Source organism: Zalophus californianus, chromosome 8 (genome assembly GCF_009762305.2).
Source record: "Zalophus californianus isolate mZalCal1 chromosome 8, mZalCal1.pri.v2, whole genome shotgun sequence".
Classification (NCBI taxonomy): domain Eukaryota; kingdom Metazoa; phylum Chordata; class Mammalia; order Carnivora; family Otariidae; genus Zalophus; species Zalophus californianus.
The window spans coordinates 113,980,423-114,265,627 of record NC_045602.1 but is presented as its reverse complement, the minus strand read 5'-3'; the positions used below and the strand labels follow the sequence as shown (position 1 = coordinate 114,265,627).

Below are 285,205 nucleotides of genomic sequence, written 5' to 3'. Positions count from 1 at the left end.
TGCCATTTGTATGCCTTCTTTGGAGAAATGTCTATTCAGGTCCTTTGCCCATTTTTTAAAAAGATTTTATTTATTTGAGAGAGAGAGAGAGCAAGTAGGGGGAGGAGCAGAGGGAGAGGGACAAACAGACTCCGTGCCGAGCCTAGAGCCTGATGTGGGGCTTGATTTCATGACCCTGAGTTTGTGACCTGAGCCAAAATCAAGAGTCCGAAGCTTAACTGACCGAGTCACTCAAGCACCCCTTTGCCCATTTATTTTTTTTTTAGATTTTATTTATTTATTTGAGAGAGAGAAAGAGAGCATAAGCAGGGGAAGTGGCAGAGGGAGAGAGAGAGAAGCAGGCTCTCCACTGAGCAGGGAGCCTGAACTGGGGCTCGATCCCAGGACACTGGGATCATGACCTGAGCCGAAGACAGTTGCTTAACCATCTGAGCCACCCAGGAGCCCCTCTCTTTGCCCATTTTTTAATCAGGTTTTTTGTTTGTTTGTTTTGCTATTGAGTATGGTTTCCAAATATTTTCTATTTTCTCTCAGGTAGGTCGTCTTTTTATTTTGTTGTTTCTTTCTTTTTTTAAAAAAATTTTTTAAAGTGAGCTTTATACCCCACATGGGGTTTGAACTCATGACCCCAAGATCAAGAGTCACGTGCTCTACCCACTGAACCAGTCAGGTGCCCTCCCGTAGTTGATTGTTTCTTTTGTTTGGCAGAAACTTTTTAGTTTGATTTAGTCCCACTTGTCTAATTTTGCTTTTGTTGTCTGTACTTTTGGTGTCATATCCAGGAAATCATTGCCAACACCACTGTTAGGAAGCTTTTCTCTTATGTGTTCTGGGAGTTTATAGTTTCAGGTGGTACATTTAAGTCTTCAATCCATGTTGAGTTGATTTTTTTTTATTTTTATTTTAGAGAGAGAGCAGGCAGAGGGAGGGGCAGAGGGAAAGGGGGAGAGAGAATCTTAAACAGGCTCCATGCTCAGTGTGGAGCCTGATGCAAGGCTCGATCTCACGACCCTGAGATGATGACCTGAGCCGAAATCAAGAGTCCGACACTCAGCTGACTGAGCCATTCAGGTGCCCCATGTTGAGTTGATTTTTGTGTGTGGTGACATAAGGGCCCAGTTTCATTCTTTTGCATATGGATATCTGGTTTTCCCAGCGCCATTTCTTATTTGGTTTTAAGGGCCTTCTGTGGCAGAATAACAAATGTTCAGTCCTTCAGTCCCCAGTGTTTCTTTAGAAATGTTATTGGTCTGTGAAATCTTGTGAACCAGACTCTCATAACTTTGTTATAATGTCCAATTATAGTTTAAAAGCTAGGATGTAGGATCCTGTGTGCATATAGCTCTTATGAGATGAATGGGTCAGTCAAGAAAGTTCCAGAAAATCTGGGCTGTAGGGCCCATGTCCCCTTGGAGGCCACATCCAGGTCTGACTGGCAGTTGGCTCCTTTTCCCCACCTTGAAGTTGGGACTTCACAGAGTAGGTGCTCAGCTAACATTTGTTCGCTTCTGTGCACAGCCAGGGTGCTGAGATCAGAGAGATGAAGCCCTTTGCCCACATCATAGAGCAAGGCAGGCAGGGGTGGGCTCGGCCCGGGCTCCCCCAGTTCTCAGGCCAGCACTGTTTTGACTAAGTTGTAATCGGCGTGTGGCTCTTGCCTGTATTGGGCAGAGTGGTTGAGAAAGAGCTTCTTCCTTCCTGGGAAAGGCTCAGTTTTGTAGAGATGAGGCCCCCCCAACCCCCAGCTGCCAGCATGGCTGGCATCTGCCACATGAAGAGAACATGGTAAATGTCTGAAGAAAGGGATCACCGGCGATTTCAATTGTGGAGCAGCCCGAAGAGCCAGAGATTAGAAAACTTAGATTCTGCTCCTGCTCTGCCTTAGGCTGGCTGTGTGATACTGAGCAGGTCCCTTCCTGTCCCCGTACCCTAGTTGTCTTGTCCGTTAACAATAACAACAAGAACAATAACAGGATAACATGTAATGAGTGCCTCCTATGTGTCGGGCCCTGCTTGAATCACTTTTATAAGGTATAGACCCATTACCTCCTTCCGGTCACCCCCAGAGGTAGAGATTATTCACACAGCCAGTGAATGATGAGGAAACAGAAGCCCAGAGGGGTCAAGTATCTAAAACAAGGTCACACAACTAATTAGAGGGCAGCAGGGATTCGAACCCAAGCAGGTCAGCCCCAGAGATCACCTAATTACTATATGATACTGATAAACTAGAAGGTTTATCTTTTTCTTGAGTGATTCTATGAGATACAGAAAGTGGCAGCCGTTTCAATTCTGGGCCCTGGGCACAATGTTTCTGGTTGAGTTCCTTTAGGCTTTGTTAAGTAGCAACCATGCATATCTCTTCCTGGAAGGGAGGCAACTGCTGAGACAGGGTTACTCGGGAAGAATTTTGGCAGAGAGGGAGAAAAAAAGGCAGATGGCAAGGCCTGTCTCCCTGTCTCAAGGCCTCTCCGTGGCCTCTTCTGTGCTCCCAAAGCTCCCTGTGGCTGCCCTCACCAAGGCACAGGCCACCTTTGACCCTGACCTTGCGCATCTTTCTGAGCAGCCAATCTCATCCGCTCTGAAGCATTCCACGTGGCCAGAGTCAGGCTCTAAAGACAACAATGGATCACATTGCACCCCTGCTTCAAGCCCTCCCGTGGCTTCTCAGACCTCTCAGAATAAAACCCAGTGTGACCCCTGCCCACCTCTCTGATTTCATCTCACACTTCCCCTCCACTCAGCACCCTGTAGCCCCCCTGTGCTGTCCCCGCCAGTAGCCCTGGCCATTTGGGGCTGCTGAGCACTTGAAATGTGGCCAGTCCAAATTGAGATGTTGCTTGTCCATATAAAATACACACTGACAGGGGTGCCTGGGTGGCTCAGTCAGTTAAGCGCCCGCCTTTAGCTCACGTCATGATCTCAGGGTCCTGGGATCGAGTCCCACATCAAGCCCCGTGTTGCGTCCAGCTCCGCGCTCAGGGGGGCCTGCTTCTCCCTCTCCCTCTGCCCCTCCTCCTGCTTGTGCTCTCTCTCTGTCTCTCTAATAATAAATAAATAAAATCTTTAAAAAAATAAAATAAGGGGTGCCTGGGGGGCTCAGTTGTTAAGCGTCTGCCTTCGGCTCAGGTCATGGTCCCAGGGTTCTGGGATCGAGCCCCGCATCGGGCTCCCTGCTCCGCGGGAAGCCTGCTTCTCCCTCTCCCACTCCCCCTGCTTGTGTTCCCTCTCTCGCTGTGTCTCTCTCTGTCAAATAAATAAATAAAATCTTTAAAAAAATAAATTAAAAAAATAAAATACACATTGGCTCTTGAAGCTATAGTCCAAGAGGCTGTAAAATACCTCATTAATAATTTTATATTGATTATATGTTGAAATGACAATATTTGTTATAAAAATTTGGGTTAAATAAAATACATTATTAAAATTAATTTCACTTCTTTTTACTTTTTTACTGTGACTACTCAAAAATTGTCAGTTCCCTGCGTGGCTTGTGTTTTATTCCTGCTGCACGTGCCGCTGCAGCCACACACCGGCCTCTATCCATTCCTGGACCGCACCAGGCTCTTCCCAGCCTCAGACAGGCAGGGCCTGTGACTCCCCACTGCTGTCAGTGCCCCCATAGCTGTAATCTTTCTCATGTTTGCTGTCTTTCTTCCCCGGGTCCCCCAGGGTTCTTGGTCCAGCACCTGACACTGGGCTGGCCAGCAAGAGCCTGCGGTCAGTCAGATGCCTTGGGGAGGGAAGGATGAGAACAGGCCAACGTTCCTCAGCCTGGAGCTGTGGGAGGGGTCTTCAGCCAGAGGTCTCCATACGCTCTGAGCCAGGGTTTAGCTGGAGCAGGTGATCAGCATCCTCAGCGGCTCTGAGTAGAACACACATGGGCTATAAGAGAGGGGCTTTGGGCTTTGGGTTTCGCGTGGGCTTTTGGGAACCCGCTGTGTCATTAGGACCAGGGGTGTGAAGCCTCCCCAGGCTTCATCACAAGAACTCATTTGGCATGGGACGCCTGGGTGGCTCAGATGGTTGAGTGTCTGCCTTTGGCTCAGGTCATGATCTCTGGGTTCTGGGATCAAGCCCCACGTCAGGCTCCTGGCTCAGCCGGGGGCAGGGGGAGACTGCTTCTTCCTCTCCCTCTGCCTCTCCTCCTGCTCATGCTCTCTCTCTTTGTATCTCTCTGTCTCAAATGAATAAATAGGAAAAATCTTAAAAAAAAAAACTCATTTGGCAGCCTGGGTCAGTGGCCATGTGTGCCAGGCCCTTGGGAAGTGTCAGTGTAGCCGAGGTGGGTTTGGGCTTTGCTGGGGCACCCCAGGGTCCCTTGCAGCCTGGCTGCTTACCACACGATGACCTTCGGAGGTCACTCAGTTCCCCTCTAAGTGGGGATTGGCTCCCTGCCTAGAGCCTCTGAGGACCAGAGGGCGGACTCTGTGTACAGCGCAGGGCCACATAGGTATTCAGCCATCTGAACATCCTTGTGACCAGCTCTCTCTTTGTGCCAGACACTGGCCACAGTGGGGTTGGAAATAATGCATCGCCTCAGCTCCTGAGCAAGGGCCCCCTGCTACAGGAGGACCACCAAGCCATCACCTCATGCTGTTTTCCCCCTGAGGACCCTCACTTTGGCAGCATCTGGAAGAGGAAGAGATAGCACCATTTCTGTGAAAAGGGCCTGTGGGTTTTAAGTGACCGCAAGCTCAGAGTGAGCCAACGGGTGACCTGATTGCTAAAATAGCCCAGGAGGAGGGCGGAAGCTTCCAGGACAGGGAGGGGGCGGCTAGGATCTCAGCTGGAAGGAAGTGAGGGCACCATTCTTGGAACCTGCCCAAATCCACAGCTCCAGAGAGCAGGGAGGCCCTTCTCTGGAAACTCTGCCTCGGGCCAGCCCCCTGTGGGTGAGAATGGGGTGGTGCAGGAGGAGGCACCTCAGAAGGCGGAGCTGAGTGGCTCCTGGAGCACAGTAACCCAGGAGGGTGAATGTGAACGCAGGCCAGCACCCCTGGGCTTCACCCCTCAGGTTAGAAGAAACCCCGAGCCTGGAGGTCAGAAGGGCCAGGCGCTCCAGTCCCATGCGGGGAAGCCGAGAGCCCACCTGAGCCCACGGTGGGAGGATGACAAAGGTCAGCTCTCCTCCAGCCTTCCTGCTGCACTCAGCAGCTCTGCAAGAAATGCAAGGAACAAAGAAGATGACTTCCCTCATACAGCAGATAATGAATGTTTTGATTCTCAGCCCCGGAGAGCACCAAATCCCAGTGTCCCTGGCCAGGAAATTGACAGCTTGCCATTGACCCTTCTGAAGGGCCCAGGCAGGGCAGTGTCCCCTTGCTGGTTCCTCCACAGGCAGAGATGGCCGGTGAAGCCCACGACCTCTGTGTGCTGTCCTCAGCGCCAGTGGCCTGGCCGGGGTCCCTCAGCTCTGGCCGGTGTTGGACTGGTCAGTGAGGACAGAGCCCAGAGGCCACAGGGTGGGTGGAGGTAGAGGGGATGAGCCTGGACAAGGGCAACCTGTCCTCTGCCTTTCTGTTTTATGTCCAATTAGAAAAGCGATTCATACTCATTGTAAAATTTGGAAACTACAAAAAGGTGCAAAGGAGAAAATGAAAGTCATCTGTCATCTCGCTGCCCAGAGATTACTGTCATTGCTATTTTGTCGTATTTCTCTCCAGTCCCGTTCTTCTGTATGGATCATACATATGCATATAAGTGTATATTTTAATTGTCATAATACTCTAGAGCTGGCTTCCCCTCCCTCCACCTTACATTATATGGTGACTATTTTCTCACCATATTAAAATTTTCTTTAAAGTTATTTAATGGCTTTATAATATTGTCTTAATAATTTATTTAGCCATTCTCCTATTTTTTTTTTCATTCTCCTAGTTTGACTCTCTTTTTTTACCAAGGGGATTTGGCAGTTTTTAAAATTCTACTTAGGGTCGCCTGGGTGGCTCAGTCGTTAAGCGTTTGCCTTCGGCTCAGGTCATGATCCCAGGGTCCTGGGATCGAGCCCCACATTGGGCTCCCTGCTCAGCGTGAAGCCTGCTTTTCCCTCTCCCACTTCCCCTGCTTGTGTTCCCTCTCTCACTGTGTCTCTCTCTGTCAAATAAATAAAATCTTTAAAAAAAAATTAAATTCCACTTAGTGGAGCCTGGGTGGCACAGTCGGTTGAGTGTCTGACTCTTGGTTTCTGCTCAGGTCATGATCTCAGGGTCGTGAGATCGAGCCCTGCATTGGGCTCCGAACTGGGCATGGAACCTGCTTAAGATTCTCTCTTTCCTTCTGCCCCTCCCTGCCTGCGCTTGCATGCTCTTTCAGCTCTCTTGTGCTTCCTCTCTCTCTCTCTCTCTCTCTCTGAGAAAACCCCCGAACATTTAAAATCCCACTTGAAAATATAAATCCAGCTTTTTGGCTGCTGAGATGGAGCAGTTCCAGGGGATCCTCTCTGTCATTCACACTGAGAGGGGCCCCTCATTTGAACAGCTCAGGTGACAGCAAAAGTCTGGCATTTGGAAACACAAACACAAAAACAAAAACCAAGCAGGGGACTTAGGAACGAAGCTTCCCTCTGTGCCCGCAGCTCATGCGGTGTCCCCATTGGAGAGCCGTCCAGCATTACCAGCGTGGCTGTAAATGTGCCCATCCTTATGGGTGGCAGCCTGGCCTGTGAGCTGGTGAAGAAGACTGACAGTCCCTGGTTCACAGTTTGCCTGTGCCATGAGCTGGTGTGATCTTGGGCAATCCTTCCACTGCCTCGTTTGTCCCCTTTCCTAGGCTATGAAATGGACCTGATATCAGAGCGGCTGGGACCGAACGCCATAACGCTGCCTCCGAGCCAGGATTGCTGTCAGGGGGAGCAGAGGAACAAAGGTGTGGTAAGGCCTGGGTGGCCTTGGCCAAGTGGCCTCCACTCGGTGAGAGTCATTGTGTCCAGCCCCGGGAGTTTGTGGCTACACCCTGAATGGGTGGCCCTTGTTGGCCTTCCAGTTGTCCAGAGTGGATGACTGCAGACCCCTCTGAACAGCTCTGGCCTGCCCAGGGCCTTGATTTTGTTCCTAGGGAAGGCACTAGTTGGGTTTCCCTGCCCTTTCTGGATCCCTGCTCAGCAGCCCAGAACCAGGCCCAAGTAGGACTCTGGAGAACCCCTAGAGAAATTTCCCATTGTGTTCAGGGCTCAAAGGTCACGCAGGCAGGGTTTCTGGAGGTTTGGGGCTGGATACCACCAGAATTTATGCTTTGGGAGGGGAGGAGCCTTGTGCTTCTCATTTACGTGCTGCCCTCAGTTCCCAGCACTGGGCATGGCCCACAGTAGGCCCTCAGTAAATATTAGTACACCCAGGCAAGTGGTGGCCTCTTCCTGCCTCAGTTTCCCTTTCTGTTCTGCTAGGCCATGAGCTCTGTGAGAGCACAGATGGGCCGGGTTTACCTGAGTCCTCAGTGCCCAGCAAAGACACTGGCATGTGGAGAGGGTCCATGACTGCATAAGCAGAGAACAAGTGGATTGATGAATAAGTTATGTCCAGAGAGTCAGAGCTCAGGAGGTGGGCCCTCCCTTCTGCCCACCTCCCCTCCATAGTGGGTCCTTTCCCTCCCTCTGAAGGGTCCTGGATGATCCCTTCCTCTGTCCTTCCTTGGTTGAAGTTGGCCACCAGGAACCTCTGAGACGGCCTGGCTGTGTGACTTTGGACAAGTCACTCTACCTCTCTGAACCCCCATTGCCTCTTCTGTAAAGTGAGGCAGATATGATGTATTGAAAGGGCTTTGTGAGGCTTGGTGCCAGATTGCATAGCCTAGCTGGTGCCTGGCAGATGGTGGGGACCTGAAGAAGCAGCTGCTCACATTGCCAGTGGCCCGGCCCTCTGTCCATGGTGAGCTTTCTGACATGAGCTGGCTGACCACCTGACTATTGGAGGGGCCTGGGATAATCTTGGGCTGGGGCTACCTGAGGAGGCCGTGGAGGGTCACAGATCCCCTGAGGCCCCGGCAGCTGTCCCTGGCATTTTGCCCTTGGCTCTGTCATTCAGTGTCCTTGTCCCTGCTGGGAAGGCACACTCTCTAACTGGGGGAGCTCTGCTGGCAGGCAGGCCCGCTGCTCTGGAGAGCTGCTCACTCCCAGAGTTGTAGTGCGGTAACTACTGACTTTACCCGGAGCCAGTGCACGGAGCGGGGAGCATGCCCATGGCCTCTGGCAGCTGGGAGGGGCCACCTGGTGGAACAGCTGCGTGTCTCTGGCTCCGCTCCTGGACCTGCCACATAGTCGCTGTGGGACATGGACAGGTGACTTCCCTGTCTCAGCCTCAGCGCCCTCATCCGCAAAATGAGGGCAGCCACTCTCCTGGTTTCCTGGGAGAAGCCCCTGAGGCTGTGCATGCCAAGTCCAGCTTCAGCTGCAGTGAGTGCCCCAGGCACCTGGGCTTCCCAGCCCCTGGATGCAGTCACCTAGGCTCCCTGGACCTCAGTGTGCCCATCTGTACTGTGAAGATTGACCACACCCATGGTTTCAGGTCATCGGGATGGTTCCATAAACCAACCAGGTAACCCACCTAGCGCAAGTGGCTAGCATATAGGAAGTGCTCATTAGCTCATTATCATGGGGTTTTGTGCTGCTAGTAGCAAAGCCAGCCAGGATGAGATCCTGCCCCTTGCCCAGGGCTTCTCCCTCTGGCCTGCCCTGGGAGGCTTGTGTGGACGGGAGCACAGTGACCTGCATCAGGTTTGCCAGGCCAGAACTGCATTCCCAGTGTCTGGAGCACAGGGTGCAACCGCTGAGTCTCCAGGAAGCTGTGGTGGAGGCTGGGCCTTGGGGATTTGGCTAAAGCCTGGGGGGCTGAGCAGACGATGAATCTTGGACTTGTCCTGAACGTGGCCCTGTGCCATCTCCCCGTGCCTCAGGGTCCACCATCCTGCCCAAACAATGTCAGAGCTCCAAGGGGATGCCCCAAAACAGACACATAGCTTTATTGTTTTTTTCTGGCTGTAAAAGCATTTCTTGTTCACTGCAGAAAAAAAAAGCAAAAATTCAGAAATATATAAATTAAGAACACCCCAAATCCCAAACCTCCAGGGGTTTTTGTGCATATACACATATAGATATTTTTTCACAAGAATGGAATCTTATGATACTTGCTTTAAAAATTGAAATGAGTAAAGTTGATTTTTAACTTTTTTGTTAACAAAATATGACATAGAAAGACCATATAAAATAATTGTTCATTTGGATTCACTGCCCAGTGAAGAACTCTGCCAGCCACCCTAGCCTACAGTGTGCCCCCTCCCCCAAACTCCCCACAAAAAGTTACCGTGCTCCTGACTTTTCTCTTTTTAAAATAATCTCTACTCCCAATGTGGGGCTTGAGCTCATGACCCTGAGATCAAGAGTCACATGCTCTACCGACTGAGCCAGCCAGGTGCACCCCCTTTTTTTCTTTTTTTAAAAGTAAGCTCTATGCCTAACCTGGGGCTTGAGCTCAGGACCCAGAGATCAAGAATCATAGTCCACCAACTGAGCCAGCCAGGTGCCCCACTGTTGCAGTGACTTTTAAGGTCATCACTTTCTTGCTAGTTATCACCCAGTGTGAATCCCTAGATAGCATAATTTTGTCTGAAAAAATCTGTCTTTTAAGTCCCTTTTAATCTATAGATTTATTTTTTTAACTTGGCAGTATATCGTAGGCCTTGTCCATGTTAGTAAATGTGACTCTCATTTTTAATCTTTTTTTAATGATTCCGTGGTTCCATCCCAGGGTTGAACATAACTGACTGGTTCCCCTACTAATGGGCACTTAGGTTATTCTCACACTTTTGCTATTATAAACAATACTGTGATGGAAATCTTTATACATATGTTTTTATGCACTTGAGTAATTCCTAGAAGAAATTTCTAGAAGTAGAGTCATGGATCCAAAGAACAGTATTTTTTAAATTAATTAATTAATTTCTTTCTTTTTTTCTTTTTTTTTAAAAAGATTTTATTTATTTATTTGACAGAGACAGATAACAAGAGCAGGAACACAAGCAGGGGGAGAGGGAGAGGGAGGCTTCCCGCTGAGCAGGGAGCCCGATGTGGGGCTCGATCCCAGGACCCTTTATTCTTAAAAATTTTATCTATTTGAGAGAGAGAAAGAGCATGGGGGGGGGGGGTGTAGGGGGGAGGGGCAGAGGGAGAGGAGAAGCCGACTTCCTGCTCAGCAAGAAGCCTGATGACAGGGGCAGGGGGCTTAATCCCAGGACCTTGTGATCAGGGCCTGAGCCAAAGGCAGACCCTTTTATTTATTTATTTATTTTAAACTTTTATTTATTTATTTGACAGAGAGAGAGAGACAGTGAGAGAGGGAACACAAGCAGGGGGAGTGGGAGAGGGAGAAGCAGGCTTCCCACTGAGCATGGGAGCCTGATGCAGGGCTTGATCCCAGGACCCTGGGATAATGACCTGAGCCAAAGGCAGACGCTCAATGACTGAGCCACCCAGGCGCCCCATTTTTTTTTAAACAGCTTTATTGAGATATGACTCACTTGCCATACAATTCACCCATTTAAAGCATACAATTCATTAGTTTTTAGTATAGTCAGAGTTGTGCGATCATCACCACAATCAATTTTAGGACATTTTCAGCATCCCATAAAGAACCCCACACCCATCTCTCCCCAGTGGCCTCCTCCCAGCTCTAGGCAACCACTGCTATAAAAGAGTCTGTTTTCTGTCTGTATAGGTTTGCCCATTATGGACTTTTCATGTAAATGAAATCATACAATGTGTGGTCTCTTCTGACTGACTTCTGTCACTTAGCATGTTTTCAGGGTTTATCCATGTCATAGATTGTATCAGTATTTAATTCCGTTTTTATTTGAGAGAGAGAGAGAGTTAGAGAAAGCATGAGCAGGGGGTGGAGGGAGAGGGAGAAGTAGACTCCCTGCTGAGCAAGGAGCCAGAGGATTTGGGACTCCATCCCAGGACCCCAGGATTACAACCGGAGCCAAAGGCAGACACTTAACTGACTGAGCCACCCAGGCGTCCCAATATTTAGTTCCTTTTTGTTGCTGAATAATATTTCTGTGTGTAGATAGACCACATTTTATTTATCCATTCATCAGTTGATGGGCATTTGGGTTGTTTCTACTTTCTTGGCTCTTATGAATAATGCATCTGTGAACATTCATGTAACTTTTGGGGTAAACATATATTTTAATTTCTCTTGGATCTATGCCTCCCAGGTATGGAACTGCTGGGTCACATGGTAATTCTATTTAATCTTTTGAGGAACTCCCAGACTGTTTTTCAAGGTGGCTGCATTATTTACCTTCCTACCAGTAGTGTGGGAGGGTTCTGACTTCCCCACATCCTTGCCAACACTGTCTTTTTCGATGATAGCAAACCTAGCGTGTGCAAAGTAGCATCTCATGGTTTTGATTTACATTTCCCTGATGGTTAGTGATTTTTGGCATCTTTTCGTGAGCTTATGGACCATATGTATATCTTCTTTGGATCAATGTTTATTCAGATCATTTGCCCATTTTTAAATTGGGTTATTTGTCTTTTATCATTGAGTTGTAAGAGTTCTTTGTATATTCTGGTTGCAATTCCTTATCAGATATATGGTTTGCAAATATTTAATATTTTCTCCCATTCTGTGTTCTTTCACTTTCTTTCTTTTTCTTTTTTTTAGGTCTTATTTTAAGTACCCTCTACACCCAACATGGGGCTCAAACTCACAACCCCGATCAAGAGTCACACGCTCCACCCACTGAGCCTGCCAGGCACCCTGTCTTTTCACTTTCTTAACAGTGTCCTTTGGAACACAGAATTTAGCTATTTTGATGATGTCCAATTTACCTGGGTTTTTTTTTTTTTTTGGTCTTTTCTATGCTTTTGTGTCTTATTATTGACTGATCCAAGTCATGAAGATTTAGGCCTATGCTTTCTTATAAGGGTCTTATAGTTTTAACACTTGTATTTGGGTCTACGACCCGTTTTGAGTTAATTTTTTGTGTGGGGTGTGAGGAAGGTGCCCAGCCTCCTTTTTTTTTTTTTGCATGTGGGTATCTAATTGCCCCAACACCATGTGTTGAAAAGCCTGTCCTTTCCCCACTGAACTATCTGGGCACTCTTGTTGAAGATCAATTGACTGTAAGTGTGAGGGCTTATTTTTGGACTCGGATTCCATTCCATTAATCTATATGCCTATCCCTATGCCGGTCCTACACTGTTTTACTACTGTAACTTTGTAGAAAGCTTTCTCTGGGTCCTCCAACAATGTTCTTCTTTTTTGTTTTTTTTTTTAAACTTTTTATTTATTTATTCATGAGAGACAGAGAGAGAGAGAGAGGCAGAGGGAGAAGCAGGCTCCAAGGAGTAGGGAGCCCGACGCGGGACTCTATCCCAGGACCCTGGGCTCATGACTCGAGCCGAAGGCAGACGCTTAACCGTCTGAGCCACCCAGGCGCCCAATGTTCTTCTTTTTTGAATATTGTTTTGCTGTTTGGGGTCACTTGAGTTTCCATAAGAATTTTAAGATCAGCTTGTCAGTTTCTGCAAAGAAGCAAGTTGGAAGTTTGATGGGGATGGTGTTGAATCTGAAGACCAATTTTGGGAGTCTTGCTATCTTAATAATATTGGGTCTTCAGAGATGTTTTTCCATGTATTTAGGTCTTCTTTAATTTCTTCCAACAATATTTTGTAATTTTTAGAGTATAAATTTTATGCTTCTTTTGTTAAATTATTTGTAAGTGTTTTATCCTCTTTGATTGCAGTGTAAATGAAATTAGTTTCTTAATTACATTATTGAAGTGTTCATTGCAAAGTACACAGAGAAACAATTGAGTTTTGTATATTCGTCTTATATCCTGCATCCTTGCTGAACTCATTTATTAGTTCTAACTTTTGTGCGTGGATTCTTTAGGATTTTCTGTTTACAAGATCATGCCATCTGAAAATAGAGATAGTTGTACTTCTTTCTTTGCAATCTGGATGCTTTTTTTTTTTTTTCTTGTCTGAGTGCCCTGGCTGGAACTTCCAGTACAATGTTGAATAGAAGTGGCAAGAATGGACATCATTATCTTGTTCCTGATCTCAGGGGGAAAGCACCCAGTCTTTCACCATTAGTATGATACCCAATACTTGCTGTAGGAAGGTTCATTTTAGGATTTCCTGAAAGGCTGGCTGGTTCTAGCCTCACTATTAGCGGTGTATGAGAAGGACCCCAGTCTCCATGGCCCTTGCCAGTAGCTCCAGGCTTTAGAGGTAAGGAACCCAAGGCCAGAGAGGGGAAGTGCTATGTACCCCATCACATAGCTGCTCAGCTGCCTACCATTCAGTTGTCTATGGTCCCTGGGGAGTGAGCCTCCTGGACACTCAGTCTTCCCTCCCCTGGTGGGGATGCCTTGAGACCCACCAAGAGAAGCCACTGGTACAGAAGGAGGTCTGGGTTCTGTTCTAGGCTTGGAAACTGACTTGGGCAGGTTACTTGCATGACCTTGGGCATGTAACTCCCTTCCCCATCCCCCATAGCCCCAGGCCTTGGTTTTCCTATCTGTGCAGTGGGAGAGGCGGTCCACTCTGATGTCTCCAAGTCTGACCACCCACCCTTAAACCCCGGGCTGCGTCTGCCACTGCCCCATGTGGCCACCAGAGGGCGCCCCAGACCAGCATTTGGCCAAGCTAGGGAGGGTGCAGGGGGCCCTGGGGAGGCTGAGGCATGGTGTTTTGTTGTTGTTGTTGTTGTTTAAAAGATTTTATTTATTTATTTGACAGAGAGAGACAGTGAGAGCAGGAACACAAGCAGGGGGAGTGGGAGAGGGAGAAGCAGGCTTCCCGCTGAGCCGGGAGCCCGATGTGGGACTCGATCCCAGGACCCTGGGATCATGACCAGAGCCGAAGGCAGACGCTTAATGACTGAGCCACCCAGGCGCCCGGCATGGTGTGTTTTTAAGGAGCTGCTAGCTTTGCTTGCACAGGCTTCCTTGTGGCTAGACCTGCCTGGGCCCTTTGCCCCGTTCTTCTGGCTGAGTCCTGATCTCTGAGGAGGGAAGATGGAGACATCAACCCCAAGGCCAGTGACCTTGCACTCATTCTTGCCTGCTTTGGGTTGGCTGCCTAAGGTCCAGGTGTCCAGCATCAGGGCCAGAGGCCTTGACTTTCTCACCCTGGAAAGGTTTCTACTGTCTCTGGGCCCCTTATGGGCACTGCATCCTTCCCCTACTGCATCGCATGGCAGTGACTGGTAAGTGACTGGCCACCTGGATGGGACCCATTACAGCCCCTTTAGGACATGGATGGATTCTTGCTGTGGGTCCTGGACAGTGTAGTGTCTGAAGTCACACCATCTGGGACTGTCAGATACCTCAAGTGACAGACCCCAAACCTCAGAAGCAGGCACCATAGGCACTTCCCGGAGCAGAGTGTCTGACCCCCTTTGTGAAGGCTTCTCCTGGGAGCACCAGAGGGGCCCTATCAGCCTTCCCAGGCTCCCCCAATGCTGATTTTACCCTCCCAATAGAAGCACAACCTTAGCTTTCAAATTGAGCTCCAAGTCAAAGCAGCAACTCTCAGCCCCTTGCATGGAGGGCGCTGGAGCACCAGCTTGGATGCCTGCCACCTTTGCCTTGCATTCCTATTATTGGTGTGTTTTCCTCCCTTCCAGACCGGGTCCTCTTGAAGGCAGAGTGAGTGTCCAGTCCCCCTAGGTCCCTCTGGCTGGTTCAGGACTTGGCATCCCGTAGAACCTCGACAGATGTTACCATGGGAACCGTGAGCCCATCTTCTCCCACTCAAGGGACCAGGGCCGTCTCTGCCCCTTTCTGAGCTTTATGACTTCGGGCAGGTCACTTAGCTTTCTGAGCATCCATTTTGTTTGCTTCTTGGCTCTTCTACTTCCCTCATAAAGCTATGGGGGTCAGAGAGGATATGAGAGCCCTGGCGGGAAGGGTGACATGCTCTCCTTGTGTCTGATAGAATTATCCCGAGAGGGCTGCGCCTGTGCTGTCAGTAAGGAAGTCACCTGGAAGAGAGGTGGGCACTGGGCCACACCTACCTGAGTCCCCCAAGTTCTCACATAATAACAGCTGATATTTTCGGGGCCTGTTCTGTGGACCAGACATTGCGCTAAGTGCCTCACCTGGATTATCTCTCTTGGTCCCCTCAGCGACCATCCTCAGCTTTGCAGATGAGGAACCCAAAGCGCAGAGCAATAGCTACCTTGCCCCAGGCCACACAGTTGGCAAGTGGTGGGGCTGGGACTGGGAGCTCTTAGCCACGGAGCCACGCCCTGCCCTGAGCAGATGCCGGGCAGGGACAGGCAGCCGGCGACCTCCTTGTCGCTATATAGGAACCTCCGAGGACCAGACATCCTTGCTTCCTGTCTTCTTTTTTCTAGATTTGTGTGCTGAGATCAGAAAGGAACACCGTCTCTCCATCTCCGTCTTTCTCTCTCATACACACTGGGGCACGTGGGGCAGAGCAGGACCCCAGCTAACATCAGGTGTTGTTACATCGGGGAAACTGGGTGAGGCTCAAAGCCCCTGTGAATCTCAGAATCTGTAATTCCGGAAGTCATCTTGGGGCCTCGTTCACACCAGCCAACCTCCCGTCTTGATGGAGCTCATTCGCTCAACTCGGGGTTCTTGGGAGTAGGGTGAAAGGAAGTATACCTCAGAGGTTCGAAATGATGCCCACCCACCAGCCCAGACCTTGGGCACCAGCAGGCTCCACCTCCCCAACGCGCAGGCCCTTATCAGGAAAGCAGTTTGGGTTGGTGAGGAGGGGGAAGTCCGTGGCCCCAGGCTCCAGCAAGGTGGGTAGAAGAGATAGGGAAGTGGGGAGGGGGCCGTGGGGCCCAGCTGGGAGGGCCCGAGGATGGAAGAGATGCCCAGAGCCAGTTCTGTCCTTGCCGGCCTGGCCTCTTGACATGGTTCCAGAGCTGTTCTGACTTCCCTCCTTGCTAGGCAAGCCGCCCGCACCTTTAATTAGCAAGCAGCAACCTCGCCCCGATTCAGCACAGTCGCTGTTTAATTAGCCGCGCACAAGGCGCCCCTACCCCCAGCTCTGGGTGGAGCAGCCTGCCTCTCTCACGGAGGCTGCCACCACCTCATGGTGTCCCCTGTCACACGGCCCCCACCACTTATTCTGCTCCCCAGAAGGGGGGATGGGGCGGGCACGCCTGGCTGAAACCTCAAGGAGATTCTGGGCACTGCCGCTTGTATTCAAAGCATCCAGCAAACATTATTAGGGCTTGGAGTCTGCGCCAGGCTGGCGCTGGGCGGAACCCAGGCTGCATGGGGGCGGCCGGCCTCGGTCCTGCCCACCGGCTCCAGAACGGCTTTCCCCTTTGGGAGGTGCCCGACACCTCTCCAGCTGGTCCCAGGGTGTTGGGAAAAGCCTAATAATCCTCCCTGTTGCTCCATTCCCCCCGCCCTCATCCAGACAGGGACGACCATTTCTTCCTTTCCCTCCCTGTCCCAGAGCCCAGCTAGCCCCCCCCCACCCCAGAAGGCAGCCTCCTCCAGGATGGAGAGGACCCCTCCTCCACCCCGCCTCCCCAGGGGTCAGATCCTGGAGGCCCAGGCTAAGGCTATGGGCAAAGGGAGGTGGTGGGGCATCTCAGCGCCCCTCTGGGAAGTCGGGGGGCACAGCAGAGAGCCCACAGACTGCAGCCGAACCGGCTGCCCTCTGCTTCCCGGCAGCAGGGTGGGGCTGGTGGTGGCCCTGGGAGCGGTGCCTCACACCCTTCAGGGCAGAGCCCAGGGAAGTCACCGCCTCAGGGCAGCCAGCTGGAGGCAGGAGGCTCGGGTTCAATCCCAGCCCTGCACCCCAGTCCATCCCGTGGCTTCAGGCAAATCAGCTGCCCTGGGGCCTTAGGGTCCTGCCCACAGAAGGGTGCTGACCCCCCGGCTCTGGTGTGGACTAAGGACACGGAAGGACTAGCTTTTATTCTGGTACCGAGGGAAGCCCTGGAGTCTGTCCACTCTGGTCCTAACCATCTGTGTGGCCTCGGCCAGCCACCAAACTGTGCCATGCCTCAGTTTCCCCATAATTAGTAGCTACCTCTTGGGCTGTCCTGAGGATTAAATGATTTACAATGTTTAGCGCACTCAGAACAGTGCATGATGGAGGGAGTCCTTAGTAATCATTGGCTGCTTTTGCCAATATTTCCCCTCCTTTTACCGATCAATATTTATTGCCAGGTAGGAGGGACTTGGTGAGTAAGTATGGCAAACTCCCTGCTTCTCAGAGTTTTCCTTCCAGTGGGGGAGGCAGTTGAAAACAAGTAAATAAATAAAGGAAAAGTACAATTTTATCTGAACAAAGTCTGCAGTTTAGTCAATGGTGATGTGCCAGGGTTAATTTCTTAGCTTTGACAGACGTACCATGGTCAGGTTAGGATGTGACATGAGGAAGACTGGTTGAAGTGTATACGGGAACCCTCTGTACTGTCTTTGCAATTTTTCTGTGAATCTAAAATTCCCCAAAAAAGTTTATTTAAAAAACACAATTTCAGGGGCGCCTCAGTGGCTCAGTCAGTGAAGCATCTGCCTTCAGCTGAGGTCATAATCCTGGGGTCCTGGGATCGAGTCTCCTTGCTCAGCTGGGGAGCCTGCTTCTCCCTCTCCCTCTCCCTCTCTCGCTCCCCCTGCTTAGGCTTTCTTGTGTTTTCTCTCTCTCTCTGTCAAACAAATAAATAAAACCTTAAAAAAAAAAAAACCACTCAATTTCAGGTAATGGTAAGTACCGTGCAGAAAACAAACAGGGGGGCCACTTTAGACGGGGTGGTCTAGGAGGGCCTCTGTGAGGAGGTGACACTTGGGGAGAAACTGAGTGGTGGGAAGAAGCCAACGTCAGGGAGATGAGGGAAGGGACCGGCAAGTGCAAAGGCCGGGAGGCCTGTTGCCTTGGGAGGTTTGCAGTCCACCTGCAGGGTGGTAGAGGCTCGTGGGGGAGATGAGCTCAGAGGAGGAGGCAGCTTCCCTTCAACATTATTTTGCCCTTTCAGAGGACAGGAAGCAGGGATTTGTACCTAGCACTCTAATACCTCATTTTTTAAAAAAAGACTTTTTTAATTTATTTGAGAGAGCACGAGCAGAGGGTAAGGGCAGAGGCAGAAGCAGACTCCCCACTAAGCAGGGAGCCTGATGTGGGACTTGATCTCAGAACCCTGGGACCATGACCTGAGCCGAAGGCATATGCTTAACTGACTGAGCCACCCAGGCATCCATACCTCCTTTTTTTTTAGGTAAGCTCTATGCCCAACATGGGGCTCGAACTCATGACCCTGAGATCAAGAGTCACATGCTCCACTGACCGAGCCAGCCAGGCGTTCCTCTAGTACGTCATGTTAGTCCTTACAGCTACCCTGTGGGGCAGTGTGGTCACCTCACTTACAGGTGAGCCAGTGGACAGGTGAAGGGATGGAGCCTCGGCTGGCCCCGTGTCACATGCCTGTGCTCAGAAGGAGACACCTGCTGGCTCTTAAGGTCGCGCTGGGGTCTTGCTGGGAGACATGGAGTGGGCTAGAAGACAGGGCCTGGGCAAGGCGTGGGTGTGGCTCTGGAGGGGTGGGGAAGCCGGGACTGGCGGATGGGGTCTCTGGCCAGCATGAGACCGTGTGTCGTGACAAGGGAGCACCTTTGTATGACAGTTACGTAGCCCACTTCGGTAATAGTAATATCACATGTATGTGACACAAAATTCTGAAAGTATAAAACAACATATAGGAGCAAGTTAGGGTCCCCCACCACCCACTTGTCCTCCCCAGAGGTGCCCTCTGAGACCGTTTCTTGTGTGTCCTTCCAGAGCTGGTCTGGATGATAGCACTTTGACCATAACACCAGCAAACAATCAGCAGGCCCATGGCACCACCTGGCAGAAAGCTCTAGATACATGGTTGTCTTTTTTGAATCTTCATACCAGCCCTTGCTGGATGTGTATCAAGCTCTCCGTTTTAAGTCAGAGTAAACTGAAGCACGGGCAGGCTGTCACTCACCAAGGCTGCTCAGACGTAGGGATTCCCTGACAGCACTGTATAGATGAGGATACTGAGGCACAGAGAGGTTATGTAACCAGCCCCCAGGTGACCCAGTGAGCAGGTTGAGGAGCCAGGACCTGAGTCCAGTGGTCTCACTCCAGAACCCACACCCCTGATACTGCGCTGTACTGGGAGAAACGACCCCAACTCTGGAGTCTGCCAGACCCAGGAGTGATGCCCTTTGCTGCCTGGCCTTGTGGCCTTGGGCAAGTCACTCTTCCCTGCAATCTGGCCCCACGGAGGACAGAGAGCGGGAGGCCTGCCTCTCACATGGCTTGAGGAGCAGTGCGAGCAGTGGGAGAGCTCTGGACACTGCTCCTCCCCCTCTCCAGTGGCCCTTCCCACGATGGGCAAGAGGAAGGGCGCAGCTGGGTGGCTGTTTCAGGGTGCTGGGAGCTCAGGTGGGGCCTTCCTTCCCTGCAGCTGTGCAGACAGAGCCGGGGGCCTGCCCATGAGAGAGTGACTCTCCCCTATCTCCCAGCACACAGCCACGCTGCTGCCCAGGAATTCCGGGGAGTCAGGAGAGGGCAGGGGAAAGGGGTTTCCAAAAGGTTTGTGTGATGTCTCCCCCTGCCCCCGCCAACAGGCTGAGTGCCAGCATCCTGCAAGGTGAATGGGGGGCTGGGGCAGGGGGCAGGGGAGGAGGCTATGGCCAGGAGTGGGCAACAGTGACACAAAAATAAGGGGCTTAGCTCAGGGCGCCTGGGTGGCTCAGTCGTTTAGCATCTGCCTTCGGCTCGGGTCGTGATCCCGGGGTCCTGGGAGGAAGCCTGCTTCTCCCTCTCCCACTCCCCCTGCTTGTGTTCCCTCTCTCGCTGTCTCTCTCTGTCAAATAAATAAATAAAATCTTTTTTTAAAAAAGGGCAGGGCTTAGCTCAGGTGCTAGCTGAGGCTGGGTTCCTGGGGTTCTTCACACTGACAGGGTCACCTCAGGCTGGTGGCTGGCCTTCAGCTTGGCAGGCTCAGAAAACTGATTTATCGACCTGCCTGCCCCCCAGGGATGATCAGATTGGTAGGGGCTAAAATAACCAGATTCCACTATGTGGGCCAGACCCTTAGGGGCCAGACTACATCAGTTTCCCCTCCGGTTTCCTTCCTCACACCCCAGGCCCTGAGAACCTGGGTTAGTAATGAGAAGGGGACTCTGGGTTGGAGGCATGGACCAGGATCTTGGAGCGATGCCAGCCAGGGATACATCCCAGCAGAGTGGCACCGTGGAGGCAAAACCAGGCTGGGGGTGACTCCCAGCTCTGCTGTGTCCCTGGGTGTGTTACCTCACCACTGCGAGCCTCAGTTTCCCCATCTGTAAAATGGGGCTGTTATCAGAACTGAGATCTCATGGTAAAGATAGAGCTTCTGACACAATGCACAATCTGTAGTAGGTGCTCAATAAACGTCACTCTCCTCCACACACTCGCTGAGCAATCTCATTTTCCAAACCCTATAGGGAGACAAACTTTGGCGCTTGTCCTGTGTTCACACGGCCGTCTGGGATACGTACTTTGGTTGCCAAATGTTAGACTTGCTGGAACATTTACAGAGAGATGGAAGAGATGATTTGCAAGTGGTGCTGTCCCTGCTAGTGGGGCCTGGTGGTCATCAGGGTGTCCTGCATAGGTGCCAGGAGACTCTGGAGCCTGAGACACCTCTCCCTGCCTGAGGCAGGGCTTGCCCAACCCCCAGAGGCTTCTTTTTGGCAACTCCTTTTTCTAGAAGGCTCCTGGAAGATGCCGCCTTCTGTCCTGACAATGTCTGGGTGTTGCGTGTGGTCTGTAAGAGCTGAGGCTGCTGTGGCAGGTGGAAGGGAGCTGGGTCCATCCTTGTTGGGCGTCCCCGAGGGGCCTTCACGCTCCGACCCTCCCGGACCAGGGAGCAGGACTGAGACACATGGCTGGGCAGCACTCTCCTGCGGGCCAGCGCCACCATGCTTGAAAACCTGGAAGGGGCTTCTCAAGCGCAGGGATGGTGATCTTTAGAAAACCTTCTGTCTTATCTGTGAGGTGGAAACTGTGAGCTAGAAATGACCTTGACATCAGTGTTTTTCCAGGAAGATGCTAAATTGATATTGGGCAGAAAAGGGCATTCGTGGTCAAATAAGTGTGGGAAAACACCAACATGAACATCCGCTGGGTTTCCTCACTGCAGGGCTTCTCGGGTCCATCCGTGTGCGAGGCTGAAGGGCAATGGCTCTAGCTACCCTGCAGCCAGGCCTGTTTGACAGGGAGGTGCCTTTCAATTATCTTTTCGAAAAGCATCTCGGGAGCTTAGAGGGCTGTGGAACTCACTTTGGGAAATGCCAAAATTGGTGAAAGCCTCACCCCCCCTCCACATAAGAAAGCTGGAGGAAGCTCAGGGACCGTGGATGACACGAGGGCGATATGGGGGCCAGATAAGTTGCAAGGACATGGAGGATGCTCTAACCTTTATCCGGTCTATTTATCTATCTCTGTGTCTGTGTAACCTTTATCTGCATCTATCTACCTACCCACCTATCTATCCAGTAGACTCCACACCAGCACGGAGCCCAGCGTGGGGCTCGAACTCACGACCCTGAGACCAAGACCTGAGCTGAGGTCGAGAGTCAGACACTTAACCGGCAGGTGCCCCTCTAACCTTTATGTTATTTTTTTATTTTTTATTTTATTTTTTAAAAGATTTTATTTATTTATTTGAGAGAAAGAGAGAAGGAAGACAGAGGCAGAGGGAGAAGCAGACTCCCTGCTGAACAGGGAGCCCGACGTGGGGTTCGATCCCCGGACCCCGGGATCATGATCTGAGCCGAAGGCAGATGCTTAACCAACTGAACCACCCAGGCGCCCCTAACCTTTATTTTAAAGCTGAGACTTTGGGTCACCTGGCTGGCTCAGTCAGTAGGAGCATCTGACTCTTGATCTCGGGGTCATGAGTTCAAGCCCCACATGGGGTGTAGAGATTACTTTAAAAATTAATTAAGAAAGAATGAAGCTGAGACTTTAATGCATATTTTACTTCATCGACCCATTTAATATTCCCAGCCATTCTGTGGAGTAAACGCCATCATCTTCATTCTCCAGCGGGTAAACAGAGGCACAGAGAGGCAGGCCCTTCCCCACAGTTCGCAGCTTGTGAGTGGGATTTGAACTCGGGCTGAGGGAGTGAGGGGCGACACACACGACCCTGCCCTGCCTGCCTTCACCTTGAGGCTGGGTCGGTGAGGCCGGAGGTCTGTCTGAGGGTGAAGCTTCCTGCAGGTGGCTGCGCTGCAGTGTTCATGGCAGAGTCTCTGGCTCCCGTGTCACGGGATGACAGTCTCCCAGTTCTGAGTCCAGGGCCTGGGGGCGCCCAGCGGAAGAGCCCTGCCATCCCCTGCCTCCCCCGCAGCAGCCTTGCCCCACTGAGAGGCTGTGTTACGGTCTCGTTTCATCTGCACCCTGGTTATCTTCATTCTTACAGGAGACGCTCGGAGGGGAACCGAGACTCAGAGAGGGATAGGACTTGCCCCCTGTCACCCAGTAAGGAGATGGTAAGGCTGGGATTCAAACCCAGGCAGCTGGATTCCAGAGCTGGGCGTTGGGGATTCAGGTGCTCTCCCTGGCGAAGCAGTGGGTTTCTGGGGCCGGGGCAGTGGTACGGCGGCAGGGCCCCACGCCACCGGGGCCCTGTTCTTCTCTGACTAGCCATGGCCCCTACAGATCCGATGCCGGCCCCCCTCCGGACAGATATGCTCTCCAGTTCCCCGCTAATCTCGCTGGGCCTCCCCTTCCCAGCCTCACACAGGCCAACAGTCAGTCACATAAAAACAGGCTGATAGGTCACAGCCACCAAGAAGGAGTTGCCAGGGAGGCTTCTTGGCCACGGGGCTTTATCTCCAACTCCTGGAGCAGGGCTCGGCCATTTCCTCCTTCTGCGGTGTGGACTTTTTGTTCTGGGTGTATTTTCTTCCCCTTTGGTTCACCGATTCCTGAAGATGGACTTGTGTGTCCGACCCTCTGTGTCCATCCACAGACACTCTGGACACCTGTTGCAGGCCTGGCCCCAGCTGGGCTGGCTTCTGCAGCAGCTGTGCTGGCCCTCGCTTGCCCAGAGGGTAGGCAGGACTCCAGGGAGGGGGGTGCTTCCAGATCACCTTGACAGGGAGGCAGGGGTGCATGACTGTGTGTGTAGGATCTATTGCTTGACAGTAGAGCAGGACTTGGGTTCAAATCCTACTTCAATAATTAAATAATAAAGTCACAAATGACGCAATTTTTTAAATGGGCAAAGGATCTGAGTAGACATTTCTCCAAAGAAGATACGCAAAGAGCCAACGGCACATGAAAGGTATTAAACATTATTAGTCATCAGGGAAATGCAAATCAAAATCACATGAGCTGTTAACTTCATACCCACTAGGATGGCTTTCATCAAAAAGACAGATAATAACAAGGTTGGCGATGATGTAGAGAAATTGTGGCCCTCGTGCCCTGTGGTGGCATGTAAAACGGTACAATTGTTTTAGCAAACAGACTGGTAGCCTCAAAAGTTTAAACGCAGGGTGCCTGGGTGGCTCAAATGGTTAAGCGTCTGCCTTCGGTTCAGGTCATGATCCCAGGGTCCTGGGATCGAGTCCTGCATCGGGCTCCCTGCTCCTTGGGAGCCTGCTTCTCCCTCTGCCTCTCTCTCTCTCTCTCTCTCTGTCTTTCATGAATAAATAAATAAAATCTTTTTTAAAAAAAAGTTTAGGGCGCCTGGGTGGCTCAGTCGTTAAGCGTCTGCCTTCGGCTCAGGTCATGATCCCAGGGTCCTGGGATCGAGTCCCGCTAGCAGGGAGCCCGCTTCTCCCTCTCCCACTCCCCCTGCTTGTGTTCCTGCTCTCGCTGTCTCTCTCTCTGTCAAATAAATAAATAAAATCTTTAAAAAAAAATTAAAAAAAGTTTAAACACAGGAGCACCTGGGTGGCTCAGTTGATGGGGCAGCTCCCTTCGGCTCGGGTCATGATCTAAGGGTCATAAGATCCAGCCCCACGTCGGGCTCCCTGTTCAGTGGGGAGCCTGCTTCTCCCTCTCCCTCTGCTCCTCCCCACCACTTGTGCTCACATTCTCGCTCTCTCAAATAAATAAATAAAATTAAAAAAAAAAAAAGAAAACACATGTCCACACACAAATACTACACAAATGTTAATAGGAGCATTATTCATAGCAGCCAAAAATTAGAAATAAACTGAATGTCTTTCAACTGATGAATCGAGAAATATAATATAGGATGTTTCTTAGCCACGAAAAGGAATGAAGTCCTGACACTTGCTATCACACGATGCACCTTGAAGCCAGGCTAAGTGGGAGAAGCCAGACACAAAAGAGGACCACATGTTGTAGGAATCCACTTATATAAAATGTCCAGAATAGACACATCTGTAGAGACAAGAAGTGGTTGCTTAGGGCTAGGAGCAGGGGTTTAGGGAAATGGGGAGTGAGCGCTAAGGAGTGGGGTTTTGTGGAGGGAATGATGACAATATTAGCAAGAGTGGTGATGGTTGCACAACTCCATAAATATGCTAGAAACCATCGAATCAGACACTAAATGAGTGAATCGTATGCTTTGTGAACTCTGTCTCCATAAAGCTGCTATAAAAAGTTAGGCGATACAGATAAGGAAAAGGAAGACAATTTGAAGGTTCATCATCCTATCACCTAGAAACAACCCCTGTTCCATTTTAGTGACACTCTCCCAAACTACACTCCGTTGCCCTCTGTGCTGCTTTCTCATTTAATAACACACGGTTGACATCTCTCCGTGTCCGCAAACCTACCTGGACATAAAGCCACATCCTGCTTCCACCGCTCACTGGCTGTGGGCCGTGGGTAAGCCACCTCGGCTCTCAGACCCTTGGGCTCTCCATCTGTAAGGCGGGGTAACCCAAGGACCCACGGCCAGAGGAAGCGGTGAGGATGAAAGGAGGGAGATGGCACCCTTAAGGCTTGCAGTAGAGACCCCGGCCCAAGGGAAAGGCTCTGAAGGTGGAGGATGACATTTGTGCCCCCCTCGAGCACGCCCACCAGGCTCAGGTCATTTCTGTGCTGTTCTGTAGGTTTCCGACACATCGTGGTTGAAAACATCCATGGTTTAAAAAGTAGGGAGGGAGGTCGGGGACAGACCCTGGAGATTGTTCTGACCCTCAGTGGAAAGAAACTACCCTTCCAAGCACCTACTGCGTGCCTGGCATAGGTTCCTGTCTCCTCACAATGATATTATCGGCCCCCTATGACTGATGCAGACACTGAGGCCGTCACCTGCCCTTTGCAAACAGCTGAGGGTGAAGCTAGGTTTCATTCCCAGGTTTACCTGGTTGAAAGTCAGTGTCCTTGCCACGTTTCTGCCTTCCAAGGAGGGGACATTTTTGAAAAGGCTTGACTCCTGTCCAAATAAGGGATTGGGTTATTATCTCCCAGACCTGGAGGGGGGCAGCCCAAGGGGGAAGTTGCTGCTCCTAGATTTCTTTTCTTTCTTTTTAAGATTTTATTTATTTATTTATTTGGGGGGGGGTGGAGGAGCAGAGGGAGAGGGGCAAGCAGACACTGGGCTCGATCCCATGATCCTGAGATCATGACCTGAACCGAAATCGAGAGTGAGTGGTGACGCGGGCAGTTACCCCACTGTCTGAACTTGATTTCCTTGTAATAGGTGGGTGTAAGCATTGAATAAATTCATTACCTGGAGTCACTCAGCATAGCTTCTGACCTGGGGTGAGCTTTGGTATCACTGGGGTGAGTCAGGTGGACAGCTGCAGGGAGCCCAGGACGGGGGCTGTTGCCCACACTGGGTTTTGCACGTTCCTCTCCAGACCCAGAGGATGGGTGGCCAGTCCATGGGCAGGTTGCCAACAGTTTCCCTACCCATTTATTAGGAGGGAAGAGGAAGGGGACACTGCCGCCAAGAAGCCTGCCCCCATCTCCCCAGCCAGGCCGGGTTGCCCGCCCCCCGTCTCCCATGCCAACCGGCCTGGCCTGGTCTCCGTACTCCTCCCTTGCTTGTCCCTTCCTCCCTAGCTTGTCCCTTCCTCCCTTTGGTCCCCTTTACCACCAACTCCAAGACAGCCACCAACTGGGACCAGATGGCCTTTGGAGTTCTGTGGACATGCTGTGGAGCCCAGCCCTGCCTCTGAGCAGCAACCTGACCTCAGTCAGAGACTCCGCCTCACTGAGCCTCCTTCCTTCCCTATAGCACCAGGGTTAGCAGCTGGCTCCAGAGTCTGATTCTGACTCCCCACTTGCTGCTGTGGCCCCCTGACAAGGTAACTCAGCCTCCTTAGCCTCAGTTTCCTCATCTGCAAAATGGGGACAACAACCACACCTCAGTGATTTGAGAATTCACTGAGAAAATACACCTAAAGTGCTCAGAACGGTGCGTGAGACATAGCAAGTGTTCAAGATACTTTGGGCACGGTTACCATGTTCCTGGCCTATTAGGACTGTTGCAGTGCACACGGTCCTGCCCCAGGGACCCCATCTCCAAATGCCAGGCCCGTGGCCTCACACCCAGCCTGATCTCTGTCCCCCCCACCAGCAGCCCGTTAGACTGGGCACTCCGCTTTGCATGCCTCCCCGTCCCCCCAGCGCGGACATGGTGGGTGCTGATGTCTGTTGAACAAACTAAACAAAAGAAGAGATGCAAAAAAAGAAGGCCAAGAGGCTCCATCTTTGGCGGGAAAATGCAGGGTCCACTCATTCAGCCATCATTCGTTCATTTATTCAACTAATACCTGCTGAGCACCTGCTGTTCGAGGCTGTGGGGACAGAGCAGCTAACACAACTGGCAAAACCGCTGTCCTGGTAGAGCTGACATGCTTGTGGGGGAGACAGACCCCAAAGGAAAGGACGAGTGACATGTGGAGAATGCTGGTTTGTGATAAATGCCACAGAAACACCTGGGAGGGTGCCAGAGAGGTTGTCCTTTGAGACCGGGCAGCCAGGGAAGGCCCACGGAGAGGGTGACATCCGAGGAAAGATTTAAAGGAGGTGAAGTTATTCGTTCGTTCGTTCGTTCCTTCCTTCTTCTCATCTGCTCCCCCAGGCATCAGCAAGCATTTCCTTGGGCCTGTACTGAGGCCCGAGCAGCTCTCAGGCGGGGGTCTCCCAGCAGTGGGGGGAGAACACACTCACCCACTCTGGAAGAGTCCGCAGAAGCAAGGGTGACCGTCATGGGGTCGGCCCGGGACGGAGGTGTTCTCGAGACTCGGGACTTTCCGTGCTGAACAGAGAGGCTTGTGCAAACCAGGACAAGTGGCCCCCCTCACCGAGATTGCCCTCAGTATCAGGGCTCCAGGGAAAGGTCAGCAGAGGCATCCACTCGCTTCTCTGAGGCTGGGACACTTGTGAGGGATGGGGAAGGGAAAGGCTCCAGAGCGCCACAGCATGGGGGGGCTGCAGGTTTGGGGACAACACTGCCCTCGGGGGGTCAGTGGGCAATGGGGAGGGAAGGGATGCCAGGGTCTTGGGTGTCGGTGAGGGGGCTGCATTGACTGTGGGCGGCAGGCCTCCAAGCAGGTGGGTAACTATGTCTGCATTTTAGAAAGAGCCCTGCTTTGCTGTGCAAGGGTTTTCCCTGAGGCAGACGATAGAGAGAGCACAATACTGTGTCCTCATTCCTTCTTTCCTTCATTCTGGCGAGCACTGAGCACCTTCCAGACCCCCAGCCCTGGCCAAGATGTCTGCGCTGGGTCAGCAAGCCAGGGAGAGAATTACACAGCAAGTAGTGGAGAATCTACGGGAAGGGTATATGGGTGTTCATTGCACGATTTTCTGTAGGTGCAGACACTTTCAAAAAATGTTTTGGTGAAGAATAAATAAAAATAAATTCTCGGCCGCGTATAAGGCATTTGGGGAGGGCATAGGTGAGGCAGTGGCCTTCCCTCCAAGCAGCCCAGGCCCCGGTGTGGTGGGGGGGGGGGAGTGCGGGAGCCCTGTGTGTGTGAGGTCCTCAGAGGCAGGGCCCTGGGGCAGGCCTGGGAGGCCAAGGGAGTTGCAGGGGATGGGGAGGGAAAGGGAAGGGCGCTCAGACGGAGGAACAGCAGAGACAAAAACCTGGAGGCTGGAGGTGCAGGGATGTTGAGGCAACAGGTCTTTCTGTGTGGCTCAGTGGAGGGGTGGAAAGAGGCCGGAAGGGAAGCTGTGGCCCCACGGACCTTGTCTCCTTGAATCGGTCTCTGAAAATAAAAGTGAGGCTGGCCCCACTGTTGCAAAATCAGAGAACACAGGAAATTATTTAAAAAAGGAAATACAAGCCCTAGGTTAGCCCATTACCAGAGATAACCACTATGAAGCATTTGATGCATTTCTTCCCAATATCTTCATGTATTTATATATGCATATCTTCCAACTTAGAATAATAAAGTAGTTTGCATCTTGCTGGCTTTTTTTAAAAAGATTTTATTTATTTATTTGAGAGAGAGAGAGCGAGGGAGAGAGCACGAGCAGGGTGAGGGCCAGAAGCAGAGGGAGAAGCAGGCTCCCCACTGAGCAGGGAGCTGGACTCCGGGCTCAGTCCCAGGACCCTGGGATTGTGACCCGAGCCAAAGGCAGACCCTTCACTGACTGAGCCACCCAGGCGCCCCTGGTTTTTTTGTGTGGTTTTTTAAAGATTTTATTTTTAAGTAAGCTCTGCACCCCAACATGAGCCTCGAACTCACAACCCTGAGATCAAGAGTCACGTGTGCCACCGACTGAGCCAGCCAGGTACCCCGACATCTTGCTGTTTTTTTACTTAACATTATGTCAGATGCATTTTTCTAGTGCCATTAAATAGTCTCTGCTAACCTGATTTCTAAGCCGTTCGGATGACTCCAGCCAGTGGTGGATTCTTGGCTAAAGTGGTGATTTCTCATGGCTGGGCACTGCGGCTGTTTGCGCTTGCTTGCTGTAACAAAGAACACCATGGTAAACAGCCTCCATCCATACATAATTCCATGTCCACATCGCTGATTATTTTGGTGTTTTTTTCTGATCAGTTCCTAGACATGAGATTCTTGGAAGCCCTGCCCAGTGCAGAGCTGGCTGGGTAACCAGGGGAGGAGGTGGGTTTCTCAGGGCCACATGTCCCCACCTGAGGACAGCCTGGGCCCCAGCTGTAAGGAACAACTTGCACTTTCTGAATGCCTCATTCTCTCTCCTACCTCCAGGCCAGTTTGTCCGGGTGTTTACCAACCCCCGCCCCCAGCTTTTTCTCTTCCCCCTTCTCTCTAACTCTTCCTCATCTTTCCAGACACTGGCATAAGGTTCTCCAGGGAGCTTTCCTGGAGCCCCCAGCCTGGGAGCCCCCACTGCCATCCCCTCTGCAGCCGTGCCCGGGCCACCTCCATCCGAGTGCTTTCTCGCTGGGTTACAAGTCCTGCTTCTTTGTCTCGTTTTCTTTGTCCCCTGAGGACAGGGCCCAGGCTGAATTCATCTCTGAATTTCCAGTACTCAGGGGTTGAGCTGGCTCCTTTCAGTTTCAGTAAATGTTTGTTGAGCAAAGGAGTGGAGAGTTGGACAAATGAATTGAACAAATGAAGCAAAGTCTGTGGGGGAGGCTGAAGTGCAGACATTGGACTTCAGATGAGAATGCTGTCCAGGGGGACGTAGTGGGGTGCAGAGCAGGGCCCCTGAGTCAGGAGCAAGGACCAGGGAAGGCAGGGCTCTCGTGAAAGGAAGCTGGAAGCAGGGGCCCAGCCAGTGCCGTGCAGGGTAATGCAGACAAGAACATTCCAGAAGAAAGAAGAGTTTCATGGGCTCTGGAGCCCCCTGTCTGGATTCAAATCCTGACCCTGCTGCTTACGAACTATGTGACCCTGAGCCAGTGACTTAGCTTCTCTGTGCCTCAGTTTTTCCATCTGTAAAATGTGGATGACAAATGCTAGTACTTCATTCATTCATTCATTCATTCATTCATTTTCTTCCTCGCTTAACACTTGTTGAGTGTCTGTTCTGGGCCCAGGATCGGAAACTGAGAGGGAGCTGACCAGCGCCGTCCCACACGCAAGCCAGCCCTGCAGCTGAGATGGAACCCAGGTGGCGGCCGCAGCTTCTGCTCAGGACGCCCCGAAGTCCACCCATGAGCCCCGCAGTCCACCTCCCAGGCTGCCGTGGGACCATAGGAGGTGCCGGCACAGAGGGAACGCTGTCACCGGCCTCCTACAGCATCGTCACTGTCAGGAGTCTGTGCCGACCCACCGCAAGGTCTTGGAGAATGCCCCCACCCCTCTGAGCCTCTGTTTCCTTTAGGGTGAACAGCCATCTTGGTTTGCCTAGGAAGGAGGGTCTTCCCAGGGTGGGGGCCTGTCTATGTTAAAACTGGTGCAGTCCTAGGCAAACAGGGATGGTTGGTCCCCCTAGTTTCCTCATCTGTAACATGGGGAGCCACCTGCCCCCCGGGGCTGTGGTGCAGAACAGAAGCATGCACACAGGAAAGTCAGAGAAGAATTCTAGATCGATTACATGAATATTGAAGAATTCTATGTGGCATGGAAGTCCAGTCATGAAAAAGAAGGAGCCTACTCACAGATACTGCTCTGGAAGAAGCTCTAAGTTACGTATTTTTCGTGAAAAAAGCAAGGTACAGCACATTTTGTGTGGAGGGCTTCCACCAGAATCACAGGAGGGGTATGAGTAGACACACACAGGCTCATATGTGCATGGATTCTCTGGGGGGGGCCTGGGTCGCTGGGGAGAAGAGGTGGGGAAAAGATCGGCTTTGCACTATATATCCTTTCTTGTTGGAATTATTTTAACCTTTTGTGGTCATTATCAGGTTGAAAAACCTCCTCAACTTCTGTGTGTCCAGAATTCAAACCAACAAAAAACTATTCTAAACCATTAAAAGGCCAAAGATAGAGGGTAGGAAAAGTGCCTAGCTCAGGGTCCAGCACCCAGGAAGCGCTTGAATGGCCTTCTCCCCTCTCCCACCCAAGACCTTGTTGATCACTGGTCTGGGTATGCTAGGGGCCCAGTGCTCATCAGGCTCAGGTGCAAGAGCAGTCTGGGAAGACACCTGTGGGCTCCACGAGGCAGCCTGCCTCCAGGCCTGAGGCTCATAGGACCCCCACCCACTTTGGTGGCTGCATGTCCAAGGTGGCCGTCTGCCAGGATCCAGGGGCCTTCCCCGCCTCCTGGGGTGGAGGTAGGCCCATCTTGCAAGGTAAATGGCTCAGGTTTCACATACTTCCAGACTAGGAAACCTGCATCTGCCGCTTCGGCCGCCAAAGCCTGCTCTCTCTGCCTCTGGCCTTGGGGAGAAAGGGCCACAGCTGGTTCAGGAAGAGGCTCCAGACGCAGCCTGAGACTACCCCCCGGACCTGACCCCCACCGACCAGCCTCCCGTGAGCGCCCAGCCCAGCCCCGCCTTGAGCTTCCAGACACGTGGCCAGGCTCTTTTTTTTTTTTTAAATTTAGGATGACGCACATATTTCAGGAAAATGTTCTCATTGTAATATCTCAAACATTAATAAAATGTAGCGAATGAAAACCCAAGTAATTCCCCTGCATTTCCTGAGCCGCATTCCCCTCAAATATTACTGGCAGTTAGTGGGTATTCTTTTGAACCTTTTTACCATCATGTGTGTATGCACCTGTATCTCTTCCTCTGTATGTACACTTCTATCTATATCTGGAAGTACACCTTTGTCTATATGTGGGCCAACTGTGTATGCAGAGGCGCTGGGCCAATGGTAACATTCTGTATATTTTGTTCTGCAAGGTGCCTTACTTTTCACTGACTGTACTGTGGATGTTGCTTTGGGTCAGTATGTATACAACCACCTCCTTTTTAATGGCTGAGCAATATTCTATCACGTGAGCTGACCCATCATTTCTTTGTCCAGTCCCTTACCGAGCATTTAGATGGTTTCTATCGTTTTGCTTCCACAAACAGCCTTGGGCAGGCCTCATCGTGCACTGAGCGATTTCTTCAGGACAGGCACCTGGCTCACCTCCCGGCACTACTGGAGGGCCTGGGTACCGCATTCGCGATGAGTACTAATGAAGTGCAGCCCGGGGAAGCCAGAGCTAAGGACATAGACCGCCTGTTCCTGTGCACATCACCCCCGCTGAGCTGCCCAGCGTGTCACATTTTCCTGTCAGACCGTCTCTCCCCAGCAGAATCCTTACCTCCCAAGCCTCCAGTCGTTCCACTGGGATAGCTTTTGAAATCTGGATTATGGGGAACTTTCCAGCCATCTTGGTTTGTCCTGCTACTGAGTGGCTTCCTGCCTGGGGTGACAGCAGGGAGAAGGCGGGGAGACCCCCCAGTCCCCACCTTTCTCCCCCATCTAAAGGAAGAGCCAGCGTGTGGAAGGCCCTGCCCCCTGAGCAAGCTCTTTTTCCCAAGGCTTCCTGCCACACGGGGAGCATGGGACAAAGAAGGGCGGGCTTGCAGGTGGAAAGCACAAGGGGAACCAAAAGAAAGAGAACCATAATAATGACCTATTCCTTACTCCCGCGCCTCCGGTGCCCCTGGCACCACACAAGCCAGAGACACAGCCCGCAGTGGGCGCTGCAGTAGCCCCTACTTCGCAAGTGAGGGAGCCAAGGCGCCGAGGGAGGTGGAGCAGGATTTGAACTTGGGCCGAGACAGCCCCAGAGCCCAGGTCCTAGAATCTCAAGGGGCTGAAATGTGCCAGAAGGTAGTGCTGACTCCCTGGGGAGCCCAAGAGAAATGAAGGCTGGAGAGTGTGTGTGTGTGTGTGTGTGTGTGTGTGTGTCTTGGTGAGGGATCTGGAGAGATGGGTGGGATTTGGGGAGGAAGGGAAGGGCCTTCTAGGTGGGCAGAAGAGCCTGAACAAAAGCCCAGGGTAGGAGTGCACCTGGCATGTTGATGGGAGAAAGGACTGGTGCGGGTTGCGATGTGAGGTGCAAGCTGCAAGCGGGGAGGTGGGGGGGGAGGGAGGAGCCCTGAATGCCGGGCAGGGAGTTGGCTGGCAATGAACCGCCACTGTGCTTACCGTCTCTCATCAGTGCCACCTCCAGCACTAACTCCGCTGCTGTGCCACTGGCGGTCCACACGTGTCGTCTGACTCTTCCAACAACTCCGGGACGTGGCCACCATGCTGCCCACGTTGCAGATGAGGAAACTGACTAGGGAGCCCCAAGGGGGCAGGAGCAGGGCTGCTGACTCGCCCTGGTATGCCCTGCCCCCAGCCCTGGGGGAGAGGGAAGGGGGGAAGGGAGAAAAGCAGATGAAGGGATGAAGGATGAGGGGCGTGGGGCTCCCCACCCCGCCATCATCACCGCTTGCACCTTCTAGATTTCTGAAATGGCCGATGCTGGCTGTGGTGTGCCCTCGTCAGCCCTCCGGACCCGAGCTGCTTTAACCCGCTGACCTGTGACTCCCCGGGACTGAGATTAGCTGCAAGGCTGGCCCAGAACCCCCTCTCCTGAATTTGCGTCCAGAGTTCTTTCTCCCACATTCCAAATGCAAGCGCTGCTGGACGACTGGCTCCCTCAGAGCCCTGGGAATCCACGGGACTTATCCACCCAGTTTCAGCTACGCCAGGGTCTGGGAAACCGTAGGCTTTTGGGGTCTGGTCCTAGCCAGGACCTCAGTTTCCCCGTGTGTAAGATAGACGTGCTCACTGTCAGACTGGAGAATCGCTCTGGGTGTTTATGCTTGTCTTGGGCCCCTGCTCCTCAGCTTCTTGTCTCAGAAAACAACCTGGCTCTGCCCCAGACACTTGCTAAGCCTCTGTCTCAGTAGGGAACAGAGCAGCCCTGGACCAGAGGGTCAGCCGCGAGTCCGAGCTCCACTCCTGGTGACTTCTCGCTGCAGCCTGAGTGAGGGTGCCAGGTACCCCCGACATAGGGGGCACTTGACATCGCCACCCCTCCTTTCCCTGCCTGGGCAGAGCAGGTCGCTTCTCCGGGCCCCAGGCTCTGGGCGGCTGCAATGGCCGCTCCCCTCTGCCCAACCTCGCACCAGGGTTGTGTGAAGCCAGGGCAACACACCGGATGGGAAAGAGCTTTGCAGATGGAAAACTTGGCCCATTGGGAAGATTTATTGCCGTGACGGTAAATGTGTGGTCCAAAGGCCATCGGGGCCTGACAGCCCCGACCCAGAAGGCCTTGCTGGAGCCCAGGCCCCTCTCCCTCCGTCAGTGATGAAGGAGCAGATGACCTTCTCCCCAGGGCCCTGACATTTGGTGGTATGCCAGCCAGGCCTAGGCTCTCTTTCAACCAACATCTCACCTCTTATTTTGGCATGTCCATCGCAACCCAGGTTTGAGAAGGATACACAGGCAGCCCAAACCCTTGGATAAACCTGGAGAGGCAGGCCAAGCCCTCCCTCCCTCTCAGCCCCCAAGGCCTGTCTCATCTCCCTTTTCTCCTCTAACCTGCGATCCCAGGAGGGATAACCTTGCCCTGCCTGTGGCCCCTGTCAGCTTCCCCCCCTCCCTCATACCCCCTCCATTTCCACTCTTGCCACCAGAGACCTTTGGAAATCAAGGATTCAGGCAGATCTCTCCTGCTGGGTGCCTTCTGCCAAGTGTCCTGGCCAGTGTAGAGCCCCAACGGGGTAACAGGGGAAGAGCGTCCCTGGGCTCTGTAGCCTGAGGAACCCTGGCCCACTCGAGTGGCCTCCCACTGCTCCTGGGCCCTGGGTCCTGACTGAGAGGCACCCACACTCCTGCCCACAAGAGGCTGCCCCAGGTGCAGACGGTACCTGCTCCCTTTCCCCTCTGCCTGGACCCCACCCCTTCCCTCGCACCTGACATCTCTTCACCTGCATCAAGCCTCACTCAGGGCCCTCTTGCCACGCTGTCTCCAGTCTGCGTCAAGGGACCCTGTCTGTGTCCCCTTGGCAGGGTGAGCTCCTTATGTCGGAGCTGCAAGTCTCTCCTGGGTCTGTGAGCGCGGAGGCAAAGGCGCAGCAGCCTCGTGGCTGGGGCTCGGAGCCCAGCTCTGTGCCTGGCTCCCGAAGTGCTTGTCTGAGCCCCAAACGGATGGACGTCCCTTGTCACCCTGCGCGTGGCCACCCCAGGCCGTCGGAGTGTGTGTGACCTCAGGCTCAGCCAGGCTGAGCTATATTTAGACACCGGGGCCAGGGCGAGCTTCTGGGCCCGAGAGGGCGGCGGAGCCCACAGTGGGGCCCCAGGGGCACCTCCTCATCTAGGGGGACAGTCCCTGTGTAAGAGGCCATCACCCAGACTGGGTGCTGTTGGCTCCCACTGCCCCCAAAAAAGGCCAAGGAAAGATTCTGTTTGAACAAAGGAGGCTCTCTGGCTGGTTTTGTGTGTGGTGTGTGTTTATAGTTAGAAAAAACAAGTTCCGGGCTGGTTGGTCAGCTCCAAGGGTGGGCCAGAGGTGGGGGGGGCGCCAGGGGCGAAAGTGGGGGGGGGCTCCTGGCCGGCCCTGGGCCCCTGCTGCCCGCGCGGCTGGCCTCCCCTGCATACCTCGGGTGGCGCCGTGCTAGGCCAGGGTGCGGCCACCCGGCGGGTGAGGAGGGGCTGCCCCGGCCCGGCTGCGCGCTCCCCTGCTCTCCCGGGCAGGCAGGAGGCAGGATGGATGTTCGCAATAATTACCCAGCTGCAGCTTCCCCCGAGCTGCCGCCATAGCAACGGTGCCGGGCGCCCCAGCCGAGCGGCCAAGTGGCAGGAGGGGGTGTGGGCGCTCTGGGCAGGTCGGGGAGGGGGTGCCACGAGCCCCAGGCGCAGCCCCGCTGGCTGTCTTTGTTGGATCCCTCTCCCGCCTGCCCCCTCCCCAGAGGCCAGGGGGAGGGGGCTTTGTCTGGGCACCGGGAGGTTGGCACGGCCCAGGGGAGCCTCCAGCAGACGCCCCGTTCCCGCTGCCAGGACCCATGGGGCCAGGGAAGCAGGTGTCAGGACTGGGGGTGCCGGGGGGGGGTTCCTGTGGCCCAGGGCCCGATTTGGGGCACGTGGGCTGCTCGCCGCACACCCGGGACCCTTGGGTGTGTGCACCCCCAGTGTTGTCTCCCCTCTGCAGAGGGGCACATGTGGTTACTGGGCGCAGCCTGGGCGGGGTGTTTCTGACTTGGCTCACGCTGCCCTGCGGGGGTCCTGGTGGAACCAGGCATGGAGCTGCCTCGGGCAGGACTGGCTTTGTCTGCGCGGGTGCCTACGGGGGAGGCCCTGGGCCCAGAGGCAGTGTTTGGGGACCTCTAGAATTGTGCCCCCATGGCACCCAGCACCCTCCGCTCAATAGTAAAGGCTCTGTAGGCCTTCCTCCGGAGAACGTTTGATCTGAGGAAAGGGACAGCATTTACCTCCGTTTTACAGTTGGGGAAGCTGAGGCCAGAGACGTGATGTAGCCTGGCTAAGGTCACACAGCTAAAAATATGGAATCTCAACCCAGTCCAGCCTTGTCACTGCCCTGCCATTGCTGTGGCTGTTCCCTGACCATCTGTCCTCAGGTGGTGTAGCCCAGTGGTTAGCCAAGAGTGCAGCCTCTGTGGCCTGGGCCAGGGGCGGGCGTCGGGGAGAATGTGAGTCAACCTCTCCCAGCCTCAGCTTTCTCCTCTGCAAAGTGGGGATGCAATGAACCTTCCCTTATGGGCTGGTTGCACGGATTACAGAAAATCGAGCATGGAAAGAGCAGTGCCTGGCACGTGGGAAGTGTTAGCTATTGTTATTGTTGGAATTATGAATATTTTTATTATTGTTACAACACAAAGAGGAGGACCTAGACTCTCACCAAAGCCCCTTTTGGCTCCGGCCTCCCAGGGCTCTCCAGGCAGCTTTCTGAAGGCAAGGCCTCTCTGGCAGGCAGCAGAGAGGATGAGCGAGCTGGGGAGTGGGGAGTTCACAGCCTAGTGAGGAGGCGGGTGCTAATCGCCTAATCCCACAAGTGTGTCTGGGGTGTGGGCTGTGTGAGGAAGGAGACAAACATGGGGCTGAGACGGGGCATGCCGAGCAGGGCTGAGACCCCATTTACACAGAGCGAGCAGGGAGGGCCTCTCCAGGGGGCCAGGCTGGAGACACCAGGAAGAGAACCTTCTAGGACATGGCCTTGCTTGAGGAGCTGAAGGGGAGCCAGAGTTCTGGAGCAGAGAGGGACAGGGAGACTGAGGTCAGCGAGGTCACACAGGGTTGGATCTCCAGGGCTTCGTGAGCCATGGAGGAGAGTTTCTGGGTGTGATTCTAGAAGATGTAGAAAGTTAGCAAGTGGTTTTCATCAGAGAAGGAGGTCAGTATATACTTGTTAAATGGATGGAGGAATGAATGCATGATTAAATGAATGGAAGTTTTATTTTGCATTGGCCAACCACAGAGACCCTCTCCCTCCACCTCCCCCCGCCCCCACCATTACCCCAGCCCTTCCTTGTTGGTTCGCTTCAATCATGTGTCAGCTCCTACCCTGGGAGCCCATGGTCATGTGGTGGAGGATCAACAAGTATGATCCTCCAGGTTCTGGGCCAGGGAACATTCCAGATCAGTTGTTCCGCCAATATGGAGGAGCATTCTAAGAAAGGAGAGCTGACACTGGTCAGGGCACTGTCTGAGAGGGGTGTTGAAGGATCAATAGGAGTTCACTCCATTGCCAAGGCAGAGGACACAGTATCTGCAGAGATTCAGAAACAGGAAACAGCTCAGCATGATGGGGGAGTTTTCTAGTATTTTCATAGGACCGGTGATAATTAAAGGCAGCTACCTTTATGGAGCTCTGCTGTATGTCCAGTCCCCGGGCCACAGGCATGAGCTCATGGGAATCACACAATGTAAACCCTGCTCCCTTTGGGGCAGAGGCCCGTTGCACCTTTCAGAATGAAGAATCGAGGTTCAGATAAGTCAAGTAGCTTGCTCAGGGTCACAGAGCCACCACAGAGCCCATGACTTCTAACACTTGGGGGTGGGGTTGGACTGACCATCCTAGCTGGGCCATAAAAGGCCCTGAAGGCCAAGCTAACATCGGGACCCAGTTCTGGGGCTCGTGGAGAGCCATAGTGGGGCTTGGAGATGGGGAGAGAGAGGCTCAGAGCTGTGTTTGAGAGGGAAGACTCTGTGGCCTCTGTGGAGGGGAGATGGAACCACGGAGCCCAGCTGAGAGGCTGCTACCACAGGGCAAGTGAGGGGCGGTGAGAGCTCGATCCACGGAGGCCCTGGGGCAGGACAGAGGGAGGCCTTTGAGGAAGGCCAAAGGGCAGAGGTGAGGCCAGGTGGGCAGAGAGAGACTGCTGGCCTGGAGGCGTGGCACATGGCTAGAGACCAAGTCTGACGAGCCTAACCGCAAGTTGGTGTTCTTGCCTCCCCTCTGGCTGGTTATATTTTCACTGATATGGAAAAGAGTTGGCATTTTCTGCCTTGTGAGATTCCGGGCGGCTTTTTCCTTTAAAGGTGGCTGGGACGAGGCCTTTCTTAACCCAGAGTGATGCTGGCTGATGGTGGCATTTCAGGCCCAGGGCCACCACTGTGGGTTTTCCCCAGTCTCCAAGGCCCCTAACAAGCCAAGGGCACAGGGCACCATTCTCGGTGGTCGTGAACCTTCAGCGTGCTTGTGGGAACCAGCATTTGGGAGGGGGTCTGGGCAGGGGACAGACTGCCCCGGGGCCCACTCCAGAAGTTGCTGTAGCTCTAGAAATTGGAGAAGCTTCTGGAAGCCCAGAAGTGGCATTCCTGGCCTTCCTCTTTGGGCTTCCTGAGGCTGGGCCAGTGAACTGAAGCCCTTGGCCCGCCTGCCCGCTGCTCTGGGAATATTGTAGCCGGTAGGCCAAGCAGGTGGTGGCTCGAGCTGCAGGTGCTGCATCACCTGAGCCCAGGTCGTGGCTGCTCCACGGGAGGAGGGAGCCTGTTCCCACCGGGCCTGCGGGCTGGTGCGCTTCCTCATAACTCAGAGAAGCCGTGGCCTGGGGCCTTCCCTGGCCCAGAACCTGGGCTTTGTCAAGCCCCCACCCACACACCCCAGGCCCCTTCCAGGTGGCTGTCTGGAATCCCTTTGTCAGAGGTTGAAATTCTGGCTTTGTTTTGAACACTTAGGGGGCCTTGGGCAAGCCACTGCTTTGTCTGAGCCTCAGTTTCCACACCTGTAAAGGGGGGTTGGTGGAGGACAGAAGGAGATGATGAATGTCGAGGCCAGCCGGCCCCTGCACGGAGCAAAGAGGAAGTGTGAGCCCCTGTGTCCCCTCCCATTCCCCAGCAGCACAACCCAGAGGGGAGATGGACCGAAACACGAGACCACACCAAATCACTGGAAGCCTGACGAATCTGGGCATGATTGCTTGTAAGAGGCCCCGCTCGAGCCGGATGTGCTGTCAGCTTGGAGTCCAGATGGGCTCCCCAGAGCAGGGCACGCCTGGCCAGCCGAGGTGCACAGATGGCACCAGCACAGGAGGCCAGCCCCGGGTCTCCGACGCCAGAGCCATGGCTGCGGTGGGATGGGCCGCGGAGGTGGCCAGGGGCGCCGTCGGCCTCCAGGCCCTCCCTTCCTCCCAGCAGAGCCTCAGCTGCCCGGGTCAGTCTCCCCCGGTGGTGGTCACACTGCTGATCTTGACGCCAAGTGTCACCAGCCTTCAGGGGCCCTTCTTCATCTGTAACCTTGTCCCCCTGTGAAGAGGCAGACAGCTGAGTCCCCAGGAATGGTCACTGGCTTCCGTCTACGTGACCGGGTCCTCTCCAGCACACCCCAGAATCCTCGAAGGATGGGACAATCCCTTCGGGCCTCACCACTCTGGGATTTTCTTCTCCATCTCTTATAAGGTGGGCTGTGCAGCTGAGGCCACCACCATCCCCATCCCACCACCAGGACTGGGGGAGGGGGTTGGGCAGCTGCATTCGTGGCAAAACTCATCTAGAGCAGGTCAAGTCCCCACTCAGCAACCTCCAGAATGACTCTGCCGTTTTGGGATATTTCAGCTCCCACAAGCCCCGCACAGCTGCCCCTCCCTCCGATCCACTCTTCTCCATCCTCTCCTGGCCCTCAGACACCCCAAGCAGGACCCCTCTTACGCCACTGCACTTAGTGTCCCCTCTGCCTCCAATGCTCTTCCCTCAGATCCCTACACATTCCGACGTGTCCTCGAAACCTCTGCTCCAATGCCCCGTCCTTGGAGGAGCCCTTGATCCAAGGGTGCCTCCCCTCTCCCTTGGTACCCCTCTACTTTCTCTAGTTTTCTGCCTAGCGCTTGTATTATACAGAGTTCCCTTACTGTGCAATCGCCTGCCTCCCCACACTCTGCCCCCCAAGAATGCCAGGGCCACCAAAGTGAGGGCCCGTCTTGCTCGCCGCTGAATCCCAGGGCCTAGTGCTGTGCCTTTCCCAGAGAAGGCACTTGATAACGATCGTCGAATGAGTGAATGAGCAAATGAATGAGAGAAGGAATTCATCACTCAGCAAATATTTATGGGCACATACTTCAGGCAAGGTCTTACCATCGCTACAGGGCCGGGGAACCAAACCCCTCACACCAGGCCTAGAGGAGGACATCACAGGTCCGCTGATCCGGAAGCAGAGAACAGAAGGAGGCAGAGAGGAGTCCCAGGGAACCCAGGCATGGGTTCTCATCTGGGGCCATCTTCCATTTCCTAGCTGTGTGCTTTGGGGCTCAGCACTTGCCCCGTCTCAGTGCACAGTCCTCACTGTAAAGTGGGGCAAACAGTTCTGACCAAGGGGCCCCACCTGGCCTCCGCCTCAGCTCCCAGCCACCACCATCTGGGCACATCTAAAATCCATTATCCACATGGCAGCCAGAGGGGCCTTTCTTTTTCTTCTTTCTTTCACTTCCAAAAAAGTATTTATTTATTTTTTGAATAGGTGACAAATTTGCATGGCTCAAAATTTGAAAGGTACAAGAAAAAATGTAGAAAGCAGGAAGTATCCCTCCGACCCAGTCCCAGCCAGCCAGAACTCCTCCCCAGAGGCAGGCACTGTGTCCTCCTATTTTCATCTATCATGCCACAGATAATTTTATGCATACACAAGCTAATGCATACCTTAATCTCCGCTTTCGTTTTTTGTTTTTTTGGTTTTTTTAATCAGACAGTAACATGCCATGCACATGGTTCTGCCCCGTGCTTTTTTCACTTGACAATCAATCTGGAGAACTTTCAGGGTCTTTTAAAAACAGACAGTTTAATTGGCCCCTCCCCTGCAAACTAGCCCTCTGGTGGATCCCTAGCATTCTCAGAATAATATCCAGACTGCCACAGGGTGCTCTGTGATCCGGCCACTGCCAGCATCCCTGACCTTGCCTCCCTCTCTCCCCTACTGGCTCACTCTGCCCCAACCACTGTGGCCTCCTCACTGTTCCTCCAGTATGGCAAGCACAGTCCCACCCCAGGGCCTTTGCACTTGCTGTTCTCTCTGCTCTCTGCCTCCACAGACTCTCTCAGCTCCCTCTTTTTTTCCGGTCTCTACTCAGTTAGCACCTGCCCAGAGAGTTCTTCCCGATTATCCTATAACTAAAGCATCTACTCTCCCACCCTGTCCCACGATTCCTCTTTCTTTGTCTTGATAGCATTGATTACCATTTGGGGTGGGATGTAATTGCTCATCATCTGACTCTTCCACCTGACTGAGCTCCATGGAGGTGAACGCTGGGTCCGTCTTGGTCCAACGCCACTCTAACACTTGGACTTTAACAAGTGCTCCATAACTATGTGTTGTCTGGTGAAGAAACAGATCCCCGGTTTATAGAGGAGGCGACCGAAGCACAGAGGAGGGAAATCCCTTGCCCAAAGCCAGCGGGGAGTCGCTGCAATTCATTCACCCAACCCGGGTTCTCCTCCGAGCCCCTCCTCCCTTTCCTAGCTGTGTGGTCCAGGCTGGCCCCTTGCCCTCTCTGAGCCCCAGCTCATCTTCCATCCTGTGAGGGAGGAAAATGAGATGGGTGTCCGTGGTGCCTTCCCAGAGAACGCAGGCAGCTTTACTCACACACCGCAATGGGTCCCTGTCTTTGTCCCCCAGGAACGCCACCCGGGCTGGCCCATGATGACCATCTAATGCAAGGAGAAGGTTCCCAGCCATTAACAGTATTTTTAAACAACAATCCCAAGGAAATAGTTTTTAAAATCCTGCGTCGTGCTGGGGAACAGCTCTGAATTATTAACTATCAGGCAGCCCTGCCATATTTCTTGATAGAGTTTATCCCAACACATACAATTTTCCTCCTGGTAATTTATGAAAAGTGCATTCCCTTCTTCAGGAAATCACACCCCCTTCTGAGCACTGCCCCCCCACCCCAAACTGGAATGTTTACTGGGTAAGCGCAACAAACTTTTATCTTAAAGTGCATCTGCTTTCTTGCCTGATATTGGAGGACATTTCCCAGGGAGTCACTGGAACCATATTTTCCGAAATGTCCAGCCTGGGGCCTTTTAGGACTTCGATAAAGCCCTGTCAATTAGGATGAATTAATCATCCACCCCCCAGCAATGTCCCCTTTCCCTCAGCCCCGCACTGTGATGCTTGGTGGGGAGATCACGTATCGGCTTCATAGCCAGGTGGTTGTGGGTTCAAGCCCCAGGGGAATCGTGTTTCCTGGGACTCAGCTACTCTGGCTTCCCTGTGCATCACCTACCCTGCCCCAGGCCTTGAAGGCAGACACAGAGTAAGATGAACCCAGATTTAGCCGCAGAGGCCCTGGGTTGTCTTGGCACCGTAGACTTAGCAGAGTGACCTCAAGTAAGTCACCAAACCTCTCTGATTCAGTTTATTGTTTTCTTCCTGATCCAGTTTTCTCAGGCAAACCAGGGGCCGATGGTCTGAATTCAGACACCCACTCAACAAATATATAGAACACCTCATTCTGGGCACTGGGGACAAAGCCAGCACCCACCGTCATGGAGCTCCATCCAGGTGGCAGGTCAGACCAGCTAAGCACACGAGTGAGCTAGAGAAATGTTGAATGCTAGTGAGAGCTATGGAGAAAATAAAGCTGGGGTAGGGATGGGCAGTGCTGGACGTGTTATTTTCAGAAGGAGGTCCAGGACCATGTGGGATTAGGGGGGACAAGGCAGGTCCCCAACCCCGAGTGGAGAAGCCCCTGGGGGCCATTGCAAAGCCTTTGGCTTTTACTCCAAGTGATCTAGAAGCCCCCAGGTGCTGCATACATAACAGCAAGCAAGGCAGACCAGGGCCTGCCCTCCCTGAGTCTATATTCTACTCGGGGCGGCAGGGGTGGGTGTGGGTGTGGGGGACAAATGCACGAAGCCACTGCACTGTTCAGAGCCCAATGGCTCCTCCCATCTCACTTGGGACAAGCCCCGGGGGGTCCACAGGCTCTGCCCGGCCCCTCGCCACCCTTCCTGGCCCTGTGCTCCTTCAACTCTCTCTCACGGCCTTTGGACATGCCCGGGGGATGGGGTGCTGGCTTCTCATCGGGGGGTGGCAGTCCTCATCCCTCTGCTTAGATGCTCCCCTGCTTTTGTGACCCTTCCCAAACCTCACCTCCTTACCACGGCCCCCCGGGCCCCCAACCGCGCTGTCTAAACCGCTGTGAATTCCTCCTTTACATTCTGCTCCGCTCGCTCTGCTTCTGTCTGCCCGCCATCCTCCCATCCCTCCTTCCTCCCATCTATTTATTTGTTCATCCATTCAACAAATGCTCAGCGAGTCTTCACTATGTGCCGGGCCCTGTGCGGGTGCAGGGGACCCAAGAGGGAACAAGACTGACAGGGCCCCACCCGGGCAGGGCCACGGAGGACAGATGTCATTAGTCACACCGGCACACGCCTGCAGCTGTAAGGAGAGCTGCAAACTCAAGGTCTGGGTGCCGTGGGAGTGTACATGGGAGCGCCTGGCACTGGCTGGGGTCATGGAGGGCTTCCTTGAGGAGGTGGCGGCTGAGGTCTGGAAGGGGGTAGGAGGTAAGGGGGTAAAGGGTGGGTGCCTTGGTTAGGGGGCTGGGCAGTGGACGGGAGCATCGTGCATGTGGGGAAACTGGAGGCCAGTCAGTATGGAAGAGCATGGAGAGGTTGGGAGGTGCATGGGAGGGGCAGGCGGGGAGGTCCGGAGGTGACCGGGGGCTCAGTCCCGTGAGGCCTGTGGACCAGGGTAAGGAGGGCTGGGGGGGATTTGAGGCAGGGGGAAGTGGGAGCAAACGTATATCCTGGCTCCTCTTGTTCTTGGAGAATGATCTGAAAGGGGTAGAGCGGTGAGGGAAGCCACGGGGAGCCCAGCGAGAAGGGTGCTATGGTTGTCCAGGCTAAAGAGGATAGTGGCCTTAGATGGGAGATAGCAGGGGAAATGGAGAGAAACTTAGAGGTCAAATGGATGGCCCTGAGGGTTGAGTGGATGCGAGGCTAAGAGCAAGGGAGGAGTCAAGCCTTCATTCGCCCACTGAGTCGTCCCTTCTTGGGCACTGAAGAGTCCACTGGCCCAGGGGTCCCTTTCTCCATCTATCCATCCATCCATCCATCCATGCATCCATCCATCAATCCACCTATCCATCCATTTATCCATCGTCCATACATCCATCCATTTACCCACTCACTCATCCATCCATCCATCCATCCACCTGCCCATCCATCCATCCATCCACCCATCCATGCATCCATCATCCATCCATCTTTCTTTTCTGTGCTTCTCAGCACCTACTGTGTATCAGACTGAGTGTTGAGACCCAGGGTCCAGAAAGCCCAGCATTCATCGAACTCTCACTAGGAATCCGGAAGTCTGGTTTCAGTTAGAGAATCTTAGCAAGGCTGGAAGGGGCCAGAGAGGTCAGAGGCCAGATGCCATTGCTCCAGGGGCATTGAGGCCAGGAGAAGCTCAGGTCCCCACCCATGGTTACATGGCCAGGAAGCAGGAGGATGGGGCTTGGAACCTGAGAGCCCGCATGCCTCCCTCCCACTGCAGCCCTTTTGCAGGCTTCCTGGAGGTCCTGCCTGGGACCGGTCAATCCCCACAGAGGCCCCGCAGCTGGGAGGGAAGCAACCTTCCTGGGTCCACAGCCCCCTCCTTGCAGATCTCCTTGTCCCACCCCTCACCCCCCCCAATGGCTGCAGGAGGGGTCTGGCTGGGAAAGTGCTTCTGTGCCACCCAGAGGGCCCCCGGGATGCTGATTCATGGCTCACAGGAGCTGCCGGTTAAATATGCAGAGCTTGGCTATGGTCTGTGCCTGTCTCTTTAAGGAGGGCTTGGGCCTCCTTACCCAACCAGCATTCCCTGAGGACTAGGAACTGGGCAGGGCTGGTGTCTCCTGGGTATAGACCTAGTGACTCCAACCTGTTAAGACAGCCTGAGATGGGACCACAGGTCCCTGTGTGGGACAGGGAGGCACCCCCAGCTCAGAAGGGCCTTCCTTTTCCCAGGATCACACCCCCAGGAAGGAAGGGAGCCTGGATCCCAGACCAGGCAACGGGACTGCAAAGCTTGGGTCTGTGGTGCCCAGGAGATCCTTGGCAAGGCTAACTTACTGTCCAGTTTGCATGAGGCTGAGAGGGTAAACCAGGGCTAGTTGGTCACCGTATTACGAGCACGCCATCAAGGCCAGAACAATCCCCAGGCCGATAACTCCTGGGTCCCAGGGGCGGCCCCACCCGGGACAAGTGTGACCTCGGGCAGATCCTCTGATCTCCGAAATTCCACCTCCTCAACTGTGAGGCCGTGGCCATCGCTCGGCCTCCCTCCAACTGGGGGGAGCTTCCGGGCTGCCCAGACCGATCCTTCATTTGAATCGGTTTCTGTGCGCTGGGGTCAGATGTCCTTGGGGACCTCTGGATCCTGGGGTCAGATGTCCTTGGGGACCTCTGGATCCTGGGGTCAGACGTCCTTGGGGACCTCTGGATCGGCCAGTGTGAGGAAGGGGATTCATTGATTCACGCAGCACAGGGCCTGGCACGTAAGAGGTGCTTGGTGCCTACTGAAGGAATGCATGCAGTCTTGCATAAATGAATGGACAGAGAGTTTAACGTTTGTCTGTGCCTCCTCCGTGCCCAGAGCTGGCAGCACAGAAGCACCAGACGCGGCTCTGACATCAAGAGGTCCTCCTCAGGGGGAGGGGAGATGGGAGAAGAAGAGGCGGTGCTCTGAGTGGCCCTGTTTTGACCTCCTGGGCTATAGTACTGCCAGCCAGGGGAACTTAAGATCGCTTTACTGCTCTGGGTCTCCGTATTCCCCATCTGAGCCCAGCATTCAAAGCATCCTCCTTACAGGGTTGAAAGAAGTAACTCAGCAAATGCACGTAGAGCCCAGCACCTGCACCGTGGTGGTCTCACTTTTGCAATTGTTGTGTGAGGGAAGCAGATGGGGGACAGGGGAGAAGTTGCCAGCAGGAGGGGGCAGGGGCAAGGGGAGAGCCAGGAACCTACAAGGGTGACCTTGGGGAAGGCGCCTCTCCTCTGTCCCCAGCTGCTACAGAGGAAGTCAGAAGCGGTAGTTCTCAGACCTCTGGGGGCTGCCGGCCTGGGTCTGCGCTGAGTCTTCAGGAAGCTGAGATCCCTGCCTTGGGGGGGCCGGGGAGGGTGCAGGGGGTGGCAGGGAGGGGGTGGGTGGCCCTTCCTGGCAAAAGCCCTTCTGCCCTGCCCACAGCTCATCAGGGCCGGGGGTGGATCCAAGGACAAATCACACAACTGGTCACTGCTGAGCAGCCTCCAGCCTTTGCACGAGACCATGCTCTGTAGGTGATGAAGCCAGCTACCTGACGAGCCAGGGCGGGGCACCCGTTTCCTGTCCCAGAGCCACCTCTGCTCCAACCCTGTCCCACACAGAGCCCCTTCAGCTCTGCCGGGGAGGCGCTCCTCTCCTCCGTAGGCAGATGGGGGGGGTCCCCATCCCCAGGGAAGCCGGTGGGTCCCCTGTGGTGCCCAGTAAGCAGGCAGAGCAGAGAGGCCAGGTCTTAGGCACCAGTCTCCACCCTCTGCTTCCTGGGCTCCAGGAGACCCACGGGGACAGGGGCAGATGACAGGGCTTCTCCCCCAGGCCACAGAGGCATTGGGCGTTATCACAGCCCGGCACTCATGTCAGTTGACCCACCGCCCCCGGGCTCCCGTGCTCAAGGTTACGAGTGCCTGCTCTGTCCCATGGCTCCTGGAAGCCGCATGGCCTAGCCCATCCATTGTGCAGAGGCCAAGTGGCTCTGGCGGACTCCCCTCCACCTGGGGAGGTGGACAGGGCTGATGGTGAACGGACCAGGCAAGGGGCCTGCGGCCGGCCCCGGTGCTGGGTGGGCAGGGGTCCTGAGCCACTTCTGGGCACCTGCTCCCTCACTCGGCCTCGTTTGCCATAATTATCCAGCCATCCCCTTCAAATGTACGGCAACCATAGCAACAGACAGATGTTCTGTCCCAGCCACAGTCCACAGTGAGCCAGGAGGCGGCAGCACAAAATTTAACCCCTTCCAGCTCAGGCAGGCAAGGGCAAGAGTGGACTATGGGCCCAGAGGCCCTAGTCAGATGTTCAACCTCACTGGACCCCATCCTGTGGGACTCGGTGACTCCTGAGGACCCATTCACCTTAGACACTCACTTCCCTGTTTGCTCCCTTCTATCCTTTCCACTCCCTTCTCCCTTCTCCTCGGAACCGAAAGATAGTGGGGAGGAAGAGAGGTCCTATATGAAAGGCAGGGGCAGGCCTGGCTGAACCTTGGGTGCTTGAGCACTGGACACAGTGTCAGGCGAGCGGAGCTGGGCTCCTGCCTTAGCTCTGCCTCTGGTTTGCTGTGTGACCTCGGGCAAGGGACTCAACTTCTCTGAACCTCAGTTGCTACCTATGTACAATGAGGGGGGCAGACTCTCATTCCACAACTATTTATTGATCATCGATTGTGCACCAGGCCCTATGGCAGGCCCTGAGGAGACTCCAAGGAACAAGATACATGGGGTGTTCACGCCCCAATGTCAGGATGGGGACACTGACAATAGAAGGGAACAACGCACAGGCTGACCTCAAAGTGCTCTCTGATGGAGAGTAAGAGGCGGTGGGGGCTGAGCTGCTTTAGACGGGGGGGGGGGGGGGGTCAGGGAAGGCCTCTGAGGAGGTGACACTTGAGCTGAGGCCCGAGGCTGAGCGGATCCAGCCACACAGCACTGGGGGAAGAGAATCCCTGGCAGAGGGACCAGCAAGGGCAAAAGCCTGTGTGTGTGCGGGCGGGGGCGGGGGAGGCGGTGAGCGAGCATGGCCTCCACTGTCTGGGAGTAGCAAGGAAGCCCAAAAGCCCGAGTAGTCATCAGGGCGTAAGTGCAGAGGCAAGAGGAGGGGAAAAGTTGAGGTCCTAGCCGGATTCGGTCCCATAATGCCTGGTGGGCCCGCCTGCCCTGGGAAGGTTCTGAGCTGGGGCCACCTGGTCCGACTTCTGCACAGTTTCAAGGCCTTGGCTGTGATGTCTCCTGTCCTAGACAGTCACCCTCAGCTCCAGCAAATCAGGCCTCTCAAGGGGGCAGGGGACAACGGCTCCAGCTGCCCCCCCAGCTGGCCTCTCGTTCAGTCGCTCACTCGCTGGGCTTGGTCCCAGAGGCCATGGGGCTGAGCCAACACCTCTTGGCTCCTCACCCAACCTGGGTTAGCTATTAATGAGCAGAGCACAGGTGAGCCCCAAGAGTGACTGGGGGGAGCCCCACCTGGGGAGGAGGCCCCATATCCCAGCAGGCCTGAGTCCAGACCCACCTCTGCCACTTCCTTGTTTTGTGGCCTTGGATCAGTCACTTAGCTTCCCTGAGCCTCCACTGACCCTCTTGGAAAGGGCGTAGGAAGGTTTCTCCCCTGGCCCCCACCCAGCCCGCTGTCCTCTGGCTCCCTCAGCTCTGGCCTCACTTGCTGTTTGGTGACACTCCGACCTCAGCCTGTCTCAGGGCCTTTGCAACTGACTACTTCCTCCACCTGGAACATTCTTCCTCAGGCTCAGTCTTCACGTCCTGAGTCTCCGCTCTTGCTGCCTCCTCAGAGAGGCCTCCGAGACCACCCCAGCCGAAACAGAGCCACCCCATCACTCTGTATCTCTGTGGCGCTTGATGGTCTAGTCCTTCTAGATGGTACTCCTTCATTCAGCACCTACTTCCTCTGTGCCAGGCACTGTCCTAGGTGCTGGGAGAGAGCAGGTGACAGTCCCTGCCTGCCCTTCTCAGAGGGCACATTCTAGTGGGGGACACAGATGAAGACAAAGGAAGTGGTGAGAGGGTGGGGAATTCGGTGGCAGGAGGGTGGTCAGGGGCCTCACAGAGACAGCGGCTGAGGACCAGGAACCTGGAGAAGCCGAGGCAGAGTTGGCCGATCTGTGGGAAAGATGTCAAGGCGGAGGCCCTGAGGAGGCGGGTCCTCGTTGATGCTCTGCTCCTGGCACCCCGCACACAGGCGGGGCTTCACGGAAGCCCGGAGCCCTCGCTGCCCTGAGCGGGCTGCTGGGGGAGGTGGGCTGCTGCCGAGCTCCTTGTCTGCGGCGGGGGTGGGGTGGGGTGGGGGGTGGGCACTGCGCACCTGCCCTCAGGGAGCACACGTCTGAGCCCGGGAGGCGGGAGAGCCTGCGGAGAGCCCTCCTGTGGGCGCAGGGAGGGAAGAGGCAGGCCAGTGGCCGGGTCTGGTCTTGCGGGGTCTCTCGTGCCAGGCAGGGAATGGGGACGTTATCCTGAGGGCCGAGGGCAGCCGTTGGAGGCTCGGGTGGGTGGATGACGTGATTAGATCCAGGCTTCGGAAAGCCCTCTGCCCCCCCCCCCCCCCCCCCCCCCCCCCCCGCCAAGGAGAATGGAGGATCTGAGTGGGGCCAGGGGGACGGCTGGAGGCAGGGAGACGGTGGGGAGCACGGAAGGGGCCCTGGAAGGCCTCCAGAGGGCCCAGCGCGGCTGGACACCTGGGCCGCATTTATCCCCAGCAGACTCAGGCTCTCACACAAGCCCTCCTCCCGCTCGCTTCTTCCACAGGCTTATCGGAGCTCCTGACGGCCAGGCCCTGCTGGAGGCCCTGCTGGAGGCCCCAGGGGAGGCCCAGGGGAGGCCGCAGGAGAGCCTGAGCCCAGGACCAATCCCTGCCCTCCTGGGAGGGACCAGCTCTAAACACAGTAAGTGAAACACAGGGTGTGTGAGACTGTGGTAAGTGTGAAGGGGAAAGAGAGAAAATGGGGGGAGACAGAGAGGGGCAGGTGGCAGGTCGAAATTGTGGATCAGGCCCCAGGGAAGGCCTCCCCAGGAGGACACTTATTCCTGCATGAATGCTGCTGGGGCGAGAATGTTCCAGGAAGCCAACACGGTGCAGCAGGAGCAGGAGTTGGGCGGCCCCGGGCAGAAGGAGGGAGACAGCCCGAGGGCTGCAGAGCTTGCGGGGCCTGAAGGGCTTCACAAAGACTGGGGCTTCTCTGTGGGCGCACCACGGTGGGCCTGCGAGCTCCCGGCTCCGGAGGCTCTGCGGGACTCTCCTTGGAGTAGGGTCCCTCTGGCTGCCACGTGAAGAATAGACTGCAGGCCGCAGGGCAGGAGGTGGCTGGCGGGAGGGGGGGGCGGGGGGGCCGATCCGGATGGAGGCTGGTCCAGGGGGAGGCAAGGGGCTGGCGAGGGCTGCTGGAAACGGAGATGAAACAAGAAGTTGGAGCCAGCAGGACCTGCTGGTGCTGCCCATGTGGGATCTCTCTCTCTCTCTCTCTCTCTCTCTCTCACACACACACACACACACACAGACAGAGCCGGAGTCAGGGAGGAAGGAGTTCAGGATGTCAGCCAGGGTTTTGGCAAGGGCCGTGGGAAGACTGGAGTTGCCATTCACTGGGATGAAGAAGGTTGCGGGTGGAACAGGTCAATGTGCAAATATCAGGAGATCAGATGGGAACAAGGTCAGCTAGAGAGGCTGGGAGGAGCTGCGGGGCTCCAGGGAGGTGTCCAGGTTGGCGGTCTCGGCGTGGGGCTCGGGGTTACCAGGGAGGAAGGTAGACGGAAGGAACAGGCCCGGGGCCCCCCACCCTGAGAGGCGGGGGTGAGATGGCAGAAGCAGCAGAAAAGAGCTGAGGAGAGGCAGCCAGGGAAGTAGAGGCAAATAGAACATCCTGACAGCCAGCAAGGAAAGTGTTCCAGGAGGGCAGCTGCATCGTAGGCCGCCGGGGTGGAGGTCCAGGGCAGTAGGGGCTGAGAGATGGCCCTGGTGTAGCCATGCCCAGGTCCTTGGTCTCCTGGGAGGGGAGGTGAAAGGCTGAGGGCAGCGGGTTCAAGGGAAGAGAGGGGGCCACGAGGAAGGACACGCTTTCAAGGAGCTCCCGTGCAGGGTGGGAGAGAGTACGGGACAGCAGCGAGGGGATGCGGCCTCCAAGAGAAAACCCAGCAGTCTGTATGTTGCTCGGGGTGAGTGGGTAGAGAGGGAAATGCTGATGAGTTCTAAGAGGGGAGAGTTGCTGGAGCAATGTCTCAGGGAACACAGAGGGACCACATCCCTGAATCATCCCACCGACGCTGGGAGGCAAGCGATGCTACTGTTTCCATTTCACAGACGTGGAAACTGCAGCCCAGAGAGGTTGGTTCTCCGGGCCCAGGTCACACAGCCAGGAGTGATGGCGAATCTCCACAACTCTGCCATACCCTTCATAGGTGGGGCTGTTATCCTGGTTGACAGATAAGGCCCAGAGAGCTTCAGTCATTAATCACAGCTCACAGAGCAGGTTAGGGGCCTGGTTAGGAGGTGGCTTTGACCAGATGTTGAGGGAGGGGCAGCTGGAGGTATCAGGAGTGACTCTGGTACCCAGCGCAGTTGCCTGGAGGCTTCTCCCTGGGCTGGGGACTGGGAGAGGAGCAGGTTTTTAGAAGATGTTGAGCTCAGCCTGGGATGTGCACGAGTTTTCCCATGTAGAAAATGGGGCATGGTGCTGAGCTCACCGAGTCATTGAGACTCAAATGAGTAGATGTAGGTAAAGCCCTTAGAATAGGGCCCAGCACCCAATAAACGCCATGTAGTGTGTCTGTTCTCGTTATTCTGAGCTGTCTGGCTGGAGGCACAGTGAGACTTCCATTCAGAACTGTGCACCAGCAGCTGGCTCATGGGAGAGCCCAGCAGCACGAGTGGGCTGATGGGAAACTCAGGGCCACACAGACCCTTTGGGATCCTTCCTGGAGAAGCCTCAGCTCTGTGGTAGTCCCTGGGTTTGAAAGCCCAGCCTCCAAGGGACCCAGGGAGCCCTTAAGAAGCTCCAAGGGTGGAGGCTCTGGGGGAAAGACCTTTTGCTTCTGGAAGCCTGAGGTCTTCGTCTATAGGATGAGCGGCCTCACTCTCACTTTGTGGACACGCGGTGACTGTAAGATGTGCTGACTGAGCCCTGGGACTGAAAATCAGGAGGGCTGGGCACCTACCTGCTCTGCCCTAATGTGCTGTGTGATCTTGGACAAGTAGCCTAACCTCTCTGGGCTTTATCTGTAAAACCTGGATGATGTACATGTTCTTGCAGACTGATGACTCCATCATTCTTTTTTTTAATTAATTTATTTTTATTAACATATAATAAAGGGGGTACAGGTCTGTGATTCATTAATCTTACACAATTCACAGCGCTCACCATAGCACACAACCACCCCAGTGTCCATCACCCAGCCACCCCATCCCTCCCACCCCCCATCCACTCCAGCAACCCTCAGTCTGTTTCCTGAGATTAAGAGTCTCTTATGGTTTGTCTCCCTCTCTGGTTTCATCTTGTTTCATTTTTTTCTCTCTTCCCCAATGATCCTTTGCCTTGTTTCTCAAATTCCACGTATCAGTGAGATCATATGGTAATTGTCTTTCTCTGATTGACTTATTTTGCTTAGCATAATACCCTCTAGTTCCATCCATGTCGTCGCAAATGGCAAGATCTCAATTTTTTTGATGGCTGCGTAATATTCCATTGTATATATAAACCACATCTTCTTTATCCATTCATTTGTTGATGGACATCTGGGCTCTTTGACTCCATCATTCTTTAGAGCTTCCTGATTTCATTAGGTGGCAAGCCCCCAGCTACCCTTGGGGAATTTTCCAGCTTTGAAGGCCTGTTTCTCATCAGAGCAGGACAGGGGCTGGAACAAGCAGAATGCAAGCCCCCCTGGGTCTGAAGGATCCCACTTTGGGGCAGCCCTGCCCCAGGCACACTCTGAGGCATCTGGGGTAGCATGTCGGTTGGCCTGTGTTTCATTGATCCAGAACAGAGAAGCTGTGGGGCCTATTTTCCAAGGGTCCCCATTTTATGAATGAGTAAACTGGAGCCTCAGAGGAAATATAACTCACCTACCCTCAGAGCCCTCCTCTTGCCACAACTCCAGGCCACCCTGAGGTGCTGGCTCTCAGGGTGCAGATATCAGACCCTCAAGGGTGTACATAAGCCTCTGCCCTCGTCCCCCCATTCAGTCCCAGGCTGTGGCATCTCCCACATGTCAGGCCTTGTACTGGGCACTGGGGACACTAAGAGGACTCAGATGGGGTCCTTGCCTCCTCTGGTGGAAAAGACACATGTGAACAGAAACACAGACGTTAAAGAGGAGAGAGTCATTCTGATCTAAGGATCTGGGGAGGCTTCCTGGAGGAGGAGGCACTGCAGTGGGTCTGGAATACCAACGGTAACTATTACCATCTTTGGAACAACAGCCTCGGGCTTCAGGACACGGTCTTACTGTACCTTTCCAGTCCCCAATACCTTAGTCCCATTTTAGAGATGAGAAGAGTGAGTGTCAGAGAGCTGACATAACAGGTCCAGGGGCACATGCTTGTGAGAGGGGCCTGAGCCCATCCCCGAGACCCACCCTTCCTGGGCTGAGGAGGCAGGGGAAGACTCCCTACCCCAACAGCCTCAACCCAGGAGGCCCAGGTCTCCCCCTGGCCATGTCCCCAGCACCCAGTTTCACTTCCCAAAACACAGACCTATTTTGGATCCTGCTGACTTCCTTTCTCACTCATGGCCGTTCAGGCTCTGAGGACCGGGCAACTGTAGAATGGACCTGGTGCCCCTGGGCCTTTCCCAATGCCCCTCTTACACCACCGCCCTGGAGCCCTCTCCCTGCTGGGCGCCGTGGCTCCTCGGGGAGGGCTGGCCACACGGGCTGGCAGGAGCCGCTCGGCCCCCCCCCCCCCCCCCCCGCCACAGCCTCTGCTTCCAGCCTGCTCCCAGCCCAAGCCACCACCGGGGTCCAGGTCCCAGCCCCACGGTGTCCTGGCCCCATGACCTCAGGCGGCTCTCCATCCTCCCTGAGCCTCTGTTCCCTCCTCCCGTGAGAGGAGATTAAGGCGGCCTCCCACCTTGTTAGAACCACACGAATTTAACCACTGTGGCCTGGACACCGCTCTTGGCCCCGGTGATTCCAAGACTCTTGCCCTGGGGAAGCTGAAGCCCTGATGTGGGGTGAGGCGGTCGAGGGGGCAGAGAACGAGCCACAGCATGGGCCTAGTAAATAGTGTCTTGGAATCTTAGAAAGTGAGGTGAATTACGGAGAAAACGAAGCTGAGAAAGGGATGTGTGAGTGGGGGGAGAAGGGATTGTCATTTTTAACTAGGGTGGTGGTCCCGGGAGCCTGAGAAGGTGACATCGGATGACCTGGAGGGGGTGATGGAGCCGGCCCTGCAGAGCCCCGGGAAGGGGGCAGCACGGGCAAATACCATGGGGCACGAACACCGACTCGGCCAGGAGGAGAGAGGGGGACGCACTGGGGACCACAGGGCCGGACAGGCACAGGGAGGCCAGGACATGAAGGGTCAAGGTCAAGGTCAGCACTTCACTCAGAGGGAGGCGGGGAGCCACAAGAGGCCTCAGAGCAGGGGAGGGACAGTTTCCCTCCAGCTGTCTTTCGGAGGGTACACTGTGGGCCAGGGTGGGGGCGGGGGCGTGCGGCAGCAGGGCAGGGAGAAGTGGTCAGATTCTGGTTTTATCTCGAAGGTGAGCTGAAGAGGTTTGCTGACGCGTCAGGTGGCAGGGCGAGAGACAGGAGGGTGGAGAGTAAGGGTGACTCCAGGCTTTCTGGCTGAGCAATGGGAAGAATGGAGTTGGTGTTTCCTGAGAGGGGGAGGCAGTGGGAAGGACCAATTTGGGAGTGGAAATCGGGACCTCAGGCTTGGAGTGGTGATGCGGAGTCGGCAGGTGGGCCAGAAGGTCTGGAAGTTGGGAAACAGGAACAGTGCCCGTGTCGTCTCCCAGGCCTCCCTATGCCCCTCCTGCCCTCCTGCAGGCCCAGTGCTGGATAGACCTTTCTGGTCCAATCACTTCCCATTGCTGTGGCCTAGAGCCCAAATTCCTTGCCTGGTCTGGCCTGAGCCCCCCTCTCCAGCTTCATCTCCCTTCAGCCTATTGGCCTTAGTTCATATTTTGTGCCGGCCTCAGGGCCTTTGTATTTGCCCTGCTGGGTTCTGGTCTGTGCCTTACCTGCCTGGTGGCCCTGGATGTAGCTCATCCTTTTTCTGGGCCTCAGTTTCTCCATCTGTAAAAGGGGTAGCTTGGAGTCCGTGAGCCCTAATGAGGGTCCTTAAGTTTCCACTCTTGGGAGCTTTGGGAGCCACAGAGAAGCTACCCTTCTTTGCTCTGTTTCTGCCTGGTGAGACCCTGGGCAAGATGCTTCATGTTCTCCATTCCCTTCGGTCTCACCTGCCTTCCAGGGTCTGCTGCAGGTGCTGGCTGCTGGAGGAGGGACACATGGTCCCTGGGATCCCGTCCCTGGAGGAGAGGAACGTTTCAGACAGACCTGTGCGGCCTGGGGCAAGACCTTCCGCACTCAGAGCCTCACCTGCAGAGTGGTGCTCCTGATTGCCGAGAGGCCCAGCGACAGCAGAATGCCTGGCACACCACCCATTCGACAGAGCTTACCCAGGAGGCACTAGGCAATTGGTGTGATTACCAAGTCAGCTACCCCCAGGATCCCGCCCCAGGGGAGATGGGGGCTCTAGCTGTGCGTTCCCCTGGCACACACTGCCCAGGTTCTCCTTGGCTTGCGAAGCCCACCCATCCCAGGGCCTCCCTCTAGGACTCCACCCAGGCTGGCCACTCTAAGGATGAGTTGGAATCAATCAGGTGAACTCATGGCAAGAGGGGAAGGGTTTGGGCAAAGGCCCTGGGGTGGGAGGGAGTGACACATCCAGGGTCACACGTCTTGTGAGAGGGGCTTGAGCCCATTCCCAAGGCCCTGGCAAATTCAAGGAAGCAAAGGAAGGTCCGTGTATCCGGAACTGCCAGTGAGGGCTGGTGGGGAAGGTGGGAGAGCAGGGGTCAGACCTCCCTGGGTCAGTCATGGGTTTCCCAGTTTCAAGAGAGATGTGATCTTGGAAACCATCCAAACTCCTCATGATACAGATGGGAAAACTGAGATTCATTTGGGTAAGAGACATGGCCAAGGTCAAAGCAAGCTGGGGGCAGACCCAGGGTTAGAATCCGGGCTTTCTAACATCTGTCCGTGGCTCTTTCTGCAACTGGTGAGTGGCCCAAGAGAAGGGGGAAAAATAAATTGTTAACACCTACTATGTAGCACACACACGCACACACACACACACACACACACACACACACACACACACACCCATTCACACTTCACCGTGGGTCCCTGGGCCTTAGACCAGGACCATAGCCTTGGGAATCCCTTCCAAACAAGAAAGGAGAAGGAACGTAGGAGGTCATTTGATCCAGCCTCCTGCCACTGGCCTCAAGGCTTCATCTCACTGTCTTCATTTGAAATCCTCTGTAGTGAATAGAAATTATAATCCCCACCTTGTAGATGAGCAAACCAACAGGAGAAAATGAGGCACTGACCTAAAGTCCCACAGTAATCATCAGCCAAAGCTGTCTTGACTCCTAATTGAATATTCTTTCCAAGGTCATACACAGCCCAGGTTTGTGCTATCTGGCAGGAGGAAGTCCTTCCTGTTGTCTAGCTGAAATCTCTCCTGCTTTGCTACATCAGCCTCCCCTTGTCCGGATGCCTGAAGATGTGGAGAAGCACTGTGATCCACCTCATGGTCCTTGTCCATTATTGTGGAGGGGACGGAGCTGGGGGCAGGAGACTCAGAGGCAGACTCCACTCACCCCCCCATGAATCTGAACCCATGAAGCTCCTTTGCTTGGTAGGGTGGGGTAGGTAGCCAGACCACTTGCCATTAGGGCCTTCCCTCTAAGGGAAGGTTCTGGGAAACCTCTGGAAAGAATTCCCTGGGGAATAAGTCCTTCTGGATCACCCCAAGGACACACACTCTCCCCAGGATGCAGCTGTCGGGGAACTGAGCTCGCGGCCAGCAACCGGCAGAACCCAAGGCCTCGGATCCACCCCCGTGGCCAGAGGCAGCCTTGCATTTCCTCCACACACATGCCTGTTAGACTTGCTTGTCAGAAACCACTCAACAAAATCCAATTTATGGAGCCAATATGAAGTGGGGGAAAATGCCTCTAAACAAAAATGTCTTTTTCAAATCCAGGAGGACGAAGAGTTGGACATCTGGATGAGCAGGCCCGGTGCTAAGACCTGTATTCAAACCCTGCGGAGGTCAGCTTGGGCTGGACCTAGCATCTGGTTGGCCTCTTTCTCCAGAGAGACCCACAGCTCCCCCAAGGTGTCAGTGCTCAGCGTGCCCAGTACTTCCTGAGAAAGCTGAGGTCATAGAGACGCTGGTGGCAACGTATTGAGGGCCTACTGTGCACTGGCCACTGTGCTAAGTGCTTCTAGGTGGACCACTTCCCTGGAACCCTCACAGCTACCCCATGAGGCGGGTGTTGCTATGGTCAACACCATACCAATGAGGAAATGGAAACTCAGAGAGGCTAAGTCACTTGGCCAAGGTCATACAGTTAGTGAGAGGGGGTAGAACACTCAAATGCAGGCAGTCTGGCTCCAGAGACCCTCACTCTTGACATTTTGCTACAGAGGTGACTGGTCCCAGGCGGGGGCCTGAGGTGTACAGGGGCAAATAGGCAGAGGAGAGAGCTGGGCCCCAGGCCCTGTTCTGCTGTCAACTGCCTGGATGAGCCCTTGTCTCTCTCTTGTCCCTCGTCATTCCTGAAATGGGGCAATTGGGTAAGATGATTTGAAGCTGGGACAGAGGTTCACAGTGCCCACGAGCACATTAAAGGTTCTGAGAAATTCTGAAGTAAAGAAAACCCAGTCAGTGGTTAACTGGAAGAGTTGACCAGCAGAAAGTGTTACCTAACGATTCACAACCTCAAGCTGAACTCCTATCAGTAAGTCAGTAAGTTGATGACTGTTAACGGGCCCTTTGGGAGATAAATGGACAGGACACGATCCTGTCTTTGAGGAGCTCCTTCTCTGGAGAGAAGGTAGCCAAGTCAAAGATAATGACCACACCGTATGGTCATTGCTCTGAAGGAGACCATCCGGGGAGCTTGAGGTGCTGGGGGAAGAGACCTCTCACCTTGCCTGAGGGTCAAGGGAAGTATGGCAGAGAAGTGAACAGTCAAATAGGCTTTTAAAGGATGAGTAGGAGTTCTCCAGAAGAGAATTAGAGAGGAAGGGCAGCCCCAGGGGTGGGAACAGAACATACGAGTCAGTCGTGTTAAGGGTTTGTTATTGCAGGGGATGGAGACTTCAGTGTGTCTGGCAGAGCCGGGGGGTGGGGGTGGTGGAGGGTGCTGGAACAAGACAGTGAAAGGCCTTGAATGCTAAGCCAAGGAGTTCATTGTGGGGCATAATAGAGGTCATAACTGAGAGAGGAGACCCTTTGGGTTGGGGTGGAGGGGAAAATCTATAGGCCAGGAGTCCAGTGAGGAGGCTGGTACTGCTGTCTGGGCCAGACCAGAGGAGACCCAAACTGCATTGAACAGATGGTCCATCTGACAAGGATCTTTGGTTTGTAAGAAATCCAGCACAAAGAGACCAAGATGAAAATGAAAAGGGCCTTCAAGCATGACTGAATCCAGGGGCTCAAGTAGTGCTGTCGGAAATCTGGCCACAGTCACTTTGGTCTAGGGGATGGGATGTCTTCGATGGCCAGTGTTCAGGTCAGTCATGCTCCAGCTACATGCTCCGAATATGGGGAAAGGGCAGTTTCTCAAAGGAACTTCAGATGACCGGGGAGAAAGATGTTGCTTGGCAGGTGAAAGTGACCGCTGACCACGGTGGCTGGTGAGCACTGCAGCTTTTTTTTTTATTTGACAGAGAGAGACACAGTGAGAGAGGGAACACAAGCAGGGGGAGTGAGAGAGGGAGAGGCAGGCTTCCCGCAGAGCAGGGAGCCCGATGTGGGGCTCGATCCCAGGACCCTGGGATCATGACCTGAGCCAAAGGCAGACGCTTAACCGACTGAGCCACCCAGGTGCCCCGAGCACTGCAGCTTTGACTGGAGGATGGGCCCTGGCCTCGCCCTGGCCTCTGAGGCTGAGGCATGCACCTGAGGGCTGTGGGGGTCAGGGTGGGCTTCACGGAGGAAGGAGCCTGGAAGGGAGGCTGGCAGTGAGTAGGACTGCGGTGGACCGAGTGGGCACGCCAGGAGGAAGGATCTGTGAGAACGAAGACACGGAGGGGAGAGTGAGCAGGATGTGTTCTGGAGCCAGTGAGCACGCCGAGCCCCGAGGGCTGATGAAAGGGGGGTGGAGGGAGGTGAAGCTGGGCCTGACGTCAGATGTGCTTATATGCCAGGCTCTCTCTGACCTAACCGGCCAGTCTCTTCGAATACCGAGGTCAGGGGGAAACAGTGGCTTCATTGCTCAATAACCTCCCATGGGTCCCCATGGTCAAAAGCCTGGCCAGGCATTCAGGGCCCCAGCATGCCCGTTGCCCCCTTACAGGGCGCCTACGCTCACCCAGGTGGCCATGCCCACCACACTCCAAACACACCATTCCCTTTCTACCTTCAAGCCTTTGCTCGGGATGTCTCCCTGCTCTGAATCACACTTCCTGTTTGTTATTTCCACCCATCATCTGAAAGCCAACTAGAGGCCTCAGCCTCATTCAGTGGAATGAGCCTCTACTCACTTCTTACTTTGAACTCCCAGAGCCCTTTAGTTAGTTAGTTAGTTAGTTAGTTAGTTAGTTAGTTGTTAGTTAGTTATTAGTTAGTTGTTAGTTAGTTTGTTTTTTACACACACCTTAACCCAACCTGCCTGGTGGGGGCAGGGTAGCAGTCTCATGTACCTGGGCCTTGGAGCTGGTCAGATCTGGGTTCAAATTCTCCCTGTGGCACTCACTATCTGTGTGACCTTGAGCACATCATTTGACCTCTCCTTGATGACAAATATAAAATATGAACAAGGCCTCATATGAGGCTTTGATGTGGTTATATGTAAAAAGTTCCTGGCATATAGGATCTCATGCAGTTCCCACCACTGTTTTTGTTGTTATTCAAATTAGAAATTATGTCCATCTCACCCTCTATGAGCTCAGGCCGGGTAGGGACCCACCTGGATTTTTTTCCCAGTCCCTCCGTGCCTGGCACATAGCAGAGGATTTGTAAGGGCTGACCTATCAGTTTTCCTGGACCACGCGGATCCATTCTCCCCATCCCGCTCTGCCGGCCTGAGACTGGGGGTAGGTCCCGCTGGCCCCACACCTGCTCCCCGAGGCTGACCCGGCGAGCTGCTAGGTGCCAGCATCCAGCATCAATAAATTACTGGCAAGTTCAAGTGACGAGACAGATCCAGTGTCAGCTTCCTCTGTGTCATGCAGGAAGGCTCAGGCCCAGGGGGTCCCCTCCATGAGCCTCTCCCACCAAGGGCACCATCAGAATAATAGAATTGCACCTACTGTGTGCCAGGCCCCATCTGGGCACTTCGCACTACATTTGACTGATGCCTCACGATGATTCTGCGAAGCAGGCACCGGCTCCATTTACACGTGGGGAAGCTGAGGCTTGATGAAGGGAAGTGACTAGCAATAGACAAAATTAATAACAAAGACAAGCCTCCTTCCTTTCTAATTTGACATAAATCTTCTTGGATCTCATTGCAATTTTAGTTATAATACACACACTACACACACACACACACACACACTTGGGGTTTCCTCAGTCATTTATTCAACAGCAACGTATGGAACACCTACTATGTGCCAGGCCATTGTGAGGACTTGGAGATACTGCCGTCGAGAGAGTCTCTGCCCTTTCGGAACATGCATCCCCGTGCATGAGATGAACAGAAACAAGAAAACAAATAAATCCCTAGACTGCAAGGTGGTGCTGGGTCTGTGGAGATGAACAGAGCAGGGCAAGGGGATAGAATCACTGCGGGGGTGGGGGTGGGCTATTTTGAAAAGGGCAGTCAAGGAGGGCTCCTCTGGGGAGGTGACATTTGAATGAAATTTCTTGTCTCTTGACGCTTTCATTTCTGGAGAAGGGAGATGCTGGACTCAAAAGATTTTCAAGCTCTGTGAGGCAGGCAGAACACTTTCCAGTGGACTGCGGTTCCACGGGCACCATGGCATGGGCCGTTGTGGGTGTGGAGACGTTATTCTGTTTCCTCTGCTCTTTGCCCTGAACACCTCTGTCCTAGGAGCCCTTGGGTAGGGCTTCTCAGCGATGCTCAACCGAGTCTCCCTGCCCTGTGTTCCCGTGGTAACTTTTTGTTTTCTAATTCTCAACCCGTCTGTCATTGTCTTTGAAACGTCAGCTATTCCCTGAGCTTCATGAGGGCTGGGTCCAGGTCAGTCTCATTCATTGCTGTGTTCCCCACACCATGCGTGGCGACTGACGCACACAGGACACTCACAACGGAATGTCCCAACACGTGGTTGACAGACATGGTCATCATAAGAGCTACCGTTTATTGAGTGCTTAGTCTCACAGTAGCCCTGTGAGTTAGGGATATATACTGTCCCCACTTCACCAGCGTTGCAAACCGAGGCTTGGAGCAAGGAACCCGCGTCAGGCCACCCGTCAGCAGAGCCTGCCCCGAGCACCACACCGAAGGTAAGGGTGTGGCGAGGAGTATGGTGCAAAATGCCGTCGACCTCCATCTGAGCTGTGCATTTTTAGAACCAGCCCATTTATTCTTTCATTCATTCCCTCACTTTTTAAAAAATGTATTCATTTATTCAATAATTGCTAAACCTCAGCTCCTGTGCTGGGCCCTGGTAGGTACAGGTAACCAGGCAAACGTGAGGCTGTAGTGGTGACAGCAAGGATGGGGAGAGCCCAGGAGTCTGTGAGCAACCATGGGAGCCCCGGAGCCAAACCAAGGGATCAGGAAGCCCTTCTGGGAGAGGTGGACCTGGGGCAGGGTGGGGGGGCGGGGGGTTGCGCGCACAGGCCGACTGCAGGGGGATGGGGAGGTGCTTTGGAGTGGGAGGGGACGATGGCTGCACGTGCTCTTGGCAGAAGGGGCACCAGCTCCCGGCAGTGGCAACCACCTTTTCCCAAGGCTCCAGGGCCTTCCTGTTCCCCCCAGTCTTTGGTGGACAGGCCTCGGTGGGGCCTGGGTCACCATGCCCCACCCCAGGCTGGGGTGGGGCCACCTCGCCTCTGAGGTGTAGGCATTCCCACTCCCCTGGGCCCAGCGTCAGAGCTTAGTGAAAAACGGGTGATCTGGGCCAAATCAGGGAAAGGCTCCGCCCGTGGCTCTGAGCCTTTTCCCCTCTGCGGGACTCAGCTTACCCATCTGTAAAAGGCAGAGTTTGTATTGGATACTCTCTGCAGACCCTGCGTTGGAACCTGTTGTGACCCAGGACATTCCTGTCAGCATCCCAAGTGGACGTGAGCCCTGGGGGCCTGAGTTCCTTGTGCTTCAATTCCAGCCTCCCTCGGACATCTGGACTGAGGGTAGAGAAACAAATCCCAGGGCTCTACTGACCTTGATTAATGGGACAGTCTACTTTGTCCTTTCAGCAGGTGGCTGGGAGGGGAAGAAAAGAAGAGCAGTTGCCCCCTAGGACCATGACTGCCCCCCTCCCCAAGCTGGACTTTGTGAGAAACTCACCTCCCACCCAGCATGCTCTGGGGCAGGACCCCCCCCCCCCCGCCCCCCGCTAAAGGACGCCGCTGATACGAATAGGCTAGAGGTCCAGGGATCTGTTTTGGCAGAAGTGGGTTTGGGCTGCAGTAGGCCTCTCTCATTCTGCTCAGCCACCTCCACTTTTTGCCTGGTACTTTTTGGGGCACGAGACTGAGATGTGCCTAGTATAGAGTAAGCTGACATACGGGAGGAGAAAACAAGGCCTCTGACCTCCATGGCCCTTGACCCCAGACCCCAGGGCCTCCACCCCTCACCTCCTCTTTACTCCTCAGTCTCTCCCCTCTTTACTACTCACCAGTGGCTTTGCATCACACTTAGAATGCAATTCGAAGTCTTTCCTACTGTCTCCTGCCTTCTAACCCCTCCTCACTCACTTCACTCTGGCCACACTGGCCTTCTTTCAGCTTCTGGAAAATGCCAATCTCTTTCCCACCTCAGGGCCTTTGCACATGCTGTTCCCTCTGCCTGGCATGCTCTTCCCTCAGAATGTAGCGTAGATGGCTCCTTGTCATTTAACTCACTGTTCAAATATGCCACCTCAGAGGGGTCTTCCCTCATCCCCCTGCTGCCGCCGCCTGCGCCCAGGCTTGGTCATGCTCCTGGCGCCCGGAGAAGAGCAGTCCCTCGTGTCCATCTGCTCTTTCAGCTCTCTATTTCCATCAAGGCCCTTTCCCCAAGGTGTAATTATTATTCTTTTTTAAGATTTTATTTTTCAATTTTTTAAAAGTAATCTCTACCCCAGTGTGGGGCTTGAACTCACAACCCCAAGTGGCATGCTCTACCAACTGAGCCAGCCAGGTACCCCTCCTCCCACAAGCTAATTATTGATAGCTGATATATTCCGTGGCCATCTTCCCCCATTAGTTAGCTCCACAAAGGCAAGGATCCCAGAGCTACATCCCCAGCACCTGGTGCATAATGGCTGCTCAAGAAATGTTTGTTGAATGAATGAAACACAGTAAGTATCAACAATGCCCATTTTCCTCCTTGAACACTTTGCAGCCTCTGGGAAGGAGAAAATGGCATTTATTGGGCACCTATTATATGCCAGTCACTTTCATGTATATTATTCCGTTGAACTTTACGTCCATGACACCCTTTCCACTAAATAGAAGATGAAGTTGGGGTTCAGTGAAGGGTGGATTGATGGGTTTACTCCGTTGGGGAGCAGCCAACTGGGCCCGGGGGGCGTGAAGAATGCCCACGGCAAATAGTGGTCAGGATTCGAGCCCAGATCTGTTTGACTCTACCGGAAGCCTATGTTCTTTTCACTGCGCTGATACCTTCTGCCACACTAGAACTCAGCGCAAGACTGGTAACCAGGTTTCTAGATTCTGAAAGGCAGGCAAAGACCCAGATTGCATGGATGGGTGGTCTGGCTTAGTGGTTACTGAAGTGGGTCTTGGAACTGAAGAGAGAGACCCTCGCTCAAATGGGGCCCCACCACCTAGGCACCACGGCACCTTTGCTGAGAGTGGTCAGCAAAGCATGCCTGGGCAAGGGCACTCTTCCTGTTGGGAAGGAAGTCAGCTGTGGGAGCAAGTGTCAAGGGATATATTGGAAAAGTCAAGGCATAGGCTTCCAAATCATGCAGAAGCCCCTGCACCTCTGGGGCTGGGTGGCCTTTAGGCAGTGCCTTCCCCCCTCTAAGCCCCAGTGGTCATCTCTGAAAAATGGGCATGCCAGCCTGGAACCAAAAAGAGCTTTTGGGAAGATGAAGAGGAAAAATGACTATGGAGTTGTTGGTGTATATAAAGTAACATGGAAATGTAAATTATCTAAAAATAAATCTTCTATGTGAAATGCAGAGTGAGGTTGGGACTTGGAAGACCTCTTTGGTTCTTTCAGCATTTATTGGCACCTACTGTGTACCTGGTACTGTGCTAGGGCCTGGGCTTGTAGGGATGAGTCAGATATGAGCCCTGAGGATCTGGAACTGCCTGTCTACTGGGATAAGCGAGGCAGGCACATACAGTGTGGGGATTCTTCCCCGTGGGATGGCAAGGAGAGACTTCCTGTGTGATGTGGTAGCAGGAGACAGACAGCCCTGGGCTGAAACCCTCCCCTCCTCCCTGCATGACCTTGAGCAGGTCAGGCTACCTCTTCAGGCCCCAGGGCTTCATCTGCAAAATGGGCCAATCCCCTCTGCCTCTGAGATGCCAGGACATGGCATACTGTAGGTTCCAGGGTGGGGGACCTTGGGACAGAGTAACCTCTGGTTCCTAGACAGAAAATGGCCCTGCACTGGTCAAAATCTGGGCCTCCAGTTTGAGTGGGAACTTGCCGGCAGGAGTGGCCTGGGAACACAGCAGTGGGCCTCGGAACACTAAGGAGAAAGGCCAAGTGATTCCTCACTACCGGTTAGGAAAGGAGGGCAGAAAGTCCAGGGAATTGGCCTGTGCCTTTATTTATGTTCCTGATTGCATTAAGGGGGAGGGGGCCAGCTCTCTGCAAGGTCAGTCTTGCCCAGAGAGGAAGGGGATAGGGGGCCACCTCAGTTTACTCAGCAAGAGATTCCAGGTCTCGGTGCACCCGTGAAGGCACGATGTCTTGGGATGAATTTGTGGGTGTGTTGCGTGTGGCCTGAAGCCTTGGTGGGGTTGGCCTGAGTGAGGCCACGGGCCAATGTTGACAACTTCCCTGGGGCCTGGGGCTGTCCCAGAGCAGTGGGGCTGGCAGAAGTAAGGCCGGCCAAACTTCAGGGAATTCGGGGTGACGGGAGAGGGAAGGAAGTTTGGGCCCCCGAAGGGCGGCGGTTTGGGGTTCCCCGGGGGAACACTGCTCTTCTGGCGCTGGGCTCGCACCGGAGAAATCAGGCCAGTTGCGGGAGGGAGGGAAGGGCGCCTGCCCTGTACCGCCCGCGCCGGGCTAAAATCAGGCGGGGCCGCCCGGGGAGGCCGGAACGCGTGTGGCCGGGCGGGGTCTGCGCCCTACTCCCTGCGAGACCGCCGGGTCCGGGCGGAGGGCGGCCTGCGAGGCTCGGGGCCAGGCCCCGGCCGGAGGGAACTCGGTCCCTGGGCTGGGCACTGCGCGCCTGCGGCTCCTGCCCTCTCGGCGGCTGCGGGCGCGGCAGCCCCCGCGCCCCCAGGGGCCGGGCCGGGGCGGGGTCTGGGCCCCGCGGGCGGGCGCTGGAGGGAGGGAGGGGGGGGGACGGCGGCGAAGGCTGCGACGCTCTAACAGGTGGGATCCCGCGGCGTGGTGGAGGCGGGCGCGGGAGGAGGAGGAGGAGGAGGAAGAAGAGCAGCGGCAGCGGGAGCCAGAGCAGGAGCAGGATGAGCCGCGCGAGCTGACAGCCGCCGCCGCCGCCGCCGCCGCCGCCGCCGCCGCCGCCGCCGCCGCCGCCGCCCGCGCCCAGGCTCGGTCTCGCTCCCCGCGCCCGGAGCCGCTCCCCGCCTCCCGCCTCCCCCGGCCGCCCGCGGGGCGGCCCGCCCCCTCTGCACCTCCGGGCCCGGAGCTGCCTCCATCGCTCCCGCATCCCGGCCGGGGGGGGAGGAGGAGGCGGAGCAGGAGGCGAGCCGGAGCCGCCGCCGCCAACGCCGCCGCTGCCGCCGCCCGAGCAGGACAGAGCGCGCCGCAGCCCCGCGCGTCCGGCCGCCGCCCGTGCCCATCAAGCAGCCGCGCCGGAGCCACACCGCGGGACAGCCCGGGCCGCGGCGCGCCCCGGCCCGGCCCAGCCCAGCCCAGTCCCGGCACCGGGCGGCCCGGCGGCCGGCCCGCCCCCGAGGGCGCCGGGCGCGGCGGGAGGATGCCGAAGCCGACGCTGCTGCTGCGCGGGGGCTGGGAGCGCGAGCGCAGCCCCGGGGACTCGGAGCTGGGCCGCCAGTTCCGGGACTGGTGCCTGCGCACCTACGGCGACTCGGCCAAAACCAAGACGGTGACACGCAGCAAATACCAGCGGATCGCCGAGGTCCTGCAGGGCGGCGGCGGGACCGGCGCAGGCAGCGGCCCGGCGGCCGGCGAGAAAGGCAAGTTCCAGTTCTGGGTGCGCTCCAAGGGCTTCCGCCTGGGCAGCGGCCGGGAACCCAAGATGGGCCAAGTGGTGTATGTGCCGGTCAAGACGGGCTCGGTGAGTGCGCGCGCGGCGGCCGTGGGCCGGTCCCACCGCGGGGCTCGGGGCGGGCGGGGGCGGGGTGGGGGGGTGTGGATGTGTGTGCGAACGTGTGTCCCTGAGGTTGTCCGTGGGTCTGGCCCGCCCGAGGCGCACGCGTCCCTGCTCACCCGCCCGCCCCGGCCCGCCCAGGCAGCGCTCCGGGGTCGGGGCGTCCCTGCCCCCCTCTGCGCCGCTGCCCGGGCCGTGGCGGTGCCGGGCGGGCTGTCCCGGGCAGCTCACCCCAGCATGTTCCGTCCTCCCGTCCCCTCCCCCAGCCAGCAGGCGGCTGCTCCGAAGCCCGAGCCTCCCCCCCCCCCGCCCGCCCCGGGGCTGCCTGTCCCGGGCGCCTCGCGCTCCCGCCCCCGGGCCGGCTGGGCGGTGTGTGTGTGTGTGTGTGTGTGTGTGTATGTGTGTGTGTGTATGTGTGTGTGTGTGTGTGTGTGTGTGTGGAGGGTGGTGCCGCGGGAGGGGGGGCAGGGGTAGCCACGGGACAGGGAGTCCACTCGGCTCCCAGGGCCAGGGGAGGGGGCCCGCCCGGGTACTGTCTCTCCGACCCCACCCGGGGTTGGCCCGGGGAGGGGCGGCCCGAGCCGCAGCCTGGCGCAGGAGCAGCCTCGCGCGGGTGGGTGGGGCGCCCCCTCCGCCCCCCGGGCCCCTAGCTCCCCCCTCCCCGGGACGGGGGCGGCCTGACCTATCCATCCCCTCCCCTCCCCCGTCCCCGGGGCCGGCCCGGCCCGGGCGGGGTGGCGTGGGGGAGGGGGCGGGGAACCGCAGCCGCCGGGAGGGAGGAGGCGGGCGGCCGGGCGGGGGCGTCCCCTTCGGCCCGGGGCGCCCTGGAGAGGGCGTGCGGCGCGGGCCCCGCGGCTCCCCCGCCGGGACCTCATTGTTCTGCCGCGGGTGGGGGCTGGGGGGGGCGGCTGCTCCCGGGGCGCCGCTGAGCTTTGAACTTTCCGTCGCAGAGACCCTCCATTAGTGCGTTCAGCCCCCGGCCGGGCCCGGCCCGGCCGGCCTCCCTCCCTGCCCCCCTCGCTCCCTCCCCGGCCTCGCCCGGCCCGAGCGAGCGAGCGGGGCCGCCCCGCGCCGGCCTCCCTCCCTCCCTCGCTCCCCCGCTCCCCCCTCCGTGCTCCTCCCCCGTCCGGCCCGCCCGCCCCGCGCTCAGCCCCGTCCCCGGCCGGAGCGGGCTCTTCACACACAATTGATTCGGTCGTTACGAAAAGTGCACTTGTCCCCTCCCCCTCCCCCTCCGGCGGTCGCCCGGGCCGGGGCCCGCGGGGTGAGGGGGCCGCGAGGGAGGGAGGCGGGAGCCAGGGAGCGGATCCGGAGGCGCCTCCCCCCCGCGCCCAGGGGACGGGGCTGCAGGCCGCGGGGAGTGGGGAGCCGTGAGCGCGGAGGGCGGGCGGCCCATCTGCGAGGAGCGCTGATAACCGCGCCGCTGCCGCTGCGGCCGCCAGCAGCCCATCTGCGCCGCTGCCGCTGCCGCCTCCGGCCGGACCCGGAGCATGGGGCCGGGCCGGGGGTGCGCCGGGGCCGGATTCCCGGAGGGCGAGGCTGGAGCAGTGGCCCACCCTGCGCGAGTCAGGGACCCCCCCTCCCACCCCAGCCCCCAATCAGTGCTCTCCCCCAAACCCGGGGAGACTGGTCATTGTCCCCTCCCTTGATCGAGTCAGGCACCCCTCCCCCAGCCCAAATCAGTGCCCACTTTCCCTTATGGGGAGTAAGGGCCATTGCCTCTCCCCAGCTTAGGTCAGTCTTCCCCACCCTGCCAGTTCCATACCCCCTTGGGTTCTCCCCCATCTTGGGCTAGTGTCCCCAATCTAAGTGTGGTTTTTTTTTTGAGGTCAGTGACCCTCCAGGTGGTTGACTGGGTCTTGTGCCTCCTCCCCTGGGTCAGTGCCCTCAGCCATCCAGGCCAGTTAGCACCTCCTACCCCAGCTTGGTTATCCCTCCCCAGGGAGCTGAGAGTCTTGGTTCAACCTTCCACATAGCGGGAGGCAGGATCCGCACTCCACCCACTACTGAAGTTGGGAGGCAGGTGACCCTCAGACTTGGCAGCTGGCTCACTGGTTCTCTGTGTGGGTCCATTTCTCCCTTAGGGAGTGGGCATCATGGGGCAGTCCCTCTACCCTCTTAGCAACACTGCTGTCAGGCAGAGCAAGCATGACCATACACACGGTGTGCGCGCACACACACACACACACACACACACACACACACACACACACACACACACACACACACACACACACACCCATCCAGGCCACATGCAGAAACTGGGTGCTGGGCCTGGGCTCCAGGTCCTCCCAGCCCAGCCAGTCTCTTCAGATCCTTCGTGAGGCCCATGCTGGCCTGCCTCACCTATCCCTGGCATCAGGGGCCTCACAAGCCTCCACCCTGGCTCCCAGACCAATAATAAGCCTTCCCCAAGGGACCACCTGCCTGGGAGGCAGAGAAAGGGGACCCAGGTCCCCAGGTCTCCCGGCCCAGGCTGCCAGGAGGATGACAAACACAACAGAGCAGACGTGCCCTCCTTGGACAGCCTGCCCCTCCAGCTCCCTGTGCCTTCCTGCCTGCCCTGCTGGTCCCCAGAGAGCCCGTTACTTACCTGCCACTCGCCCAGCCAACTGGAGCCGGCCGCAGGAGCTGCCCCGAGTCCTGCCACCCCCATCTCCAAGCACCTTCCTGGGTCTCAGTAATTATTTTTATATTTCCATTTTTCTTTCCACTGATCTAAGAGGAACAAATCCTGCTGGGAATTCTGGGCCAGCCATGGCCTCTTCCTGGGAGGGGCTGAATGGGACCAGCTTTGAAAGGTGCAAAGGACATCCCCTGCCTTCACTGGCCTACACACACACACACACATACACACACACACACACACACATACACACACACAGAGTTGCCACGGCCTCTGGTGGCAGTTGGGAGACATCCTGTAGTTTTGTCCTGGGTGGGTTTTCGTGAAGGTCATCGGGCCGTAAACCTTTGCCCAAGGCACTTGTTTAGCACCCACAGGCCTTGTGTTGGGTACAGGGTGTTGGGGCCGGTGGGACTCTGCCTGCCCCTGGGCACCCAGCTGGTGGGGGAGGTGGGCCTAGCTAAGGATGTGATAAAGAAGCTCTCTCCGAGCCACGAAGGGAGGGCGGGCAGCAAAACCTATTGCAGGGAAGAGGGGGTGTGGGTGTTGGGTCATCCAGCCGCTGAACCAGGGCCCCTGGCGCGGTGTGCGGTCCCAAGGGTGGCCATGGTGTGTCATCTCTTTTCCATGTTGTTCTCTGGCTGCCCCCTCCCTGGGCCCCCTTGCCTCCTCCCACAGCCATATGCGGTGCTGTGGTCGGGCCCTTCCCTAGTCCCGGCCGGCCGCGGGTCGATGATCTGACACCACTTGTCCCGTCCCATCTGGCCCTGAGCTTTTCTGGGTGTGTGTGACAAAGGCTTAATCTGTCCGGACGGGCCCAGGGCAGAGAGGAGGGCGCGGGGAATTACACTCTGCCGGGGCCCTCCTGCAGCTGGGGCCCGGGCGGGGGCGGGGCGGGGCGGGGGTCGAGCCAGAGCCTGGGCGTGGGGGAGAGGCAAGTTGGTCTTCAGTTTGCAGGTTGTCACAGGAAATAGAAGTGGAGGCGGAGGGCTGAGGGCTGAGGGGAGGAGGGCGGAGTCCTCCACCCCGCGGCACGGGGTGCTCATGGGGATAAGATCTTTTTATGACAAGAGCCAGCCGGGGCCTCCTGACTGGGCAAAGCCTGGTTAGGATTTATTATTTCTTGTGTTTGGCCTGCTCTGGCCTCTGTGTGCTGCCAAGCAGGGGAAGCAAACCCCGTGGAGGCAAGACCCTCTGATTCCGCTCCAGCATTGGCCACAAAGTGAACCAACCTCTTTCCTTTTCCTCTGGTCTCTTTGAGTGGGGCTGTCCCCCTCCCCCAGGGCTTGCAAGGGCCACAGGTTACGGCTGGGGCGGGGCCCCGGGCTATCTGTCAACTCCCAGGACCTCCTTGGAGATAGATGTTCTCAGCTCAGCTCTACCATCTTCCGGATGGGAAGACCGAGGCCTCGAGAGAGGTGCTTCCCATTGGTAGGGAGCCAGGACTGGAATGCAGATTTCTGTGCTCCACTGTGGGCATCGTGGGCCCATCACAGGCTGTGAATCCCCCCATTAGAGCCCCATTCCCCAAGGGGAAACGCCAGCTTGCCAAACCCCACTGTCAACATTAGGCTTTTGCGAGCCGGACCCCAGGTGTTCCGCTGGCCAAATTGACTAATGGTGGTCTTTTCCCAGTTTGCAGACAACATTCATTTAGTGGAGAGCATTTTCTCAGTCTTCGGTCTTTCTCCCCAGAGCTTTTGTGTAAAACCTTTGGCACCTGCGGCCACTGGTCTGGGCGGGAAAGGGCCTCTGACTTAGCCCGGTGTAATGTATGCTGTGACCTTCGCTTGAATTCCTCAATGTTTCCTGCTTTTCTCCAAGTTATCACCACAGTGACCGCTTCTGAGTCACCTACAGTGTGCCTGTCACTGTGCCAAGGGGTTGACACACATCGACTTGTCAGATTCTCGCCATCCCCCAGAGGTCAATGCTGCTATTTGTGCTTCCCTCCAGATGAGTAAACTGAGGCTTAGCAAGGTGCAGGACTAGGCCTCGCTGCTGACAGGGGCAGGCCCCGAGCTTGGCTGATGCTTGTACACGTCCCATTCTGACCCCGTCTGAGGGGTCTTGCGGCCCGATCCCTTGGAAAGTCCTTCGTGACAAGCTTTCAGTCCGTTACACCTTAATCTGAATTCGTTTACAAGAATCCCTCTGCTCAAGATGTCTGTAATCACACGCTGGTGCTGGAGGCAGGATTGGCTCCCCGTGAGGTGCCTGGGGACTTACCTGGGGCTCACAAGGACGGGTATAGGGTGAAAAGAAGAGCAGAGGGCCCCGTTGTCTTGGGTCCTGGGTGAGAAGAAGGGAGGAGACCTCCGGTGTCCTGGGTCCCGGGGGACTTTTGAGGAGAAGGTTGACAGTGACATCTGGCACGGGCCCCATCTGGATTTCTCATGAGTGGCAGAAGTGGGCTATTTTGTCAATTAAGCCTCGGTGATTTGGGCGAATGTGGTCTCAGGCACTCTAGGGGCTGTGTTTTGGAGCCTGGGTGATGCTGGAGGATCAGACTCTGCCTTCCCGGGGCCTCCCCTCCAGGTCCTAGGTCACTCTCTACTGGGCATGGGGACCGCACACCTCCTTCTTCCTTGGATAAAACCTGGCATGGCCCCCAAAGACTGCCTTCTTCTCCTGGGGTGTCTGAAAGTCAGGAGGCCCATCGGGGACCCTAAAAATGCTGCTGGGAAGACTGGGGGGTGGACAGCTTGTGGCTGGGGCTGCCCAGGGACAAAGGTCCAGAGCCTGACCCAGCCTCAGGCAAGCTTGGGCTTCTCAAAGCCAGCTCTTAGAGATTGTGGGATGGATTGAGTACTGTGCACAGGCGCGTGTGCTCGTGGGCTAGATGGAGCATGTGTGTGCACGAGGAGACTCTGTGTGTGTGTGTGCAGCAGTGTGACTGTGTGGGTGTGAGTGTGCATATGTTTGTCCCTGTGCAGGCTGGGGATGCTTGTGTGCCCGGAGCAGTGTGCGCGCGCGCGCGCGTGTATACAGGTAGGGAGGAGACTACCTGCCTGGCAATGTGTGTGACTGCAGGCGTCTGTGTTGGCTGATGTGCAAGCACCTGGAGCGTGAGCATTGGCAGACCACGAGTGTGAGTGTGTGCCTGCACACATGTTCCAGATCCTCCTGAAGAAACCCCAGTAGTCTGGCAGTGCAGGGCTGACGGGTGTCCCTCATCATCATAGAGACAGCCCGAGCTGCCGCCCCGGCCCCTGCTGCCCCCGGAGCCTCAGCAGCTGCCGAAGTGAAGTGTCAGGGAGGCAGTGGACGTGAGAAGTGATGCCGTGTCCCTGTCCCGGCCCCTGTCCCCATCCCCATAACAAGGGCCGGGGCACCTCCTTGTTTCCAGCCTTCCTCCTCCTCCTCCCCCACTCCCTGCCCTACAAGGGCACTTACTGAGCCCAAAGCCAAGCACCATGGAGGGGGGTGGTGTGCCCTTCTGGGAGAGAGGGCTCTGAACTTGAAGTGAGGAGGTCAAGGCTGATGGATCCCAGCTCAACCACTTCCTTGCCATGTGACCTCGGGCAAGTATCCTGCCTGACCTCCCTGGGTCTCACTTTCCTCATCTGGAAAATGGGCTCAAAAGCCCCACCACCAGGAGGCTTAGCAAACTGGAAAAGCTGCGCTGTCATTTGCGGGGTTCTGCCTGGTAACCTGTATCTGTCTGCTAACTGGGCCCGTAAACAGGAGGGGGAGTAGAAGAGAGCTGAGTGAGGGCCTGCCATGGTGGACAGCTTATTAGAACGAGGACTCCTGAGGCCACTTCCTGCCCTTGGCCCACCCTGACATACAGGGGAGGGGAGGGGTATGGGGTTTCAAGCCACAGGGCCCTGGGTTCAAATACCAGCTCTGCCCTTTCACCAATTTGACCTTAGTTGGCTCATCTGTAAAATGGAGCTGATCGTTCTGTCTCCCTCATAGCACTGGTATGAAGATTAATGCATTTAGCAATGTAGAGTCTGAAGAATGTGCAAGTCCTAGGAAATGTTAGCTGCTGTGTGATCTCACTGAACCTCAGTTTCCTGATCTGGAGAATGGGGATGGCAATGAAAGCCGTGGTGGATATTAAATGGGCCCATGGAGAGAAGCGCGCAGCCAAGTCCCGGTCACATAGTTGGTGGGCAGTAACTATTAATTCCCGAGAGATTGTGTCAGAGTCATTTCTGTGTCTCCAGCGCCATTAGGGGCTGGTTAGTGTTGTACTGAATTGCACAGAACACCAGAAGGGTCTTGATGAGGAGCATAGGTGTGGCATGAGCCTCCAGAGCTGGGGACTTGAAAGCTCAGGGTCTCTCTGCCCTGCTTGGCTCCTGCCCTGCTCCGAGCCTCAGTTTCCTTAGTTATTACACGGGAATGCCATTTTGGTCCCTCCTGCTTCTGAATCCCTTCCTGGTGCTGGGTGCCAGGTCCTGGAGGTCCGGGAGGGGTGCTGGAGGGGTGAGGCTGGGGACTCTGCCGAGGCTTATAGGCATCCAGCAGTTAGAAAGGTAGTAGGATGATGAGCATCCTGGAGGCCGCCTCCCTTCTCCCCCCACCCGTCCCCACCCCTGCTCTAGTCCCTGGCCAGGAACTCGAGTTCTGGGCTCCGGGATCTTAGAACACAGGAGGCTGCTGTAATGAGTGCCTTCCCTGGTCAGGGGCCTGAGCCCATCTCCTGTGTTTCCTAGCCCTTGCCATGGGCCAGACACTTTATGGCACTTAACTGCCCCTAGATTCTGTGGGACAGTTGAGAACTTGGCATCAGGGAGGCCAGGGAACCGGCCCGAGTCCCACAGTGAGGACGTGGTCGGGCTTGGGTTCCATGGCTGTCTGACCCTCTAAGCCTCAGGACTTGGAAGTGGGGGTCCACAGGCGCCTCGGCTCTCTGCACCTCCCCCCCCCCCCCCCCCCGGCGCATCGGGCCCCCTCATCTGAGGGCACTCCACAAAAGCTTCTCAGAGCTCAAGGCAACCCTTGACCTGCCCAGGATCCAGCCTGCTGGGAGACAGATGCCCCCCCATCCTTCCCCCTCACCTCAGCTACGGCCCCAGACTCCAACCCAACCTGGGCGGGCTGCAGGGGTGGGGAGACAGAGCAGCTGGGAGGCTGGGCCTGTCCTCTCCCTGCGAAGTCACCTACTCCCTCAGCATCCGGCCCTCTAGGCCTGCCTGGGAAGGGGAAAACTAAGGCTGAGAATGGAGGGAGCTTGCGCAGGGTCCCAGAGAGCACCGGAGCTGGGTGTGAACAGGCAGGTCACTCGCCCCTCATCTGCTCCCCCACTGTCGCCATCCCAGCAGCCGCATCCTGCCCCCGGGAGTCATGTTGACTCTTTTCTCTTACAGCTCCTCGTCCCCATCCAGCTGTGTGCAAGTACTGTTGGTTTGACCTTGAAAATACATCTCAAATTTCACCTTCTCACCACCTCCACCCCTCCAGCCACCCCACTGTGCTCACTCTGGCCCCCCTGTAATCCCTTCCAACTTACACACCAGAAAAAACTTTGTAGAAAACAAACCGGATTCTCACCTGCCTCTGCTCAGAACCCTCCAAGACTCCATCTCACTCAAGCCAAGAGCCAGTCTTTCTTGAAGCCTCCGCAGCCTGGCATGATCTGCCCCAGCTGCCTGATGCCTTCACCACACTCCACTCTCCCCTTGCCCACTTGGTCTCAGCCACACTGATCTCTTTGCTGTTCTAAAAACTACCAAACACAATTCTGCCCCAGGGCCCTTGCACAGGCTGTTCCCCCAGGCTGGAATACTCTTCCCCCAGATCTCTACATGGCTGGTTCCTCTCCTCTTTTGGGTCTTTGCTCAAATGTCACCTTCTCAGAGAGGCCCTCCTGGATACTCAGTGAGGACCATTTTAAGTCCCTTGAGCCCTTCTCACGGCCCCCCTTTCTATTTAATTTTTTTCTCTAGCTCTTATTAGCCCCTGACATTATGTATGGTTTTCAGTTTATAAGTTTGGTATCTGTCTCCCCATAACATGGTGAGCCCTGCCACGGCAGACTAGTCTCTCTTGTTTCCTGCTGTGTCCCCAGGACATAGACTAGCTGCTGCCCCAAAGGGACTCCCCACTGTGGGGGGCAGCAGATGCCTCAGAGCAGAAGTCTGAGAACCGCCCATCCACTTCTGTACTCAGAGGGCCTCGGGAGCCCCAAGGTCCAGACCATTCCTTCTGCCCAGCAGTGTCCAAGGAGCTGGACCTTGAGGGCCCAACCAAATTTTCAAGCGAGAACGAAACATGGGGAAGCTCATTCCAGGGGGTGGGGTTGTGAGCGAGAGCTTGGAGGCGGGGCAGGTTCTCACAGGCTAGCGCAGGCTGCGTATGATGGTGACTGGGGCCGCTTTCCCGAGGAAGCATGTCCTGCAGAGCATTTCACATGGGGTGGGGATGGGTAAATCAGCTCGAGAACTGCTGTGGGGTCCTGAGAGGATGAGCTGGTGAAAGCCTTTGAGGCCAGATGGAAGAGAAGGATCTGGAAAGCCACTCGGAGGAACTAGTGTGTCCTTATCTCCTTGTGTCATCATGAGGGAAAGCATGGAGTCAGATTTGGGTTCTAGAAGGAACCCTCAGAACACTGGGCAAGAGGAAGGCGTATTCCATGAAGGCGAAACAGGAGGTGAAGGAATTGCAAGGTGAAGAGAAAGAAGGCCAGCCTGGGAGGAAGAAGAGGGGCTGCTTTCCTCATAGGACAAGGGACTGGGACTGGGTGACAGGGGAGGTCAGGGGGAGAATGCTGTTCAAAGGTCAAGGGTGACTCAGTTTGCTTGGGTGGAAGGAGGGGAGGTTAAGGCACCAGGAACGTGGACAGATGTACAGACCTGGGGGGCAGGGCAGGGGCCCACAGGCCTACAGAGTCTAAGAGTTGTCCTTAAGGCCAGTAGCATGTGGCAGTGGGGGGCTGTGGAGAGCTGGTGACTCCGGGCTCGGTGGGGCCAGCTTGGGAGTCATCGTGTCCACGGGGCCCCCTTACCAGCCTGGAACCTTCTGCGCGCCGGCTGGGACCCGACTGCAGGCTTCTGGGAGGCCTGTGCTTGGGTGGATGACTCATCGTTTTCTCGGCATCCCGGCATCGGCGGGCTGAGGAAATGTTCAAGGAGACATGGGGCCCTTCCTTTGGCAGGCCAGGCCCTGACTGGATGCTGGCGGGTGGAGAAAAGCACACTCGGGCCTCATCTCTGAGCCTCCTGAGGGCGTGTCTCCAAGAGCCCCTGGCTTCCACAATCCTGCGCGGCCCTCAGCCACCCTGTGAGGAGGCTGTTATGACCCCATTCTACAGGTTAGCAAACCAAGGCAGGTTAGCGAACCAAGGCACAGCCTATGTGGGCACCTAGCTAAGTCAGCACTTTGTGCTGCAGTTTCTTCATCTGAAAAATGGGTCTGATGATTGTCCCTCCCCAACAGGTTTGTTGGGAAAAACCAAGGGAGAGAATCCTGTGAAACGCTTAATAGTGGGATTGTCATTTTTGTAGGGATATGGAGAGGGGTCTGCCCAGGCAGTAGGGGCTCTCTAACTGGGTAGAGCAAAATTAGGGAGGACGGAAGAGTAACATGGCCAACAATAGACCTGCGTTTGGACCCCAGTTCTGCCACCAGCTTCTGGTCCTGGGCAAATGGCTTGCCTGCTGTCGTCCCTCGACCCCTTGTGTATGAGTGGTGATACCCCACACCCTGTGGGGTAGCTGGGATGATGCCCCAAAACCAAGCCTGCCAGGCAGGCCACAGAGTAGGGGCTGGGAGGACCCCTCTCCTCCGTGCAAAGATCCCCAAACCAGAGAGCCATCAACCTCTCAAGGGTAGCTAAGGAGCACTTTGTGGGGCAACAGGAAAGCCTGGGCCAAGGGAGGGGGGGGTTCAGCTCAGAGAGTTCCTGCTGGGAAGCCCCATGGGGGATGGGGCCTCTCTGGGAGATCCAGAGCTGGGACAGGAGTGGGCTGGGGACAAAGGGTTTTATGTTGAACATGAGGCCCCTGCAAGTCAGAGGAGGAGTGGGGAATGTAGAGGCAGAGGCTGAATCCAGGCTCTGCCATTTACTGCTGTGCAGTCTTGGGCAAGTCACTTCCCCTCTCGGAGCCTCAGTTTCCTTCTCCGTAAAATGGGCCCAGTGGTATTACCCGTCTCATAGGGCTGCTGGCGGGAAGGTGAAGAGAGATTCCACGGCAGGTGCTCAGCACAGGAAATAGGAGCTTTTGTCTCTTGCACCCACAGCATGGCGAATAGCAGTTCGACCTGGGATCTGGGGTCTGGGATGGGGCAGGGGATGCCAGAGCGGAGAGGGACAGGAGGGGCAGTGGCCAGAGCTAGAAGGGAGTGAGTACAGCAGGGGTGTGTGCGGGGAAACCGGAAGGGAAGACTTCCGGCAGGAGGGGTGGTCAGCTGGCTTGCCCCCGAGGATCGGCGGACCCCCAGCCCCAGATCTGGATGAGAGAAAGCCCTGACAGAAGCCAGGGGCAGAGGCAAGGCACCGTGAATCAAAGCGGGATGGGAAGTAGGTGGGAAGTAGAGGCCAGAAGTCCCGCTGGTCCAGTCAGAAGTTGCCTCTCAGGGAAGGAGGGGGGCCGTGGGCTTCCCAGGGTCCAGGCTGCCCATTTTGGGGCTAAGAGTGGGCATGGTGCCAGGGCCAGAGAGCCGTGTGTTTAAATCCTGCCTTATCATCCAGCTGTGCGACCTCAGACACATCGCCACCTCCTCTCTGGGCCTTGGCTTCCACATCTGTAAAATGGGGATAGTCATATCGACGCCCTTTTAGGGCTGTGGGCGATAATTTGAAGTACATAAAGTATGCAGCGAATGCCTGCTACTGAGCACAAACAGTGGCAATCATGACCCGGCTAGTGTTCATGGAGTGCTCACGAAGAGCCAGGCACTGTTAAGCACTTCATGCACGTGACTCCATGCGACGGTCCAAACATGCTACATTTGCACTCATCTGGCTGATGAGGATGTCGAGGCTCAGAGAGGTTGGGTAACATGCCCGAGGCCACACAGCTGATAAGAGGCAGAGCCTGGACTTGAGCCTGTACAGTGCAGAAGGGTCGTGTCCTCGGCTCCCTCAATCCGCCGTCCTCCTGACAGCAAGTGTCGGATCCCAGGGTCCCCTGTGGTATTACACGCGCTTGGACCGCGCCTTTTCCCAGACCAGAGAGGCAGGCATGAGTCTCTCTGGCAGAGTGTGAGGCCCCCGGGACGCACTACTAAGGTGCAAACGGGATCTACTGGTAGTGTTGACCCTCAGGGTCCCCGAGGGATTCTTTGGTTCAGGGAGGGCCAGGCGGTGGCACAGGGCCTCACAGCCAGGTGGGCAGCCGGCATGCTGCACTTGGCTGAGGCAGGGGGAGCCTTGTGCCCACCAGCATGAGTCAGGGTACATAGCTCACCACGAAGGTCACAGCCAGCCGCCAGCAGCCCCGAGAGGAGGCAGGTGGCCAGTGCCTAATCCGGGAGGCACTGAGGGGCGTCAAGGCAAGAAGAGAGTACCCTGGGGACTGGGGGGAACTAGGGAGGGCTCTTAGGAGGAAATGAGCCAAGAAATGGGAGATGAGGGGCTGGGAGCTCCCCACCCCGCCGAAAGGGGGAAAGGGTGACGTGGACAAAGGAGCACAGAGGTATGTTTTTCAAGGAGAAGCACACACATGACCGAAAGCAGCAACAACAAAACAGCAACCGGCAAGGGGGTGAAAAGTGCCCAGCGCACCCCAAGCTCCTCCACCTAGGGGAGGCCCAGTCCCTAATGTGTCCGGCCTGGTGCACTTGGCTCTGAGCTGGGCTGCCTGGCTTTGAATCCTGAATCCCCTATGTGCTCACTGACTTGGGCAACTTAACATCTCCGTGTCTGCTCCTACAGCCGGGCCGGGGGTGACATCAGGGCCTGCTTCTCTGGACTGTCGCCTCCCGCCCCTCAGAGGCGAGCCCGTGGCCGAGGGCTCCGTGAGCAGTGATGGTCGCTGCGGCGGCCACCACTTCGCTGGGCTCGCTGCTGCGCATGCGTAGCCATACACACCATGCGTGTGGTTTAAACACCCAGCTTCCCTTGCGGGGCCTGAGGCTCAGTTTTCATGGCTTCTGCCGGGTGAGTCAGGAGGCAGAGGTGAGAGGGCCACCCAATGGCCCCGGATCCTCAGACAGGCCTCTGGTGTGGACGGGTTTCTGACATCAGCTGGCCTTCAGGAGCTAGCCACTGCCTCATCCAGTCTGGGGGCGTGGGGACTCAATCCCCCCCGCTCCTGTGCTGGGGACATGAAGTGGCAGTGAGGACAGGAGGGATGAGGTGAGCTGTGGAGAGAGCCCTTGTCCAGGCTCCGAAGGCGGGGATTCGGAGCCTTCCTCTGCCACTTCTCAGCCCTACCGTTACTGAAAAAGTTCCCAGCTCCTAGCCTTGGTTTCCTTATCAGGATGGTGGCCGAGCTGTGGTGAGGAGCCAAGGCAACCCTTCAGATGTGACAGAGCGCTGGGGTTATTCACGGGGCACCCCACGTGCAGGTCCCTGCCCTCACGGGATCTACGACTGAGAAGACGGTGCCATTCGTAAGATCCCAGTTTAGGAGGCATTACAGTAGAGCTGAGAATAACCCAGCCCTGGGTTCAAATCCTAGCTCTGCTGCTTAGTAGCTGAGTGACCTTGGGGGCATTAATTAACATCCCTGGGCCTCAGTTTCCTCCTCTGTAAAATGGGCATAGCAGTAGAAGCTGCTGTGTGGGGTTGTAGGATGCAGCTTCAGAGGCAGCCTGGGGCCTGGCTCACGGTAAAGCTCTGTGGTCAGCAGCAGCTGCAATTATTTTAAGGCACTCAGACTAATCTGAGAACCCCTGGCAAACAGTACAGGGCTGCAGGCAATCCTTTCATTCACGGACTCATTCAGCAAACGGATTGGCACCTGCTTTGCACCAGGCCCTGTTCATTCATTCCACCAAGATTTACTAAGCACCTACTACGTGCTGAGAGTGGCGAACAGGACAGACTTGATCTTCGCCCTCCCAGACCTGGGAGCCTCAGGTAGTCGCACCGGCCGGTGGCTGGGGGCAGCCTAGGGCCTGACGTGCCATCCAGCTGGTCAGCTCAGGCACCAAGGCCCCTCTCCCCATTGTGCCAGGCTTGCTGAGCTTAAGGGGGCTGCTTCTGCCTGGCATTCCCAAGCTAGCCCTGTCTGGCTCCTCTGGGTCCCTTTTCCGGGGAAGTAAACTCTGAGGGGTGTGGGGAGTGAAGGGCTTTTTCTACCCCCGACCCCCGTTCTCGTCACCTCCTCCCCAGCAAAAGCTCATTGTCTTTCTTCCTACCTCCTCCCTCTTCACACAGTAGCCAAACTACTGTATTAAAAAGGCAAAGCTGACCATGTTCCCTCTGCTCAAAACCTTCTTGTGGGTCCCCATCAGCCTCTGAGCAAAAGACACCAAGGCTTTCTCCACCTTCCGGACTACTGCTCGCTACCTTCAGGCACACTGTCCTCCAGGCTGTTCCCCCAGCCCTCACTGGGCCCTGCTACAATGTCACCTCCTCAGTGAGGCCCTCCCTGACTGCCTTTTCTTTCTTTTTTTTTTTTTTTTAAGATTTTATTTGTTTATTTGAGAGAGAGAACAGAGGGAAAGTGAGAGGGAGAAGCAGAATCCCTGCTGAGCAGGGAGTCCGATGTGGGGCTCCATCCCAGGACCCTGGGATTATTGACCTGAGCCAAAGGCAGACATTTAACGGACTGAGTCACCCAGGAGCCCCTTTCTTTCTTCCTTTCTTTCTTTTTTAAATATTTTATTTATTTATTTATTTGAGAGAGAGAAGCATACTCCCCACTGAGCAGAGAGCCCGATTTGGGGCTCCATCCCAGGACCCCGAGATCATGACCTGAGCCAAAGGCAGATGCTTAACTGACTGAGCCACCCAGGTACCCCCTGACTCCCTTTCCAAAATGCTTTTTGTCCCCATGTTCTCGGCCCCTTCCCCTAACTTTGGAGCCTTTTTGTTTATTTATTTATTCATTTATTTATTTATTTTTATTTTTTTAAGATTTTATTTATTTATTTGACAGAGAGAGAGCATAAGCAGGGGGAGTGGCAGAGGGAGAGGGAGATTCCCCACTGAGCAAGGAGCCCGATGCAAGACTCGATCCCAGCACCCTGGGATCTTGACCCGAGCCGAAGGCAGACGCTTAACTGACTGAGCCACCCAGGCGCCCCTGGAGCCTTTTCTTTTTTTAAGTTTATTTATTTATTAGAAAGAGAGCATGAACCCGGGGTTGGGGTGTGGGCAGAGGGAGAGGGAGTTAAGCAGACTCCCTGCTGAGCGTGGAGCCCAGTGCAGCTGGATCTCAGGACCTGAGCTGAAATCAAAAGTCGGCCGCTCAACCGACTGAGCCCCCCAGGCGCCCCCCGGAGCCTTTATTAACATCTGACCAATGCTGTATTTGTGTGTGGTCCTCTTGGGCTTCACAAGGCCAGGGATATTGGCTATCTTGCTCACTGCTGCGTTTTTAGCACCTAGTGCCTAGTCGGCACTCAGTAAATACTTGTTAAACCAATGTCTCGAACCTTTTCATTCTTCTTCTTGTGCCTCAGTTTCCTCCTCTGCAGAATGAAAGGACCAAGGCTGTTGTGGGGCTGACGTGAGAGCCGACTCAATGGTCAGGGTCCCATCCAGGACTGTCTGAGCCGCCACCCAGTCCTAGGGCCGAGCAAGCCCGAGGAGGTTGGCAGGGTCAGCAGGTGGTCACAGAGACATTTGGGCTCACTCCTGGCCATGCTGAGAAGACCAAGTGAGGCAGAGACACAGCTGTGGGAAAAGGGGAAGAGACACTGGTTTGAAGGGAGGTCTGGGGCTGGGGGATGTAGCTTGGTGGTCGGTCCCTTAATGGGGCCCCAGAAGGCCAGATCTCAGGCAGCGGGAGCTATTGAGTATCACAGAGCAGGGGACCATGGGGAGGGAGGCATCTAGGGAGCCGAATCTAGTCTGGTGTGTGCAGAGCAGAGACTGGAGGCTGAGGCCCAGGAGGGGGGACAATAGCCCCAATGGGAGCAGAAGCTACAGAAATAAGGGGAAGGTCTGGAGAGGGGCTGAAGGAATGGGTCTGTGTCCTCCTCGTATCAGCTGCTTTGTTCTCAGTACAAGCCAATTCATTATTCATTCACTCATTCATTCATGTATTCATTCAACAACTTGGAGAGAGCCTCCTGAGGTACAGCGGTGAGCCCCACATATGTGGCTCCTGCCCTGCTAGAGCTCTGGATGCCTCATGGGGGCCGGAGGCTACAGGACCCAGGGATGGTGGCGCTGGTCATGCTGGGGGTGGTGGCAGTTACGGCGACGGTGGGGGAGCGGTAATGAGGATGAGAAGGGGACGATGTGCTTGGAGGTGTTTGGTGCACATGTATTGAGTGCCCCCTAGGTGCTGGCCTGCTCTAAGTGCTTCCTGTGCATTTGCACACTGGGCTCCCGAAACAGCCCCGTGAGGCACAGATCTTATGCAACTCGCCTGAGGCCCACTGTGAGCAAAGGGCAGCACCCGGATGTAAGGCCAGGCAGGCTAGCTGACCAGCAGCTGCTCCCAGCTGTGGCTACCTGCCACTTCCAGCAGGCAGCTCCCTACCTTAGTCGCAGGCGGCTCGCTGGACCTGGACCCAGCACCCAGCACCCAGCACGGGGCCCAGTCCAGGGGAAGGTGCCTGAGCCTGACTTGCCTTAGCAGGGCTTAAGGTCTGGCTTTGCTCCAGCAAGCTTGAGCAAACAGTGCCCTCGCTCCTCTGCCCAGCACCTCGTATGTGAAAGGGGAGAACTGTCCCCCAGAGAGGCCTCCGGAAAGCCAAGGAACCACCACCTTCACTGTAGAAGTTGATGTTTCCAGGGGGAGACCCCATTCTATAAATCAGGAGTCAAGAAGGAAACGAAGGTTCTATTCTGAGTTCTGCCCCTGGACAGACTGTACATACCCCCCATGCTGCTTCCCCTACATAAACACCAGGGGAGGGGCTTTTCTTCTCCCACCCACAGCTGACTCCCATGCCCCTGCATCCGCAGTCTGAGCAAATCTGAGCCAATCCCATGCCAGAAGAGAGGGGACAGAAGGTGAGGCCTGGGAGCAGGAGGCCTGGGCACATACTACCTCTGTGCTCCCTGTGTGGCCTGGGCCCAATGCTGTCTCTCTCTGAGCCCCAGTGTTAATTCAGTTGTCCAAATATCTATGGGGTGGCTGTTCTGCCAGGCTCTGTGCCATGCTCTGGAGACACAGATGGAAATCTCTGCTCTCAGAGAGCCTACATTCAAGTGGGGGCTGACACTACGTAATAAACGAGGAAAGCGCCCCAGCTTGTCAGATGCTGCCAAGTGCGGTAGAAAAAAAATCAAGCAGAGCTAGAGGAATCAGAGGTGCTGGGGAGGGAGGTATTGGAATTTTAATCAGGGTGTCAGAGAGGGCGTCACTGAGTAGGTGCCATTTTGAGCAAAGCCCTGAAGGAGGTGTGGGAACAAGTTATGCAGGTATCTGGGGGAAAAGCATTCCAGGTGGAAGGAACAGTAAGTGCAAAGGCCCTGAGGCAGGAGTATGTCAGGTGGGTTTGAGGAATAGCAAGGAGGCCAGTGTCACTGGCTTCCCCCACACCTTGTATTTGGGAATCAAAAGACTACAGTTTGTCCCTCAGGACCTTAGGACCCAGAACAAAATTACTTCTGAGTTCTCCCAATCCCAGTGAGAGTTAGTGATGCCCGCAGGGGCCCTGATACCTATTTGTTCAACTGGGAGGGTGGATTTTAAGACCCATGGGGGCTTGGAAAAGAGAACACCACTGTCTTGACTCCTCACTCCATGTGGCTGACTCTCAGATGGCCCTGGGTTCAAATCCCAGGCCCACCACTTTCTGGCTACGGGACCTTCGGCAAATCTTCTGAATCTCGGTGTCCTCAGGAAACATGCCAGAAAGCATGTATATAAGTGCCCAGCTCTGTGCTTGCCTGTAGGAGGAGCTCAGTAAATGTTTAAAACCAGCCCTTAACATCTGTATGACTTTGAACTATTTTACCATTGTTGGAATCTGTCACATCACTTGAGTCTTCGAAGAACTCCATGAGGAAGAGGGGGCAGAAATAATAGCCTCAACTTACAAAGGGGTAAACTGAGAACAGAGGGGTCAGTGACTTGCCCAGGGTGACCGTGAGGTGGGGCCACTAGAAGGCTAAGATGTGGGTCTCCTGGCTCAGGGAACCCTGGGGATCCAGGGGAATGGAGATTGCCCAGAGCCTGCCCCCCGCCGCCCCCACCATGAGCGCGCACGGACACGTGCGTACCTATCACTGGCACCTCGAAACAATAGCAACTTTCAGATTTGTGGTCCCTGAGCAGGTTTTGTAAGGCCTGGCTTGGGTCAGGAGTTCTGTTGTAAGGATGTTGAAAGGCCCAGAGCGTGGAGAAGCTCAGGCCACAGGCAGGCGGCGTCTGGGGTCCTCAAGAAGAGGAAGAGGTCTGAGCTCATGTGATTGTCCACTCGGCCTGTTTGTCTATCCGGTGTCTGGCCTTGCTGGGCAGGGAGGGCTGGATCCCCACACTCATCTCCCCGCAGCCGGCCGGGGTGCCTTACCCGTCCTGATCAGCCTCTGAGCTTCAGGATAGCTCTGCGGGGGTGTGTGTGTGTGGGGGGATATGGAGCATCACAAATGAGGAAGCTGAGCTGTGCAGAGTGCATGCCCTGCTGGCATAGAAGGGCCAGGATTTGGACTGGGTCTGCCTGACCTAGCTCCAGCCCAGGCCGGTCCTCCCAGGGAGCGGGTCACGGCTCAGCCAGGTACCGGCAGGCAGGCTCTGTGCAGGGGGCCCTTTCTTCCCTCAGCCCACCTTCCTGGCCACAAGCTGGCTGCCTGGTCCTTGACAGAAGACCCTGCCCACCGGGCTCTGCTCCTTAGTTGCTGCAGCCTCCCCCCTCATCACGTGGGGCCCCTGTTCTAGCCCCACCCTGCCCCAGCCCCCTGCATACCTTGTGACCCTGGGAAGGAGAGGTCTGGGAGCCCATCTGTAGTCAGCACCTTTAAGGCCCCAGTGCCTTTCCTCAGGGCCCACACAACTCGGGTTTCTAGGCCCATTTTCTAGACAAAGAAACTGAGGCATGTCCCGAGGTTATGTCCTGAAGCACACAGGCCATGAGAGCAGAGCTGGGACCCCAAAGCCTGTACTTTTTCTGTAACGTAGCCTCCAGCCCTCAGTTTCTTCTGCAAAATGGGAGATGGGGACTGAACAGTCTCAGCCGAGTGCACCGCAGAGTGCGTCCTGGCTGCCTGGCCTCCTCGTGCGGTCACCTTGGGCAGTCACTTCCCCTCCCAGGGCATCAGTTTTCTCACCTGGAAATGGGGCTGAGCGCAGTATCACCCTCAAGCTGTTGTGAGGTTCAGTGGGCAGCAGTACAAAGTGCCCAGAAAGTGACAGAGCTCTTACAGGGGGTCACCCGTTTTGAAATCACTGAGCTCCCCGCCCACCCACCCGCTTCCTGCAGGACTCAAAAGGAGGCCAGGGGCCATGTACATACTGTCTTTCGCTCTTCCTGGGGCGTGGCCCAGTGACCCAGACCCGCCGGGGACTGTGTGGATGTGTTCTGCGGACAGACACGTCCAGGGACCCTGTCATGGTGGGTGGTGAGTGGTGGTCAGTGGGCAGCCCCGGGTTGTGAATGTGAGACCAGCTCAGGCTGTGCGGCGCCTTTGTCCCCTTTGTCTCCTCTCGTGCAAATTAGCAATTACCTTTCCCCGCTCCTGCAAGCTCGGCCTTTCCTGGGAGAATTAGGCCCAGCAGCCACTGAGCAAGCAGAAGCCGCCTGGCTAATTAGCGGGTAGCCTCTAGGGACAGGCTCGGGGCCTGGTGGCCAGAATTGGGGCTACAGCTGCCTGCAGCTGGTGCCGGCTCAGCTGGGAGACCCAGCAGTGTCCTGGGCTCTGGGACATCATGGGCCTCTCAGTCACGAGGTTCAGATCCTTCTTAGCTGTGTGACCTAGGGTAAGTTGCTCTGCCTCTCTGTGTGACGGTCTCATGTAGTTAACTGTAGGATTGTGGGGGTTTGGAGCCCGGCACCAAAATAGTGTCCATTATCAGCGGGTAGTGTTACTACTGCTCTTCTTGTTGCCGCTGCCACTGCTTGGGGTCTGTGCTGGCTTCGGTGGGAGAATGCACGGAATGTGGGCCCTGTGGCGACCCTTGGGGACCCTGTAGTGCCGCTTAGTGTCGTGGGCAGCAGGAGAAGCCCAGCGAGGCCTCAGGCCCTTAAGCCATTGAGAGGCTTAATCTCCCTGAGCCTGAGCTTCCTTTTGCTGGCCTCTGAGTGAAGGAATGAAATAACTGAGATACGGTGTGGTCGTGTGCCCAGTCTCGGGCCTGTAGGTGCTAATAAAGGTGGGGCTTCTTCCCCTTGCTCTGCTTCCCTCTTCACTTCCTTCCTCCCCTGCCTCCTTTCCCTCCCCCCTTCCCTCCTTCCCTCCCTCCCTCCTGCCTCAGGAGCACACAGGCGGGAGGCAGGAAAAGCAGATCGAAGGGCTGCCTGCGGTGGTCTGGGGTAGTCAGGAAAAGGCTCCTGAGGAGAGAGGGTCTGAACTGGACTCAGCGGGACAGGGGGCTGCTGAGCAGTGCGGGGAAGGCAGCGTGGTGGGGTGGGCTGAGTGCGGGAGCAGAGCACCAACGAGTAGTCTGCTCAGGGGCCAAGACTATGAGGCGTGTGGCCCAGGACAAAGGCAGTAACCGGGGAGCTGTGGCAGGTTGAGGTGGGGCAGGAATTCGGGAGATGGCATCTGCCTGCAGGGGCTCAGATGCCAGGCCAGGTACATCCCCCCCCCCCCCCCCCCCCCCGGGCCTGGGACTCCAGAGAGGGGATCTCCCAGGACCATGGGGTGGGGGGTGGGGTTGGTGAACAGAGTGTCTCAGAGCACAGGAGACGTTGCCCCTGGCTTGGTCTAGGGAATGCCGGGCTGAGAAGGCTTTCTGGAAGAGTCAGTCCTGGAGCTAAGACTCAGCTCATCTTGGAGCTAAGCAGAGGGTGGGCGTCCTGGGCAGAGGAGACAGCTTTGCAGAGGCACAAAGCCCTGCTCAGTGCTGGGGCGAGCAGGGTCGCACCGCTGAGGCCTCTAAAGCCCAGCAAATAAGCCTGGATTTTATCTGGGCACTGGAGAGCCAAGGAGGGTTTGGGGGCAGGCAGCTTGAGATCTGATTTTCAAAGTCTACCTGCAACCCCATTAGCTGGGGAGGTTCTGCCATTGGGAAACCTGACAGGGTCAGCCTGGCATCTGACCCTCCTGGGTGTCCCACCTGGGCAAACCCCATCCCCTCCTGGAGCCTCAGCACCTGCATGTGTCCAGTGAGTAGGCTGTAGAGCTCCTGCCTCCCGGAGCACTTGGGGGGGGGGGCACTGAGATCGTCCTTGTGACACACCTGGGGCTGGGCACCCCAAGGCGACTCAGCAGAAGGCACGCGGGATCTTCCTTTGGGCACCCACTAGATGCTGGGTGTTTTGTACGCGTGTTTTATACATCTTACTCTCCTGGCCGCCCTTTTAGGCAGGTCCCCCCATTCAGTGAGGAGGAAACCGAGGCACAGAGAAATGACCCGCCTAAGGGACAGGGCTGGGACCTGAGCCCAGACTGGTCTGGCCCCACAGTGCTTACTTTTAGCCCCTCCACACCCCATCCCCAAGCGGGGCCTTGGCTGGGTGTGGCTCAGTCCCCAGCCAGTCCCCTAGGGCCCCGTTAATCCCCTCTCAGGGCGCCCCAGCACAAGGGCCAATTAGCACCTGCTCTTTGGGGGTCACTCCACCTGTCCCCCTGCCCTGGGCCCCTCAGAGGCCCGGCTCTGCCCAGGTCTCCAGAAGCTGAGATTTCCAGTACTGCGCCATAAGAAAAAAGGACTAAGGCTCGTTTTTTTGTCAGAGAAGCTGGGAGAAATAAAGCTGGTGAGAGAAACCTCCCGGCGTCAGGATTTTTCCAAGCCGCGGCTGGGCTGCCCGCAGAGCGCCATCTCCCCCCGCCACGGGCTCCCCAGTCTCTCCGGCACCTGCCTCCCTCTCCCCCGCCTGGGGCCGTGGACCTTCCCCCCCTCTCCCCTCCCCCCCCCCCCCCGTGGGTCCCCTGTGCCTGGGGCTGTGGGTGGTGTTGGCTGCAGCTTCTCACCTGTGTGCCGGGTCTGGCTCCAGCGAGAAAGGAGGAGGAATAAAAGGTCCTTGAGATGGTGACAAAGGTCTGAGTGTGGGCCGCCAGAGCAGCCTGTTTCCAGGCAACTGCTCTACCCCGGGCTCCCCGCGGCGGCGGGCACATCCGTCATGCTGCAGCTCAGCTCGGCGAGGGAGCTCAGGCCGCCCCAGCAGCCCGGGCACAGGGCCCATGGCCCCCGAGCTCCAGCCCCGCTGGGGACATGAGGCCCCTTCCACAGGGGCTGCAGGAGAAAACCCAGCGTTGTCGTGGCTACTGCTGGCCAAACACTTACTGGGTGCCCCGCTGCGGGGCTGGAGCACACAGAGCAGAGCTCACACGCGTTAGCCACTCCATCCATCCATCCATCTGCCCATCCCTCCATCCATCCGTCCATCTGTCTATCCATCCATTCGGGATGGAACAGTGGGTTAGTGTGCGGGCTCTGGATGGCTGGATTGAAACTCCACTCCACCACACACTCGCTGTTTGATCTTGGTCGTGTTACTTTACCTCCCCGGGCCTCGTTTTCTTCATCTGTAAAATGGGCATAATAATAGCTCTTACCTCATCGAGTTGTTATGAGGATTAAATGACTTAATATAGGTAATACCTTCGCCACAGTGCCTGGCACCTAGTCAATGGTCAATAAATGTTCATTGTTGTTTCTATTTTTATTATTAATTATTTGTCAAGAGACCATAGGGGCAGTGGGAAGCATGTGGTCTGTTGCAATCACATAGACCTGGGTGGGGTTCATGTTTGCCCCACTGGCAACTCTATGACCTTAGGCAAGTGGCTTTGCCTCTCTGAACCTGTTTCCTCTTAACTAAATCGGGGGGAGAATTCATAGCTTGATACCTGCTCTCTGGGGCTGAAGTCTGAAGCCCCATCTCTGGCTGGAAGGATCAATGAGGCCCCAATGTGACTGTCCCCAGTACCCAGAGTGGTCATTATTCAGCAAGCCGCGGTTGGCACCAGCCCCCCAGCCACCTGATTTCTGGGCCGCTCAGCTCCGCGGGACTGCCCTGTCCCTCGCCCGTCGCTCTGATTATTCCAGCCTCTGCCCTTAGGGCTGCCCAGTTCTGTCCCTCATCCTTCCTTCCACCTCCTATTTGAAAACAACGTCTGCCAGTGCCCCCAGCCCAGGGCCCTGGAGGGAGGAGGGGGAGGGGGCGGTGGCGGCGGCAGCCCGAGTGCCAGGGGATCGGGCACGCTGCCGGCCTTTGTCTGGGCTGCCCGGCGGCCGGGGCTCAGTCCCCTGGGGCAGGCCACGATGCCGGCCTGCTGGCGGCTCGGCGAAGGCCGCGTGGGCGGCGGGGCCTGGACAGGCCTGGGCAGGCGGCAGCCCCCAGGGACGGCCTGGCCCACTTGGGCGGGAGGGAGACCCAAGCCTGGGCAGAGAATGGGATCGGGCCACGGCTGTCTGTGGCAGCCGGTTCGGGGGGGGTGACTGTGTCCTTCTGAGGCCCACTACAGACATGTGCCTGCACCCGCAGCGCGCCAGGGACTGCGGAGTACTCGGCCGCACAGTTCAGTCCTGGAGCCAGACAGTCCGGGTTCAAATCCCTGCTCTGCTGTTTGACAGCTTGTGCGGCCCAGGCAAGCCCCCGCACCCTTCTAGGCCTCCATTCGCTGGTCTGCAAAATAAACATACTAGTCCTACCCTGAGCGCTCAGGGCAGTCCCGAACAAAGGAAGCACTCAGTAAGTGTTACTACTGCTGTCGTTGACCCTGCCCTTGGGAGGGAGGGGCTGAACCTTTGCTGAGCTCCTACTGTGTGCTACATCTGCTGGACAGACGATCCCTTTCAGGAATCGTTTCCTGGGGTGGATCAGTTGGTGGAGCGTGCGACTCTTGATCTCGGGATTGTAGGTTCAAGCCCCGCATTGGGTGTGGAGATTACTTAAAATCTTAAAAAAAATTTTTTTTTAAAGAAAAGAAATGTTTACAGAGCACCCACGGTATGCCAGCGTCTGGGCTGGGCACTGGGGATACCCAGATGAAAGACCTGGGAGAAGGGGTGTTGGGGAGAGAAGGAAAAGAAAGGGAGGGTAAGTGATATATGAGGTCCTACTGTGTGTCAGGTTCTTTGCTGAGGACTGGGAATCTGGACAGGAGCAAAGTAGTCCCTGCTCTCTTGGTGGAGAAGGACATAGAAATCTGGAAACCAGTGATTATAACCCAGGATAATTAGTGCTGTGACATGGGATGCTCTGGGGCAGCTGACCGAGCCTTGGAAGTCAGGGAAGGCTTCCTGGAGGAGGTGACCAGGAATCTTGGCATTGTTGTCCAATTTATCAAGTCCCTGCTATAATAGCTCTGTCATGGTGTGGCCTGGGCTCGGTATAAACAAGTCCAGGGATAGGGGACTTACTACCCAAGGAGGAATATACTTTTGCCATTTACAATCAGCTCACCTTCCTTGGACCCATTCACAACTCTCCCACTGCTCCTCATCTGGTCCAGGCTGCATTGGCTTCTGCATCCGTCTTCTGCTCCTTTTCTCACCCCTCCAGTCCATTCTCCACTCAGCAGCCAGAGCAATCTTCTGAAACATAAATCAGACAACTTTAGTTCCTAGCCTAAACCCTTCAGTGGCTCCCCAGGGGCTCTTAGGACAAAGACCAGACTCTACCGCAGCCTGCAAGGCCCAGCCGGGCCTGGTGCAGCCGACCCTCCAGCTTCCCCGGGCTGCGGAAAGGGCCGTGTGCAGACCAGATCCTCCACCTGCCCATGTGGCCTCTTGAGGGTGCAGGGGCGAATTTAGTACAGACGAAGCCCCCCAAATGCCTCTGTCACAAGACAAGTGGTGCTGGGCTATGGGCAGGTGACATGCCCAGTCTGGTGGTGTCATCTAGGCACCGTGCCATGCCAGCTCTGTGCCTCAGTTGCCCCATCAGTAAACTTAGGGGTTTGCCTGGGTGATGTTCTTGAGAGTCCCATTCACAGTGCTGGACCATTGGGCTTCTGGGAACTCGCCCCCGTAGCTCATGGCTCCCATGATAGACTGCCCTCTATCTTTCGTGCCCTCCCCCCACCCTGAGCTGATCCCAAGGGACTAGCAAATGGGGGTTAGATGATAACGTGGGTTTCAACAGCTGTCTTGATCCTGAGGAGACACTGAGGCCCATAAGGTGAAATGACCCCCTCTCAACTCACTCTGTATCAGCCAAGCCCCTCTGGCCCAGTTTTCAGTTATATCCACAGGAATGGCAGAAGGGTCATTCAAACTTGGAATGCTGGGGGTTTTAATCCTTCCACCCAGAACCCTAGGTTCTGTTATATTTGTAATTTTGTCTAAATACACAGTGCATTCACATGATGCGAAATTTGACAGTTTAAAAAGATACGGTAACAATTCCCTGCCCGCCCCTTTTCTTTCCCCTCTCCAAAAGCACGGCTGCGACTAGCTTGTCTGTGTTTCCAGAGGTATCTGATGCATACAGAGGCATCATATGTACAGAACCTGTTTCTAGACCTAGAGAGAACTGGTCCATGTCAAGAATGCCCCCTTGTCCATCATTCAGGGCTTGCCAGAGATCACAGTGCTTCATGGTCGGGGGAGAGGGCGGAGGGGAGTGTAGAGCCTCCTACCATTCCTCGCACTTGCCCAAGCACTGGGCCTGCCCAAACGGGAAGATTTGGGAAGCCGGCTGGGTTGCTCTTGAAGTCCCTGCAGAGGAGGCCAAGGACCCTTCTTTCAGAGTCTTGTCTCTATAGTAAAGTAGTAAGTAAACACCAAGGAGGTGTTGAGAATGTTCTAACTGGCTATGTTGACTACCTTCAGCACCGTCCACAAACCGAATGACGAAGGGCGTTGGTGCCATGACTCAGCAGATGGGACCATAGGGCCGCTCAGCAGCAAGGGGGCCCATCAGCAGGGGCGGGATGTGGGGGGTGAGGGTGGACTCTGCTTTACTGAATGGGCTGAGTGGGTGGACCCCACCTTAAGTAGTAGATAGGCTCTGTGTTAATGGCTTCACCCTAACGTTGGCATGCACGCGTGAATGTTAACCTTAATACGGTTTCACTTTCCCTTCATCATATCCCCGCCAGGTAGACGCCATTAACCCCATGTTACCGTTGAGGAAAAACATCCCAGAGCCATGGAGTCCCTTGCCCAAGATCACATGGCTAGATTTGAACTCAGGTCTGCCCGAGTCCTAAGATCCCCCGCTCCAGCCTGCAGCACGAGCTGAATCAATATCCCATAACCCAGCTCGTGCAGAGTTGTACAGCTAGAGCGGCCAGGGCAGGATGGCCGTGTGGTCTGCAGCCCGGGCTCTGGGACTTCCTGCTCTCTGGCCCCACTCTTTCCAGCCTGTGTGACCTTGGGCAGGCCACGTTCTCTCCGTGCCCCGGGGATATCTGCTGTGCCTGAGGCTGACTCTGGCCAGTCCCTTCTCTGTCCAGAGCAGACTTGCTGGGTCGGGTGAATGGAGGGGATAGGGTAATTTCTCCAGGGCAGAGGACACTTTTGTGGGCAGTTACCACAGCTGATGCCCCATGAGATGGAACTGGGCCCTGAACAGAGGTTCACAGAGGTACCAGTCCCTGCCTGGCTGTGTGACTTTGGGCCACTGTCTTTCCCTTTCTGAGCCTCCAGTTCATGTCTCCAGGTTCTCTGAGGGTGAGCTTTTTGGGGAGGGAGGTTTTTGGATGTACCCCAGAGAACTGGAAGGAGCAGGAAGCTGAACCGGACCTGGGGAGCAGGAAGAACAGAATTCAAGGAGACATAGGGACAGGTAGCAGAGGGTGAGGCACCTTTTGCTGACTCTGGAAATTAATTTTACATTTTTTTAGCAAGGATTTGATTTAAAGTCGCTGGGCTGAGGCGCCTGGGTGGCTCAGTCGTTAAGCGTCTGCCTTGATCTCGGTCGTTAAGCGTCTGCCCAGGTCATGATCCCAGGGTCCTGGGATCGAGCCCCGCATCGGGCTCCCTGCTCCGCGGGAAGCCTGCTTCTCCCTCTCCCACTCCCCACCTTGTGTTCCCTCTCTCGCTGTGTCTCTCTGTGTCAAATAAATAAATAAATCTTAAAAAAAATTTTTTTTAATAAAAAAAAAGTCACTGGGCAAAACCAAGCCCGGCAGAGCAGAGGGGTCCCAGGGAAGGCCCCCACTCCATAAATTAATATTTGCTTCAGAAGAGGAACGAAGTTTAAAAGTTCCAGAAGCCTTGGACTTGCTGTTTCATGATCAGGGAAACAGGCACAAAGAAAGGCAAGAAAACGCCCCACGGCCGTGGAACTTTGCTTGTCCTTTACTCCTTCAGCACCTGCTCATGGAGCGCCTACTGTGTGCAGGCACCGTGCTAGGCCCTGGCCGAGACCATGGCCGGCCCCGTCTGTGCCCTCGCAATGGTCACCATCTACCAGGAGAGATGGCCACTGACTACACTGTCACACACACACACACAGTGCCGCCATTGTGAGAGGTACCATGAAGGGAACGGTGCTCACAAGGGCCGGACCTGTGCATGGTGATGGGGGGGGGGGTGGGCATCCAGGGAGGGCTTCTCTGAGGCAATCGATTCATTTGCCAGGGCTGCCATCTAAAGTTCCGCAGCCTGGGGGCTCGAACATCAGAGATTTATTTCCTCACAGTTCTGGAGGCTGTAAATCCAAGATCAAGTTGTTGGAGGTTGGTTTCTCGTGAGGCTTGCCTCCTTGGCTTGCAGGTGGCTGTCTTCCTGTGTCTTCACCTGGGCTTCCCACCCTGTGTCTCTGTGTCTTCATCTCCTCCTCTTAAAAGGATACCAGTCACATTGGGTTAGGCCCACCCTAATAACCTCATTTAACTCAATTCCTTCTCTAAAAACCCTGTCTCCCTACAGTCACACTCTGAGATACAGGGTAGGATTCAACATAGGAATTTGCAGTGGGGAGGAGTTGGGGCGGGGGGGGACACAGCTCAGCCCATAACAGGCAGTAATACTTGAGCCGAAGCCTCAAAGCCAAGGAGAAGTTAGCTTAGTAATAGGGGAAAAAAGAGTGTTTCAGGCAGAGGGTACAACGTGGGCCAAGGCCAGGTGGCAGGAGGCAGCATTTGGCGGGCATGGCTGGAGTTCGGGGAGGGTGGGGAGAGAGGTTCAGGATGAGGCCCAGGAGATGGAGTCCCCGTGCAGCTGCTCCATCACGCCCTGACTGCATCCTTTTCCAATCATTGGTTTCCTCACTGCTGAAATGGGAGTAACCAAATCAGCCTTGTGGGGCTGGGAGCCTGGAGTGAGGTCACATAGGCCTAAAATGTCTTGTCCCATGGCAGCTCCTAGTAGGCGCTCAGTATTGAGTCGTCCCTTTTCTCTTCCCTGCCTAGACCACTCTTGTTCTTTCTTAGTCCCCTCCTTGTCCCCTACCCTGGTTTATATGACCCAGCTTGAGATCCTGAGCTACGGACCCAAGAAAGGCCTTAGCAAACATTATCATGATTTGGAGAAGCTGTTTGGGCCTCCTGGGGACCCAGGAGGAAAGGACAATTTTCTGGGGAGGTGGCTATTTCAGTGTGCCTGACTTCTGAGCTCTGTAGGGCCAGGCATGGATTCTCAGCGAAATGTCTGAGCCTCTTGAGGGATTTGGAAAGAAAAACACCCTCCCTCAATATAACGTTGACCCCTTTGTTGCAAAACAAATGGATCCCCAGTGATAGTAGCCTCCTTCTCTTGGGGCCTGTTTGCTGGGTCTCTCTGCCCACAGGTCACTGGTTTTCATTGGCTGCGTGGCTGTGGCAAGTGCCTGCACATTTGGGCCTCAGTTTGTACATTTGTGCTTTCATTCGACACATTTAAAAATTTTATATAAACCGTTTATTTCAGAACAATTTTAGGTTTATGGAAAAGATGCAAAGATAGTCCAGAGAGTTCCTGTATAACCCTCACCCAGTTTCCCATCTTGTTAACGTTTGACATTATGATGGTACGTTTGTCACAGCTGAGGAACCGACACAGGTACATCACTAGGAACCAAACTCATCCTTTTTTCAGATTTCACTAGTTTTTCCTTAACGTCTGTTTTCTGTTCCAGGATCCCAATCAAGATACCACATTACATTTAGTCAGCATGTGCCCTTAACCACTGATCTATGACAGTTTCTTAGGACCCAGTTTTATTTCAACAAATATTTTTGAGCACCTACAATGTGCATTGTTTTTGGTGCTGGGGAAAGAAAGAATTCTTCCTTCCATGGAGCCTACATTTGGGGGTTGGGACCCAGGTCACAAACAAGCAAATGTAAATATTAAATATGTCAGGTACTATATAGAAAAATAAAGTAGGGAAAGGAGATTGGCTAGGAGCTGCTATTTGAGATAGCGAGGTCTGGGTAGGCCTCCTTTTGAGGCGAGATTAGAGCGGAGACATGTTGGAGGTGAGGGAGCCTCCATGTGGGTATCTGATGGCAGAGTATCTAGGCAGAGAGCAGAGCAAGTGCAAAGGCCCTGAGGCAGGTGTAGTACCTAGGGAGTGTGAGTAACAGTGAGGAGGTCAGTGGGCTGGTGCCCAGGGTGTGGGGGTGAGTGGCAAGGACAGATCTGTGTGGAGGTGGAAGGGTGGAAGCTGGGAGTAGGCTGGTGCCATGATCCAAGTGCGCCAGGCAAGAGGGGATGGCAGCCTGGGCCCGAATGGTGCCCATGCAGGGTGATAAGTGGGCAGGTTCTAGGCTTGGTTGAAGGAGGAGCCACAGGATTTGCTGGTGGAAACAGGGCTGGTGCTGAAACCTTCTGGCAGGGCTTGTGTGAGGAATAAGAGGGTGACGTTAGTGAGGCTTGGAAAACTGTCAATTTGGGTTTCCCTCTCCATGTCCTGTGTTCAGAGCTGCCTGGCCCAACCCATCCTCTGGCTGAGGGCCAGTAATAAACCACTGGATGTTTGTTTGGTTGTTGTTTTAAAGTATAACATTTTGTAAAAGTAATAGAATCTCATCCCTTAAAAAAAAAAAATCATCAGGTACAAATGTATAGTGAAAAACAGTCTCCTTCCTAGCCCTGTCTGCCAGCCACCAAACTCCTCTCCCCGGGGGCAACCATTATTATTTCTTGGGTATCCTTCCAGAGATATTTTATACATATATATAAACACATATGCACATATATTTGTGGGGTTTCTTTCTATTTTTACACAAAATATGTTGTGCAAATATGTAGGTTGCTTTTTTTCTTATAATGGCTTTATTGAGATATGATTCACATACCACACAACTCACCCATTTAAAATACAATTCAGGGCGCCTGGGTGGCCCAGTCAATTAACCATCTGCCCTAGGCTCAGGTCATGATCTCGGGGTCCTGGGATCGAGTCCCACGTCGGGCTCCCTGCTCAGCGGGGAGCCTGCTTCTCCCTTTCCCTCTGCCTGCCGCTCCCCCTGCTTGTGCTCTCCCTCTCTCTCAAATAAATAAATAAAATCTTAAAAAAATAAAATAAAATACAATTCAGTGGATTTTGGTATATTCAGAGTTGTGCACCCATCACCACAATAAATTTTAGAATATTTTCATCACCCCAAAAGAAACTCCATACTCATTAGCAGTCGCTCTTCACTTCTCCCTGATTCCCCTCCCCCCCAGTCTTGGGCAACCACTAATCTGCTTCTTTCTCTGTAGATTTGCCTGCTCTGGACACTTCCTATACATGGAATCATATAATATGTGGTCTTTTGTGGCTGACTACTTTCACTTAGTATAGTTTTTTCAAGATGTGCCCATGTTATAGCGTGTATCTCATTCTTTTTATTACCAAATAATATTCCATGTTATGGACATACCACCTTTTATTTATCTGTCCAACAGTTGATTTACATTTGGGTCGTTTCCACGTGTGGGCTATTATGAATAATGCTGCTCCAAATAGTCACGTACAAGTTTTTGGGTATATGCTTTCAATTCTCTACCACCTAGGAGTGGAACAGCTGGATCATATGGGAATTCTATGTTTAACCTTTTGAGGAGCTGCGAGACTGTTTCCCAAAGGGGTCACACCATTTTACAATCCTACCAGTAGATTATGAGGCTTCCGATTTTCCCACATCCTCGCCAACACTATCTTTTTGATGAGGGCCATCCTAAGCGTGTGTGAGGTGATATCTCATTGTGGTTTGGATTTGCATGTCCCTGATGATTAATGATATTGAGCATCTTTTCATTTGTTCATTGGCCATTTGCATATCTTTGCAGGAATGTCCTATTTAAATCCTTTGACCATTTTTAATTGTATTATTTGTTGTTTTGTTATTGAGTTATAAGGCTTCTTTATATATTGTAGATAAAAGTCCGTATCAGATGTACGATTTGCAAGTATTTTCTTCCAGTCTGTGATTCTCTTTTCGTTTTCTTTCTTTCTTTTTTTTTTAAAGTAAGCCCTATGCACAACATGGGGCTCGAACTCACAACCCCCAGATCAAGAGTTATGTGCTGCACTGACTGAGCCAGCCAGTCGTCCCTCTTTTCATTTTCTTCATGGTGTCCTTGGGAGTGCCAGAGTTTTTATTTTTATGAAATCCAACTTGCCTACTTTTTCTTGCACTTTTGGTGTCATACCTAAGAAACCATTGCTTAATCCAACGACACGAAGATTTATCCCTATGTTTTCTTCTCGGAGTTTTATAGTTTTAGCCCTTACATTCTTCAGGTTGTTTTTCCGTTAAACAGTAAATCTATGTACTGTCAGTGCATAAGTAGGTCAGAACATAAAGAACTTTCTTATTCTTTTTTACAGCTGCATAGTATTTGCTTTTGTGCATATACCATAATTTATTTACATGGTCCTCTGCTAATGGACATTTAGGTTGTTTCCAGTATTTTCCTCTCACAAAAATACTTCAGTGAACATCCTTGACTATTGATGGCCATTCCATACACATGTGAGTTTATATCAAGGAGTAGAATTGCTGGGTCTGAGGGGATATGTTTTTTGGTCTTTAATAGTCCCTCCACTCCTGGCAGCAAAGTCTAGAATATGAACCATTTAGTGAATAACCATGGTTACTATATACTGAGTGCTCACTATATACTGGCACTGGCATCCCCTCACAGTGACTCTCATGGTCAGATTTAAATCCTCGCTTTACAATGATCTAACATCATATGGTCTGTCCACCTCCTGAGCCTCCTGACTTCCCACCATCCGATCCTCCCTGTGCCTTCAGAGCACCTCGAACCCCTTCCAAAGGGACTCCTGGAGGAACGCAGACTCTGCATGTGGTGCCTGGCACATCTCTTTCTAAGACCACACTTACTCAAGCAGAAGGCTGAGGCTGGCCGGTCACTAGGGAGTCTGGAAGGAGCAACTATGGTATGCTTGGCACTGTCCCCAGAAGTGCGAAGTGGCCTTTGCTCTCAGGCTGTGTCCCTCCTCGTAAGCAAGGCAGCGAAGTCTCAAAGACAGACTTCAGGAGATGTGGTCTGACTCAGGGGCTCAGGGGTCTAGCTTTGGGTCAGGTAAATGTGGGTTCAGTCCTGATTCTGCCCCATGTCACTTTGGGCAACTCACGTCCCTTCTCAGTGCCTCCGTTTCCTCATTTGTAAAATGACATTGTGGATAGTACCTCCTGGCATGTCAAAATACACTAACTCTATTATCCTGGTTGGCAGAGTGCTAGAAGACATCAAAGGCAAGAAATATGGTGAGGGATCAGGGAAGTCTTCACGGGGGAGTGGGTAGAAGGGCACTGGAATGAAACTCAGAGGAGGGATGGCTCAGGAGCCAGGTGATGGCATTTCAGGCAGAGGAAACCGTGGATGTCCAGGCACAGAGGCAGGACTGCCCCTGGTCTAATGGGGAAGAGAAGCAGCTAGGACGGCTGGTGTGTCAGGTTTGTACGGGGGCCTGAGTGAGGAGGAGATGCAGCTGGAGCTACTTCCAGGGGCCTTATGTCCAGATGTGGGTGTTGGGTATTATTTGACCAGCAGTAGGGAGCCATGGAATTATGCCCCGCCCAGCATAGTCCCCCATCTGCAATTTGGGCTACCTCCTTGGAGCAGGATTTCCCAAACCTCCTTTCGTCTTGAAAGCAGTCTGGAACAGTGTTTAAGAATGAGAGTTCTGAGGTCAGGCTGCCTGGGTTGGTCTCTTGCCCAACCACTGATGAGCTGTGTGACCTTGGTCATGCCACTTAACCTCTCTGAGCTTTAGTTTCTGCAACCATAAAAAGGAGTTGTTCATATTTCCTAGGGTTACAGTGAAGAGTAAATGAGTGGGTGCCTGGCTGGCTCTGTCGGTAGAGCATGCAACTCCTGATGGGGTCTGTAAGTTCAAGCCCCACAATGGGTGTAGAGGTTACTTTAAAAAATTTTTTAAAAAAAGTAAACGAGTTATTATATGTAAAGCGCTTACCCAGTGACAGTACAGAGTAAATGCTCAATAAATGTTAACTTTTACAAGAAGGAAGTCCAGGCATTAGATTACTCTGTTTCTCAGATGGGAAAATTAAGGCCCTCTGCAAGTGAGTCAGGGGTTCATTCATTCCTTTATTCATTCAATAAATGTTTCCTGAGCACCTACTCTGTGCCAGGCTCTAGTAGATACTGAGGATCCAGTCAGTGGTAAACAAGACAGCCTCCATCCCAGAGAACTTCTGACCTGCCCCCAGGGTGCCCTCCCAATGCCAGAAAGGAATCAGGATTTTATTTATTTGTTTGTTTGTTTATTTGACAGAGAGAGAGACAGCGAGAGAGGGAACACAAGCAGGGGTGGTGGGAGAGGGAGAAGCAGGCTTCCCGCGGAGCAGGGAGCCTGATGCAGGGCTCAAACCCAGGACCCTGGGACCACGACCCGAGCCAAAGGCAGACGCTTAATGACTGAGCCACCCAGGCGCCCCCAGGAATCAGGATTTTAACATGAAGTGTCCGGCTCCAGAATCTGGACAAAAGGATAACAGGAGTCAAAATGACCCGCTTTATCTCACTCTTCCTACAGAGGAAGCGACGGAGACCCAGAGTGGGGAGGCAGAAGCTAGGCTGCAGGGCCCCTGGAGTGCCAGTGTATGCCCCTCCCTGGTGCCCCACAGGCCCTGGGACCGGAGGTCAGGAGCAGGGGAACTGGTAGGAAGCACTTGGATTCTAGCTATAGTTTAAAGGTAGAGTGAACAGGATTTGCTGGGGGATGGGATGGGCCTGGTGGCACGTGAGAGAAAGCAGGAATCCAGGAGGACTCCAGGGTTTGGCCTGAGTGAGTGGGGATGGAGGTGGTTTCTGATTCAGGAGAGTTGGTGCTGGCTGGGCAGTGGAGTGGGTGGTGGTGGTGCAAACACTTGTTGGATGGATGGATGGATGGATGGATGGATGGATGGATGGATGGATGGATCGATGCTTTTCCCTGGCCCTCCAGAGGGGCCCTACTCACTTGCTTTCAGATTTGTCCAGCTAGCCATATGGAGGCAGACGAGAGCCCCAGGCTGGAGGTTTGACCTCCCCTGGAGGCTACAAGATGGACGAGCTTCAAGGATTGGGTCCTGAGGCTGTCAACATCAGGAGGTTCCATCCAAAGTTCAGGGTTTCTCCGTCCATGAAATTTACTAATTTTTAAGTATAGCAATAAATTTGAAATTGTGATAAATCTCTGCATGCCCCCCAAAATATGTCCATAGGCCTCATTTGGCCTGTGGCCTGGTTAGGACATCTGGTCTGTGGGTCTGGAGTCAGAGTGCCAGGGTCTGAGTCTGGCTCTCCATTCCCAGCTTGGGTGCCCTTGGGCAAGTGACTTAGCCTCTCAGAGCCTTGGCTTTCTCATCTGTAAATGGGAACAATAATAGTACTCACCTCCTGGACTCATAGTAAGGGCTCTATACCTGACAGTGAGGATGAAGCACTATTTGTGATCGATTTTATTGGCAACCAAGGCAGATGATGCCAAAAGGAAAAAGAGCACTGGGCTCTGGGGTGGTATCCCATCTCTCTCAACAAGCTCTGTGACCTAGGACTAGGTTTTAGACCTCTCTGAGGAAGAAGTGTGTTGTTTCTGGAGTTGGGCAATGGCCAGCATGCCTGTTGAGGCCTCTGAGTCCTCACCCACCACTCTCCCTCCCTGCCTTCTTCCCTCCAGCCTCACCCACCCACCACCTCCCACCCCTCCACCCTGCAGCCAGAATGATCTTTCAAAAGCACAAATCTCAGCATGGTCTTTCCCTGCCTGGAGAAAAACCATGTTGGCTCCCTGCTGCCTTTAGGAAAAAAGCCCAAGAACCTTAGCCTGGCGTGAGGAGGTGGGAGACCGCCCTCACCTCTCTTCTCTCATCTCCTTCCACCAGCCCTGCTTCTGTACCAGCAGCACACAGCCCCGCACCCAGCTCTGCCCACCCGTGATCCATCCACCAGTCCCTGAGTGCTGCCCCTTCCTGGATCCAGCCACTTCCCTCCCGCAGTGACCGATGGCTTCTCCATGGTCTCCCCGCCTTCCCTCTTACCCTTTCCTCTCTGCAGCCCATTTTCCACAAGCAGCCAGAGGGATCCTGAGAAAAATACAGTTTGGATGGTGTCACCTGCCTGCTTAAGATCCCTCCGTGGCTGCCTGTTTCACTGTGAGGGAAGCCACAAACCCTGTCCCATCTCTCCAGCCACGTTGTAGGGTTTCCCCGCTCTCAGCTCCCCACTGCCGCAGACGCCCCCCCCCCCCCGCCTTTGCACATGCTGTTTCCCCTCCCTAGAGGCTTTCCAGAAGGGAAACATGCTGTTTCCCCCTTTCAGAAGGGCCTCCCTGACCGCCTCCCCCCCCACTCACATCTTGCCCACCTCAGCTTTCCCCTCAGGTATGAATCACCTGTTTGGGAGGCAGGGCCGCAGGGTCCACCTGGGACTCTGTAGCCACAGGGCCCAGCACTAGTATCTACCCTTTCTGTTGGCAAAAATGCCACTCATCTTTCAAGGCCCAGCCCGAGGTCATCCTCCTCGGTGAAGCCTTCTTCCTTCTTTAACACAGCTCCACGCCCCAGCCTGTTCCTGAGGCCCCTCAGGATCATTCCCTCCGGGTCCGTCCCCTGCCGGGTGGGGGAAACTGCTCCATCCCAGCTTCCTGTGAGCTTTCTTTTCTCTCTGTCTCCCACACTCAACATTATAATTATCACTGGATGGCGAGCTCCTCAAGGCCAAGGAGCCTCACGGTGAAGAGAGCTAATGTTTATCGCTGATGTTTATGGAGCTAGCATGGGCCCTGTGCTAAGCGCTCTCCTGCATTCTCTCCTTAAATCCTCACGACCCTGTGGGGTCGGCTCCCCTAAAAGCCCCACCTTAAAGAGAAGCCACGTGCTTGAAAGGGGTTAAGTCACGCGCCCACCGTCACCCAGCAAATCTGACCCCAGAGCTGGAGGTTTTAATGAACAAGGGCAATAACGTACATACAGTGTCTCCCACAGGCCAGGCACGTAGCTGAGGCCTACCCAGGTGTTTCCACCTCTCAGTAACTTTCATCACAACTCCATTTTATGGCTGGGGAAACAGAGGCACAGAGAAGTTAAGTAACTCAGTGAAGCTCAGGAGTGTGATTTGAACCCGTGCTGTCTGGCTCTAGGTCATGCTCGCAAACATCACGCTGTGCTAGCCATTGGAGCCTCCTCCCTCTGATCCACCTGGAGGCTTTTCTGTATCTTGGCACCCCCAACACCTGGAAGAACAGACAGCCCCCAGGCGCCAGTTACTGAGTGTGTAATAGAGGAGGGAGTACGTAAGTGGTGGACCTGGGACCCTGCCCCAGCCATCCCAGAGCTGTGCCTGGAAGTTCAAAGATGCAGCAGCCCCTCTCCCAGGCTCGGTGCTCCCCCCACCCAGTTGTCCAGACAGTCCCGGGGAAGGACCAGATCCATAAACATGAGGCTCCACTTGGGCCCAGGAGGGGCTCTGGGCACTGTACAAGTCCTCAATATTATTGCTTTATTGTCATTTAAATGGAGCCTGCCTTAAACAGGCCACCCAGTTCTAGCCACCAGCGCTGGACAAAACCCCCATTGAAAAGCCAATTACAATCACTCCATCTAAATTGTCATGGATTTGTATAGAAAATTACATCTCCATTTAGTCCTGAAGCGACGTCCTGGGCATGGACAGAGGGGAGGCTGGCCCATTTACCCCGCCGGCTCAGCGCGGGTGCCGCGGGCAGAGAGAAAGCCCAAGCTGCTGGGTCTCGGCTGGCCTGGGGAACAAAGGCCAGTTTGTGGGGGCCTGGAGAGAAGCTGGGCCTCTCAGGGCGGCTCAGATTCCAGGCCTGGGCCGATGGACCCTGCCCCGCCAGCTGGTCTTCCCTGCTGGCGGCTGTGGCCAGACGAGCTCCTGACAGCCGGCTTCGGGCGGCCCGTCAGCCCTGCCACCATCCAAGGCGGCTGGAGCTTGGCTCCTGTCCCCACTGCCATGAAATGAAGAAGGCTTAGCCTGGGGAGCACTGGACTGGGATCCCAAGATCTTGGTTTCACTCATGCATTCATTCATTCATTCATTCAGTTATTAAGCGCCTGCTGGTGGTGTAGCATAGAAATGAGCTCCAGCTTCGGAGTATTCTGGGTTTGATTCCAGGCTCTGTCCTCAGTAGCTGTGAAGAGAAGGCTACTTCAATGACTCATTGAGTTCTGAAGTTGTGGGGCACCTACTATGTGCCAGAGGATGGGACAAAATGGTCCTTGGTCATGGCCCTTAATGTCCAGTGGGGTTTACTGTTTCCCAAATGATAAGTGTTTTGAGGGAAGCGAACAGGGCCTGACATGGGCTTTTGGGACTTGCTTTGTAAGTAGGCAGTTCAGAAGGAGCTGGTCATGCCAAAACAGATGGCAAAGACATTCCAGGCAGAGGCAACAGTGTGTGTGGGTAGGGGCACAGGCAGGTCGTGGGACAGGCTGGAGCAGGAAAGTGAGAGTATGGCAGGGGACAAGGTCATTGGGGGCACCCTAAGGAACTCTGGGGCTCTCCCCTGAGCCTCAGTTTCCTATTCTGCAAAAACAGGAACAATGACCTTAGCCGCCAGGGCTCGGGCCAGGATGCAGGAGATAATGTACATGGGATCTCAGCATGGTACTGGGCACAGGATGCTCCTGGCTAACTAAGATAGCCTGACTTAGATGGTGTTCTCTGAGTCTGAGGGCACAGCCCACTCCTCCTGGTCACTTGGGGTGACGGCTCAGGGGCTTTGCATGCTTTAGCTCCCAAAAGCCCTGTGGGGTAGGGCTCTTTTCCCCCTTTCACAGATAAGTAAACTGAGGCAGAGCCACCGGTCAGCTAATTATTTGTTACTATTCCAATAATTCTTACTATGGGTTACCCAAGGCCTGGCACAGAGCAGATCCTCAAAGACTGTTTGTTGAATCAGTGAACACATCTGGAAGGGGGGTGCGGGGCAAGTGTGGGGAGCTCCGTGGGAGCTTCCTATCTGTGTGCATGTGTATGAGTGGCTCTGAGACTGGGTATAACTGTGGGATTCTGAATGTGGCTCTATCTGATGACTGAGTTCAAGTGACTGTGCCTGACGGTGTCACACACTTGTCTCCTGGAGTCCTTGCCCAAATGCCCCATGGCTGTGTGACTCTGTCGGACTGTATATCACTGCCTTCACATGTCTGTCGGGACCCATGGGGACACTTGGCACCCTGTCAGGGATGGCTGGACTGGCAGGACTGGAGGCTACTGTGGCGGGACAGGTCGGGCAGGCTCAGAGGTGAAGAGGGCAGAGTCCCCATCCTCCCCCACCCAGCCCCACCAGGCAGACAGGCAAATGGAAAAAATGTTCACACCCGGGGCAGGCAGGCGGGTGGCTGCCCCACCAAGGACTGCTCTGTGCACAGAAAACAAGTTCTTCTGGTATCAGCTTGAGTTTGGCAGGAAGTGGCTTTTGGGTGGCAGGAAGTTGGATTCAGCTCATATCAGCCCCGGCCGAGGGGCAGGAGAGCAGTTATCTGGGGTTAAACAGAGTTACCGAGAAGCAGGGCCCCAACGCCCTGTACCCGATAGAGCTGGGGGCACAGCCCACCCCTCCTGGTCATTTGGGATGATTGGTGGGGAGGTGGAGGCCTTGTAAAGAAGAGCTGCCACCTATCAGGTGCTACGGGGCCCCAGATCCCAGACGGAGCTCCTCATCCACCTCCCGTGACCCCCATTTAGCAGATGTGCGGACTGAGACTCTGAGAGGCAATGACTTGCCTGAGGTCACTAAGACAAGTGGGGAGAAAGGGAGAAGAGAGACTGCAAGAAATGTGTAACTTCCTAGAGACAAGAGAAAAACCAGGCCAGAGAGCAAAGAGGAGAGGGAAGACGAGAATAAGACAGGGCAAGTAGTCGAATGAATGCGGAGAACAATGAGACTAGGCCAGTGGGAAGATTTCTGGGATGCCCACTGTGTGCCGGGCCCTCCCAGGAACATCACAACTGATCTTGGGATCCTGACCCTGAACCCATTTCCCAGATAAGGGCAATGAGACCCACAGAGCCTTGCCAGCTGAGCCACATCTGGAATCTAGGTCTGGTTCCAAAGCCTGTGTTCCTTCAGGCTATGCCCCCTGCCCGACTTCCAGGGAAGGGAAGCAACTGTACTAAAAGGGATGCCCAATCTCACTACCTGTTTGCCTGGGTATCCTGTTGAGGAATTCACGCAGTTGGCTCATGGAGAGTCAGGGTTCAAACCTGCACAAAGTGGTTGTAGAATTCATGTACTTGACCACGTGACAGGGTGTGCCAAGCACTATGCCAGAGCAGGCAGAGAAAGCCAGGGCTGTGTCCTCAGGCTGGGACCCAGAAGGTCCAGCCGCTGATCTGAAGCCCCAAAGCTATACCTGGAGAAAAACCACATCTCCCAACTCCCAGCCCTGGACACTCTTGTACCCCTCCACTCAGCCCCCGCTGGAGCCCCCAGGGATTGGGCCACTGGTCCTTCTGTTCTCATCCCAAAAGCAGCACCCAAGCTGTTCCCTGGCTAGGATGCTGATTTGAAGCTCAGTTTGTATGTCGTTTGCACATTACTCAGAGCATGTCAGAAGGTACGAACATCTCCCTTTCCCAGAGAGAGCTGCTGGGCCCCCCTGCCCTCCTCCAGACAGCAAAAATGCCAGCCGGCTAGACAGGGAGCTGCGCCCTGGCCTCTGACAGCACCCGCCTGCTGCCGCCTCCCCCATTCCCTCCTGGAGCCAAATTTAGGCAGCTCTGCTACTGAGAGATGGGGAGAGCGGAGGCAGGAAACGGTGAGGCTGGAGGCAGCCCTGCCTTGGCCTGCACAGGGTGGGGTGGACCCAGGGGTACCCCTGTCCCTAAAGCCCTTGGCCCAGCCTCCCCCTGCCCCTCCTCCCACAGGAATGTGGGCCAGGTTGGGGAACGCAGGGTTCTCAGCTGCAGCCCAGGGTGCTGGCTACTCTGGCCAGGAGGGAGGAGGGAGAGATGGAGGGAGGGAGGAGGTCATGGCCGGGGCAGTGGGGAAGGGATCAGATAGCCTCCTCCAGCCCCAGACACCGGCTGCCACTGCGGACAGGAGCCTGCTCTGCTTCTCAGCACCTCAGAATCAGATCTGGGGTGGGCACATCAGGGAAGTACAGCTGGGGCCTTTGGGGACTGAAGTCTCCCCAAAGGCTTGACCAGCCTATCTCCTCCTTGGGCTAGACTTTGGCCTAGGTGGTCTTGGTTTTCCTACCTGGGAAATGGAGAGGCTGGTCTAGAATGATTTCCAAGTGGCTACCCATGCTGAGAGCAAGGGTTTCTGGGAGACCTGACAGAAATTAGGGATGTGGCAGTGGCTTTAGGCCTAGGAATTTCTTAGGTTTTTCAGGTATGGCTCCTCCCTGATGTGGGATGTGGGTGGGCTGAACAGTGAGAGACCTGGGCTGGATTCCAGCCACCAGGAACCTGGGGATGGAGTTAATAGTGCCCCGTACCTGGGGGCATGGATCCTGGGGTCTGACTGCCTGGGTTTGAATCCCAGCTCTGCCACTTTTGACTGTGGGCAAGTCGCCTCAGCTTTCTGTGCCTCAGTTTCCTCACCTCTGAGATGGGGGTAATTAACCTCCCAGAGCTGCTGGGAAAGTGAAATGAGGCAGTGAATGTTTGGCACACAGTAAGTGCACCATGATGCCAGCTACCAGTGTGACTGTTTTGTCTCCCTGAGCGGTTGGGAGCCCCCCTCCCCCCCCAGCTATAACGGATGTGGATGCAATGGGGAGGCGCTGTAGCTTGATGGTGAAATGGGCATCGGGATGGGGTTCAATTCTGCGTGACCCTGGGCAAACGGCCACACCCCACTGCGCCTTGGGCGGGGAACAGCAGAGGCTCCTACCACACAGGGTCTGTGAGGATTACACAGATCAGGCTTGGCACAGCGCCTGGCACACAGCGGGCGCTCCCTGAAGGGGAGCTGGCCAGATCGAATGGTACCGGCCCGCACAAAGGACAGGTGGGCAGCGTCCCTGGGGGGGGGGGCGGGAGGGCAGGGGGGAGGCGGGCGCAGGGCAGGTGCGCGGAGAGTGGGGAGGCGGGGCTGGGAGAGGGGAACGCGAGGGCGGGCAGGCGGGCGCGCGGGCGCGCAGCAGGTGCGTGTGGAGTGGGCGGGGCCCCGCGCGGGCGGGGTCTCCAGGTGAGCGGACGCGCGCCTGGAGGCTGCGGACTGGGGGAGGCGCGCCGCCCTGGCCCACCGCCGGAAAGCGTCCCTGTGTCTTTAACGCCCTCCTCCCTGCGTCCCCCCCGCCCCCTTTGTGCGACCCCCCCCCACAAGCAGGGCTGCAGCCGCGGAGCTGTCCCCCCTGCACTGACAGCTGGTATCTAATTACTGTGTGAGAATGGAAAGTCAGGCTGTCCCAGCTCCGGGGAGAGGGGATTAACGTCTCCTGCAGAATACACTTCCTCTGGTGGGTTGCCATGGTTACTCTCATTACCTGCCTGCCCGCGAGGAGCCCGCGCGAGCCGCTCCAGCAGGCCCTCCGAACCCGGGCCCGGCGCGCGCGCACCTCCCCGCTCCTCCCCGCTTCTCCCCGCCCCTCCCCGCCGAGGCGCACGCGCGTGCGCCGTGGGGGGAGCGAGAGCAGCCTCACCCCCGCCCCGCGCCCCGCCCCCCGCCCGAGCAGCTGTCAGCGGCGCGCGCGGCCCGGCCAGCCCCTGCGCGCGCTGTCAACAGTCATTAGCGCGCGGGCCCTCCCCTCCCCCTCCAGCTCCCCCTTACCCCCCACCCTAGCGCAGGGTGGGGCCCGCACCTGGGGCCTCCGCTCGTTAGCGCGCCCGGCCGCCCGCCGCGGCCCCGGAGGGACCCGCCCGCAGGGCCTGCGTGGCTCAGGGCCGTCCCCTTCCGCCTAGAAGCCCCCCCCCCCCTCAGCGACCCCATTCCCTGTCCTTGGCCACGGCTCCCGAGGGAGGCGGGTCCCCAGAGTCCTGGAGCGCGCCCCTTCAGAGTAGTAGCGACAAAGGTCATTTATGGGTGTCTCGCCCAGAGTGGGCCCTATTTGTGCACCACTGGGGTTCCCACAGCCGTCCTGTCACACTGTGTCACCTCAACACAGGAGAAGACTGAGGCTCAGGCAGGCCAGCCCTTTGGCCAGGCTCAGGGCTGGATTGTCCTCAGGCCTGTGACTTCACCCCTAGGGCACGTGCGCCTCGTGGACACCCCCAGGCCACAACCCCCAGCCAGGTCCCCTGACGCTGTCCTGCCTGACAGTGCCCTTCGGTGCTCCCCCCTCCCTTCATCCCTTAAACTGGGGTCATTGCCCTCTCTTGCCAAAAGGGGGACACTTGGGCCCCCTGCACCCCTTTCTCTTCCCACCCTTCCCCCTATCCTTTCCAGATATTCCAGAGCTAACCAAAAAAAAAAAAAAAAAAGGAAAGGAAAAAGAAAAAAATATATTCAGAGCTGCTTGAAGGATATGGCATCCCTCAAAGGTAGCGCTGTCGTTCGGGGGCTGATCCCAGGCACCTTTCTGTGGCCCGGGGTGTGCATTTCGGTCCCCAGCGTGATTTGAAAGAAGATGGAGGTTCAGCGAAGCAGAAAGGAGGGCTTGGAATATGTGAGGCCTGTTCCAGATGGCAGGTGCGCCGCGGTGGCGGCTCCGCGCTAACAGTTGGAGATTGTGCACAGGGGTGAAGAGGCAGGTGCTGCACTGAGTCCTCAGCGCCTTGTTTATGTATTTATTTATTTATCGGGGGTGTGGTCTCCTCCCTCACCCATCCCGGCCTCCAGAGCTCATGGCTACTATGGGTCCTAAAATTCTGGTGCAGATCTCTGTTTCGGAAGGTTGTTTTCTTGTTTGCTTGGTTTTGGTTTTGGTTTCCAGTGCACGGTAGGTAGTATTTATAACTGAGAGCTATTCAAATACCATCCTTGTTCTATTTAGGCAATACCCTCCCCTCAATACCTGATTGCCTGTCTTTACGAATGATGACCAGCTTTTCTTGGGGATTCTGAGGAGGAAATTTCTTGATACTTGGGTGCGGGTCTTCATTCTGGTTTTCTTCTTAGGAGGCTGACTCCTCTCCTTGGGTCTTCTTCCAGCCCTGCCAGGAGCTGGAAGGAGACTTTGTAAGAACCCCCCAAAAACTGGTATGCTGCACTTGCAAAACCTCAGTCCTGTCTGAATTTATTAAAGTGTGGTTTGAGGGACAGGAGGGACAGCCACAGTTCCAGAAGCTGGAAGTAGCATGCCCCTGATATTTGCAGTAACTTTTGTCTGTAATGGCAGCCATTTAGCGGGCTGGCCCAGATAGGATGGAGGGGCATCCTCACATGTGCCTGTGCAATCAGCCCCCTGAAGTCCATTGTAAATGGTTAGCCGAAGGTATGTCTCCCCAGGGGTGGGTTCTGCTGACTGACTTTCTCCTCTGATGGCAGTCTTGTTGATTTTTACCCCTTATCAAGAGCTGGATCTGAAATGCACCAAAAGGGCACATCCTAAGGACTTTCTGTGTGGTTTCTTCCTCTACCGTAGGAACCCAGTTGAGCAATGTCCCTGCTATTTAGCCACATCCTGTCAATCAAGGCCTCATTGTTGCTGGAAGGCATATGCTGCTAATATTGTGGTGGGGGGGGCACTAACTGGCACCCTGGTGGCCTGAAATGGTGAGCCCACCTTGCTAAGTGTATAACTTATTACCAGCAAGTGACTTGGAAGTTCCAATGGAAATGACAGAACTGAAATCCCTTAGCAGTTGGATGGGGGTCTATTTAATTGGCTTAGGGGGAAGACAGGCAAGGTTCAGTCAGATTCAGTAGCTCACCTGAGGGAGCCCACCCAGGCAGGAGCCTGTCTAATGGCCTGGCCAGATCTGCCCATCTCCCTCGTCCAGGTCTGCAGCCCTGGGTGTCACAATCCTCCTTGGCTGAGCACTCAGTTTGAGGAAACTGAGGAAGCCAGAAGAGACCTGTCAAGGGACGACCTGCTTAAGTATTAATTAACTTTGCCAGGGAGGACTTAAATCTGAGGTCAGGTTGCTGAGCGCTCTTGCCCTTTCTATCCATAATGTACATTAAGTCATTGGGCAGGCGTTTTGAATTTATACTAATGTTGCCCAATAAGGTTCTTTTGTTCCCACCATTAGGAAAATTGGCCTTCGGTGAAGGAGAACAAAATATTAACATATTAGGCCTAGAAGCACAGAGCAAGTATATATTTAACGAGCCAATGCCAGTTTCCTTTACTAGTTACCTCCCTATCTGAGTCATGGAGACATTCTAATCAGCAGTTCTCAAAATCTGTGGTGCGGGCGAATCATCTGGGGGGGGGGCCCTAGTCAAACCCCCAGAGAGTGAGATTTGGTGGGTCTGAGGTGGGGCCTGAGAATTTGCATTTCTGTCCAGTTCCCAGGTGATGCCGACTCTAATGGTCTAGGGACCACACTTTGGGACCACCGTTCTAAATATTGTGAAACATGAGCAGTATATAAATAGACATTTGGTGATTTTTCTCAATAACTTGCAACCTGGCCTTTAGTTTAGAATCCAGATGGGCTGGTTTAAAGGAAGATGGTGATGTCCAAGAAAGGTAGTATGAAAATTTTAAAACTCCATGAAATTTTTAAAACTCTTGCCATGTCTGGTTTTGTTGGCCTACGTCTCGCTGGCTGTTTTGGAGTTGGCTGGTTCGAAAGGATGTAGTGTGTTGCCATGGCAATATTCTTCCCCAAGCAGGAAGGCCCCAGAGGTTGGTCCTGCACAACTGACCATGTATTTCTCATAGCTTTTCCCTTGGGGTGCTTCAGGGTTCCGTTCCATCACTCCTGGTTGGCGTTCCCAGGAAGCTGGGGTTAGTCAGGAGGCTCTAGGCCCCCTCTTCCCTCAGCCTATAAATGGACTGAGCTTTCTTTGTCAAACCAAGGCCCAGCTTGCTTAGGGCCATGGATCAGATTAAACTAATTTGGGTACAAAGCAGAAGTGGTTGGCAGGGGCATCCCAAGGCTATGGGGAAGGTGCTTTCTGCTCCTTTATTTAGCAGCTCTTGCCTTGTAGCACTGTGTCTGGATTCTCAGCTAAGGAAGGCATGCCTCTCCTGCAGCACTTAGCATGAAAGTTGTTACCTCTGTGGATGCAGGGCATGGCAAGATGTCTGTCACACGTGACTGCCATGGGATCCCTTTGTTCTCTTCCCAGGGTTCTCCTTGAAGGACAGACAGATATCCTGGTGTTCTTCCCTAAGGGTGTAGCACACATGGTGTCCAGGTGGCCACAGCTCACCAGAGGACAGTTCAAGGTGTGGCTCTGCAGACCTTGTGTGGTTTGAATTGGGTTTGCTACAAGCCCGCTCCTTTCCTGTGTACATCTCTGCAGCTGAGATAGACCAATTATAGGATCCAGGTTTGAACATCAGGGGAGATCACAATAGATTTTTAAAGAGGGAGCTACTAAAAATGATCCCCGAAGAGTATCTCTGGGATAATTTTATAGTCACATTGGACTGGGTACAAAGCTGGTGGGGACCGATGTCTGCCTTAGAATGGAAGTGGGAGGTTGGGACAGAGGCCTGGCACTGGGCAGTATAGTTTGTTGTTTCATCTGGGTTGGTTAGTTACACCTTGACTTTAGGAAAATTTTTGTCAAGCTTGTGTGACAGCCTTAGTGTGTTACTTAGGAATTAAGCATCTCCTCTGATGGTGGGTATTAGCTTGGGGGACCTGTGCTGTAACCTGAATGGATCAGAAGGGCAGGAGCTAAGAGCAGATTCCTAAACACAAAATGTCCAAATTCAGGGTCCAAAGGGAAGAGATGAACATTTATAAACCAGATGTCTGACATACACTCTTAACCTAATCCTTGGAAGAGCCAACTAGGACTTTTTTGGCCCATTTTACAGGTGAGGGAACTGAGTTTCAAGAGGTCAAGAAGTGGGGCACCTGGCTGGCTCATTTGGTGGAGCGTGTGACTCTTGATCTCAGGGTTGTGAGTTCAAGCCCCAAGTTGCGTGTAGAGATTACTTAAAAAAAAAAAGGTCAAGAAGTGACCTGCCCAAGGTTACCAAGCTGGTTAGGGGACACTTCCCATTTCACCTACCTAAAATATTGTCTTTCATCAAATTATTTTCTTTCTCTATTCCCTCCCACCAAATTTTATCTCCCTTTTCCAGAAGTATCTGTGTTCTGGCTTGAAACAGTTTTATGAACAGAGAGGTCTAGTCACTTTTAAGCAGTTAGACCCATTATTAAGCCTCTAGATTCAGATTATCAAAATGTTGTGGAACTACCCACCTCATTATACTTCTTAAAAATATATTTTTTAAAAAGATTTTATTTATTTATTTGAGAGAGCACGAGAGCGTGCATGCAAGCCGCAGGGGAGGGAGGGAGGGAGAGGGACAAGCAGACTCCGCACCAAGCATGGAGTCCAATGCAGGGCTCAACCCCACGACCCAGAGACCATGACCTGAGCCGTAATCAAGAGTTGGATGCTCAACTGGCTGAGCCACCCAGGCGCCCCTAAGATACTTTTTAAATTAAAGCTTAACAGACATACAGAGAAGTACACAGATTGTAAAGTGCTCAGATTAATGGCTTTTTATAAACGGAACACACCTGTAAAACCACCACCCAAATCAAGAAATAGAAACCCAGTTACATTTTTATTCTTCCGATTCTTTTGTTAGTTTTTGCCAACGTGAAACTCTGGTTAGAAGTACATTTTAACTGGGCTGTCATAATATTTGTCCCATCCAACTCTGTCACAGCAGTATTTGAGGATCCCCTAAAATGGTGGGTAGTTACAAGTCAGCTAATGCACCAGTTTGTCAGTAATGAGCCCTGTTTATAGACAGCCCAGGACTTCAGAGGGGACTTCAGATACCTCCAGGAAAGAGGTAACGGTAACTCCTGAGAAAGTTTAAGAACAGAACAGTCATGGAATTTTACAGCTCATCTCGTAAGTGAAGCTCAGGGAGGCTGAAGAGTTTGCCCACAGTCTCACAGCAAGGAAGCAGGACCAGCAGGCAGCAACTCCTACACAGTGTGCACGCACGCGCACGCACGCACTCACACACACCCCCAGATGCATGCTATCTGAGAAGTCCCCATTGAAATGGATCCTGACTAGGAAGGAAGCCATTGGCAAGAGGGTCTGTACGGGGCCAGTGAGGTCACCCCTGACGGATGCTGCCTACTAGCTCTAGGATTTGGCACCCTCCACTCCAGATGCCCATCTGCTCTCAGGCGGGCCACTGTTCACCCATCATGGCATGTTGGGAGAGTTGCTGGATGAAACCAAACCCTGTCTATGGCCAGCATGTTCTGTGAGCAGGTGTCCCATTTAGCACCACCTCTCTTTTCCTTGGACTACAAAGACTGAGATCCTAAACCAGCTCTACCATTTACCAGCCCCTATACCACAGGCAGGTCCTGACCCTAACAACCCCTCAGGCTGGTTGCGACGTTCAGCCCTATCATGGCTGGGGGAAACTTTGCAAACAACAAAGCACTTCGTAATTATAATACTTATCCAGCAGTTCCTATGGGCTGGGCTTGCTGCTAAGTGCTGCATGGGTATCTCCTTTATTCCTCTTTGTAGCTATAGGAAAGCTGCTTCTGTTAGCCCCATTTTCCAGGTAAAGGACCTGAGGATTAGAGAAGCAAAATAACTGCTCAGGGCCACAAAGCCACTTCAACGATGGGCCCCATGCAGACCGAGGAAGAGTATGTCTAAACTACCCCACCTGCCTGCCGCTTATAAGCAGTCAATCGTTTGGTAGTTATTTTTTGAGCCTGTTAAGTATCAGGCATTGTTCTAGGTGCTAGGGAGGCAGCCTTGAGCCAACACACGAAGCCCACACCCTCCTAGAGCTGACGTTCTTGAGCCATGAGCAAGATCTTTTAGGAAAGATTTCTCTGGGAGATTTGTGTTTTGGACACTTTTAGAGAAAAGCCCGCCTCCTTTCCCCCCAGTCCTCCCCCGACGCACTCACACACACACACAGACACACACACACACACACACACAGACACACAGACACACACACACGCCTGCTTGCTCTTCATCGTTGAAGCCCCCCGGACTTCTCCAAGTCTCCCCTTAGGGAGATGATGGCTGAGAGCAGGGTGTCCCTGAGTCTGTGTGTCTCCTGTGCCCTATGAATAAAGACCTGCCGAGCAGCCTGCTTCCTGAGGGCCCTGGCCACATCCCCCAGCCTCATGCCCTGCAGTCTCCCTGCTCCCTCCCAGCCCCGCTAGTGGGAGTCGGGCAGGTGTCTGCCCAGCAGCAGGACCCCATCTCAATCCCGGCGCGCCTTTTCAGGACCAGCAGACAGCACTCATGCCAGCCTGATGCGAGGCTCGGGGGTCCATGGCCACCCTGCTCACGAGGCCCTACCATCTCCACGTGGCCTTGTGTCTGTTCTTCTCTGTGTCTCCAGACACAAAGGGCCCGGGTCTGTTGCTGGCGCTCAGCTGCTGGAGTAGGGAGGGCGGGCAGTGGTGACAAGCTTTTCAGAAAGGCCAGGGTGGAGGCAGGAGTCACCCAGGTGATCCGAGCCATTCCCCTGGGACCCCAGCCCAGGACCACAGTGAAAGGTTACTGCTAATTGGTGAGCTCCTGATGGGGCTGCATCTATTTAGCACCCCCCCCCTCCCCAGAGACTTCCAGGATGGTCTTGGCACAGCATGTGATGCGAGAGCTCCCCGCCTGAGTCTGGCACAATCTGTCTGAAATTGTGAACATGGAGCCTCTTGGTTTTTTAATTTGTATTTTCGTTGTCGCTCCCTGCCCATTGTTTCTGGGGAATTTAGTAGCAGCAGCCCCCCTGACTCTGGGGCCCCCATCCCTGGGGCCCTCTCAGCAGGCTCCTCCCACCCCCGGCCCCCCAGACCTACCACTGGAGGTCAGGGAGCAGCATCGTCCCTGCCCCCGCCCTCCCCCCCCCGACCCTTTGCCAGGCCTGGGGCCCAGCTCTCGGCCGGCCGCCGTCATCCCCAGCACTGACACAGCTTGTCCCCCCTGTCGCAGGGGGCAGATGGCCTGTCGGAGCCGGAGGGCATCTCTCTGAAGCGGGTCGCTGTGGTGGAAGATTTCTTTGACATCATCTACTCGATGCACGTGGAGAGCTCGGCGGAGCCAGGCAAAGCCCCCAAGCACGCTGGGCAGAAGAAAACCTACCGAGCGGTGAGATGTCTGTCTCTGGGCCTCTGCGGGCAGCCCCAGGCCTTGGCAGGAGGCCACGGGCTCCGCACATGTTGGGCGGGGGCAGGGCAGGGAGCTGAGGCGTGATGAAACGGCCTTTGGGGACCCAGGGGGGCACAGGGCAAGGGCACGGCAGCCAGAGATGGCTCAAGGGGGGGAGCGAGGGGGCGGGTTCTGGGGTCTGAGCACAAAGGAGAAGCAGGGTGAAGGGAGTGAGGGAGGGAAGGAGAAGGTTGAGGGCAGGAGCAAAGCCCTCCTCTTGCCCGTTTCTGCTTCACTTGTCCCCTCCCCCCAGCCCCTTGCAGCCTGCTCTGGGACTGTGGGGGTGGGGGTGGCCAGATAATAAGGATCGAAAGAGCGAATGCTTCCATGGCGTTTACTGTGTGCCAGGTCTGCCCTAAATGCTTCCTGTGTCTGAGTTCATTCAGTCCTCTACCCGCCCCTGTGAAGTCAGGACTGGAAGTTCCCCAGGGGAAGTCTGAGGACATGGGGCCTACCTTCAGGGAGATCACAATTCGACCTGGGGTGGGGAGGCTGAGAGCAAAACCAAGACACGAGAACTAGAAATGTCTCCAAGACTAGCTTTGAGGGAACAAGAACCCCCAGGGAATTTTGCAGAGGCACCTCCGGACGCTGGCAGTTAGTGCTAAGCTGGGGGGGGGGGGCAGATTTGTGGGGAAGATGGCATAGGCGTCCCAAGCTTGGGTGGGCAGAAGGGAGCAGAGACAACAATCTAGGGGTTGGAAGCATCACACATGGGGAGGTAGAGGAGCCGGTGGCCAGAGCAGGAGGGGCCTACTTGTGTTCTGGTCCCAACACCCTGTTGACTGCCATTGCCATGGCTCAGGCACAGCTCTGAACCCGGACCCACCACTAAACCAGTAAAGCCAAGCACGCTACATTCATTCGAGCCTCCGAGCAGTCTTGTGATGGAGGCACCATGGTCCTATTTTGCAGTTAAGGAAACCGAGACCCAAAGAGTTGATCTACCTGTCTAAGGTCACGTAACACTTAAATGGCAGTCAGCTGGTGTCCTCATGCCCCCTCTGTGTTGACCCTCTCTCTGGCTTCTTAGAGAGCTGCCCCTCTGACCTGGCTTCCCCACCCAAGGCAGCTGTGAACTCCAACCCCACCCCCACCTCTACCCCCAAGTTCTTCCTATAAATACCCTTGGACTGCTGTGGAGGTGACCTGTATAAGTCTATGATTTTCCCATGTGGCCTGATTTTTAAAAATTCCAACCATCTGGTTTGTCCTTGTCCCCAGAAGATAGCCTTTGCCCTAAATGAGTCTTACAGATGGACCCATGTGCCCAAGGACCTCAGAAGATGAGGGTTTGGGCTGAGGGAGCCACGAGATGATTATACCACCTGCCCCACCCCTCCTGCTTCTCAGTAATGTGTGTTGGGAAAGGGAGTTCTGAGGGTATTCCCACCAGAGGGTCATAGATGAAGGGAGAGGCACCCAAGCCAGAGCCTTTGTGGCCCCTGGGTATTCATGAGACCCAGCCCATTTTTTCAGCATTCAGTCTGCCAGTGCTGGGCAGCTCAGCACCTCCTGGGCACCAGCTCTCTGAGCCTTCACGTGGACGAAAGGTGTATATATGAAGCAGGGGCTCCTGTGTTCTCCATTTTACAGGTGAGGAAACTGAGGTTCAGAGGGACACATAACGTGCTTTGAGGTCACCCCACTGGTTTTCAGAGCCAGGCTGCTGGCCCCAGAGCCCGTGCCCTGACCACCACCCATCCTCCCTCTCTACAAACCCCCCTGTGGTCAGCTAGTAAGCCCAATGACTTGCTGTGGTCAAGGTAAATGGGCTTGGGCCAGCCAGACCACATGACTTCCCTGGTCCCCTTGATGTCCAGCACTGAGGCTCACACCACAGGCACTCCCAGGGTATGTATGTATTTATTTATTTTAAGATTTATTTATTTGAGAGAGAAAACAAGCGGGGGGTGGGGGGGCAGAGGGAGAGGATCTCAAGCGACTCCCTGCTGAGTGAGGAGGAGCCCTGAGCCCAACCCCCAGATCATGACCTGAGCCACGAGTCATAGGCTTAATCGACTGAGCCACCCCAGTGCCCCTCCCTGGGTATTGAAGGCCGGGTCTGCAGCCTCCACGCTGTAGAGAAGGCAGGGCTGGGCTATCCCGCCAGCCTCTGTGTCCCTGGGCCAAGCGGACGTCCAGCCCTTTGCTCTGCACTTCCTGGCTTCTCGTCCATATGCCCGCCGCGTGCCCCACTTCCCGCTGCCCAGCCTGGAGCTGGCACATGACTGGCAGCGGGCCAGCTGGGCTGCGCACAGAGCTGGAATTTCAGCCGCAGGGCCAAGGCTGAGTGGAGCAGGCCAGGGCCCTCCTGCAGTGGGTGTGAAGGCCAAGGGGGCTGCTGCACCTCCCTCCTCCCCGGTGTGCCTCCTCTCCCTTCCCCCTCCTCTTCCCCATCTGTCACCCTTCTCTTGCCACCCTTTTCCTTTTTTGGGGGTGGGGGTGGTGCCTGGATGCTTTTGTCCCCCTTCTTTTCATCTGCTCCCATTTTCCTCAACCCAAGCCTCTCTCTTCAGTCCCATCCGTGCCTGGGAAAGAGCCCCCAAGGAAACTCTGTGCTGACGGCTGCAGAGAGGCACAGCCTGGCACTGTGGGGTTTGCATCGGCCCCTGGCTGGGGGGTTTTGGACCTGTCTCTGTGTGTTTTGCCAGGCCTGAATCCTGGAACTGCCTTGCCATCTCTAGAGCACCTGGGACCTTCCAGATTCTTACAGGCCTGGGGTGCCTGTAGGAAGCAGGGGGCTGGAAGGGAGATGGGCAGACTTGTTCAAGGGCATTAAAGGAGGCACATTCTTCTGTGGGAAAAAGAAGCTTCTAGCACCCACCACTATCCAGCAATAGATCAGAGAGAGCAGGTAATGAGTTTTCTGAAACTGAAGGTATATGAGCCAGGGATAGATGGCCATTTATAATGGACAATGCAGGGGATTCCCATTTGGGGCAGTAAGTCCCTGCCTTACTTTGCCTCTGATGCAGTGTGACCAGAGGATCCAGAGGATCCACAGGAGGACTTGCCCATGTCCCGGGGTCTGGGAAGGGTTCCAAATGGTTGTACAAAGTTCCCTGATCCCACTCAGAGGATGGTCCTTTTTCAAGGGGGATTTTCTGGCATCTGTACCCATCTGGGTTTGGAGCAAGCTCTTTGCTTCCTTCCTGTCTCCCAGGGTGCCAGTAGGCTAGACGGAGCTCCAGAGTCTGGATCCGGCTGCCCAGACCACTTTGGAGTTGGGGCCGGATGTGGTCAGCAGCTTCTCCAGGCCCACCATGTGCTAATCCACCTCAGGGCAGCAGGAGGGTCTCGTAAAGTGGTGAAAATCTCCCCAACTGGCCTCATCTGTCCTTGTCGGCCCCTGAGCTGGGGAGTGAAAATGGGGCCTTACAAGTCAACGACTCTGCACATAGCTTCTGCTCTCCCTGCCGGTGAATTCTCCCTTCGTTTTACCACTGGGAAAAATGTGAAAGGTCTCAGTATCCAGGCAGGAGGCCCCAAGTGCAAGGCAGCAGGCCCCTGAGGGAAGCTGGGTGGGGGCAGGGGTCCTGGGGCTTCCCTTCCTTAAACACGGCAGCTCTATCTTTATCTGTTTCACATTTGGGGCTTCAGCATAAGGGACTATTTCCAGAACTGTGTCTGGAGCTCCAAAACTATCTGAAAACCACCATCCTATTGACTAGAGCATAAGCGAGGATTGTGCTCCTTCTATCAGCTCATCCTCGGGTCCTGTGGCCCTGGGCATCTGTGTAGTGGAGCAGAAATGGAGGTCCCATCTCTCCTGTGGACAAGCCAGGAGAGTGAAGGCTGAAGGCCTGCCCCTCCTCTGTGCGGACCCCTCTGCAGCAGCATGGAGCTGCGCTGGACTCTGCACTTCACTGACTCCCCATGGAGTTTTTTGTGAGGCTGCAGACATGCCAGCCACCCAGGGCAGGGCTTGCAAGGACTTCTCACCTAGCCTTCTTGAGTCCACCCCACCTCCCCCTGTGTGGGACCCAGGGCCAGAAGGTGTGCTCCCAGTGCTCTCTGCCCCATGGCCCGCTAGCCAGCTTTGCGTACTGCTGGGATCCCTGCCAAGGCCAGGAGAGCCAGGGCCGCCTGGGCTGGGCCCTCTCTGGGAATTGCACCTGTACCCTCAGTGGTCAGGTGGTGAGTAGGGCCTCTGCCCCTGCTGCAGGCCACCCTCACCAGAGCACCCAGACCAGGAAGGCTCTCCTTGAGCGCTGGAGAAATGATTTCTCTGCCCAACAGCAGGTGAGCTCCATAGAGTGAAGTGGGGCTGTTCCTATGGTATCAACTTTCCTCCTTTCCCAGCAGACATGACACTCCTCCCCCAGGTCCTCAGCTCATCTCTTCGAGGTCTGACCTGGGATGCCGCACCTTGCGGCACCTCAGCCGACCTCATCTGTTTGCCCAGCTCAGCCACAGCCCCACTCTTTGCCCGGCGGGCACCCTGCCCACTTGGCCCTTTACTCCTGCCTCCATCAGCCCTTCAGTAGGGCCCAACCCTTCCAACCCTGAAGGCCTGAGAGGGACATGCCACCCCTAAGACTTCCGGGCAGGTTGGGCTGGGAATGAAGATGTCTCTGTGTGTGGCAGGAAAGCCCCCATCCCGGAGCCCTGAGACCCAAGGAGGACCGGCTGCATGCCCTCCCATCCACCAGCTCCAATCAGAGAGCAAGGTTTGCCCTTGTCCCTGACCTCCAGAGGAAGGCAATCAGACAGGGAATTTGGAAGGGAGATAACTCATCAAGGAGCCTGCCTGCTCCGCAGAGCATCAAATCAGCTGAGAAATAACAATTGTGTCACCAAAATTTAACTCTGTCTTTGCAGCCGGCCACCAAGCAGGGGTGGCCCCCAAGCTCCACACACCAACTGAGCTGAGGGCACAGCCTGAGCTGGTCCTCTGAGAGCCTGGCCACAGCCCTGGAACCCTGCCTCGCCCCCCCCCCCCCCCGCCCCCATCTACTCCTCCCTACCCTACTCCACCTCCTGACCACCACAGAGGTGGCACAGGGCACTCATGCATCCCGAAGGAGCAGACCTGGTGCTGTCCTGGAGAGCAGTCCCCTCCCTCTGTGGGCTGACCAGAGCCCTCGGCCAACTTTCCCCCGCTGGGCTGCAGCGACGATGGTGGAATGCTGGGGTGATGCTGCCCCTTAGTGGAGAGGAGCGGGAGGGCCCCGGCGCTGGGAAATGTGCGGAAACCAGCACCTGGGCAGCTCCCCCCCTCAGCCAGGGAACCCGGGCCTAAGAGGCCGCCAAACCAGGGCCAGTGCGTTTCCCAAAACCCAGAGCAAGAGGAGACGGCTGGGCTTCTGGGCCCACACCCTCTCCTCCATTCCCCTGCCCAGCCTGTTTCTTGTATTCCCTCCCATCTACTTCACCTCCCTTCCCACCTCCCGGGCTGGAGAGGCCCCCTGGAGGCAGTTAAGGTGTGGTGTGACCTGGAGCATGGGCTTTAGTCTGCCACTGCCTCTAACAAGCTGTGTGGCCTTAGGCAAGTAGGTCTGCCTCTCTGGGCCTAGTGACCTCACCTGGAACATGGGGGTCCTTAACGGCGTGTCCAGTTTGAAAAATCTGATCCTTTGTCATCAGATTTCACAGCTCTCTCTAAAATGTTCTTGATCTGTGAGTTATCGCAGGAAGAGCTTGTAGAACCTTGGGTTCTGTTCATAGGCCCAGAGCTGGTAGATTCATAAGTGGATCTGTTTATCCATCTTTAAGAATGGGAATTGTTTCACCCTCCCCTAGAGCAATGTTTATAAACTCATTTTTCAGAAGCAACAATAAAATGCTCTGAGAGGAGTATTCCTTTTTTTTTTAAAAAAGATTTTATTTATTTATTGAGAGAGAGAGAAAGAATGGTAGAGAGCATGAGAGAGAGGAAGGTCAGAGGGAGAAGCAGACCCCCCGCTGAGCAGAGAGCCCGATGCGGGACCCGATCCCGGGACTCCGGGATCATGACCTGAGCCGAAGGCAGTCGCTTAACCAACTGAGCCACCCAGGCGCCCCGTGGAGTATTCCCTATTAAAACGTAGGTTAGGGCACCTGGGTGGCTTAGTCGTTCAGCATCTGCCTTCAGCTCAGGTCATGATCCCAGGGTCCTGGGATCGAGCCCCGCATCAGACTCCCTGCTCCGCAGGAGGCCTGCTTCTCCCTCTCCCACTCCCCCTGCTTGTGTTCCCTCTCTCTCTGTGTCTCTCTCTGTCAAATAAATAAATAAAATCTTTTAAAAATAAATAAATAAATAAATAAATAAATAAATAAAACGTAGGTTAGATAATGTTTAAATGTTTTTGCTTTCTCAATTTCTAACTCCTTTATTCAAAATTTAAAAAAAAATGGTTTTCCATAAGAGTACTAACTCATTTCCATGGCTAAGAATTGAGGACACCTGCTCCTTGCTCCTCGAATCCCTTCCCTTTCTGCAAGGACCAAGCACCTGCCACCAAAGCACAGACCTTGGTGACCTGGTGACCAGGCGGCCTCCCCCTGGGCCCATATAATGAGCAAACCTCCTCTGTCCCCAGATTGCAGAGACCTATGCCTTCCTTCCACGAGAGGCCGTGACCCGGTTCCTGATGAGCTGCACAGAGTGTCAGAAGAGGATGCACTTTAACTCCAATGGCCTGGAGCCCAAAGGTAGGGGAGGAGGCGGGTGTGCTGGTGGCTTGGGGGAGGCTGTGCAGGGAAAGGCCCTCCCACCAGCAAGGCCTGCCCTTTGCTGGCACAGACAGAAAAGTGCATGGCCAGCGGTTGTCACAATTCCCAGAGGCCAGTGTGGGTCCATGCCCAGAGAGCCTCATTTTTGTCGTTTTTTTAACCGTAAAAAAAAAGTCAGGGTTCCTTGAAAAGCCCATGGTACATTCCTACCTTCCTTCAAGATCCTCTTCTCCCACTGACGTTCCTGATGGAAACTATCACCTCGCCCTCTTCCCTAAGCTCCTTAATTCTTGCCGCCCAGGCCTCACCCTGAGCAGTGCCCTCGTGGGTCTGGTCTCACGGCCCTGTCTGTGAGCTCTCTGGAGACAGGAGCACGATGCCTCTTGCCACATGCGCCTTTTTACCCTAGAGCTCCCCATCTACCGGTAGTAGGTCCTCCCTAAGTGTTCGTTCCCTCCCCGCAAACATCCAGGAAATCTGTGGGGATTACTTAGAATTTAAATGCCCGGAGCACTTGTGACCAGCCGAGGTGGGTCCCTGGGACTGATGTCCATGCTTTCCAGCTCTGCCCTGCCCACTGAGATGCAGCAGGGACCCCCACTTCTGTCCCCTCACTACCTCAACCTGAACATCCCCAGAGGCCTCCAGTAGGTCTGGGGCCCACCTCTTCGCAGGCGGCTTTGGCACATCAAGGTGGGCCAGTGCATGTGGCCGGTGCGATTGTAGCTCTACCCTGAGAGATGGTGCCCAGGTGGGCAGTCTGTCAGGGCTTCTAGGCTGCTGCTGGGCATCAGGCCTGGAAGGGTTGCTAAAGTCAGTGGGTGTTTTGCCTGAGCATGGGAACAGACTCAGAATGAAGGGCAAGCCATGTGCTCGGGTGGTACTCCAGGGGCATCCACCATTTCTGGGGAAGGAAAAACCAACAACAAAGCTCAAGTAGATGACAACAAAGAAATTAGAGCATAGGTGTCAAGTGGGTTTTTTTTTTTCCTCCTCATTTTGGTGGTCTCTGATGCCTGTGAGTGACTGACACCAGCTGACTCACCAAATCCCGAAGCCTTCCTGTCCATGGGGTCATTAGGCCATGGCTGCATCTTCGTTGGGTACATTGGGTGGCTTCTAAAGCCTGTGGGACAGGAACAAGTGTGGCTCATACCTCATAAATGCCAGGTTCCTGGTTTAAGAGCAGAGCCCCCAAGGCCACGCCGGCTGGGTTCAAATCCCAGCTCTGCCACATAGCAGCTGTGTCCTGAACACATGATTTCGTCTCTCTGAGCCTCAGTTCCCTCATTTGTGGGTGCAGTTAATCGTGGTACCCACCTCTGTGGGGGGGCCCACGAGAGGTTTGAGAGCTCATCCCCATGCCAGCACGGGGCTAGCGCGCAGGAGGGCTGGGGCTGTTGCAGTGATGCCTCGGAGGAGGCCCCTGGCCCGCCTGGGCTGGCGCTGGCTGAGCGGCTGCAGCCCTGGGCCAAGACAGCATTTGGTACCTGCAAACTGGCCAGGAGGGCTTTCCCTGCCGCCCCCCCCCCCCCGCCCCGCCCCGCCCCGTCAGGGTCTGGGTCCCAGGGGCGTGTGCCCTGCTGGTGGTTGCCTGTCCCTTCCTGTTCGGGCCTAACCGTTTCCATAGCAACTGGCGGAGCCAGCCACTGAAGCGCTGGCCTAGAGGAACAGAGGCTAGGCCAAGAGCGGCCGGGTTCCCGGGCTGCTCTGGGGTGTCTGCAGGCTCCCTGCGTGCTGCTCCTGCGCTCTCTGCCAGTGTGGAGGATGGTTCTCACCTCCCCCACTCCTCAGTGAAGGCAGCAGGGTCCCGGGGGCTGCAGCCCCACTGCTTCTCATCTGTGGGCTTTGGCATGGCCAGGAGGGCGATGCTGAGCTCAGCCGCAGCCTGTGCCTTCTCCGGGCTGCCACCACCATGCCCGCAAGCCCGGGGAGGAGGAGGGAAGAGGAGAGGAGGGAGGTGGAGAAGGAGAAGTGGCGGGGGGGCGGGGGGGGAGAATGTGAGCAGTCACGCCAGGCGGGAGCCTCCGAGAACATCAACCAGCTCTGTGGGCACTGTGCTGGAGCCTGCCTTTCCCGGGGTTTGCTCCAGGCAGGACAGAGAGCAGGTGGCGTAAACCTGCATGGGACACGTCCTTGCTGGCAGCAGGAGGAGTGTGCTTCTCAGTCCGCAGGAGAGCAGCTTCCCACGCAAGGGAAGGAGGAGACACTGAGGGAGTGGGAGACAGTGTGGCCCATAGCAAAGTATGGGGGGGGGGGGTCCAGCCTTCCTGGGTGTGGTGCCTCGATGCTGCTAAGTGCCCCGTGGCAGGCTGGGAATCTCTGTGCTCACAATAGCTTCCAAGATCCTATAAGGGATCTGTCCCAGCTTGCCACTGAGGAAATGAGGCGCAGACGAGTGTCACAGTGAAATCAGTTGTCCAAGCTCCACCGGAAGGCAGGAGAACTTATTTTATCATCAGCAAAATGGGAGGAATGCCTGCCTCTTGCAGCTGAATTAAGGGAGCCCACTCTGGAGGGCACCCGATGCAGCAGGCACGTGGGAAACATCAGCCTATTTCTCCCTACCCTCTGTCTACGGGGTCCAGACACAAGAATGCCAATGTTCAGGGGGCTCCGCAGGGAGACATCTGATCAGTCACCCCACCTAGGTGAGCACCCTGGGTATACAACCTGGATGCTGGGCAAAAGGGAAGGGCTTGGTTTCTGGAAGCTGTTAGTGGAGAGCCTCAGAGTCTAAAAGGCTCCCCTGTCTGCTTAATGGCCAGAGGCATTAGCTGCCTGGACCACCCTGGCCAGCTGGCAGGGTGTCTCTTCTCATGCCCCAGCTACGAGTCTGCAGATCTGATCTCCTCCCGCCATGCTGGCCTCTTGGGATGTGGCCATACTTGCTTGCTCTTTCCTAGGCACCCCTGCCATGCCAGCCCCCACCCCTTCCCTCTCCTGCCCCAGGCCCCAGACTCGGGCCTATGTTCCTGTCCCAGGAAGGTGGGGCAGGAGGGGGGCAAGGAACAGGATGGAGACTTCTCGAGGGGCTGTTGGGAAAATGCCTGGCTTCCTGGCCTCGTGTTAAAAAGAAAGAAAGGAAGCAAAGCAGCCTCCCCTGCTCAGCAGTTTGTCCCTGGCGGAGCATGGGGGCCTGGACAGTCCCTTGCCCTCCCCCAGCGCCAGGAGCACAAACAAAGGAGGCTGCCGAGGATCAGGAAGTCCAAGGATGGGAAATTCCAGGGCCTCCCAGCTCCACGCTCCTTTTCCACCACCCCTGAGTGAGTCCAGGCGTAGAGGGGACAGAGAGTGAGAATCGGGTGTGCCCTCAGACCAGCCCCAGCTCCTGGGGAAAGGGGCCTCTGCAGGCACACTCCGGTTTCCTTTGAGGTGACAAAATATTGTTTGCATGGCCGCAAACTAGGAGTTAGCAGTGGGCAACCCAATTACCTCCTGCAGGGGCCCTTCCTCGGAGACAGAATCGTCCACTCAGGTGGTGGTTCCTTCGCACCAGGCCCAGACTCCTCTGTCTGGTGCCAACCCCCTCTGTGCCTGGCCCCTCCAGATCCTGCCTTCCGGTGGCCCGCCCAGGTGACCCCGTTCCAGCTGCTTCCTTTGCCCCTGCAGTCTTTCCTGTGCTGGCCTGGTTGCTGGCCTGGCCCAGTTTTCGTACTCACTTGCTGTACGACATGGGGGGGTGCCTCATCTGTAAAATGGGGGTACAAATACTAGTACCCACCTCCTGGAGCAGGAGGGTCTGCGTGGAACTCCTAAGGAGTGCTGAGTCGCTGTCAGCTAAGTGATTGAACACTGTTCAGACCCTCTCTCCACAAAGCCGTCTTGAGCTACTCCAGAGCCCTCCAAGCTCTTCCTCCCCTGGGCGCTAATGGACTGGCCATCAGTCCCACCCTGCTGAGTGCAGGGCTTGTGCCCACAGGGATCCCCCACCTTACCCAGACCGAATGCACGCACAGCAGAGCTCCTTAAATACTTGCTGGTCTGCTGATTCATATCCTTGGGAAAGAGGCTTTCCATCACCCTCTGAGCCAGCCCCAGGCCTCGGGTCTCTGTTTCCAAATCTGAACACCACTACAGGCTGGCTGGTCTCGTAGCTCCTCTGGGCCCTCCTGATGCACACATCCTTCAACATCCAGCCCCGCCTGGGTGACTGGCCATTGGCACAGGAAGCCCCGGGTGTCCCTGGACTAAGTTCTTCCATTCTGTAGGTGAAAGCTTGGGAGAACTGCCCCCATGTGCTCCACCTGGAGGAGCAAGACCCACTACCTCCTCCGAAAATTGCCTTGACTGATGCATGCCATTGGAGCCCAGCTGTGGAGGTCAGCACTTGGCTTGGCTAGGGTCGAGACTCAACATCACTGATTATTTCCAAGGCCCCTAAAACCAAGGCTAGCTCTTGGGCAGGTTTCAGTTTTCTGTGTCAAAGAGTGTTGAGACGTTTCTTTGAGAGATCCCTCTGCCTCTCTCACCAGCAGCCGGCTGGATCATGGCGGCCCTGTGACCCTTGCGAACACCTACCTCACCGGTGGTATCAGGTTATTTTTAGCGGCTCAGGCATGGCTGCTCTGTGTGTTGACCACAGCGGGGGCTGGCCTGTCTCAGCAGAGCCCAGGGAAGCCGCTGCTAACCCCTTCATGAGTCCACCTGAGCTTATGCCCAGCCTGGCATGCGTCTCACCTGTGAGCGCATGACTCCACAGAGCTCCCAATGGCCCCTGCTCCTCACCTCTTTCCTACCAAGCCGATCCTCTTGATGTGAGCCACTTATCACCTCCAGAACCGTGGGGCTCCTGACTGCCCCAAACCCTGCCTGCCTTTCTCCTCACCGCGGTCCCACCGCCAGCTCCCTGGCACCTTCCTCACCTGGAATGCCCCCTGCCTGCCATGGTCCTGCCTCCCCGCCAGAACTCTCACTTCTGGAGGCACAGGCGCGAGCATTTCACTGCCCTTGGATCTCTGATGGATTTGTGTGTGTGTGCCCAGGGTGGCCAGGCTCCTCTTCTTGAGCCCTCCCAGCTCGCCTCTGGGCGCTGGAGGTGGTTTCTGAGCTGTGGCCATGCTGGGGGGGGAGGGGAACAGGCCAAGGAAGACCCCTCCTCCCTCCTCCTGAGAGTGCCATCCTAGCCATTGCTTTTTTTTTTCCCCCTAAACCAGGCTGTACCTGGTGTTATTAAAGATACCTTCTCATAAGCGGTCGTGGCAGGCCAGGGGTGTCCATCAGTAAAAAGAACACAGTGGCCGACCTCTATGGATGGCCAAACACAGAGAGTCACCATGACACTCGATGAGGTCTTCCTTTGCAACTCTGACCAGCCATCCTTAGGGCGAGGGCAGCCTTGCCCACGGCTTTTCACCAGACAGCCATGTCTCTGAGGAAATGAAACGGAAATGGCAGAATTCTCTGTCTGAAGACCCAGGATCTGAAAACAGGAACCATGGCTCTTTTGAGTGACACCACCTCAATGCGGTTGCTCAAATGTCTGCCTCACATAGTGCTTCCAACCCTGTCGATCTAGGGGGAGGCAGGTCCTAACATGCCCCTGGGTTTCAAGAGGTCAAGTCTGGGCTGAGGGTGGGGTGGCAAGAAGAGAACCCGAGGACAATGAAACCGATTTTAGTTCCCTCACAGCGCCAGGCATCTGTTAGAAGGCACCAATTTGCAGCCGGACCAGAACCTCTGCCACAGAACAAAGAGGAAATCTCTATTAAAAAAAAAAAAAAATGTTCAGCCCATTTTAAGCCAGTTTCTGAGATATTAGTGACATTTAGTTCTTCCTTGAAGAACACAAAAACTCTGAGTGTGACAACACAGCTTCAAAAAGCAAAACATAGTTCTGCATTTTCATAAAACTTGATTAAAAAATGTTATTCAACCTGTATGGTCCCCAGAAGTAAAGCACCTCAAAAGGACACCCCTAGTCCCCCAGACTCAGTCTACATGGACTCCATTTTCTGTAGGACTGTTTTATCCATATCAACCAGGGGACTCCCTTGTCCCCTTTGGGTAGCTTCACCCCCTTGTTTGCAGGGGCTTTTTTCCTTTATTGTAAATTATTTATAACATAAAACTTGTCATTTTAGTAATTTTAAGTGTACATTCGGTGACATTATTTATATTCACACCGTTGGGCAACCATCACCGCTGTGTGTTTCCCAAAACGTTTTCACCACCCCAAGCAGAAACCATGTACCCATGAGGCAATAACTTCCCATTCCCAAGCCGCAGTCCCTCATAACCTCTATTCGACTTTCTGGCTCAGTGAGTCTGCCTATCCTAGATACTCCATCCAAGTGCAAGCATACAGTGTTTGCCCTTTTGCGTCTGGCTTCTTTCACTCAGCATAGTGTTTTCAAGGTTGCAGGGGCCTTCCTGGCCTGGCCTCTGGCTCCCCCACTGTGGCCCCGGCACCCACTTGCTTTTCAGCCCATCTCTCCAGCATGGCGGTGAGGGTGGATGGCAGGCTTCATCCAGCCCAGAAGTCACTCCTGCTTCTCCTTCTCGCACTGCTCAAATCCCAGCCCTTGAAGAGAACTAGGTACTGGCGGGAGCTTTGGGCCAAAAGCCTGGAGTCTTGGAGGCAGGAAAATGAGGCCAGAGAACTGGGTACCAAGACTCTTCCCCAGGCAGAGGGTGAAGCAGGGTCAAGTGACTAACGGACCGAATGAGACCCCATTTAGGGTGACAGGCCCCAGCAGGTGGCTCCAGGGTTTTGAGATTGGTCATCTGAGGTGTCTGAAGACATCTGAAGAGGAAGCTAGACTGGGGAGAAGGGTGACAGGCTCCCTTTTAATCATGCTCCCCATCTTCCTTGATTTATTCCTGTGCCATTTAAGTCTGTCCCTTGGGGCACCCACAGCGGCAGCTAAGATGCAGAACACAATGGGTGGGTAGTGTTCACTGCAGCAGCCCCTGCAGAAGGCAGCTTAGCCAGAAGTTTTCACTGTCCTGGAACAGTCCTACCCTTTGACCCATGAATTCCATTTTTTGGACTCATCCAAAAAGGACACAATCAGGGGCGCCTGGGTGGGCTCAGTCAGTTAAACGTCCAACTCTTGGTTTCGGCTCAGGTCATGATCTTGGGGTCATGAGATGGAGTCCCATATCAGGCTCTGCATTCAGTGCAGAATCTGTGTGAGATTCTGTCTCCCTCTCCCTCTGCCCTTCCCACCGCTTGCACGAATGCCCGCGCTATACATAAATAAGCAAATAAACAAACAAATAAATAAATAAATAAAATCTTTACAAAAGACACAATCAGAAATACATACCAATATTCATGCACAAAGATGTTCCCTCTAGTACTGTTTTTAATAACCCCCAATAGGAAACAACCTAAGTAGCCAATCATGAGTGAATGACTTAAATAAATTATTGTAAAATAGTACACAGCTATAGAAATGCTATCTGCAAAGAAAAGCAAGATTTTTGATGGTGGGGGAAATGACTATGACGATGTTAAAAAAATTTTTTTTAAGCGGACTACATAATTTTCTGTATGCATTTTAATATCAAGTACATAAGGAAGAGAAATCATAGAAAAGAAAAAACAAACAGAAGCATATGCCAAGCTGCTTAGTGCTGTTATTGCTTTTTTTTTTTTTCTTTACATCTTTCCACACATTGCAAATGCTCTACAAAAAAGAACATGTGTTACTTTGATCTTCAGGACAAGAAAGCCGATAAATGGGAGGACCAGGTCTCCTCTCCCTGTGATTAAGGAGGGACCAGAATTTGGGAGGCAGGTACTGGAGGCCTGGGCCAGACCTGTGAGCCATGTGGTACCTGTCCATGCTTTTGGGGGGACGCTGTGGGGGTGGGAGATGGGGTCAGGTGGTGGCGGCATGTGTGCACCAGGAAGCTGGCTCAGACCGGGGCCGGAAGCATAAATGTCTCTGAGGGCCTGGCAAGTATCATACTCACGTGAAAATGTGCATAGGAAATGGCGGGGACTATGACAAAACGGCGAGCTCCTGTCCCATCTGCAAGAAGGGGCTTCGGCAAAGCTGCAGTGGTTGTTGGCCACATGTTAACGTGGGCCCTGGAATGACCAGAACTTCCGTTTCTCAGAGCCGTTTTTCACCTGTGAACTCTTCCTAAACACTGGCCCCCAACTGCAACCTCTTCTCAGCACCTTTGGTCCACATCCACAGGCCAGCTGTGGCCCGCCAGCTCGCAGGTCCGGCCTCTGCCTTCCTCCTCCTCAGGCTCTGTGTTCTCTGCGTGGGTGACAGGGTGTGGTGTTTGCCAGGGGAACCTGGGCACAGACTCAGAGTGGCTTCCTTTTGTTCTTTCTGCCAGAAAACGAACCTCCCTCTCCCCTGGTCTCCGGGATTATCGATTACAACATGCCCCTTACCTCCACGTACCTGAAGCAGATGAAGTTGCGAGTGATGAACTCCCAGGAACAGGTAAGCCATCCATCTCCCCTCTCCCTGCCTGGAAGCGTCCTAACCGGCCTGGATGTGGTTGGTTCTTTCCAAGACGTGGGGCCACAGCATGTGTAAACACACTGGAAATCAAAGAGGCCCTTATCTGGTGATCTGGGCCTTGCTGTCCAGGCCGAGGGGAAGGAAAGAATGTGTTCCTAGTTAGGGGGTCTGCTGGGCAGACCGCCCTGCCTGGTCTTCAGTGAAACCCAGGAAGTTCATGCTTCGTAGAACTTTCCCCAAGGGCATGAGCAAGGGAGGGGTTGTGCATGAGCTGTAGACCTTGGCTCTTCAGGTGTTCTCTCTGCTTTGCTCTTTGTCTGCAACGTCGCTCACCTCCTTTCCCCAGGGAGGTGAGAGAGGGGCCCTGGGTGCTCGCCTGTGGCCTCTGTCACTCTGGGGGCCCAGAGAGGCCAGAAGGTTGGGCCTCAGAGGGTGGCCCGCGTGAGAGAAGGCCCTGGGGCCCCCTCTGGCTGTGCAAGACTCCCCAGCTGTAGATTGCCAAGTGCTCTCAGGCACCACGGAAACAGGCTATGAAAAGAAAACCACTCTTGCCTACCTCCCCCCACAGTCTACCTTCTAGCCCTTTGCAAAGCAAGCAGCATGACTGTCCTTCAAGGAAGGACTAGGTGAATGCCACCCCCTCGCTCCACCACCACCTAAAACCAGGGTCATAATTTCTCACCTCTGGCTTCAAATTTTCTCATCTGTTGTGACATATGAACCTACCATATCTTTGAGGCCTACCTAGGGGAATAGGTCTCCCCTCTCCCCCAACTAAAAGTCTGACTTCCAGCTCTGGGGGCATGCTGTCCCACATACTGCTGGTCTCCTTGACAACCCGAGCATGCGTACACAGAGTGGGTGCTGGTACCACAGCCAGCTCCGAGGTGATGTAACAGGACGTGTTCAGGTAGCATCTGGGGCTGTGGCACCCAGTTCGAGGATTTGAGCTGGCTGGCTTGACCATGCCACGTTCTGCCCTCCCCTAAGGGAGGAGGGATGGTGTGTCCTCCAATCTCCATGCCCTAGCCCCTAAATGTTGAAGGAAGTAAGCTTTGTTCTGGGTGATAGAGTTGTTTGTGTCTCTGTGTCTCCTACATCTTCTCACCTGAGGTGGTCTATTCTGTGATGGTTACACCCCTAAGAAATGTCACGTGATCCAAAATAATGTTAGTGGGGAAAATGGTGTGGGGGTTTCTAACTCACAACAGTAAAATTGTTTCTGTGCAGGAATGTCAGTAATAAAGGTGGGGTTTTGTTACTAGTTATAAACTCTAAACACCACTGTGCATGTTCAGCAGGAGATCTCGGACTCCCGTTCAAGAGTAATTTCTTTTCCTGTAACGATCTGCACTGTCATGAGCACCTGGCTTCTCACACATTCTTATCACCGTTCTCATCTGTCACCGTGAAGAGCAGAGCCACCTGAACAGCTGGTAGCACAGCCTCACGGCTCTTTCCTTCCTACGAAGTGGTGCTAGATCCAGATCACCACCGGAACCAGTAGTGGTCAGTGTAGCCCATGTTGTGATCCCTCATTACTGGATCCTGTTGTAATTTGTCCTGTTATACAAATTCTTACTGTCTGTGGGGAATTAAATCTATTGGTTAGGTACATTGGCAAGGACTCAATCATTCAACCAATATTTATGGAGCCCTACTCCATGAGCCAGGCTCTAGGGAGGAGCAAGTCTTAGGAACTACTGTTATTAGTTCTTATGATTTGGGGGAAACAGACACTAATGAAAAAAAAAAAATCACACACCAGTGCCCAGCTCAGAGCAGGTCGCAATAAACAGCGGGGGGAAAGCTGAGTCAGTCATCACAGTGCACCTGTGACGAGGGCTGTGCGTGAGGACACATGGTGCTGTGAGTACTCTTAGATGGGCATGACAGGTGAATCAAAGCAGGGCTTTGCTTCAGAAAGGGATGCATGAGCTGAGATGGAGGTCTGAAGGGAAGAGCTCCAGGCCAAGGAAACAGCTTGTGCAAAGGCCCTGTGGCTCGAGGGAGGACAGCACCCATGAGAATCTGAGAGGCTGATATGGCTGGTGCAGAGAGTGTGAGGCATTCTGTTGCTGAAGAAAAAGGGAGAAGACACACATGCTGGGCAAAGAAGCACTCGATGGGTATCTGAATGAACCGAAGTTCATGAAACAAGATGGTTGAATTACCCTGCTGAGGTTTGGGCTACTCACAAAGGAAAGGCAGATTGTGGGAAGGTGTTTTTCCCCAGGGTACTCTGAGAGTCCAGCTGGGGCTGATGTTGAGAGTAGGTGTCTCAGAGTCGACTGTATCTTCCTCGCCTTCATTCGTAGTTTCCCAGGTGGGGGTCTTCGGACAGTATCCAGTGTTCTCCCTTGTGCTGCAGGAGATCAAAGGTGTAGACCTTCCTTGCACACACCGGGCAGGAGAAACAACATCACACCTAGCACATGTGGTCTTTCATCTGCCAGGCTCCAGGACTTGCCACATAGCCCTGAGCTGTCTAGGCCTCAGTCTCTCAGGCAGTCCCTGTTCTATAGCTGGGCACATGGCAAAACAAGCAATCCCAGTGCTCACCAGATTATTTCTCTGCAGGAGCAAGGAAGGGCCAAGGACCCAGAGGTCTCTGATTCTTCATCTTTGAGTTGGAATGAAAAATACATATATTTGAATTGGTAGCTTCTCTGCTGCAGAGAGGTCAGAGTTGGGCTCCCCTTGGGGTCAGTCAATGGGCTGCTATACAAATGCAGCTGGGGGCCCGGCTCTGCCACTGTCAAGTCCCATGTGCTGACAAGGCTCTGAAAGTGGCTTCATTCCCTGAAGCATCCCTCTGACCCCCAATGCTGACAGAGGGCACCTACCGTGTTTGCAAATCACTCGTGCAGGCCGTATGGAAAATCAACCCAGTTCTAAAGGAACAGGAGCTGGGATACATGATATTTTATTAATGCCAAACAAAGCTCTACATCTAAAAACTCTGGGTGAGAAAAATCCCGATAATTCGCTTTTTCCAGGATGAGATATCTAGGAGACAAGTAGTAAGGCAAATAGAACATTTTCCCCTCACTTTGCTTGGAGCAGGCAATGAACAGGTGGTGGAGTTTACGTGTGAACTGGACAGAACCAAGTTACTTGTTGTCCAGTTGCATCAGATTAATATGCGGGGAAATGGGCCCTTCTCCACAGAGGATATTAGGTAATATAAAAATCTAATAATATTCACACAAAGAAAAAAGATTCTTCTTGAGGGCTGATTCAATGCAGCAAATATTTATGGTGTCCTCCATATGCAAGACATTGGGGGTTCAGACTCCAGCCTCCCAGGATCTCCTCCCTAAGACACAGAGCCCAGGAGCTAATATCTCAGTGGCCACACTGAGCTGAAAATAGGGGAGTGTAGTGCCCTATAAACTCTTTTATTTCCCCTTACTTGGGAAAATTCTTATAAAGACATAAAACGGAAATCACATTTAGTTCTACCGAGGAACGTACCAGGAATACATTTTCTTGGGGGCAGGATAGGAAGACTTCATGAGACGTGGACTGCCTTGGAAAATGCTCTGTAGCGTTCTCGGATAAAATGAGGTCCCAGGGAGGGGGGCCGCACTCACAGGGTAAGAGGCGGGCCTCGATGTTCTTTACAGTGGCCCAGCTGGCAAATCCCCTTTTAGGGCTGTGGGCCCTAAAGATACACCAAAGAGTAGCGCTAGGGTCTCTTCTCCACGCAGCCACCGGATTTCTTTTCTGCGTAACTTGGTTTTCTCTTCTTTTAATTACATAGGTAACACCTGGCCACAATAGCCAAAAGCAAAAGCATGGTGATAAAAATCGCCACCATCCCACCACTCAGGTCACTGTGAATATTTTGGGGTCCAGCCTTCCAGACTATTGAATAGAAAGAGGATTAGCCTCTACAAACAACCTGCTTTGCTTTTCCAGTGCTCATTTTCCATTTTATCAGAGCCTCTTTATCCTCTGGGCCTAGATGTTTCTACCTACCAAATAAGCTGGTTTTATAATTTTCTTGTCATTCACTCTCTCCTTCACCCCCATATCTACCCATCCATCCACCCGCCCATCCATCCATCCATCCACCCATCCACTCACCCACCCATCCATCCATCCATCCATCCACCCAACCATCCACCCACCCACCCACCCATCCACCCACCCACCCATCCATCCACCCACCCACCCACCCACCCACACATCCACCCACCCACCCATCCACCCACACACCCATCCACCCATCCACCCACCCATCCATCCACCCACACACCCACCCACCCACCCATCCACCCACACACCCACCCACACACCCACCCACCCACCCACCCACCCATCCATCCACCCATCCATCCATCCATCCACCCACACACCCACCCACCCATCCACCCACCCATCCATCCACCCACACACCCACCCACCCACCCATCCACCCACACACCCACCCACACACCCACCCACCCACCCACCCACCCATCCATCCACCCACCCACCCATCCATCCACCCACCCATCCATCCACCCACCCATCCACCCACCCACCCACCCATCCACCCACCCACCCATCCACCCACCCACCCACCCACCCATCCATCCATCCACCCACCCATCCACCCACCCATCACCCACCCACCCACCCACCCACCCACACACCCACCCACCCACCCATCCACCCACCCACCCATCACCCACCCACCCACCCACCAACCCACACACCCACCCATCCACCCATCCATCCACCCACCCATCCATCCACCCACCCATCACCCACCCACCCACCCACCCACCCATCCACCCACCCACCCACCCATCACCCATCCACCCACCCATCACCCATCCACCCACCCACCCACCCATCCACCCACCCATCCATCCACCCACACACCCACCCACCCACCCATCCACCCATCCACCCACCCACCCATCCATCCACCCACCCATCCACCCACCCATCACCCACCCACCCACCCACCCACCCAAACACCCACCCACCCACCCATCCACCCACCCACCCACCCACCCATCACCCACCCACCCATCCACCCATCCATCCACCCACCCATCACCCACCCACCCACCCACCCACCCACCCACCACCCATCCACCCACCCACCCACCCATCCATCCACCCACCCACCCACCCACCCATCCACCCACCCATCCACCCATCCACCCATCCACCCACCCACCCATCCACCCATCCATCCACCCATCCACCCATCCACCCACCCATCCACCCATCCACCCACCCACCCATCCACCCACACACCCACCCACCCACCCACCCACCCACCCACCCATCCACCCACCCATCACCCACCCACCCACCCACCCATCCACCCACCCACCCACCCACACACCCATCCACCCACCCACCCACCCACCCATCCACCCACCCACCCACCCACCCATCCACCCATCCACCCACCCATCACCCATCCACCCACCCATCACCAATCCACCCACCCACCCACCCATCCATCCACCCACCCATCCACCCACCCATCACCCACCCACCCACCCACCCATCCATCACCCACCCACCCACCCACCCATCCACCCACCCACCCACCCATCCACCCATCCACCCACCCACCCACCCACCCATCCACCCATCCACGCACCCACCCATCCACCCACCCATCCACCCATCCACCCATCCACCCATCCACCCACCCATCCACCCACCCACCCATCCACCCACCCACCCATCCACCCACCCATCCACCCATCCACCCACCCATCCATCCACCCACCCATCCACCCATCCACCCATCCACCCACCCATCCACCCATCCACCCATCCATCCATCCACCCACCCATCCACCCATCCATCCATCCATCCATTGCTCACTGTAGCCAGGCATAGCTGCAGGTGCTAAGGAGATAGTGGTGAACAGAAGAGAGTCTATGCCCTGCTAACTCTCACAGTTCAGTGAGAGAGACAAGGAAAACCAAAATCAACACTCTGGGGTTTTAGAGGAGGAACAGAGGAAGGACAAGGGAGTGAGCTGGGTGGGTGCTCTTGTAAGGCACTGGATTATTATTAATTAGGCTCCTGTTCTGGGGCACCTGGGTGACTCATTTGGTTAAACGTCTGACTCTTGGTTTTGGCTCAGGTCATGATCTCAGAGTTGTGGGCCCCTGCACTGGGTGTAGAGCCTGCTTAAGATTCTCTCTCTCCCTCTCCCTCTGCCCTCCCCCACCTTCCCTCTCTAAAATAAATAAATAAAATTAGGCACCTATTCTGGGTGGAGCACTTTACCCTTTACCCCTTGCCTTCACAGCTCTGCAGGGTCCCCTTATTATCCTCATTTGGCAGATCCCGTAGCTGTGGCTCAGAAAGGTTCAGCACTTGCTCAAGGTCACACAACCACTGACATGAATGAAACTCAGATCTCTCCCATCCCTGAACCTGTGCACCTGCCAGGGCCCCAAGCCCAGCTTCTCTCCACACTTACTGAAACAGATGTGCCGCCCGTGGGGTTGGTGGAGGGAAAATGTCCTTGGCAGAGATGCTGACAGAGCACGTCAGGGTTTTGTTTGGCCTGGGAACTGGGGTCTGCCTCAAATACGTGATGCTTAAGGAAATACCGCAAGAAGAATTTGGCCCTGGGGGGGGGCGGGGCTGGGGTTGGGAGGGAGGTCACCTCTACCTTGCAAATGCTCAGTGATCTGCAGGGGTACACATACAATTTGATATGCATATTATGGGTGATGGTATCCTGATCTTCCCTGAGATCCCTATGTTTGAACTGAGACCCTAATGTAGAAATCATATCCAGATCTGGAAGGAGAGAGACAGATTGTACTCCTGCCCCGGACACAAACTTCCATTTTATAGATATGGAGGCTGAGACCCCTGGATCAGCTCTTTTTTGGTTCCCACACCCCCTCGATTCCTTTGCTCTGCCCAGAGTGGGAAGGCTGTCAGCACCTCCTTCAGCCTCCCCTTTCTCCAGTTCCTGAAGCAGCGCTAATGTCCTGCTAATGGTTTTAATGGTTCTCCCAGCAGCGTGTGAAGCGGAGCTGCTCCATTGTTTAAGCCCCAGTGACGGGGGGGGGGGGGGGGGGGGGGGGGGGGGGGGGGGGCTTTTACTTGTCTCCATTAACCTCTGCCTCTCTCTCCCCTGCCTCTCTCCTGGCCCAGAGTTTTGCTTGGGTCCTAGAGGGTCAGAGAGGAGGGGGAGGATTCCCCTTCCCCTCTCCCCAGCACACACGTGGGGCCTGCAAGGTCCACAGCCCCGGCCCCCCAGGCCCCTGGCATCTCCAGAGCTCCGGCCCTCACGCTCCTTGCAGCCAGCCAGCATGGAGCAGCCCTTTCTTAGCCAGGATGCCAGCCCACCCCCTAAGCAAAGACCCTCAAGGCGGGCTGAGGGTACCAATTCCACTGCCTCCCAGCTGTGTGACTTGGAGCGAATTGCTTCACTCCCGGTGCTTTATTACTTGGGAGTAATAATAATACACCTAACTCACAGCATTATTCCAAGAGTTAAATGATGCAAAGCAAGCTCAGGACTTAGCGCGGCGCCTGGCACATAAGCGAGAAGCACAGGGGGAAATCTCGGTGACCTCTGCTGCAATTATGCACCTGGTATCTAAACAGACACAGTGAATGACCTTGTCCAGGAGACCAGGACCATAAAGATGAATAAGAGTATAATTGTTCTCAGGGAGCTTTTCTTAGTAGTTGGGACCGCAGTCATGGAGCTGTGACCCAGACAGAAAACAAAGGCAAGAAGGGGCCAGGAACCCGCCAGGCGGTTCAGGGGACATTTGCTTATTTTAAAACCCCCCTGGGCAAAGAGGGCCCAGGTGAGGGGAGTTGAGAGGTGACAGCTCTAGGAGGCTTAGCCAGTTTGAAGAAAGGAGGAGGAAGAAGAAAAGCGAACGACAAGAGGTGCAGAGCATGGGCCTTCCTTGTAGTGAGGCTGCATGAGAGCCCTTTCCTCAGCCAGCATTGAGGAGCTGGGCAAGGATTTGGGCAGGAAATGAACACAGTCCACGTGTGGAACTTTCTCAGGTTCCAATCTCCGTAAGTGTAGGAGGATATAAGCCCACTCCAAAAAGCTCTCCACATTCACTTTTTTTTTTAATTGTGATAAAATATTTGTAACATAAAATTTGCCACTTTCACCATTTTTTAAAGTTTATTTGTATTTTTTAGTAATCTCTACACCCAACATGGGGCTCAAACTCATAACCCTGAGATCAAGAGTCGTGTGCTCTTCAGACTGAGCCAGTCAGGCACGCTGCCATTTTAACCTTTTTTTTTTTTAGAAGATTTTATTTATTTATTTGAGAGAGAGAGAGAGAAAGAGAGAGAAAGGGACAGCACAAGCAGGGGAAGGGGCAGAGGGAGAGGGAGAAGCAGGCTCCCCCTTGAGCAGGGTGCCCCACATGGTACTCAATCCCAGGACCCAAGGGTCGTGACCTGAGCTGAAGGCAGATGCTTAACAAACTGAGCCACCCAGGCGCCCCCATTTTAACCATTTTAAAGTAGACCATTCAGTGGCATGAAGTACATTCACAATGTTGAGCAACCATCACCACTATCTCCAAAATTTTTCCATCACCCCAAACAGAAACTCTGCAACCATTAGGCAGTAACTCCCATTCTCTCCTCCTCCAGCCCCTGGTAGCCACTGTTTTTTCTGTCTCTATAAATGTGACTATCTAGGTACCTACATAAGTGGAATCACATATTTGTCCCTCTGTATCTGGTTCACTCAGTGTAATGTGTCCAGAGTCCACTCATGTTGTAGCAGGTGTTAGAATCTCAGTCCTTTTTATGGCTCAATAATATTCCATCACTTGCTAGACCACATTTTTTTTAAAAGATTTTATTTATTTATTTGAGAGAGAGAGAATGAGAGATAGAGAGCACGAGACGGAAGAAGGTCAGAGGGAGAAGCAGACTCCCTGCTGAGCAGGGAGCCCCATGTGGGACTCGATCCCAGGACTCCAGGATCATGATCTGAGCCGAAGGCAGTCACTTAACCAACTGAGCCACCCAGGCGCCCTAGACCACATTTTATTTAGCCCTTCACCCTTTGATGGACATTCGGGTTGTTTCCACTTTTTGGCTAACTGCATTCACTTTTTAATCTTTTGGACCAGGTTGCAGAACGGGGAAGAATTAAAGCAGGGCTCTGTTCCTTCCCTCTCTAAGTCCTTGCCCCACTTTGTGGCTTTCTTTTCTCATGAACATTCTCAGCCTCCGAAGGACCCCAAGAAATGGGTAGACCCAGGGGCGCCTGGGTGGCTCAGTCGTTAAGCATCTGCCTTTGGCTCAGGTCATGATCCCAGGGTCCTGGGATCAAGCCCTGCATTGGGCTCCCTGCTCCGCGGGAAGCCTGCTTCTCCCTCTCCCACTCCCTCTGCTTGTGTTCCCTCTCTAGCTGTGTCTCTCTCTGTCAAATAAATAAAATCTTTAAAAAAAAAAAAAAGAAATGGGTAGACCCAAAGAAGAAGTGAGAGCCTGTCACTTAACCTAAACAGTGCCTGATTCACAGGGCTCTTACCTGTGGAGAACCCATGAGCACTGACTCTGATACACAGATTGAAGAGCTTGATAACAATAATGATCCCCAAGGCACCTGGCTGGCTCAGTCCAAATAGCGTGTGACTCTTGATTTTGGGGTTGTGAGTTTGAGCCCCCCGTTGGGTGTAGTGATTACTTTAAAAAATAAAATCTTTTTTTTTAAAGATTTTATTTATTTATTTGACAGAGAGAGAGAGAGCACAAGTAGGCAGAGTGGCAGGCAGAGGGAGAGGGAGAAGCAGGCTCTCTGCCGAGCAGGGAGCCAGACTTGGGGCTCCATCCCAGGACCCCAGGATCATGACCTGAGCCAAAGGCAGACGCTTAACTGACTGATCCACCCAGGCGCCCCTAAAATCTTCAAAACAAAACAAAAAAATAATGATCTCCTCCTTCCCCTTCCTCAGGCTGCACTGCAGCCCAGGCAAGATGTGAATTCAGAGGAGAAATAGCAGAAGGGAAACGTTTCCATGTCCCCTGTTGTGGCTTGGTGTATGTAACCTTTGATGGTCTATTAAGGAAGCAGAGGTTCTGATGTATTTCTTTAAAATTAAACAGTAATCTCCATGGAATAGAAATAGAATTTAGAACTTTTAAACCCCTAGAAAAAAAACAAAAGAAACAAAGAAAACCTGATCAATGCAGCAAGAGTAATTAAATGAGGGAATAAAAGAAGAAGCAACCAAAAAGAGATATCACAAATAAGCTAACAGGAACAAGACCAAATACCAGTAAATCACAGTAAATGTAAATGGGTTAAATACCACTGCAAAGAGTAAAAAAAACCTCCAATGAGGGTTTTTTAATGGCAAAATCCATTTGGTATTTATAAAAGACATTTTTTTTTAATGACACAAAAATAAAGACAAAAAGAAGAGAAAGAGAAGGCAGTGCTGCTACTATCAAACAAGTAAATGTTCAAGGCAAAAAAGCACTAAATAGGGCAAAGTGAGATATTTTATGTTGATCAAAGGCTGTTTCCCAGTAAGATTTCAGAGCCTCTTGACCTTGGAGGTCTGCCCTTGGGGGAGGTTGAGGAGGTGGTTGGTGCTGTGGAACATAAGTGGCACCTTTAGGCTTCACCATGAGAGGCAGCATCCTTCTTCCATGGCCCCTTCATCAATTTCTTCACCTTTGTAATTTGTGCTACTGTGTTGTTATAGCCACTTCTGTAGACCAGTATCTTCAAACTTTGAGCATCTCTGTTTTTGCTCTTGGAAATGTGCATGGAGTAGTATATGGAGTGGACCCTGTGGAACTTGTGAGAATGTGGGTCTTCTGCCTTGGCTACCTGGAGTTTAGTCCTCTCCCCACTGGGTTCATCCACCAAGGCATGCTGGGACCACTTTCTCAGTTCCAAGGTTCCTTCTTTTCTCCCAACTCCTGGCCTTCCTGGTTTCCTTCTCTTGTTCCATCTCTTGCCTCCTGCCTCTCAGACACCCTCAACAGGCCTCTAGGATCAGCCCACCATTACTTGTTATGTTGTTGAACTGAGCGTGCACAGCTTGCCTCCATGAGAGCCCAAAAAGGACCTGAAATGGCCCTGGCTCCATTTTCAAGATCTGAGAGGCTATAGCCCAAACCTCTTTCTGTCTCAGTAAATCCCTGGCACCGTGGAAGGTTTGTGCTGCAGTGAGAAAAACAAAAAGCAACTAAAATACTGACCTTGACCAAGGCTGCTGTTTGGATTTTTCCAGGCAAAGAATGATCGTTGGAGGATTTCTGCTGTGAGATGATGTGCAGGTGGAGCAGTTGCTCTCAGATTCTGCCCTGTGCCCCTCAGCCCTTCCCCCATAACTCCAAGGTGATTCATGCTCAGAGACAGCATCTCAAGTGGCCCTTTATCTTTGTTGTTGTTGTTGTTGATTTGTATTCATTTTTATTTTTATCAATAGACTACATATTTTAAAAATCATATAGAAAAACAGCACACACTGCCCTGGCCTCCCCACTTTAATTTCTTTTTTCCAGAGACAGCCTCTTCTTTCTTTCTTTTTTTTTTTTGATTTTATTTATTTATTTGACAGAGAGACAACAGCAAGAGAGGGAACACAAGCAGGGGGAGTGGGAGAGGGAGAAGCAGGCTCCCCGCGGAGCAGGGAGCCCGATGCGGGACTCGAACCCAGGACCCTGGGATCGTGACCTGAGCCGAAGGCAGACGCTTAACGACTGAGCCACCCAGGCGCCCCGACAGCCTTTTTTCTTATCTTTTAGCTCTCTTTTCTGGTTTTAACTTTTATTTCTAAATAACATATGCTTATGCTGCTAGTTCTTGATTTTTAAATTTGGGCTGTTTTGGTTGATGTTGTTTAATTTCTTGCTGTAGGGGATAAGTATTTATACTATCCACCCTTAAATAAATACATTATTTCCCCTTCCTCCATCCCTCAATATTATCCATACCTCTCTATTTGGATAAATCATTTCATTATCTATAGTATTATGACTGTGTATATATTATTCATAGCTGAGCCAATTAGCATACTATGATTACGTTTCCTTTCTTTTGATTCTCCAGAGTTAGCCATTGCCTCTTTTTTCCCCAAACTTAGCCCTTTATCTTTTGATCTTGCTTATGATGTGTGTTTTGTCATTTTTACTTTTATGTCTTCAATTTCTTTTTTTTTTTCTTTTATGGCTTCTGCATTTCAGTCTTTATAAAGCTAAATGATTCCACTCTACCTCCATGTTCTCTTTTAGTACTTTCATTTATTTAAAAAGATGTCTTTATTTATTTGAGAGAGAGAGAGACTGTGAGAGCCGGTGGGGGGGAGGGGCAGAAGGAGAGGGAGAAAGAGAATCTTAAGCAGTCTCCTGAGCAGGGACCCTGATACAGGGCTCGATCTCATGACCCTGAGATCATGACCTGAGCCAAAATCAAGGGTCGTATGCTTAACCGACTGAGCCACCCAGGTACCCCCAATGTTTTCACTTTTTAAAATAGACTACTTTTTAGAAAAGTTTTAGATTTACAGAAAATTTGAGAAGATAATACAGAATTCCCACGTGACCCACTCTCCCCCCCAACACAGTTTCCCATATTAACATCTTATGTGGTTGTGATACATTTGTTATAATCAATGAAACAATATCGACACATTACTGTTTAACTAAAGTCCGTAGTTTATTTAGATTTCCTTAGTTTTCACCTAATTTCCTTTTTTCTGTTCCACAATCCGATTGGCGATAACCACATTACGTTTAGTTGTCATGTCTCCTCAAGCTCCTCTCGTCTGTGACTGTTCTGCTTTTACTTGTTTTTGATGACCTTGACAGTTTTGAAACATACTGGTCAGGTATTTTGTAGAATTCTGGGATTTGTCTGATGTTTTTCTTTTTCTTTTTTCTTTCTTTTCTTTTTATTTTTTTAAAGATTTTATTTATTTATTTTGAGAAAGAGAGAGAGCATGAGCGAGGGGGAGGGGCAGAGAGAGAGGGAGAGGCAGACTCTTTTTAATGATTGATTTGAATTTCACTCTTTTTTCTTTTTCTTTTTAAGATTTACTTATTTTGGGGGCGCCTGGGTGGCTCGGTCGGTTGAGCATCTGCCTTCAGCTCAGGTCATGATCTCGGGGTCCTGGGATCCAGCCCCTGCATCTCTCTCTCCCTCTGCCTCTCCCCTGGCTTGTGCTCTCTTGGTCACTCTCTCTCAAATAAATAAATAAAATCTTTAAAAAAAAAAGAGTTCCTTATTTTTATTTGAGAAAGAGAGTGAGCGAGCAGGGTGGGGAGGAACAGAGGGAGAGAGAATCCTAAGCAGACTCTGCACTGAGCGCAGAGCCTGATGCGAGGCTCTATCTCACAACCTGAGCCCAAACCAAGAATAGGCACTTAACCCACTGTGCCACCTAGATGCCCCTTGTCTGATATTTTTCTCAAATAAAACGAGTTATGGAAGACCCCAGACATAGAGTTCCATCCTTGCCACATCGTATCAAAAGTACATACTGTCAATATGATTCATGACTGTTGGCGTTGGCCTTGGTTCACACCTGGCTGAGATAATGTTTGTCAGGTTTCAGAACTGTAAAGCTACTCTTCCCCCCACCCCATACTATACACTTTGGCAGGACATTGCTCTGTGCAGCCCACACCTAAGGAGTGGGGGTTATAATTTCCCTACTTGAAGACAAGGTTTCTACATATATTATTTGGAATTCTTTTGCATGGGAGATTTGCCTCTCCTTCCTCATTTATACATTTATTTAATCTTTTGATAATTTATTTATATGGCTATTTATTTTACACTTTGGGTTATAATCGATACTACTTTATTTCTTTTGATGCTGAAACTGGTTCCAGCTTTGGCCACTGGGAGCTCTTACAGTTGGTTCCTGTGGTCTTTGGACATACCCCGATTGAGGGGCTTGGGGGTTTGTTTTTTGTAGGATTTCATTTTGTATTGTTTTGTTTTAGTGTTTCTTTACTTTCTGGCACTATAAGATGCTCCAGGCTCACCTTGGATATTTCCTGCCCTAATGCTAGAATCAGCCATATCTCAAAGGAGCTCTGATTCCTTTTATTGAAGAATCATATTAAAAACCACGATCTGGGTGGTAAGTGTGCTTCTTGTGAATGGGGTGTCCTTCCTTTTAGACCCTTTAAGCTGAAAAAGCAAAAACTAAGCACGTTTTTATTTTTCAATTAATCTCTGATCCATTTGGAGCTTATCCTGGTGTATTCTGAGATGTGGATCCTGCTTTAACCTCTGTGTCAGCATCGTTTATTAAAGAATCTATTTTCTCCCCCATTGATGTGAGATGCCACCTTTATAATTTACTAAATTTCCATCTGAAACAGAATCTACTTCTCTTCAGTCCATTGGCCTCTTTGTCTATTCCTATACCAGCCCCAAACTGTTTTAAGTGTTAAGACTAATATGTCTTAATATCTAGTAGTATGTCCTCCTTGATGTCCTTTTGAAAGTTGTCTTGGCTTAAAAAGAAAGTTATTTGAAAAAAAATTGTTTAATGCCTAAAAATTTTTGCATCTCCTTCTTGGTGGGGTAAAGATAACATAGAGGCGCTATTGATCTGACCACGCAAATATGAAGTCAAGATGCTTTTACTGCAGGCCTTTCTGTTCACCAAAAAACAAGGGTGGATTGTGAGCCAGGGGCATCACGATCTCAGGGTTAGAATCTGGGGGCTATAAACAACAACAGCCCAGCATTCCCAGCCTCCTAAAGATGGTGTTAAGAAAAAGAAGACATTTCTACATTTTAGAGGGACAGTTTTCTTGGAAACCTCTCTTTGAGAGGACAAAATAGGGAGTAAAAAACCCATTGTCAAACATCTTTTTAATTTAGCTTAGCTTTATTTTATTTTATTTTATTTTATTTTATTTTATTTTATTTTAAAGTAAGCTCTACATCCAATGTGGGGCTTGAACTCACAGCCCCAAGATTAAGAGTTGCATGCTGTACTGACTGAGCCAGCCAGGCACTCCTAAACATCTTTGTTATAGGGCATTATTTTAGGGACCAATACACATTATTGAGAATGCTCAGGTACTTCCTGGAAACTTGCTGCAGTTTCCAGATACTCAAAGAAAATGAGCATAATGGCTGTTTTGCTAGGACAGCCTGGGGGTTCAGAGAGATCTGCGTCTCTTCTTTCTTCCTGCTTCCCTGAAGCTGTGTGGGGAAAAAAGCAGAAAACAACCAGCATCCTGTCTCAAAAGCCAGTTGCCTGATGGGAGCCAGTAGATACCCTGAACCTAAAGAGCTCATTGTCCCCATTGGTTCTGAAAGGTTCAGTCCCCTTCCAGGCTGCTGACCTCTCCCCCCATACATGGGAGGATGACGACCTGGCCTTTCAACCTCATTATCCAGGGAAAAAAATGCACACAGTGCCCATAATTTACTGGTGCAGGCAGAAGAACTGCCTGGTACCACAAGCAGACTCCTGTGTGCAGCACTAGACGAGGGGGATGCTTTATCTGTGTCAAGGGAAAAGCCGGGGGCAAGGTCAGGAGCCGCTTACCTGGGCTTCCATAAACAGGAGGCGGCAGCTCTGTCTTCTCAGAGCTCAGGGTTGTAAACCTCCCCCGGGAGGTACCCCGGGTAGCTGACTCCTGATCCGTCTTTAAGGACAAGAGAGACCCAGCAGGAGAGGAGGTGTCTCTCCTGGGCTGGGCCAGGAAGGAGCAACTCAAAGCATCCAGATGGTCACTGAACTGACAGCTGACCTTGTGACCCCCCCACTCTGGGCCCAGCCTGACCGAGACCCAGAAGGGCCCTGTCTTGTGACTAAGTCCTGTTGGGTTGTTGTTGTTGTTGCTGTTTTGAACAACTAAACTCCTAACTCCAATTTTCAGAGTATCTCTTTCACCTAGAGCAAGGGGTGTATATGGGGCAGGTATTTTCTCCAGCCCTCCCTGTTTTTTGCCACATTTTTTTTAGGGCAAGACCCTTGGTGGCTTTGTCTAGCCTTCCACTGAAGGCCCTGAAATGCAGGTCTCTGGGCCCCTCAAGGCTGAGCATTTGTGGGCCATGGCTTTTCCATAGATTCTTGACCTACCCCGATTCTTGCCACCGTTATGGCTCCTTCTCACGTGGGGTGCAGCGGGGTCCCGGCACCCCAGCAAAGAGCTGCTGGAGGAGATCTCACCCCAGTTGGGGGGGCGGGGGGGCGGGTGAGCAGGCCTCTGTCACCAGACCTGGGGGACGCGGGAGGGCTTCAGACGCTTTAACAGCTGATGTCTGGAGATCAATTAGAGATAATGGCTTTGGGTGGACGCAAGGAAGCATGGCCAAGATTTTCCTGGTTATGATCATGTTTACCTCATTAGCAGCCTTAGCAGCCTTTTTTTTTTTTTTTTTTTTTTTGAGGGTGGGATGGCACCGTGTTGCACTGTGAATTTGTGCTGGTTGCTTTGTTTCGCTCAGGGTGACCAGGCGTGGACCCCGGGAAGCCAGCAGCTCCCCCCAGCTCCACTCAGACGGAGGAGACAGAGGCCCACGGCTTCTGCTCACAGCCCACCAGACCCTTGTCCTCCCTGTGACCCTGTGTTTGTATAGTTTTAAAATTTTTTCTTCCTTCCTTCATTAAAAAATCATTGAAGTTCCTACTATGTTCCGGACACTGTTCTGAGCACGGAAGATACAGCAGTGAAAGAGACAGATAAGGAGCCTACTCTCGGGGAACTCCTAGGCTGTAGTGATGATAAGTCAATAAGAAAAAATATGCAAAAGTGAGAAGTTTGGGGCAGAGAATTCAAATAGGGACAGTTAATAGACTGCACCTCTGGGTGAGAAGGCCTCTCTGAAGAGGTGGCAATCCAAGCCCAGAATGATAAGAAGGAGCCAGACCTGTGGCAATGAAGGAGAAAAGGCCTTGCAGGTGGAGGAGTCAGCAGGTGCAAAGGCCCTGGGGAGGCACAGCAAGGGGGCCAGGACAGAGGGAGTAAGGCAGAGACAGGCTTGTGATAAGCTTGAGCAGTCTGTAGAAGAACTCTTTCAGGGCCTGCCAGCTGGATTCAAAGTTTGTTGTGTGCAGTGTGAAACCTCCTGCTGCGTTTTCCTCCACCAGAGGAGAGCAGGGGCTTAACTGGGATGACAGTGAACAGAGACGAGCACCCAGGGGAGAGTACAGGGACTCTGGTTCTAGGTGTGGCCCTGCCCCTGAACAGCTATTTAGCTTTCACTTCTCTATGCTGCAGCTTCCCTGTTACTGAAACAGCAGGTTTTGGCCAGACTTCAGCGGTTTCCAGAGTTTGCTTTTTGACAGAGGAACCCCTTTCTTCAAGGAAATTCTTCTGAGGAGGAAGCCCAGCATCTCAAGGGTCAGCAGTAGGCAGGCATGTCGCTGGCAAAGCTGGCAAAGGGCCCCAGAGCTCTGCCCACCTTCCCCTCCTATGCCCAGGCAGCACCCCCTCCACCCTTCCTAGGACCCCAGTAACAGGGCCTGGATAAGCCCTGAGCTTTGGGCTGGGGTGCTAAAGACAGGCAGAAGGGCTCAGCCCAGCGTGACCACAAGCAGCCTGGCCTCAGGCCAGCACTCCTTTCTTTCCTGTAGTTTCCTCCCCGGTAGAAACGAGTAACAGAGCCCATGCCTTGCTATCCCCATGGTTGTTTTAAGGCGTGGATTTTGGAATGGCTCTAAGTGCCTCAAGAGAAAAATAGCATAGAAACAGAAGATACTTTTTAACTGGTGCACTGCTGTGGCTCAGGAAGTGTCCACGCACAACTGTGCAGTAGCCTCGGCACCTTTCCCTGCTGCAGAGTTCGTGAGGAAGGGAAATAAGTGCTTTGCCTTCTCCCAGACATAGCATGGACATAGCCCCCTTCCTTAGTCTTTCTAAGGAGTTGACATTCTAGAGAAAAGGCCATGTAGGAGTGGGGTCCTTGCTGGCCAGCCCATCCACATCCTCACGCAGGAATCCTGTGAGTCAGTCAGGGATGCTTCTGACTGCAAGAACAAAAACCCAGCTGACTGTGTAGCCAAACATGAAGTTTTTTTACTCCCGAAACAAGAGGGGTGGAGGAGCCATTTTTGGTGTTAATGTCTACGGTGTTGTTGATGCCTCTGTGATGTTGCTGACCTTTTCCTCATGTTTGCAAGTTGGCTGCAACCATCTTGTCCACATTCAAGGTGAGAGGAAGATGGGAAAGGGTGGTGTACGCTCAGTCCAGCAAAGCAAAAGCTTTCCCAGAAAATTGCCAATAGACTTTTGTTGACATCGCATTGGCCAGTGTCACATGGCTACCCCCCAGCTGCAAGGGAGGCTGAGAAAGAAAGAATTTTGTTTTCCCACCCTCTCTAGTTGAGGAAGGGAAGGGAGAAATGTTGAGTTTGGGTAGCAGGTAAATTAGTCCAAAGTATCTCCCATGGCCTGGGTGCCATCAACTGAGCTTGACAGTGACTTTGGGTATTAAGATGCCAAAGGACTGGGCAGGAGAAAAGAGTAATAGGGAAGGAAACAGAGGAGAAGCATGGAGGAAGGAGGAGAGAAGGAATGGTTGTTGAAGGCCTTCTGTGTGCCAGGTGCCCCATATGTCTGGGGAAACTGAGGCTCAGCCTCAGAGAGCTTAGGTAACTTGTCCAAAGTCATAGAGCTAGTGTGAGAGAGAGCCCTGTTCCTTCTGACATTAATGCTGTTATTTCCCAAGGGAAGGGGAGGGAGGAGAGAAAGGAAAAGGAAGGTGATAGTGAGCTAGGGACAGGCCAAGGCCCCCAGCGGCACCAGCACCGTCAGCTTCATGGGGGCAGGCCCACGTCTCCTTAGCTCAGCACCACAGTCCTGGCACCTGGGCGGGACCCAACACACAGTAGGCGCTCAGTCAAGGTTTGTTGGCTGGTCTCAGTGTTCCGAACTACTTTTTCACGCTGCCATCGACATTATGATAACTAAGGTTCACGCAAGTGTTCCGCCCTGGGCGCCAGCCACGCCCCCTGCAGGCGGCTCTGCATTTAAGCCTCACAGCAGCCTTCAGAGAGAGTCCCCGTTGTCCCCCAGCTTAGAGAGGAGAAAACCAAGACTCAGGTTAGGTTGCCTGCCTGAGGTCACATTGAGGAAGGGCCTGAATGCAAACAGAACACAGCCCAGTCACCTGCTCCCCTGCTCTACCCCCATCCTGGTGCTGCCCGCCAGGCACATGACTCTAACCATCAGAAAGGCCTCCCCGCACTAGCTCTGCCCCACACACATCCCCAGCTGTGGACTCTGTCACAGAGGGGTTTAGGGTGAAAACGGGAAGTGCTACCCACCCCTTTCTCTTGACAACCTGTCCCTACCTCCCTGCATGTCTTCCCTGGAGCAGCACCAGGTGGCCACAGTGTCTTACAGATTGCAGGGGGACCCTCACCCACCCTGCAGTCGCCTGTTGAAGAGCCAGCAAGACTTTCATCCCTGAGGACTCCCCAGGCCCAGCTTCCCTCAGGGGTTGCCTGGAGAGGCCATGGGGTCCCGCTAGAGGCTGCCTGGTTCCGAGCAGCCCCGGCCTGTTGCCAGTTCTCAGCCTGAGGGAAACCTCTGGCTGCACAGAAGGCCCATCCTTGCTCTGCTGGAGGTTGGGGAAGCATGACTACACGTGGTCTGGCTTAGGCGTCCCACCTTAGCAGGGCCCACCACGCACTCTGGGGACGAACACACCCTGGTTCAAACCCCAGCACAGTCACTAGCTTCTAGCTCTATGACTCTGGGCATGTCCCCTGGTCTCTGAATGCCAGTTTCCTTGGTGTTGGGTGACTGGATGAGTCATTTAATCTTCCTCTCAGAGCCCCTACTCTTCTTGTGCAAAACGGCAATTAATATCAACCTTGTTATTTAGCTGATTCAATAAGGTAACATATACTGCCACCCCACGTAGGTGCCTGGTGCGGAGTGGGTCGCAGTAATTGATTACACCAAACTCCAGGCTGCTCAGCCATGGTAACTGGCTTTGGCTTTTTTTTTTTTTCCTTTTTCACACACAAACAGAAAAGAGCACATATCATTAAGTGGACAGCTCAGTAAATTTTTCCAAACTGAATCCATCTCCTGTGACCAATTCTCAGGTCAAGAAACAGAACACTGTCAGCACCCCAAAGATCCACTGTGCCCCCTCCCAGTCACTACCCCCAGCAAGGGTGACCCCTGTCCTGCCCTCTAATAGCATAGGCTGGTTTTGCCTGTTTTAGAACTTTATGTAAATAGAACCAGACAGCATGTGCTTTTTTGCTCACAAGCCTAATTTTGTGAGCATCATCTGTGTTGTAGCGCACGACCACCTCTAATTTGTTCTTTTCTGTTGTGGAGTGGTATTCCGCAGGCCGGATGTGCTACCACTAGCCATTCTTTGCTGGTGGACGCTGGGCTAGTTTCCGTGCGGGGGCTACTGTGAATAGTGTTCTGTGACCATGCTAGTACGTGTGCTTTAGGGCCCATCCATACTCATTTGGTCATGTGCATACCTGGGGGTACAAGTGCTAGGTTGCAGGCTGGTCTCGGCTTTTTGGCTGAGCCTCTCCAAAGGCACTAGGAAAGAAGGAAGAGAGAAGAAGTGAGGTGCATGCTCTGTGGGAGTGGCAAAGTTGGCCTGTGTCACCCATGGTGTCCTTAATCCAGAGCTCCATTGCAGAACTCAGCACCGTACTGGGCAAAGGACAGGACGGGCTCCCGAGTGATGCAGTGATGAGTTCTACGGTGTGCACAATGCTGCCGGGGACTCTGCCGCCTAAGAGCCTGTCCCAGCCCTGAGAGTCTCTGCTCGCGTTGGGGAAATAAGGTAGAAAGCAGGAGATGGGAAGTACCACAAGCACAGGAGGTGACAGAGGAATAGCAGCGACCTGCCATAGGAGCCAGCCAGGTGGCCTATGAGATTGGCGCTCTGGCTTTGGAGGGGTCCAGATTTGGCAGGGGTGGAAGGTGTCTTTGTTAGTAGCCTAAAACATCTTCCTACCGAGCAAACACCCATGCATTCTGCAATACCCACCTTAAATGTCACCTCTTCAGTGCAGCGCTCCAGGATCCTCTCTGTCCCTCTCACACGCTAGGCACTTGCTTCCCAGCAGGTCCCACAACTGTCAAGTACAAACTGAATGTACATCCTGTGACCAGAAACCCTGTGGTCATTTATTTAGTCTCTCTCTCTCTCTCCTGCTGGCCTGCAGGCTCCGAGTGGGCAGACCTGTATCCTATTGTTCATTGCTGGGTCACCCATATTTACCATGGCATCTGGTATGAGGTAGGGGGTCCATACATATTTGTGGAAAGACATGTGCCTGAGAGCATACATGATCAAAGGAATGGAGGGGGTCACACATGGGTGATTCAGGCACAGAAGATAGTGAGTCTGTGTGACGCAGAGGTCGCAGTTTGGAACAGAAGGATATAAGGCCAGCAGGGCTGTGAAAGGCCTCGAACACCAGGCCAGAGACCTGCAACTTGCTTCTGCCAGCAGCTGGGAGCCATTGAAGGTTTTGGAGTAGGAGAGTGAAATGAACCGAGATTAACTGATGACACTTTGAAGCAATACATCACTGAAAAGGAGATTGTTGAAATTATACTTTTTACCTATTGTGGTTGTTAGGAAAGTGTATTTCAACAAGTCAGGCTCTTTTAGTTATATCCATAATGGGAAATTTACCTAAATAGAGAAGGAATGAGGAAGCAGTACTGGACAGTTTCTCCTAGATTTCAGCAAAGGTGTCAAACTGACTATGAGGTTGCAGCCAGCTGTGTAAAAATCAGCAAACGCAAAGAATAAATAGTTAAGCCAAGGTACTACCCAACCCACAGATCAAGTATTTTGAATTCAGGCATGTGTGAAGCCCTTGGTGCTTCCATCCATGCTCCTCTTTCCTGCTGAAATGCCCTCCCTACTTGCTGCCTGTCACACTCCTCCTGCTTTCTTTGGTTCAGAGTAGATGTCACCTCTTCCAGGGATGCCCTACCCCACGCCCCTCCTTTCTCCATGATTGTCTGCACCTAGAGCACCTCTCTGCTATGGCCTGGGTTTAAATGGACAGTTCATGGAGGATAGAGGTGAGTGTTAGCCCTACCAGGTATTAAAATATATTCTAGAGCTATAATATTGGGACAGGAATAGATCAATAAAATAGAATAGACAATTCCAAAAATAATGGGAAATCAGCATGATATAATGTTGATATTTTCTAATCCGTGGATAAAGATGAATTATTTAAAAGATGGTATGGAGGGGGCACCTGGGTGGCTCAGTCAGTTGAGCGTTGGACTCTTGGTTTCCCTTGGGTTGTGATCTCAGGGTTGTGATCTTGGGGTTGTGGGATTGAGGCCCTGTGGGGCTCCACGCTCAGTGGGGAGTCTGCTTGAGTCTCTCCCTCTGCCCCTGCCCCCACTCACTCGTGCTCTTTAAAATAAATAGATAAGGGGCACCTGGGTGGCTCAGTTGGTTAAGAGTCTGCCTTTGGCTCAGGTCATGATCCCAGGGTCCTGGGATGGAGTCCCCTGTCAGGCTTCCAGCTTGGCAGGGAGTCTGCTTCTCCCTCTGCCCCTCCTCCCACTCATTCTCTCAATCTCTCTCTCTTTTTCTCAAGTAAGTAAATAAAATCTTAAAAATAAAATAAATATAAACTAGATCTTTATCTCACTACTTATATGGAGATTAATGGGCATAGAGCTTACTTAAAAAAAAAGATTTACGTATAATGAAGCTATACATGCTCTACAAGAAAATATGGGTGAATTACTTTTATAATCTTTGAGTGGAATAAAACCTTTGTTTTGGGGTGCATGGGTCACTCAGTCATTGGGTGTCTGCCTTCAGCTCAGGTCATGGTCCCAGGGTCCTGGGATGGAGCACCGTATCGGGCTCCCTGCTCAGCGGGAGGCCTGTGTTTCCCTCTCCCACTCCCCTTGTTTGTGTTCCCTCTCTCGCTGTGTCTCTCTCTGTCAAATAAATAAATAAAATCTTCACAAAAAAAACAAAACAAAACAACAACACCTTTGTTTTGACCTAAAATGCTTCAGCCCTAACAGAAAAAAATTGAGGGTCTAAAAATGTAAAATTTCCATATGGCAAAAAAAATCCCATCATAAATAAAATAAAAAGACAACAAAAGGACAACATATTTGCAAAATATATGACAAAAGATTAAATTTCCTTCATGAAAAAAAAGTCCACCAACTCAAATAGAGAAATGGGCAAAGAATATGAACAAGTTGTTCTAACAAATGCAAGTGACCAATAGATACATGATACACATAAATATAATGCTCACATTCCCATATGAAGAGAAGCAAAGGAAAATAAGATATACCATTTTTCACCTCTTAGATTGACAAAGACAAAAGAGCTTGCTAATACTAAGCACTGACAAGCATGTCATAATATGGAAACTGCCACACATTGCTGGTGGCTGAGTAAACTGGTGTAGGATTTGTGGAGGGGGATGGCCATCATTGTGAAAACCCAGAATCCTGATAATGATGATAAAAGCTGCCATTTACCAAGTACTCTGCCTGGGGAGGAGATCAAGCTGCATTTTATGGCCTGACCTCAGAAGTCATACACTCTCATTTCTGCAATATCTCATTGCTTCCACAGCCCTATTCATTGTGACAGGGGACTGGGGTGTGATACCAGGAGGTGAGGATCACAGGGAGCCATCTTAGAGGCTGACCACCACAGTGTCCAGTTTCAAAGGGGAACTTTTTAATGTTTTTTGAGAGAGAGAGAGAGAGAGAGAGATCTTGCGCATGCAAGCAAAGGGGTGGGGTGGAGGGGCAGAGGGAGAGAGAGAGAATTTCAAGCCAACTCCATGCTCAGCACAGAGCCTGACACGGGGCTTGATCTCACCACCCTGAGATCATGACCTGAACCGAAATCAAGGGTTGGATGCTCAACCCGCTGAGCCACCCAGGTGCCCCTCAAAGGGGAGCTTTCAGTGTCAAATAGTACATTAAGCACCCTATCTTATTATCTACTTTGCAGATCAGGAAACTGAGGCTTCGAGAGATTTAAGTGTGGTGCCTAAGGTCACTTGTCTAGTGTCAGAGTCAGAATTTGAACCGGTCCCATTTGGCTGGATGCTATTCAACCTCCTCATTGGTGTCTCTGCTGCCACTCTCACTTCCTTATAATCTCATCTCCTCTGGTCTAAAGGCATAATTCAGACTGCATCATTTCTTCACTCTTAAAATAAAATCCACACACCTTACAGTCATGTACATGGCTCTGCGTGCTTGGTACTGAATACCCTCTCACCCTCCCCCTCACCCCGGCCAATCTCGCCCTGGCCATACTAGTCACCTTTGTGTTCCTCAAACATGCCAGTCCCTTCCCAGCTCAGGACCCTTGCACCAGCTCTTGCCTCTGCCTGGAAGACTGCACCCCCGTGTCTTCACCCAGTTGTCAACTTCAGCCACGCATTGAGGCTTACTCCTGAGAGGGCCCTTCCCTGACCACTCAGCCCAGAGCCCATCCCTGTCTCCACCCTCAACCCCTGTCTCCACTCCACCCCCCACCCCTTCCTGGGCCTCTCCACCCCAGCTCCACTTACTCCTTGTTTCTAGGATCCAACCAAGATTCAAACTTTGCATCCAGTTGTTAATTCTCTTTAGTCTCATGATTTAGAACAGCCAAATAAGTAACAATGAATCTTTTGAAGAGTCAGGACGGTTGTGTTGTGGAGAGTCTCTCTTTCTGGATTTCTTGTCTGCTTGTCTCTCTTCATGATCAGATTCAGGTTAAGCATTTCGAGGGGGGAACACAACATGGGTAATTGCATCTCATCAGGAGGTGAGCACATTATGTCAGGTGGCCCCACTTTGGGGGCAACTGAATTTGATCACATGGTTGGAGGGTGTCTGCCAGTCTCTCCATTGTGCAGGTACCTGTTCCCTTCTGTCGTTAGTAAGTAATTTATAGGGGTAAATGGGTTTTTAAATGCTTTGAGATGCTTGAACAGTATCCTCTCTGCTCAGGCTAAGATCCTGCTATTCCTACTAATAACAAACCCCTGGTTCCCTTGGCCAGGTCCCCACTTGTGGAGTATGCTCATTTCATATAGAAATCTCCTTGGAGGGGTTTGCTGCTTAAGAAGCTCTCTAGAGCAAATGCCCTGCCAATTGTCCATTTACAAAAACACCCACTGTTTGCAGGGCCTGACACGAAGGGGACACAAGGGCAGTACTGCCGTCTTAAGCAGATGGGAGCAGCCTTCTCTGCCCTAGTCTCCCACCAGACTGGGGCCGAAAAAGGGACACATCACTGGGAGAATTAGTGGTCAAGAAATTAGGTCATGCCATTCCTTGTTGGGACCTGTGCTGTGGCCACTTTAAGGATCGAGGGAGTTGTCCATAGGCACAAGGACACTGAAAGCAACCAGCACAAGGTTACTTGAGGAGTGGCAGCTCCTGCAGGACTAAGGATCTGGGAGATTTCTGCAGGCTTCAGCACACAGGAAAACTCACCTAATTTTCAGTGCTGCTAAACAGCCAGGTTTCTCTAGGGCTCCCAACTGCTTTCTGTGGGCTGAGTGGGGCCGAGGCTGTTTTATCTCAGGGATGGTAAATGAGTTCACATTTCATGCCTAGAGAAAATCACTGCTCTGCTCTCCTGGGTGGTACTGGCTCTCTTTTATTAGTCAGAGAAAAGGTGGGTTATCTGGGTTCAATTCCACCTTTGAACTTCAGTTGGATTTGGCTTTATATTTCAAGCCCAAATGTCCACCACTGCTGTGAGATAGTGACTCAGGCCAGGAGAAGTCAAAGGTCTCTAGAAATGTGGGAAGAGATGGGAAATCCGGGGCCTGAATTATTTCATTTTCAGAGTGAGGAAGGGCATTTCCCATGTTGGAAACGCCCACATCTCCCTGGATGAACTAAAGAGTCACAGCCACTAATTAAAATTCTAAAAATCATAACTGGGCACCAACATGTGTGGATGTGGACATGTGTGATGCAGCCTCCGAACGATCCCCCACCACAGAGGATGAGAAGTAAAGATCTATTAGAGAAAACTGGGAAGGGTGTGTTGATTTGAAAACACATTTGATTTCATGGATAAAAGGTGCTAATGAATGAATAACGTGCTTAGACCCTCTTTTAAAAAGAGAGTTAAGTTCTATATTGACAGAAAAACCTTTAGCGTGTGTGGAAGGAAGTCTGCTCTGCATGCCTTTAATTTGATGTGTTGCCATCTTTTCATTTTTCCAATGGGTGAATACTGAGCTCTGAACCTGTAGTGTTGTACTTCCAACTCACACCTGTAGAGGGAGCCTTGTTTACCTCGGATTGTTCACAATGCACAGCTTTCAGTGAAAGAAAGAAAAAGGCTTTTAGAGAAAAAAAGTTGGAGGGTTAAAGGCAGTCTGTTTCAAAATTGCAAACAATCGAGATGGCTCTCTTGTTTTTTCTTCTTTGCTGGTTCCACTGTGAATGAGTTGTAGCGTAAAGTCAGGAGAAATTGCCCTTCTTTTTCGGGTGCGACTAGAGGGACCAGGAGGTGGGATCGTTGTTGGTATTTTTGTTTTGTTTTGTTTTGTTTTTTACCATTTCCTCACAGAATTCCACGAGGGCAGCTCCTCATCCTTGTTAAAGCACAGGCTTTTTCTGAAGGCTGATCGGTTGTAACAGAGGTTGTGAATCTGAGGCGGGGGACATCTGCCCTTGACCCATCTTCTCTGCTAGGGTCTAATTGTGCTGTTTGGGGACGAGCGAGTTATGTTTTAGCCTGAGTTTGAGGTTGCTTGCAGGTTCAGGGTCCCCCACCCCCCACCCCGCGGCGCCCCACGCGGTCTTCTCCTGCACCCCAGGCGGACGAGGTCTGTCTGTGTGCGGGAGGACGGCGTCTCCGATCCGCGTGGGTCTTCCCTCTCCTGCGGTGCTGTGTCTCCGCGGACAGTACGCGCCCAGGTCTGGGATGGAGCAGCATTCTTGATGTTATCCTATTACTTTACAACTGGAGCTAGCGCGCCGTAAGGAGCCGGTACCCCGTAGTCTAGAGGAGCACAATGACCGGCGGGAGGAGTGGGGTGGGGGGGGTGGGGAGGGAGCAGAGAGAGAGAGAGAGAGAGAGAGAGAGAGAGAGTCCGCGGCGAGCGCTCGGGTTCGCTGAAATGTTTGGGTCGGACAGGTGAATGCATCTTGAAGTCACAGGCGCCCGCCAGGGAGGGAGAAGGGGAGCTTGGGAGGGTGTAAACTAAGTGGTGGGAAAGAGACAAAGGACGAGTGAAGAGGCGAGATGGTACGGAATATCGGGAGGGGGAGGGGAGAGGAGGGGGCAGAGGGTGGGCAGCGCACCGAGGGGACCGAGCTTGAACTTGATCAAGACAAGGGGGGCCCTGAGATGGGGGGGCGGCAGAGAGCCGGCCACGTGCCTGGCTTTCCCAGACCAGGGTCTCGCGGAGACCGCCCGGGGACCCAGCAGCCCCGCCCAGCGAGGACCCGCGTCCCCGGGGAACCAGGAGGCGCGAGGAGGTCCAGGGCTGCCCGAAGGCCCCAGGGCGCCGAGAGTTCCTAATGGTGCCTGAGTCACTTTCTTTGGGCTAAGTCTCTCCTCTCTTGGCCTGAACGCGGAGAGCCGGCAGGCCGGGTGCCCCCCCCAACCCCCACCCTCAGACCCGAAGATTGCGGCCTCCAGGAGCGAGGGGCGGGCACAGACCCCACCGCCTTCTTTCCTGGGCTCAGCCCCGGGCCAGAATCTTCCTCGAAGCGCTTCCCCCTTAAGAGCGCTCTCCCCCCCAGAGCGCACGGCAGCGCGTCCAGTGCGCCCTCATCCCTCCCCCACTACCTGGCCCAGCACCCCCTCCTTCCACCTCCTCTCCCCCCTCCCCGCCCCCCGGCCTCTCCCTCCTTTCTCCTCTCTCTGGGTGCCTCCTTTTCCTCTCTCTCCCCCTCCCCTCCGTGCCCACTCCTCCCTCTCGTCAGCCCCTCCACCTCCTCCTCCTGCTGCTCCTCCTACTCCCCCAGCGTGCGCCCTCCCTGCGCTCCCCTCCCCCCGGCCCCCGCCCCGTGCCCGGTCCCGCCCCCCCTCCCCCGCCTCCCCGTGCCCGGTGCCCCCCTCCCCCTCCCTCCCTCCCGGCCGCGGCGCCGCCGCCGCTGCAGCCGCCGCTCGCCTGGGCCCTCCCCCTGGCCACCCCCGCCCCCGGGCCGGGCAGTGACGCGCCGCGGCGGTGCCAGCCCCTCTCCCCGGGCGGCCGCGGCGGCAGCAGCAGCAGCAGCAGCTGGAGCTGTGGGGCTGTCACTGCCGCCCGCCCCGCTCACTCGCCGAGCCCGACCGCCCGTCTCCGCCTCGCCTCCCGCCCAGGTACGGAGTCCGGCCCGGATCCCCGCGATCGGGCCGTTTCCGGGCCCCCGGCCGCCGCCCCCCTCCTGCTGCCGGCCGTTGAGCTGCGGTTGGGGGGTGGGGGGGGCTGGGGGGTTCTGGGGAGGGGGACGGGGGTGAGCTTCCTGCGCTGGGGCTGAGGAGGGGGGCGCAGGGAAGCGGCTGCGCCCTGGGCGGAGTGGGCTGGGGCGGGGGGCGGGTGAGTGTGACCGGGTGTGTGGGGGGGCGGACAGAGGAGATGCACTCCGGGGGCTGTGGAGTGCCCAAGAGGTGTGCCTGACCGCGAGTGCCGGGGGGCCGCTGGGCGCACCCCACTCCCGGGCCGTGCGCGCCGCCGGTCCTGGGGGGCGGTGATTGTGTGCGCCGCGCCGCGGTATTGTGCGGCGGCCACACCGTTTGCAGCGGGCTCGGCACCGCGTCCCGGGGAGGAAGGCGTTCGCAGGCGGCGGGGTGGGGGCCAGGCTCGTGTTGCCGCCACCGCGGCCGCGGCGAGAGGGGAAGTGGACTGTGTTTGGGGATCTGAGGACGGGAAGCGTTGAGTGGCTGGGAGGGGCTCCCAGCCTCGGAGCGGGGAGTTGAGACGAGGTTTGCAGAGTTGAGCCCACTTCGGCAGGCCCCTGTCCCTCCCCGGAGGGGACCGGTGGCCCTTCTCAGGTGTACCAACGGAGCGGAAGCCGGGGGCGTCGGCGGACCCAGGCGAAGGGACATTCCTTAATGAAGGGGACGCGTGGGGCGGGGGCAGCTGGCCGGGGTGAGGGCGCGCGTCCGGGTTAAGTTGGATTTACACCTCCGCCGGCCGCTATCCGCTCTCCACCTAGCCCTCCTGGGCCGGACACTTTCTCGTGGGGCCGGGGCGGGGGGGGGGTGCAATCCACATTTTTTTATTCCAGCTGCTAGAATTCAGAAGTGACCGCCCACCCCCACTCCCCCCCACAACCTGGAGCAGCGTTTGCCAGAGTCCGGTCGCCCCTACTGGGCCGCGCTTCCTAGGGGAAGTTCTCATTAAGCCTGACTAATTAGCATTATTCCTGGAGAAAGGTTAAGGTTAGACCGTCCTTTTCCTTACCAGGAGGCCCACCCCCCTCCTCCCCATTCCCTTCTCCCTTCCCCCTCCCCAAGAGCACAAAAGCACAAAAAGAAAGTGTGAAGAGGCGCAGATCAATGGAGAAGCCACAAACCCATTAATTCAAATGGAACCTTTTTCCCCCCTCTAAAACATTGATTTTTCTTTCTGTCTGCTCTGAGGGGAGATTAATAACCTCCTGATTTCACCTGAAATGGTGTTTGGACTCTGTGATTTCCTCCTCTTTCTGAGAAGGATTGTGGCTTGAAATAGATTCTCCCTTGAGATAAAGCCCTACTTATCCCAGAATCAGCTGGAAACCCCAGCCTGGGGCCCCCAGCCTACCAGGTGGGGGTTGTGGGGAGAGGTGTGTGGGGCTCTCACAGCTCCTCTGGGGAGAACCATCTGTGTGACAGGACTAGGGGTGCTGTCCTGCCCCCTGCTTCTGGGCTGTAGGTTGTTCTGGGGGAAAGACCCATGGATGGCCCCAGCCCCAGTGGCTGTTTAGTCCTTACATAGTAAATTACCCCTTCATTGGAAAACCATTAGGGCCTAAATGTGTCTTTAAATAATATCAAGCTCCTGTCTAATCCCAGTTCAAGCTGGGCTTGTTTTATAGAGTAGGTTTTAAGATAGCACCTCCTCCCACACCCACTGTACCATGGCTGGGTGATGAGACCCCATTCAGCACCTGCCTGCAGAACAGCAGGAGCAGAGTACCCCCAGAGCTTTCCTTCCAGCTAGGGAGGTGGGTTTGGGGGAACTTCTGTGGCCTCAGCCACCCTGGGCCCCTGTGGAGCCTGGCCACCCCAACTTGCTCAAGAACTTTTTTGTCTTGTCTGGGTCCTTTTCTTGGAAGGAAACTCCTGCAGGGGATTAGCTCAGAGTGGTTCCTCTCCAGCCCTCGTTTTGGCTGGAAGAACCCCGTCTGCTGCCGCTCATCTCTCCAGCCACCTTCTTAAAGAGACCCCTGTTAATGCCAGGGCCTAGGGTGTCAGTGAGGCCCTCGTGGTGAGGAGTGCTGGGAAAACAGCCAGTTGCCTTTGCCTAGGAAACAAAAGCCCGTTTTACACTCCATACACTAGTAGGAAGGTGTTGAAAATGCCCACTCCCAGCATTCAGGCGTTCACGACAGCAAGGACAACAGAGCATCCCCATATATGTGTGTGTTTCTGACAGACCCTATGTGTGTGAGAGAGCGCACCTAAAAGGTGGTAGGTGATTGGCTGTCTCAGCCCTCCCCACTTCACATTTCCCAGAAGGGCCTGTATGACTTATGACTAGTGAGCATAGGAGGTATGTTAGCAGGAAGGAGTGGAATTGTGCAGGGAGTGTCCCTGGGAGGCTGGCCTCCCCTGGTGGCCAGGTGGGCTTGGAGTGTAGCAAGAAGCGGCTGCCTCGGGACCCCACAGCTCCCAGGAGCTATGGCTCAGACCACTCTAAGATTTCATTTCTGCAATCCCTTCACTACAGGGATTTGAACCTTTGTTGCTTTAAATCCTGGGGGTTTTCGTCTTCCATTAATAAGCCATCTGATGAACTGAAGTGGTTAAGTTGGGGTCAAATGCGGTTCAGTACCTTCTTGGCATGCTCAGAAGGCTGTGTGTATAATGCTCGCTGACATGGAGACAAGGGGAAGAATTGCCTCGTACTGAAGAATTTCCAGGGTCTGGAAGGAGCCTGCAGGTGTTCCAGAAGGAGGTGCTCACTTTCTGCATCTTGGTGCCTGCCTACTTGGGGTAGAACTAGTGCCGGGGCAACTGTCCGAGCCTGGTCTTTCTGGCAAGAGCTTCGGCCTCTCATCAAACAGACTGCAGGCGTGAGACAGAGGGGTCTGTCTCCTGCCTGGCCCAGAAACACCTCCGGCACATCCCTGTCCTCCCCCCACCCCCTTCCCTGAAACACACACCCAGGGCTCCTGGTCAGGGCTTATGGCTTACAATTGCACTAAATTCTCAGCAAATCCTCCTCCCCTTTTTTTTTTTTTTCCCTTTCCCCTCAAAGCAAGTGGTAGAGATAGAGTTACAGCCCAGAGGAAAGGCCTGGAAAATGTTGTGTGAGGCACGCCCCAGGATCCCTGTCCTGGAGGATGCAAATGGCTCAACTTCAGAGGCACCAGGAACCTAGTTCCCAAGAAACTGACCCCAGTTGTAAAATAATCAGGTTACTGATAGCACCTGTTCCTAGTTACCCGCCATGGATACAGGCTTGTTTCCACCATTTCCCCTCTGCTCTCCCACTTTCTCCTCCTCCTAGGCTGGGCAGCAGTTGGTGCTAGTTTGCCTGCAGAGGAGGAAGGGCCACAGAACCTGGGTGGAGAGAAACTGAACCTGCCCATGAATTTTGGACTGCAGATAAGAGCAGGGAGGGTTTGGTCGGTCCCTCTCCTTCTGCCCAGAGTCGGGGCTCCCAGACTGGGGTGTGTCCCAGCAGCTGGCTGGGTGCTGCCCGCCTGCTCCCCACACGTTCTTGAGTTCCCTCTTCAGGAAGGCCGTTGTCGCTGTCACCTTGAGGCCCACAGTGGCTCAGGCCCTTTGGTGCCGAATGATGGACTTTTACCAACAGGTGGCAAGGCCGTAGGCTTCAAGGTGTCTGAGGGCAGAGGTAAGAGGAGCGACTGTCTGGTCACTCACGGGGAGCCTGGGGAGAGGGGGCCCAGAAGTACTGGATTGGATCTACTCTTTTATTTTCTAATGAAAACGTCACTGAAGTTTGTTTACAGAAAGAGAGAAATTAGTAGACCAAATTCCCTTGAGCGTCCAGGAGAGAAAAGCAAGAGGTGCCTGACTCGCGACCTCTGGCTGAGCAGGGAGAGTACCCTAGGTCAGTGCAGGGGCCTGAGACCCTGCCACCGCTCCCAAACCTGCGCCCAGCTGCCTCCCGCACCCACCCCAGCCCCCCACCCGAGCGCACAGCCCGCTCCAGCCGCTGATGGGCTTGTGACCGTGTGTGCTGGTAATTGCCTGTGTAATTAGCCCGCTCCCCGGGCCTTGGCCCTGTGTGAGTGGGTGAAGTTTCAGTCTGCCCTCTGCAGCTGGGGGCTGTGCTGTTGCAGGCAGGTCGCAGAGGGGCTCTGGGCACGCCTCTCTCCCAAGACAGCCCTGACAGTAAAAGTTGTGGCAGCTGTGTAAGTCCGACCGGGACTTACTCGTTTTCTGCTTTTAAGTCAGGTTGACCACACTTGATTTCTCATAAAAAATGGCTGTAGCAGTAGTGTCCAAATGTGAAATAGAACCTCTGCCTTCCGAGCCAGGATTCATGGAGCAGGACCCCGGGGGCCGGGAGAAGACTCTATGGGGCAAGCTCGCAGGTCCGCAGCCCCTGTCTCTTGGCACTTAAGGGCAGGTCCGAATTTCTCACTGGTGTCTCTCCTTAGATAACAAGGTCCTAGAGGAAAGGAGGCTTAGTCATCTCTGTCCCCAGCACAACACGAGCCCATAGTAGATGCTCAGTAAATGTGTGTCGCCTCGTTGAAGAGAGCTCATGTGGGAGTGTGTGTAAATACAGCTTCGTCTCCCTTGCGTTTCCTTTGGGTCTCATCCTGAGACACTTTGTCGTTAAGGAGTCTGGTTCTCTCAGTGGAAGGGAGGAGGTGTGGTGGCATTGCCAAGTGGGCTCTGGCCTCAGGCTGCCTGCAGCTCACTGGACTAGCTGTGGTGGCTTGGGCGGCCGGGGCAGGTCTCCGAGGGGCAGGTACCAGGTCCTGAGATAGGCCTGACGTGGGTGGCTGCCTTTTTGGGTTTTTTGCTGTTGTTGCTGTGGTTTTTTTTATGAAGTGGATGTGAGGAAATCTAAGACCCTTGCCCCAGAGGCCCTTGTGGGTGGGCACTGGGTGTTCTCCATTATCGGGTGATTGGGAAGTCAATGTGAAATGTAGCTCACCTCTTCCTAATTGGACTTGTCGGGGCGGGGGACGGTTAAGCAATCGGAGTCAGAGAAACCCTAGGCTCTGCGGGGGGTGGCTGGTGGGGCAGCAGGGAGACCCCTGCTCGCTTCCCCCCCCCCCCCACCCCAGGCCACAGGATCCAGGGCTCATCTGGTTTCCGTCCAGCTGTGTGCAGTGGGACCGAGTCCTTGTCAAATTCTGGCCACGTCCGCATTCAACACCAGCATCATGCCAGGCACTTCAGCCAGTTCACTGCGTCTCGCAGGCCTTGTGGGGGTCCAGGAAACCGCCAGCCTCGTCCCCACCCTCAGAAGGACTTGCGATTCTCTGGGGAAAGACTGGGCAAAGCCCCACCGCGTGCTGACGTGCCGCAGCTGAGGGGGGTGTGCCTAAGTGCAGGGGCCGTGGGTGCCGACGGACGGGTGTGGGCGTAAGAACGAGATGGAGACCGAGCCGGAGCCGGTGGGTGAGACAGGTGTGTGCTCAGAACTTGGGTTGTGGAGTGCCACAGTAGGGTGGGTACTCCAGGTGAGGGGGACAGCGGGAGCAGAGACTCGCCGGCAGGAGGGAGGGTGTGTCTGGGCCTTCAGGATCCAACACCTCTGGCTCCGCCACTTGTAAGCTCGTGACCTTGGGCAAGTGCCTTAACCCCTCGGAGCCTCAGTTTCTCGTCCGACAATGGGGCTGATAACTACATCTACCTGGTGGGCCTGCGGGGAGGATGAAATGAGCGGGCCAAGGGGAGCACTTGGCACCTGGTGCACTTTGGCGTCTGTGAATGTTTTCAGCTTGGTGGAGTGAGGGCAGAGTGTGGGCACCCTGAGCGCTGCACCCAGCGGTTCTGCCTTTTCCCTGCTCCTCCGTGAGGACGCTGTGTGTTCAGTGGAACAGTCCGCAAGCCTTTCTCTGGGCTGCAGACAGCCCCGCCCGGGGTGATGGGCCGGGGACACCCCTGTGTGGCTCCGCTGCCCCCAGACTAGCCCCCTGACCACAGTGGCCTCCTGGCTGCTCCTCAGACACCCCCCCCCCCACCCCGCACGTGGTGGTGCCCGGAAGGCTCCCTGCATAGACCCCCACATGGCAACTTTCCTCACTTCCCGTGGACTTCTGCTCAGGTGTTTCCTAACCAGCGAGGCCCTCCCCGGCCACCTGACAGCTCAGCCCTGCAGGCCCCTCTCCCACCTCTGGAGCCCTCCTCACCACGGTGGTGATGTGTTTATCCGCTGATTGTCCCTTCCCTGCTGGACGGTGAGTGCCAAGAGGGCCAGGACTCTGTCTTATCCACCACACAATTTGCCAGCACCTAGAAAGGTGCTTGGCTCATAGTAGGTGTTCAGTAAATACTTGCTAACTGAATACATGAAGCGCTTTGAGTAGGTGGTGCTTCCGGATGCTAATAGATTCAGTCTTTTAAATCTCGAGTGTTTCAACAACACCCCAGAGCCAGGAGAGGGCCTTCCTACCTCAGTTCAGGCCCTGAGCACAGCATGCCCTGGGCAGCCAGGAAGGAGCAAGGCGCCCAAGCAAGTATGCCCCAGTTCCTGGCTTCCGGAGCCTGGATGGGCTCTATGCTTCCAAGGGTCCTCTCTCCTGCCAGTCTCCCCTCTCCCTCTTAGGTTCCATCCTGGGGGTACAGGGGACAGTTTTGTTGTCCCTTTGTGCAGAGAGAGCCTCTTGAACATGCGTGTCCCCCCGGGGGTGAGAAGATAGTCTGGGGGAATGTGAGTGAGCATGTTTTCGTCCGAGGAAGACGGGGCGGATGTGCTTGTGCATACGGAGCAGGGCAGCCTCTGCGAGGGAGGCAGAGTGTGGGGGTGGGAGAGGGCACAGGAGGACACATGGTCTCTGTCCCCTGAGGCTCCGGGTATGCCTCGTGGGGACCCCCGAGCTGGGCAGAGCTGGCCCTGTGGCCCACCTCGCGTGCTCCAGATCCAGCCGCAGAGGGTGCACACTCGCTGCACAGAAGCAGTAAATTCCAGGAAACTCCCTGCCAGCCTAGCGGGGTGGGGGAGGGGTGGAAGATAATCCACACTGGTTCCCTAGCACTTGGAGAACAGATGTGTCTGCCTCAGGGACAGCCTCTGAAGAAAAGTTCCAACCAAAGTGTGTTTGCTCATTATAAAAGAGTTGTCTGTGAGGGGGCCCTGGAGGGGAGGCTTTTTTTTGGAGGGGGGTGCTCTGCCAGAGGTCCTTACTGGGGGCCCCACAGATACCATTGTATCTTGCTAGAGGGGAGAGGGGAGGGGGCGAAGCCAGCTCGGGTGTGGGAGCTGCTGGGTCATCTTTCTTGCATTTTACAGCCAGCTCCCAAACACAGTTGCTTGCAGCTCCTGAAAGAGGCCGGGCCAAGTAGGAGGTGGGGTCCCTTCCCACTGGAGGGCTGGATTGAAGGGGCCCCGCCCTGGGGGTTCCCAGATGACTGGCCAGGGGCTCACTGAAGCCAGCCAGGGGAGAGGAGGCAGGCGTGGTCCTCTCCAGCAGGCCCTCCGGCTGTTTGGAAGGCCCTGGCGGCCCCCCAAGTCCTTGAGCCAAACCCCCTTTTGCGGTCTGATTCGAACCCTCCTCGCCTGCCCCACCCCCTTCCTTCTCTGCACTTCTGGGCCTGGCCTTTTCAGCCCTGGAAGCTGCCCAAGAGCATATCTTTGAAGCCCAGCAAAGGTTAGGAAGGAGGAAGACAGAAATGTCCTCTGGGTTGGGGGAGTGGGAGAAAGGAATTCCATGCATGCTCCACAGGAGCTGGAGTTGGGGCGGCAGGCCTAGTGGGGGCGACGGCTTGGCCTTGCAGCTCACAGGCAGGTCCTGCTACCCCCTTCTGGCCGCCAGGCCCTGTGCACAGTAAGCCCTCTTCTCTGGGCTGTGGGCAGGGAGAGGGGAGCTGTGGCCCTTGTTTACAGCGCTTGTCTCAACCTTGGCTCACAAGGGTACGAGCCAGGCCCTGCTAGCTGCCCTTACAGGATGCAAGACCTCATAATTGTCTTCAATTACAGACCTTGCCGGCCCTCAGCCCTGGCTTCCGACAGGAACCAGAGCCCGAACCACTTCCATGGGGGGCAAGGGGAGCAACCCAGCCCCTACTGCAAGGTTTGGGGGCTCCAGGTGGCCTTTGGGCACTCCCAAATGCCCACAGGACCCAGGGTTCACCGAAACTGCTGCTTCGGGGCTGTGGAGAGCCTGTGCCTGTTGAACATCCACCTTCTTTGTCCCCGATCAGGATGAAACTTCTGTGAGCAGTGAAGATTTTGATATGAACGACTCCACATGGATGTCAGCTGACCCACACCTGGCCTCCAGCCTGAGTCCCAGCCAGGACGAGAGGATGCGGAGCCCTCAGAACCTCCACAGCCAAGAGGACGGTGAGTGTCCCTTGGCGGCTGGCGGGGGAGGGGACGCGCCCACAACCAGAGGGGCCGTGGGATCTGGGGCTGGGGCCTCTGGGGGTGGCCCAGGTCCAGGCTTCCAGCTGCCCCTGGTGTCCTGGGTGTCTCCGCCAGTGCCCCAACCCCTGGTGCCAGGGGGGGAACAAGTCCTCCGGGAGGGAGATGGATAGAGCCCTCGGGGGCCGGCAGCCCTACGGGGTGTCGTGTCTGCGCTGATGCTCGTGGGGTGGTGGGGTATGGACGTCGACGTTACCACAGTTCAGGTCTGGGAAGGTCATTAGCCAGTGTGCCTGACCCAGAACAGTCCAGCTGCCCAGCCACGAAAGCAAGAGTTGGGCTTCTGTAGCTCGACATGCAGCTCAACATGAGGCTGTAGGACAGGGTCCCTGCCTGTCACCTGTGAGCCAGCAGGCAGTGCACTTGTCCACTGTGTGTCCCCAGCCTCTTAGGATGAGAAGTGGCTCGGCTGAGGAGCTTCCCAAGCGCTGGCTCCCCGCTGCCCTCCAGGACCAGCCAGGCAGCCTCCTCTGGCCTCCCTCAGAACAGACGCTTTCCCCTTGGGATGGGAGAGTTGGAGTCCCAAGTCAGATCCCAGGGGTCCACTCTGGAGTGCCTCTGTGGAGCCCCCAGGCGGCTGGGGCTCTGGGGGCACCAGCGCCTGTGTCAGCTACACGCAGTTGTGGGCGTGGGGTGGCACCCGTGGTCATTGTCTCTGGTGGGGCTCTGTCTGGTTTCCAGGGAGGTGATTGGGGGTGGGGGATGAGCCCAGGGCTGAGCCTCAGAGATGTGGGGTGTAGAGCCTGCAATTAGGAGGGGTCAAAGTTCGGGGCCTGGAATGCGAGAGGGAAGTGCAGGGTTAAAAAGGGGTGTAATGTTAACTCTGCGAAACGGGTTAGCCTTAAAGAGTAAATAAGGGGTAGGAGACTTGCAGTTTGGGTCAAAGTTCGTCTCCATGGCAGAACCCGCGCCTGCTTTCCGACTGCCCTCACGGGCCTGAATCCGGCTTTGTCTGGGAGGAGACCTAGCCTGGAGGCAGCTGGGGAAGCTGGGCCAGGGGCTGGGGAGCCCAGGGGGTGGTTTTGCCAGGAGTGGGGTACAAGGCTGCTGGGAAAGAAAAGACTTTTGTGCCCTGACACCTCGTGAGGTCAGCACGTTCCCCTCGTGCTGTGAGCCTCCCCACCAGAGCCTCCCAGACCAATACCACCTCCCAGTATTCCCATGGGGTGGGGGCAGCCACATGCTGCTGGGGGCTCCAGGGCTGGGAAGTGCCCAGCAGCTGACCTCCCTTCTCATCTGAGCTGATCGAAGGCCACACCCAAAGGCCCCACCAAGGACCAAGCCAGCAGAGCTCAGCCAAGGGCATAGGGTTATACTTTCCCAAGAAGGATTCAGAACTTTTTTTTTAAAAACCTGAGTAGTAGGACTGAGTGGGGGCCATATTCCTTTAACTCATTCTTGAAAAATTCTTCTGTTATTATTGCTCAGAACCACCCTTTGGGAGTCTGATCTCTGTTGGAGACACTTCCCAGAGAGATTTGGCGCTTTGGGTGGTGGTGGGCGGGGGTCTCCAGGATCAGATAACAGAAAGGAGTGTTTCTGTGGGGGTCACGGCTTCCTCAGCATCAGTTGCCCAGCTGCCTGGGGCTTGGTTGATCATGAAGATGAAGTGGAGAGAAGCGGGGGGGGGGGGGGGGCGCGTTCAGCGCATCCTCTGGCTGGTCCTAGGGGAGCCTACCTGGGTGTGATCATGCACAGCCCCCTGGCCCTCCTGGTACAGGGGCTGAGGCGGGCTGGCCTGCTAACAGTACGAGGGTGTTTATCAGGGCGGGCAGCCAGAGCTGGAGACAGGGACGATGGTGTTGACTGGGATACCATCAATTTAATTATTTAATCAGAGGCTGTGTCTGGTGGCTATGGGCTGATGTGCTGGCCAGAGGCGGACCTAGACCCAGTACAGGGGGTCACAGGCCTTGAGAAGGCCCAGCTGTCCACCCGGTCTGTGCTGCCCCTTCTGATTCTAGATCTGTTGTTTCTCCAGAGCAGTGGGTTCCCGTAGGGTTTTGGCTGGGTCCAGACCTGGCCCCGAGTCCTCGTCCCGCCCTCCAGCCCCCACGGTGGCATGCAGCCAGCTCCCCTGTCTGGAGGTGCTCACAGTGTGGACACAGGCCGAGATCCTGCTCCCATCAGCTAGTCAATGGGAGACAGTCGGACTACAGGGTGTTCTCATGTCCCCCATTGTTGATGACAGGCTGGGGTGGGGACAGGCCAGGCAAGGGCTCGGGTTGACCCTGTACTCTGAACCCAACCAGCAGCCCTCCGTGGTGGCTTGCTGTGTGGTCTCTGGCTATCAGTCCTCCATGGAACTGGCAAATTGGAAAGATGAGGTTTGAAGCCCTCATTGTGAGTTCTGCAAGGCACAGACCATGTCAGTCTTGCTCTCTGCTCTGTCCCCAGTGACTCCAGCTGCGTGCTTGGCACATTTTAGGGGACTGCTGAATATTTGTTGCCTGAATGAATAAAGAAACAAACATTTATCAAGACCTACCCCCGAGCGCACCATCCAGAGGGGATATAGGTCCACCCCTTGTTGGGGACAAGTTGGGCTCTTTGTTCCAGAGGACATCCCCAATCTGAGCACCTGGGTCTTTTGCCTTAGCCAGAAAGTGTGGGGACCCCCAAGGCTGTGCCAGGGAGCATCCCCCATGCTGGCCAGTCTTGCCGCCCAGAAGCATCTCAGGAAGCCAGGTAGTTTGCACATGATTCACAACTGTTGGTGGATGTGTTGGAGCCCTTCTCTTTCTCCACCCTTCTTCGCCCCCCCTCTTCTTCCTCCTCCTCCACCCCCACCCCAACCTTTCAAACTGTAACAAACGCAGATGAGGACTGGCAGGCAGGGGAGGTCCCAAGGCTGAGGCCAGAAATGCATGCGCACACCCACTGTCCTCCCCGCCCCCCCAGCCTGTCTCTGTGGTTCATGGAGCTGGAGTGGGCCTGTCCTGAGATGGGCACGGTGTGCTTCCCCCGCACAAGTCCACCACGGCCGGCAAGCATTCACGGCACGGGCCTCTTGTCTGGGTGCTGTTCGGGGCTCCCTGGGATCTCAGCAAACACTGGGTTGGGGGGCACCACGCGCACAACGCTCCCTCCCTGGGGGCTGTAGCCGCCACAGGTGAGCACATGACTCTTGTCCTCGCCTCACAAGACGTGGGAGATGAAGAGAATTTGGGTGATCGGACCAAACTCGGGAGGTGGTGCTGAGCCTGCCGCCTTCCTTCCGCCTTGGCCAGTGTCAGCCATGTGTGAAGTTCCCCAGAGCCGGGCAGGGGAGCCTGGGAGCCAAGAAGAGTCCCCCTTAACACTCGGAGCACTGGTTTCTTGGGGCCACAGTGATCTAGGCTGTTCCTGCTGCTGCCTCTTGCCCCTGTGTGGCCGAGTCTTTTCCAAACCCGCTGCTCAGCCCTGTCTGAGGCTTTGGGCTTTGAGTCCAAACAGAGCTCTGTGCACTTCGTAGGTGCCTAGAAAAACCCTTGGCCCAGGGGCTGCCTTCTGCGGGGGGAGAGAAGATACCTGGTAGAAGCCAACTGTTGGGACTTTGTCCAGAGACACTGTAGTCTAGCGTTGATTTGGGACCAAATAGTATGTCCGTCTGTCGTTACACCCAGTCATTGGGATGATCTGTGTGATGTCCACCTCTCCCCCAGAGAGCATAGCACCCTGGAAGCCAGGCCCCCAGCACCCGGCACAGTGCCTGGCACAGAGCAGGTTGGGGGGGGCGGTGTCTGTTAAATGAATGAGTGAATAGAAACGCACCGGGGAGTGCACACACGGGCCAGGTGAGCCGGCAGGCGTCCTGAACTTCGCCGACGGGGCTAGGCCGGGGTCTGGGGCTGCAGCTGGCGGAGCCAGGCGAGGGCCCACTCCTTGATTTCCCCTCGATGTGCTCCACTGGCCTCTTGTTCTGCCCCTTCCTGAACGGAAAATGTGAGGCCTGGCCTCCAGAAGGGATGCGAGGGGGTGGGGAGCGGACATTACTCACCTCCCCGGCAGACAGGAAGCCAGCACCAGCGGAGAGCGGAGGGTCCCGCTTCCCTCTTCCTGCACTGTCGTCTTCCTGCAGGGCCGTGGGGGTGGGGATGGCTGGGCCAGGGCCCGGTGGTGGCCTGGGGCCTTTCAGGGCCTCTGGTTTGTGCCTCTCAGATGAGACCACTCCTCCAGGCCTCTGGGGCCCCCCCTCCAACCTCCCCCCTTCCCTCCCTCCAGTGCGGGTGCTAGGGTTTGGAGGAGCCTCCCGTCCGGTGCCCATTACCAGGCGTTGAGGGGCCTTTGGTTCTTTCAGGGCTCTGAATCGGTTTTGTCATGCCAAGGCTGATAAGCCCTGTTCCTGCCTTCGGGGAGTCTGGTGGGAGAGGGAGGGGCGCAGGCACAGGGGATCCCTGTGGGCTCTAAGCTGCCTGAGGGCAGGCATGCCTCTGCAGAAACATATCTTCTGTTTCCCCTATTTCACAAGTATTGTATTTGTAGAAAATTTAGGGAAAAAATGGAGCAAAAAAATCAAAATGACTAGTATTTGAGGCATATTTTTCTCAGTCTTTTCTGTGCACATAATAAAAGTCTTGTTGTCTTAAAAAAAAAACAAAAAAAGACAGGGGGATCGTGTCATGTTGCAGCCCCTTTTTTTCCTCCTAATGTCATTTGCCTCTCCTGTGAGTGATGTGGCATTTTTTAAAAGATTGTCCAGTCATCCCAGTGACTGGAATCCCCATTCCCGAGCCTGCCGAGTGCTTGGAGCTATGACCGAGCCTTTCCTACAGGGAAGGACGTGTTCTCTCCTGAGAGGGACCACAAGCGACCACAAGGGTCTCTCTGACTCTGGAGCCACGTTTGGGCCATTCATGAGAAGGACATTCAAGTCCCTCTGTTGAGCGTCTGTGGGGCCCAGGCCCGGCACAGGCCCGAGTGTCCTCTTCTGGGGCTTTATCCCCAGCCCCGAGCACGGAGTAGGTGCTCCACAGACGGCGTCTGAGCAGCTGGTGGCAGGGCTGGGGGACCAGCGCAGCCCCACGCAGCAGGCTGTGTTTGGTGCGATGTTGAGGGCAGGCCGAGTGGGCCTGAGGCGTGCCTGGGAAGCTCAGGGAGCAGGTTAGGCGGAGGCTGGGCAGCAAGAAGATGCTGAATGCCAGGGTTGGGGATTTCCTGGGGATTTCGTGTCTCCAGAAGCTCCCTTTGACTCCAGGCTCCAAACAGGAGAGCCGGGGCAGAGAGGGCCACAGCCAGGAGGATGGAGAGAGATGGGGTCACCTCTGTGGGCCGGGTCTTGGCTGGACGCGGCTCCCTGCAGGCACTCCGCTGTGGGTCTCCCGAGCTGGTTCTAGCCTGCCCCGTCCTGTCCCTGCGAGGTGGTCTTCAGCAAGTTGTTGGCTCCGATTCCTCGCTTCTGCTTAACGTAGGCCCAGACCCAGGCATATCTTCCAGGTGGATTGTGACCATTGACCCTGGGGTCCTTGGGAGTTCTCTGTGAGAAGCCTAAGGCTTCCTGCCTGCTGCTCTTGTGTCCTTGGGTAGGGCCCGCCACTGCCCAGAAATGCAGCCTGGGCAGCAGGGGCCGCCCCGGCTTTCCTCACCGGCCTGGACCTCTCCCTGGGTGCCTCCCCCGTCCCTGCAGGGCCGCGTGCTGGGGAAGTGGGCCGGCCATAGCCACGCTGCCCTGCCCTAGGCTCCGTCCTTCCTCGGCTCACTGTGGGGCCTAGGGCAGATCGCCGCCCGCACCAGACAGCCAGATGAGGCAGTGACAGAGCTCAGCACACTCCTGGGATGGGGAGGCTCGACGAATGGTTGTGGGGCCATTTCCTCGTTCGTGGCTGGCCTAGTGCCAGGGGTGGTGCTGGGGGACCGGGCGCCGGGACCCATGGTCAGCTGGCACACGCAGGCTGGGGGGGCTCTCCTCACTGCGCCCAGTTCTCCAGACCCTTCATTAGCCCCCCTTGGTCCGGTCCTGTCTCTTTCTCTGTTCAGGTCCCTCTGGGTCCCCTCTGTCCCATGACCCCTGTATGGTTCTGACCACAGCTTCCTTACATCACACCAGTGTCCCTTGCTCCTGTTCTTCCCCCACCCCCGCCCAGCCCAAGTCTTGCTTCTTTGGAAAGAGAGCTGGAGGGGCGCCTGGGTGGCTCAGTCGTTAAAGCATCTGCCTTTGGCTCAGGTCATGATCCCAGGGTCCTGGGGTCGAGCCCCGTATCGGGCTCCCTGCTCTGCGGGAAGCCTGCTTCTCCCTCTCCCACTCCCGCTCCCCCTGCTTGTGTTCCTTCTCTTGCTGTGTCTGTCAAACAAATAAAATCTTAAAAAAAAAAAAAAGCTGGAACGGGAGGGCAGGCACTCACAACATGTCCTGGCATCTCGTGAATTCCTGTCCCACACCCCACCCACATGCGCCAGGACCCCGAGTCCTCCAGGACCTTGCTTCTGGATCCGGCAAACCCTGACCGAAGCTTCCACACTGGCGGGCAGCTAAGCAGGCCGCTGTGAGTTCGTGCTGGCATCCAAGGAGAAGGCTTCTGGGCAGCAGTTGCCTCCTGTGTCCCAGCCACTGTGCTGGGCGTGTTCTTGGCAGGGGGCGGGGCTGCTGCTCGTGAGGAGGGGGCCAGTAGGAGTTGGGACCAGGCCATTTGGGCTCGGTCACTGGCATTACCCCTGAGCCCCAGATACTCACCCTCCCACGGGCCCTCGGCTGGGGACGGAGCTCCAGGGCCTGCCACAGCTGCCACCCTGTGGACCCCACACTCAAGGTTGGGGGTGTCCACCCTGCTCCCTGGTCACTTAAACCGTGGCCTCCCGGGGATGGCTTCTAAGGGACTTCTCCTGCAGGGACCTTTTATGCCACGCGTTCTTTCTTCCACACCTGTTATCGTGGCCCTGCCCACCCCCCTGACCCCAACTGTCTGCAGTGAGGCTGGAACCTGGGTCTGGGCCTCATTCTCTGGCTGCAGGTCATACTCCCTCCTTCCAGAGCAAGAGCTGTTGTTCCTATTCAAGGCTCCAAACATCTTCACGGAATGACCCTCCTGCCCTCCCCTCCCCCAAGGAACAGAGAACTGGGGCCCAAGTCCTTCCGGTTATTGGCTGTAGGCCACCCTGGCAGTCCCGGGTCACAGGAAAGTGTCCATCATCAGCTGGGCTGCAGGCCGCACAGACAATGCTAGGCTGTCTTGGCCTCTGGCCACTGAGGGGTAAGAGAGGCTGGGAGACAGCACCGAGAGATCCCTTTATCCCAGGAGCAGGCTGGGCCTGCACAGCCCGGGCCTTGTGCAGGCTGCCAGGGTCTGAGGCCCCCAGATGCCTGGGAAGGACATTAGAGTAGGGTGGGCTCCAGAGCCTGAGGTGAGGTTCACCTACTAAGAAAGGGAGAGCAAGACCCCACATACACATCCACCTGGAAGATATGCTTGGGTCTGCTGGGCGGTCGGGGAAGTCAGAGCCCTGCCGCTGCTCCCACCCCTCAGTCTTGGGCGCATTAGACCCCCCAACTTCCCATTGACCCTCTACGGACGCAGCCCCTGGAGAGAAAGCTCAGGGTGGGAGGCATGAAGGAGAGACATTGCCACCCTAACCTGTCCAAGGACGACCTTCCCGGGAACCAGGAAGTGACCAGAGCCACGTTGGCGTCATGGCTCTGACCTAAGGACTGGGATGCACCGAGGCCAGGCCGGCTCCTGGGAGGGCTGCTGGAGGACCTGCCAGGGTCCTCAGACGCAACACGCGTACACACGGGCTCCGGGGCCTGGGCCCTGCCCTGTGAATCATTCACACATGGTCGCCTGAGGTGTCTCTGTTTGCTCTCGGAACACATGATCTGTTTTGGGCGGGGAGAGGGGGCAGTGGGCATCTTGGCTAGAGCTTTGTACATTGAATTAGCATTGATTTCTCGCTGCCTGTGCTTGACTTGGAAGGTGGGGCCAGGGAGATGTCGGGCCTGGGAAGACACAGACCCAGCCTGTCCGTAGTGGGAGCGTTTCCCCCTGAGGCGCGTGGACCAGTGTGTGCTGGGGGAGAAGCAGTGGGAAGCGGGGCGGTGGCAGAGGTGGGGGCCGGCCCATAGCACAGATAGGCAAATGGAGGCCGAGAGGAGAAAGAGGGTGGGTGCTTTGGGGAATCAGTGGCCCATCTAGGCTTTGCCACTCACTCTCTGTGACACCAGTGACTTCCCTCAGGGAAATTTTGGTCCCCCCACCTCAAAGCCAGCTGCAGGGCTGGTTGTACAAGTCAGGGACAGTGGGTGTGCCCGGCACCTGACACTTAGGATCCACCCCACTGTGGGTGGCACCGGCCACCGGCTCCCAAGACCTGAACTCATCTTTGGGTTGGACCCTTCACTAGGGGCAGAAGCCCCAGGGTTCCTGCTCTGAGAGAAATTATTTCAGTTTGAGGGGGAAATCCGGAAACCCTGGGTCTGCGCTGATGCTGCAGCCGGAGAGACGCTCCCGACAAGGTTCCGCAGATGGAGGTGCGCCATGTGCAGGGTACACGCTGAGTTTCAGAGACTTCGTAGGAAAGAGGATGTAAAATAGCTCCATTTTAGCACAGTATTGGTGGTTGAATTAAGGCTTTGGATATATTGAGCTAAATAAAATAGATCATTAAAATTCATTCTCTCTGGTTCTTTTGACCTGTTAACTGTGGCCACTAGGAAGCGGGAAGTTCAGCGCATGGCTCGCAGTCCGTTGCTACCAGACCGCGCGCTGCCCTAGGCCCTGAGCACCCACCCAGGTGGCTGTGCTGCTTAAGGGGCCACCGGGCAGGAAGGCGGGGCTGTGGAATGGAGGTGCTGGCATCCCTGGCCTGGTGGCACCAGGAGCCCGGTGGGGAGCAGGGGAAGTGCAAGCGTGCAGTGGGATGCTTAGGAGGGACGGCTGGGTGGGCAGCCGGGGCCTGACCGCCAGACTGCGGGGCGGACACCCAGTGTGGCCCCATCGTGCGGGCATGGTGGGATCCCAGGGGTACTGCCCCCTCCCAGCTCCTCTGTGTCCCCCGTTTGACCCCGTGGCCCTCCCCCTTCCTTCCGGGAGGAAGAGCAGGGTAGCCTGCCAGGAGCCTGGTGCTCCTGGGAACTATGCATCATGTAAACACGGCCCAAGCCACTGGCCTTTGTCAGAGCAGGCGCGGACCGGCCCTGGTGAGGTGCACACCCAAATTCAGAGTGGAGCCGGCGCCCCCAGCCTGCAGCCTAGAGCCCCGGGCGGCCCGCTGGGCCCTGGTGTCTCCGTCGCCCTGGCCCACGGTGGGGCTGCCGGTGGGGCTGTGGGCTCCAGCGCTCTACCCTCCCCCCACCCCCGCCGGCTCTTTTGTGTGTGAATTATTGATGCCCCCTCCCCTCCCCTTCCCTGCATGGCCGCTGCAGCAGCCCACGGAGGAGGGAGGAGGGGGTGTGGGTGCGGCCTCAGCTGCTGCACCTCTGGCCGCAGAAGGCAGCCTGCCTGGCGGATGCCCAGCCCGAGGTCCCAGGAACGGAGTAGCTTCCCACCGTGGCCCAGCCCGCCGCGGGAGCTGGTGTGGGTCTGCCACTGGGAGGGGGTGCCACTGGCCGGGGGGAGGGGGGTGCCGAGCCCGGTGTGGCGATTGGCGGCTCGCACAGAGCCAGGCTTGTGCGGGCTGCAGGGCGCTGGCGCCCACATAAGGGCATTGTTTGCCGAGGTAAAAGGGGTTTTTGTCTCCTTCTGGAGACGGGACAGAGGGAGGAACAATTTCCCCCATTCATCGCTAATTCCCCCATTTGAATAGCAGCACACTGCCCCACGGTAAATAGATGGGCACCGCAGTCCTTCCCTGCCCTAGGCATTCCGGGCACAGGTGGTGGGCTCTGCGTCCTGCCCAGAGCTGGGGAGGCCTGGGTGGGGGGACATGCTCAGAAGGGGTGCATTCCCCAGCCGCTTCCCCGTGGCCATCAGCGGACCCTTTTCTCTGCCGCTCATACGGTCACAGGTGGGGGGCAGTCTTGGCCTGCGGGCATGGTTCTAGGCTCCAGCAGCCTGGCCTCGGGCGGGGTGCCCGTCCCGGAGGGGCCTCCTGGCACGGCGGCAATGATGAGGCCGGTGTGGGGACAGAGGGTCACTTCCAGCCGGGGGTGTGGGACGGGTTCAGCTGGCACACGTGCCTGCCCGGAGAGTCCCGTGGCCGGAGGCCTGCGCCCCGTAGCTCGGGCCCCGCTGCCCATGGGGCCTGCTGGGTTCTTCCACAGGGTCATAAAGTATCAGAGCCCAAGAGGGCGTCCGCGGCAACTCCCTGGACTGCAGATAAGAGGAGCCAAGGAGACGGGCTGTGCCCAAGGTCGGGAGACAGGGAGGCCCCGCACCTGCTCCCCCCACCCCCTTGCCGGTCTCATTCGGGAATGGGGCGTGGGTTTGAGTATGTGCCTATAGCTCCTTTAAATCACACTTTTTTGGAGGGAGTGGGGAGGAGGGAAGAATTCAGAGTGGCCGGGAACTTCCGCCTGGGGTGCTGACCCTGCTCTCTGTTCCTTCTTTCCCCAAACGGGTCAGGCACTGCAGGGGCCAGGGCTGCCACCAGCCCCTCCTGGGGCTATCGGCCACCTCAGGACGGAGCCAGGGGACAGACCTGGGGTTTTGTGGTGGGCCTGGCGCTGGCTCCAGGCCCTCTCCTCCCAGAGGGAAGGTTGTGGATCACCCAGAGACCAAACCGGACACACGTGATGCAAGCCTGCCTCCAGCTAAGGAAATTATTGGCTCCCATAACCAAAAAGTCTAGGTTCTTCTTTGGTTTTTAGGCACAGATGGACTCGGGGGGATTTGTCTGAGCCAGCTATTCAGCCCTGCTGGATGGGCTCAGCAGCCCTGGGGCGTGGGGAGGAGCACTTCTTTCCAAACAGTTCAGCCAGAGCCCCAGGACTGACTTTCATGGGTCCAGCTTGGTCAGATGCCCGCTGGTCACTGGGAAGGGCTGGGCTGACCTGCCAGGCGTGGGACATGTGCTCACCCTGGAAGACGTAGGTGCCCTCACTAGAGGGAGGGGTATGGTTTTTGGAGAGGCAGGAATGATCTGCCCCCCGCCCCCATACAGCCCTGCTAACTCTGGGTCTGCAGGGCGGGGGCAGCTTACAGCGGGGGGTGGCGGGGCACAGGCCATAGACATAGTATGTGAGAAGGTGATTAAAATGCTCTGGAAAAAGTAGGTAAAGGGGTCAGCATGGCAGAGTGGGGGCAGGGAGGTCTTACTGAGGTGACCTTGAAGCAAATCCCTGGAGGGGAGGGAATGCACCAGAGAGAGAGAGAGCTGGGGACAGTGTCCTCGGAGGGAAGAGCAGGTGGAAAGGTGTACAGCTGGAGTGGGGTGACAAGAAGGCGGCCACCCCTGGAGGGAGTCTGGTTCCCGCTTAGGGGTTTGAACTCAGTCCCTGCAGCTGCCACTGCCCTGGGAGGCGGACAGATCCCCGCCCCCCTACCCCCCCTACCCCCCCATCCCCCAGCAGCACCTTTGCCCCCATGGGGGGGCAGTTAGCCTCAGGGCCTTGTCAGCTTCCTCCCGTGAGGCTTCCTCCATGGGCTACTTCCAAAAAGCCTTCCCTCCTTTCCTCTCATCTTCTCTCCGTCCCTTCTTTCCTCATAGTGTCTCACCCTCCTCGGGATGAGTTCTGGAGATGGGGCCCTGCAGTCAGGACTGGGGGGTTGAGGAGCAGGGATCAAGGGCCAGAAAGCTCACAACTCTCTTTTTGGAGCCCAGTCTCTTCTAGAACCCTTCTGTTTGGTTTTTTTACTTGCGAGAGTATGAGCCCCCAGGACAGTAACTACCCCTCTCTTTTCACTGTTGCATCCCCAGTGTCTCGCATGGGCCGGACACCCAGTAAGTGCTCAAGCAAGGAAGGGACACGGGTGGGCAGGGCACCACCTCAGATACGTGCCCACCTCAGAGCTCATGCCTTCCCGCGGTGCTGGGCTCTGAGGGGCCCTTGGAGGTGTGCGTGTGTGCGTGTGTGCGTAGGAAGTAGATGCGTGATGAAGTGAGAGTGTGGGGTGCAGAGAACTCGCTTTTTTTTTCCTAGCACCTACTCTCTATACCAGGTATTGTCTATACCTTACAAATCCTGTATTACTGACATGACACCCCTTTGGAAAGGAAACTGAGGCTCAGGGAGGTAAAGTGGCATCTGATGGACAGCCCACGTCCATCCCGCTCCACAGGCCCTCTGCATTCTGCCTAAAACCTGTGGCCTCTCCGGTTGGCAAAAAGTGGACCCGAGTTGTTGACGGCACCGGGGCAGGCAGTGCAGGCCCGCGGTTGGCACGCGGGGCTGAGGTGGCCTGGGCGGAGTGACGGGGGGCGCATGCGCTGTGACTCTTCTGTCCCTCTGGTGAGGGCTGTGTATGGCTGGCTTTCCTGGCTGTGGTGTGGAGGCGGAGAACCTTGGCCGGTGGGGGATGCACGGAGCTCGTGAACTGGGGCCGCTGGTCTGCTCCAGGTCTTGGATGGTTGGTTGGTTGGTTTGGGGGGATTTTTGTGGTAAATAGGTGTAACATTAAAATTGCCATTTCCACCGTTTTTCAGTATACAATTCGGCAGCATTAAGTACATTGACGGTGTTGGGCGAGCAGCACCATGATTTCCAAAATATGGTTTTCATCAGCCCAAACAGAAACTCTACATCCACCAAGCGGTAGCTCTCCATGTCCAGTCCTCCCCGCCCCGGGGAGCCCCCAGATATTTCTGTCTCTGGGAAGGTGCCTCGTCTGGACACTGCATGGAAGCAGACTGTCAGCGCCTGTCCCATTGTGACTGGGCCTCTTTCACTCAGTGCGATGTTTTCTAGGTTCTTCCCCGGTGTAGCAGGTGTCAGGGCTTCATTCCTTTTTATGGCTGAATAACATTCCGTTGCATGGATAGACCCCATTGTGTTTTATCCATTTATTTGGCAAGGTTTTTCAAAATGTAAACAATGCAAGTCAGTCCTTAATGTTTAAAATCTGGATAGTTACAGAATGGTGCAGATTCCCAGTTTCTTCTAAACATTTGGAATGCATGATCTGGACTCCTGGTAGCTCACGGCCCCGCCTGCCCAGCCACTTGCCTTACTAGCCCAGGGCAGCATCTGAGCAGTGGGAAGCGGGGGCTCGGACTGGAGCCGGGGCCCGTGGCTGTCCGGCTGACCAGCACAGGTGCACAGCCCCGGGGCAAGGGAGTCGGCAGCTCCAAGAGTCCGGGCCACCCCGGGCTCCTGAGCTGCAAGGGGCCCGGGAGTAGGGAGTAGGCCTGCCTCCCCTCTCCCCCTTCCCCTGCCCCCCCACCAGAGTTTTAGGGCAAGGGAGGTCCATCCTCCCAGGAGGTAAGCTGGTCGGGGAGGCAGGCGGTTGGGGTGCCATGTCTGAGCCTGTACAGGGGTTGGGCACTGCGGGAGGCTGTGGGCCTGATGCCCATGCTGAGCGCCGGGACGTTGGCTCACTATGTGCCAAGCTGGTGCCCTCCTAGGAACCCCTCCTCTTGGAGGAGGACAAAGACCTCCAAGGTCAAGCAGCTGGCCTGATGGAGATGGTGCCAGAGTGTGAAGTCTCACCTGCAAGGTGGGCTAAGAATGGGCACCTGCCAGAGCAAATAGGAGCTCATGTGATCAGCCAGCATGGGTGTCCATCCTTGCCTTCCAGCACCTCAGCTCCAGAAGAGGCTCCTAAATGTGTGGAGGCTTCTTCAGCAACAGGTCCTGCCCCGGTGGGAGGTGGGCAGCTGTCAGGACTCAGCTGGGGCCAGGCTAAGGAGGCATGAAGTTTCCCAGGAGGGATGGGCACCGGCTTCGTCAGGGCTGTGAGTACCTCCTTCCTAGGGACAGTAGGGGAGGAGGCCTGCCCTGAGGAGGCAGCAATGAACCAGGCCTTGAAGGTAGACTGAGATGTTCTGAGCTGGAAGCAACATGGCAGGCAGACAGCAGAGCCCAAGCAAAGGCCTGGAGACGGGAGGCCCCACGGTGGCCGGCAGAGTGGGCCCCGGGCTACAGCAGTCACGGGACTAGGAACACAGCCCACAGGAGTCTGGACTGCATTTTTCTATGTTATTCAGCAGGCTGTGGAGAACAGGAAGGTTATGGGGTGATGAAAAAGGTGGGGTGGAGACTGGGGTTGGGACTGAGGGGAGGGAGGGCAGCCACTCTCCTGTGGTTCAGTAATGTGCGTGTGTCCCTCCAGGAGGACTGGCACCCGGTTGGTCATCGTGACTCTCTTCCCAGCCTGGGACTGGGCCAGCCTGCAGTAGGTGCTCAGTAAATACTGCTGGGTAATTTGTTCATTCCACAAACATCTAGCTCGGTTGCTGGAGATACTGCGTTAGGAGAACCTGGCCCATCTGTGATGGAGGGGGGGCGGCAGATGGGTGGTGAGGGCCCAGAGGTTGCAGGACCCCAGGCCCGGGGGGCAGGAGGAGACACGGACTCTTGAGGTGCAGCGGAGCAAGCAGGGAAGCTGTGGGGCGGCTCGAGCCTGGAGCTGACCTGCAGGAGGATGCAGGGAGCGGTGGCTGCCCAGAGGAAGAGGAAGAGGAGGGGAGGGGCAGCCTAGCCCGGGGGACCTGCGACAGCTGAGGGGGAGGGGTGCCACTTTGCCGCGGCTTTTCCCATCCCCCTCTGCCCAGGGCTCGGCGGCTTGATGGGCAGCCGTGCCCCGCCCCCGGGCAGCCGGGAGGCCAGCGATTGGTTGGGGCTCTAGAGCCGCTCGGTCGCCATGGGGACGCTCTGGCGGTGCGCGTGCCCAATGCCCAGCCCCGGGGACTAAATCTTCATAATCTGCTGGCTGGGAGAGTGGGGGTGGGGTCTTGCGCGACCCTGGCCTGGGGGAAGGGGCGGCCTGGGAGGCGGTCAGGGCTCACTGTGGCTGCCCCTCCCCCAGCGTCTCTGGGTGCTGGGGCCGGCCGGCCTGGCACCTGGGCGCCACGGGGAACCACGTGGTACTCACCTGACAGTGACCCCGGGAGCTCGGAGTATCTTTGGTCTCTGCCATCTCAGCTGATCAAGCAGGAGGCTGGGCCTGGATTGGGGAGAGGGGCCTGGAATTTTATCTGAAAATGTCTAGCCCCTTCGTTCAAGTTTGTCTCCCCGGATTCCCCAGGCAGTGTTGTGCTCTCCGCAGCAGGGGGCGCCCTCAGCAGAGCTTTGTCGGGCTGTCACCTCTGGAAAGCGGCGATGGCCCATTGAGGTGCAGGGAATGCAGAGGCCAGATCCTGGAGCCCTGGCTCGGGATGTCCAAGGCCACGTGGCCTCACCCCGAAGGCGGCTTGTGGGGGGCACACTGTGGGTAGGCGGGGCCTGCTTGCAGGAAGGAGTGGGTAACTGAGGGGTGGGGGGGGCACAGTGGGGCATCAGCTCCTTCTCCTTGGGCAGATGAAGGAAGCTGAGAGCCTGCTGTGGGGAGAGGGTGTGAAGGGGCAGGGCAGTGGTGATTTAGAGGAAGGGGGGTTGCTGGTCAGGCCCCAAGCAACCTCTGGGGTATCCAAGGACCTCTGGCATGCAGCCACTCACTCCCAGGCCCTTGAAGCCGGGCCTCCCTTCAGCCTGGACGTGGTGCCTCGGGTGTGGAGTGCAGGAGACCACCATGCCCTGCACGCCCCACGGCTGCTCCACCCCGATGGCCTGGTTCCAGCAGAGGGACCGTGCCCCTACATCGGCTAGGGGCAGAGCTAGCCTCTTGGAGCCCCTAAAGGGGACAGCCGCGCTCACCTCCTGCCCAGAGATGCTGGTGAGGACAAGATGGGGCAAGTATTCCCTGGGGCTGCCGTGGCCACCATCCCCCAGGGGGCCTTAGGGGACAGTAGGTGCTGCGGTGGAGCCTCACACCCAGGCCTCTTGTTCCAGATGACTCCTCCTCTGAGAGTGGCAGCGGCAATGGCTCCTCCACCCTGAACCCATCCACATCGAGCAGCACGCAGGGCGATCCCGCCTTCCCCGAGATGAATGGCAACGGCGCCGTGGCCCCCATGGACTTCACCGCCACCTCTGAAGATCAGCCCATCAACCTGTGCGACAAGCTCCCACCGGGCACGGCGCTCGGCACGCCCTCCTACCCCTCCGACGGCTGTAGCACCGATGGACTGCGGAGCCGTGTCAAGTACGGGGTGAAGACCACCCCTGAGGTGTGTGGGGCTGTGGGCCCCCAGGAGCCGTGAGCCCCCTTCTTCCTGTGCCTGTCAGGGCGGTGCGAGGCTGACATGAAATGCTTATGTGCCCAGAGCCGGGACGCCAAGTCAGCGTGGAGGCCCTGGCCGCTATGCCGGGCGTTCTGCGGAGGCTCAGGAATGAGATCACACGGCGTGTGACCTCAGGCTAGGCCTTCCCTTCTCTGAGCAGGTGTCACCTCCTGTGAAGAGGGCTTGGCCCTGGCCTCAGTGGAGGTGGTGGGTGATGTGTGGCCTGTTCCGCTCTACCCGAGAACAGAGTCTGCTGCAGATTAGAGCAGCAAGGGGCCGCACTGAGCACAGAGGCCCCGCCTTTCGGGGCTACTCTGCAGGCCTGTCCCCATTTCACAGATGGTGCACAGAAAGAACGAGGCCTCTGAAGCCCCAGGGATGTGGATGTTTGAAACTTGGTAGATCAGGCTGATGTGGGCTGCGCATGGAGGAAGGGTGGCCAATGCTGGTGCCCTCGCCACCTGAGCACTGCCCCCTGCCTCCCGGGACCCCCCCCCCCTCACACTTCTGCAAGCTGCCTCTGGGCCACTAAGGTCTCCTACAGTGGTGCAGTGCAGCACTGGGCACGGGAACTGTCTCGGGAGAGTTTTCTCCTGCCAGGGCGGCGGAGCCAGAGGTGACTTCTCGGAGCCCTGCACCCCTGGGCGCCAGCCATGTCCCCCTACACAGGTTCCTCCCCCTCCCTGGGCTGCCTTCTGCTGCAGAGGGCGTGGGGTGGGTGCCAGGGCTTGCCTCTGATGGCCCATCTCACGGGAAAGTTCTTTCCAGATGAGTGGGTGTTCAGTTGTCACCGTATGTCTGAGCTCGGGCCACGGAGCAGGTGCCGACCAGAGCGCGGCCTTCGCCTCCCAAGTGCAAGGGGCAGGCCTAGCTGCTACCTGCGCTGAGCAGAGAGCCGCAGAGGGGGCGTTTGCCACTGTGACCTCAGGCCACGGAAGTGAGATGGGGCATCGGTGCCGCCCGCAGCTTGTGTCCTGCGGTTTCCGTCTCCATCTCCTCCAGCCCCGGCAGAGGACTTGGCTAAGGAGCGGCTTGGGAATGTGACGTGCCCAGGGCCCGGGAGGTCTTCTGCCTCTCCACGGCAAGTCTGACATGACCCAGCAGGAGGCCGGGCGACCTAGGTGTCTCTGCCCCTTGTCAAGTCTGTGTGTGGATCAAGAGCCGGGCACCAGGCCGGGGGCCCCGGGAGGGCCGATCCCTGTGGGACGGTCACAGGAAGCCCGGTAGCGGCAGCTGCTGTGGGACTGGGCGCCGGTCTGTGTCCATCCTCATGCGTCTGTTCTTCAGCAGGAGCTGTGCTCCCCAGAAGGGGCTGATTCTGGGAGCAGTTCCTGCGGTGGGAACAGGCAGCGGAGGTCCCTTCTCTGCTGGTGGGCCGGGCCTGCTTCCCACTCCCCCTTTCTACACACACACTCTGCGTGGGGGCTCACAGGGTCTCCCCGGGGGCGGCAGCAGACAGGAGAACCCCAGCCCGGGACCTTCGGGGATGCACTCTGCCTACGAGACCTGTCGCCTCGGCTGGTTCCCTCTCCCAGCCCATCTGTCCCCTCCTTCCTGACAGCACGCTCGCCGCCTGCGTCACAGCTCGGCTGCTAGCTCAGGGCTGCCGCCCCTTGGGGATCAGGGAGGAAAACCCCAAAGCCAAAACCAGTCTCGGCAGAACCAGAAGAGGCCGGCTGGTGGTGGGAGCCCTTCCTGCGTCTGCCTGTCCCTCGCACGATGTGGCAGGTCCTGGCGTGGGCTCGGCTGCCGGGTACAGCGCCGACACCTCTGCTCAGCACCTCTGGGGCCCCGGGCCTCTGCTGGCGCCGCTGTGGCCGGGCAGTCCTGCCTCCGGCCGCCCAGGGAGGGGTGGCGACACTGGTACCTCCGATTCCTAGATGAAGGGAACAGGGAGGGAAGGCGACGCAGGACCTCGACACTGTGGCTCGTGCAGCAGCCCGGCACGCTCACCGTCCCGGTCCCCCAGCTCACCGTGGCTGTCCGGCCAAAAGCGGGCCCGGTCTGACCCTCCGGCCCTTGCCCTCTCTCAGTCGCCCCCTTACAGCTCCGGGAGCTATGATTCCATCAAGACTGAGGTCAGTGGCTGCCCTGAGGACCTGACGGTGGGCCGGGCCCCCACAGCAGATGACGACGACGATGACCATGATGACCATGAGGACAACGACAAGATGAACGACTCCGAGGGCATGGACCCTGAGCGCCTCAAGGCCTTCAATGTGAGCACCGGCGAGGGACGGGCGGGGGGCGGGGGCGGGGGCCACAGCCACGGCCAGCCCTTCCCACAGCCTGTGTCTCCCCCAGATGTTCGTGCGGCTCTTTGTGGACGAGAACTTGGACCGCATGGTGCCCATCTCCAAGCAGCCCAAGGAGAAGATCCAGGCCATCATCGAGTCCTGCAGCCGGCAGTTTCCCGAGTTCCAGGAGCGGGCCCGCAAGCGCATCCGCACGTACCTCAAGTCCTGCCGGCGCATGAAGAAGAACGGCATGGAGATGGTGAGCCCCTCCCTCCCCGTCCGCCCCGCTCCCTCCGCACTGCCACGGGCCTGCAGCCACACCCGCGGGGCCCCTGGCCAGCGCCCTGGCCAGACACTTGCCCTCCACCCAATGATTGCAGACTCACAGAAGAGGGAGCTGAGGCCCAGAGAGGTTACACAGCTCCAGGGAGCACGGGCCCGGAGCCCCCGCCCCAGCCCTGTGCCAGCCCCATCGAGGGCAGGGTTCTGTCTGGGTCAGCCCCAACACAGGCTCCGTCCCTGTTGTGCCTGCAGACCAGACCCACGCCTCCCCACCTGACCTCGGCCATGGCCGAAAACATCCTGGCAGCTGCCTGCGAGAGCGAGACGAGAAAAGCAGCCAAAAGGATGCGCCTGGAGATCTACCAGTCCTCCCAGGTACCTGCTCCCCAGCAGCCCCGGGCAGCAGGGGTGAGAGGGTGGCTGGCAGTCATGCCGCAGACCCCCAGGCTGGGCAGACCGCCCCCCCCCCCCCCCCCGCCAGGCCCGCCGGTGTGCAGGGGACGGTGAAGGCGGGGCGGCGGGGGGCAGTGGGCAATCCTCGGAGCCAGACGGAGCCTCGCTGGGGCGGATGCACCGAGTTGCAGGAGGCTGGCACACGCAGGCCCTGGGCCCCCCCCGGGGTGTGGCCTCCTACAGTGTTTTTAGCTAGGCTGGGACAGATCAGCTCTGGCCCACGGAGACCCAAGCAGAGTCCCGCAGGTCGCAGCACTGGGTCCCGGGGACAAGGGTCGGGACGGCCGCCCCTCTGGTTCCCTAGCGCTTTCCTCCCCCTCTGCAGGATGAGCCCATCGCCCTGGACAAGCAGCACTCCCGGGACTCCGCAGCCATCACCCACTCCACCTACTCACTGCCAGCCTCCTCCTACTCCCAGGACCCTGTGTACGTCAACGGTGGCCTCAACTACAGTTACCGCGGTTACGGGGCCTTGGGCAGCAACCTGCAGCCCCCTGCCTCCCTCCAAACAGGAAATCACAGTAATGGTGAGTGCGGGGGACCCAGGCTCTCTGGCTCCCCGACCGGAGCCCAGGTCCGTGCGCAGCGCAGCCTCAGGGAAGGGGGCAGGGCAGGCGGGGAAGGTGCCTCCCTCGTGGCTCAGGGACCTTCCCCGCTTCACAGTCTCGGCCAGTCCTTAGATGGGGAGGTGAGGAAAACTTCAGGCAGTTAAAACAAAAAGCCTGCCGGGCCTCTCCCTACCTCGGCTCCCTGAGGGCCACCGTGAGCCCAGAGTTGCAGCCAAGGCCCTGCTCTACCTGAGTTGAATCCTCTGCACACCTGGGCTTTGCCCACGACCGACCAAGGCTCAGGGACGTGGTCACTGGGAGGTGGTGGCAGAGCCAGCATCTAGCCCAGGCGCGGCCCAGTTCTGCTGTGGCCTGGGGGGGCCGCCTCAGCCCTTGCTCTCACTACGGAGCCCCATCTAGGTCACCTGGGGCCCCAGTGAACCATCTGTCTGTCCCCCCACTCCAGCCCCTGAAGCTGGTGATTCCCTAGACGGGACACAGCCCCGGATTGGGGAAACGGTCCCTGAAAAGACGCAGACCTCCCAGTGGCGTTAGGCGCTGCCCTGAGTGGGAACTGGAGTGGGCGCCCCCCTTGAGTCCGGGGGCCTCTGCTGGTGGAGAGGAGCCTGGCGGCCTCGGGGCGTGGGCAGGAGGTGGGTGGGGGTGACCTCGGGGCCTCTTGGGCCGGGCACTTGGATTCTGCTCTGTGTGCAGTGGGAGCCACTGATAGGTTTTAAGAAAGGAGGGCTGTGAACCGCGCTCTGCCTGCCCCCGTGGTGAGATTGGAATTGGAAGGACACCAGGCAGAAGTTTTGTGCACAGACGGTCATTCAAAAGCAAAGGGGTGAGGAGGAGAGCTGAGGGCGACCCCAAATTGCTTGAGTAGGCTGGAGGAAGGTGTCGCCCACAGGCCAGGAAACTTGGGTTCGAGGTCCAGGCTGAACGTGCCTGAACAGTTCCTCTCAAGCTCTTGTCCTTGGCTGCAGGAGACCCCTCACGGTTCCTGGGCAGCAAGGGAGGCGCGGGCCCCTACCCACGGCAGAAAGCCCCAAGCCCCCTCCGCTCACCTCGCTCCTACCACCAGGAAGTGTGTGCAGGTCCCTAGAAGACTGCTGCCTGGGCTTAACTTCTCATCCCTTCCTAATGCCTCTTAACCTAAAATAAGAGGCTGCCTGGCCTTAATCCCCGAGGCGGACGCCTGAGTGGCCATTCGCGGTGAGAGGAGGAACGGCTGTCCCCGAAAGGCTGCTTTTCTTCCAGGAAGAAGAGCCACCTGACAGCCCTTCTGAGTGGGGACCCCGTTAGAGTAGCCCAAGACAGGTCCCAGGGCAGGGAGGATAGGACCCCTGGACGGACACGGTGAGCCCGAGGCTCCGTCCTTCCCAGGCCGCAGGCAATGGCCGCCAGCCCCCGACCTGGTGCCGTGCAGTGGGGCCTGTGTCACGGCTGCAGCCGCCGGGGAGGGGAGGGCGCCGGGCCTGCTGCCCTCGGGGGCCCTGTTCACACCTGCCGGAGGGGCTCTCACAGCGGCCCGCCCTCCCTCTGACAGGGGCAGCCGGCTCTGCCCCTGTGCTTCCCGGGGCCTCTGTTCCCTACTGTAAGCACCCTGCTTCCGTAGAGGTGAGCGGGGAGGTCACAGAGGCAGAGACCTGTTCTTTTGCCTCCCGGCCCCGGGGCGGCCCATGTCCTGGGAGCGCTGGCTTGGAGCCCAGCGGCTGGGGGAAGACCACCGGCGGCCGTCCTGGTCCCGCTGCCCGCCGTCCTTCAGGCACAGCAGCGCCTCGGCAGGGCCGCCCCGCTAGTGGCTCAGAGCTCCTCCCTGTGCTCATCAGGTGGTCGGCGGGAGATGCCGCTCAGCTTCCGTACAGTCCGCTCGGCCCGCCTTTCCCGGGGCTGCTGGGCCGCTTGCGCCCACTCCTGCCCCCACTCCTGCACGTCACCCCAGAGCAGATGGGCTGTGCGAGGTAGGGACAGTCTCCTGTCCCGGCCCCGGCTACCGTCCAAGAGAGACGGGACGGCTCAGAGCACAGGGCTGAGGGACGGAGAGAGGGGAGCCCACCACATGTTGTCTGCGGGCCATGGGGAGGCACCCCTGCCCCCCGCCTGTCCCCGGAGCCCTTTGGCCACCGCGAGGGGAGCCCACCGCCTGCTTGGCTGTTGTTTCCAGCCAAGTCACAGCCCGGCTCCTTCCCCCTGCATTTCATTTTTACAGACTGAGCTGCTCCCTGGACTCTCAATTCCAAGGATGTCCCTTAGCATAAGCCGTTTCCAAGTCTGCCTCCTTGACGCCACGTGCTTTGGTCAGAGAGGACACCGCCTCGGTGACGGTGACGGTGACGGATGGGCCCATTTCGGCCTCCTTCCCCTTTAGGGGCCGCTCCCCTCAGCGGCAGTCATTTCCAGTTTCTCCCAGCGTGTTGCTTCCAGTCTAGAGGCCTCCAGTGACTCGAGCTTGTCCCTCTCTCTCTGTAGCGGCAGAGAGTGCCCCTGTAGGGCCCCTGTAGATGCAGTAATGAGTGGCGCTGGCTGCCAGAGCCCACGGGGTCGTGGGGAGACGGCTGACGAGCACGGACAGCCTCCCGCGCCTGCCCGCCAGGGTAAGCCAGCCCAGCGCGAGGAGGGACTGGGCGGCGGGCAGGCACAGGGAGACGGCCTCCCCCAGGACACTCCAGCTCCCACACCCCCAGACATGGCGCTTCTTTGGCTGTGTTCAGGCTTAACAGCTCAAAAGGATGTGTTTCAAATTCCAGGAGCCTCCGTGTCTCCTGGGAGCCCATTCAGAAAGCCCCAAAACCTGTCTGGAAGCCCGCCCCTCCCCACCCCCACCATGAGCCTGGCAGCTCCCGGGGCCCCGTGCTGAGAGTTTCACAGGCCCGGCTCAGCCCCCAGCAGCCTCCTCGGGTTCCGAGGCTCAGGGATGTGGAACAGTGGCCTGCGGCGTGGCAGAGCGGGCCTTGAATTCAGGCGAGCCCGATGCCAAAGCCCGCAATGCACCCGTGGAGCGGCTTGGGAAAGGCAAAGAGGAGACAGGGCCTGGTGCTCCCCCGCCACACACGCCCCCAGGATGTTTCAGAAGACTTCAGGCTCTTTTGCTGCCGCCGTTCTGAGGGCAGAGGGGACTTGTCCCGACGGCACCCCTGGGCCCTGTCCTTCCCAACCCCTCCCCTGCAGGGCACCGTCACCCCCCGGCTGGCCTGGCCCCAACCTCTCCCACAGCCAAGCAGGGCTCCTGGCCTTCCCCCGCCACCTGGGCAGAAGCCCCTCCCTGGGCCGAGCACCCACGTGGGTGTTTCTTTTCCTGGTGTCCTGTGGCTCCTGTCTGGACTCGGGGGCTCTCCACACACTCCTTTCTCTCAGGGTGTAAGGTGCCTGCTTACCTGCAGCGTCCTGAGCAGCCGCCCCATCGGGGGACAAATAGCACGTGGCCACATGTACGGCACAGGCCGACGCCGACGGCCTTTCTCACAGGGTTGGGCCCACGCTGCCCGGAGGCCACCCCCTTTAGCAGGGGAGCGCGGTCTACCCGTCGGTCCTCAGAAAGCTGCCGAGGTGCGAGCAGGGCCAGGGAGCTAGAGTCCGAGCCCCTTGCCGCCGGCCACCCTGCCCGGAAGGCAGCAGCGTGCGCACGTTCACCGCGTGACCTGGGGCAAACCTCCGACCTCCAGGCCTCCCCAGCTTCCGCCTGTCAACGATAAGGTCCCCTTCCTTGCAGGATCGCCCTGAGGGTTAGCAGAGAACCCCACATCTCATCTGCTGGGACCGGGCCCCGTTTTAGGCACTAGGGTACAACTGTCGAGAGGCCCGAGCGCCTGAGCCACGGCAGGCCCCCAAGACGACGCACAGGGTGACGGCACCTCCCAGATACCCTGCGAGGTGTCGGCCCCCCTCCTCACCTGCGCTGTCCCTTCCACAGGGCCCACCGACCTCAGCATGAAAGGCGGGGCCGCCACGGCCTCCAGCACGCCCACGCCCACGCCCTCCGGCAACAGCACCAGCAGGACCATGCCCGCCGCCCAGCTCAGCCCCACGGAGATCAGTGCGGTGCGGCAGCTCATCGCCGGCTACCGAGAGTCTGCCGCCTTCCTGCTGCGCTCCGCGGACGAACTGGAAAACCTCATTTTACAGCAGAACTGACCCCGCGGCACCTGGAGTGCACTACCCTAAGGAAGGAGGCTGTCCCGGCCCGGCTTCCTGCCTCACCACTTGGTACATTTTGTTTTCTGAAAGAGGTGGGATCCAAAAGAGCTGTTTCTAGCCACACGCCAAGCACCTGCGACTTTGGGCACAAGGACACTTTTTTTTTTTTTTTTTTTTTTTTGGAATCTCACCACACGGGTGCTCTGACCTGCTTGGAAGAGGCCAATGGGGCAGCTTTGGAAGGGCTGGGGCTCCCCTGACAAGGCGCTGGGGACGCAGCTCTATTTAGAATCATCTTCGTGGACCCTGATGTTAGAATCCCACCCCCAGATAATTACCTTTCAAGTCTTAGGTGAGCAGAATTGCATATTTATTGAGAAAAACAAAGTGGACCCTTTCTTCCTCTCCCCTTAGTAATTTATTTTTCTGAAAATGGATTCTTTTGTGTTTGTACAGATTGCCAGTCTGTGTCTGTCTGATCAGAAGGATGTATCCCTGTCACCTAACATTCCATATCACTACACTGGCGCGGGCTGGGGGCCGGCAGGGCGGGGTGCGGTGGGGCGGGCGCCGGGCTGGCTGTCCTTCCGAGCGCCCAGCACCGCCAAGCCGGAGGACCTCACCCACACCCAAGGCAAAGCAAAGACAAACAAAAACGGCTACCCCACCCCCGTTCCACAGAAGCCCCAGTCACACGGCCACCTGTATTCTACCTCACACTCCAGCGTGGGCTTTTTCCAGGATGTGCCCTGAGCCTGTTCTGAACGGCTATCTCCCGACTCCCCCACACACGGTGTCTGCCTGGGAGGCAAGTCCAGAGGGGTGGCCAGGAGCTGGAGCCCAGACAGGGCTGTGACCCTCCGGAGCAGCTTGCAGCACCCCCCGCCCCCCGGCCCCAACCCTCCAGGCTGTTCACCAGGACAGACAGCTGGGGGACAGCCGCCAGTCAGGAGGGCCCCTGCCCTCACCTGCCCCCAGGGAGCCGGGTCTGAACACTTCATACAGGCCCAGGGCCCTCAGACACCTGCCGGGAAGGGCCTGTTTCCTCAGGGTGGGCCCCCAGCTGTCAGGCAGCCACCAAACAGGAAAAGCAGCTGCGAGCCCCTGGTCAGACTGCAGCTCCTGTCTTCTGCCCCCGTGGCTGGAGTAAAGGGACCATCAACAGAAGTAGAGAAGCCACTTGGGTTCTCCGAGGACCTGCCCTTCTGGAGGGGCCAGTCCTGGAAGAAACCTATAACCCTGGAGTGTGAAAAAGGGCAAAAGCAAAGGCCGGCCTGGTCCTTCCTCCCCAGTAGGCACTTCCTCTTGCTCAGTGCAATACCTCCCAGTGCTGCTAAAACCAGGGATTCCCCCACACCTCAGAGGGCCCACGGGGCCTCTCCGTGCGATACTCCGTAGCCATGACAGCAGCTCTCCGCTGCCCGCCCCCGCCCAGAGCCGGCAGAAGCCCTCTGTAGCCTTTCCTCCCTCAGAGCAGAGCGGCCCCAGGGGAGCCAGGGCTGCATGGACCCTAGGAGGGCCACAGCCACTCGACCCCAGAGCAGGTACCCCTTCCCAAACCAGCTATCTGCAGCTACCTGCCTCCCAGCACTATGGCAGACCACCGTCAGGAGGGCCGGAGGGGGAGGTTTGGGGGGGGCTCCCACATGGGCCAGAGCTCTGAGAGGTAGGGTGCCCCACCCTGTGCTTGCTTCCAGCCCCCAGCAGTCGGGGGTGGTCCTTCCTCTCTCAAGTGGCCTCCCAACACCCCCCGCACCCCCCAGCCACACCACCTCTGCCTTCCATCTGGCCAATCTCCAGGCCTCTGGTCAGGGCCAGGACACCCGAGACGCCCCCTTCGCACAGCACAAGCTCCCGCGCCCAAGGCCCGTCCCCCACCCCAGCCATTCGCGCGTCCAGCCCCCACCTGCTCAGTGCTACTCCCAGACGTTTCAATTTGTGTAAATATTTTTGTGTGTGAACAATACTACAAAGTAATCAGTAGGTCTTTTGCAAAATGTTACCCCAGGCAATTTGTGAGATTCTTAATGTTAAAAACTGGCAGAGACAATCGCCGCCTTAGAATTCTTGATACCAACTGCTTAACTTGTCATTCCCCCTCCGGGAGGCAGGCCCCAGGCCAGGCGCGACTGCAGTGCTTTCCTCAGACAGGAGACAGGAGGCCTGGGAGCTGCCACCACCCCCACACTAGGGATCGGATCTAAAGACCAGCCTAAATTTCGGCGTGCAGTCCCGCTTTCCTGAGCTGACCACCTCAGCCTGCCTGGGCGCGGGCGCACTGGTGTGAGAACAAGGCTACACGGCCCCTCCGGGACAGTGGATTCTGCCACCGTCACCCCGCCGCCTGGGGGGGGGGGCTCCTTCTCTGTGAAGCTCTGCCTGAAGCCTGGCTGAGGGCAGAATCAGGAGCAAGTCGCTGTGTGGAAACAGGACTCCATTAGCTAGTTCAGTCAGGGAACTTGTTCTGTTTTGCTTTTGTTTTCAGAGATGCAGCTTCAACCCCTCCCCACTCCTCCTGACTTGGAGAGCACCAAAGAGCTGGTTCTGCTGGACCCAGCTCACCGCTGTCCCACCCTCACCCTCACCCCAGGGACTGCCTTCTCCCAAAGGGAGCTTCCAACGCCCTGCCCCGCAGCCATTTTAAATTCTCACGGAGGGCCTCAGGGCACAAATTCATCACTGGGGATCCTAAGCTAAAAGGTAGCTCAAGAGTAGAATACACCAATTCCAGAGTCTTTGCAGGGGGCTAATTCCAGCAGAAGGGTAGAATCAGGAGAAAGGGGAATTTGGTCTTCGTGGTAGACATCTAGTAGACCAGTAATGGTGTGACCCATCTGAAATTCATTTTACCATCACCTCCAGTACAGTTTATACCCCAGAACAGTGTTGAGGGGGAGGGGGACAGGAGGGGGCTAGCAGGGTTTTCAAGGATTTCAAACAGGTGGAACCCCGCCATCCCTATTCCTAAGGGCCACTTACGACTCCAGGGGTGGTTACAGGATTAACTACCAGTTCATTTTCAAAATGCTGCTTTGAACTCAGAGGGTTGATACTTTTAATTTGTAATTTTTTGTAAAACTTTTTACAAGATAGTAAAGTATTTCACCAGAATACCAGTTTCAATCCGTCCATGGTCTGATTTTTATATAATTTAGTGGTGCTTTAGAAACTTTGTTTTTGTTGTTTCTGAGCTAAACAGCTCAATCCTTTTTCGCCTGTATCTACCTAAGACCAATGTGAACCTTTGTATTTTTGCTCCTAATTTTGGACTCAGTGAAAGTGTACTGTTTACATGTACAGATGCCCCAGTCCCTGTGTGTTCTGCAAGACTCGCTCTTGAGGAGGAAGGTGCACCTCACTAAGCTCATCTGCTTAGCAAAGCCACAAAACAAAAACCTCTCTTTTTACCTATGTTTCCACCTAAAAACAAAAACGAAAACCCTACACAACATAGAACTCAAGATTTGCTGAAAAATAACTTTTTCTAAGCTCGGAAAAATCTCCGTGCGGCAGATGGCCCATACGCCTCTGTGGCGTGGTCCGTTAGGAGCAGGGGGCAGAGCGGGAATGTCCCAGCAGCTGCTGGTGGGCACCTGCGTGGACTCCCGGAGCGTGTGAGTGGGACTTCGCGGCAGCGCTGGGGGGTGGTGGAGGTCTCCCAGCAGCCTGGCAGTGGGGAGGTCAAGGTGACTCGTGGGACCTTCAGGGTCAAGCCACCCAGGATTTAGGGACGACCCAAGAGGCTGTCAATCCTCCGGTATAATTTAGACATGTTTTGGGAGTGCGCAAATTCCCTGAGATGAGGTTTTCGGACTTTCCAGTGCAGATGGTACAAGCATTCCTTCAGGGATCCCCTGGAGGCAGCTCATTCCAGAGGCCTCACTTCTGAGGAGGGGCAGGGGGCTCCAGACGGTAAGCGTATGGCACTTAAGACAAACCGTGGATGGCACCAACTTTTAAAGGTGACTCTTTATTAATCAATGGCTACATCTCTAAATTATATTTTTACAGATATGCACCTATGCAACTTAACGTGGCTCTTCTAAGCAGGTGAGCACTTCCTCCTCGATGCTCTATAAAAAGGATTTGTGTTCTATAGAGTGAGTTTTTTCCAGTAAATGTGGCTTAATATTTTAATTCTTAGAATGCGTCTTCTCTATGTGATGCAACTAAATTCTGTTTTGTTTGTGGAATGACTAGCACAGGCCAAGTCCCTCTCCCTCACTTAACAAAAGACCAATGAGCTGTTAATCGAGCTGTTATCTCCATGGTATTACTTGCTAAATGCACTGATTTCATAAGTATGTGGAATCCTTTTTCTTTTGAATCTGTATATCATATATAAGACTGAATCTACTTAATAAACACTGAATAACAAACTGGATGCTTCATTCCCACCGTGTCCTCTCAACAGCCCTGCCAGCTAGCTCTCTTCCCTGCACGTTTGTGCAGGGCCGCACTGGCCCGCCGCTCTGCTGGTAAGTACCCTGCCTCTCCTGGCTAGCGCACCAGCCCACCACGGAAGGCCTCGGTAAACCCTCAAACGAATAAGCCTCTCATTTCTTTTGACAACCCTGCCCGTTAGAGAAGGAAATGAACCTTCACTGGCACTCATCGGGTGGCAGGTGTACTCCCGGGGGCACACACCGGTCCCCCCCGCAGACGTGCACCCTCCCTGCCCGCCCCCAGCCCCACTGAAACCAGGCTCGCACACACCAGCCCTCGGTGCTGGCTTGGGAGACTGAGGGCCTGAACCTTCAGCACCTGATGTTCCGTTTGACCCCGAAACTCCTGAGCCCACCTTGAGGGAAAAGTGCTATTTACTTGTGCACAGACTTTTTTCATCCTACATAGATCATTTAGGCTAAACCTTGAGGAAAACTTGCAGGAATATGGCTGGGGCCAAACCTGTCATGAGTTTAAAAGCAGTTCTGCGAGTTACAAGCATAAATGTTAGTTTTACTGTTAAAAGTGTGTGTGTGTGTGTGTGGTGTGTGTACAGATACACAGACACACATTGCATGGCAGTTTTTAAAACATTTGTTTTTTGTAATGGCAGAAGAATCTTTTTAAAACCGAAATTCTATACAATACCCAAATATATGAAATAAACAGAGAGGGGCAATAGTTTGAAGCCACCACACCCAGGGAACCCAGTGTGGGACCAAGGTTCATAAGATTAGCAGGGACCGTAAAAGCCAAAGACAGCAGTTATATGCCTCTCTTCACGCAACGCAGGGACCAAGGGCCGCAATGCCTCAATGATACCATGAAACGCCCGTCCTAACCCAAACTAGCCCTGCTGAGAATCACCAAGGGGCCACGGAAACCCCCGACCTGGGCCAGCACATCCGGAGCCCAGCCCCACTGCCTGCAGAGCACTCCAGCGGCGCTGGGAAAGCACTTACCTCCAGATGAAGCGCGGCAGCTCCACACGATGGAAGCAGGAGACCTCACTCAAGGACAGAGAAGCATCTCTTGATCCCCACCTGACTTCTTTACATGGGACCCTAGCACCACTGTTGTCAACAGTGGACAGGACAACATCAAAGAGCAATGCCCCCACAGAATGGTGAAATTTACTCAGTGACAAAACAGGCAAACCTCCCTTTACTCAGGGAGGGGAAGGGGAGAACATGCACATAAGTACAATTTAAAAATAATGATGAAGGGCACCTGGGTGGCCGTCGTTGGGCTCAGGTCATGATCCCAGGGTCCTGGGATCGAGCCCCACATCGGACTCCCTGCTCTGCAGGAAGCCTGCTTCTCCCTCTCCCACTCCCCCTGCTTGTGTTCCCTCTCTCGCTGTGTCTCTGTCAAATAAATAAAATCTTAAAAAAATAATAAAAATAATGAGGTATTATGCTAAGCAAAATAAATCAATCAGAGAAAGACAATTATATGATCTCACTCCTGTGGAATTTAAGAAACAAAACAAGAGGAGCATAGGGGAAGGGAGGGGGAAAATAAGACGAAATCAGAGAGACCCTAAGAGACTCTTAACTCTAGGAAACAAACTGAGTGTTGCGGGCGGGGGTGGGCAGGCGGGGTAACTGGGTAATGGGCATTAAGAAGGGCATGTGATGTAATGAGCACCGGTGTTATATGCAACTGATGAATCACTGAACTCTAGCTCTGAAATTAATACACTATATGTTAATTAACTGAATTTAAATAAAATAAAAATTATCATGCACTAGGGAAACCCAGTTTACCAGAAACCTAAGAATCCTTTGCAAAGTCCTCGCTCCCCTCCTTGATCTTTTGTATAAATCCAGATTTTATTACCAGTTTATTGCCAGTCAGGGGGCTCTTAAATGAGGGGTCCCAGCTGCCTAAAGGAGCAGATGAGCCTTCTGAAATAGTCTGCACAACTTCATGTGGATGTGCATTCCTGGGGGAGAGGGTCCGGAGCTTCGGTCAGGTTCTCCAAGCATCTGTGATCCAAGAAAGGTTAAGAGCCACCGCACAGACAGCTGTCTCTTTGTCACGCTTATGTTCCTTATAGGGCTTTTGTCTACATCTTTTGGCAGGCAGTTAGTCCAGGCTTTCAAATTGATGCACGGAGACAAGAGGAAGCGTGGGGCACTGTCAACATTTGGTTTCAAGTCCTAGTCTCCAAGGTCACAAAGCCCACTTTCCCCATCAGTTTAGACGATGCCCCCACACAAGCACAACCCAGCCATGCCACCTCCTCTCGGGAGGCAAGCAGGCAGATGCTCTGGTCCCCCGAGGCCCCTGATCATCAACGGGCTACTCTATTCAGCACACACACACATACCCACACACCCCTCTCAAGCAGGATCTGACTTAAGAGCAGGATGGACATAAAACAGTCACGATGCTCACTCGGCCAGTAAAATAGTATCTTTTCCATATTCTGAAACATTATTAGGGTTTCCTCATCCTTTAGCGGTAAATGAGTACAACAGTCTCCCCTGCCGGGAACTCAGTCTCTCAACTTAGGACCGCGTACTCAACAACCACAGCAGGAGGCCAAGAGCCAGATGCCCCGGGAGAGGCCACACCACCCTCCCCGTGGGAGGCCCACCCCCCGACCAGCCGTCCTTGGGGCCTAGGAGCAGGCAGGTGGCAGGAGCCACACGGACGTCTGCTCCAAGTCCAGGCAGCTACTATCCTGGCCGGGTGCAAGTTAACAGTCAGGAGTACCTCCTGTGTGCCAGGCGTGAAGGACCCTACGAAGTATTACCGTCCCCATTCAGAGACGGGTGCGCGGGCAGAGAGGCTGCCTCACCCGGGCCCCAGAGCCGGTGGGAAGCAGGGCCTGCACGCGAACGCCGCCATACTCTGCACCCTGCATCCTAATGCCTGCTAAGCTCCCACGGACCAGCAACGGCACAAGTACACACAGCGTCGCCACTAGGAGGCTGCCCGGTCACCGCAGAGCCACCTACCCCGGCTTTGCCAGCCACACTTCCGGGCCCAGCAGCAGTGAACCGCTCCCCAGAAGCTCGTGCACCAGAGAGCCTCCTTTCACCGCTTCACGGGACACAAGCTAACGGGTATGTATTTTCACTCACCTGTACTTCCAGCGTGGTTTTTGTTTGCTTTTGGCTCATTTCTACGCTGAGGTAGTTTCGGCTAAGTCCAGACTCGGCGCGCGAGTACTCCAGGTAGGTCTGGGGACTGCAGCCTGCCGCCCTCAGGCCCGCTCCGCGAGTATCCAACCTTCTCTTCCGTGGCATCATGCCCCTCCCGGCTGCCTGCTGGCCACCACCCCCGCAGATCGCCAGCCGATCACCAGCCGTCAGCAATCTCTGGGGCAGCGTGTCTCCACAGGGCAGCTGGGACGAGCACCCTCACCCTGCTCGTGAGACCTCCGCTCCCAGTGCATGCCACCATGCCCAGAGTCTACAGACCACCGAAACTGGCAAGTCGGGCCCTCAGCACTAACCTCACAGAAGAAGAAGTTCTCGGCTTCCAGGCCGAGAACACGGACTCTGGAAGCAGGGTGAAGCGAGCTGGCTTCTGTGTTCCTGGCCTTCCTTCCCAGCCCAGTGGGGCGGCCACACAAGACGACTGAGACCACAAGCGCAGGCTGTACAGGTTTATTTTTCCAAAACCACAAGAGACATACAAGAGCAGTGCTTTCCCTGGGCAGCCCCACAGACCAGACCAGTTTCCACCTGTAGCCTAGAGGCTGCCAAAGGTCACAGCAGAAGGAAGAAGAGGATCTGCTCCCTGTCTTTGGTAAACAGACTCTGAAAGTTGACAACTCGGACTTGGCCAATACCACATTAACACCACCATGTGACTGCCATCTTCTCACCCATGCTTCTGACGACAAAAATGCCACAGTGGATGAAATGGGGGTCAGGGGAGAGGTCTTTCAGGTGAAACGAGACTTGCTGAGGTCACACCAATTTTCTACTTCACCCAGAAGCACTCACACAGGGAGACCAAAGTCAAAAAGGAGGGCTCTCGACTCTTTAACGAGTCGAAGTGTAAGAAGTAAGGCAGGGGAAGACAACTACGGAGACGTCTATGTGCTGGACGTGTGTTGGGGAGGGTGGGGAGAGGCAGGCAACGGGTGTGGCTGTTTCTTCCCCAACCTGCTGTCAGAAGGACATCAGATGGTCCCACATATTGCTGAAGGCGGGAACCCTGGAGCCAGATCTGGAAAGCCTGCGTGGGGCTGCCCAGGGCACTCACCCTTGACTCCAGAGCACTGAACACTGGTGGCGGTGATTCGTCACGTATGGCAGCGAGCGGCGAGTGGAAGGTGGGAAGAGCAGAGATGTGAGGGGCGAGACACGTCCGTTCGGCAGAGCACGGGCGGGCTGGCTGTGGCCCTGCAGGCCACGGCGGGTCCACTGGGCAACCATGACAGGGCACCGGGCCACGCGGCAGCTCGGACACGGGCGGAGAGAAGCACACCACTTTAATGCGATGACGCGGGAGACGGATAATAAGGGAGAGACACTCGTGTTCTCTGTACAATACATCCATTTACAGAATCAGCCAGTACTGTGTACAACATATAAATACATGATAAAACATTAGAGGTGCATAGAGCATACTTACAGAAGCCAAAAAGTTCACTTTATACATCCAAGGATAAAGAGTTAAAAATATAAAAATAAGAAACACACACTGCTTTGAAATGTAAAATGACTTTCACATACACAGGTGCGTGGAGATGCCCACTCCCATCGAGTCCAAAGTGACAGGGAGGGTGTCAAGCAGAGGAATTCACCTGCCAAACATCTGGACATCTGACTCACAAAGTCTACAGATGGCATTTTAAGAGGAAAGACAACCCTATGCCCGACCCCATTGTCCGAGCAAGTCTATTCAAGGTTCCAAAAGCTCCTGTGGGCCAGTGAACTGTACCGAGACAGAAAAGTCCCAAATTTGCTTCAGCAACAGAACCAAAGGTCAAACTGGCTCCTGTCAACTGAGAAGTGACTGTGACCCTGAGGTCAGCAGGTGCTTGGGCCCCCTGGTGGGCACTGCTGGGAGTGATTTTAACCCTGTCCTGGCTTCCCCAGCCATTGGCTCCCCCCCGAGGGAGTAGCAGAAAGGGAAGAAGGCAGGGAGCGGGCGGTGGAAGACTGACATGCCTACTCAGTTCGGGTAGGTTAGTTCCCTTGATGGAGAACACAACCTTCTTTCTTCAGTTTCAAGTCCCTCTGGGTGTCAAGGCAGGCTCCCCACGCCACACCAGGCTCTGTCTGCATGAGAGCTCAAGCTGGCCAGCCGGCCTTGGGCAGCCCAGGGAGGTGCCTGGCAGGAAACCCCACCAGCAGGCCCAGAAGAGGTGGTAAGTGACAGAGGGGCTTCAGCACTACAAATTTGAGGGAGGGGGCAAGAGTGCTCTTGCCTGGAGAAACAGAGTCTCTTATATCAATGATATCCTGTATATAGATGTAAGATCAATCATTATCAAAATACGCACACTAAATATACAACTTTTCCCATGGCCATAATTTATTATCTCACCACAAGGCACAATACACAGAGCTTTGAGGGTCCAATACAGTCATCGTGACAGAACGCACCACAGCCCTGACACATGATCATGGCTTTCAGGCTGCACGCACACTGGAGCGAGATGCTTTCCACCGTGCTGCTGTCAGTGAACATCTGCAAGGAAAGGGATGCGCTGTGGCTCGCACCAAAGTTTGCTTTGTGGCTCAGCTGCACCACACTCCCAGCAAGGCCTTTGGGAAAGGTGGGGGAGCTGGAGGAATAATTAAAGCTGGTGGAACTTAGCTGGAGTTTGGAAAGCTTCCCATAAAATGCCTGTTTGATATTGAGTTGGGAGGGGATGGAGGAAGGCTCCAGAGGCTGACCAGGCCCCTTCCCAGGCTCTCGGGGTAATTTCCAGAAGGGCAGGTCAAGGACAAAGGGCATCCCCTGCAAGTGATCCACTAGTTCCCGAGGACCAGGCCCAGTGGCGTTTCTGTTCTCGGCATTTGCCTTGAGAGGACCCCCCGCAAAAGTCTTCTCGCTCTTGATGCTGCCAACAGAGGCAGGCGGTGGCTTTGGAGCCCAGTCTTCCCTGGCGGTCTGTACCCCACCGGACACAGAGTTTTTGCTTGGCCCCAACTTCCGACTGGGAAAACCAGGAGGGGCATCAGCGGGCAGTGGCATTGGCTCTACGGGTCTGGGTTGCTGAAGGGCTGCAGCCTCATTCCTGGGGCCAAAGAGCTTCTTCCCTTGGCCTCCAGCACTGTTCTGATTACCCAGGGCCCGACCTATCTGATCGGGAGCCAAGGAGATTGCGTTTAAAGATGAGAAACAAGGGGCTCTCGAGGTAGTGAGATTTCCAGGACTTCTGCCTGGGGCAGCATTTGAATTACCGCACTGGGACATGTCACAGGCTTCCTTCTGATCTTCCGAACTAGCAGGAGAGAACCGCTCTTTGGAATCCACTTCTACTTTCCCAGAGGCAGCTGTCAGCTCTGTCCCTGGATAGAGGGAGTCTAGACTTGTGACTGTCTTGGAAATCTTCTGGGGTGCTCCAGGAGCCTGGGTGGGCTCCAGCCTGGCAAGACCAGTGCTTGCTTCGAGGCTTTCAGGTAGAAGAGGCTCCTTTGAAGCTCTTAAAGAACGGGAGCTGCTCTTGCCAACTGCGCAACTGTTTTCTGCCAAATCCTGCAAAGATCCCACTCCCAGGGAGCCGCCAAGGCTCTGCTCTTTCATAAGGAGGAGGCATGGGGATTCAGGTTTGCCGGTGACTTGGGCTGGAGGAAGAACCTTCTCTAGGGGCAAGTTACCCTGCAGCAACCGCATCACAAGTGGGTTAGTGGCCTCCACTGAGGACCCAGGCCTACCCAGAGACATGAACCTCGGCTGGTACTCGGTGCTGGCCAGCAGCAGGGAATCTGGAATCTTTTGGGGGACTGCACATACACGAGACACCCAGCTCTGAGGAGCAGCCATGCTGTCTGTCCTTGTAACCAGACTCTGGTCACTATTCACTTTGGAGAGTGAGGCAGAGTGGTTCCAACTGTGTTTCTCATCTGTGTCCACCACCAAGGCTCTCTTCACCACGGTGGCCTCATTGGGGTCAGCCTCGCTGTTGTCCTCAGACAGGTGGCCTTCATAGTCAGAAGCCGTGTCTGTGGACTCGCCATGAGGACTCAGGGCTTCAGAGTCTCCATTGATTTTCAACTTTCCACCTTCCACCTGTTTGCAGTCGCTACCAGTGCTGTCATCAGTGCTCCCTCGAGGTGGCACTGTCCAGAGCAAAGGGAAGTGGTTAGGGAGGCCTAGCCCCTCCCCAGCTGTCAACTCTCCAGGTAACGCAGGAATGAGGGGAGCAGCCTTCTCCCACTCTTCCACAGCCTGGGGCTCAACAGATGGGACATGTTCCCTCGAGTCTGGTCCAGGCTGTCCCACTGCCTCATCCTTTGACAAGCCAGGCACCCAAGGAGCAGCACCATCAGAGACCAGGGCCTCAGTTGTCAAGTCTTCTTGTCTAGTAGCACTTTCCCTCATGGATGGGCATGAGTCACCAAGTCCTAATTCCTCATCACACAGTCTATCCTGCAGGCAACCAGCCAATGGTGGTTCAGTGGGGGAACTAGGAGTCACATTCACAGGATCCTTCATGGTGGGGATACTGTCTTGGTCTCGAGCTTGGCCAGGTCCTCCTTCCAATACAACATCCCCCACTAGAGACTGCACAGGACAACCCTCTGGGGGAAGAGAGGGTCCTCGATCCTCATCATCGCTTCCCAAGGAAGCGGTACCAGACTCGTGTTCAGTTCTAACATCTAGATGCAATGTACACTGCTCAACTGATCTCTCCGGGGCTGGGGTTTGGGAGGACAGTGGGGACAAAGCCTGACACGGCTGGTCCCCAGTGGGAGCAACAGGGAGTTGGGAGGCATCTTCCAGCCCACTTGTGAGGACATCTGGAACCCTCTGCCGTGCGCAGCTCTCCTCCTTTCTGAGAGCAATCAGGTCCTCTCTCCTGGCTCTGGACAGGGCAGTCCCAGCCTGGATATGCTCCCCATTCAGAGGACAAGGCGGCAGTAGTTGTGTTCGCTGTAGATCTGACGCACACTCTCCAGGGGTGCCCGGGGCTCCGCTGGGCTCAGGGTGGCCACAGGCCTCACCACCATCACCACTGCCGCCGCCTCTGCCACCTCCCTCATCGGTGGCCCCGTCGCCACCTCCACCCGGGCCACCCCCCCCTCCGATGGCAGTGGTGGCCGCCTCTCGATGACAGTGGTGGCCTCTCGCCCCTCGGACTTGCAGAGCACGGGCTTTAATGTCTGCGAGGGTCCTGGCCCCAGTCCAGCCCCGGCAGGAGGACTCCGTGATGGGGACGATGCGGGGACATATCTGGTAAGTGGGCTGACCTTTAACCACCCAGGGTGGTTTGATACGTGAAAGTTGAATCTGCAAGAGAAGAATTGGAAAATAGTTTTAATTGACTGGGTGATCTGACCTAGGAACTGTACAGCTAAACCAAGATTTTAGTAGCTTAGGGGACACGGCCTCAAGAATCAAATAATTTCCTTTAAAAATGAAATAATGGCAGTAAAATGGCTGTCCGTGACACCACACCATTCTTAGATGACTCTGCTCTAGGGCTGTCATATGCCATGCTTCTAAATTTAATTTCTGGTGGGACTGTGTGAGTTACTGCACAAAGAATCTAACACCACCTAATAAAAGATTTAAAAGCCCCAAAGGATTCTGACCTCCAGAGAGAACTTCAACAGAGTGAACAAAGCAGCGAGGAAGAAAAGAACCTTATCCTCCTGACCATCAAGTCAGTCTCATGAATGGCTCTCTTGTACAGGGCTCTACACTCTCACGTAATTAACAGAAGCGCCCAGAGCCTTCTGTCTCTGCAAAGGGGCTCTGCACATCTCCTGACCCTTGAAGGGAACCTGGCCCCAGGACAGCCAGGAATCAAACTGCCTCCTACCCGGATGGGCGGGACTTTGGGCTCCTCTTTGGTGGGCTGTGGCTTTTCGGCGTGAACACTTTCAATTGTGTTACGAAAGGACTGACGATCTTCAAGCCGGGGCTTCTTTTCGGGAAAGGATGCGGAGGCCGCCTGCTCAAAGGATTTCCTCTTCTGATCCTTGGGTTCCTGATCCGCAGTCTCCTGAGGCAAGCTGGGAATCCTGTCTGGAGACACGGAGGCACGTGCCAGGTCGCCTGGATCGGTCTGCGTCCGGGAAGCCACAGGTTGGGTCAGGAATTCAGTACTCTCTGGTTCGGGTGCTACAGAGGCCGTGTCAGGCAGATGAGGGCTGCCTGCCTCTGCTGAGTCGCTCTCAGCCTCCCCATCCTTGTAGAGGGGGATGTCTGGTGCCACAGACTGTGTGTCTTTAGTGACCCCTGCTTGTTCTGGCTCCTTTTTGTAGAGATTCCTTCTGGCTCTGGTTCGGAGATCTGGCCGAGAGCGTTTCTTAAAATGCCCATCTCGCTGCCGGGTGGCTGGACCACGCTGTGGCCGTGCTGATTCTCCTGGGACATGCAAGTCATTCTTGATGTCAGCCTCCTCATGGGCCACCTTCTGATGCAATGACTCTTCTTTGGTCAAACCCAATCTGCAAACCAAACTCACAGCATCAGTTACAGGGCAAAGAGGGCATGCCTATTTTATTGTAGCTGTTAGGTATCTCAGAACAAAATAAATCTGTGTGCTACATAGCACTAACCACAGAAAAATGTATGTTAGCTTTCCTATGAACGGCATTAAGCTTAACAAGCCGGGCAAGCCACCACAGCCAACCTGTTCTCACCCCATGTGCTGGCATGCACGACTCGGACAGCATCTGTCTCTCTGCCCCCTAAAGCCCAGACCAGGACCCGCAGCACCGAGGGCCTTACTTCTGTCCATAGTAGTCTTCAAAGAACTTTTCTTTCCACTGTTCTACCTTCTTTTCCTTCTCCATTTCCTGTCGGATCCTGACTTGCATCTCATGAGTGAATTCACCTAAAGAGAAATAAAAGCTTTTGGAGTGTGTGCATTCAGGATACTAAGGTCTGTCTTATGGAAAGCCAAATCTTGCAATTCCACCACATCAGGACTTCTCAAAATACACATGACGTTGGTGGGTGTGGAGCTCTTTTTTCTTTTAACCCTATCTCCTTCACACTCATTCCTGTCTCCTCCAGAGCCACATCATGCTCATGGTCATGAAAGAACACGTCCATGATGAGGGAAATTTACTTTTCCCTCGGATAATCAGTCTTCAACAACAAGCAACACAACTGATCAAAAAAGCAAAACAGAAACAAATAAACAAGAGAACCATTCTTACTCCCTGGGCAGAAAAAGGTTAACAGACCAGGCCTGATGGCTTATTCTTGGAAAGGCCTGCTTACAAGGCTGGCCTTTGGCTGACATCTGGGAGCTTGGATTTCAGGAGGGTTCCCACCCCCATAAATGACATGAATGGCTCACTGTGCCTAAACTGTTTATGCAAACAAGATGGTTTATGGCGAGCACCTGCTTTCCTTCGGGGAATCTGGAATCTGGTTATGTGCCAGGCAGAGGCTTCCCACACGATCAGTTCTGAGTAAAAAAAAAAAACCTGGGTACCGAGTCTCTAACAAGCTTCCCCAGCAGATTACATTTCACACGTGCAGTCACAACTCACTGCTGGGAGAACTGTGCACATCCTGTGTGACTCCTCTGGGAGAGGACACTGGAAGCTTGCGCCTGGTTTCCCTGGACCTCACCCCAAGCGTCTTTTCCCTTTGCTGACTTTGCTCTGTATTCCTTCACTGTGATCAATCACAGCCATGAGTACAACTGCAGGAGGAGTCCTGTGAGGCCTCCTAGTGAATCATCAAACCTAGAGGGAGTCTTAAGGACCTCCCAGCACACTCCCCACGTAGCTTCCCCATAAAGTTATATTAAGAGAAGCTGACAATCACTCCACCCCAACTGGCAACGTCTAAAAAGACAGAGCACCCAGTAGAACTCAACGTGTAAGTCAATGCCACGGCACACTCTCCTCCACCCATCTAGACAACACCAGCATTCCTGGAAAGACCAGGAGTTTAGACCTCTAATGATGATGAGGTAATGCAGGTGGAGACATACACTCAAACAGCAAAAGCCCAAACACTCTGTACCTTCTTTAAAGCTACAGAGCACATTAACACCCACCACATTCATCGGTATTGTGAGGAAAGCCTGCCTTATACTAAATATCCCTTGGTGGGGGGGGAACGGGGGGAGGAAAGAGGCACAAAATGAATGTCTGGATTTTAAACACCAAGGACAGGTGACACCACACATGGCAGGTACCTCTCAAGCAGTCTGAGAACATCCACTCACCATCAGCCAGGCGTTCCCGCCAGCTCTGGGCCGCATGAGTGAAAAACTCGTTATTCAGTGCACTGCTGCTGAGACGCAAGAGGCCATCTGTCCCCACCTAGAAGGATCAGGGTGGAAAGCACAATAAAGAAACTCAGAAAGGGAACCGAAGCCCACCCAAAGAGAGTCAAAGAGGTGGCTACCCATCTGCACCTGTCTGTCCACTTCAGGCAGGAGGAAGAGGAGCTGCTGCTGGAAGTGGGCTGGCAGGGCATGGAAGGTCCGAGAGTTTATCAGGGCCCGGAGGTTGGTGTTGACAAGAATGGACCCAGGCGTCTCAAAATCTATCTCTTCCCCTCTGTTGCGCTTCATCTGACCTGTGATTTTGAAGCAGCAAGAAGCAAGGTATAGATTTTCAGCTTTTCAAAGAAAAACAGCAAATGCCAACTGAGGGATAAATTTTAGTGGCAGCACCCGAACTACCCAGAACTTATCTGGTCCACATCCACACATCCAGTCCACCCTAACCTACACGTCACAATTATTCTGTCCAGGTTACTGTCGTTGCCATCAAACCCAAGAGAACACTTGGGCCTACATCCTCTTAGAGAAGACTCTGTACCATGCTGTGACACAGGCTGAAGAGGACACTCTTCCCAAAGAAAAGCAGGGAGGGGGCAGGTTGTGAGCTTCCCTCCAAAGTTGGAGAACAGGCTCCACAAAGCCAGCTGGAGAAACGATGGAAGCTGTCTAAAAGCGCATCTAGTTAGTATACTACAGAAAACTCTGCAGGAGCCTTCCCTGAACGGGATGGAGAGCTATGATCTCCACACAGAAAGGTACTAGGCTGTTTAAAGCCACTGAGATGTCAATCTCTCTCTCTCACAAAAACCTCCACAAAAGTTACTTTTATTTGAAAAAAATCACTAAGAATAGAGACCTATGAGACCTTAAGGTTAAGCACTGCTGATGAGTTGGAAAAGCAGCAAGACAGCAAACCCAATTCCCATTTGGGCAATGGTTTATTCTAATTTTCAGAAGCCAAGGCTAGTCTTCTTAATGGTTTCATGTGGCCTAGCTACAAATAACCAGCATGTGGGCTTTAAGAAATAAATCCTGAACTAGCAAACAGCATACTGGCCTTGCAAATCGCCCTACTGAGGGGTGGGAGGAGCATGCTACTGAATTTGCTTGCAACCTCAAATTCAACACAGGCTTCCTTCCACTCAACGTTATGACTAGGCTAGAAGAAAGGGTGCCTGACCGAACTTTGGATGTTAAGAACAAAAGTGACAGGATGCTACTGAAAAAAGAAAATGGATGCTGGAATTCTTCACTGATAATCTCAGAAGCAATTTTCACTCACCCAAACACTAAGCAGTACCAAGGCAGGCACAGGCCATGCCCTTACGGGGACATACAAGGAACAATGTGGCACCATCTCTGCCCACAAGTTCCCTCACAGTCTAGCAGAGAAGATCTACATGTGAAATAACCAAATTACAAGGTAAGAAACAAACAAAAAAACAGAGGGCCACCCAAGAAGTCAAAATAAACTGGTAAAGGAAGCGGGACAGAAGATTTTCCTCTTCTTAGCACTAAGGCCTGCAGGGGCCCCCCTTACAGGCAGAGAAATGAGTGCCGAGCCACTCACCTGTGGCCGGCTTCCGGAAGCCTCTCAGGAGCGGGGCAGGGTCCCGGGCGACCTCGGCCTGGCCACGAGTGGCAGCGCTGCCCAGGGCCAGAGAGCCGCTGCTGCTGCTGGACGGGCTGCCGCTCTCGCCATCGGCGTGGCGGCCCGAGAACCCTGAAGGCACAGCATTCCACTGGTCAAAAGCATCACCCGCCGCGCCCAGGGCTCTCAGACAAGCTCACTTCTCCCAGCTCTCCCTGAGACACTGCCCGCAATAGCGGGTGCTTCTGTGGCCCAACCCTGGGCTGTCAGACATCACCACCTCACGGTCTGGCTTGACATTATCCCGTAAGAACGCCAAACCGCCATCTTAGTTTGCACAGCACTGCACCTTTACTGAGCACCTGCACACTCCTTCATCGGACCCTCACGCTGCCCTGCGAGGCCAAGGGTGGTGTGCACGGCAGAGCCCAGCACCGGAACCTAGCTCAGGCCTCACCACCACGGCGTGCTGCCCACCAGGAGGCCCTCCTGGCTCCACAGGCACCGCGCCACCTAGGTCAGACACTGCTGCCAGAGCGGGGCAGGCCCCAAGACCTGAGGAAGGAGCATCACATCACAAGTTTGCACGTACCTGACGCCGATTCCACGTGGGCCCCGTTTACCTTCAGAGGAGTCAGGACAACTCGTGGCAGCATCACCCCAGTCTTTTTCTTTTGCTTGTTTGCCTAGATGCCCAAGGGATTACAAAAGGAACCTGAATCACCCGCAGGGCCACAAGAGTGGTCCCTCTCCACCCTGTCTCCACCGTTTGCTACAACGGAGTTCATATTCAACCAGCTCAGGTGGGTAACGGTGGGAGCAGCACGAACTCATGTTACTAAGCCAGGTGCTGGCCCCTGTGCCAAACACCACCCCAAGCAGAATGGAATGTACGGTCACCCTGTTTTATAGATAAGGAATTTGCCCAAAGTCCCAAAGCTAGCAAGCGGCAGGGCCACTGTTCCAAGTGCTGACTCCCAAGCTCGCGTGCCCCCCACTCTGCACTGTGCTATCCAAGTTCCCTGTTTGTCGGAAGTAGGAGTGAAACTATCCATCTGTGGTAATGAAGAAAAACCAACCACTCTGCGCTCAGATCCACTGCCCACTTGTAACTGTACTAACAGGTGGAGACCACACTGATTTGCTCCACTCTACCGACATGTTAGCTGCAGGGGCAGAGTCTCATACGTGGGCTTACCTACCCCCAGCCTAGCCACCGACTCTCCTCCCTACCTGTGAGGAAGCCCTGTAGCTGTCCCTGGGATTGGAAAGAGGCCGACTTTGAGATTCTGCAGAACAAGATGCATTCGATGACGTTTCATCAAGAGAAACTGGCAGAGAGGGAAATAAAGGTTAGTCTCCAGCAGCTGCCTGTGGCTCTCGGCCCATCCTGTGATGAGTACTTACCGTCGTTTTCACCGCTCACAGTGCTGGCTTCGTTAGACCCACAGCTCTCCACGTCGGCTGTGTCTTCCGGCTCTTCTCCCTCCACTGCAGCCGGACTGCGGGACCACTGCAGGGCGTCCTTCTGTGACAGCAAGGCACAACTCAGGTGAGCAAAACCCGACAGATCCTACAGGCACAGCAGTCACTCCTAAACGTGCACTGCTTTAGGAGAAGAGAGATTTAGAATACTGGTAAGTTCCTAACCCTTTCTAACTGACCTCTTTCTCCGCAAGTTCTTTTCGTATGTACATCACAAAAGTTAGATATAATTTCGCATTCAGTCCACTCAGTAAATATTTATGGGGCACCTCCTATAAGCTACACCATGCTAGTTCCGGGGGGTAGGGGCAGGAGGGGCAGAATAAGAGGGAATCGGGGCCCTGCCCCCAAGGAGCTCAACTGAGTAAGAAAGGAAATCAAATTTCTTACAATACAAAGCACAGCAACAGAGGCACAGAGAGAGCTGTGGCAGTCCGGAAGAGGGGGGCAACTAACTCAGTGAGCTGGAGGAACGAGGGCATGGAGCTAAGGCCTGCAAGGAGATGTGCTGCTTAAGCTGAGTTTTAAAAGAAGTTAGCTAGCAGGTGGATGGTTTGGCAGTAGCAGACAGGAGGGAGTTCTAGATAATGGGATGAGCAAATGTGAAAGAACATTCCAAATGCAAGGCAACTGCAGATTTCAGCAGGGGGACTAGGTGCATGAGGGTCAAGAGTAAACAGCCGGGCCGATGGTGAGACACTGTGCTGAGGGACTAAGATTCTGTCTGCGAGGCCCGGGAAAGTGCCGGCAACCTAAACTGGAAAATGGAGGAAAGCAGGCAAGAGCGCAGGAGAGCGGAGGAGAGCGCCACTCCAGATTTCATCTCCTAATGGAGGCTCCTTTCAATGGGCTCTGTGGCAGTCTGAGTTCAACTCCACTCATTCCCAGGCAAAACCAAGGGGCCACCTCCCACCTCACAGTCAGAAAGGACTCTGAATGAATACTGGGGGGTGGGAAAGGAGAAGCAAGAGGTAAGTCAGGGTAAGGATGTCTTCTTTAATAAAGTGTGTAAAAAAGAGTTGTTAAAGTCATGATTCTACCTCTTACAAACACACCAGGAACTTATAAAGGAAATCTACAAAATTCTAACTCATCAATTTCATGGGTCCCATGATCCACTATATTAAATCTTCATCAATTTACTGTCATTAATTTAAGCCCAAATCATGCTGATTTAAATTAATAAAAAGAAAATGGCTTTTTAGATCTTTACCTCTTCTCCTACCACTGTTAACTGTTCCTCAGAATCAAAAGCTAAAGAATATTTTTAGTATTAACCTTGGAATTATGCTTAGTGGCTGCCATGTGCACAGAATGATGCAACAAACTCGTTCTTCGAGTCTCAGGAGCAAACTAAAATACAATACTCATTAATGAATAGACAAAGAACTCCAGTTCTGGCGAGGGTGGGGGCATCACGCCCACACTGTCGGTGAGAGTGAAAATGGTCTCAAAAGGTTCATGCAGAGTGGCAGAGTACACTGTAAGTGAAAATCTAAAAAGCTCTTAGCCCAACACTTCCATTTCTAAGACTTACACAGGACATGAAAAGCATTAATCCCTAAAAGGAGAAAGTCAATCAATGGAACTACATTAAAATTAAGATCCTCTGTTCTGCACAAGACACCATTAACGGAATTAAAAAGACAAGCTACTGAAAGTTGGAGAAGGGATCGGCAACTCATATAACCGATAAAGATCTTGTATCTAAATTACATAAATCAGTAAGAAAAAGGAAACCCAGGAAGAGAATAGGCAAAAGACTATGAATTAAGCACTGCACCAAATAAGATATCGAAATGGCCGATACTCACACATAAACCTGTCTAACTTCACTAACAATAAGGAAAACACATTATAATGCAAATTAAGCCACAAGGAGAAATCACCACATCCATAAGAATGGCTAAAATTAAAGTTTAACAATACCAAGTAGTGCTGAGGATGAGAAACAGGTACACTGAAAATGGATCCAACCATCTGAGAACAGTTTGGCATTATTTGCCACATTATCCTACAACCCAGCAATGTCAGTCCTACATTTGGATTCCCTAGAGAAATACATGTGCGTGTGCACGCACACACACACACACACACACACACACCATGAAGCACATCCAGTGTTCACGGCAGCGACATCTGTAAAACCTGCGCTGTACACAGCCGAAGTGCCCACCATCAGTAGAATCAAAATATGGAAGCATACAATAAAGAATGAACTACACAATATAGGTGAATCTGAAAAACAAAATGTTGAATGAAAGAAGTCAGACACAAAAGAATGCATACTATAATGACGCCCTCTGTAAGAAGTTCAAAAACAGGCAAAACTACACTACACTGTTGGGGGATGCAAACACAGCTGGGACTCAATAAAGATATGCAAGAAAAGAACTTCGAAACAGAATAGTAGCTACCTTTAAGGGGAAGGGAGCTGTGAGTGGGAAAGTGTACTGGGGGCTGCTGGCTGCCAGCCACACTCCAAGACTTGATCTGAGTGGCAGGTACGAGGGTGTTTACTTTGTGACATTTATTAAGCTGAACATTTATGTTGCACGTCTTTTACATTTTTACAATAAAAAAGTTTTAAAACAAAAAACAATTCCAGAATTTCCAGCAAGGAACACTACTGTGGACAGTTATTTGAAGTAAAACTGTAAAATATTTAATGAGAAATGCTGATGACGCACCAAGTGAATTAAGCAGTTAAATTTACACGTTATGATTACATCATCTATTTAAAAAGAAATAGCATGTGAGCATGTGTGCGCAGACAAAAGACAAGAGACACTCCTCGCGTGTGTTAGCCATCGCACCTCTAGGTGGCAGAGTTGTGAGGACTTTCTTTTTGATTTGTGGTATTTTCTACAATTAACATGTATTGTTTTTTGTGATCAAAAATATGACATTTAAAAAATTATAATGCTAAATCCTACTTTGACAGCTAAGTCACTAAAAGCGAATTTCCTTCCTCCAGGTCCCAGAGTCTAGGGGAACCTAGTGTTGATTACAAATCTCATTATTAAACAGAAATATTGCCCACTTGTTTGCAATTCAAACTACTACCCCAAATTTCCAAAGCCATGTATCAAACAAAACATTTAAGAAAATGAAAGCAAGATTTGCAATTCTAATTCTGCCTTTTTAAAGATCATTAATCTCTCCATGTAAACTTCAGACATCTGATATCATAAATTTCCAAACATTAACTGTAGCCATCTGAAAAAACAATGAAATGGGCTACTGAGAATTATAGGCATCAGATAATATGCTCTCAGACTCAAGACTTTAATTTTTTTGCAAGGATATTTTCTATCAAGAAACGTTTTTTCAGCTCTCTTCCTCGGCGCTGCTGGCGGAGGTGGCAGCCATCGGTTACTGGGCATCATGGCTGCCCTCAGACCTCTGGTGAAGCCCAAGATCGTTAAAAAGAGGACCAAGAAGTTCATCCAGCACCAGTCAGACTGCTATGTCAATATTAAGCACAACTGGCGGAAACCCAGAGGCACTGACAATAGGGTGCGCAGAAGATTCAAGGGCCAGATCTCGATGCCCAACATTGGTTACGGAGCAACAAGAAAACAAAGCACGTGTTGCCCGGTGGCTTCTGGAAGTTCCTAGTCCACAACGTCAAGGAGCTTGAAGTGCTGCTGATGTGCAACAAATCTTACTGTGCAGAGACTGCTCACAATGTCTCCTCCAAGAACCGCAAAGCTATTGTGGAAAGAGCACCCCAGGTGGCAATCAGAGTCACCAACCGCAACGCCAGGCTGCGCAGTGAAGAAAATGAATAGACAGCTTGTTGTGCACGTTGTATTTGTGCTAATAAAACAGTAAAACTACAAAAAAAAAACTTTTTAAAAAAATTAACAGGTAATGAGTGATCCTTTGCTGAAACCGGATTTAAAATGTTAATGAAAGACAATACTGGGGTATTTAAATATGACTGCATAGTAGATATAGAAGGGTTGCAATAATGTTGAATTTCCTGAGTGTGATATACATTGCCCTTATAAAGGGGAATGCCCTTGGATCAATGTATAACCCTTGTGTCCTTTTGCTTACTTTTAAAATGAACTATAACTTACATAGAGTAAAACTCTGATGAGTTTGACAAATGCTTATCAAGATACAGAACATGTCCAACATCCCTAAAAGGCCCTCTGTGCCCATTCCTAGTCAACCCCGACTCTACAATGCCCTCCCACCCCACTGAGACGATTGTTCTTATCTCTATCACGAAAAATCACTTTTGCCTATTCATGGCCTTCATGGAAATGGAATCATACAGTCTCTACTCTTGGGTCAGTCTAATGTTGATGAAATTCATCCCTGTTGCTGCAGGCATCAGTAGTCCATTATACATTACTATAGCATAGTATTCATATAGATAACCACGTGCTTACCTAGTCTCCTATTGGAGGACACCTGTATTATTTCCAGATTTGGGCTATTATGAATACAAAGCTACTATGAACATTCTTGCAGACACCTTTTTCTGCTTTTCATCTCTCATGTGTAAATATTTAGGAACAGAATTGCTGGGTTTGGGATGAATGAATGCTTAGTTAAAACAAACAAGAAAACAACTTCCAGACATTTCCAAACATTTCCACTCCCAGCAGCACTGTATGGAGTTCCAGATGCTTCAAATCCTCATCATATGGTGTTGTCAATCTTACTTTAAGCCATGCTAGCAGATGCAGTTAGGTACCTCACAGGAGTTTTATTTTTCATTTTTCTGATGACTAAAGATATTGAACACTTTTTTTATATGCTTACTGGCCATTCTCTTATCTTCCTTTTTGAAGTGTCCAAGTCTTTTACGCATCTTTAAACTGAGTCATTTGTTTTTTTATTATAGTTGCAGGAGTTCTTTGTTGTGGATCCTTTTAAATACTGATCATGGGCATGTGTTACTTTTACAAACAAATACATTTTAAACACTTTCTTTGGAAATAATTTTGTATTGACAGAAAAGCTGGAAGAGTAAAAGCAGCACAAAGAATACTTGCCTATACTTTTTACCCAAATTCACCTCCTAACACAAATAAGTGTTCTTAAAATACACGAAGTATATTAGTTTGGCAAGGCAACTGTAGCTAATGATGAAAATACTACTACTAATAAATAAATAAACCTGAATATTTTCCCCTAAGTCAGATTTTTTTTAAAGATTTTATTTCTAAGTAATCTCTACACCCAACATGGGTCTCAAATTTACAATCCCGAGATCAAAAGTCACATGTTCTACTGACTGAGCCAGCTAGGCATCCCAAGTCAGATTTATTTTTTTAAAATAGCATTTTTTAAAAGATTTTATTCAACAGAGAGAGAGAGCACAAGTGGGGAGCAGCAGGCGAGGCATGGGGCTCGATACCAGGACCCCAGGATCATGACCTGAGCCTAAGGCAGAAGGAAGATGCTTAAATGAGCCACCCAGGTGCCCCAAGTCAGATATTTAAAAATAAATAAATAAATAAAAGGCACTGTGAATATAACAAGCCCCAAACATGAATAAAATAGAACACTAAAATTTCTTTTTTCACTTTTTTAAATATTTTATTTATTTATTTGAGAGAGAGAATGAGATAGAGCATGAGAGAGGGGAGGGTCAGAGGGAGAAGCAGACTGCCTGCTCAGCAGGGACCCCTATGCAGGACTCGATCCCAGGATTCCAGGGTCATGACCTGAGTCAAAGGCAGTCGCTTAACCAACTGAGTCACCCAGGCACCCCTAGAACACTAAAATTTCAACTGACGAAATTTCAACTGCCCAAGATTAGGTTCTGAACTGGAAAAACAGATAAACAAATCCCAGGTATGCCTTTTCTTTCTTTGTAGATCTGATAAATACTTCCTGAGCAAGAAATGGGTATGGCTTCTTAGGGAAGGCTGATCTGAGAGCTGCTGAATATAAATTATTAAAAACTAAGAGCATGCCGACCACTCAACAGTATACTAGAATTCCTAACAATACTTATTTTAAAAAAAAGAGATTAAAAGAGAAAGAGTGTTCTAGTTTCCAGACAGTATAATTGAAGAGCCAAAAGATTCAGACCTAGTAAGAAATTCAGCGAGGTTGTGAGATTCAAGAGTACATTAAAAACTCAGCAATAACATCACCAGTTAGAAAATGTAATTTATAAGAAGAATGATACTCAAGAACAAGTTTCACAAAAGAAATACAATCTTATGAAGAAAATAAAACTTTATAGAGAAAGGTTTAAAACTTAAACAGAGAGCCACACCATCTTCTATATTAAGAAAAACTCAACATTGTAAAGATGCCAATTATCCCCAAAATGATTTGTAAATTCAGTAAAATTTCAATGAAACAATTTTTTAAAATACAACTTGACTCTGCAAAGGACCACAAGAGCCGAGACACTCTTGAAAAAAGAGTAAGAGGGCGCCTGGGTGGCTCAGTTGGTTAAGCGACTGCCTTCGGCTCAGGTCATGATCCTGGAGTCCCGCGATCGAGTCCCGCATCGGGCTCCCCGCTCAGTGGGGAGTCTGCTTCTCCCTCTGACCCTCTTCCCTCTCGTGCTCTCTATCTCTCATTCTCTCTCTCTCTCTCTAATAAATAAAATCTTTAAAAAAAAAAAAAGAAAAAAGAGTAAGAAAAGGGGAGGACCTGCTTTTTTAGAAAGCTCTAGTAATTGAGCAAATAGAGGACAGGACAAAAGAAGAACAGAAACCAATCACTACAGGATATGGGGTTTCTTTTTGGAGTGACAAAAACGTTCTGGGATCAGACAATGGTGATGGCCGCATGACTTTATGAATACACTAATAGCCACTGAACTGTACACTTTCTGTGAGTTCCATCCCAATAAAGCTGGGTTAAAAACGTCTTACTGAATTTAACTGACAGTTCTGAAAACATGAATGAATTTAACCAGAATCTGTAAAAATCACATAAAAACTATTAATGTGCACAGAAAGTTTACAGCTTCAAAGGTAAACTTCAGCTTTGGACAATGGAAGAAAAATGGTCCGTCAGTGATGTTTTATTTTGTTATATGAATCCTAGAGAGGAATTAAAACTAAGCAAACCTCTGTGTATGCTTGAGAAAAGACTTCATCATTTTTAAAAATACTTAATGTAAAAAAAGGTTCTATTGAATTTGAACTCCACGTGCATTATCACAAGCAGTTTCGATATTATAGCTGTCAAAGAAAGAAAAGAGCTGTTATTTTAAAAATGAACACACTCCTGGAATACAGTTTAAAGAGAAAAAACTGAGTTCTTAAAGACAAAAAAGAAGCTTCCATCAATCAGAAATAAAACAAATTCTCATCTATGATTTGCCACCCACCACTGCAAAGCTTCCAGTCGATGGTGACATGACCCCTCCCCTGAAACCCTTGGATCTAGATGTGCTTTAGAATTCAGGATTTCTTGGGGCGCCTGGGTGCTCAGTCAGGTCATGATTCCAGAATCCTGGGATCATGTCCCACATCGGGCTCCCTGCTCAGCGGGGAGTCTCCTTCTCCCTTCTCCCTGACCCTCCCCCCTCTCGTGCTCTCTCTCTCTCATTCTCTCTCTCTCAAATAAATAAAAATCTTTTCAAAAAAATAGAATTCAGGATCTCTTGAATTTGGGGGTGGTAATACAGTGCATATAGTTTTAATATATCATGTATTAAACACACGTTAATATTTTTTGAAATAACACGTATGCATATACCAACTAAAATAAACAGCCTTGTCAATCTGGATCAGAGCTTTGCCACCAAATGAGTTTAGATAGGACAGGTTTTACTGCCAACTGAGTTAGGAAAAAAAATTTTCACTTCTCAAAATATTTTAGATTTTAGGGGCACCTGGGTGGCTCAGTCTGGGCCTCTGACTCTTGGTTTCAGCTCAGGCCATGATCTCAGGGTTATGGGATGGAACCCCAAGTTAGGTTCTGTGCTCAGAAGGGAGTCTGCTGCTTTCTTACTCCCTCTCCAGCTCCTCCCCCAGCACGCATGAGCACTCTCTCAAATAAATAAATAAATCTTTAAAAAATGTATTTTAGATTTCAGAATTGTTGAGATTATGGACTGTTGAAAAAGCATGTCTCTCAGTAAAATTTTTGAAAAGATGTGGAAGTTTATAATTCTACTTTTCTCATCACGGGATAAAATAAAATGTAAAAAAATATTAATGACCTAGGAAATGAACAGAGGGTTGCTCGGGGGGGGGGGGTAACTGGGTGATGGACATTAAGGAAGGAACATGATGTAATGAGCACTGGGTGCTCTATAAGACTGATGAATCACTGAACTATACCTCTGAAACTAATAATACACTATATGTTAATTACTTAAATTTAAATTAAAAAATAAAACCCCAAAAAATAACTTAAAAAAAAAAACAAAAACACATAAAGGATAAAAAACAATAAAAACCCACCTTAATAAATACATTACCAATCCCATCAATCCTCCTAGTTGCCCCTTTTGATTCTGTCCTCCTTTCTCCCCAGGTAACCAGTTTTCTGAGTTTTGTGTTTGAGTCGTATTTTTCATAATGGTTCAATTATATATGTGTATCTCCTTATATATTTTTAAATTTCACATGCTTTTGAATTAGCTTTGTATCAATAGCATACTGTAGGTACTCTTCTGAGACTTGCTATTCATACAATTCTGTGTTCCTGGCCACCCAATATGTTGATACACAACACTTAGTCCTTTTCATTGCTATTATTCATTCTATAGATATACCACAATTTATTTACCAATTATTTTGTCTGATGGATATTATGTTGCTTACACTATGTTGATTATGTCTTGCTATTACAAACAATGGGATTATGAACTTCCTTGTACATGCAAGAATTTCTCTAGGACATATACCTACTGAATTACTGAATGTGAGGGGAGGCATACCTTCAACTGTATAGGACAAACCAAACTGTGGTCAAAAATGATGATTGCAGGGGCACCTGGGTGGCTCAGGGAGTTAAGCATCCGACTCTTGGTTTCGGCTCAGGTCATGATCTCAGGGTTGTGGGATGGAGCCTCGCATTGGGCTCTGCACTCAACATGGAGTCTGCTTGTGATTCCTTCCCCCTCTCTCCCCTCCCCCTCTGTTCTTCCCTCTGCCCCTGGACCATGCTCTCTCTCTCAAATAAAAACCTTTAAAAAAAAAAATTAACGTTTTCTTCAAGCCTCAAAGAAAGCCTCCAAATCACCTCCATTTACCCATTAAAACGTTAAGGAAGTAGTCCACTGGAAAAATTCTCACACATTTGCACATGGAGACTACAAAAGTAAAAGGAGATAATTGCAGTGGTATTTGTAACAGTAAAAAAACTAAACATCCACAATAGGGGACTGGATAAATAACATCAGGTATATTGGTATGATACACTATTAAACAGTGGCTGAAATAAATAAAAACACACTTATATAAAACAAACAGACCACTCGTTTTTAATGGATCCACCCACATGAATAGGAAGGATACACATTAATGACAGTGTTTGCTACCGGGAAAGAACAAGGGCCATAGGTCTGGGTGGCAGGTGAAGGGATAGGGGTAGGGTAGGGTCTGGTGTGGAGGTGTGAAAGTCAAATTCATTTCCCACTTTCTTTGCACAAAGGCCTGAGCTTCCATTTAAACATGGCAAAATGGACACAATTCTTGGCATCCTCCTGAAACCTCTTTAGAATGACTCTAAGAGAAAAATAAAGATATAAATGGACAAAGGGAAAGGGGAAGGAAAAAGCAGATGAGAGATGTCAACAGACAGAAGATGGATAGCAGGAAGACAGGCAGTAACTGACTCAGCAGGGAAAAGAAAGCTGAAGTCTGAGGCTACAGAGGGAAAAGCCAAAAAGCTGGCCAGTTAGTACTGTAAAACCCCCAAGAGGCCAGTGATTAAAGGTCCAGGAACCACTGCCCACAGAGGAGAGGCATGGGAATGAAAACGGGAGAACTTGTTGGAAGTCCGAGCCAGAAGTTGGACCCCTCAGGTCTCCTCTCTGTCCCCCAACAATCAGGCAATATCCATCTCTAGCCTCAGAGGAAATAGGAGATTTAATTCTGGCTGGACTGAACCAGAAAGGGTCCAGAATAGAAGACAACAGCTCAAGGAATGGGGGAGGAAGTGAGATGCTTCACTCTAAACAGGAGCAGTAAGTCAAAGATGACATATAAAACACTGACGCCATCAGCTCCCTTCTCCAATTAGGCTCCCAAACCTCTCCTCACGGTGGTAGCCCTGCAACCCCAGCCCTAGACTGCTCTCAGCTGGCTGGCAAGAAAGGAAAGGATTTATCTTCCCAGAAAAAGTGACCAGCCTAAGAGAAAACACCTTCTGGTGGAGACCTGGGCATTTAAAACAAAACAAAACAAAAAAAGCATCTGGGTCCCCACTCTCTATCACATCCAACAATAGTGCCCACAAGCACAGAATGTGCCAGTTCTCTCACCGTGAATGACTATCAAGGGCCACCAGATATTTGAGCACAACTGTCAGATCAAACAGCAACCAAAAACAAAAGGATGTGAAAGGAAACAGAGATAATGAAGATTTCACAGTAAATGTTCTCAAAGAGATAGTCCCAAAACAAAAAGTACAGAAGGCTATTAAAAAAAAATAAATAAAGGAATATCACAGTGAATGTGAGCAATCTGCTAGAAACACAAAATGATACAAAACTCCCAGAAACAACAACAAATAGGTTATATCCCAAAGAACTGACTCAGAAGAAAAAGAAAATGGGTTTGCATCAAGGAAGTCTCACAACAAACAAACATAAATTCTAGGAAGAGAAAACAGAAAAGACAGAAATACAAGATATTTTCCCAAAATGAAAAGACCGGAGTTTCCAGATTTAATAAGGCAAAATGCCCTGCAAAATGAAAAAAGACCCATTCCACAGCACTACACCTGAAATTTCAGGAAGAGAATTGAAAAGATATCCTAAAATCTTCCATTCAGAGAGAACATATCACAAAGGAATGAGAATGGCATCATGCTTCTCAAGAACAGTTTTGGAGAATGTAATGTTTTATTTATTTATTTTTTTAAGATTTATTTATTTGACAGAGAGTATGTGCCAGTGGGTATGGGGAGGGGCAGAGGGAGGGAGAGAGAGTCTCAAGCAGACTCCTCGCTGAGCACAGAGCCCGACGTGGGGCTTGATCTCATGACCCTCTGAGATCACGACCTAAGCCAAAACCAAGAGTTAGATGTTTAACTGACTGCACCACCCTGGCACCCAGAATGTAGTATTTTCTAAAATTCTTTTTTTTTTTTTTTTAAGTTTTATTTAAGTAATCTCCACACCCAACATGGTGCTCAAGCCCATGTCCCCGAGACTGTGTCGCATGCTCTTCTGATTGAGCCAGCCAGGTGCCCCTCTTCTAAAATTCTTAAGTCAAACCAATAATCCAGTATGGAACACAGGATAAAGATATGTAAGGTTTCAAATCATTTACCTCCTATGCACTTGTTCTCAGGAAGTAACTGGAGAATCTGTTCCACAAATAACAATAAACAACAAACCAAACTAAACTAAAACAAAAATTATATACACACAAGATCTAGGAGAGAAACTATCACAGAAGACAGGTGAAAAGAATTCCCAAGGTGGTGATAAAAGGGAAAGCCCAGGAAAACAGATGTATGTCAAACAGGGTAACCAACTCACCCTAATTTGCCTGGGACTTTCCCAGTTTTAGCACTAGAAGTTCTGTGTCCCAGGAAATTTCTCAGGACAGTTGGTCCCCCTACAAACAGACCAGGAATAGGAGAAAGGATGGCTCCCAGACTGACCTTCAGAAGGAAGACTGAAACTGACGTGTCTGACCATATCAAGAATTTTATCACCGTTAACAGCATTAGATTCATCTTTTCTGTTTGTAATCCATTTTGGTTTTTACTCGTCTTTGTTATTTTACTTACTTAATTTTTAAGTGTGAGAAACAAAGCATGGTTATAAAAGCCCAAAACTATACAAAAGGTTATGCTCAAAGAACTGACACTGCCCCTATCCCTTTCCTTCCCACCTTACCCCCAACTGTACGCTCTGTTCCTACCCATCCCCTGTTGGGTAACCAATCTCATTAGTTTCCAGTTTCTTCTTGGGGTTCTTTCTGCATGAATGATTATATACACATCTATTTTATTTCCCTTTTATCCTCAGACAAATAAATTGCATGCCATACACAGTATTTCGCACTTGTTTTCACTTAACCATATATCCTGCAAATCACTCAATCATTTCATAGACACGTCTTCATTCTCTTCTCAGCTGCATAAAATTCCATGATGCAGATGTACCAAAGTTTATTCACACACCCATTCCCCCATGTACTGGCATTTAGGTGGCTTTTAACATTTCACAAATAAAAATACTACTTTCTTGAATAACTTCATGAATCTCTACTTTTGTATTGTTAAAGGTGTGTCTTCAGGGTAAATTCGTGAAGTAGAAATGCTGAGTCAAAGGTTAAATGCAGGGCGCCTGGGTGGCTCAGTTGGTTAAGCGACTGCCTTCGGCTCAGGTCATGATCCTGGAGTCCCGGGATCGAGTCCCACATCGGGCTCCCTGCTCTGCGGGGAGTCTGCTTCTCCCTCTGACCCTCTTCCCTCTCGTGCTCTCTATCTCTCATTCTCTCTCTCAAATAAATAATAAAATAAAATCTTTAAAAAAAAAAAAGGTTAAATGCAAACGTAATTTTGTTAACAATGCCAAATCCCCCTCAAAAAAGGTTGCATGGATTTGTATTCCTAACAGCAATGTATGAGAGTGCCTATTTTCCCAGAGCCTTGAGAAGAGAAAGCACTATGATATCAACAGAAAATTTTAAAGTATTTCAAATAACTAACATAACCACACTGAAGGAGGGAAGGTGGGGAACTAGTCCGAAGTAACTTTTGAACCCGCTATTTTAACTATGTACACTTGCGCTCAAGAACTAAATAAACTATAAACAGTGAGCTCTCCTTTTAATAGATTTGTTTCCCACAGTGGAAGGGGGCTGGCAATTCTGAAACCATTAAATGTTTATTCTGAACTGAGCAAATGATTAGATATAAAGCAGATAATGCAAGCAAGGATTTTCACTGTTGGAGCAGCAAGTTATAAATATGGAAAGGGATAAAGCTAGAATGAACCGTACAGTAAGAGACTGGAATTGAAGGTATCACTATGAACGAACGTATGTAAAGACAGACAAATACAGAAACAGATAGAGATGTATACACGTACACTATTCTGAACTAAGAGGATCCTGAGTTCCCTGGAAAAATGGCTGATTCCAAAGCTGGGGCTGGAAAATGTAAAGCTAAACCCAGACATCTTGCTGGACCAGAAAACCAAAAAGTACAAAAATGTTTGGAATGAGGAGGACCTGTCAGGACACGAAAGCCAATGGTGAAGGGAGTCCCGCTGGCCACCTCTGTACAATTCGTGTGTTAAAGCTAATGACAGCAACAGATAACTCAATAGTAAAATAAGAATCCATATATCCATAATGAATAAACAAATGAGAAAAGAAGGCTCTTCCTTTCTGCAGAATGCCAATTAATAAATGTCAAATGAATTTTAAAAATCGTCACTTGACAAGCATCAGAATAGAGACTGTTTCAGGCTGGACTCATTCATCAGGGGATGCTAAAACTAGTGGATGAAAGTTTGATGAGACTAATTATATAAACTCAAAGTTTCTCCTCACAAGATACTTCTTATTTACAGTGGAGAAAATGGCAGACACCACCTCAACCAAGTGACTGAAGTTATTATGAGAAATCAGACAGGGGCGCCTAGGTGGCTCAGTCGTTGAGCATCTGCCTTCGGCTCAGGTCATGATCCCAGGGTCCTGGGATCGAGCCCCACATCGGGCTCCCTGCTTGGCGGGAAGCCTGCTTCTCCCTCTCCCACTCCCCCTGCTTGTGTTCCCTCTCTCGCTGTGTCTCTCTCTGTCAAATAAATAAATAAAATCTTAAAAAAAAAAAAAGGCATATACCATTTAGTAAACTCATGAAAGCCCACTGTCAACGACAGGGTTTGTCAATGAGGCAGATCTGATTCTGAGTTGATGCGCAGCCAATCAATGAAATAGACACACCTGCACAGTTGGAAACGGAGGATGAAGATACAACTGATGTGTATCAGACACCAGCAGCAGACAGGTGTCTACTAAGAAGGGAACCTGTTACTTTACTCTAAAACTCTGTTCCTCCAGACCAAGAAGACATTCTCAATGAGAAAACCGCAATTTGGTTCCACCACATCCTGATTACTATAGTATCATTTTCTCGATTCTTTCATTTTCCCCTTCCCCATTCCTTACTGTACGTAAAGTAACCATATACATGCACAAGCATATTGTGTGTGTTTTTTTAACTAAATGGCTAACGGTTTATTTTGATCAACATAAAGTACAGATGGGGTGGGGAAAAATACTGCTTCTGTGAGAATACCCCCTTCTCCATTAGTAGCATGGTCATTCAGCTCTTATCTTTGTATTCCAGTAAGTTATTTTGCTCTGTTAAAACAAACGAAAAAAGAACATAAAAGTCCTTGCACTCCTTGTTCGATTGTAGAATTTTAAATGTTTTTCATTTATCATTGTAAAACCAAGGACAATTTTGTAACATTTTTGTACATAGCTGTTACATAGAAAGCAATCTGTCTTTAAGCAGGGATAAGTTACTCTATAAGAAATGAATCCTAGATAGTTTTCCCTTCAAGTCAAGCATCTTGTTGTTTAAATAAACTTCTTGTTTAAAAAAAAAAGAAAGTAGGGGAGCCTGGGTGGCTGAGTTGGTTAAGCAACTGCCTTCAGCTCAGGTCATGATCCTGGAGTCCCAGGTTCGAGTCCCGCATCGGGCTCCCTGCTCGGCAGGGAGTCTGCTTCTCCCTCTGACCCTCTCCCCTCTCGTGCTCTCTCTCATTCTCTCTCTCAAATAAATAAATAAAATAAAAAATCCTAAAAAAAAAAAAAAAAGTAAATGGCCTGTGCTCAAAAAATACTAATGTCACAAAAGACAAAATTTGTGGGAACTTTTCCAGATTAAAGGAAATGAAGAGACTTGCCCCCAAAAATGCACCATGTGATCCAGGACTGAATGTACCCTCAAAGAGAATTTCGTAATTAGCATTAGTAAAACAATAGGCAAAATTTGAATTAAGTATGCAGACTAGCCAGCAAGCAGTACTATATCAATGTTAATTCTCTGACTCTGATAATTGCAATGTGGTCATGAAAGAGAATTTCCTTGTTTTTAGTAAGTATTTAGAGATAAAGGGACATTATGTCTGCAACTTACTCTGGTACAGGACAGAAACACAGGGCTTGATCCCAGGACCCTGAGTTCATGACCTGAGCCAAAATCAAGAGCTGGACGCTCAACCTGAGCCACCCAGGCGCCCCTGATGATGAGTGATGTTAAGTGTCTTTTCATGTATCTGTGTGCCATCTGTATGTCTCCTTCGGAAAAAAAAAAATCTATTCAGGTTCTCTGCCCATTTTTTAATTGGATTTTTTTTTTTTTGGTGTTGAGTTGTATAAGTTCTTCATATATTCTGGATATTAACCCCTTATTGGCTATCATTTGCAAATATCTTCTCCCATTCAGTGGGATGCCTTTTTATTTCCTTCACTGTGCAAAAGCTTTTTACTTTGATGTAATACCAACAGTTTACTTTTGCTTTTGTTTCCCTTGCCATAGACATTTTTAGGATGTTTATGGTTTCAGGTCTCATATTTAGATCTTTAAACTATTTTGAGTTTATTTTTATGTATGGTGTCAAAAAGTGCTCCAGTTTCACTCTTTTGCCTGTAGCTGTCCAGTTTTCCCACCACCATTTGTTGAAGAGACTGTCTTTCTCCCGTTGTATATTCCTGCCTCCTTTGTTGTAGATTAATTGACCATATAACCGTGGGTTTATTTCTGGTCTCTCTATTCTGTTCCACTGATCTATGTATTTGTTTTTGTGCCAGGACCACACTGTTTTGATTACTACAGCTCTGTAGTATAGATCTTGAAATCTGGAATTGTGATACCTCCAGTTTTGCTTTTCTTTCTCAACACTGCTCTGGTATTCGGGATCTTTTGTGGTTCCATACAAATTTTAGTATTATTTGTTCCAGTTTTATGAAAAATGCTATTGGTAGTTTGAGAGGGATTGCATTGAATCTGTACACTCCTTTGAGGAACATGAACATTTTAACAATATTAATTCTTCCACTGTAGCAAATATCAAGTACACACTGAAGTATTAACACTCAGGAATAAAGGTGTAATGGGACTCTAAATGGGGCTCTAAAGTATTAATACTCAGGAAGAAAGGTATCTTTCTAAATACAGAAAAAAGAAGTTCTTTGTTCTGTACTTAAAAACTTTCCTGAACGCTTATCAATGTTACAAAATAAAAAGAAATTCTTTTTTAAGTGGGCAAAACAATATTCAAATAGGAAGATGATAAAAATGGCCAATAAGCATGCAAAAATGTATTCATTTATCATCAGAAAAAATGTAAATAAAACATGAAAAAAAACATATGATCATTTCTATTAACGCAGAAAAATTATTGAGAAAATTTTGACACATTCATGATAAAAACTTTCAACAAACTAGGAACAGAAGGGAACTTGCTCAACTTGATAAACAGCAAAATATGTACAAAATATCCAAAGCTAACATCATACTAATGGTGAAAAACTGAATGCCTTCCCTTGAAGACTGGGAAGAAGGCAAGGATATCCACTCTCACCACTCCTATTCAACATAGAATCTGGGGCGCCTGGGTGGCTCAGTTGGTTAAGCAACTGCCTTCGGCTCAGGTCATGATCCTGGAGTACAGGCATCGAGTCCTACATCGGGCTCCCTGCTCGGCGGGGAGTCTGCTTCTCCCTCTGGCCCTCTTCCCTCTCGTGCTCTCTGGCTCTCATTCTCTCTGTCTCAAATAAATAAATAAAATCTTAAAAAAAAAAAAACACAGAGCCTGAAATGTTAGCCAGTGAAATCAGTCAAGAGAACAAAAGAAAAGGTACACAGATCAGAAAGAATATATAAAACTGGCCCTTTTCACAGATGACATGATGGTCTATATAGAAAATCCCAAGGAATTTAGAGGAAAAACTCCTAGAACTAGTAATTAAGTTAAATTCAACAGGATATAGGTCAACACACAAAAATCAATACTGTCTATATGCAAGCAATTCACAATTAGAAACCAAAATTAAAAGCACAATATCATTTATAATAGCTTCCCAAAAAATTAAATACTGAGATATAGATCTAATAAAATATGCAAAATCTGTACACTAAAACTACAAAATGCTCATGAAAATATCGAAGATGATCTAAATAAACAAAAACACATACTAGGATCCAGAGACTGGAAGTCTCAACATAGTCAAGATGTCAACTCTCCCCAAACTGATCTGCTGGTTGAATGTATTTACTATGAAAATCTCAGCAAAAAACAAACTTGTAGATATAGTTAAGATGATTCTACATGGAAAGGCAAAAAAATCAGAACTAAAACAATTCTGAAAAATAATAAAGTTGAAGGAATCACATCAACTGATTTTACATCCTATCATAAGGCAATACAACAACACTAATCAAAACAGCATGGTAGCGACAGAGGAACAGACATATAGGTAAATGGAAGAGCCCAAAAGTAAAATCTTTTACAAAATATGGCCAACTGATTTTTGACAGAGCTGTAAAAGCAATTTAATAGAGAAAGGATAGTCTTCACAAATAAATGGTAATTTAACAAGTGGCCATCCAATAGGCAAAAAAATGAACCTTGATGTAACTTTACACCTAATTCAAAAATTAACTCAAAAGGAGTAACAGACCTAAATGTAAAATATAAAACTTTCAGGGGCACCCAACTGGCTCAGTCAGTGGAGTGTGAAACTCTTGATTCCACTGGGGTTGTGAGTTCAAGCTCCATGCTGGATGTAGCAATTACTTAAATTTTTAGAAAAATAAAACGTCTAGAATATGAGAAAATTTTTATCTAGAGTTAGAGTTCTTATACATGACAAATGACAAACACAAACAAATCTGTAAAATAAAAAAAAATTTTTTAAGATTTTTTTTTTTTTTTAAGATTTTATTATTTGACAGACACAACAAGAGAGGGAACACAAGCAGGGGGAGTGGGAGAGGGAGAAGCAGGCTTCCCGCCGAGCAGGAAGCCTGATGCGTGGCTCGATCCCAGGACCCTGCGATCATGACCTGAGCCGAAGGCAGACGCTTAACAACTGGGCCACCCAGGTGCTTCCAAAAGATTTTATTTTTAAGTAATTTCTACACCCAACATGAGACTTGAACTCATAACCTAGAGATCAAGAGTCACACACTTCACCAACTGAGCCAGTCATGCACCACTAAATTAAAATTTTTAAATCAATAAATTAGACTTCATCAAGATTCCAAACTTTTACTCTATAAAAGACATTCTTAAGAAAATAAAAAGATAAGCCACAGGTTGGAAAAAATATCTGCAAATCACATCCAACAAACAATTTGTATCTCAACAACTCTATATATTCAATTATAACAAAGTAATCCAATCAGAAAATGAACAGAAGACTTGAACATAGAGGGGCCCGAGTGGCTCAGTAGGTTAAGCATCTGCCTTCAGCTCAGGTCATGACCTCAGGGTCCTGGGATAGGGCCCTGTGTCCAGCTCCCTGATCAGTGGGGAGTCTGCTTCTCCCTCTCCCTCTGCTGCTCCCCCTGTGCTCTCTCGCTCTCAAATAAGTAAATAAAATCTTAAAAAACAGAAGATTTGAATATAAATTACACCAAAAGATATTGAAACAGAATGCAAGTACATGAAAAGATACTGAACACCATTACCCATTAGGAAAATGCAGATTAAGTCTTTTGAGATTACTGGGCATCTATTAGAACCGATAAAAGAAAAAATATTGTTAATACCAAGTGCTGTTGAAAAAGCACAATAACTCATAACATCACTAGTGGGAATTAAAAATGGTACTACCACTTTGGAAAAAAGTGTGGCAGTTTCTCACAGAGCTAAACATAGGTATTAATACCAGCAATTCCACTCATAGGTATTTATTCTAGAGATAAAAACATTTTCACACTGAAACCTGTATACAAATTTTCACAGTGGCTTTATGTGTAATAGCCCCAAACTTGTAACAACTCAAATGTTCCTCAATGGAAGAATAGATATACAACTTGTGGTATATTCATAAAATGGAATACCAATTCAACAATAAAATAAACTGTATTTTCTTTTTTAAAGATTTTATTTATTTATTTATTTGACAGAAAGAGGGAACACAAACAGGGGGAGAGGGAGAAGCAGGCCTCCTGCCGAGCAGGGAGCCTGATGCAAGGCTCAATCCTGGGACCCTGGGATCATGACCTGAGCCAAAGGCAGACGCTTAATGACTGAGCCACCCAGGCGCCCCAAGGAATGGTATTGATAAACACAACAACTTGGATAGATCCCAAGTACTACGATGAGTGAAAAACACCAGTCTCAAAAGGGAACATATTATATGATTCTATTCCATTTTGAAAAATATAAAATTATAATAAGGCTATCCTAGACTATCCAGAAGATTAATTTTATATTGTCGTATAACAAATTACCACAAAGTTAGTGGTTTAAAACAACACCTTATTATCTCAAGTTTCCAGGGGTGAGGGCTCTGAGCATGACTTAGCCGAGGCTTCTGCTCAGGGGCTCGTTAAGTTTCAAATCAAAGTGTCAACCAAGCTGCTTTCTTTCCTACAGCTCAGGGTCCTTTTCCAAGCTCACACGGCTACTGGCAGAAAACAATTTCTTATGGTTGTAGGACTAAGGTCAATTTCTTACTGGCTGTCAGGTAGGGCCTGAACTCAGCTCCTAAGGACCCCCATAGTTCTTGTGATATGGCCCTCTCACAACATGGCAGCTGCTTCTTCAAAGTAAGCAAGAAGTGTTCAATTATTCCATCTCAGACCTCCAGGTCCTCTTTTAAAGGGCTTGCCTGACTGGGTCAGGCCAACTCAAGATAATCCTTCTTTGAGTTGACTTAAAGTCATCTGACCAGGGACTTTAATTACACCTGTAAAATCTCTTTGCCTTTGCCATATTCTATTGAGAGAAGCAAACTGAAGTTCTCACCCCCATGCCAGATAGAGATAACAGAAAGACACAGGCTATCAGGGATCATTTTAGAATTCTGCCTAACACATTTAGCCTCCAGCCATCCTGCCAGCTGACCAGATACATGAGAGCCCAGCCCAGATCACCTCAGATAATCTGATCCAGGCCAGACCAAAAAAACACCCATCCAACCAACTCTCACAAGGAATTGTGAATTAAGTATACAATTGTTTTAAGGCACCAAGTTTTAGGATGGTTTGTTACACAGCAAAAGTTAATGGATACAACACACATAAAATACTTAGCCATATGGAATAATCAGGAGGGGCTCAATGATCAGGCAGAAATGAATCTACTGATGGGGCCAGTAATGCCACAAGGAAATGTACACACACACTTGTATTTTTCATCTAAAAATAAAAGAAATTAAGCTTCACCTATTTAGTATATGGACTGACACTGCTGCCCTTTCTCAATTCCTATGTCACTCCACTTCGTATTCAGTATTCTGAAATTCACTTACTTGTTCTCAACATGTTTCATATGCCTGGTTAGATAAACAATTTTCTTATCTAGTTTTAATCAAGCTTAAAAACATTACCATAAAGAAACGGCAGATCTGAGATAACACTAAAAATGTGAGTGATGATGATGATGTGGAGTACAAAGGACACCAAGAAAACAGCAGGGCTGACATTTTTACACCAAATATATAAACTCTTCATCAGGTATGTTACAAGGTAAAATCAATGATGAGCATATCAGACCTGAAAAGAAATTAGCCCAAACTATTCAAAAGTAGCTAAGACTAACTGAAATATAATACATCCTCTATCATTAATACACTGTTAGCAAATTAATTTTTAATATATAAAAATTTAAAATATTTTTAAATTTCTGTTTTAGAGTGTATTGCTCAGTAGACATATTATGAAAGACTATATGCTAACTTATATCCAGTTATAATGTATAAACAAGTATATATACACTGAGAATGTAAGCTCAAAATATTTTTATTACCATTAAGGGGATAATTTTTTTTTTAGATTTTATTTATTTATTTATTTATTTGGGCGGGGGAGAGAGAATCCCAAGCAGACTCTGCACTGAGTATGGAGCCCGGTGTGGGGCTCGATCCCACAACCCTGAGATCACCACCAGAGCTGAAACCAAGAGTCAGATGCCTAACCAAATGAGATACCCAGGTGCCCCATGGGAATAATTTTTAATTTGTGAATCCCATTGCCACTGGCACTGAAAAGCACTGCAGTGACATTATCAGAGTTGTGCTTTAGCATCACTCTGACAGCAGCTTGAACACTGCATCAGAGATGCAAAGAAAGGTGAAAACCAGACAAATATTAAGAGACTAATGCAGTAGTCAGGCCAGAAGTAATTACTGCTTAAGTAAGAATCAGAACTGTAAGGAAAAATACTGTGATGAGCACTAAGTAAGAATGAATGAAAAAAACACATAAAAAGCTACTTTTGTAAAAGAAAGAAAAGGAAATAAGAAAACATATATATCTGTATAGCTTTATAAACACAGGAAGGATAAACGCCACCTAACAGGCTTAAAAAGCAAGATTCAAAAGGATACATTTCCAAGTAATTTTATCTGCATTCTAGGACAAAGCTCAAAAATAGTGACATAAGTACAATAATATATAGAACCCCAAGTAAAATTCACAATGTCTCTCATTCAATCAAAAATCAGGAATGCAAAGAACCAGAAAAATTTGACCCATAATGACAAGAAAAATAAACAGAAACAGATCCAAAATTGACACAGATGATAGAACTAGAAGATGGTTTAAAAAGTTCTTGTATCTGTATTTCACGTGCCAAACACTGAACACATTAAGCAGAGAGATGTAAAATATAAAAAACACCCAAACAGAACTTCTAGAGATGAAAAAAATTACAATGTCTGGATTAACAGCAAATTGAACCCTGAAGAAGATGAGTGAGCATGAAGCTATACCAGTAGAAACCACCCAAAAAAGAGTATAAAGACTGAAAAAATATGAACAGCATATCAGTAAGCTGCAACTTCAGGTGGCCAAATACACATGTATTACAGTCCCAAAGGGAGAGGGATGGTGTAGGAGAAAAATATTTGAAAAAGTAATGGCTAAATATTCACCAAATTTGATGTAAGCAGCTTAACAAAACCCAGGCACGAGAAGCATGAAAGCAAGCTACACCAAAGCACATTATAATCAGAATGCTGAAATACAATGATAAAAAGAAAATCTTAAAAGTTGCCAGAAAGGAGGAGAAAAAACCCATTCCTCACTGAAGAACACAAATTAAAATAACAGATATCTCATAAGAAATAATGCAAGCTAGACACAGTGGAGCAACTCCTTTAAGTACAGAAAGAAGTCAACCTAGAATTCTGTATCAAGAAAGTATCTTTTTAAAAAGAGGAAATAGGGTGCCTGGGTGGCTCAAATGGTTAAGTGTCTGCCTTCAGCTCAGGTCATGATCCCAGGGTTCTGGGATCGAGTCCCTCATCGGGCTCCCTGCTCCTTGGGAGCCTGCTTCTCCCTCTGCTTCTCTCTCTCTCTCTCTTCCCCCTCTGTCTCTCATGAATAAATAAATAAAATCTTTAAAAAAAAAAAAGAGGAAATAATTTTTCAGATATACAAACACTTTAAAATACTATCACCAGTTGGGGCACTGAGGTGGCACAGCTGGTTAAGTGACTGACTCTTGATTTCAGCTCAGGTTGTGATCTCAGGGTCCTAAGATCATGCCCCAAGTCGGACTCTGAGCTCAGTGCAGAGTCGGCTTGCTCTGTCTCCCTCTGCCCCTTCCTGCTTATGCATTCTCTATTCAATCAATCAATCAATAACTATCAGCAACAGACAGCATGACAAGAAACATTAGAGGAAGTCTTTCAACCAGAATGAAAATGATACCAGAATGGGAATCTGGATATAACCCATTGGCAATGAAGAACACCAGAAATGGAAAATATGCAGGTACAAATAACACTTTTTTTCTTATTTCTTAAATATCTTGTAAAGACATGTACTGTTTAAATGAAAAATAATAATGTACGGCAGGTTTAAAACATATGGGAGTGAAGTGTATGACAACAGCACAAAGACTGAGAAGGAAAAGTGGAAGGTTCTTATTACAGGTAAAGTGATATGATATTACCTGAAGGTAGACTGTAATACATTAAATATCTCTACAATAAATACTAAAGCAACCACTAAAACAACAAAAAAAGAGATGCAACTAAGAGACAAAAGGGGAATTGAAAATATTTTTTTAAAAATCCTTAATCCAAAAGAAGACAGAAAAATAAGAAAAAAAGAACAAAGAACAGAGGGGACAAAAAGAAAACAACTAAAAATTTAAACTCTACATCAGTCATCACTTAAAAAAATTTTTTTAATTATTAACATATAATGTATTATTTGTTTCAGGGGTACAGGTCTGTGATTCATCAGTCTTATACAACACACAGTGCTCACCACAACAAACCATCCCTAATGTCCACAGTAATCACTTTAATTGTAAATGGTCTATATACCCCAACAAAAAGGCAGAGATTATCAAACTGGATAAAAGCAAGATCCAGGGCGCCTGGGTGGCTCAGTTGGTTAAGAGACTGCCTTCAGCTCAGGTCATGATCTCAGGGTCCTGGGATTGAGCCCCGCGTCGGGCTCCCTGCTCTGCGGGAAGCCTGCTTCTCCCTCTGACCCTCCCCCTGCTTGTGTTCCCTCTCTCGCTGCCTCTGTCAATTAAATAAATAAATAAAATCTTTAAAAAAAAAAAAAGCAAGATCCAACTATATGATGCCTGCAAACTAACAAACTCCACCTGAAATAAAAAAGGATGGAAATACATATATCATGCAAACACTAACTGAATGAAAATAGGAGGGGCTGTATTATTATAAGAGAAAGTAGATTTCAGATCCAAGAATACTACCAGGGTTAAAGAAAGTCATTTCAAAATGGCAAAGGAGTCAGTTCATGAGGAGGAAGACAATCTTAAATGTTTATGTACCTTTTAAGTTAATTGCAAAATACATGAAGTAAAATCTGATAAAACTAAAATAAGAAATAAATCCACAATCAGAAATTCAATTCTCTCTGTAACTGATAGGGTAAGTAGATAGAAAATCAATAAAAATATAGACGACTGGAACAATGCTATCAACCAAGAAACTAATCAACACCATGTGACAACAGCAGAATACACATTCTTTTCAAGTACACATGGAAAAGTTTGCAAGACAGACCTTATTCTGAGCCATAAAATAAGCTTCAAAAAATTCTAAAAGATTCAAATCATACAAGGTATATTCTCTCACCACAACGGAATTACATTAGAAATCAATAGCAGAAAAGTTATCTTTCCCAAATATAGAGAAACTATATGTCATACTTTTAAATAACCAATAAAGAAGAAATCAGGGGCGCCTGGGTGGCTCAGTCGGTTAAGCATCTGACTTCAGCTCAGGTCATGATCTTGGGGTCCTGGGATGGAGCCCTGTGTCCAGCTCCACCCTCAGCAGGGACTCTGCTTGTCCCCCTCCCTTTAACCCTCCCCCCACTCGTAAGCGCAGTCTCTCTTCCTTTCAATAAATAAAATCTTGAAAAAAAAAAAGAAGAAATCAAAAGAAAGGTATTCTGAGTCAAATGAAAATAAAAACACAACATACTGAATTTTGTTGTACACGTTAAACGCTTGTCTTAGAAAAAAGGAAAGGTCTCAAATACTTCAGCTTCCATCATGAGAAACTAGAAAAGCGAAGGGAGCAAATTAAACCCAATTCAAGCATAAATAAAGGAAATAATAAAAACAAAAACAGAGGTCAATAAAACAGACAAGAGACATCAATGAAACCAACAGCTGATTTTTGAGATGATCACTAAAATGGATGGACCACTAGCCAGAATAATCAGGTAAAGACAGAAGACACAAATCAAATCACTAACATAAGGAAGAGAGCAGAGACATTATTACAGACTCTATGAATATCCTTATAATTGTGACAATTTAGATGAAGTGGACACAAATTAAAACTCACCCCAAAATAAATAGATAACCTAAACATTACCTCTGTATCTGTAGAAGAAACTGAATCTGTAATTAAAATTTTCCAGGCTCATATGGCTCCATTGATGAATTTTATGAAGCATTAAAGGAAGAAATAATAACAATTCTATAAAGACTCTTTCATGGGGCGCCTGGGTGGCTCAGTTGTTAAGCACCTGCCTTCGGCTCAGGTCATGATCCCAGGGTTCTGGGATCAAGCCCCACATCGGGCTCCCTGCTCCACGGGGAACCTGCTTCTCCCTCTCCCACTCCCCCTGTTTGTGTTCCCTCTCTCGCTGTGTCTCTCTCTGTCAAATAAATAAAATCTAAAAAAAAAAAAAAAAAAACTCAGAAAATGTAAAAGGAAGAAATATTTCCCAATTGCTATGGTCTGAATGTATCCCCCCAAAATTCATCCTTAGGTTCTATGGGATGGTGTTAGAAAGTGGGGCTTTTGGGAGGTGATTAGGTGAGGGTGGATTAATGCTCTTACCAAAAAAATCCCAGAGTTTACAATTAAAGTGAATTAACAAAAAGAAGTCAGCAACTCGGAAGAGGGCCCTCATCTGACCATGCTGGCACCTTAACCTTGCAATTCCAGCTTCCAAAGACTGAGAAAAAAATTTCTATTGTTGTAAGCTACCCAATCTGTGGTATTTTGTTATAGCAACCCAAACAGACTAAGACACCAGTTCATTCGACAAGGACATTACTTTTACTTTCACGAAAATCAAATATATTACAAGAAAACTATACTTTAATAGATACCATGAATATAGATGCAAAAATTCTTAATTTAACAAATCAAATCCAGTAATTTATAAAAAGGATAATATATCATAATCAAGTGAGTTTTATCCCAGAGGTTACTTTAACATTCACACTAAAAGTGAAAAAATATATATATATTCATTCAGTAGATACAGAAAATGCATTTGAAAAATACAACATCCGGGTGCCTGGGTGGCTCAGTTGGTTAAGCGACTGCCTTCGGCTCAGGTCATGATCCTGGAGTCCCGGGATCGAGTCCCACATTGGGCTCCCTGCTCGGCAGGGAGTCTGCTTCTCCCTCTGACCCTCTTCCCTCTTGTGCTATCTCTCATTCTCTCTCTCTCAAATAAATAAATAAAATCTTTAAAAAAAAAAAACAACATCCGTAACTGTTAATAATTTTTGAATCTGGGTAAATGGGATGAGTGTTTTATACTATTTTGTTTTATCCATGCAACTTTTCTGTGAATTGAGAATTATTTCCAAATAAAGAGCTTTGAAAAAATGACAATACATGAAAACCTATTAGCCCAGTTCCTGGAACAAATTAAAAGCTCGATAAATGCTAACTATAATAATTACTTAATTCAACTTCTCATATTATAGATGATGAAACTGAGGCTCAGAGAATATCATTAATTTACCCAAGTCATTCTGTTAATGACTAAAACTCAAGTTTCTAGGATCAGCCTTTCCCTTTCCCCCACCCCGACCACACAATTTCGTAACAGCTCACTAACTTGGTTAAAACAGAACAAAAACGGGTAATACATTTCTGGTTCTTTTTCTAGTTATGTCCTAATATCCCTAAAGAAAAAAATATCCCAACCGCACAAACAACCACAAACAGGACATTCTGTGGAATTTCACCAAAAGTTTAGGATGAGAAAGGAGGATATGAAGGTGGGATCTTGGTCTGAGCTAATTAGATATGGCTGACAGATTGATCAGAGAGGGATATTAGTACAATGCATAATCATGTCTCTGAGCCAACCAGATTATTGAAAATAAATTGTCGAGAGACCCCACCCCAAAAAAAGAGGGATATTAGGAGAATGAGATTTTAATCTGGAATATGTTACTCTGATACTGTCATGGAAAGAGAAAGGATAGGACTTCTATGAAAAGTATTGAAATGATTTAGCAGCTGACTGCATGCAGGAGGGAAAAAAAGCAGTCTGGAGTAAGTCATGTTTTGTGTCTGAGTTACTGAGAAGACAGGAACAGAAGAGACAGAAACATGAAATCTAAGAGGAAGGCCGACTTATGATGTCAGTAAGAAGACAGGAGATGAAGAAAGGGGTGAATTTTCGATACCAGTGGAATCTTTGAGTGGAAATGTCCTATTGGATGTGCAGATCTGGAGTTCTGGAATTAGAGACAGAGATTTAGGCATCTGCCTACTCAGGTAGGATAGCTAAAGATTAGAACATTACAGGAAAAGATAAGGAATCTTTTCTCTATCCCCAGATAGCTAAACTACTCAGAAAACAGGATGGCTGCTGCAGCGATTCTTTCCCATAAGAACTGCTGATGAGAAAGAGCTGTGCCTCAGGCACGCCAATCCATCAGGCTGCAAAGGACCCACTGGTGATCTCAACTGACATATCCCTGCAGCCTCACATAATGCTTTATGGGCAAGGTGAAACAATCTTAGGGACATCACAGCTACACCACCAGGAGCACATAAGTTCTGACAAAACTCAGGCACTTTTTTTTTTTAAGATTTTATTTATTTACCTGAGAGAGACAGAGAGAGCACAAGCAGGGTGAGGAGCAGAGGGAGAAGCAGGCTCTCCACTGAGCAGAGAGCCCGATGAGGGCCTCGATCCCAGGACTCCAGGATCATGACCTGAGCTGAAGGCAGACACTTAACCGACTGAGCCACCCAGCGCCCCAAAACTCAGGCACTTTTAGGTTCTAGGGAGTTACACCTGTTTTACAGGATGTACCTACAAGTAAGCTAATGTATCATAGATCTTGCAGGGAATATGGCAGACAGGCCGGACACAGAAGCACGCATCTCCCAGTCCAAATGCATAGAAAAGGTGGGCAAATATAACCCACACAAATAGGCAAGCCCAAACGCAAGAAAGGGAAATTCCCTGATGCTAGAAACAATTAAGCTACTCAAGTCCAAGAAACTCTCAGGGCTACCTAAACCAGATGCAGGTCTTAGAGCTCGAGATAGGTGTTTTTTTTTTAATCCCTGCAAGAAACTAAGAGACAAGAAATTGAAAATGATGTAGATGCATTAAAATACCAAAAAGCCACAAAGAACTACACAGGAATAACATGAACTCCAATTTCCAGCCCATGAAAAAGAAGTTTTACCTCTGAGAAAATGAAACTCCATTATCACAGATATGGCTTCCAAAATCACTCTACCCAAGTAGTTCATAAACCCCAAGACAAGAAATTAGCCTAAGAACAGGTAGGTATGTCACTAAGGAAACCTCTCAGGTTCAGCAGAAACTCAAAACTTCCCTAGAGGGATACCTCTACAACCTGACTCACATAAAAAATAAATTCTACAGATGATAAGTTTAATATAAGTCTAAATTTAAAAGTATATGAAGAATGGAACCACCAAAAGGGGAGGGGGTTTTTAACAAACACAACAAATAGACAAACTCAGACCTTAAAACAAACATAGATACAGTGGAATAACAGAGGCTTTAAAATAATCATGTTTAAAACGCATACGGGCCCCTGGCTGGCTCAGTCAGTAGAGCATGGAACTCTTGATCTCAGGGCTGTGAGTTTGATCCCCATGTTGGGCATGGAGCCTACTTAAAATAAAATAAATATTTTATTTTTTTAAAATTTTATTTATTTATTTGAGAGACAGAGACAGAGAGCGCACATGAGAGAGGGGAGGGTCAGAGAGAGAAGCAGACTCCCTGCTGAGCAGGGAGCCCAATGCGGGACTCCATCCCGGGACTCCAGGATCATGACCTGAGTCGAAGGCAGTCGCTTAACCAAATGAGCCACCCAGGCACCCCAAAATAAAATATTTTTAAAAATGCATAAAGTTAGAAATAAAAACCACAAGCAAAAATGACTATTGAGACTCCATCAAGATAAAAAAACTTCTGGGGGTGACTGGGTGGCACAGCTAGTTGAGCATCTGACTCTTGGGTTTTAGCTCAGGTCCTGATCTTGGGATTGTGCGATCGTGCCCCACGTCGGGCTCCACACTCTGTGTAGAATCTGCTTGGGAGCCTCTCTCCCTCTCCTTCTGCCCCTCTTTCCCATGTTCTCTCTAGCAAAGGAAACAATCAACAAAACTAAAAGGCAACCTATGGAATGGGAGAAGACATCTGCAAATGACATACAGGATAAAGGGTTAGTACCCAAAATCTTTAAAAAAAATTTATCAAACTCAACACCCAAAAAATAAGCCAGTTAGAAAATGGGCAGAAGACACGAACAGACTCCAAAGAAGACATACAAATGGCCAACAGACACATGGAAAATGCTCAACATCACTCATCACCAGGGAAATACAAATCAAAACCATAATGAGATACCACCTCACACCAGTCAGAATGGCTAAAATTAACTCAGGAAACAACAGATGTCGGCGAGAATGCAGAGAAAGGGGAATACTCTTATACCACTGGTGCGAATGCAAACTGGTGCAGCCACTCTGAAAAACAGTATGGAGGTTCCTCAAAAAGTTAATAGAACTACCCTATGACCTAGCAATTGCACTACTAAGCGTTTATCCAAAGGATACAAAAAATACAGATTCAAAGGGGTACATGCACCCCAATGTTTACAGCAGCACTATCAACAAAAACCATATTATGAAAAGAGCCAAAATGTCCATCAACCAATGAATGGATAAAGATGTGGGGGGTGTGTGTGTGTGTGTGTGTGTGTGTGTGTGTGTGTATGTATACAGAAATATTACTCAGTCATTAAAAACAATGAAACCATGCCATTTGCAATGACATGGATGGAACTAGAGTGTATTATGCTAAGCAAAATAAGTCAGTCAGAGAAAAACAAATACCATACGATTTTACTCATATGTGGAAATTAAGAAACCAACCAGATGAACATGAGGGAGGGGAAGGAAAAATAAAACAAGATAAAAACAGGGAGGCAAACCATAAGAGACTCTTAACTAGAAAGAACAAACTGAGGGTTGATGAAGGGGCGAAGGGGGTGATGGGCATTAAGGGAGGGCACCTGTGATGAGTACTGGGTGTTATATGTAAGTGATGAATTACTAAATTCTACTCCTGAAACCAATACTACACTATATGTTAACTAACTTGAATTTAAATAAAAACTTGGAAGGAAAACAAAAACAACAACACAAAACAGGCTGGCTCAGTCCACAGAGCATGCGACTCTTGATCTCAGGGCTGTGGGTTCAAGCCCCCACACTGGGGGTAGAGTTTACTTAAATAAAATAGACTTAAAAAAAAAAAAAAAAACCCACAGCACAAGAACAGCAAGAGAGAAAGAGAAAAGAATTGACAAATTTCAAAAACAATCAAGTAGAAAATCTAGAAATAAAAATATGTGATTAAAGAGTGCAACACTGGGGCACCTGGGTGGTTCAGTTGGTTAAGTGTCTGCCTTTGGCTCAGGTCATGATCCCACAGTCCTGGGATGGAGCCCCACGTCGGGCTCCCTGCTCAGCAGGGAGTATGTTTCTCCCTCTCCCTCTGTCCCTCCCCCGACTCATGCACACACATGCTCTCCCTCTCTCGCTCACTCTGTCTCAATAAAATCTTAAAAAAATTTTTTTAAAAGAGCAGAACATCTGGTCAAAGCTAGATTATTAGTGAACTGTATTCTTGATCTGAAATAATCTCACAGAAGTGAGCACAAAAAGATAAACAGATGTAAAATATGAAAGAGAAGTATGGAACACACCATGAGAAGCTTTAACATGGTGAAATACCACTGTCTGAAGAGGAAGCAGGAAAATTAACATTCAAAGACATACTGGCAGAGGCCGCCTGGGTGCCTCAGGCAGTTAAGTGTCTGATTTCGGTTCAGATCATGACCCAGGGTTGTGAGACTGAGCCCCATGTCAGGCTCTGCATTGAGCATGGAGCCTGCTTAAGATTCTCTCTCTGTCCCTCCCTCCCTGCGTCCCTGTGTGCTTTCTCTCAAAAAATTTTTAAAAAATAAAAATAAATAATAAAATAATAAAATAAAAAAACAAAGACATATTAGCCAAAATTGAAGACTTTAGTCCTCAGACAGCCAGGGTCATATACTCAGATATATACTATAGTAAAACTGCAGAATAGAGACAAACAAAAAAATAGTTAAGAGTAACCAAAAAGAGAAAGAATGATTACCAAGCAGGAATAATTAGACCTCAGACTTCTCAAAGGCAACAAGAGATGCCAGAAAACAAGGGAGCAACCTCTTCCTTTTTTTTTTTTTAATTTTATTTATTTATTTGACAGAGAGAGAGATAGCGAGAGCAGGAATACAAGCAGAGGGAGTGGCAGAGGGAGAAGCAGGCCTCCCGCCGAGCAGGGAGCCTGATGCGGAGCTCGATCCCAGGACCCTGGGATCATGACCTGAGCCGAAGGCAGACGCTTAACGACTCAGCCAACCAGGCACCCTGGGAGCAACCTCTTCCTATGAGGGAAAATAACAGTCAACTACAAATCTTTACACAGCTAAAATGCCACCTAAGAGGAAGGGTAACACAGAGGCCTGAAGATATACATACAGAGGTAGTTTGTAATTTACAGATCCATACTGAAAGATTTTGATAAATGATGTATATTAATCCAAAAGAAAACAGAATGAAGGAGGGGGATGCAAGAATGCTAAACCAAGAAATTTGTAGTATCTCGACATGAATATTAACTTTTAAAGACTTTTATTAATGCCTAACTTTAAGAGATTTAAAAGGTAGAACTTCAAAACTAGAGAATATGGAAGATGTGAAATATTCAGAATTAAAACACTTTAAAATGCAATTATTGTTCATGAGAAGAGACAGACATTCAGTTTAGATTATAATTATTCATGTTGAAAAATGTAAAAGTAACCTGTGTGACAGAAATACAATAAATAACTTCCAAGCCAGTTGAGTGTTTGTAAGAAGCAGAAATTTATAAAACTCCATGCTACAACATGGATGAACCTTAAAGGCATTATGGTAGTGAAATACGCCGATCACAAAGGACAAATACTGTATGATTCCACTTACATAAGTACCTACAGTGGTCAAATTTGTAAACAGAAAGTAAAGTGGTGGTTGCCTGGGACCTGGGGGAGGAGGGAATGAGTAGTGTTTAATGGGTAGAGTTTCAGCTGGGAACGTTCTGGAGACAGACAGTGGTGATTGTGGCACATCAATGTGAGTGCCACAAAAATGTATACTTAAAAATGGTTAAAATGGACCAATACCAAAATGAGGTAAAAATACTACAAAAAAAAAAAAGAGGGGCGCCTGGGTGGCTCAGATGGTTAAGCGTCTGTCTTCAGCTCATGATCCCAGGGTCCTGGGATCGAGTCCCGCATCGGGCTCCCTGCTTGGTGGGGAGGCTGCTTCTCCCTCTGACTCTGACTCTCTCTCTCTGACTCTCATGAATAAATAAATAAAACATTAAAAAAAAAAAAAAAAAACTACAGCCCGGTATCTCTGATGAACACAGATGCAAAATCCTCAACAAATATCAGTAAACTGAATCCACCCATTAAAAAAAAAATCATTCACGGGGTGCCTGGGTGGCTCAGTTGTTAAGCGTCTGCCTTCAGCTCAGGTCATGATCCCAGGGTCCTGGGATCAAGCCCCACATCAGGCTCCCTGCTCAGCGGGAAACCTGCTTCCTCTCCCACTCCCCCTGCTTGTGTTCCCTCTCTCGCTGTCTCTCTGTCAAATAAATAAATAAAATCTTTAAAAAAAAAAAAATCATTCACCACAATCAAGTGGGATTTATACCCGAGATGCAAGGGTAGTCCAATATTCACAAATCAGTCAATATGACATATCATACATTAATAAGAGAAAGGAGAAAAACCATACGACTATTTCAATAAATGCACAAAAAGCATTCAACAAAGTATAATATCCATTCATGATTAAAACCCTCAATGATACAGGTTTGGGGGAACAAACCTCAACATAATAAAGGCCATATATGAAAAACCCACAGCTAACATCACACTCGATGGTAAAAAACTGAGCTTCCCCCCTAAGGTCAGTAACAACACAAGGATGTCCATTCTCACCACTTTTATTCAACATGTACTGGAAGTCCTAGCCATAGCTATCAGACAAGGAAGACGAATAAAAGGATCCAAACTGGTAAGGAAGAATAAAACTTTCACTATTTGCAGATGACATGACACTATATAAAGAAAACTCTAGTGGTGCCTGGCTGGCTCAGTCAGAGAAGCATGCAACTTGATTTCGGGGTTGTAGGTTTGAGACCCACACTGGGTGAAGAGATTACTAAAAAACTTGAAAAAAGTTCTAGAAAGTTAAAAAAACAACAAAAAACCCTAAAGACTCCACCAAAAAACTGTTAGAACTGATAAATGAATTCAGTAAGGTCACAAGATACAAACTCAAGGTAGAGAAATCTGTTTCATTCCTAAACACTAAGCAGCAGAAAGAGAAATTAAGAAAACAAACAATAAAATATTTAGGAATAAACTTAACCAAGGAGGTGAAAGACCTGTATTCTGAAAACTATAAAACACTGATGAAAGAAACTGTACACAACACAAAAAGAAATATATCACAGGAGCGCCTGGGTGGCTCAGCTGGTTAAGTGACTGACTCCTGATCTCAGCTCAGGTCTCAATCTCACAGTCATGAGTTCAAGCCCTGCATTGGGCTCCAACCTGGGCATGGAGCCTACTTCAAAAAAAAAAAAAAGGATATTCCATACTTGTATTGGAAGAACAAATATTGTTAAAATGGCCCTACTACCCAAAGCAATCTACAGATTTAATGCAATCCCTATCAAAATACCAACAGCATTTTTCACAGAACTAGAATAAATAATCCTAAAATTTATATGGAACCACAAAAGACCCTGAATAGTCAAAGCAATCTTGAAAAAGAAAAACAAAGCTGGAGGTATCACATTTCCAGATTTCAAGTTATACTACAAAGCTGCAGTAATCAAAACAGTATGGCACTGGCACAGAAACAGACAGAGATCAATGGAATACAACAGAAAGCCCAGAAATATACCCATGACTATATGGTCAATTTATCTTTGACAAAGGAGGCAAGAATACACAGGCAGGAAAAGATAGCCTCTTCAACAAAGGGTGGCGGGAAAATTGGACAGCTACATGCAAAAAAATGAAACTGGACCACTTTCTTACACCACACAAAAATAAACTCAAAATGGATTAAGGACATAAATGTGAGACCTAAAACCATAAAAATCCTAGAAGAGAGCAGAGGCAGTAATTTCTCTGACATCGGCTGTACTAACATTTCTCTAGGTATGTCTCCTGAGGCACAGGAAACAAAATCAAAAATAAACTACTGGAACTACATCAAAATAAAAAGCTTCTGCACAGCACAGGAAACTATCAACAAAACTAAAAGACAAGCTACTAAATGGGACAAGATATTTGCAAATGACATATATGATAAAGGATTAGTATTTCAAAATATATAACTCAACACCAAAACCCAAATAATCCAATTAAAAATGGGCATAAGATACGGACATTTCTCCAAAGATAACATACAGATGGGCCAACAGAGACATGAAATGATGCTCAACAACACTCATCATCAGGGAAATGCAAATCAAAACCAGAACGAGATATCACCCCACACCTGTGAGAATGGTTAAAGTCAAAAACACCAAGAAAGAAGTGTTGGCGAGGATGTGGAGAAAAAGGGATCCTCGTGCACCGTTGGTGGGAATGCAAACTGGTGCAGCCACACTGGAAAACAGTATGGAGGTTCCTCAAAAAGTTCAAAACAGAACTACCCTATGATCCAGTAATCACACTACTGAGTATTTATCCAAAGAATACAAAAACACTAATTTGAAAGGATATATGCACAGCTATGTTTATTGCAGCATTATTTATAATAGCCAAATTATGGAGGCAGCCCAAGTGTCCAACAGATGAACAGATAAGGAAGGTGTAGTGTATATATTTACAATGGAATGTTATTCAGCCATAAAAAAGAATGAAATCTTGCCATTTGCAGCAACATGAATGGAACTAAAGAGTATAATGTTAAGTGAAAAGAGCCAGAGAAAGACAAATGCCATATGATTTCACTCATATGTGGAATCTAAGACACAAAACAAAGGGGAAAAAAAAGAGAGAAAAAAACAAAAGAAAGACTCTTAATTAAAAACAAACTGATGGTCACCAGAGGGGAGGTAGGTGGGAGGACTGGTGAAATACGTAAAGGGAATTAAGAGTACACTTATCGGGGCGCCTGGGTGGCTCAGTCAGTTAAGCATCCAACTCTTGGTTTCGGCTCAGGTCCTGATCTCAGGGTCATGAGATCCAGCCCTGCATCAGGTTCAGTACAGAGTCTGCTTGAGATTCTGTCCCACTCCCTCTCCCTCGGCTCCTCACCCCATTCATGCTCACGCTCTCTCTCTCAAATAAATAAAATCTTAAAAAAAAAAAAAGAGTACACTTATCTTTTTTTTCTTTTTAAGTTTTTATTTAAGTAATCCCTTACACTCAATGTGGGGCTTGAATACATGACCCTGAAATCGAGTCACATGCTCTTCCAACTGAGCCAGCCAGGCTCCCCAACAGTGCACTTATTTAAAAAAAAAAAAAAAGTACCCCCCCAAAAAGGTTAAAATTGTAAATTTTGTGTTATGTAAAATTGACCACCTTTAAAGAAAAAGAAATAATAACTTTTTTTTAAGGATTTTATTTATTTGAGGGGCGCCTGGGTGGCTCAGTCGGTTAGGCATCTGCCTTCGGCTCAGGTCATGATCCCAGGGTCCCGGGATTGAGCCCCACATCGGGCTCCTTGCTTGGCAGAGAGCCTGCTTCTCCCTCTCCCTCTGCCTGCCTGCCGCTCCCCTTGCTTGTGCACTCTCTCTCTGTCAAATAAATAAATAAAAATCTGAAAAAAAAAAGAAAAGATTTTATTTATTTGAGAGAAAGAGAGTGATGAGCACAAGGCAGGGGAAGAGGCAAAGGGAGAAGCAGACTTCCCGCTGAGCAGGGAGCCCAATGCGGGGGGGGGGGGCTCGATCCCAGGACTCTAGGACCATGACCTGAGCCAAAGGCAGATGCTTAGCCGACTGAGCCACCCAGGCACCCCAACAATAACTTTTTTTAAATAAAAAAGAGCAACAATGGAAGAAAAAGCATGGCTAGCTTTTAAAAGAAGACAGAAGATAAAAATATATTAGCAGTCACAACAATTCGCTTATTAAAATATGGAAATTCTAGACTAAATATTTTAATTCTGCTATAAGCTTTTTAAGGATTTGAGAGAGAGTGCATGCATGCACACGTGGGGGGGTGCGCAGAGGGAGAGGAAAAGAGAGTCTTAAGCAGATACCACGCTCAGCAAAGAGCCCAATATGGGGCTCAATCTCCCAACCCTGAGATCACAACCTGAGCCGAGAGCAAGAGTCAGACGCTTAACTCACTAGGCCACCCAGACACTCCTCAGCTATAGCTTTTTAAAAGAACAGCAGGGACACCTGGGTGGCTCAGTAGGTTAAGTGTCTGCCTTTGGCTCAGGTCACGATCCCAGGCCCGGGATCGAGCCCGCATCAGGCTGTCTGCTCAGCAGGGAGTTGGCTTCTCCCTTTCCCTCTTCCCCGTCTCATGTTCTCACTCTCTCAAATAAATAAAATCTTAAAAAAAAAAAAAAAGCAACAGCAACAGTTAACAAAATAGTCCAAAGTAAAAAACCTGAAGAGGATATGGCAAACGTATCCCACCCAAAAGACAAAAGAACTTAAAGCAAAAAACATTACTGTGGATAAAGAGGGGAATTTTTTAGCCATACATAAAGCAATCCAAAAAGCTGTACCAATCAAAAATCTGAATGCACACTCTGGTAGCTAGTCTCCAAAAATGGCCCCAGTGAATGAAGTCACCTGGTATTTCTGTCCTTGGATAGTCCCCCTCCTGCTGAATCTGAGCTGATCCCTTGATATGCTTTGCACAACAGAATGTGGTGGTGGAAGTGGCCCTATGCCAGTCCTGGCCTGAGTCTTAGGAATGCCTGACAACTCCTGCTTTTATACTTTTGAGAGCCCTGAGCTACCATGGAAGAAAGTTGGCTTCCCCGGCCAGGGAAACAGCATAGGAAGGACTGTGGAAAAGGGAAAAGCCCCAACCCCACATGAAAAGGAAGTCCAGCCATCCCAGCATCCAAGCTAAGCCCTGCCTTCCAGCCACCACTGCCAAGCTGCCAAATGTGTAAGCAGTTTTGGACATTTCAGTCTAATACAGGTCCCACACGTCTGCAATACCAGCCTGACATCATGTAGAGCCGAAGAACCACTCTACTGAGCCCAATCAATCCACAGATTCATAAGACACGATCAAAATGGTTATTGTTTTACAACACTGAGCTTTGGTGTGGTTTACTATACCATAATACATAACTCAAAACAAATAACATGGCCTCAAAACATATAAAGGAAGGACTACCTTGGGCGCCTGGGTGGCTCAGTTGGTTAAGCGACTGCCTTCGGCTCAGGTCATGATCCCGGAGTCCCAGGATCGAGTCCCGCATCGGGCTCCCTGCTCAGCAGGGAGTCTGCTTCTCCCTCTGACCCTCTTCCCTCTCGTGCTATCTCTCATTCTCTCTCTCTCTCAAATAAATAAATAAAATCTTTAAAAAAAAAAAAAAAAGGAAGGACTACCTGATCCCAAGGAGAAACTGACAAATCCATTAATTAAAGGGGGTTATTTCTCAAATTGATACATAAAGCCAATTAAAAATTAAAGACAAATTTAAAAACTTAATTTAAAAAACCGACTGACAATACACATATAAAATACTGTGATACAGAAATAGACAAGTGCAAAATACAAATACCATTAAAGCATATCTTAAAAGACTTAAAAGCCCAACCATATATTAAGCCAGAAAAGAAGTTTCAACAGAATCCAAAACACACACACCACTTCTTTGACACTGATTTAATAAAATGGGTTAAATGGGAGGGTGACACAATATATATGTAAAAATTAAGAAAAAAAAACCACTTTAATTCATGAATTAAGTGAGATTTCATAACAGAAATCCCAAAATACTTAAAACTGGAAAAATATAAAAGCATACATATCAAAACTTGTGGGGTCATGTCCAGCAGTAGGGTACACAGAGTAAATATATTCCTCCTCAATCTCTCTGGTTTAAAGCATCAGTTTGGGTTTTTTTTTTTCCCCCAACCCATCAAAGATGAACATGTGGTTGTACTGGCACTTGACCAGTATACATGACTCACTGTGCAAGCCTGAAACTCCCCAAGCTGATCTACACCCTGTTCGAGAGTAGGGATGAGTCCATCAATCATGCCCATATGTTGTAGCAATGTCAAATTGTGATAAAAGTTTCTAAATACTCCCAATTTCTGTACTTAACCACAGACAGGAATGAAAGTTTACAAACTGACACTGATCTATGGATCACACTTTGATTAGCACTGACAATGGTAAGTCCACAAAATATAGTACTATACCACTGTAAAGAGGAACGAAGATTCTCTATACAGCTATGTGGTAATCTGGACATACTGCTAAGTGAAAAAAGTAAAGTGGGGGAAAATGTGTATGTTGCTGATGGGCAGGCCACCCAGGATGTGCCTGGCATGTGGACTACTCTGAATTAAAATTACTTGAGAAACAACTGGTGCAAAAAGGACACTCTGATCCACCTCTGTCCCCCTGAAAGCAGGAAATAAATTCCCCATGTGAAGGGTATCCTTCTGGTTCTGGCACCTGGAGGCTAGAAGGCATCCTTATCTCCAGAGATAGGAAATTCAGGGCCCAGAAGGCTGTATAAACAAACGGTGTTACTTCTTCATTATTTTGCTACCCCAGGCCCAAACTTCTTTGTCTTGTCAATTCTTCACAAATACCCTGCTTCTTTGTCTAAGAAGTATAAAAAGCTGCCACCCTTTGGTCACTTTTTTAGGTCTCCTATCTTTGGGTGCCCTCATACATATGAAATTAAATTTGATTTCCTCCTGTTAATCTCTCTTTTATTACATAGAGTGTCTCAGCCAAGAACCTAGAAGGGTAGAGGGAAATTTATTTTTTTCTCCCACAGTGAGGAAAAAAATAAAGGAAAAAGACACAAATACAAATGTGTTATTTGTTTAGATTTCTAAAAAGGAAAGAAACTTAAAAAAAAACTAAAACAATAAAATGCTTACCCATGGGGGAAAGAAGGAACATGTGCAGAGGATAGGATAAGAGCTAGACTTCACTGAATAAACATTGTGCAGTATATCTAACTACACATAAATATTTTACATAATTATAAAGCAAAATTAATTTTTTTTAAAGACTTATTTATTTTAGGAGCGCCTGGGTGGCTCAGTCGTCAAGCATCTGCCTCCGGCTCAGGTCATGATCCCAGGGTCCTCCCTCTCCCACTCTCCCTGATTGTGTTCCCTCTCTCGCTGTGTCTCTGTCAAATAAAGAAATAAAAACTTAAAAAAAAAAAAGATTTATTTTAGAGGCAGAAAGTGCATGCGCACGAGAGCTGGGGGAAAGGGTGGGGGGGTGAATGGACAGAGGGAGAGGGACAGAGAATCTCAAGCAGACTCCTCGCTGAGTGAGGAGCCCAATGATGCCAGGCTCAATCCCACAGCCCTGAGATCATGATCTGAGCCAAAATCAAGAGTCAGATTGACTGAGCCACCCAGGTGCCCCAAAATTAAAATTTATAAAAGCAATCCCTCCTACCCTACAAAACAAACAAAAAACAGACAAAAGTAATGAACCAAACTGTATATCAAGTTGATGGCATGACCACAAATTAATTATTTCTATTTTATTATTTTTTAAAATTATTTCGATTTTAAATTGCAGTCTCATGAGATATACCCTAAGGCCAACAACAACAACAAAACCACTTTAGAGAATCATACTGCTGATGTCGGTGCTGCAGGTATTGCTGTTCTGAAACTGCTGGAAGAAGCAAATGAGAGAGTATGTGGTTTCGCCGCGAAACAGAACTTCCACATGAGAGAAAAGAGGTATGCATATGAGACTGAAAAAGTTCAAGCAAAAAACCTATAGTCTTGAATTTCAATCGGGATTATCAGTAAGCACTCATGAAACATTTTGTCTTAAAACATATACACACACACACAGACATATTTGTACATGTGTAAGTAAGCAAGCAAACTTTTGCTCTAGGCCACACTAGACTAACAGTTGCCAAACTTACACTCTCACTATAAACAACTAGAAAACCAGACAGAATACCTGAAACAACTGTTTTCAACATTAGAAAACAGGCACCCAAGACTGATTCTTAACAGAAGAAAAACAAACTGAGTCCTACAATTGTTCTGGCTTTCTGCCTGCAGGTACAATGCAGACAACAGAGAAGAATGGGGGATCCCACGCAGAGCAGAGCAGTTTTCCAGAGCCGAAACAGGGATCAAAGTTCAGTGAGGCTAGGATGGCTGAAAGTTGCACAGCAGAATTACAGACAGGAGGAAGCTAACCAGGAAAAGACCTCCAGAAATCTGCATATGTATAGGTTGAAACTCCACAGCAGGTCAATGAATGAATAATTCCCAGAGCAGAAAGCCTAGGGCCAGAGGGGAGGGCCACTGTTAAATATCTGAGGCATTTATAGTAGAGACCCCAGAAGCAAAATACCTTAGTAGTAGAGTTAAACTATCCTGAAATCTAAACCTGCCCTGGAGCTTAAAAACAAGCTCTCCAGGAGAGTAACCTAACCACCCCCCAAAATAAAACCCAACACTCTTAAAAGGAAGATAACTTCTAGCCCCAAAATGTAAATTTCACATTGTTCAGCACCCAAAACTACTTAGATATGCCAGGAAGCAGGAAAATGTGACTAATAAGCCGGAGAACAGTCAGTAAATAGCAACAGACCGAGAAACAACAGAGGAGATGGAATTAAGAGACGAAGACTTAAAACAGCTACTATAGCGCATGCAATATGATCAAGGATTAAAGACAACATGAGGAGAAAATGGAAGAAAAAAAGAAACATGGAATTTTAAAGATAAAGAAAACCGTATCTAATGAAAATTTCACTGGCTGAGATTAACAGCAAGTTAGATACTGCAGAAGAAAAGGCCAGTAGCAACAGAAAGTATCCAAAATGAAGCAGAGAAAAAATGTTGGAAAAATTAACAGAGCCACAGTAATCTGTGGGACAATAAAAAGTGGTCAAACATACATATATCCCAGAAGAAACAGGACAACAGGAAAAAAAAAACGGAGAAATAACGGTTAAAGATTTTTCAGATTTGGGACACCTGGGTGGTTCAGATGGTTACGCATCTGCCTTCCGCTCAGGTCATGATCTCCAGGTCCTGGGATGGAGTCCTGCATCAGGCTCCCAGCTCAGCAGGGATTCTGCTTCTCCCTCTGCCTCCGTTCCCCCCCCCCCCCCCCGCTTGTGCTCGCTCTCTCTCTCCCAAATGAATAAATAAAACCTTTAAAAAATTTTTTTTCAGATTTGACTCACAGATCTGAGTTCACCATGGTACATGACAATCAAATTGTCAAAACCTAGGATACAGAGAAGAATCTTAAAGCCTTTAACAGAAAAGAGAGGAACAAACTTAAGAATTGCCACAAACTTGTCAGGACTATGCAAACCAGAAGACAAAGGATGGATATCTTTAAAATGCTGAATGGGGGGGGGCACTTTTTAAACTTAGAAACTGGTATCTAGCTAAAATATCCTTCAAGGCAAAATAAAGATTCTGTCAAATGAAGAAAAGCTACAAGAACTGGTCATAGCACATCTGTACTACAAGTGTTGAAGGAGGTTCTTCCAGAGGAAGGAAAATGCTAACAATGCAAACCTGGAAAATGAAGGAATAAAGAACTCCAGAAATGGTAAACATGGGTAAAAATAAGGTTTTCCTCCCATTTTAAAATTTAAGAGAACAGATTAAAATAAAAGTAGTAATAATGTTTTGCAAAATGTAAAAGTAAAATGTATGCAAAAGCACAGCATAAAGCCTAGGAAGGAGTAAGCAGAACAGCATCGTAAGCATCTTGTATCCCATGTGAAATGCGACAATCCTATTCAATCCTATTTAAGTTAAAGATGCACTTTGTAAAAGATAAACCAACCTCTGAAAACAATTAAATATAGCTAATAAGCTAACAGCAGTGATAAAAGGGAATATTAAAAAACCACCCAAAAGAAGATAGGAAAAGAAGGAAAAAGGAAAGAATACACAGGACAAAAAGAAAACAAAGCTAGACAGGAGACTCAATCCAACCATATCAGTAATCACATTAAACATACATGGTCCAAACATCCCAATTAAAAGGCAGAAATTATTAGACTGGAAAAAAAAAATAATCAAGACCCAACTAGAAATATAAAGAAATCTTAAATACAAAGACACAGGTTAACAGCAAAAGGATGGAAAAAATGTAACACGCAAAAACTAATTTTGAAATAGTTGGATCACCTTTATCAATAGCAAAGTCAATTTCAGAAAGAAAGAAAAAAAGAATTGCCAAAGGAAAAAAGGAGAAATTTTACTAAAGAATAAAAAAAAACCTTACATGTAAGATGGTACAGCCACTTTGGAAAACGGTCTGGCTGTTTCTCAGAAAAGTTAAACAGAAATTACAGGGGCGCCTGGGTGGCTCAGTCAGTTAAGTGTCTGCCTTCGGCTCAGGTCATGATCCCAGCGTCCTGGATGGAGGCCTGCATCGGGCTCCCTGCTCCTCGGGGAGCCTGCTTCTCCCTCTCCCTCTGCCTGCCTGCCACTCCCCCTGCTTGTGCAGTCAAGTAAATAAATAAAATCTTAAAACAAAACAAAACAAAACAAATTACAACACAACTCAGCAATTCTACTTCGAGGTATCTACCCAAGAAAAATGAAAATGTCCACAGAAAGACTTGTACGCAAATATTCATAGCATCACTCTTACAGTCACAAGGAGGAAACAATCCAAATGTCCATCAACTAAGGAATGGATAAGCAAAATGTGGAAGATCCACACAATGGGACTTTATTCAACAATAAAAAAGGAACAACCTGTTGATATACATTACAAGATGCCTAAAATCTCAAATACCTCATACAAAGTAAAGGAAGCCAAACTCAAAAGGCTACAAAATGTATGATTCCATTTATATGACATTCTGCAAAAGGCAGAACTGCAAGAATAGAAAACAAATCAATGGCTGCCAGGAGGTGGGGTGGAGAGGAGCTTGACTATAAAAGGACACAGGGGAAGTTTCTGGGGGGTGATGGTACTGCTCCAAATGCTAATTATGATGGTTATTTTGTTTGTCAAAACTCAAAGAACTATAACCTAAAGGGGTGAATTTTTCTGTATGTGAATGTAAAGCTGAATTTTTAGGGGAGGGAGAAGCATGTTAACACCAACTTTTACTGGAACAACTGCATTCAAGCCACTACAGCATACCTTTCAATAGCCCAGAAAAATGTCAAAACAAATGTGAACTAAAAAAAATCAAACTTTTAAAAAACCTCACAGAACCAGGGGCGCCTGGGTGGCTCAGTCGTTTAGCATCTGCCTTCGGCTCAGGTCATGGTCCCAGGGTCCTGGGATCGAGCCCTGCATTGGGCTCCCTGCTCCGCGGGAAGCCTGCTTCTCCCTCTCCCACTCCCCCTGCTTGTGTTCCCTCTCTCGCTGTGTCTCTCTCTGTCAAATAAATAAATAAAATCTTAAAAAAAAAAAATTCACAGAACTGTACATTAGTACATCAAAACAGGTAAATTCTACTATACGTAAATTATGCCACAATTTAAAAACAGGAAAAAAAGCAATTCCTATTTTACAACCACAATACTCAGGCTGTGAAGCAACAGAAATTCTCATACACTATGGAAGGAGTGTACATTCATATGATCACTTGGAAAAACAGCTGTTCTTCCTAGTAATGATGATCAGGTGCAAAACCTACTACTGGTCAGTCCCATTCCTAGCAACATACACACCGTAGAGAAGCTACTCCACACATGCACCAGGAGACATGTAGAGAAATGCTTAATGCAGCACTGTCTGTTACAGAGATAACTAGAACAACCAAATACGCACCAAGAGGAAAATGGACAAATAAATCATGGCATATTCACATCATAACACAGCACATAGCAGAAAACATGATGTATGTCAATTAAATGCACCAGCACATTTCAAGCTCAGAAATGATAAGCAAAAGCAGCAACTCAGGGAAAAATAACATGATTCCATTCACATAAAGATTATTTTTAAAAGGCATGTTCAGCAATACAGACTTACGGGCAAACATAGAAACAAAAGCAAGGGAATGATTAGTATGGAAATTAGAATACTGGTTATCTTCAGCAGGGAGAGAAAGCTCAGAGGCTTCAAAGAATGTAAACGGTGTTCTGGTTCTGAGCTGGCTGGTGAATATGGGAGCGTGCAGCTTATTTTTCAGCTATTCTTTACCACAAACTGTATATACTCTCTTTTGGGTAAATTATATACTTCACGATAAAAAAAAATAAGAACAATATATTCTGAAAATGCCCAGTAGGTTTTATATGTGTGTTCTACTAATAGAACAAATCTCTGTCTTAGACTAATGCAGAGTATCAAGAGTGGGAAACCAGCGAAGCTTGTTTTGATACCAAAACGGAATAAGGTCCGAAATCAAAATATCACAGATCACTTATGAATACAGATGCAAAAATTCTAAATAAATGATTCATACTAAATCCATCAACGTATGTTTAAAAAGAAAACCATATTGAAGTGACATTTATCCTAGGAATACAAGGATGTTTGAGCACTGGGGAAAAAAATCTATTAACATAATTCACTGTATTATCAAATTAAAAGAAATACACTATGATACATTTGCTCACACAAATATTTACTGAGAGACAACAGTAAGTAAAATTAAAAACTCCTCCCCTAGGGAGTTTATGTTCTAGCCAAAGGAGACAGACAATAGCATTAAGTATACAGCAAATGATACCCAGATTATCAGACAGTTATAAACACCACGAAGAAAAAGATAAGGCAGGGACGAGGGGAGTGCTGAGGGGTACAGAGGGGTCAGGGTGCAATCTGAGCAAGACCTGAAAGCGGTGTGGGAGCAAGTCACACAGGTACTTGGGCGGGAAAGCATCAAGGACAAAAGCCCTGAGAGTACAGTGGCAGCGCGTTCAAGGACCACCAAGGAGGCCACTGTGTTTATTCAGCAGAGTGAACCAGGGGAAGAGTAAGAAGAAAGGCGAGGAGAGTGAGGGTGGGGGTAAATCTCATCAGGGCCTTGCAAGCAACTCTAAGGATTTTGACCTTGACCCTAAGTGAAGGGGTGGGGGGGTGAACACTGGATGGTTTTGAGCAGAGGAATGACAAGATTTGACATTTGAAAAAAAAAAATCTTCCTGGGGAACCCAGGTGGCTCAGTCGGTTAAGTGTACAAATCTTGATCTTGGCTCAGGTCTCGATCTCAAGGCTGTGAGTTCAAGCCCCATAATGGGCTCCACACTAGGAGTGGAGCCTACTTTAAAAAAAAAAAAAAAAAAAAAAAATCTTCCTAGCTCCAGAGCTGAGGAGAGTGACAAGAGTGTAAAGCAAGGAGACCAGTTAGGAAGTTACTGTAATAATCTAGGAGAAAGGAGAAAGACGATGGTGGTTTAAACCAGGAAGGTGGCCTGGGGTAGTGGGTAAAATGGACATATTCTGAAAATTAAGCAAACAGGGTTTTTATTGATGATTACATGTGCCATGAGAACAAAAGAAAGGAGTCAAAGACAACTCCAAGGTTTCTAACCTAAGCAACTTAGAACATGGAATTCCCCCTCATTGATATAGGCAAGACAAGGGTGAAACAGGTTTGGAGTGGGAAAATCGAAATTGGTTTTGTTCATGTTAATTCTGAGATGCCTTCGGTATCCAAAGAGAGATACTGAATAGACAACTGGATAGATACAAGTTTGATGTCCAGAGAAAAATATCCAGGGTAAAGATATACTTTGGAAGTTGTCCATGACAAAGAAACAGAGAAGCAAAGAAAACAAGTTACCAAAACAAAGGAAGATGAAATCTAAGTGTTGGGGAGAGAGGTACTGAAAAGAACCAACGGGATTTATCCCCTAAATTCCAGAAAGGCTCAGAATTTAAACCAGGTACCAAGGCAGACAAAGATGAGGTATGGGATTGAGAACATGGGGATTATTAAAAGTCTGCATTAGGAGGACACAGACATCCTTACTTCCAGCACCACACATTTAAGCAACAGCCACTCCCACTGCTGCAGGAGACAAGTGAAGCCACAAAACCATGACGTACTGCATTTCCCACTAGTGTTTAAGAGCCTGACTCTTAAATAAAGAACAGTCCCTCAACCAAGATCATCAGACATTTGAGTAAGACACACAGGGTGAAAAATGATCACACTAAAGTATATACTCATGGAAAAAATTCTAAAAGCTTTCAGAGGTAGGCAGTAGAAAAAGGGGTGTGGGGGGGCGGAGGACACATAACAGAAGACCAGGAATCAAATTGGCACTAAATTTCAAAAGCAACACTGGACCTTACATTTTTTTTTCTTTTGAGGAAATAAAGCTTATATTTTGGAGATTTTCAAATCTTCATTTTATGGAAAAAGATGCTGGTAAACATTCTATACTATGTATTTCAACTTTAATACTAAAAATTACTATCCTAAACCAATTCAACTGTTTGTCAAAGAGAACTGCTACCAGTCAAGGAGTAACAATCACCTTCTATGGGTTTTTCCACTGCATTTATCCAACAAACATTTATTGAGTACCTCCTACGATAGACACTGAGGATACAGCCAAGGACAAAATAATACCAATTCTCTACCCCAATGTCTAGTCAGAAGAGACGTTATCAATCACCTAAACAATTATATAATCATAAACTTGTAAGTGATCAGAAGTTTGGGGCACAACAGGAAAATGCAATTTAGAGATAAAGTTTCTGAGGTACTGACATTTAAGTTGAGACCTATAACCACGGAAAAGCAGAAGAGAGTTCCAAATGCGAGACACGAAAACTCGAAAGAGCTTAAGGAATTCAAAGAACAGAAAGAAGGGCAGTGTGGCTGGGCAAGGTTTGCATTTTTCTGGTAAATGCCACAGGAAACCATTGAGAGACACTAAACAGAAATGTGTCATGGTCAAATGACGTTTTTTTTTTTAAATCCCTCTGGCTGCTACGTGAATTACCAAGGAACAAAGTGGATGCTGGGGGGGGGGGGCAAAAGTGAAAGTAAGGGCCCCAGGCAAGAGCTGTTTCGGTATCCAGCCTATGAGGGTAACTTAGACTAAGGTGGTTGCAATGGGAATGGAGACCAAAAAAGTACAAGTCAGAAGTCAAAGAATTGTCCAGAGTTAACTGACCCAAGAAAAACTGGCACGCAGAGTTAGAGACTAAAACAGAAGGGATTAGCTAACACATAAAGGCACACATGTGAAAGCCCATCTAGTACAAGTGAATCAAAAAAGCATCTCCCAGAACAAAGACAGACATCTTTTTTGCTCCCCATCCCTTTCCTGCATTGTGATGCACACAGAATTTAAAAATGACCCCCAAAACATCTGAGAACCAACTCATATAGTCAAAACGTCAAACCTCCTAAGCCTGTCCTCCATGTGTTGAATACAACTCTCTCAAATAACCAAAAAATGTGACTTGGTCCCATTTACTTACACTCTCTCAGGCTGCTTCCCCATTATTACAGGAGTAGGAGACATATTTATGTTTCAAAAAGACCAATGTGACAAGTTTGATGCCTGTCTGGAATACAGTTAGCACTCAAACATCAGTTTCCAGCTTTCCTGCCAGATTTAGCTAAGCTAGAAGAACCAACTTTCTTAGACTAAACAAGTTCCTCAAATAACTCTCCCAAAAAGTCTGATCTGAAGGTCTGAGAAGAGATCATACTCAGTGTTCATACTGGCTGACCCAAAGAAAAGTGTTTTTTCAAACACAGTCCCAAGGAAGCCTGGAACAATCTCCTCATTTTCCTAGAACCCTGGTGCCTTAAAATCACACTTCAAAAATATAACCTTTTTGTTTTAAAAAATACACATCACTTTAGCAACCCTGAAATTATCATCCTGCCCACCCCCCTGAACGACCACAAAATCATTCCAGTGGCCGTGCTTTCAAAACCTCTGGTACCTGACCTTTACCACACTTCATTATTACAGCGCTTTGAACTTGAGGAAGCAGAAGGACCAAAGACAGCTCATCTCTTAGACATAAAACCAGAGTCTGACCAGGGCTCTAAGAACAATCAGTTCTCTCTTCTCCCTGAGCTGGCTGGAAATCCTGTCAAACAAGAGAATACCCCCTTTTCCACAGGCAGATCCAGACATCCCTTGGGAATTATTCAAACAAATAAGGAACCTTTTATCAACTGAGGGGTCAAAGCCTCCATCAAAACCAAACTGCTGCTACTATTAACCAGAGCAAATGGTACTGCTCTACTAACTGGACCTTCTGTGCAGACCTCCTACAGTTCAGAGTGGAATGGGGCTTACAATAAAACAGTCTGCCTCCAGTAAATACCAAATGCATCACAAAAGAACAAGAAAGAAAAATATCCCGTGCTGACTTTTCACACAAAATAGTCTAGATGCTAGAATGGGAGCACAGAAAGGATTTTTACTGAATTCTTACTCTAGAAGGTTTTCAGCAGAGTTCCAGGGTCTGGGAAAGATCCTTGAGTACTTGGAGCAGGGGGTGGGGACGGCAGAACTCACAAGAGATGGAGAAGGTGGGCCCTCATGCTTGTTTCAACCAGAGCAGTTTCACAGTCATCTATTTGTATTTCAGAGCTCCATTTCATGACATAAAAGGATTTTACACCTCAAGTATTTAATTGACCAATCTATTTCAACTCCTGAGTTAGAGACAAAGAAGTATAAATGGAGATATTTAGTAAGATATGAGGTGCTATGCTAGAACCCAGATCTTGACTCCTACCTAGTCTAATGCTTTTACTACCACCATAGATCACTTATTCTAGCATAGAAAAGAACACCTACGATCTGAAATGCCAATAAAATTAATGCAGAGTGCAGAAATTCAACCAGTCATAACTAAAGAGTCACATCTAAGGACATGAAAAGCTACCTGGCTTAACAATTATAAGGATTTTCATTAAAAAGAATAAAACTGACATTTCGAGAAGTATCAAAGAACTCACAAGATGCTTCAAAAAGATGAAATGACCAAAAGTCATAAAACCTGTAGAAAAACTCTTTATTCTAAATTAGCATAATGAAAAGAAATTAAACTCAAAAGATGGGGGCCCTGGGTTCTAGTCCCAACTTGGCCATATGCATTTGTCACACAGATGTATAATCCCAGATACATCATTTAATCTGTTAGAAACTCAGTTATCTAACTGCAAAATGAAAATGAACTGGATGATTTGAGAGCCCCTCCCACACTAAAATTCTAAGATTCTAAGCATTTAAAAGATCTTATATTTGATAAGGCTAACAGACTATCAAAGACATTGTCTTAAAATGTCACTACCGTTTAGAGATTCTTTTTTCTAACAAGACGATCAAAGTTCAAAACTCTAAAAGAAATAATAACATCTTATCTAAAACATACCTAAAATGTTTAAGCTGTTTCTAATGGCTCAGTTTCTGCCTTTAGCAATTAAGAGGAACCAGATTATGACCATAGTCACGGACAGATTTACTTCTAGTGTCAGCAGATTCTTCCACAGATTTATGTAGAACTGCTCTAAAGAGGGCAAGAAAAAAAAAAGGATTCTTAGAAGTCGACTTGCTGAGAAGAAAAAATAACCCAAAATATGCATACCTACAATAAAACTGATATAAAAGAAAGGTGAATTACAAGGAGAACTGACTAGCTAAGATTCTGATGATACCATCATCTATTTTTCATCCAGCCAATACTTATTAAGTACCTATTGTGTGCCAGACCCAGGGGATACAGTGAAAACAAAGTCTCTTCACTCCTACACTAGCGCAGAGAGGCTAACAACCACCAAGTAATTTCTGATACAGATAGGTCTATGAAACAAACAAAAACCCTCCTGATGTTGTGGAATTAGACAGGTAGAGATATGTTCACTGAAAAGACACCTTTGGATTAAGAACCAAATGACAAGAAGTTACCATAGAGCTTTCTAAGTAGAGGGGCTAGCGAGTGCAAGGGCGCTGTGGTGGACACAAATCGGGGGTGTTTGAGAAACAAAGTGAAGACCAGGGTGGCTTTAGTGTAATGACCAAAGGGAAAGTGCTAGGAGAGCAGATCACAGAGGTAGGTAAGGGCCATGCATGATAGTGATATGATGTGATTTGCATTTTTAAAAGACCACCCTGGGATGCCTGAGTGGCTCAGTCAGTTGAGCGTCTGCCTTCAGCTCAGGTCATGATCCCGGGGTCCTGGGATTGAGCACTGCGTTGGGCTCCTTCCTGGGCAGGGAGCCTGCTTTTCCCTCTGCCTGCCACTCCCCCTGCTTGTGTGCGCTCGCTGACAAATAAATAAAATCTTTAAAAAAAATTTTAAAAAGACCACCCTACTTGCTGTGCACATATCAAAAATCAAAACGTTCGGGTGCCTAGGTGGCTCAGTCGGTTAAGCATCTGCCTTCGGCTCAGGTCATGATCTTGGGGTCCTGGGATCAAGCCCGACATCAGGCTCCCTGCTCAGGGGGGAGTTTGCTTCTCCCTCTCCCTCTGTTCTCTCTCCCTCTCAAATAAATAAATAAAATCTTTAAAAAAAAAATCGAAATGTTCTCCGATACTGCCTTTCAAATGACAGACTCCATGATTTTATTGTATCTAAATCTAGGCTTATTTCCTTTGTTCTTCTCAGTATTTAACAGTAACATAAATAGCTTTGAAACTGCTGTAAGTGTGGAGTTGTACGTGAATATTTTAATTGTAATTATATAAATAACATTGTAGGACTGCAATAATTATCTCCCTCTCTTCCTCCATTTGCTTTTTCCTTTCTTTTATATGCAAACTGGATTTTAACGGATGGATACCTCAGGCATAGTCATCTATTTCTTTTACCAAAAAGATGTTTTTCACACTTTTATAAAAATATTCTATATATTAAAAAAATCCAACGTGGCTTGTTAAATTGGGCTAAAAGACCCTGAAGGCTGAGCCCTATATCATACATGAGATATAATAAAGTGCAAATAGCCATAACATAAGTGACATATCCATGTGAGAATCATTCTATAGTAACAATGAACAACATTCAAATGACAGCAGTTATGCCTGACAGTGAGCTCTGCAAAGACCAATACAGGCTAAACTCACCAGTAACACAACCACCAAGTCGAAAAAGCATAGTAGTTTCGCATCAAAGTCCTAAAAATGTAGAACACTACAAAGAAACTCAAAGTGGCTTTGTAAGAATGGGAAATCCCAAGTGTAAAAAACTATATGAATCCTACCTCTAACCAGACAATGATGGACACTGACAGCTGACTTCAGGAAAGGCTTAAGAAAAGCAATTCATCAAGAATTCAAAGCACAGAGAGATTTCATCTATCCCATCCATCCTTGAGGACTAGCTCTGGGGACTAATGCAAGCATCCATATATAAAGTATCAAATGTACCATCACATTACCCAAAACAACTTTTTATCAGAGAAGGAGCCCTGTGGCCTACCCCAAAAGACTCCAGCTTATCAGTAAACCTTTAGTAATCATAGATAAAGCCACACAAATGTATCCAGAACTGAAAAAATTCCTGTTTTCAACTAAGTAGCAAAATCACATGGATAAATAGAATTCTGACCTTGATGGCCCACTAGAAGAGATTTCCAAGCATGGCACAGAAAAACTACAAAGCATTCTGCACATGCTTTTTCTTAACACATGAGAGATAAGTTAGGCAAAGAAAATGCCGCAGGATTTCAGAGGTGTCACTAGCATTTTCCAAAGAAAAAAATGAGAAATGTAATTAAGTAACTTGTGCCTTCCTGGCCTTTATTACAGGCAAGACCCAGACCAAACTAGCACTATACCATTTATCCCATCACTTCCATCCTTCACTGCTGAGTGGTTCTGTGCTACAACCTGGAGGAGTGGACATGATCTAGCAGTGCAAACAGAAAGAAGTCTGGAAGTAACCAAGATTTTTAAACTTTTATTAGTCCTTTAAAAATGTATTTAATTCCACAAAACAACTGACCTGAACTGTTCAAAACTATCAATGCCATAAAAGACAAAACAAAGTAAGGAAACTGCTCTACATTAACAAATATTAAAGAGACATGACAACCAAAGGAAATGCAGGATTCTTTTTTAAAAATTTTTTATTTAAATTCAATTAATTAACATATAGCATATTAGTTTCAGAGGCAGAGTTTAGTGATTCATCACAGTTGCATATAACACCCACTGCTCATTACATCAAGCGCCCTCCTTAATGTCCATCACCCAGTTACCCCATCCCCCAACCCACCTCCCCTCCAGGAACCCTCAGTTTGTTTCCTAGAGTTAAGAGTCTCTTATGGTTTGCCTCCCTCTCTGTTTTTATCTTTTTTTTTTTTTTGAAATGCATGAATCTTGATTGGATGCTAGACTGAAAAAATAAGCTATAAAGAATATTTATGGAACCAGAGACAATTTGAGTATAGACTATATATTATATAGTATTGTATCAATGTTAACCTTCTTGAATCTGATAATGAAATTATGGTTATGTAGGATAACGAACTTGTTCTTAAAACATACATTCTAAAGAATGTAGAGAGGGATAAAGCAAATTGCGGCCAAGTTACAAAGACAAATGAAACTCAGTTCCTACTCTCAGTGTGTTCACAGAAAAAGGTACTTCTCCTCCCACGTAAAATAGAAATATGCCATCAACATGCATATTTGTAATATAATACAATTACAATTATACATAACTATGTACCATTATGTTATATACAACAATATATAATATGCAATAGAAAAATGTCATTAACAAGCAACTGATGATAAAGAACCTAAAGGAATACCAAAAAGGCTACCATTTATTAAGGACTGACACTGTGTCAGGGATGCATACACCACCATAAAGAAAGGTTAAATCTGTCCCAGGTTATAAAGCTAGGTTTTGAACTCAGGGCTCTATTTCTCCCCAAGGCTCGGTTCTTGACATTACGTTATACAGCCTCTTAACAAAAGAAGTCCAAAATATTAGAAATAAAAACAATACAGAAAACAGCAGACATCTGAATACAAGATACATTTGAAGTATAAACATCAAGTTTTATGACTGCAGGTTATATCATTGGTATTTGCTCAAGTGTTTAATTTTGAATTAAAGAAAATAAGTCTATCAAGAAAATAAAAGGGAAAAGTTTGTATACAGACTACTGAAATTTATAACCACATTATGGATGAGCAGAAGGGTCGGCATCAAATTTTCAGTTTCCTCATCAACAGGTCGTCTTATGTCTAAATCAGGTCAGCAAACCACAGCCCCAAGCCAAATCTGGCCCTCTTATTGTCTTTGTAAAGTTTTACTGGAACACAACCTTGCCCACTCATTTATTATGCCTGCCTTCCTGCTACAATGGCCGAGGTGAATACTTATGATAGAGATAGTATGGTCCACAAAACCTAAAATATTTATTATCTGGCCCTTTATAGAAAGTTTGCCAACCTCTGGTTTAAATAATAACCATCACAAATAGTAGAAAAATAATTAGCCTATTCAGTTCTATTTCGGCTTTACTGTGAACTCTACCTGATTTAAGTTCTCTTCCTTTGTAATTAGCGCCACTTAGAAAAAGCTAATGAGTTTTTTAATTTCCATAAGGATGTTCATATGTCAGTTATATTCCACAGAGTAAGTCTTGTTTCAGCTGCCCAGTAATTTATCTTCACAGTACTATTACAAACAAAATCCTAATTAAAGCACATTTGCAGTTACCCCCACACATCCTTATCCTTCTACTGCATACAAGCTGCAAAGATATAAACAAAGAAAAGATGAATAGCTGATATGACTTTTTGAAAAGACAAAATAGCTGATATGACTGAAGAATTCCTAATACCCTGTTCACCCTAGAACATCTCAAAGTACCATTTAGGACCAATAACATCACCATCACCTGCCTGCTTATTAGAAATGCAAATTCATGGGTCTCATCCCAGACCTATACCAGGTGACTCTTAGACTGAGAGTTTAAGAACAGAGTTGGTATTACTTGCCTTGAGTGTGAACAGGCTGATTCGGCCAGGCAGTTTATAAAACAGCCCCTCTCCTCCTCTTGAGTTGGAATGTAGCATGGCATTGAGACACGCAAGAGGGGATGTCCCGCTGTAAAAACATACAAAGATGGATGAGGGTTATAGAAATCTATATGCCTACTTACTCAAAGATCCAATACCCTCCAACTCATTCTTAAATCAAGAAATACAGCAGAAGAGAGCCCATGACAACAATTCCACTTTCAAAGTAGTACAGGGCAACAAATGAAATCCCCATCAATCACACCAGGTAGGATATGGTATGTGATTCCCTTGTTCCACACCTGGCACTTCCTTAGTGCATTTTGACAATATCAACCAAGTTCTCAAAGAGATTTAGAAAAAGTACACAATGACTGTTCAAATTCAGGGAGTTTTAAAAAAAACATTACCCAATATTTTTATTAAATTTTAAAAGTTAAATTTTAATATTAAAAACAGAATGTGTTTCCTAGTCTCTGTATTTTGACCTGCATATATCATGCTCAGAAACATTATCAGCACAAAGCCCACAGAATCAATGGTGCTGTCCCAAGAAAACAAGCACACCTTTTCATCCCCAGTTAAATATTTGCTAATAAGCACACAAAAGAAGAGTATTTCATTTGCTTTTTCTCTGTTGGGAAGGGGAGAGAATGGGTTTTATTCTACATCTACCCAGGAGCAAGCACTTAAATTTAAACTTAAAAAGAAAAGTCAGTCAAATGGATCTGGTACCCAATAATGGAAAAAAGATGGATCATTAAGCTATTTCACACTCCCTGCTACAGTAGTTGGTTGCAAAACAATAACTCAGTGAATTAGAGGCCATTTACTGATTCTTAAAATAGAACAGCTGTCAAAAACACAAATGTCCATTATTAATATTAACTGAGTTTGGCACTAGCATATTAGTGCTAGGATTCACCTGTGCACCTTCTCGTCCCTCTCCCCAGTATGTTAAAAATATATAAATATCTTAAGTAAAGCCTCTTAAGATCTTTCAGAACCAGAAGCCTTAATTTATGCAGTGTTAAAAATAAATTCTGAGTCTAAAAAAGCCATTAAAAAAAAAACAAACCCTATTACTTATTCTGCTTTGGAACACACTGGATGCTAAAAAAATTTTCAACAAGAACCAATCTCTACAAGAAACCTTGTGCAGAATCTGGAGTATCAAGTGGGTGTGCTAACATCTCTGCTACAAGGGGGAATGGCATGCTGGCAGAGTCCTTCAGCAGAACAGTGTGACTCCTACACACTATACCTCTGTCTACAAATTACAGAGCTGCTCACTCATCATGAGCCACCATGACTGCTTCATTAATTCCTATAAGAGCAAGAAGCAGAAACAAGTTAAAGTTCTCAATTTCATCTGTCCCAAAGGGACTAATTTACCTTCTATAGGTATAGTGGTCCAACAGCAGTGCAGACAGCAGCGTGATGGGAAATAGCCCATAAAAACAAAAATAAAGTACAATTATAACACTACACAGTGCATAGGTACTATTTAAATGAATGTGATCTACACAATCCTGATCTTCCCTCCCCACAAACTGTCAGCTTGAGACTGTGTGAACTGGTAAACTGGAAAGTGAGGATCTTTTGACCCTAAAAGGTCAATTTCAAGCAGCTAAAACTTAACCAGCAAAAACATATGCTGTTTGTTCTGAGTTCCAAGAAGGGAGACTATGTTGTACTCTCCTCTTTCATTTAAATTAAAGAAAAAGGGGGTTGGGGTTAGAGTGCAGAAAGAAAAGAATTAAACGCAGCCACTAATGTCCGTGCCTGCAATTCCTTTTATTTCTAACTTGTTGCTTCTCTAGCAAAACTACAACATAGAAGAATAAAATCAAGGTCACACTAAACTTTAGTATATTCCTATGATGAATGGCTAGAATCAGTAGGGAGGAAAAAAAGGCCAGTGGTGTTACAGTGATGAGACGACCCTTCTTTTGATCCTAAAACAAAGAATTTCAGGGATATAAAAAGAAGGGAAGTTTTATACAAGATAGAGCCGATCAGAGTCTGCCCCTTCTCTACTAATACGTGCAAAAGAGAGTACAAAAGAAAAATGCATGGATTCCTTACACAAAGAACACACTCCATGTCAAGATTTAAGGGAGAGCAAGAATAGAGAAAGCTGCTGCATCTCTAATGAAAACAAATGGATGTTCACTCATTCCCACCCACCACTCAGAAGACACACAACTTGGGCGATAGTTCTATACCACACCAGACTGGGGGGGGGGGGGGCATGGCGCAAAAAGACACGGGGGGGGGGGCGCGGGGAGAAGGCATATATACACTTAATCACGACACTAAGTATCCACAGAAAGATGTATGTCCTATGAAACCCTCTTGAACGAGAACAATACGAACCTCATTTCCTTTAATCCTTCTGCCTCTATGACCTGCAGAATCTGTTTTGGTGTCATTGGAGCATCCGAGTAGTTTTCTAGTACCTGAGGAAATATAAATGTTCTGATTTTAGTGTACAATTTCCATTTATATCCATCAGTCTATATCCTGAGCTACAGTTCTATGAGGCACCACTGCTAACAATTTAGTTTTTCCACAGTTAATACTGCTTCAGAAACCAAATTACATATCTATCTAAGAGGTTGCTAAAAGTGACTGAAAGTAGCATAAATATTCTAATTCTTAATTCTAAAAACACCCATCTTCTTAGCATACATGCTATGTTATGGTACATGGGTGGGGCCTTAGCAACTTTGGTTACTGCTTAACTTCACATTGTTCACATGGCTAAACCACAGAATACATAGAGCTACAAAATAATGACAAGACAGAAATGCACTCAGGTTTTTTTTTCCTGAGGAAGTCTGATTAGTACCCATATTTTTAAGTGATGGTTTTTGCCACTGTGTTGTGAAATTTTGGTATGAACTGCCACAGTACACTTTGTCATTTGGCAACATGAAGCTCTGATTCTTTACGACTGGTGCAGGCAAAGCAACGAGACACAGAATGTCCCATTTACGTTCACAACATCTCTAACATAAAGTCATGGCAGCAGTTTCCTAGTGAGCAACTGCGGCTCTCTCACGTGAAGGAGCGGAGCTGTTTTAGAAATGCCATCCTTCTCAGGGAGGAAAAAGGCTGTCAGTATCTTTGTATGGTCCCTACCAGCAGCTGCTGAGGCTACTCCGTACACCTTGCAGTCACTGAACAACTGTAACAACTAAGTGCTGCTTTGTCACAAATAAAATGTAAAGCAAGAAGTCTGACAGGACTGCTGCTAAAGGGTCTCCCTGTGGAAGAACATAAGCCCTTAACACTAAAGGAAGTCAAGCTTTGGAGAAGCAGGTGCTGAAATAAAGCCCCTATTTACCATGGTCCCATTGTTAGCCTCTCTCTTTTCAATGTTTACATTCTCTTCAAGTAGCTCTATCACCTCTCATAGCCTCAACTACTACCTATGCTCTGCTAACTCCCAAATACTCACCTCTAGCCTGGGTTTCTCACCAGCTTCCGACTCAAATATTCACTTCTGTACTGACATCCGCCCCCTCGATCATCTGTTCTAATTCATCTAACTGGCAACTCCAATTCATCGCCCCTCTTCCTCCATCACCTAATGCAGAAACCTAGACAGCACCCCTCATTCTCACCTGTCCCCCAATTCCTTCCCTCACCCAACACACAGCCCTTTCGCTAATATGCCTGCAACCAGCTCTGCTTTCCTCAAATCCATCCTTCCTCCGCGACCATCCTTCACTCCACAAATACATGAAATACTTACTGTGCCAGGGACAATTCTAGAATTCAGCAGCAAAAAAGACCAAACCCCAGCTCTTGCAGAACTTACCTGCTATATGAGGTCAACCCAACAAAATAAATCTGCCCTCATCACTTTCCCCGCTTTAAAATTCTTCAACAGCAACCTAATCACATACAGCAAAGGCCAAAGCTTCCGAAGAAGAGCTCACCAGCTCACTGGAAAGCACAGGCTTTAGAACCAGACAGACCTGGATTTAAACGCTAGCCTTCTAAACCTGGGCAAGTTACCTCCCAAACTGAGCCTCAGTTGCCCCACTTGTGATGTAAAGATATTGATGTCTTCCCCTAAGAGTTGTTTTACAGATTGCAGATGGTGGAAATAAGTGTCTATGGTGCCCGGCACAAGTATGTGCTCACAGGCCTGGCACGCAAGGCCCTCAGAATCTGGTCTCTGCCTGTCTCTCCACCCAACTGCCAAACTGATACTCCACAACTTCACGTTCCAATAACTATGTGTAGTTCTACCCAATTCCCACACTCTCCACCCTGTGCACAAGTGTGCACACACACCACTGGCTCCTTGTCACCAGCTCCTAACATCCTCCATGATGGGCCTAACTTCTACTTGCCCTTCAAGATTCAGTTTGGGAAAGCACCTTCCTCTAGAAAGCCTTCTCTGATCTCTGCCAGGCAGAGTTAAATGTCTCTTTTCAGTGTCCTCATAGTCCACAACACATGTAATTTACCTTCCACAGTGGGACACTGAGTGAAAGGAGAAACCAGTCATGATGACGCCTGGACAATAAACCTGAACCAGAATGTCTGTTTTATCATAGTACATCTACGATGGCACTTATCATGCATGTAGTAAAATTCTATTCATGGGTCTAGACCTTCTCCATTCCCAGAAGACCATTAAGTTCCTCAAGGGCAAACCTTATCCATCTTTGTATTCTAAGAACCTGAGTGCCAAGTTAAGCAGTGTTGACTTGAACAAACCCACAACAAACCCTGTTACAAGCTACTAACGTTCACTGCCACAGGTAACACTTTTTTGATACTAAATGAGAGCTGAGTTAGCAAATTTCTGTACTGTAATTTTTTTTTTAAAAGAAGCATGACTCTGAAAAATTAGTTACCAATTATTTAAACAGCAGTCAGGAAGAGCCTGAGAATCTAAGACAGAGAATCTTGGAGCCTGAGAATCTAACTTCTCTAAAAGGAAGTTACATCAAAAGATACAAAGTATTCACTTTTATTATAATTGTATATGCCTCCAGCTTTTAGTACAAGAACAATTCAGCAGTGTTCTATTCCTAGTCCTTGTCTTTCTGGCACACTTAAAAAAAAAAAGTATCTCTTCTACTTCAAAGAGAAAAAAAAATGTTTGATGTAAGAATGGTCAGTGATGAATCAAAGTGAAAGATAAAGCATACAATGAAGAGTTTCTCAAAGCCACGGAGAATCCATTTAAGGACATTCAATTTAAAGGGAAATCCCCTAGGCTATTTCTCCCAAACAAATCGTTCCTAACAAGCAGGAGGATTTATACCATCCAACCCTCTAAAGTCTACCTCTTATATCTAGAAAAGACAATACTACAAAATGTTTGAAAGAAGAGTATCTACTTCTCAACAACATAATTAACATCTGCAAAAGTCAATCTCCTGAGGTATACTACACTAATGAAATTCTCCAGAACCTCTTCTTTCCTACCAAAATAGTTTTTAAGAATTCCCAGTATCACTCTAGCCACCAATCTAAGCAAGGTCAGGAGCAATATGAAACCACCCCAGAGCAACTGCATCTGATTGCCAAGTCGAGCACTCCAAATTCACCTGTCCAAAGAGTAGATTTAATCGCCTGCCCTCCCATTACGCGCTTTCTCTAGTCAAGCTGCTCTCTGTCCAGCATACGCTCTCACAAACTCCCCAGCACTCCGTGTTGCAGCGGTTTTCTTTAAATGGGGAGAGGACTCTGAAGAGTTGCCCCTCACCCACCAAATGGTCCCATCCAAAGGGATGGAAAATTCTAATAAAAAATAAAAGATATGCACAATTACGCACCATGTTTCCACAAGTCGTCTTTCACATGTTTAAGTGCACTACAAAGTTATTCCTGTTCATATTATTTTTTAATGAAGAGCCATAAAACAAAAACAGAAATAACTTATTCAGATAATCTGGCATGAAGTTAAGCCAATGATAAAACAAAACTAACAACCTGGATACTAGAGTTCAGATCACAGTAAGTTCAAGAACCTAAAGAGGCTTAACGGAACAGTGGACCGTGAATTCCTGAAGTCTTTCAACTAGTAAAAGCCAACAGAGCTTTGAGACAAATACACTTCAGAATTCTGTCAGAACGTAAGTAACACAGGATTTAAAAGTACTTTCACCTACCTCTAACAAGTAAAACTCTGGCAAGCAAATTTCCTTTTGGTGCCCAGAGTCATAAACACCTGCGTTAACAGGAACTTAGAGGAGAATTTCAATGAACACCCAAGACTCAACCTTGAGGAGAAAAAGAGCAAGCACATCCTTTGGCTCTCTCCTCCTCTCCCTCAGGCCTAAATTTGTTTCCAGGTGAGGCAACACTGGAGAAATCCTAAAATTTCCAAGAGATCTCAAAGCTAGCCAAAGCTTCCAATTTTGACTGAACCAAGAAAATATTTAGAACTTCAAAATCTACAAATTTCATATGCCAAACCAAAACAAATGAACAGAAGCATGAAACTTGAGCACACAAACACTTGCTATTTCTGTTCACTGGGCAACAAGTGCCTGGGGAAGACAATCAGGAACACCAGTGAAAATTTTCTCGCAAACCAAACAGCTTTATTTCTTGTAAGTCAATAACTGAGTTTTACATGTTCCAAGAAAGAAAAAGGTGTACCATAGAGCCCTAACGACCCCCAACAAAATAGTCATCTCTTTGTCTACACAACACCTCTGAGGAAGGAACCTCGCTTCCCAATAAAGTAAAAGATTAGAAAGTGAAGTTTCATTCATCATTAAAAGTGAATTACAGCAATTACATTTAAACTACAAGGTGTCAAGAGACATATATGCTATCTGCACTATAACCCTGCTCTGTGACAGTTCTTGAGGAAGTGACATCTCTAGAAGTTACAATTGTCATCTGCCAAGATATATTTGTAAGAACATGTCTCCCAGTGTCTTAGCTTTGTGGGTGCAAATCCAAAAGGAAGCTATTTCGATTACAAGTCCTCTGACTCTATGAGAACAAAATACACAACCCTCCTCACTAGGCAGCTTCAACAAATCACTCCCTCCTCTGCTAAGTCCTCAATGAGCAGTATCTTCAGAGGTACTTGGTCTTTGTCCAACACTTCAAGTATAACATGCACCAGGACACTAAGGAGAGGAGGACACACACATACATTCTCCCCAAAGTAGAGTCAGTTCTCTGCAGAGTCCCTATCTCCAGTCTAGCTTATGAAGTAAAACCCTCTAGTCAGCGTTTCTCAAAGTGTGGTCCCGGGCCACCTGCATTACAGTCAACATGGGAAGCTGGTTAAAATGAAGACACTGAGGCTCTACTCAGTCTGAATTTCAGACTCAGAAGATCTTAAGCACGGCCCTAGGACGAGCATTCCTAAGAACCTCCCAGGTGTCCCCAACAAGACACTAAAGTTTGAAAACCACTGCTCAGGGTTCCACCTGGGAGTAAGCACTTGCTTCCCTCCACACACCTGGTTTAGATGGGGAAAGCTCAAAATGTCACTCGCGTCCTTAAAATTGGGGGTATTTTCCGACCCCTGGAGTCAAACGCACCACCCCATTGCCCACCAGGAAGCGAGGGAGGAGCTTCCGACCCTTCCCGGAAACCTAACTCCCCCGAGTGCATAAACGAAGCTTCCCCAGACCCCCAGACGCTGCCAAATAGTGGGGGAGGGGAGGTTGGGGCCCCGCCGCCCAGAGGGGGAGGAGCCGGCCAGCCAGCTCGCCCCTCCGCAGGAATTTAGGGGGTGGGGGGAGCTGCAGAAAAAGGCGCCACATCCAACCGGCGGAGGACCTCTCCCCCACCCAATGCCTGGCGGGGGGGGTGTCCCATTCCTAGAAAATTGGTGGCCCCGCCCCCTCCTGCAGTGGGCAGGGCTTCTCCCCTCCCCCTCCCCGTGGAGGGGGCTCGGCCAGCCCACCCCCCACGTCCCCCACTGAGCCCCTCGGCGGCCCGCCTCACCAGGCGCGCGGCCTCGGCCCACGTGCGCTCCTTCTTCCTCTTCTGTTTGTCCTTCATCCTCCTCCTCCCCGGCGGCGGCGGCGGCGGCGGCGGCTCCACGCGGGACCTCCGGGCGGGGCGGGTGGCGGCGGCGCGGGGCTGGGGCAGCGGTGGCGGCGGCGGCGGCGGCGGCGGCGGCGGCGGGGGGCGCGTGGCGGCGGCGGCGCGCGAGGACTCGGGTGCGGCCGGGGAGAGGGGGCGGGCGCCCGGGCACCGGCTGGCGCGAGACCCGGAGCGAGGGCGGCGGTGGGGGGAGGGGTGGCGGCGGCTCCACGCGCCCGCGCTGCGTCAGTCGCCCACGGCGGCGGCGGCGGCGGCGGCAGCGGCAGCAGCGGCGGCAGCCCCGCGATCGCTAAGGAATGCGGCGGCTCCGCATAACCATGGGGTCAGAGGTCACGGCTCCAGCCTCCGCTTTCCCGCTCTGCTGAGGGGCAGAGAGAGGACTGGCGGTGGGGCAGGAAGACAAGACGCAGCTTTCCCCTCGGCGCCCGGGTGTGTGCGTGTCTGCCGTGGGTGTGTGTGTGTGTGTGTGAGTGTGTGTGAAGAGTGAGGAGGGGGAGTGTGGGGTTTTTTTTTTTTGAACAAAAACAAACCGAAAGGGCTGCTGGGAATTGTAGTCCTGGCTGTCTCTCTGGCCTCCCCCGCTCCGGAAGAATATGGCTGCATGAAACGCTTGGACCACACTTCCCGGCGTACCTCACGGCTCTTTTCCGCCCTCCCCTACTTTCCTCCGCCTCGCGCAGAGCTCTGTAAAGAAGGGGGCCGGGCAGTCGTTCGGGGAAGAGAGTGGGCGGAGTATCGCGAGGTGCGGGAACTGGCTGGGAGCCTGAGGCATTCTGGGAGGCGATGCTGGGAAGGGGCGGTGGCTGGGCTCTACAGCCACGTTTAACCCTTTCGGCGCTTCTGGCATCCCAGCAGCTGGGCTGTTAAGGGTGGAGATGGAGAACTGGTGGTAGCTCGATTCCCAGTGTCTACCTAAACCACTTTGTGCCTCTCCCCGCCTAAACCCTTCTCACCGACACTTCACAAAGATGACAAGGGACAGGACTTTCCCTTTTGGTCCTGCCCTAAATGACTCACTGCCGCATAATAATGAGACAATGAGACACTCATACCAGTAAAACGGTTATTCCACGTTTGATGGACCTAAACAGTTCCCCATTTCCTCCTGTGCTTTCATGACACTAATATCGCTATAGGTTTGCAGAAGCTGCACCCGTAGCCTTGAGCATTCTTACCATTTGGCGACTTTCGTGATAATGAAGGGTAAAGAACTTGGACTTTGGGACCATACTGACCAGAATGCACTTGAGGCCTTTTTAAAGGTGGTACCCTGAAGAGAACACAGGCCCTGGAGTCAAGTGGACCTACACTGGAAACCTGGCGAAGTGACTCCCTGGGTACCTAAAAGTAGGGGTCAATTTCTCTGAGCCTCAATTTTTTAATCTACATTAGTCTAATACCTCACAGCACTATTGGGATTAAAGTTAACATAAAACACTTGGCAAATTGGAAGAGGGTGTGAAGGGGGACCCTGACATTAGATCCATATAATTTGGCTCCTGGTATAGAACAAGTGTTTAATAATTAGTATAAGCTCAGAGACAATGGACAATGGACTTAGCTCTCTGAGCCTTGCTTGCAGAGTATGAAATGAAATGGGGCCGCCTGGGTGGCTCAGATGGTTGAGCGTCTGCCTTCGGCTCAGGTCATGATCCTGGAGTCCTGGGATCGAGTCCCACATCGGGCTCCCTGCTCCTTGGGAGCCTGCTTCTCCCTCTGCTTCTCTCTCTCTCTCTCTGTCTGTCTCTCATGAATAAATAAATAAAATCTTTTTAAAAAAATGAAATGAGGTTCAGAATACGAAACACATAGGTTTTCTGTACTTATTTGTCCAGAAACATTCCTAAAATCAGTTTTAAGCTGGATTAATGAGGAGCTCTTAAAAATTAGGGAAGCAGGGGCGCCTGGGTGGCTCAGTCATTAAGGGTCTGCCTTCAGCTCAGGCCATGATCCCGGGGTCCTGGGATCAAGCCCCGCATCGGGCTCTCTGCTTCTCCCTCTCCCACTCCCCCTGCTTGAGTTCCCTCTCTTGCTGTCACTCTGTCAAATAAATAAAATCTTTTTAAAAAAAATTAGGGAGGCAGAGTCAAAGGCCACATTTGAAAGGTTTCCCTGGGGGCACCTGGGTGGCTCAGTCGTTAAGCGTCTGCCTTCAGCTCAGGTCATGGTCCCAGGGTCCCGGGATCGAGCCCCACATCGGGCTCCCCGCTCTGTGGGAGGCCTGCTTCTCCCTCTCCCACTCCCCCTGCTTGTGTTCCCTCTCATGCTGTGTCTCTCTCTGTCAAATAAATAAATAAAATCTTTAAAAAAAAAAAAAAAAGGTTTCCCTGGGTGAGGAAAGAACCTTCTCCCTGATGTTAGCACATGGAAGAGCCAGTGCTTAGAGAAGACCCATACTGTGCTGCCTAATCCTAACACCAGGAAATCCAGTGCTCCTGCTTCAATGCTCATCACACAGATGTTCACACCCAATAAACAAAATATTGCAAAGTGAACAGACTGTAGAAGTTTAAATAAAATCTTTCTCCCCTTACTTCACCCTAAGAAGGAGGAGAGGAAGAACAACCCCCTACCACCACCACCACAAAATTTTTTTACCTCATTTTTTTAACAAAAGTTTTTTTAATCTACAGCTGACACAGTAACCTTTGACAAGTCATTTGACTTGTTTCCACTGTTTTCTTCTTGAGTAGCTTCACCCTCCTCTGACCCCCGAGGAGTAACTAGAAAAGATTCACTCTAAAACTTACATGTTTAATACAGGCCTTGAGAACAGAATAACGTCCTCTCCAACACACACCCCCCAAACCATCTATGCCCTAGTCCCTGGAACCTATGACTAGTTACATTCCATTGGGAAATTGACTTTGAAGATAGAATTAAGGACTATAAAACAGCAAGATTATCCTGGATTATTTAGGTGAGCCTTGTATAATCACATGGATCCTTAAAAGCAGAAGAACACAGAAGAGATGCTCTGGAGAGATTCAGAAGAATCGGATTTGAAGTTTGAGAGGAACTCAACCCAGTGTTGCTGGCTTTGAAAGGGGCCAGGAGCCAGGGAATGTAGGCAGCCTCTAGAAGTTGAGAACAAGCCCTGCCAGCAAGTAATACGACCTCAGTTCTAGAACTTCATGGAACGGAATTCTTACAACCTGAATGAGCTTGCAAGCAAGGTATTCCCCCCCTTCCCGCCAAGTCTGCAGAAAGGAATACAATCCTGCCAACACCTTGATTTTAGCCTTATCAGAGAGCCAAATGAACCATACTATATATGGACTTCTGGCCCACAGAAAGCGTAAGATATAAACGGATGTTGTTTTAAGCCACTAAATCTGTGGTAACTTCTTACAGTGGCCAAAAAAAAAAAGCTAATACACTGGAAATGCCTTTAATTCTTTCAGCCAATAGTGACTGGCTCTCACAGTTGGGTCAAACCATGGGGGAATCCAGATGTGACTATTTCAAGGCCTCTGCCCTGACAGAATCAAACAGAAACTAATGACATCATAGTTAAGTGTGAAAAGAGTATGTTCAGAGGACTGTACAAAATATGTTGAAAAATTGATTTTAGTCATTAAACCTAAAGTAGCTCTGATTTTTTTTAAGTGAATGAGACTCAAGTTTATTCTGTCGTCAGAAGCACCAAAAAACAAACCTATACATTTTTTTTGGGTGTGTGTTGTTTTTATCACAATGTTCTTATTACAAATTATCTTTGAAGTCAACACAGGTACCACAGGACAGTCTAAGATAAACAGGACTGTATTCAACCCTGCTCTGTTTGGGAATGAGTCACTGTTTTCAAACTGCACAGTTATGAGCAAAGCACACATTCAGGAATTTGAATAACACACCACCAGCAAACCCAGGAATGCCCAAAAGGACAAATACACCTTCTGAACCTCAATATGAGCTAATGGATTGCCAGGGGTTTTTGACCTCAGCAGTCCTGGATTTGAATCTTCCTGCAGTCATTCTCTAGCTGACTGGCCTTGGTGAAGTTCTGAAACCTCTCTTTGACTCAATGCCATCATTTGGACAACATGACACATAAACTCAAAGTGTGGAATTGGGATTAAGTAGGATTTTGTAAAGTGCCTAACACACAGTAGACTCACTAAATGCCAGCTCTCTTTGGCTTGGAGATGGTTTAGTCTGAAGTATAAAAAATGCCTCATTTTAGGGCACCTGAGTGGCTGTTAAGTCATCAAGCGTCTGCCTTCGGCTCAGGTCATGATCCCAGGGTCCTGGGATCGAGCCCTGCATCGGGCTCCCTGCTCTGCGGGAAGACTGCTTCTCCCTCTCCCAATCCCTCTGCTTGTGTTCCCTCTTTCGCTGTGTCTCTCTCTGTCAAATAAATAAATAAAATCTTTAAAAAAAAATCCCTCATTTTTATACTTCAGCAAACAAAGCTCTGGAATAGAGTTTGCCACTCTAACAAATGTTCTCTTCCAATAATTCTGTCTCCATTTTCAAATGAAGTTGAGGTTCAGATGTCAAATTCCCTCCCCCAGGTTCCAGATGATTAAATGAGATCACATTTACTAAACTTCCAGAATAGCAGATGATCACCAAATGTGTATTTTTCCTCTCCCTCCCACATTTCATTTCTTTGTATGATTTTTGGTTTAATTGTGCTCGTGTTAGCATCTTGGGTTCATCATCAAACAGCCCCCCCCCAACATCTGGCACAGTCTTGGCACAGGGCAGGCACTCATTCTGTTGAATAAATGACCTTACTCAATAATTACTTTATTGGACAAAATCCCTGAGGATTTACTTCCCACTGAAGAGCCCGAAATAGTTATTTGGAACGTGCCCAAGCAGAACTGGAAAAGACTGAGGCAAGATTTCACCCGAACATATCTATGCAAATTATAAAGATGCTCAGGAATAAAGACTTCATGACCTCCCTGTTGTCTTTGGGCACAGAATTGGCCCACATGATGGGGAGCCCCAACTCACCTTACCTGCTCTTCACCATCATTTAAGTCCACTCCTGTTTTTCAGTCTCCCTTGATATTAAAAAAGGTGTTTAAATTTCATTTACCCCACCAAAATGTTAATAATAGTTACTTCTGGGTTGTAAGACTGAAGTCAGTTTGGGGTGCCTGGGTGGCTCAGTTGCCAAGCGTCTGCCTTCAGCTCAGGTCATGATTCCAGGTCCTGGGATCGAGCCCCACATCAGGCTCCCTACTTGGCGGGAAGCCTGCTTCTCCCTCTCCCACTCCCCCTGCTTGTGTTCCCGCTCTCGCTGTGTCTCTCTGTCAAATAAATAAAATCTTAAAAAAAAAAAAAAGACTTAAGTCAGTTTTTGGTTTTCTTTTTTTCCTACAAAGTATTACATTTTTTTTAATTGAAAAAAAATCTTTTTTTCATTTAACCACAAAACAGAGCATTTAGATTATGGTGGCAGATGTAATGTTTTTCACTTCTTTATACCAGTCTGTATTTTCCAAATCTTCTAGAATGAGTATATGCTATTCATATATGAGTATGTTGAAAAAATTAAAGTTTTAATTCTCAACAGTGTGAGGACATCTTTAATAATAATTCTTCCTTTCATTTACTTAAAAAGATTTGTGGGACCCCCTAAAATGGCCTCAAAGGATGACCTGACCTAGTTTTTACCAAAATTGTGGAAAATATCAGCCCTCTGCCAGATTCTTTAAGGTTTTCAGATGGAGATTTCAAGACCTCACTAAGGAGCCCATCCCAATTTTAATCTCTCTTAATGCCAGAGAGATGTACTCCTTCCTACTATAAATCTTTCTGGGCTCAATTGAAGCCATTTTGTCTTTCTCTGCAAAGAAGGAAAAGAAACTTTAAAGTGCATTTTAACAACAAAATTCTAAAAGTGCTGGTGCTAATGTGATGATTGATAGATGTGTTATTTCTTCGTTTTCAATGTTTTATAATGAAAACAGCTTACACCCTGCCCCAGATGGCTTTTCTTCCTCCCCTTCTTGAAGGATCGCTAATGTCTGTGTGTGAAGTTAAAGGCTTAGATAAATGGCTTTCACAGGCTTAGCTGTATCACAACTGCCCTGCGAGGTGAGTGAGTAAAATGGCAGGGCCAGTAGAGCAAAGTAAATTTCCCAAGATCCCACAGTTGTGCTGCCGTCAAGACTTAGACCCAAACTCCTCATTCCAAACTCCTAAGGCACTGGTAGCCAGCCTCCAAAACGGCCCACAGTGATTCCCAATCCTGATTATTCACATCCTTTTTAGTCCCCACTTGGAAGAGGGCTGAACTGTGGACCCAAAAGGATATTTTGGAAATAACTGTGGGTGGCTTCTGGGGCTGGGTAATAAAAGACATGGCAGCTTCTGCCCTGTTCTCTGGGGGAAGCCAGCCACCATGTCATGAGGACACTCAGGCAGCCTTATGGAGAGGTCCACATGGCAGTAGCCCCAGACAAACTTTCAAATGACTTCAGCCTTTGCCAACATCTTGACTGCAACCTCAGGAAAGATTCAGAGCCAGAATCACCCAAATACAGTACTTCTGGATTCCTGACCCACAGAAACTGTATGAGATAATAAATATTTACTGTTTGTTTTTTTAATACTTACTGTTTTAAGGCACCGCATTTTGAGGTAATTTGTTACACAGCAGTAGGTAACTATCACAGACATAGTACCTCCCTTCTGAGTGGTTCTTACATTTTGTGACGTCTACTAAAAAGCATAGGACCCTCTTTCCAGATAAATTTTACCCAGACCCAACGGCACAGGGCCTGACACAGAGTGGGGGCTCGTAGGTTGCTGAATGGATTCATTCAAGCAGGATGAGGTGCTAAGGCTGGTCTGCAGGGGAGGAGGAGCAAGAGAGGGGTGCAGAGTCATCCTGGATGCCTCCCTGACTGTTTCTTCCAACAAGGCTTTCCCTGCTGCCCTATACTCATTGGGTCTTTTACACTCCCATAGCACCCAATGCTTCCTTCAAACTATAATGAGGAAAAATAGAATTCACCCTTGACGTTGGTGATGACGTCTTCAATGTCTGCTTCTGAATTAGACTGTCAGCCAGATGAGGTCAGGGACTGTAGGCCTATTTACTGCCCTGCCCTCTGTCCCAGAAGAGAGGCTCCTCTATCCGAGAAAACAGTAATACAGCATCGAGCACCTTCTTTCATTGTCATGGATAAGCTCCTACCGGGAGGTAAGCTCTGTGCTGAGCCCTGGGCACTAATGGCCCAATTAGACACAGTTCTGCTATGACATAGATTGGATTACAAGTGATGGCAAACCAATGTGGTAAGGGCCCTAGCTATAGGAGCCTGGGGCAGGGGGATCCTCTTGCAGCTGAAAGAAGAGGATGCCCCAAAGCTGACACTAAACAGGGGAGAAAGTATTTCCTACCTCAACACTTACAGCTACTTTGGGTGCAAAATAAACATTTAGAAATGAACAACTAGATACAGAGAACAGACTGGCGGCTGCCAAAGGTGGGGGTTGAGAGGTAGGCAAAATGGGTAAAGGTGACAAACTTCCAGTTATAAAACAAGACGTGGGGACGAAGTATACAGCATGGTGACTACAGTTAACAATACTGTCCTGTATATTTCAAAGTTGCTAAGAGAGTAGATCATAAAAGTTCTCATCATAAGAAAAAACTTTGTAACTGTGTGGTGACGGATGTTAACTAGACTTATTGTGATGATTGTTTCTCAATAGGGTACAAATACCAAATCATTCTGTTGTACACCTGAAACTAATTTAATGTTTCGTGTCAATTGTATCTCAATTTTGAAAAATGAATAACTTTCTTATGGACTAATAATAATCCCATTTGAACACAATGGTGGATAAAAGAGCCCATGCACAAGAACAGTAACAACAACAAAAAACTTCCACCATTTGGAAATAAAGTTAACATAAAATGTGCACATCTTATATGGAGAAAGCTATAAACTCTACAAAGGAGCGTAAAGTCTGAACCAATAAAGATCACAGCTGGCCTTACATTGGAAGACCCTATAACATGTGGATATTAATTGTCCCAAAATTAGCCTATCAAGTAAATGTCATCCCAGTCAAGATCCCAGTGACCCTAAAATTCAACTGGAAAAACAGATGCATCGTTTGCACAACAAAAGGGCCCACCTTTACCATTTACAATGTGCCAGACCCTATCTCATAGACTTGCTATGCCTCATTTCAGCTCATCTTCCAAAAATACCTTAAGGAAGGTACCATTACTATCAGCATTACACAGATGAGGAAGCAGAGGTTCAGAGGGAAAAAAAATAACTTGCCCAAGATCACACAGCTAGTGAGCGGCTGACCTGGGATTAAAGCTCAGACTGGCTGAATGAACCCAATTTCTATGAATTTACCCACTCTGCCCTGCTGCCCCAAAAAAGTTTGAAGATTAGTGAGTTGGGACTTGTTCTACCAGATATTAAAATGCATTAGGTAGCTATGCCAACTAAAACAGTGCAATTTTGACAAAAGAAAAAACAGACCAATTAAACTGAACAGAGAGTAGAGAAATAGAACCCGAGTGTATAAGGAACTGTGGTGTATGATAAAGGTAACATTTCAAGTTAGTGGAGAGAAGATGGAAGGCAATAAACAGCACAGAACCACTGGGTAGCCATTTGGAGAAAAAATCTACCTCGATCAAAGATTTGTATGTCATGAAAGAAACAAAGTATTGAAAGAAAAAAACAAGTGAATATTTTCATAATCCTGGAACTGGAGGTATTTCTAAACATGCTATAAAAGTTAAAAAAGACGCATCAAGTGAAATTGATAGATTTGACTACTTACAATTAAAAGTGCATATGTAGCAACAAAACACCATACGCAAGGTTAAAGACCAACAACGAAGTGGGGGAAATATTTGTCACATATACAACAAAGAGTTAAGATTCCTAATAAACAGAATTCTTAAAGGTCAATAGGAACACCTCAATAGGAAAATGGTCAAATAACAATGGCCTAAGTGGGCAATTAACAAAAGAAGAAAGACAAATGGAAGTAAATACTTGAAAAGATTGTCAATCTCATTAGTAATCCTGGAACTACAGGCCTGAGATACCATTTTTTTTTTTTTAAGATTTATTTATTTAGGGGCGCCTGGGTGGCTCAGTCGTTAAGCGTCTGCCTTCCGCTCGGGTCATGATCCCGCGGTCCTGGGATCTGGGATCGAGCCCCGCATCGGGCTCCCTGTTCAGCAGGAAGCCTGCTTCTCCCTCTCCCACTCCCTCTGCTTGTGTTCCCCCTCTCGCTGTGTCTCTCTCTGTCAAATAAATAAATAAAATCTTAAAAAAACAAAAGATTTATTTTTTTATCTGAGAGAGGAAGAGAGTGGTGGGGGAGCAGATGGAGAGGGAGAGAGAGTCTGAAGCAGACACCCTGCTGAGCATAGAGCCTGTTGCAGGGTTCAATCTCACGACCCCGAGATCATGACCTGAGCAGAAATCAAGAGTCAGCAGCTTAACTGAGCCACCCAGGTGCCCCTAGATACCATTTTTCAATAGAGCAGACTGACAAAGGTTAAAAAGCCTGGCAGAATCCAGTGTGAGCAAGGAAGGATATTGGGAAGACAAGCACAATTTCTGCACTGTTGGTGGGAGTGCAAATTCACACAGTCATTTTGGGAGGCAGTTTAGCAGTATGTAAACAGATTATAATGGGAAAGGTCTTTGATCTAGTAATCTCACTTACAGAGATTTATCCCAGAGAGGAAATTAAACAAGTGAATCTATACACAAGCACAATGATCTATGTACAAGTTTGCTTAATACAGCATTGTATAAAATAGTAAAAATCTGGAAGTGACTTCAGTGACTATCAATAATGTTAAATAAATTCTGATATTCCATAAAATAGTTTACCTGGCAGCCACTAAAAATGATATGTCTATATTTATGAACTGGACATATGTCCAGAGTATATTATTGAGTAAAAACTGGACAGGTGTGTACTATGAACCCATGTATATTATGAAGATCAAACTAAAAGTTTATATAAGGAGTTATCTAAAAGATTGGCCATCAACTAGTTATGGTTAATGGAATTTTCAGTGATTTGCCATTACTTCTTTAAATGTTTCTATATTGCTTGAATTTTTTGTCATCAGAATATATAATTCTTATAATCAGACTATTCAATAAAGCTCACTGCATTTTGGTTTAAAAATAGCACTTAACTGAACATCTATTATACGGCCTAGAAATGTTTCATTATCACATTTATTCCTTACCTCAACCCGACAAGGAAGGTATTATTCAATCATTTTACAGGAAAGAAGACAACTCAAGGCTCAGAAAGGTTAGGCAACCTGTGCTGGATGTATCAGGATGTGAACACAGTTCTGGTTGACATAGAACTGTCTCGATAATGCTGCATTGTTACTGATAACTAATACTGCTACTGCTATTTAATAATATATGCCTCTTATTATATGCCTAGTAAGTGCCAAGCATTTGATGGATTCCCAAAGCAACAGGGTTGGTGTTAACCCTCCCACCAAGGTGCAACAGCTTGCTGCAGGTAATAAGTGCTAACCCAGGTTTATCCAGCTCCAAAACCTCCCTGCTCCATTTTGCCACATTTCTCGCTGATCTAGTAGCATACGGTCTTCACCTTGAGACATTATTTGCCCTGAGGTCTTTGCTCCTCCATATGTCCTTACATCTCCATCTTGTATGTAGCTCTTTAGTTTGATTGTGCTTAAATACAGATTACTCATTTGACCATAATGCAAATGTTTACTTTTACTGTGTAGTAGTTAAGCAAGAATGCTGTGAAGTCTTAATTTATCTGCTAACTTTATCACCCAGCTTAGAAGCCTTCAGGGTCTCCCTTGGCCGAGGAAAACCAAGGCTGCCCACTCCTCCAGTCTGGCTCTCCTCTGTCTAGCCTCTGGGCTCCCTCCCTCTGCCCTCCTGACCACACCCTGACTGCTTAATAGCCCCAGCACCCACCAAAAGTGGAAGTCACTAAATGCTGGCGAAAAGAAGAAAGAAGAAAGCTCTACACCGTAAGAGACACAGATTTCAAGCAGGCAATTCGAGAGGGGCCTTGGAGGCTGAATGATACGTGATTGAGCAGAGAGGAGTTAATGAATGAAGGAAACATGCTCACAGTCTGTCACCTGGAGTCCTACCTCTATGCTGCGCTGCCTGGCTTTACAAAGTGCTGTCACAGCGTGACTGTGATAGCTACCATTTACGGAGTGCTTGCCACGGGCCAGCCACCGGGTGTTTTACATAGACTCTTCTTTGTGTGTATTTTATTTATTTTGATGATTATTATCCTTATGATGACTCTTTACTTTCTGCCTCTCTCCACTAGTTCCATAAAGCTCTAGGAGGGCAAGGTTTTCTCCCTGTTGTGGTCACAACAGTGCCTGGCAAATATGTGGCTCAGGAGGTCACCAAATCTTCCCCAGAGCCCTGTGAAGTAAGAATGACTTTTACCGAGGAGCCTGAGTGGCTCAGTCGGCTGGGGGTCGGACTCTTGGTTTCTTGGTTTTCTGCTCAGGTCATGATCTGAGGGTCGTGGCATGGAGCCCCGCCTCAGACTCTGCTCAGCCGGAAGTCTGCTTCTCCCTCCCCCTCTCCCGTCTCCCTGCTTGTGCGCACGCGCGCTCTCTCTCTACAATTAAAAAAAAAGAATGACTTTTACCTCCACTTTACAGATGAGCAACTCGAGGCTTAGATGCAACAAGCGACTTTTGCAAAGGTATAGATCCAATAAGAGGACTACACTAAAAATAGATCCGTGGACTCTCTCTCCATTACCTCTGCAATCATCTGGATTCAGAAATAATCCATTCCTAGCCTTGAAGTTGGGAGTCACCTCCAGTCTGCAGAACTCCTTAACTGACTAACAATGATAACAACAGGGCAACAATTACCAGTCGTTAAGCTCTTGCTACATACCAGGCACTGTTCCCAGCGACTCACAGCAATTTGGAAACTAATTGCGATGACCCCTTTCTGACAGCTGGGGAATCTGAGGCCCTAGGGAGGTTAAGAAACTGCCATAATCACAAAGCTAGTGAATGATGAGTTCAGAATTCACAATTCAGCAATGTGGGTCCAGGGCCTACGCTGTTCACCACTGCCCGTGCTGCCTCAGTAAGATGATGGACCAAGAGCCAGCAGCGGGGACGGCTGACATCCCCAAAGCACTCACCAAGGTCAAGGGCGGTCTGCTTGGTCCGTTAGGCATGTCCTCACGTGTCTCTTCATGTTTTCCTTTAAACCTCGCAATCACCCTGTGAAGTTACAGATGAGCAAACTGGGGTTCTGAGACCCAAAAAGAGCGAGACCTTGACAGAAAATAGATCAGTGGCTGCCTGACACTCTGCAGTTGGGAGCAAATG

At 51.2% G+C, this 285,205-nt stretch overlaps 3 protein-coding genes and 1 pseudogene across 21 annotated transcripts; 3 read left to right on the top strand and 1 right to left on the bottom strand.

Annotated features, from left to right (window-relative positions):
* Positions 1-14,200: 14,200 nt before the first annotated feature.
* LOC113938491 (uncharacterized protein C20orf203) lies at positions 14,201-16,004 on the top strand. Its single transcript, XM_027623877.1, is given in 6 exon segments — positions 14,201-14,213; positions 14,945-15,001; positions 15,135-15,216; positions 15,672-15,729; positions 15,731-15,775; positions 15,777-16,004. Coding segments are annotated over 6 exon segments (483 nt in total).
* Positions 16,005-66,420: 50,416 nt separating this feature from the next.
* On the top strand, positions 66,421-195,946 carry NOL4L (nucleolar protein 4 like). 10 transcript variants are annotated; one of them, XR_003524422.2, is made up of 12 exons: positions 66,421-66,741; positions 115,853-116,008; positions 122,593-122,704; positions 131,027-131,136; positions 167,583-167,724; positions 183,581-183,858; positions 185,946-186,131; positions 186,217-186,408; positions 186,684-186,806; positions 187,210-187,411; positions 191,346-191,921; positions 192,026-195,946. XR_003524422.2 is itself a non-coding variant. In XM_027620471.2 (11 exons), the coding sequence occupies exons 1-11, from the start codon at positions 66,421-66,423 to the stop codon at positions 191,564-191,566; spliced, it is 2,043 nt and encodes a 680-aa protein (XP_027476272.1). In that variant the 3' UTR covers positions 191,567-195,946. The 10 variants fall into 10 exon arrangements, 8 of the variants coding, with proteins under 8 accessions (XP_027476272.1, XP_027476274.1, XP_027476273.1 ...); XM_027620471.2 differs by having other exon boundaries at positions 191,346-195,946; XR_003524423.1 differs by lacking the exons at positions 66,421-66,741; positions 115,853-116,008; positions 192,026-195,946 and adding exons at positions 117,641-117,664; positions 189,905-190,029 and having other exon boundaries at positions 191,346-191,456.
* A 4,572-nt stretch (positions 195,947-200,518) lies between these two features.
* On the bottom strand, positions 200,519-272,897 carry ASXL1 (ASXL transcriptional regulator 1). Of its 10 annotated transcripts, none has more exons than XM_027620460.2 (14): positions 272,755-272,897; positions 267,187-267,269; positions 266,203-266,205; positions 264,787-264,895; positions 210,415-210,535; positions 210,241-210,338; positions 209,600-209,693; positions 208,987-209,139; positions 207,546-207,709; positions 207,354-207,450; positions 206,517-206,582; positions 205,895-206,000; positions 204,981-205,611; positions 200,519-204,445 (listed from the first exon to the last, which is right to left on the bottom strand). In XM_027620460.2, the coding sequence occupies exons 1-14, from the start codon at positions 272,809-272,811 to the stop codon at positions 201,524-201,526; spliced, it is 4,704 nt and encodes a 1,567-aa protein (XP_027476261.2). In that variant the 5' UTR covers positions 272,812-272,897; the 3' UTR covers positions 200,519-201,523. The 10 variants fall into 10 exon arrangements, with proteins under 10 accessions (XP_027476261.2, XP_027476263.2, XP_027476264.2 ...); XM_027620462.2 differs by having other exon boundaries at positions 210,241-210,296; XM_027620463.2 differs by lacking the exon at positions 206,517-206,582.
* On the top strand, positions 213,880-214,286 carry LOC113936927 (annotated as a pseudogene).
* Positions 272,898-285,205: the final 12,308 nt, after the last annotated feature.

Bases quoted from the DNA above. Each gene is read 5' to 3' on its own strand.
- NOL4L (XM_027620471.2), top strand. From the start codon at position 66,421: ATGCCGAAGCCGACGCTGCTGCTGCGCGGGGGCTGGGAGCGCGAGCGC. The intron at 186,132-186,216 runs GTGAGCACCGGC...TGTCTCCCCCAG, and splicing joins AGCGCCTCAAGGCCTTCAAT to ATGTTCGTGCGGCTCTTTGT. The intron at 187,412-191,345 runs GTGAGTGCGGGG...TCCCTTCCACAG, and splicing joins AACAGGAAATCACAGTAATG to GGCCCACCGACCTCAGCATG.
- ASXL1 (XM_027620460.2), bottom strand. From the start codon at position 272,811: ATGAAGGACAAACAGAAGAGGAAGAAGGAGCGCACGTGGGCCGAGGCC. The intron at 210,339-210,414 runs GTAAGTACTCAT...CCTCTCTGCCAG, and splicing joins TGTGAGCGGTGAAAACGACG to TTTCTCTTGATGAAACGTCA. The intron at 207,451-207,545 runs GTGCAGATGGGT...TGATCCTTCTAG, and splicing joins TGCCTGAAGTGGACAGACAG to GTGGGGACAGATGGCCTCTT.